The 288,358-nt window shown below is 39.5% G+C and overlaps 1 protein-coding gene across 1 annotated transcript; it reads right to left on the bottom strand.

Moving 5' to 3' along the window:
* Positions 1-91,006: 91,006 nt before the first annotated feature.
* On the bottom strand, positions 91,007-258,452 carry LOC126092437 (gastrula zinc finger protein XlCGF9.1-like). Its single transcript, XM_049908037.1, has 4 exons — positions 258,289-258,452; positions 149,158-149,221; positions 106,811-107,260; positions 91,007-91,741 (listed from the first exon to the last, which is right to left on the bottom strand). The coding sequence occupies exons 1-4, from the start codon at positions 258,293-258,295 to the stop codon at positions 91,630-91,632; spliced, it is 633 nt and encodes a 210-aa protein (XP_049763994.1). The 5' UTR covers positions 258,296-258,452; the 3' UTR covers positions 91,007-91,629.
* Positions 258,453-288,358: the final 29,906 nt, after the last annotated feature.

Raw genomic sequence — 288,358 nt, 5'->3', positions numbered from 1 at the left:
CACCGCATGGATGGCCACAGAGTCATTCTTTGTATGGTTTCGAATATGTGGAATTTTCTAAGGCATCAAAGCACTTCCCAGTTCTCCTTCTATCAGATGGCCACTCAGCACATACCACGAACACTGACGTTATGGACTACGCGAGGGAGAGTGGCGTATCGTTGCTGTCTTTATCACCACATTGCTCTCAAAGACTTCAGCCGCTTGATGTTTGTTTTATAAAGCCTTTAAGTCCTCGTTATAGTGATCAGCTTCGAAAATGGCTACGAAGCCACGCAGGGAAAGTCGTAACTATCTTTCAAATTTCAAAGCTTTTTGTTTTAGCTTTCATCTAAAGTGCAACAATGAAAACCGCTATTAAAGGATTCGAAGCTACTGGAATATAGCCCACGGACCCATCCATATTCACCGATGCAGATTTCCTGCCGGCCAACACAACTGACATCGGACGTCATAGGCCGTCAGATAAAGAGGTTATTATATCTGAACAATTGGAATTGCCTCCATCTAGCCCACCAGCTAAAAAAGACGACGCCAACGGGCTGGATAATCAAGCGGACGAGGTTTCAGCGAATTGTAACAATGAACTGCCGCCCAAGAATGACAAAGTTATTGGGGCTAATTGTTCTAATCTTGGATGCTCTTGGATGACAACTGACAACACGACCTCCTCATTTCATATTTCACTGAAATTATGATGCCCTTGCCAAAAGTTAACGAAAGCAAGAAAAGAGCGAAACTGAAGAGGGCGAAGGCCGTTGTTTTAACTGATTCGCTGTACAAAGAAAAAGAGTTAAAAGCCTTTATTAGGAAAAGTAGGAAAGAACTTTGCCAAAAAAGAAAGAGCAAAGAAAAAACTATTTGCGAAAGAGAATAAAATTAAGAATTCAAAAACGAAAGACAGGGCCTGAAGATAAATGGAAAAAAAAGAGAGAGAATACAATACTAATGAGAGTGATTATGAGGAAAGTTCTGACTGTGAATGTTTATATTGTGGTGGGTTATACTCAAAATCAGTTGAAGGTTGGGTCGCTTGTTCCACGTGCAAAAAATGGACACACGATTCTTGTGCAGGAATAGATAGCGAAGATGATGAGTGTCTCCTCATGTGTGAATTTTGTAAACAGCCTTAAGAAAAGGATACAATACATGAAAACTGTAGTTTGACATTAATATTCACTTTAAATAAATACCGAGCAAGCCAATATTTTTTGCATTTCCGATAATTTTATACGTTTTTGTAATCACTTGTACTTACCACCCCATTCTGCCGCGTGCATGGGGCAGAATGGGGCAATGACATACATTTCTATTTTTGAGTGAAAAAATATTGTTGTTTTATTTTATGGCAATGTTCGTGTGTTTTTGTGATTAATACATCATAATGTGTTCATATAAAAATTGGTAACGCTCTTATTTATCAATTTTGTACATTTAATCAAAGTTTTCAACTTTGTACCCCATTCTACCCTGGGTTCCCCAACGTGTCGGATAAGAAAGATAAAAATACAATCGCTACTCGTTTCTTTAACGACAATTTAAGTTGTACTCTCGGGTTCCTCCCGTCGTTCATCACGATATATTCCGAAAAAATCATAGTTAACGAACATTATAAATTGCTCTAGAAACGAAGGCAATCACAGTTAACATTTAATAAGGCAACTGGTATCCTTCGAAACGCAGACTAATGACCGTCATGCAGAACGTCATGGGTCAATACGGACGGGTGGAATCGATATACGCCCTTTGCCCACAATCGCTTCTTCCTGTCAAGTTGTGCCATTAATTTCTCTGCTCCCTAACCTGATTTCGTATCTCCCCATCAGTGATTCGATCAAAACTTCTTTAGCATTCTTTTACACCACCACATTTCAAAAGTTTCTAGTCGTCTCCTGTTTGGGGAACCAGGCATATTAACTACTGATTCGCAATATATATATTCTGAAGGGCAGAAGGTACCTCGAAAACAATGAAAGTAATTTTTTTTATTGGTGATTGTACCAGTTTCACTTACACTTAGTGCGAATATAAAAGCATTTTAGTCCAAATCCTTATTTGAAGGTCCTAAATGTCGGTTTAAATGGCAGCTTGCTATGTGACACATGCCCACTTGTTTCTCTGTGACAGCTCTTCTTTGAGATGATAAGCCTAGGGACATTTTTTTCCCATTGCTTTGAGCTTTCAACTATTGAATACATTTTTTTCTTGTCTTGTAGTCAGTTGTTTGCTACAGTAATAACGTATCAGGGGTGTTTTTCGTTTCTGAACAAAACAAATGCCAAGATCTACCCACAAAGTTTTCGAGAGAAGTTCTAGAAGACGTGCACGAAATAAAATAGTAAATATCATGAAACAAATGTTATGTTTTTGTACAGCATGCGTACTATTGGAAAGGAACGAAAAGCTTTACGAGCCATCTAAAAAATTACAAAAAAAACTTTACAGTGTGCTGCTTGCAAATAAACGGCAGAGAAATCTATGACACATGCAGTGAAAGAAACTATGAATTTAAATGAGTGCATGTACGTCGTTAAGTGCAATACAACTTTAAATTTTCTGTAACTGTTCTAACTAAATGTACCTTTCCTCTCAAACCATTTATCCCAGAACCATGGAATTCTAACGGTCAGTTGTCTTACTCGAGGGCATGAAGTAATATTTTTTAATGCTTCCTAGCTGTATTATAAAGAACACTGTGGTCTTTTTATTTTTGAAATTTGCCCGCAAAACGTGTCTTTCTAAATTTTTCCAAAATTACACTATTAATATATTATTCATGAAAAATAGTCAGCTTGTTGGAAAATAGTGGAAATGCATGTGAGAAATGTTTTGTGTTTTACCGTTAATATAACACAACTTGAGATAAGGGACATGTAAATAGATCAATTTAACATGGTGGAGATAGAAGATACGTTCCCCCGTGAAATTTGTCTTTAAAAACAAATGAATATTTTCAAACCAACAGCTCATTTTATGAAGTCATTACTAGAAACGTGAATAATCTCCACAAAAATTTGGAAGTTAATTACTTTGGTGCAAGAAAGTATCCATCATTCAGGAAAACGATGTTTTCAATAACTTGCGAGCAGCCATAAAAAGCTTTACTACTGACAAATTTCAGTTTAAGAGGAGCCTAAAGGATTTCTTGCTAACCACCTCCTCTGACACCATTCATGAATTGAATTTTTTAGTAGAACTAGCGCACACGCGATTAAGAGTGAGTGAGTGAGTGAGTATGCGAGTACAATCAGAAGTGTGACTAAATTTTCATTCCTCATTCCACGTCCATGATCAGTCCACTTGCGATCTGTGGAAGGTAAATTAGCATATTAGTTTCCCACTGAGTATCTCCTCATTATGGATCAATTGCAACGGAAAGTACATATAATCTAATCTAACCCTCTTGTCTATCCAATTTCTGTTGAAGGTTACACATAAGACAAATACCTTCATATTATTGTTGTTGTGGTCTTCAGTCCAAAGACTGGTTTGATGCAGCTCTCCATGCTACTGTATCATGTGCAAGCTTCATCTCCCAATACCCACTGCAACCTACATCCTTCTGAATCTGCTTAGTGTATTCATCTCTTGGTCTCCCTCTTCGATTTTTACCCTCCAACACTAAATTGGTGATCCCTTGATGCCTCAGAACGTTTCCTACCAACCGATCCCTTCTTCTAGTCAAGTTGTGCCACAAATTTCTCCCCAATTCTATTCAATACTTCCTCATTAGTTATGTGATCTACCCATCTAATCTTCCGCATTCTTCTGTAGCACCACATTTCTAAAGCTTCTATTCTCTTCTTGTCCAAACTCTTTATTGTCCATGATTCACTTCCATACATGGCTACACTCCATACAAATACTCTGAGAAAGGACTTCCTGATACCTAAAGCTATACTCAATGTTAACAAATTTTTCTTCTTCAGAAACACTTTCCTTACCATTGCCAGTCTACATTTTATATCCTCTCTACTTCAACCATCATCAGTTATTTTGCTCCCCAAATAGCAAAACTCCTTTACTACTTTAAGTGTCTCATCTCCTAATCTAATTCCCTCAGCATCATCCAAATTAATTCGACTACATTCCATTATCCTCGTTTTGCTTTTGTTGATGCTCATCTTATATCATCCTTTCAGGACACTCCATTCCGTTCAGCTGCTCTTCCAGGTTCTTTGCTGTCTCTGACAGAATTACAACGTCATCGGCGAACCTCAAGGTTTTAATTTCTTCTCCATGGATTTTAATTCCTACTCCGAATTTTTCTTTTGTTTCCTTTACTGCTTGCTCAATAAACAGATTGAATAACATTGGGGATAGACTACAAACCTGTCTCATTCTGTTCCCAACCACTGCTTCCCTTTCATGTCCCTCGACTCTTATAACTGCCATCTGCTTTCTGTACAAATTGTAAATTGCCTTTCGCTCCCTGTATTTTACCCCTGCCACCTTCAGAATTTGTAAGAGTATTCCAGTCAATATTGTCAAAAGCGTTCTCTAAGTGTACAAATGCTAGAAACATAGGTTTGCCTTTCCTTAATCTATTCTCTAAGATAAGTCATAGGGTCAGTATTCAGTATTGCCTCACATGTTCCAGTATTTCTACGGAATCCAAACTGGTGTTCCCCGAGGTCGGCTTCTACCAGTATTTCCATTCGTCTGTAAATAATTCGCGTTAGTATTTTACACCTGTGACTTACTAAACAAATAGTTCGGTAATTTTCACATCTGTCAACACCTGTTTTCTTTGAGATTGGAATTATTATATACTTCTTGAAGTCTGACCATATTTCGCCTGTCTCATACATCTTGCTCATCAGATGGTAGAGTTTTGTCAGGACTGGCTCTCCCAAGGCTGTCAGTAGTTCTAATGGAATGTTGTCTACTCCCGGGGCCTTGTTTCGACTTAGGTCTTTCAGTGCTCTGTCAAACTCTTCACGCAGTATATCATCTCCCATTTCATCTTCATCTACATCCTCTTCCATTTCCATTATATTGTCCTCAAGTACATCGCCCTTGTATAGACCCTCTATATACTCCTTCCACCTCTCTGCTTTCCCTTCTTTGCTTACAACAGGGTTTCAATCTGAGCTCTTGATATGCATACAAGTGGTTCTCTTTTCTCCAAGGGTCTCTTTAATTTTCCTGTAGGCAGTATCTATCTTACCCCTAGTGATATGCGCCTCTACATCCTTACATTTGTCCTCTAGCCATCCCTGCTTAGCCATTTTGCACTTCCTTCCGATCTCATTTTTGTGACGTTTGTATTTCTTTTTGCCAGCTTCATTTACTGCATTTTTGTATTTTCTGCTTTTATCGATTAAATTCAATATTTCTTCTGTTACCCAAGGATTTCTACTAGCCCTCGTCTTTTTACCTACTTGATCCTCTGCTGCTTTCACTATTTCATGCCTCAAAGCTCCCCCTTTTTTTTTTTTTTTTTTTTTTTTTCATGTCAAGTTCTGTAGGACCAAATTGAGGAGCAAATCTCCAAGGTCTCATGGAACGTGTCAGTACATGAACTTACAACATAAAACTAATAACAGATAAAAATAAATGTTCATGAACCTGAAAGAAAATCAGTCCATAAGTTTAAGCAAACGCTATCAGCAATACAATGAGAATCAGCTTAATTTTTCAAGGAACTCCTCGACAAAATAGAAGGAGTGACCCATGAGGAAACTCTTCAGTTTCGATTTGAAAGAGCGTGGATTACTGCCAAGATTTTTGAATTCGAGTGGCAGCTTATTGAAAATGGATGCAGCAGTATACTGCACACCTTTTTGCTGAGGAGTTAACGAAGTCCGGTCCAAATGGAGGTTTGATTTCTGCCGAGTATTAACCGAGTGAAAGCTGCTTATTGTTGGAAATAAACTAATATTGCTAACAAGAAACGACAGTAAAGAATATACTATTGAGAGGCCAATGTCAAAATACCCAGACTCGTGAACAGAGGTCGACAAGAGGTTCGTGAACTCACACCACTTATTGCCCAAACCGCCCATTTCTGAGCCAAAAATATCCTTCTAGAATGGGAAGAGTTTCCCCAAAACATAATACCATACGACATAAGTGAATGAAAATAACCAAAGTAGACTAATTTACGTGTCGAAGTATCACAAACTTTCGATACCGTTCGAATAGTGAAAATGGCAGTATTAAGTTTTAACCTCCCCCTCACTTATCGACCTTAAAGACAGCGAAAAATTAAACCGCGTGTACCTAATGGAAACTTGGGAAAAGCAATCGTCACCGAGGTTAATTTGTCGGTAAAGAGGGAGGAAAGGGTTACATCTAAATGAAAGGAAAAATGCTAATGAAACTGGTGGAAATTAATTTTGAAAAAGGGGTAAAGTTAATAAAGAAAGTAAATGCGCGGCTGTTACGTTAACAATCAACTAGCGGTAATTAGATATTTGAGATTTGGGGAAAATTACAGTCGCCAGTCCTAAGGACAACTACTATAGTAAGTGAAAAAGAAAGGTTATTACACATATAATTAGCACTAGAAGCGTGGCAACTGAAGGTTGACACGTGTAGTGTGAAAACTGAAAGTTTGTCAGAAGTAATAAATTTCGCTACACTCTGACTTAATTTAGCAAAAGAATTAATAAAACCGGAAAATCGAAAGTTAATTTAGTGACTGAAGTTAATAGTGAGCTTTCTTTCTGAAGCACATCGAAATTCAGTAAAATACGGTTAGTCTTGGACTACTTCAACAATCATTTCAAAAGCTACTTGAATCTACGCAATTTAGGAATAAGAGATTTAACTTCGAACTTGAATTAAATGATTCAGAACAATTAACAATAGTAAAATTTAGTACGTACCAAGCTGAGCTGCAGTCACAGGTAAGCTAAAATACGGTAACAAAAATCGCACTCTTAATTTGTGCTTGTGTAATCTGAATATTGTAGCTAGCTATGAATACTTTAAGTGAACTTTGAAATTAAAGTAATGAAGTGGAATGATGCTGGCGTTTGAATTTCAACGACACTCGGGTTCATTCCGGAAAAGGAAGGGACCCTGCTTGGTAATGCAATTGGGACAATGAGCAACAAACGTTCATGCTAAGTTGCTGTAATTGTGTAAATTGTGATGCAACAATTTTAAAAGTTTGAAAAGCCGAGGTCTGCCATACAGTTCTAAAACTTTACGTGCTTCCTGTCTTCCTTGTTGGTTGATTGAAGGTTTGAAGCCGTCGATCGATGGTGGCGACAGTCACTCATTGTCGGCCGTCGCTGTTGCAGAAGCTGGATGTTGGCGCGCCTTCTTCTCGACATGGTCACCAGATGAAACGGGCTCTTGATGTGCGCCAGCTAATGCTTCCCGTCCGCGACACCATGTCAGAAACTATCATCGCAAGTCGAGCGCAATTACATGCTGCCAAACCCCGAAAGTGCGGCAACTCGCGGGAGCTTCACACAACACACCTGCTCCACTCGCTACTCCAGCCAGACTCCCTCTCTGCCCGCGCTCCACGCGACAGAGTTAACACTACCAAAGATCCTACACACTTTGATTCTTCACACGACCTATCGATGTACTCGTTCGATAGCAGTTTTCCTAGGCAAGACCCAGCGTAAAAATACAAATAATATTTACGAAACAATCCAATTATACATCGACATAAATGCATAAATATATATATACAAATAGTAAAACAATTACAATATGTAAAGAGACAGAAATGTCATATATTCAGGTAACAAAAATAAGGAAAACAAATTTATAGTACAATAGATGGAAATAGGAGGATATGCATTTCCGGCGTTACAAAGTCTAAACAAGATCCTGAACGTGGGCTTTCCACGACAGCTTACTATCTATCTGAACACCTAGGAATTTGAACTGTTCAGTTTCACTAATCATATGCCCGTTCTGTGAGATTAAAACGTCAGGTTTTGTTGAATTGTGTGTTAGAAACTGTAAAAACTGAGTCTTACTGTGATTTAACGTTAGTTTATTTTCGACAAGCCATGAACTGAGGTCACGTACTGCACTACTTGAAACCAAGTCAATGTTGCACACAACATCCTTTACTACCAAGCTAGTGTCATCAGCAAACAGAAATATTTTAGAGTTACCCATAATACTAGAGGGCATATCATTTATATAAATAAGGAAGAGGAGCGACCCCAACACTGATCCCTGGGGCACCCCCCCACTTGACAGTACCCCACTCAGGTCCCTCATCACACTGTATTACTTTCCCCCATTCGTGTCAATCGTTCCCTAATGCTCTTCCTGAAACACTCTACAACTTCTGATTCTGTCAGTTCATCCAGGTCCCATATCCTTAAATTCCCACCTTTTTCCAGTTTCTTCAGTTTTAATCTACAGTTCCTAAAGAATAGATTGTGGTCAGAGTCCACATCTGCCCCTGGAAATGTCTTACAATTTAAAACCTGGTTCCTAAATCTCTGTCTTACCATTATGTAATCTATCTGAAATATTGCAGTACCTCCAGGTCTCTTCCACGTATACAACCTTCTTTCATGATTCTTGAACCAAGTGTTAGCTATGATTAAGTTATGCTCTGTGCAAAAACCTACCAGGCGGCTTCCTTTTTCATTTCTTACCCCTGTTCCATATTCACCTACTACGTTTCCTTTTCTTCCTTTTTCTACTATCGAATTCCAGTCACCTGTGACTATTAAATCTTCATCTCCCTTCACTATCTGAATAATTTCTTTTATCTCATAACACATTTCATCAATTTCTTCATCATCTGCGGACTACTTTTACTACTGTGGTAGGCTTGGGCTTCGTGTCTATCTTGGCCACAATAATGTGTTCACTCTGCTGTTTGTAGTAGCTTACCTGCATTCCTATTTTTTTATTAATTAACAGACCTACTCATGCATTCGCTTCATATTAGCCTTCCTAACACTTATATCTATATTCGATGTTAACAATGACGTCGGTGGACAGACTATCATGAAATTACTGACCATCGAGAAAGTCACGGATATAACCGACAAGGTAATGAGCCCTTCACAGAAAAAGGTTTTTCGCCAGAAAACGCGGAAAACTGAAACCTAGCAAATGAGTAAAAAATATATATTCACTGACAAAAAAATAGTGTACACACACAACCTACACCACAATAGTCTGGGATTTCTCTATTATGTAACACAGTTTTTGTGATTGTATCTTGCAGCTTTAGTTATTTTTAATTAAAAGAGATTTTAAAAGGACCCAAAGAACGTTTTGGACTACGCTACAGATCGTTCTGTTAGCACAGTCTTTACTTTGTAATCACTTTCGTTGACTTCGGCAACTCTCAACCAAAATCTCCAACCTAACCGAGACAATACGCTACGATACAGCCGAGATCATGACAAGAGAATGGGCTACATCACACTCGAAGTAAATTTATATAGGTAATGATCTCCATGACCTGTGTACCTCTAATATGTAAAATCTCCGAACTACTCTCCTCAAATATATCGCAATCTTCACCTGACCTTTAACTGTTACTATTTCAGAATTAAAAACCGAATTCAAAGAAAATTTGGCTACCAGTCACAAAACTAGAAAAATAATAAAAGTGAGAACGTAAAACAGGTTAGCAATAACCCTAAACAGGAGATTCTAGAAAATAAAATTGAGAAAGGAAATTATTACTATTATCGACCGTTTAGGAACTCTAGGCTACGAGAGGGATGAAACCACATATCGAATAATTGGTGGAAGAGTTAGTGTGTTTTAAGATTAAATCCAAACAAGAATTAGAGAAAAATATATCGAAGCTATATTATGAAAAATTGCTAAATGTGGAGACAAATTGTGTCCTTCAGTATTAAATGAAGAGTTTGTGCTCCTAGTACGGATAAAACAGTATCTGCAGCATCAACAGAAACTTTGGACATGTGTTTCATATTTAATCCAAGCCTGCAGTCTATAAATACTTAAACAAAATACCACTATAGGTAAATTACCTACGCAGAAGTTCTTGGTAAAGAAACACAGGACACAAATCGTATGTAGGCTTAATATGCACAACAACTGTGTTTAAAAATCGCTGTAGTTGCCTTGGACTAACGACGAGCGAATATCAATACAACCTGTACAACCTGTACGTTTTCCAAAGCTGTTATCCATGAAAGAGCTAAACGACATTTCGTGAACAAAATACAATTTAAGACCGAAACAATTAATAAAATTATCTGACAATGGGCACTGATTTAAGTCAATGGGCACTGTTGAAAATTTGTGCCAGACAAGGATTAGCACCCGAGTCTCCTGGTTACTAGGGAGAGGCAATGATCTCTGTGTCCGAATTACGCAGTGGTCAACATAATAGCACGAACTGCCCGAGCATGCCGTTCGTCAGGTCCAAATTCTCAATTTCTCCATAGACTGCTAATGCAGTGCTCCTTGAACATTATCCTCCTCGCCTTAAGTATACAGTATATGGCCAAAAGAACAGACACCGAATATATACAAACTTGGGGTCTAGTGAAGCAGGGGATACAACCCTTTGGCTTTGACCAATGACGTCATTCCTTAGTCATAGATAGTAATGTCTTCACTTCGAGGCATAGATAATAAAGCAGTTCTGTGTTCTAATAAGCGCTATCATTAAAATAATTGAATGTGAATCTAAAAGCGATCGCTTGATATTAGATACAGATGCTTCAGTAGCTGATAAGTGTTTTTTGGCTTTTAAAAAAAAATCTCACGAGATAGAATAAACTGATCCTAAGATACAGATGCTTCAGTAGCTGATAAGTGTTTTTTCGCTTTTTTTAAAAAAAATCTCACGAGATAGAATAAACTGATCCTACTTTATTAAGCAATCAATAAAGAAACTAAACTAAAACATAACAGCAAAAGACAAGTGAAACACAAAGGTTAAATAAACAATCAAAACATATAAAATGAAACAGGTTGCAAATGTAACATACGTGTATTTCCACCTATTCGTAAGTAGGATCAGTTTATTCTATCTCGTGAGATTTTTTTTTAAGCCAAAAAACACTTATCAACTACTGAAGCATCTGTATCTTAGGATCAGTTTATTCTATCTCGTGAGATTTTTTTTTTAAGCCAAAAAACACTTATCAGCTACTGAAGCATCTGTATCTTCTAATGGGTGCGGGAGTTCCGACTCCTGGGGAGGTGGGTGGGTGTGAGTTGATAAGTGTTTTTTGGCTTTTTAAAAAAAACTCACGAGATAGAATAAACTGATCCTAAGATACAGATGCTTCAGTAGCTGATAAGTGTTTTTTCGCTTTAAAAAAAAATCTCACGAGATAAAATAAACTGATCCTACTTTATGTTAGTAATAGCGGAGACGAAATAAACAGCACATCTACAACTTGTATCCTGTGTTCCACTTAGGGTTTACTGGAGCGGAGGATACATCGTTCAGGTGAAGAACAGGACAGTAATGCTAGTGAAAACGAAGAAATCGCCTTACGACAAACTCGTATTCCAGACTGTACTTAAGCAACACACTTCGAATGAGCTTTTAATTTGTATCGGGTTTCATTTGCGGTTTAGTGAAGCAGGGGATACATAGTTCAAGTGGACAACAGGACAGCAATGCTAGTTGAAACTAAGAAATCGATTACGCTGAACTTGTATCCTGTACTGCACTTAAGCAATACAGTTCGAAAGACTTTCGAGATACAACTGACATACATGTAACGTGATGTATTCTTTGCTAGTAATTTCATTCATTTCTTTCCATTGTATTTTGCGGAGAAATACTAAGATACAAACACGCGATATCGTTAACGTGAAAATACTAGTGGCCCTTACATATGTGAAACAAAGTTTGGAAATACGGAAGCGTCCGATCTAACCCGTCGGCTTTGACCCATGACGTCACAAATATAGCGGAAACGACAATTCCAATATGGCGGATATAGAAACGTTGCATACGTATCACAAAGACGAAAACACACAGAAAAAGAACACATACAAAGGTTTCACAAGAACAATCTGCTAACATTGATAGCAAACAAAGATAATAATAAACAAGTGGTACTCAAGGCCAGGCAGGGGGGGCTGCGCCCCCCCCTGACCCCCCCCGCCAAAAAAAAACTCCCAACCTAACCTCGTATTCAGGGCTACGCTACAGATCAATGTGTAGGTCAATCAAAAGATAAAAAAAAGAAACAAATAAAAAAAAAGAAAACAACAATATTGATTCATTAGACATTATGAGTAGCGACAAAACATATAGACCATAAAGATTGAAATGACGTCACACACCACAACACCCTTACGTCACGGGTCAAAGCCGACGCGTGAGATCGGATGTTTCTGTTGACCCCAAAGTTTCTCTCTCTCGCATTCCTTTGTTTCTCAACATTCTCCTCAGCTCTTTCATCTTTGTAATACATGCCCTCTGGCGACTTGTGACGTCATTGTTCAAAGCCGACGGGTTGTATCCCCTGCTACACTAGACCCCGAAAGAGGAGTACCATTATTGTCCCACAAACGGAAATATAGTTAAAATTATGCTTCTATTTCGGCTAGTTTCAGCGGTTACTAAAATTTTTAGTGAAAGTTACATAGTGGACTCTCCCCTCCCCCCACCAAAATCGTAGTTTTCGTGACTGTTGTGCAACTTTTGTACACAGCTAGAGGAAGTGTGTTAAATATGGCGCGGACGGAAACACTAGGCTACGCTACAGGGCAATCTGGGGACTAGTGCAGCAGGGGACACAACCCGTCGGCTTTGAACAATGACGTCACAAGTCGCCAGAGAGCATGTATTACAGAGATGAAAGAGCTGAGGAGAATGTTGAGAAACAAAGGAATGCGAGAGAGATAAACATTGATCTTGTCAAAAGCATAAGTGTTTTTTGACTTAAAAAAAAATCTCACGAGATAGAATAAACTGATCCTACTTTATTAAGCAATATCTTGTCAAAAGCCGAGAAGCGATTCTTCTTAGTGTTCTAGCTCCCTTCAGTACGTAATAAGTGTTTTTTGACTTTAAAAAAAAATCTCACGAGATAGAATAAACTGATCCTACTTTATTAAGCAGCTCCCAACTACAAGATTTACTAATGATAAACACTTTTCAGACGGCTCATAATTTTAGAATAGTCCTCTTCGTCTTACTTGGCATAAATTGTTCGCTGACGTCCCAACAGCTAGCTCCCTCAGTGTCTGCTTCTGCCATAGCACCACGCCAGTCTGTTGTTGTCATAGCAGACTGAACGCACCGCACATCCGACACCTTCGGAACCACTCACTGGCCAGTTAGCAACCGAGCCAAGCACTGTTTACATTGTGAAAGGAAAACTATGCAAAGACGTACACTCAAATGGCACGACTGAGTAGTACACACACACACACACACACACACACACAGTAATATCTGTGGAATGTCCATCAACACGCGCAGAACGAAATTCTTCTCGCGAACGTACATCGTCTTTGAAAAAAAACCTCGTGACTATATTCCGGCGTTACGGCCAGGTTCTCATTCAAATGAGCAAAAAATGGTACATTTGGAAATTTTTTTGAGACAATGAAAGTACATTCGAAGGACTTGTTTGGGAATTACGAGTGATCATACTATGAGATTTATTTTAGATTTTCAGTAAAAAGAACAAAATGGCGCCCGTAATTATGATTTGATCACGCAGACTGCGTGCAGTGTGGCCCCTCAGATGTTACCTGAAATCAAAAATGGATAACATCAGTTGATACTACATTAAATTTATGGGGGCTCATACTTCTCTAAAATTAAAAATGGATAACATCAGTCGATATTACATAAAATTTATGGGAGCTCATACCTAACCGCAATGAAACAACCTTAAATTTAACGATACGGTGTAAATTCGAACATTGAGTGCGATTTTTTGGGGGTGTGTTACACTCCTTATGCCTTCACAAAAATTAGTTTATGTTAATCAATGTCATATATTGTTGGTATAAGCTCCTAAGAAAAGTGTTTACTTTTCTGGGTCAGAGGTAGAAGTTAAGAGATTGAACCATTTTTAGTTAATGCTGCTTGCCGTTCTGAGAAAATCGTTTCTCGAAAAAAAAAATGTTCAAAGTTTAGGGAAAACTTTTAGTTATATTATTACTTCGATTTGCATGAGCTAAGTGTTACACATATATTTTTAATGTCGCTGAACACGAATCTGAAGTTAGATTTTCAATATTCAAAACGGCTAATCCAATACGGAGGGCAAAGGATTATGTTTTGACCATTTTTACCAAAAATGTATTTTCGTTATTTACGTTTAGTCTGCAATTCAAGGAGTACTTATCAACCCTTCCTCTAGCTCGAATTGTTCCTAGATAACAATTCCCTGTTCTTGGCAGGAAAAGCCGATGTGTCTAAGCTGGATATGCAGCACTCGGCAGCCTGCACCCGATATTCGTCTGTATTTTCGGCGAGTATGTTTGCATGCATTCTGCAGTATGAATCATTTTATGCACGTGCGTCACGGGACGAGTTTTCATCTACATCTACATGGATATTCTGCAAACAACATTTAAGTGCCTGGCAGAGGGTTCATCGAATTACCTTCACAATTGATAATTAATTGAAACCCTCAGTTGCCGACAGGTGTTGTTGATATACCTCGATGGGGACAGCTGAAAATGTGTGCCCCGAGGTATATCAACAACAACAGTCGGCAGCTGAGGGTTTCAACTAATTATCATTCATTCTAGAGAAGCTGCACGGCCATAAATGCTATCCATTCTTTCGAGAACAGTTACGATCTTCATATAGCTTCACAATTGTCTATTATTCCAATCTCGTTTAGCGCGCGGAAAGAACGAACACCTATATCTTTCCGTACGAGCTCTGATTTCCCTTATTTTATCCAGGTGATCGTTTCTCCCTATGAAGGTCGGTGTCAACAAAATATTTTCGCATTCGTAGGAGAAAGTTGGTGATTGGAATTTCGTCGCAACGAAAACCGCCTTTGTTTTAATGATGTCCAGCCCAAATTCTGTATCATTTCAGTGACACTCTCTCCCATATTTCGTGATATAACGTGCTGCCCTTCTTTGAACTTTTTCGATGTACTCCGACAACCCTATCTGGTAAGGATCCCACCGCGCAGCAGTATTCTAAAAGCGAACGGACAAGCGTACCTGAGCAGAGCGTTTCCGACTCAAGAGTGTCCCATGGCAACCGTCTGTCTATGGTAAGCTCCTATGGAACCAAACTGCTGAGGTCATCAGTCCCTATGCTTACACACTACTTACAGTAACCTATGCTAAGGACAACACACACACACCCATGCCCGAGGGAGGACTCGAACCTCGTAGCTAATCGTAGCGACGGGGAGAGCCGCGCGAACCGGACAAGGCGTTGAGACAGCGCGGCTACCCCGCGCGGCTCATGGCAACCATGACACTGCTTCAAACAATGGGCTGTAGAAACTTTTGTAAAGCACGGAGTAAAAAAAAACCTTTCCGTTCCAAGAGTCTAGACAAGTACACCTTTAAAAAAATGCAACTCCAAAGAAATTGAATTTTCGAACGTTTTGAATGAGGACCTGTCCTTAAGGAACACCGTTGATCAAATGTCATAGGAATTATGTACTCAGGTTTCAAATGTGGGTTAACAGTTTCTAATCAATATCCGGAATGAGCAGGGCTTTAAACTTTGAAGCGTTAAATTTCAACGGCCGTTCTCTTGTTTGCAAATAGTTTCACAGCGGAAATTTCTCTCGTCTTTTTTTTTTTTTTTTTTTTTTTTGCTATAGGAAAAGGAGGATAGCAATGGGAGGAGGGGGGGGGGGAGGAATCTTGCGTCTCCCACCTTGGAATCTTCAGTACAGAATTTTTATTCATTACGAGATTCTCAGCCACTTGTAGAAGTGATTTCCCGTGATTTTGCAAAACTTTCCCTTTAGCCAATCGTAGCAACTATAGGACCTCGTTCCTGTTGCATGACAGGTTTCGGAACTTAACTTACCAACTCTTTTGCATAAAGAGCTAGCTTATCATCCGCTTCTTTACTGCGTAGACCATATGGTCTGCAAAGAATTTTTTTCTTTAATCGTTTTTTATGTCCTTTATAAACTGCAACACTTTCTAAACTTTTCACGCTAATTAACGCCATTGAAGCATGGTCTTTTACTGAATGACCAAAAAGCAATGCCGATAGCTGGAGTCCAAGGTTTTTGTTAATCAAGCCGTTTGTATTCTTGTGGTGATATCTCCGTAGAATCTTTCATTCCCTAACACATATTTCTTTATATCTAACTGAGAAGTGAAATACCGGTTTTCATAGATGCAGATTTAAAATATTTTAATATAACGCAATAAATATTTCATTAAAATTTTTCATCCTCTTAGGAACGAAGTTCCAAAACCAGTGAAACACGTATTTTTTAAAAATTGTAACAGAGGAGCCAAATACGAATTCTCAGATATATTTAATAATGCTTTCATAATGAAACATTTTCAGAAACATCTCACACCCTTTAGGGATTGAATTTTCAAAAACAATTAAACGCGTATTCTCCTATTTAGAACCGAGGAGCCTAATTCAAATCTTCATCGATTAGGTGCTAAAATTGCTTTCATAGTGAAATATTTCATAAAACTTTTCATCCCCTATTTCACTCTATTAGTGAGTTAAATTTCCAAAAGCTACGAAACACTTTTTTTACATCCAACCGAGAAGTCAAATACCAATTTTCATAGATGCAGCTTTAAAAGTGCTTTAGTAGTTCCTTAATAATTTATTTTCAAAAAACCTTCACTAATTATTTTATCCCCCTAATGGAAGAATTTCGGAAAATGCTGAAAACCTGTTTTTTTTTTTTTTTGTTTCTGACTGAGAAACCAAATGCCAATTTTCGTGGTTTTGTAGTTCTAGCTTCAATAGAGACACAGGGACATATTTTCAAAAACCCTTTCAACCCATATTTCACCCCCTTAGGAGTGGAATTTCGAACAATCTCTTCTTAAATGATGCTTACAGCGTAAGATTTACACCTTCATCAAATTTCAAGTTCGTATACTTTGCAGGTTGGGCTGGAAGGCGATGAGTCAGTGAATATGTGTGCCCCTATTGCACCTCCTTGGAGGTTGTAGTTCCAAAAACAGTGAAACACGTATTTTTCAATAACACAATTTTTATAGATTTAGCTTTAAAAATTCTTTCACACTGAATTACTTTCATAAAACATTTCATCCTATATTCCACCCCCTTACTGGTTGAATGTATCAAAAACAGTGAGACATGTATTTTTTTTTACTTCAACCGAGAAGCCAAATTCAGGTTTTCAAATATTTAGTTTTAAAAATGCTTTCCTAATTAAATATTTCATGAAACATTTCATCCTCTATGAAATGGGTTATGGTAGTGACACACCAAAATCACAATAGTAATCCGTCGTAGTTGCTACATATTTTATTACAATCAAAAGCATTATAAAATCACAATCACAGTAATACAGAAGACTACCTTATAAGACCAGATCAGTTGGACAAATAATAAATAAATTTCTTTAAGCGGAACAAGACCCGTAAAACTTGAAATTTGAAGATGACTAGGTACATACACTTAGGTAAAGCTTTACTTAAATAGTGCAAATGTCCATAGAATTCCCAGCAGAACTCTCATTACTTCCAATCAGCTGAGGAACATATTAAGCGTAAGAACACAGATTTTTTAACGTTTGGCTAGCCAACTTTCCTAAACAAAACTATATACAAATGACTAAGACAATTAAGGAGGTGCTTTAATTTTGACCAAACGGATCTTCAAATTTGCTTACTCAGTTGATTAATCAACAACATTCTTAGAATGATTACAACTAGAACATGACCATATGGCAATACCCCTAAAATGAGATTGCTTCAACATTTCGTGTGAATTAGCGATAGACACGAGCAGACCAAGGATTCAAATAAATATGAGAGATCCACAAGACAGGGAATGACATAGAAATATACTCAACTTTGCAATGCAATTGAACTTCGGATGCTATAGTTCTCCACCGGAATGATGGAATCACGCAAAAGTGACAACATAACCCAAGATGTATAGGAGAGGACATGGCCTTAAATATCTCTCTGCCCTCGTGGTGCTCTGCTCCCAGTATGCTCGCGTCGACCGCTGCCAATTATCTCTAACACAACATACATCAACGGCAGACAATATTCTGAGACATAAACTACACAATCGTATCTGGAGAACAGGTGAGCAATACAACTGAATTGAAACAAATGAGCCTCCGTGAGTTATTTGGCCAGTGCCAGCCCTTAAACTTTGATTAATAAGTTCGCTAAAAATCATGCCGAAGTTAAGATGACAAGATTTATCTCCGGGTTCGGCATATTAGGGGCAGTGACAATGAAGTGGCCGACGCTCTTAGCCGTATGTTCCAGCAATTATATCTTCTGAGTAGGAGGGGTCAGTAAAACGACGCAATTAATAGTTTAGTCTGATTGTCAAGTATAAACTCTACCCATACTATTTCGCAGGAACTATCTACTTAAATTTCACTACAAGGCAAACTACTTCTAACAGCAATAAATACTCCACCACCAATTGTATTTAATCTATCCTTTCCGAACACTGTTAGATCGTTAGAAAAAGTTTCTGTTGAGCTTATTTCCGGCTTTAGCCAGCTTTCTGTACCTATAACTATTTGAGCTTCAGTGCTTTCTGTTAGGGCTTGGAGCTCTGGTTCTTTTCTCACACAGCTACGATAATTTACAACTACAATACCGATCGTCTCTGCAACTAACTTGCTGTGTTTTACCTGCCCCCTTTTAGACAGACGCCCTTTCTGTGGTTTCCTGAGGCCCTCTAACCTAAAAAACTGCCCAGACCCTTCCACACAGCCCCCACTACCCATGTAGCCACTTCCTGTGTGTTGTGGACTCCTGGCCTATTAAGCAGTACCTGGAAACCCACCACCTGATGGCGCAAGTCAAGGAATCTGCAGCCTACACGGTAACAGAACCGCCTGAACCTCTGATTCAGAACCTCCACTCAGCGCTGTACCAAAGGACCACTGTCGGTTCTATTGATGATGCTGCAGATGGTGTGCTCCGCCTTAATCTTACAAGCAAGACTGACAGTCTTTACCTTTTCCGCTGGTAGCCAAAAACCAGAGAGAATTTCCTCTGATCCAAAGCGATATACGTCATTGGTACCGACATGAGCCACCACCTGTAGTTGTCTGCACCCTGTACTCTTCATGGCATCTGGAAGCAGCCTTTTCACATCTGGAATGACTCCCCCCGGTATGCACACAGAGTGCATACTGGCGTCCTTCCCCTCCTTGGCAGCCATGTTCTTAAGGGACCCCATTACGCACCTAATGTTGGAGCTCCTAACTACCAGAAAACTCTCCCTCTGTGAACGCCCAGACCTTGTGGGCCGAGAAGCTTGTTCTGGAACAGGGTGGACGACTGCATCCGGCTCAGAGACATCGTCAGCCACAGATAACGCCCGAAACCTGTTCAACAAACGAACCAAGGAGGCCCTACGATTGACACCTTGGAAAGTTTTTCTCTGCCTGCCAGACTTTGGAATGATCTCCCACTCGACCACGGGTGAGGGCTCAACCTCAGTGCAAGCAGTACCCGGGGCGGCCACAGCAGTGGACTGAACGGGAGACACGTGGGACATGCTCAATGTCTCTCACATCCCCGCGTCCGACCCCCGCACAGTGATGCCACTTGGCAGCAGCCTGAAGCTGTGTGATGGAAGCCGACAGAGCCTGGAGCTGTGAGAGAAGGGTCACCAACTCAGCTCGCATCTGTACACAGCAATCGCAGTTCCTATACATTACTGCAGTTGCTCCCGTTTGAGGTTGTAAAAATATACAACAAGCGAACGGTGTACTCGCCTTCTTAGCAGCAGGAACACGAGGTGCTCTATCACTGACGGTCTATCTGACATTGAGCTATACTAACCAAAACAAACAAAAGCGTGTACAATCCGAGGGTCGATATCAATGACAGTATGGTACACTACACTGTTATTAAAATAAAAGATTGTTAAAATAAAAGATTGTGCCTCTTAAGCACTCGAACACGCAAGAAATTACAAAAATAATCGAATTACTACACAGACATCTGTAAGTAAATAAGTCACTCCTGCTGGAAGCTCATAAAAATATACAATAAAAGGAACGGTGTATTCGCCTTGTTAGCAGCAGGAATACGAGGTGCTCTGTCACTGATGGTCTATCCAACAAGACAGTTGGGTGGACGGATTATTTTTTGATTTCCAAAAAGCATTTGACTCAGATCCCTTCTACACACTTATTATCATAAATACTATCCTATGGGGTATCGAGCAAAATTTGTGACGACATTGAGGAATTTTTGGTAGAGAGGGAGAAGCAAATTATCTTAGATGGCGAATCATCAACAGATGTAACTCTGAGTGTACCCCAGGAAAGTGTGTTGGGACCTTTGCTGTCCATGTTGTACGTTAATGAACTTGTGAACAACGTTAATAGTAACCTCAGACTTTTTGCAGATGAGTTACCCATTTTTCTATGTCTTGTTCCTATATATTGTGCAAGGTGCTTTTATATATGTTCCATGTATTTTTGATAATGATGTATGTAGTAATTACTCTTTGCTCAGTCACTTGTCTGTTTTTTCTGGTTCAAGCAGTTTGTAAATGCATTCCTTTAAACACAATAAAAATAGTTACCTATCTTTAAAATAAGAATTCATTGAGAGGTTGCAGGACCAGACACATGCAAGTAGAAAATTGGATATCAGATATTATAAAGGAGCACACAAACAGATCAGAAATGTAGTACATTTAGAAAAGTCAGTAATGAGCTTTATGGTCAGAGAGAGTATATTTGTCTATTTGTAGTCTATGGAGTCACAATTGGAACTTTTGTCATAGGATCATTACAGAAGTGTTAATTCCATTTCTCAGTGGTTTAAACTAGATTTAATATTAAAGTTGTAAGAGAGAACAAACTGAATAAAATGTAAAGTCTTGGATTGAGAAAGATCACGAGGCACAAATTTTTATAGTTTTCGTTATCATTACCAATATAGCCAAGAAAATAGCAAAATGCAAGTCTGCTAGTCAAATGACTAAAAATTAGAAATGCCATATGGCAATAAATGTTCGTACAGGTGGTTGGCGGAGTTGGTGAAGGCGGAAAGCCTCGCTTGTGGGGTGGAATCTGAGCTAACTATTTGTGGTATCGTTCCCAGAACCGACCGCGGTCCTCTGGTTTTGAGCCAAGTAGAAGGCTTAAACCAGAGGCTCAGACGATTCTGCGGAGATCTGGGGTGCAAATTTCTCGACCTCCGCTATCTGGTGGAGAAATGTAGGGTCCCCCTGAATAGGTCAGGCGTGCACTACACGCAGGAAGCGGCTACAAGGCTAGCGGAGTACGTGTGGAGTGCACATGTGGGTTTTATAGGTTACAGAATTCCCTCCCAAGGCCCGACAAGACGCCTCCTGAGACGTGGCAAGGTAGGAGTAGGCAAAATGCAACAGGGGATAACAATATTAATGTGCTAATATTAAACTGCAGGAGCGTCTGTAGAAAGGTCCCAGAACTGCTCTCATTAACAAATAGTCACAATGCCCACATAGTACTAGGGACAGAAAGTTGGCTGAAACCAGATGTAAACAGTAATGAAATGCTAAACTCAGGTTGGAATGTATACCGCAGAGACAGGCCGGACAGTGAAGGGGGAGGAGTGTTTATAGCGATAAGAAGTGCAATAGTATCGAAGGAAATTGACGGAGATCCGAAATGTGAAATAATTTGGGTGAAGGTTTTGATGAAAACGTCAGAAAAATCATTAGATGAACGTCGGCCGAAGAACCCGACACAGAAGCCAATAGGCAGTTTGTCAACAAGTGGCCACGAAAGCCTTAACAATTTTGATGAAAAAATATATATATTTATTATGTAAAATGAATGGATGAAAATGGGGAAAAATGGCTTTAAATATTTTTGTTATTTACTCTTTCAGTACGAACTTTGTTGTAGAACCCCTTTTTTTACGTGTGGTAATAAAAATTCATTTAGACAGAATTAAGCACATTTAAAATTACGTGAACTTTAGCAACCCTCTCATGCTGATAAATTCAAACTAACTGATTAATAACATTTATGACTTTGAAAATTATTTAAATTAAATTTTTTATGTATTTCGGCCTTGGCACATATTTTCTAGATGCAGTGGGTTTTTAAATATTTACTGAATTCTTTCCCGGCGTTAGCTATGGAACACAAGACTGTCTCTGTTAGCATAAAATGGTTAAATATTGCCAAGCCGACCTGAACGTTTAATTATCATTGACGAAACACACTTCACAATACGTTTAAGTTATTTGCTTTAGAAATTGAAAGAACCAACAGATTAACGACTTCAACGTTAATTATCCGCCTATGAATGCACAAATGTAAAACCAGTAATAATTTCAGTCAGCCTCAGGATCGCTGCAAAAGAAAAATATTTCGTAATTCACTACTAATTTTACCTGCTCCCGATTTACGGGTTTGGTTAATTTTATAGCGGAACAATTTTTTAAATGTGCCGCCGCTGCAAATCGTTCGGTCGCGGCACAGCCAAGCAACACCAACGATAATCGCTAAAAATAATGAAAATTCTTTAAAGAAATATTATAGATTACATGGGCAAGCTAATTTACAGTAGTAATACACAATTTTGATAAATTATAATGTATTTAGACCATAACAATAATTAAAATTACACAACTTTATAATTTCTCCACTAATGGCGGCTAAAGATAGATACAGACAAAAGAAGTCTACTCATTCATATAATGCTACGTCACAGGTTCCTCTCTCTCTCAGCTCTCGAGGAAGACGACAAAGAATGCACATTATGTAGTGCTTTTTATAGTATTGCTGATAATGAATATCTCTTTGTAATCTTACAACATTATTTTCCTCTGTGGCTATATTCTACATTTTTTCATCGCAGATATTAACATATTTCGTAATTACATTATGAGTATAGAAATATTACAATCATAAATACATCGAGAATATTATTACAGAAAATATTACAATAATAACCAACGTCCTTTACACAAAATTAAATAATATTTTTTGTTAAACAATTACAGTACATACGAATTGCTTTTTTGTTGGTATGAACTCTACGTAGTGTTCTCATTACCGCACACGTTCCTAACAGGCGTGCCACAGTTGTTGTTAAGCATTTGCAAATGTGCACGCTCGAGTTCAGCAATTCTGTGTGTCATTTCATTTTATTAATAGTGTGTGTGCTGCCAGGGAACGTTACAAGGTCACGGTTCAAGCAGGCTCAGACATGGTAATTGGATGTCTCTATAGGCCCCCTGGCTCAGCAGCTGTTGTGGCTGAGCACCTGAAGGATAATTTGGAAAATATTTCGAGAAGATTTTCCCACCATGTTATAGTTCTGGGTGGAGATTTTAATTTGCCGGATATAGACTGGGAGACTCAAACGTTCATAACGGGTGGCACGGACAAAGCATCCAGTGAAATTTTTTTAAGTGCTTTATCTGAAAACTACCTTGAGCAGTTAAACAGTGAACCGACTCGTGGCAATAACATATTAGACCTTCTGGTGACAAACAGACCCGAACTATTTGAAACAGTTAACGCAGAACAGGGAATCAGGATCATAAATCGGTTACTGCCTTGATGATTTCAGCAGTAAATAGGAATATTAAAAAAGGTAGGAAGATTTTTCTGTTTAGCAAAAGTGACAAAAAGCAGATTTCAGAGTACCTGACGGCTCAACACAAACCTTTTAAGTACAGATAGTGTTCAGGATCAGTGGACAAAGTTCAAAACGATCGTACAATATGCATTAGATGAGTATATGCCAAGCAAGACCGTAAGAGATGGAAAAGAGCCACCGTGGTACAACAACCGAGTTAGAAAACTGCTGCGGAAGCAAAGGTAACTTCACAGCAAACATAAAGCCAACGCCTTGCAGACAAACAAAAATTACGCGAAGCGAAATGTAATGTGAGGAGGGCCATGCGTGAGGCGTTCAATGAATTCGAAAGTAATGTTCTATGTACTGACTTGGCAGAAAATACTAAGAAATTTTGGTCTTATGTCAAAGCGGTAGGTGGATCAAAACAAAATGTCCAGACACTCTGTGACCAAAATAGTACTGAAACAGAGGATGACAGACTAAAGGCCGAAATACTAAATGTCTTTTTCCAAAGCTGTTTCGCAGAGGTAGACTGCAATGTAGTTCCTTCTCTAGATTGTCGCACAGATGACAAAATGGTAGATATCGAAATAGACGACAGAGGGATAGAGAAACAATTAAAATCGCTCAAAAGAGGAAAGGCCGCTGGACCTGATGGGATACCAGTTCGATTTTACACAGAGTACGCGAAGGAACTTGCCCCCCTTCTTGCAGCGGTGTACCGTATGTCTCTAGAAGAGCGTAGCGTTCCAAAGGATTGGAAAAGGGCACAGGTCATCCCCGTTTTCAAGAAGGGACGTCGAACAGATGTGCAGAACTATATACCTATATCTCTAACGTCGATCAGTTGTAGAATTTTGGAACACGTATTATGTTTGAGTATAATGACTTTTCTGGAAACTAGAAATCTACTCTGTAGGAATCAGCATGGGTTTCGAAAAAGACGGTCGTGTGAAACCCAGATCGTCCACAAGACTCAGAGGGCCATAGACACGAGTTCCCAGGTACATGCCGTGTTTCTTGATTTCCGGAAGGCGTTCGATACAGTTACCCAGTCGTTTAATGAACAAAGTAAGAGCATATGGACTATCAGACCAATTGTGTGATTGGATTGTAGAGTTCCTAGATAACAGAACGCAGCGTGTCATTCTCAGTGGAGAGAAGTCTTCCGAAGTAAGAGTGATTTCAGGTGTGCCACAGGGGAGTTTCGTAGGACCGTTGCTATTCACAATATACATAAATGACCTTGTGGATGACATCGGAAATTCCCTGAGGCTTTTTGCGGATGATGCTGTGGTATATCGAGAGTTTGTAACAATGGAAAATTGTACTGAAATGCAGGAGGATCTGCAATGAATTGACGCATGGTGCAGGGGATGGCAATTGAATCTCAATGTAGACAAGTGTAATGTGCTGCGAATATGTAGAAAGAAAGATCCCATATCATTTAGCTACAATACAGCAGGTCAGCAACTGGAAGCAGTTAATTCCATAAATTATCTGGGAGTACACATTAGGAGTGATTTAAAATAGAATGATCATATAAAGTTCATCACCGGTAAAGCAGATGCCAGACTGAGATTCATTGGAAGAATCCTAAGGAAATGCAATCCGAAAACAAAGGAAGTAGTTTACAGTACGCTTGTTCGCCCACTGCTTGAAGACTCCTCAGCAGTGTGGGATCTGTGCCAGACAGGGTTGATAGAAGAGATAGAGAAGATCCAACAGAGAGCTGCGCGCTTCGTTACAGGATCATTTAGTAATCACGAAAGCGTTACAGAGATGATAGATAAACTTCAGTGGAAGACTCTGCAGGAGAGACGCTCAGTAGCTTGGTACAGGCTTTTGTTGAAGTTTCGAGAAGATACCTTCACTGAGGAGTCAAGCAGTATATTGCTCCCTCCTACGTATATCTCGCAAAGAGACCATGAGGATAAAATGAGAGAGATTAGAGCCCACACAGAGGCATACCAACAGTCCTTCTTTCCACGAACAATACGAGACTGGAACAGAAGGGAGAACCGATAGAGGTACTCAAGGTACCCTCCGCTTGTGGAGTATGGAAGTAGATGTAGATGTAGATGTAGATGTGGAAATCCGATTTAATGATGGAAGGTTTGCAGAGAATTTCCTCAGTTACAAATACAATACTAGTAAGACAGCAATTCAAACTGCTTGCAGATTCAAGAATACACACAACATTCAGAGGCAAAAGTTGAAGCTGTGAAATAGAACTGGGATGTGTAGCAAATTCTTGGGATGTCGTCACCACAATTTCATCTCTTTCATGACACATGGGGCAATGTCGCAGTATCCTACAAAAATCTCGACACGTTATTTGAAAGTTTGTATCTGAAAGAAGGTAGATTAAATGAAACAGAGCACTCAAACATGCCAAAAATGCTTTCATCTTAAAACAAAAGAAGTCTAAGCAAATAGGCAGGAAAAGTCTACAGTTCAATGTTTCAAATGCAGCAAAAATGGGCATGTAAAGAAACATTGCAGAAATAAACTATGTGCCAAATATTCATCATATTGTATAAACACAACAGCAAAGAAAAGGGTCATTTTGCCTAAGTACCTAACTTAACATTAGATAAAAATGACACAAGTAAAAAACTCGACAGCAAAAAATCAAAAGCTCTCAAATGAAAAGCACTTGCTACCAAGACGGTGGCACAAAGCAACACATGATATTTAGGAAGTACTGGTTAATAAATAATGTAAAATTAGATCAATATACGAAAGTGTTGACTGGCAATACTACTGAGTTCAAAGGAAATGGAGTGGGAGACACTGAATTTTAGGCTTTCGATGGAGAACATTGCCATGATGTAGTTCTGGAGAACGTTTTAAATGGACCAAAAATAAAGTTTAATTAATTTTCTGTTACGCAAAACTTAGATGAGGTAAATGTTCAGATTTCAAATGTGGACATCTCAATTTTCAAAACCACTGGCAATTTGGAAACTGTAGATTTAGGATGAAGTGAGCGACAGGTGCACAAAATGTTGTTTTGTATGAACATGTTAAACAAAAGCATGATACCAATCACAATTAAAATGGCATAAACAGTTTGCAATATCAAAACGACACATATGTTAGACAAACGATAAAAAGAATTGGCATTAATTATATTGGTGATTGGAATGAGTATGGATCTGTCGGTTGTATCTACAGCAAACACTACAAATCTCGTCCAACAAATATGAAGATGCTGAAAGTACACTGCATGTAATTCATGTTAACTTGTGTGATACAAATCTTGCATTGTGGGAAGGAGCAAGATATTTTCTGTTGGTTAAAGTTGTTTTTTCCCATTTCTGGATTATTTTCTGAAGACAAACGATGAAGCTGTTGCCAAATTAGAAACTTTCATGAAAATGAAAGAAAATTAGTTTGGGAAGCAAATCTGATGAGACCAAAATCAAGAATGCTCTCACAAAAAAAACTTCTAGATGAACTTGGAATGTTTGACATCAGGACCAACATACACACACCTCAAAAAAACAGAAGAATTGAAAAACAAATGCATAAGGTTGTCAAGTCAGCATGATCAGCAGTACATGCAAGAAAACTGAATGAGAATTTGAGCTGAAACGATAAATTTTGTGGTCTTTACATTAAATAAAACTAGAAGAATTTCAGCAAAAGGAAAAATTCCTGCTAAATTGTGGTTTGGAGGGAAAATGTGAGTTATTAAGTTGAGAAGTTTTGGGTGTGATTGCAATGTTTTGAATGAGAATTGCAAATGAAGAAAGACTGAAAAGAAATCAAAGAAAAGAATATTTGTTAGATATGGTTTGTAATCTACCTACCCAATGATAAGGATGTTATTGCTTCTCATGATGTCATATTTGATTAAAGAATAGAAGGTAAAGAAGAAACTGCCGTAGTAAAGACTTTCACAAGAGAATAGAAGAATGGACTGAGTACTGGCATCCAAAATAAAACCAAATATATCATGATTCACTGGGTGATGTCTCTGAAGAGTGCAGCATGTCATCTGATTATATAACACAAAATAGAGACTCGCCCCAAAAACTACGTGACCAACGATACTTTAGACAGTCTATCGGATCGACAGACTACAAAATGGCTGCGTAATGCAGTAATAACGCAAAATTTGTCATCATACACGAAGTTGAAGACATTTCTATATAAATGACTTGGCGCAAAGTAGTGTCTGATGAATACATATCCCTAATAAAACTGTAAATTTGGAGTCTTGTATAACTTCTAAAGAATGTAAAACACTTAACCTGTAACTGGATACTGCATAAAAAGCAATATGGACATTATAAAGCTAAGCTAGTTGCAAGAGATTTTGAGCAAGAGGAAGGGCTGGACTACAGATATTCATAAACTTTTAGCCCTGTAGCACGTTATGAATCAATTAGACTACTTCCTAGTCTTGCGGCTACAAAAACAGTGAAAATAAGAACTTTTGTTGTAGAGATAGTATTTCTGTATTGCTATCCACAAGAGCCAATCCAAGCGATTCAACGATGGTACAAATGGAGTTTGATGGCTGAAGAATAGTTTATATAGTGCACTAACAAGGTACAAAGAACTGGAATGAGAAATCATACTGACGATACTAGGGTTTACTAACACTGACCATGAGCCTTGTATCTACTGTAGTTAAAACAGAATCACAGTATTAGCATTGCTTGTTGACGACGGGATAGTTACTGGAAGGAGGACAGACAGTGTTTCTGAAGTTCTGAACAAACTGAATCACAAGTCTGAAATAACATATGACTGAATATTTCGAAATCAACTTTCATTTCTTGGAACGGAGATTAAAATAAGTTCACAAGAATTTTTGTAAATCTGTGTATGTATAAGAAGAAAATCTGAAGACAGTTAATTTTTATGGTTTGAATCCAGTAGCTAAACCTATGGAGCATGGAATGGTGATATATGAAGAAAATCTTGTCAATGATGCTCCATTGGAAAGGACTGAAAGCTATAGAGACGCTATTGGGAGTCTACCTTGCAACAGTATCTCGTTTAGATCTCAGTTTTGCTATTAACTGCTTTGGAAGATTTAATAATAAACGAAAGTTAGTCACTGGAAGATGGTGAACGTGTTTTTCAGTAGTTAAAAGGAACCATTAAGTTTGGTATATGTTTTGATGAAGGCTTAACTCAGCTTGCCTTTGTTGATTCATAGTAAATCCCATCTGATAATAAAAAAGGAATATAGTGGTTGCTGGGGATTTTAATGTGGATTTATTGAAAAGCTCTGTCAGTGAACAATTATTGCAGTCAGTAACACTATCATTCAGTTTAGTTCCTACTGTGAACTTTGCTACTAGGACATGTAAATGCTCTGAGACTGCTATTGATAATCTCTTTGTAGACAAACCAGGGGAAAAAAGGCATATCACAAAACCAATAGTAAATGGGCTATCTGATCATGACGTGCAGCAGCTTTTGTTAAATGTTGAAACTTGTCAGGATTAAAAAATCTATTAAGTCTATGTACAGGAGGATAATGAATAAGTAAAAATTGAGAAATCCAGGAAATTGTTCAACGACATGAACTGGATAGATGTTTACAATACGTCAGACTCAAATGGAAAATACAAAACATTCGTTAATAAAGTTGCCTCCACTTTTGAAAACTGTTTTCCCCTAAAGGTAACTCAAATCACACAGAAGTAAAAAAATAAACTGTGGATTACACAAAAAATATAGAAATGTATGACAAAGAGGAGACTGTATGTACTATCTAGGAACAGCTCTGATGTTAGAATTGTTATGTATTACAAAGAACACTGCAAAATATTGAAGCAAGTAACCCAGAAATCGAAGCAGAAAAGATAATTGCATCAGATAACAAAGGCAGAGACAGGTGGAGGAACAGATAGCTCTAAAAAGAAATGAGACTTTCGTAACTAGTACATGTAGTGTTGCAAACCTCTTAAACAAGTACATCATTTCTGTTACTGACAGCTTCGGATTACCAGTTTCGGTGAACAGTTCAATGGAGTATCTGAGACCAGCCTTTAAACATAACTTCAGTAAAATGGAAATGACACTCACGTATCCCAAAGAAGTAGCATCCATCATAAAGTCCTTAAAATCTAAGTATTCCAGTGGGTATGCTAACATATCAACAAAGTTAATCAAAGAGTGCTCATGAAAGTTGTGTTCTATCTAAAACGTTATTTGTGTAATCAATCTCTTATCAGTGGAACATTTCCAAACTGCCTAAAATATACTGAAGTTAAGCCTCTTTACGAGAAGGGGGACAAAGAGATACCATCAAACTATTGACCAATTTCATTTCTGCCGTCTTTCTCAAAATATTTGAAAAGGTTGTGTTCAAGCATCTCCTTAAGCATCTGACTGCAAATAATATGTTGTCCAAGTCACAGTTTGGATTTCTTCAGGATTCTGATATAGAGAAAGCTATTTACACTTACAGTGAGAAAGTACTTAATTCATTAGATAATAAATTAGAGGTTACTGGCATTTTCTGTGACCTGTTAAAAGCCTTTGACTGTGTGAACCACAGCATTCTCTTCAGTAAATTAGAATATTATGGTGTCACTGGCATTGCTGTGAAATGGTTTGAGTCTTATCTATCTAACAGGAAACAAAGGATGCCGTTGCAAAATACCTATGCAGTAAGCAGTCAGTCTTCATCTGACTAGGAATTAATTACATGTGGTGTTCCTCAAGGTTCCACCTTGGGTCCATTGCTTTTTCTTGTGTACATTAATGACCTCTCATCTGTTACATTGCCAGATGCTAAGTTTGTTTTGTTTGCAAGTGATACAAACATTGCAATAAGTAGCAAGTCAAGTACAGATTTAGAAATAGCTGCTAATCAAATTTTCACTGACATTAATAAGTGGTTTAAAGCTAATTTACTGTCATTAAAATTTGATAAGACCCACTATATTTTTAGAACATGTAAGATATTTCCTTCCAGCATGAGTAAAACATATGAAGACATGCCGATCGAAGAGTTTCACAGTGTTAAATTTATGGGATTACAATTCAGTAATAAAATCAGTTGGGAAGGGCATACCACAGAATTGCTTAAGGGCCTAAACAAGTCTGTATTTGCAGTGAGAATGATGCCAGATGTAGGAGACATAAATATAAAAAGTTGCAAACTTTGCTTACCTTCATTGTATTATGTCATATGAGATAATGTTTTGAGGCAACTCATCAAACCGAGCAAAAGTTTTTAGGGTGCAAAAGCGTGTGATAAGAATCATACACTCCTGGAAATGGAAAAAAGAACACATTGACACCGGTGTGTCAGACCCACCATACTTGCTCCGGACACTGCGAGAGGGCTGTACAAGCAATGATCACACGCACGGCACAGCGGACACACCAGGAACCGCGGTGTTGGCCGTCGAATGGCGCTAGCTGCGCAGCATTTGTGCACCGCCGCCGTCAGTGTCAGCCAGTTTGCCGTGGCATACGGAGCTCCATCGCAGTCTTTAACACTGGTAGCATGCCGTGACAGCGTGGACGTGAACTGTATGTGCAGTTGACGGACTTTGAGCGAGGGCGTATAGTGGGCATGCGGGAGGCCGGGTGGACGTACCGCCGAATTGCTCAACACGTGGGGCGTGAGGTCTCCACAGTACATCGATGTTGTCGCCAGTGGTCGGCGGAAGGTGCACGTGCCCGTTGACCTGGGACCGGACCGCAGCGACGCACGGATGCACGCCAAGACCGTAGGATCCTACGCAGTGCCGTAGGGGACCGCACCGCCACTTCCCAGCAAATTAGGGACACTGTTGCTCCTGGGGAATCGGCGAGGACCATTCGCAACCGTCTCCATGAAGCTGGGCTACAGTCCCGCACACCGTTAGGCCGTCTTCCGCTCACGCCCCAACAACGTGCAGCCCGCCTCCAGTGGTGTCGCGACAAGCGTGAATGGAGGGACGAATGGAGACGTGTCGTCTTCAGCAATGAGAGTCGCTTCTGCCTTAGTGCCAATGATGGTCGTATGCGTGTTTGGCGCCGTGCAGGTGAGCGCCACAATCAGGACTGCATACGACCGAGGCACACAGGGCCAACACCCGGCATCATGGTGTGGGGAGCGATCTCCTACACTGGCCGTACACCACTGGTGATCGTCGAGGGGACACTGAATAGTGCACGGTACATCCAAACCGTCATCGAACCCATCGTTCTACCATTCCTAGACCGGCAAGGGAACTTGCTGTTCCAACAGGACAATGCACGTCCGCATGTATCCCGTGCCACCCAACGTGCTCTAGAAGGTGTAAGTCAACTACCCTGGCCAGCAAGATCTCCGGATCTGTCCCCCATTGAGCATGTTTGGGACTGGATGAAGCGTCGTCTCACGAAGTCTGCACGTCCAGCACGAACGCTGGTCCAACTGAGGCGCCAGGTGGAAATGGCATGGCAAGCCGTTCCACAGGACTACATCCAGCATCTCTACGATCGTCTCCATGGGAGAATAGCAGCCTGCATTGCTGCGAAAGGTGGATATACACTGTACTAGTGCCGACATTGTGCATGCTCTGTTGCCTGTGCCTATGTGCCTGTGGTTCTGTCAGTGTGATCATGTGATGTATCTGACCCCAGGAATGTGTCAATAAAGTTTCCCCTTCCTGGGACAATGAATTCACGGTGTTCTTATTTCAATTTCCAGGAGTGTATATGGTGTAAATTCAAGAACATCTTGTAGAAACCTGTTCAAGGAACTTTGTATTCTAACCACTGCTTCTCAGTATATTTGTTCCTTAATGAAATTTGTTGCAAGTAATACATCTCTGTTTCCAACCAATAGCTCAATACATAATACCAATACTAGGAATAAGAACAATCTACACAAAGAGCTAAAATCACTTCCCTTGGTCCAAAAAGGGGTCCAATATTCTGGAACACACTTGGTTTCAGATAAGGCACAATTTAAACAGAGTTTGAAAGACTTTTTGATAGGCAAGTCCTTCTACCCCATAGATGAATATCTTAACAGAGACTGTTAAGACAGCTAACATCTGTTAGATTTCAGTTTTGACAACACTTGGTCACAATAGTCAAGATAGGTACTTTGTGTATGATAAATTTACTAATAGTGCATAACAGTGTTTCATTCTGACAGTGTGTTAATTCTGTAAATACTAGCTGTTCCAGTTTACTGCACTGTATTAACCTATTTCGACTATCGTCTGACAAATGATCAGAGTAGTAAGTATTATATTCAAATGTTTTATGTTTTTATGTTATGCTTTCTGACATGTTCCATACCACGAGAATCATCTCATTTTTTGGGTCTATGGAACGACAACTTAATCTAATCTACTCTAATCTAATCTAATCTAATCTCATCTCATCTCATAGTGGAGGTGATGTCTTGACTAGATACACTACCAGCGGTGTTTTTATCATGCAAGGAGGTCCCAGACTCTAACATGCTTGAAAGTAATATCTTGTGGCAACTTCGATGGCCAAAGCACAATATGGAACCACCATCTCTTCGATCAATGAGGTATGTTGGATGTGATACATTGAACAATAACTTGGAATTTAAGGTTTGAATGAATTACAGAGGTATGTACTGATGATCAAGCTGCCATACAAATGTTGAAGAATACCTATGAAGTACAAATAACAAGAGACAAGTGACATATTGACATTCCACGAAAATTCTTGAACAACATACTGAAACAACCATAAAATTGAAGCAAGTTGAAATTTCAAGCCAGCTCACTGATGTACTGACAAAACCACCGATTTGTTAAGTTTTTTATGAATTAAGAAGAAAAATAATCAAGAAGGAGTGTTGAGAGTTAACTATTTTTCCATGTCTTGTTGTTATATGTTGTGCAAGGCGCTTTTATATATGTTCCATGTATTTTTCATCATAATGATATACATAGTAATTACTCTTGTTCAGTCACTTGTCTGTTGTTTCTTCTTCAGGCACACTGTAAGTGAATAAGCTACATTAAAGTGTACTGCTTTAAATGTAATGTAATGGTTACTTATCTTTAAAACAATAATTTACCAAGATGCAGTAATTTATAATGAAGTATTGTCTGAAAGAAGCTGCACAATTATTGAGTCAGATCTTGATTAGATTTTAAAGTGGGGTAAATACTGACAAATTACTTTAAATGTTCAGAATACAAAACTGTCTACTAAAAATACGATATTAGTACTGATCACTGTATTTATTGATTTTATACTGCCTTATGTGTTTTGGCTTTATACCATTCTCCAACGTTGTAGAAGAGAAATGTATGAAAGGATATAGAGGAAAAGCATTGGTGCAGTTACATATTAGTAAAATGTAATTCATAAAAATGGAAAAAACAAGACTGAGTAAAAAAAACTAATAATACATATAAAATGCAAATCATCAGAAACAAAGAGAGGTAGAATCACCAAAATGCCAGCACCACATTCTTAGCAAAACGAAATTAAATTTGTCAAACATGGATACAAAGTATCTGGACTACATTCGTTGATGACATCTGAGTGCAAACTGACTCATTGTACACATCGAAGTTACTGTACACATCGAAGTATTAGGTGAAGAGGAGCATCAGATTGTAGCATTATATGGCGTTTACAAAAGTTATATGTTTTGAAATACAGAAGTTCTGATACAATTGTCTGATACAATGTACAGTCTACGACAAAAAAGGAATGCACCACGAAAGAAGTATCGAAATGGAATGGAAATCAGTAGGTGTGATGGACATGAACAGAAAATGTAAATGACTTATTCAAGAGAAAGAGCTTCACGAGTTGAGCGCATCAGCGCTTTGATCCACCTCTGCGCCTTATTTTTTTCGCATTATTCAAGTAGTTATTTAGCTTGGCGTTGACTGATAGAGTCGATGGATGTCCTCATGAAGGATATTATGCCAAATTCTGTCCAGTCAGCTTGTTGGATCATCAAAATCCCAAGCTTGTTGCAAGGCCCTGCCCAAAATGCTCCAAATGTTCTCAATTGGGGATAGATCTGGCAACCTTGCTGGCCTAGGTGGGGTCTGAAAAATAAAAGGACAAGCAGCAAAAACTCTCACTGTGTGTGAGTGGGCATTATCTTGCTGAAATGTATGCCCAGGATGGTTTGCCATGAATGGTAACAAAATGGTCTGTAGAACAGCTTCGACGTACCACTGTGTTATAATGCTGCCACAGATCACAACCAAAGGAAAACTGCTATGAAATGAAATGGCAACAATACTCCTGGATGTCAGGCCATATGGTGGACAACTGTCAGGTTGGTATCCCACCACTGTCTGGGACATTTCTAGACATGTCTTCGTTGCTCATCGGGGCTGAGTTCGAAGTGGGACTTACCACTCAAGACGATTCTAATACAGTCAATCAGATTCCAGGCCAAAAATGTGTCTGGAGATGCCCCAGACAGTAGTGGATACCAACCCAGGTCTTGCTCATCATTTGACACGACAAGCAGGAGTGATGGTCAGGGTTCCATTTCATTGATAGCTGGATGCCTTTGGTTGTCATCCATGTCACCCTCACAGCACAGTGGTACGTCGACGATATTCTACGTCCCTTTTGTTGCCCTTCATACCAAGCCATCCTGGGCTTACATTCTGGCAATATAACACCTGCCTGCACATGGCAGGAATTTCTACTGCTAGACTTTGTGCTTGCCAAACCCTACCTCTGCGAGCAAGGTCGTCGAATCTCTCCCCAACTGAGAATGTTTGAAGTATTATGGCTAAGGTTTTCCAACCAAATCGGTATTTTAACGATCTAATAGCTAACTGTCAAAAATTAAGGGACGTCAATGGTAGCATAGACTATAAAGCTCACATCCTGACGGACGTGCTTCAAAAAGCACAACAATTAGCTAACCCAAAGACCGACTCTGCACCGAAACAGAATGTCCCTGGTCCAGTGAGTTAACAAAACTGAGGAAAGACGCTAGAGACAAAGGAAACATTACCAAAAACCAAAAACAGCACTAGAGAGGGCGGTTAGATTGGAACTATACCGTGATGCAAAGTAAAGTTATTAAAACAAACACCAGACATGGTCCTGGAACAGTTTTGTCAAAATTCAGCTACAAAACAATATGTAGGGCAAACCATTTAAATTTCTAACAGGAAGGTAAAGATGCTGACAGTACTGTCAACTCTTGGATGCACAGATGGCTCTTCTACAAGGAGCTGGAGATGTTCAGCAGAATACCAGCTGAACAAGCTTCTCCCTGATGACAAAAAGGCTACAACATATTATAGCTTACTCGGCTACTGCAAAGACAGGGTTGTGCAACGGCAACCAGGAACACAAATGTTATCAAGAAAATAAGAAAAGGATGCCCACAAGGCTCAATCTGTAGGCCAATTTTCTGGGATATTGCCATAGAACTGCTCCTAAACAACCTACATGGAGATGATAGGATAAAGGGTATAGTAGTCTATACTGACTACTTGCTTGTAGTAACCATTGCAAACTCGAGAATGCAACTCGAAAGTAAGGCTGCACAGGTCCTTATAAAAATAAGTGACTAGTACAACCATAACAAGCTCACAACTGCTGCAAACAAGACAGTATATTTAGTGATCAAAGGGGCCTTACAAAAAAAAAACCACCATTAGGCTGAACAACATTAGCATAGAGAGGAAAATAACAACAAGATACCTAGGGATTCACCTCAATGAATGAGTAACATTCAACAAGCACATAATACTTACAACTGAAAAAGCGACAAGACTAATGTACAAACTTGCCACACTAAACTCAACTAACAACAGACTGCCGTTGCCGACACTGCAAATGTATCATACAGCCCTCTTTGAATCTATAATGTGTTTCGCAGCAAGTGCCTGGACACATCGACTGTCACTCACGACCCAAAAAACCACGTGAGGTGTGGACATAGAGGTGTACTGCTCAGAATGTTTGGGGCATTCGGCACCATATTTGTGGAAGGCCTATGCATTGTACTTGCAACATACCATGTTGATATAACCATTAGACACGGAGCAGCCAGCATACTGGCTCAAAGGAGGAAGACTGGGTAAGGCATATGAGATAACAGGGGAGCGTATTACAGAGAAAACGCCAATTAAATCTTTGGCAGGTTGAGACATGCCTAAAAGAATGGGAAACATATGACAAAGATTGTTGGGTTTTCTCCTTCATTTTGAACAACCGGAAACGGTTGAGGCTCAGACATGTTGACTCAAGCCATGTTATGGTTCACTTCCTGATGGGCCATGGCCTGTACCCTATACACCTGCACTGCCTTAGCCAAAGTGATATGTGTGAATGTGGATGGATCCCCCAAACACATTCACACTAAAATGTGACATACTCACACATGTAAGGCCGACATTAGAAATTGAAGCCATAGGGGAAGCTTTAAGTGACCAAGATAACTGGTGCATGCTTAATAGCACCACTGATGAAATGTTAAGATATAAGATCATGACCAAAAACACATCTTACATCACAACATGATGTGTGATACAACAGACATTCAAACATTGATATGGAAACAGATAAACATAAAAACATAGATGATGACATGAACACTCAAGTATCATCAGATATATATATATGGCATAGTAGCAGATCACATGACTGCAACAATACTGCAAGTGCCACAATCATGGAATTTAGAAATAAGTTAGTAATAGAAGTAAAACAACGCATTTTCTTGTTTGTACAAGCAAATCAAGTAATTTTGTGTTTCTGGATCATTATTTTCAAACATATAAATGTCTAATTTGTGAAACATATACGATAAGGACTGTAAAACACGTGGACTTATTAAAATCGTGCATAAAAGTACATTTGTAGTATAATAACATGTAAACACACTAACACAAGCGCACAATATAGATAAGAAACTCCCTTCAGGCAGATGTGGCTCAAGGTCACCTTCTGAGGCTCTTCTCCCGCTTACAGCGTGGTTAAGTGGAAAAAGCAACTGTAGTAACAAATAATATTGTCATATCTTACACATAAATCGCTTAGAGTTAATATCACAACATACATATATATATGTGCACTACGTGATCAAAAGTATCTGGACACCTGGCTGAAAATGACTTACAAGTTCCTGGCGCCCTGCATCGGTAATGCTGAAATTCAGCATGGTGTTGGCCCACCATTAGCCTTGATGACAACTTCCACTCTCGCAGACATACGTTTAAATCTGGGGCTGGAAGGTTTCTTGGGGAATAGCAACACATTCTTCACAGAATGCTGCACTGAAGAGAAGTATCGATGTCGGTTGGTGAGGCCTGGCACGAAGTGGGCGTTCCAAAACATCCCAGAGGTGTCCTATAGGATTCAGGTAAGGACTCCGCGCAGGCCAGTGCATTACAGGGATGTTATTGTCGTGTAACAACTCCGCCACAGGCCGTGCATTATGAACAGGTACTCGATCACGCTGAAAGATGCAATCAATCGCCATCCCACAATTGCTCTTCAACAGTGGGAAGCAAGAATATGCTTAAAACATCAATGTAGGCCTGTGCTGTGATATTGCCACGCAAAACAACAAGGGATGCTCCCCTCCATGAAAAACACGACCACACCATAACATGACCAGCTCTAAATTTTACTGTTGGCATTACACACGCTGGCAGATGACATTCACTGGGCATTCGCCATACCCACACCCTGCCATCGAATAGCCACATTGTGTACCGTGATTCGTCATTCCACACGTTTTTCCACTGTTCAGTCGCCCAATGTTTACGCAACTTACACCAAGCGAGGCGTCGTTTGGCATTTACTAGAGTGATGTGTGGCTTATGAGCAGCCACTCGACCATGAAATCCAAGTTTTCTCTTCTCCCGCCTAACTGTCATAGTACTTGCAATGGATATGTGTGATGGTCTGGATAGATATCTGCCTATTACACATTACGACCGTCTTCAACTGTCGGCGGTCTCTGTCAGTCAACAAACAATGTCGGACTGTATGCTCTTGTGCTGTATGTGTCCCTTCACGTTTCCACTTCACTATCACATCGGAAACAGAGGACCTAGGGATGTTTAGGAGTGTGGAAATCTCGCGTACAGACGTATGACACAAGTGACACCTAATCTTCTGACCACATTCAAAGTCCATAAGTTACGAGTTCCGTAGAGTGCCCGTTTCTGCTCTCTCACAATGTATTATGACTACTGAGGTCACTGATATGGAGTACCTGGCAGTAGGTGGCAGCACAATGCTCCTAATATGAAAAACGTATGTTTTTGGGGGTGTGTAGATACTTTTGATCACATAGTGTAGTATGAGCTATAGTAAAACAGAATATGCAAATTCAAGTGAGACAGGCTCAGAGTGTTTACCGAAGCCCTCCTGCTTGAAATAGCTAGGTAAAGGGATCTCTTTTGCTATCTAAATTTTTCCTTTCATGTGTTATTTTCTTCATAAGGATACAGTAACTTTTTCCAGTTGTACTATATGTATCTTTTGTTTTTATTTTTAATTAACTATTTAATTACTTAAAAACAAGAAAAGTAGTAAAATTATGAAAATTTTCCATAGTTAGTAAGGTAGTGGGTCACTCTGTAATGTTGATAGTTAAATAAATAACAAAAGTCTAAATGTCTAATGTGCCAGTTGGATAGAATTTGGCATGATATCCCTCAGGAGGACATTCAGCAACTGTAACAATCAATACCAAGCCGAATAACTGCTTATGTAAGGGCAAGAGGTGGACCAATGTGTTATCGACTTGGTCCATTTGTGAAGCTCTTTTACTTGAATAAATCACCTAGTTTTTCTGAGATTGTAATCTTTTCTTTGTCTGTTCATGTATATTACATCTACCTATTTTCTTCCCATTCAGATAATTTCTTCTTGTCTTAGATTACAGTTTTAAATGACAAATAGTATTATTTAAGAAACCACATATGTATTAATAATATTATATTATATCTGTTACATTGTCCAGTTCATTATCTAACAAAGATCCATCAGGTGTAAGGAGACTAATGACAGTAATCATCACAAAGTGGGGTCAATGTAATTGAAATAAGTGAGCATTTAGCTTTTCAATATCATAACAGATGTGTAATTTTGTACCCAGAAATGTATTTATATACAGCCCTTAAAATAGATATAACAGTGTTCCCTCCGTAGAATAAAACAAATTTACAAAGCAGCATGCGAAATGTAATATATCTAAAGATAGGAAAACACCAGATTAGTGTGTACTTCATATACAGCTCAAGGTGAACAGTAAAAAAAATTAGCATCTGCTATAGCTTGTGATCATGCACAATGTGGAGCCAGCTATACAAAGGTTGTGAGCTACAATAAATCGTTAGTATACCATCAAACATGTAGTAGTCTTGTGTAACAATATTCCACTTGTGATAGAACCAGTAGTACATAAACATTAAGGTAACAGTTGCAAACATAGGATGCAAAGGATTAATCATAGTGACAATATGCTCTGACACCTAAGTCTGGATGGTTGAACAAAGGAAGATGTTTAATCTCTAATTGTCGTCGATATCACCTAATACTTTGATGTGTACAGCCCATCAGTTTAAATCAATGTCAACAAGCAATGTAGACCAAATAGTTTGTCTTGCCTATGGATAAATTCAGTTTCATTTTAGGTAAGAATGTGCTACAGATATTTTCGTATGTTCTATCTCCCTTCGTTTTTACAATGTGCATTTCATGTATTTTATCAATGTTTTTCTCATGGAGTTCTTGCTTCTTTCATTTTTACGAACTGTGTTTTACGTAATTGTACCCTTTCATGTGTTTCCTTCATAGAGCATTTGAGAATGATGTAAGGCCGAAATGTGTAAGGCAGTACAAAATCAATAAATAAATTGGTCAAGGCTTATATCAGTTTCTGAGTGCGTTAGATATGGTATCAACATCTCATAAAACATTTACTCATTTTCCTGCTAAATCTGTGCAAATCAGAAAACGAAAAAACATAGTATCCCATCAGTAAACACAGTTGGAATCGCTCAGCACAAACAAATACCTGGGTGCAACACTTCGTAGGTATATAAATTGGAGTGACCACATACATTCAGTTGTGAGTAAAGCACGTGGTAGGTCCCGATTTATTGGTATAATACTGCAGAAGTACAAGCAGTTTACAAAGGTGACTGGTTAAAAATCACTTATGTGACACACTCTAGACTGTTGCTTGAGTATGTGGGACCTGTACCAAATAGGACTAGCAGGGGATGGTGAATATATACAGGGAAGGGCAGTACAAATGGTCACAGATTTGTCTGATCATTGGCAGAGTCTCACAGAGAAGCTGAAGAAACTAAACTGGTAGAATCTTGAAGAAGTATCCCAAGGAAACCTACTTGCAAAGTTTCAAGAACTGGCTATAAATGACGATTCTAAGAATGTACTAAAAACTCATATGTGTCGCTCACATAGGGACCCTAAAGGACAAGATTAGATCAATTAGAACATGCACTGAGGCATTTAAATAATCATTCGTTCCTCTCTCCACTTGTGATTGGAATGGGGATAAAAACAACAATTACTGGAACCGTGAGATGTACCCTATGCCATCACTTCACAGCAGTTTGTGGAGTATCGATGTAGATACGTACTTATACTTATTTCTGAAACTTGCTCTTATTTATCCATGGAATTGCCAAACAAGCCCGTATGTGATATAACAAGTTTGTCAGTTTAACGTTACTTGTGAAACAGATGCTGTTCGTGTGTGCCACATTTTGACAGAAATGGAAATCGCTGCAACTGCAGATAAAGCATTTCTAACATTGACTCTGGTACTGTGTTTAAAGGAGATGAAAAGGAAGATGATGAAGAAGAAGAAAACAAAAAGCTGGCCCAGGGAATGGTTTAAAATGAGAGGGAAATATACACATTAAAAACCTGTTAAAGGAAATTTTACACTCAGACTATGATGGTTACATCAACTTGCTGCACATGGACAGTGAAACTTTCAAAACCTGTTAACAGTCATTTTACCCAGACATTGAAAAAGAAGACACAAGTATATGAAAATTTATTCTCTCCTAATTGGTACTACGACGACAATCCTTGATTTAGTGTGGAAACACACAACAGAATGAGATAAATTGTAAAAGAACTCTCTTTTTCAGTAGGGATTGGACTCCATTAGGAAATTTGTGCATCACGACGACACAGAATGTTTGCAAACAAGAGAAACTTCAACATGGGTCATATTACATTACATTAGTACTTGTCCCATAGATCATGAATACAACATTTCGTAATGATGTGGAACGTGTCACTCAAACATAAGTTTTCTTTACACAATATAATTTTTTTACAATTACTACTTCATATCTAAAAATTCATCTACAGAGTGGAACGAGTTGTCATTCAGAAATCCTTTTAATTTGTTTTTAAATGTTGGTTGACTATATGTCAGTCTTTTAATTATATTTGGCAAATGACCAAAGATTTTTGCAGCATTTGAAACTTTTTTATTTTTGCCTATCGATTTCAGTCACAGAGTGAACATCTTCAGTGCTAAAATAAAATACAAACACACAAAGTCAAACCTAAACGATCAGTGCCACGTGTCAATTTTTAGCAGAGAACGTTGAGGTTTACAAGATAAAATACATAACAAGACTAAATCCAGTGGACTCATGTAATCATGCAAAAATATAACTTCAGGCAAAGGTGTTCATAGAGAAGAACATCCCACCTACCAGGTAAGATTCAAACTGAGCCAGCTGCTTACAAAAACTTACACAGTTAAGCTGCATGTTTGTGGTGGACGCCATCAGCCCTCTTTATTGAATACATTTACGATAAAGAGTATTTGACTGCACAGTAAAAGACAGTAGGTTCTCCAGAGATTAATATTAAATAAAAACAGAATTATAGACTTAAAAATATATAGCTATAAAAATATTGTGTAAGAAAATATGACGCTTTTAGCGCTAACTAGGTCGTTCAATAGAATTACAGGCAATTTAGAATTGTTTATGTACCAACAGAATTGTCTTTTATAGAAATATTTGTTAATTAAATCATGATATCATCAGTAAAACTGTAGTTCCAGGTGGCCAAGACATTTTAATAAGAAATATGTATGTCTTAAATGTCTGCTAAGGTTTTACTGATGATATCATGACTTCATTAACATAAATTTCTAGAAAAGACAATTTTATTGGTAAATAAACAACTCGAAATTGGTTTTAATTTCGTTCAACAACCTAGTGTTCATATTTTCTTACACCATGTTTTTCTGACAACATGTTTTAACTCTACAATTTTTCTTTTTATTCAATATAAATTTCCGTACAACTTATTGTCTACCACTGTACAAAAAAAACTCTGTATCATAAATGTATTCAGTTAGGAGGGCACCAATGATGTTCTCCACAAGCATGGAGCTTAACTGCATACGTTTTTATAAGCAGCTGGCGCAGTTTGAATCTTACCTGCTAGTTGGCATGTTTTTCACAATGAACACCTATGTTTGAAGTTGTATTTTGTGCATGATTGTATGAGACCAGTGGATTTAGTCTTGGTATGTATTTTATCTTCTAAAAGTCAATGTTCTCTGTTGCGAGTTGACACATATGTTTGTGCATTGATCATTTAGATTTGACTTTGTGTGTTTATATTTTATATTAGCACTGAAGATGTTCACTCTGTGACTGAAATCGATATGCAATAATAAAGAAAAACTGTTTCAGATTTATACAACCAATGCTGTATTTTCCCTTGTTTGCAATTTCTCACCAACCATATACAGTGATACATCAATACAAACAACGATCGAAATCTTGTCATATTTTCCATAAAACAAAATGTCTCTAAAACGTGTCAAATATGCTCTATGTTACACAAACACACCAAACAGCACTGCACTCAGTCAGTTATTTGGCATACATAGTAAAGTCTGAGAAATTGCTTGGTCATGTGGAGGAGCCTTAGAATCAAAGTTCGGAATCTTACCTCTAGAGAGGCAACTTCCTCAGAGCCTTAATACAGAGAAAATAGACTCTCTAACTAATATATAACTGTGTTTCCACATGCATGAATTTGTTACAAGTGCCTGCCACCACCAATAACTTTATATCCAATTTAGCATTTCCACAGGCTGAAGTTGGAAGCAGTACTTTCAAGATGTCGGCAAGTATATTTATTCATACAAGAGGTAATGGTTGTGCAGTATCTAGCTAAGGAGCTTATAGTGACATAAATGAAGAAAAAACAGACCCACAAATGATGGGTATGGAAATGGGTATCTCATAGGAAGCATTTGAGGACATCTGATATGCCAGTGATAGAGCTAATTGTAAAGGACGAATCAGAAATGATTTTAGAATGAGTAAAATCAATTTTAACTCCTTCTGAGCCTCTACACAATACATGTACATGAGATGTCATGCCGGCTCACGTTATATCACATGAAATATTGTGTTATCTGGCAATTGGTGAGACTTCAACATCACTACAATACCCATATAACAGTGATAATATATACAACACAGTACATAGGAAATTAATGTTTTTATCTCAGCAGTTCTCCTTTGTTTCATTTTTAGAGCTAGTCAAGACTCTGATGGATCACAGGTGCTATCAATATAACATTTCGTTTAGATACTCAGTTTTTTACCCAAACTTTGTACTACTCTGTACAACAGGGTTTAGTCAATGGTTACACCAATATAAACACTGTTGTATTTACATGGGATTTTGATTATGGTCCAAAGTAATTTTAAATCTCTAAAGCCACAAATAAATTTTGACATTTCCACTTCATCATAAAATTTACATTCAATGATTAAAGCAAGAAATTATTGTCATTATACTGAAATAAAAAATATCTTTATGCTATTGATTATTCTACACTAATATGAACTTCAGCAACTCCACAGTTTCGATTACAGTACTTTTCAACTCTGTTCACTTCAACTGATGTTCTGTTACTTCAGTATACATAAGTAATCATGAGAAATTGTTGCATCGCTGTAATAAGATTCCTATTGCATTGTTTAAGAATTTTTCCCACTTAACAAAGTATTTATTTATTTAGTTGCAGACCAAGAGCATAATTAACTGTGATGCCAACTATTTAGGTACATAAACAAAAAATTCAAGAACTGTGCTAGTGAATGAATGAGAACAGAATGAGAGCAGATCCATGTACTGACAGTAGCTGAAACTCATAGGTGTTGGTGGGGCAAGCGACTTCATACAAGAAAGTTAAATGACTTTAACTTTCGTAAATTGTATGAAAGCTGGCATGGCAGTGTGTGAGTAAGGTTTTTCCACATGAAAAATGACATACTCAAGTGGTGGTGGAGATATGCACTTACAAGTAATTCATGTATGAGGAAACCTAGCTACAATATCTATTCCAAATGGCTTTGGCCCAAAAGTTAATTTCAACATGCAACAACAGTTGTACCACAGAAAGTGGCATGACAGTTCAAACTGCAGTTGTGCCCTGAGATTCTGTTTCCAAATACTGCTGTCAATATTCTAGTGGCACTATTTTGTTATGTGATATTACAATGGCTCACTAAAAAGAGTATGGTCATGGACAGTTACAGATATTTTTCCAATGAGGACATCGCTCTATAATTTTCATCTTTTATAGAATTGAGTTGGTCAGTTACGAGACATGTCATGCTATAAGAATTACATTTTAGGTGAAACAAAAAAACTTATTATAACCCAGAAAATTGATGGTTATTCACTCAATATCTGAATAAAAATTCTGTATTTCAGTTCAGGGAGGGGGTGGGCTCTCTTGCTCCTTCCCACACCTTGTATACTGCTATTAGTATAGTATAAATGATGTTCGCCTGAAATCGGTCTATTTGGCTGTAGAGACAGATGTAGGGGCAGGCAACATGGCTGTTTGCCTGAGACATCAAAATTTAGGGGCGCCATTTTGGCCGTTAGGTGTGAGAAAAATATTGATGTGTTAAGTACTGCAGGGAAACATAAAATTTAAGCTCTAGTCAGGTGAATGGTGTCTGTCATGAAGGTTATCTACTCTATCATAATTATGATGATGTATCTTGCTTTGTGACCTGTTGCTGCATGATTGGGAATGTCAATTTGATCATCACTGCTCTATGTGGTGGTGAAGGTTCTCCACTCACTCTGAGACACCACTATCATGATTGTGTGGTCTACTGTTATGTGACTCACAGTAAAGTGAGCAGAAACTGTGTGCCCTTTGTGGTATGGAACTCTCAGAGCGCCACCACTACTCGCAATTGCCCATTTTTTTGGAAGTAATCTCTAATAAAGTATTCTTTAATTTGGTAGATGCTAATTTATCGTAAGCGATTATCAAATTGAAGCAATGAAAGCGTTTTTAAATAAAATAAAAAATTGATTTATTCATAATGGATGTTTATTGAATCAATAAAATACTGTACCAGATTTGAATGTATACTATAAGTATAATTATTTGCATTTTAGTTTTATGAAAATATTTATTAATTAATGGTAGAAGACATTTATTAAGTTCTTTGCATCGACAAAACACATTTTATTATAATATCTTAGAATAAGTGAAATGACTGAAATCTCAAAAATCAAGAATTACAAATAAATTTTATGACCATCCTTATTTTACTGAAATATTTTTATTATAAAATACATGCATAATATCGTCAGGCTTTTTTACATTCATAGGACACAAAAGATATTCTATGTAGGCCATAAAATATTTTGTGTCGATTGATGGAATATAATTTTGAAGTAACGTCAATTACGATTATAGTTTTTTAAGACAAAGATAAATCTTTATTTTGTATAGTTTGCATTGTTTAATTTGGGTTACATACATGCCTTTTTTCCAGAATGTCTAGCGGTTTCAACTTCTCTCCCTGTTAAACTGAAATTAAATTATTATGACTGAATAATATCTGGTTACTTGAATGGGAACGTTTGGGCAAGGCAAGTCGCTTCCTCAATATTTTAACACAAAAATCTCCCATTCTCTCAGGTATAAATTTAATTCCTGTTTGATTTCTCAAGTGTATAATGCAACATGATGAATAATATAAAAAGTTTGTAGTCATACTTTGTCTGTCTTCCAATTTCAAAGTCAGCACCTGCAATAAAATTTCTGTGGCTCTGTAGAATTCCTGCAATCATCGAGTCTGAAAATTCTTAAAATAGTCAGAGGCACAATTGAACGCCATGGGGAAGCCATCTTGGGTGCTATCATGTACTCACTCTACAGCATGGGAATCAGTGTCCAAGACGTGTATTAATTTCGATAAAAATCCATAAATTACTCTCTCAAACTAAGCATGGTTCAGGCTTTACTGACTTACCAGGAAACAAAGTTCCCTACATTATTAGATGTGTCCACTAAATAATGTGTGAAGCCACAGAGAAGGGAGAAGTCAAAATAACCAAAGAATTAAATGTACCTCTCCCATTCATGAAATTACATTTTTCCATAAATGATGTTTATAACCACATTTCAGAATACATTATCCTCTAGTATAAGATGAAATGTTTTTATAATTAAACAAATTACATACCATATTCAAAATGTGAGCTGCCAACAATGTCGCCAATTACTGTTCCACTGTGATCATATTCTCCACAATTGCTAAATTAAGTAAGTAAGTTTATTGTACATATAATGGCCCACATTACATCCACAAAACTTTTGTATCATGAGTTAGAGATGATCTCTTGCTCTCTCACATTCATAAAGAGTCTTTGATCCACATAGACCACTCGCACAGCTATGCATAAACATTTGCGCTAAAAGAAAAAAGTGACAGATAAAGAGTGATATTACAGGGTCTAAAAAAACGTTACCAATACAAAGAAATAGGTCTTTAAAAGGAGACCAAAAGGCGAAAACGATCTGGCACATCCACAGTTGCACCAAAACAAATAATGACACTGAGAATGGAACATCAACTAAAATATAAAAGAAAGTACAGATGATGATGTCAAACATATATACACAGTTTCGATATCAACTAGAACTGACAACACTCTGATTATCATTATCAGATGAAAGGTTTCAAAAAATTGACACCAATGTGACACACACAGAAGGCGTTATACAACATTATGGTCAAGAATTTTAGGAGCCACTGAAATAAGTTTTTTAGTAAGACAAAGTCCACATAAACTACTGCATAATTACAATTTTCCTTCCAATGACACTGGCTGACATTTTAGCACAAAATATTATACAGAAACTTTAAGCAATGGAGAGAAAGTTTTATGAGATGGCTAATATAGCCACTTTCACAAAACTGCATTTACTGTTTCAAGTTGTTTTACTGCTGTATAGTTATTTCTCTTTCAAACAAGGATTTTGAAAGTTAGAAGCTCCTCAGTGGAACTTTTAAAGAGCATGAAATTTTCAAAAACGATATTCAGGCAAAAGTCATGGCTAGAAAGAATCATAGGTTAAAAGTTATAAAACCATAGGTTCAAGTGATAAGTCTGCTAATGGAAATTCCTTAAAAACAGTTAAGTTGCTTTGTGAATTTGATTCTATTATGGAAGAGACCATCTGTAGAGTGTTCAAGAAAGAAGAGACAGAAGCCTCACTATCTTGTGAAAAATGTACAAAATGAGAAAATACATCTGCTTCACCAAAGCGTAAATTCTCATATTATTGATGAATTTTTAAAAAATACAAAGATTGTTCCATAATTGTACACTGTATTCCAGACATTAGCAAATGTGGTGGATGACTCTTGCAATTAGACATGTTTAACCCATTAATGGGCGCATTTTTTGTGGCGACTCAGCAAAGCTAATTTTTTTTGCATCGAATTAGAATTGTGATCAATTTGTTATATTTTATTTTTTGATAATTTTGTATTTGTGATTTAGGTCTAAAAATTATGGTGGTAAATATATCACCACAGCACTTTTTTAAACCTTAAATTTTTGGTGGTAAACCGATTTCCCACTTGTGAGCTTTACACTTTTGTGGGAAGAAGATATCCTATTTCCATTTTATAAGCTGTAACATGTTGTCATTACATGTAAAAAAATTTAAGACGATGGTAATTTTTTATTTCACTTTATTTCAAAAACATTTACATTTCAAATTGACAAGTAATAATTCTTTTTCAACACAATGTTCAAATGATTGATTTACAAGTAATAATTCTTTTTCAACAAAATGTTCAAATGATTGTTATATTTTCTTTTTATTTTCCATGAAACTGATGGAAGCATGGTTCGATACACAGGGGTACGTTGCAGGAGCAGCATACGTATTTTGTTCGCTTGTCACGAGCTTTTGTTGAACACTTTTGGCACCGTCTGTAGGTTGTTTCTGAAACAGGCATATGATCACCTACTTTTGCCAGTCAAACATGATCTGGTATGGTGTTCTTCTTGGTTACAATGGTTACTGGATGTCCTTTTTTTTGCGGGATGTAAAGCCATCTATCAATTGTTTTGCGAGTCGTAATCGAAAGTTCAATTGATCATCATATCCCTCCTGTCCTTTATTAGTTTTGTACAATATTAAGGCATTTACAACTGCCATGTCTAATAGGAAATAGAGAATCCGATGCCACCACTTATGAAAACGTCCACCTATTGCATAACGTTCTCTAAGTCGATCAAAGTGATCTACACGTTCCATTATGGTATTGTATTTTGCCACAGCTGTGGCACACGTAACCATGCTGGTTGTGCCATCCTTATTCTTTCTTGACACAAGTGTGGTATCTCTAGGATTGTCTGAAGTTGTCAAAATAGTGACAGGTTTGTTGCCCATCCATTTTATAGCTGCAATGCCACGTTTGCATTGAAACCGATATTCTCCTCTTTTCAAGGTATATTTATCTTTCATCATTGAAGGAAGCCCTTACCGGTTTGCTCTGATCGTCCCTATAGAGTAGATTCCATTGTTCAAAAGCATTTGCATTAGATTCACTGTGGTGAAGAAATTGTCAAACCCTACTAAACTGTTAGCGTATTTCAGGTCTTGGGGGAGGCTAATGACTACACGCTCTCCGAGAGAATTTTCTGTCCATCAGACATTTGATTTTCCTGTTGTAACAGTTCTGTCACTAAATGTAAATAAGTTTTCTCTTTTGATGCTTGTCAATTTCTCAGGATGAGCATTACTGCAAAGGGCATTTGACTCGACAGCATTAACACAGGGTGAAAAACACTAAATAAAATTAATTTTTCTCTCTTAACAACATGTGGGCAGGGTGGGTTCTTCCTTGGTTCGGGTATGATGTAGAATGAAACAGAATTTTTACATAAGATAACTTTTATTGCAAGTTTCGTACAACTGTTTCCTTACTCGATGTTCTGGCTCGGAGAGCGGCAACTGTGTCGTTTGCAAAGTCTTCTGCTGCGGCAGCGGCGACGTCTGATTACGCCTGGCGGTGTGCATCTCATGTCGCCGTCTCGCCCAGTTGACTGGGGACGCGCATCGTGCTGTGGCCCGTTTAATTATTGAGACTGAAGTCGTGCATCGGACGGTGATACCTTGGATGTGGCATCCCGGTGTTTCTCTCTCTAGACGGCCGCATGTGTTGTGCATCGGCCAGCGGAGCGGCGCGGCGTGGGAAGGCCAGTGTCCAGGACTCGAACAATGGACTCCCGCTTGCCAGTCTTCGGCTGTCAGATCTTCATCCCAGCTCACAGGTGACTGCTGATGTGAGGCCGTCTCCTTCCCGTCCTCACGAGTCACCCAGGTACGTAAAAATCAGACTTCAAATACCTTGTAACTTCTGTCTTCTGGCGCCGAGGCTGCTGCTTGCTATTCCATTACAACGGCGGACTTGATGCGTCTGTGTATGATGTAGTCTCTTCTTGCATGACGGTCTTCAGCACCGAAACTGACTGGCAACTACTGCTCTTCTTCCTTCTCCTTCTTTCGTCTGTCGGGCCCACTGCGTCTCGCGTATTTATTCACTTCAGTTTACCAGAGGTGAACGACTTCACGGTCATTGCCTCTTCTGTCACGTTGAACAGCTTCTCGAAGAATCCTCTTAACGTCGGTCATTGGCTCTTGGAATGTATGCGAGGGCCTTTGATCACATCTTTCAACTGAGAAACATGTGATCCGGTCATTGCCTCTTCTGTCACGTTGAAAAGCTTCTCGAAGAATCTTCTTAACGACGGTCATTGGCTCTTGGAATGTAGGCGAGCGCCTTTGCTCACATGTGACAACTGAGAAACACGTGAGCCGGTCGGGCGATGCCCTGACGGCTGAATCAACAGCGTCCACTTATGTGGAACTTGCTGACTTCACGGTCATTGTCTCTTGCGCTCTGCCCGCTGTTTGCCAGTATGTAACTCTCTAAACTAAATCAAGTTATTAATTTATTTTCTAATTTCTACTTCACTTTGATTTCATTAATTTATTTACTTATCTTAAGTACCACTCAACACTTTGTAAATATCAAATTTTATGACATAGCCAGTCTTTGAATCTGCTAAACACCATACCTTGTATCCTCGTTTTCCTGGCTTGAGAGGCATATACTGCTTGAGCGAAGATCGTCCCTTGAAAGATATCATGCTTTCATCCACAGCCAATACCTTACTAGGAGTGTATGGCTTACGAATTGTGTTGTTCAGAAAGGTTATGAGGTCTGACCTTGTGAAGTTTATTGTGGCTTGGATGCCCTCTTGGAGGATTAGGCCTGTTGTCATTTATGTGAATACTTTCACATGTCTTTTTGAAACGTTTGCATGTCATAGGTTTCGATATGTACGGCTGACCTAAGGCAGGTTCTGAACTCCAGTAGTGCATTACACAACCACACCCATCAAGATATTCATTCCAATCCAGGCCTGTAACTCCTCTACAGATAAATTTGTCCAGTTATTTGTTGACTCACTTACAGTCTGACCAGATTGCCATTTTTGTTTCTGTTGCTCTGCACACAGATTTGTCTGCTGAACCACATACTCCAGCATCTCATTGGTAAATAAAGAAAGGAAGTAGTCTCTCTCTGTGCTGTGTTTTGTCAATGGGTGGTTGACAACTGGTTCTCCTTTTGTATCAATGCGAAGAAAGTCGAAAACAGCAGTGTCATAGGACCATTCCTCTTCTGCCAATGGCTCTTCTGCACTTACGGTACTGTCACTAGAAATATCGACGTCCATGGAGCAAGAATAGTTTGCACTGTTATTGATATTAGGTTATGGAACCAAACACAGATCAACGTCTGAAACAAATTCATCTTCTGATGCTTCATCACTTTCTATTTCAGAATCCTCAGGATCGCTAGGTAGTGAAAATGGCAACTTCAACGGTTCTTCTGGTGTGTTTTTCTTAGTATAGGCGTGCTTCTTTGACATTTTTGCCACGAAAAGCAAGGAAAGATCGTGAGGCGAACAATAAGTGATAATATGATATTTCAATTATATTTGCCACCAATATTAAATTTTACTTACCACAATGTGAAAACAGTAAAGCTATGAGCTGATAATAGTGACACAGACATATATTTCAGAAGCAATGCAAACTCTTCTGACAACAGTAGTGATCCCGTGATACACATAAACTAATTGTTGTAGCAGTTTTCGTACACCTGGTACAGTTTACTACCAGAAGATGTCAGGCAAATGCAGCGGTGGTAAGATGTATTCCCAAAAGCATTGTGGTACCTCGACGTTTGTGGTAAGTATGCTTCCCAAGGACCACAAAAGACATTGTGGTATATATATTTCACGAGCCCCTTTCAGAAACGACTTTTGGTGGTAAGTATACTTCCCAAGAACCCTGGGAACACCATTATTTGGTGGGGTATATACTTCCCACAGCCCTAAAAGCTATGTTTAGCAACAAACAGAAACCAGAGCTAGTGCAGCGGACTACCACTAGGGGCCAGGAGCGTACGGAAGTGGGAACACGTATTTCCATGAATGTAGTAAAGGAATACCATTAGTGGGAAGTATATCTCCCACAGCATGCGAAAGGGTTAACCTTCAAGTAAAAAAAACACATGCTCAGTGACTGGTCAGTAACCCTATCACACAGCCAACGAGTGTTGTTACGCCAATGGAAATAGATCCAACTTCCAGGTGGGAAGAGGCAACACATTAGAATTCCCATCGTTTATGTAAATGGATTGTTTAGTTTCGGATCATACCATGACATATGAACAATACTGGATAGGTGACACAAAAATGTGTGGGGCAAATAAAAGTGTCCTGGAGAACAGAATTCCAGGGTTCAAAGAAACACATCGGAGGAAATTAAATACAGCACTAACCTGACTATATCAGTTTTATTGCAAGTGACCACCATTCATCTCTTGGCACTTCTGGGCCCTGCTGGATTTGCTGTGATCTCATCCGAAATGTTCTGCTGCAGGGTTGTTGTTCGCCACACAAAGTAATCACACACTGGTAGATCAGATGACCTGGGTGGCCACCTAGGGCCGCAACCAGACCGACCTCTGCTAGCAGCTCCATCATGTGTGAAGATTGTGTAAATGTGCTCCAAGGTTCAACTGGCCTTATGGGTAGTTGCTCCATCCCATTGGCAAGTAACTGTAAGTCTTTTCCTCCTTCATTAAAGCTGCCACAAATGGTTTCAAAATGTCTGGGTCACTTTTATTTGCCCAACCCTGTATCAATAAAAAAAGGGTGGCAGGTGGGGTGGCTGGAGAGTTGACAAGTGCACCCTGTTGCCTCCCCTTGTGGACACACATGAGTGCGCTCTTGTTAGATACTACTACTTAGACTTTGAGACTCTAATGTCTAACACATAAAGAAGTGTTCAGATTTTTTTGGAATCATGATGTTGTTTAAGCCCTGTTTATCTCAAGCTTTAAGCCAGGTTCACAGATGCGTCTAATGTGGCGCCACGCCTTGTGGCTTTCTGTAGTGGCATTGTCAGCTACTGTTCACACAGAATGCCACAAATTCTAATAGAGAGATAAATCGGGGGAAACAAACACATTTCTAAAAGAAAGAATACTCAGAGACGAAAATGCTGTCTGCGATGACAAACTAACCAACAGCTGCCGTAGACATGTCACTTTCGTATTACATTCGTTGATATGGCACTTCGAATAACTAATTTTTAGTTTAACAGCTGCCACATCACACTCTGGGACTATTTCCTGCGTATAATCCACAGTTTATACAATGCTTGGTGTCACAAATTATGAAGTTTATACAACTCGCTTTTATGGTTACATATATTAAGTTTCTTTATTCATTCAAAAATCTTTTAATACTGTGGGATACATCATTGGTTTGAGCGCGCGCGCATGCACAAACTGCTGCAGAAACTCAAACTTTGGTTACTGTTCTTGTAGTTCTAGAAGCTGCTGAAGTGTACCTGCTGACTACTGTTTTCACTTTTTTCAGAAAGAAAATAAAAAAAAACCACTGACATCGAATGGTGTGCAGCAGCAATTACACCGCAGTAATTGTGACAGAATAATCATGTTTCGAAATACTGCCAGCAGGGAGCAGTGGTGGTGGGAAAGTGGTCAACAAAGTACAACTAAGCTGAACTTTTTATGGCGTGAGAAAAATTACGTACCTTATGTTGCGCCACTAAAAACTGGTAGTTCACACTTGCAACTGCAGTATGCCACTAGCTGTGGCGACACTTTTGTTGCATGAGTGAATCCGGCTTTAATGATGCACCCTAACTGATTCTTTTCAAAAGACAGTCCACACGAATGTAATCTTGTGCACAACTCCATATAGATACAACATGCAAAAACTGAACAGCAGAATCTATGCTGCAAACAAATTCTCAATGAGCACTGCAAAATATTATAAGCATGTATTTGTTATGGACGTCAATACATTTCTCAGCAGAAGTTGAATATACAAAGCATAGACTTCACTTACGACTTGAAGGCAAGGAGAAATCATTTAGACATTTACACCTAGCCATAGAGACCAATCTGCAAATACCAGCTCTAACAAACATACAATATGAAGACCTTTCAGCAAATATGGAAGTGGAAATACAAGAAAAATCCAACTCGACAGTGATGAAAGGAACACAAGGAGCCACAAGAAATCCATTCAACACCTTCATCGTACAAAGAAGTTGCAACAAAACAAAACTATCAAAGAGTAAATCCAGACATGACAACAGCAACACCATCTAACCCAAAAATAGCAACTCAACTAAGTTCAACATCCGAAAATGTTCAACATACAACAAGAAATGTTCAACTAAATTCTGTATCAGCATCACTGAAAGTTGTAACAAGATCTTCCACATGACAATGCAAACCTCCAGCCTACAACCAGGATTTTCTGTGGGCAAGAACAACAACAGCTTCCTGCTAACATAAGTGCAGAAAGTAAACTACATAAACTGACCTACAGGAGAACTTGGTGAGTGGTGCCCCAAAACTTTATCCACAGTCTAAAGTACATAAAAAAGCCAACATAAACAGAAACCAGTAAACCTTAAAATATTACTCCATAACATGGGGACAATTGTTAGAAATAGATATATTCCTGAAAACTAATTTACGATTAGGTGTTCTCTGTATCGCTGAACATTGGCTAACAAAAGATAGAATTGAAAAACTACCAGTTGGAGAATATAATCTAGCTAGTTACTCTTGTCAAAACGAAAGTAAGGGAGTTGGTACAGCTATCTATGTTAAAAGGAATGTGAACAACAAATGCCTGACAAAGCACAGCAACACACTAATAGAAAATGATTTTGAATTTTCTTCAATTGTCTTGACAGACTCTGACATACTGGTACTGAACTTGCATAGATCTCCCACAGGAAATATCCAGGCTTTCCATCACTCTCTTGGAGTGCTACTAAATAAACTTTATGAATGAATAAAAAATTTTCTAATATGTGGAGATTGTAATGTCGAATTCCTTAAACCTGGAAAAGGTGAAGATGAATTGCTAAATATTACTGATTCATTCCACTTATCCCCAACTGTTACAACCCCAAAACTCAAAACCAGCTCTTGACCAGATCTTTATAAATGTAGATACACAATAATAATCAACTGAAACCATTAACACAGGCTACATTGACCACAAAGCCTAGATGCTGACAGTAAATTTAAATTGTGAGAAGCAATGGCCTATAAGAACTACAGTGCAAACGCAGTTTAATGAAGAAAACACCGGGATTTTTAACTATCTTATAAAGACTGAGAACAGGTCACAGGTATTTGAAAAAATTATGTAAACAACATGTTATATTACTTTAATAAACAGTTCTTCATTATTCCCATTAATGTCAAAGAGAATTGGAAACAAATGCACAAATTCATGGGTAACAAAATAGATAAAAATCTCTGGCCAAAAAAAGTGCTACCTGAAACATGAAACACCATGAGATAGATGATAAGTTCAGAATATACTGTAAGTCTTATTGTATTATATACAAACACGTAATTCAGCAAGCACAAAAATTATATACAGATAAATTAATAACAGAATCTCAAAATAAAATGAAAGGCATTTAGAAAGTTGTGAAAGATGAAACTAGTGACAAGCACCATGCTACAAAACAAAACTTTGAAACTAAATCTAAATGTTGAGTCGACATCACAATCACAAAAAATCGTAAATGCTTTTAATGACTATTTCAGTACAATAGCTGAAAAGATGATGAAGAAGAACTTCCATAGAGCCAGTAATCAGCACCCAACACATGTGGAAACCGTAAGAGCAACAAGGTTTCTCCACAAAGCCTCAAACACTGAAGTACTCACAGTTGTAAAAAGACTAAAAAATAAATACTCCAATGGCAGCGACAACATACCAGATTTTATTGTAAAGAAGTGTGGGGAAGCATTGTAGAACCACTAACTGTTATAATTAATGCATTCTTCAGTAATGGTCTTTTCTCTGACCTCTTAAACGTTGTTACAGTTACTACACTCCACAAAAAGGGATCAGAAAATGATGTAGCTAAGTACAGCCCAGTAGCACAGCTCAGCACATTTCAAAAATATTAGTGAAATTGTTTTACACCAGATTAGAAATTTCCTTTGACAGACCACTATGGATTTAGAAAAGCTAAAACAACCACCACAACAGTCTATGAATATTTCAACACAACCTTAAAATCATTAAATAAATTACTACTAGCAGTTTTGAGATTTGTCTAAAGCTTTTGACATTATTGACCACACCATACTCAGAAAGTTAGCTAATAAAGATGTGAGGGGAACTGCAAACCAATGGTTAGAATCATATTTATCGAACAGAGCGCAAAAAAGGTGAAATGCGATGTGAAAAAAGAATACCAATGTTCATCAGTGTAGTGTGCACTCCTCTGAGAAAATGCCTGCTACATATGGTGTACCACAAGGATCAACCCTGGGACCCATACTGTTTCCATTAATACTGATGGCATAAATACGAAACTAACTTCAGGGCATACTACACTATTTTCAGATGACAAACGTATTCTGGGAACAGGCATGGACAAAGCTGAACGTGATCACAAGATTAAACCACTTACGTCATCACTGAGTGAATGGTTCAGTGAGAACAATCTCATCATAAATGTGCAAAAAGCAACCTACATAAGTTTCAGCCTCTCATCTCAAAAACGATAAATATCTGACATGCTCCTATACAATCAAGAGCTCTTCAGTGTGAGTTCCATTAAGTTCCTTGGTATACGGCTTGAAGAAAATCTTAAATGGAACACACATTTCAGTCATATCTCAAAACATAAAGAGATAAGATTCACGTTGCTCTCTTTTTCCTACTCTAAAGATACTGAACCTTCCATGCCTATATGTATTTGAAACAGTAGCCTTTGTAAGAGAATATTTAAGAACCTCCAATGCCTATCAGCTGAACAGCTCTGTGCACAATTACAGAACAAGAAATGGCAATAACATTCATGTCTCATATGCCAGAACATCAGCCTACCAGAAGAGTAGCCTTCATAGAGGCACGCCCACAGTTTCTACCCTGTAAATGAATACCTCTCAGAATGAAACAGAATTTTATAATGTTAAATTAATAAACAATTTATGGCAATTATTTGTTTATTAAAGTGTACTAGTTGTACATGTAACGTTGTATTAATGTAGATATGTGTAGTCCACAGCATTGTATTGATCTTATTACATATATACACTACTGGCCATTAAAACTGCTACACCAAGAAGAAATGCATATGATAAACGGGTATTCATTGGACAAATATATTATACTAGAACTGACATGTGATTACATTTTCACCCAATTTCGGTGCATAGATCCTGAGAAATCAGTACCCAGAACAACCACCTCTGGCGGTAATAACGGCCTTGATACGCCTGAGAATTGTGTCAAACAGAGCTTGGATGGCGTGTACAGGTACAGCTGCCCACGCAGCTTCAACACGATACCACAGTTCATCAAGAGTAGTGACTGGCGTATTGTGACGAGCCAGTTTCTCGGCCACCATTGACCAGACGTTTTCAGTTGGTGAGAGATCTGGAGAATGTGCTGGCCAGGGCAGCAGTCGAACATTTTCTGTATTCAGAAAGGTCCGTACAGGACCTGCAACATGCGGTCGTGCACTATCCAGCTGAAATGTAGGCTTTCACAGGGATTGAATGAAGGGTAGAGCCATGGGTTATAACACATCTGAAATGTAACGTCCACTGTTCAAAGTGCCATCAATGCGAACAAGAGATGACGAAGACGTGTAACCAATGGCACCCCATACCATCACGCCAGGTGATATGCCAGTATGGCGATGACGAATACACACTTTCAATGTGTGTTCACCGCGCTGTCACCAAACACGGATGCGACCATCATGATGCTGTAAACAGAACCTAGATTCGTCCGAAAAAATGATGTTTTGCCGTTTGTGCACCCAAGTTCGTCGTTGAGCACACCATCGCAGGCGCTCCTGTCTGTGATGCAGCGTCAAGGGTAACCGCAGTCATGGTCTCCGAGCTGATAGTCCATGCTGCTGCAAACGTCGTCGAACTGTTCGTGCAGATGATTGTTGTCTTGCAAACGTCCCCATCTGTTGACTCAGGGATCGAGATGTGGCTGCACGATCCATTACAGCCATGCAGATAAGATGCCTGTCATCTCGACTGCTAGTGATACGAGGCCATTGGGATCCAGTTCGGCGTTCTGTATTACCCTCCTGAACCCACCGATTCCATATTCTGCTAACAGTCATTGGCTCTCGACCAACGCGAGCAGCAATGTCAGGATACGATAAACCGCAATCGCGATAGGCTACAATCCGACCCTTATCAAAGTCGGAAACATGATGGTATGCATTTCTCCTCCTTACACGAGGAAACTTGCCATTATGACACTGACATCTGTTTACATTTATAGTATTATAATATTTCTTAAAACCTATCTATTAAGCAAAGACCGCCCATTAATATTAAATGAACACATTCATAAGTACAAAACAAAACATCAGTCTGACCTACATATCTTTCAGTCCAAAACAACTTGTTACCAAAAAAGTGTCCTACATGTTGGAATATGGGAGTAAAATAACCTACCAGCTGAAATTAAAATAAAACAGATATACCAAAAGTTTTCACATATATTTTAAAGACATTTCTTTTAGTGCAAAAGTTTTACAGTGTAAATGGTTTTTTTGAAAGGTAATAAATGTTAACAAATTTCTTAATAACTGATCACTAAAGCCTGATTATAATGCATGTTTCCTTTAAGTATAAAAAAGTGAAAGTGCAATGTAATGTCTATTACCTTCTTGTAATATTGAACAAACTTTCATCAAACAACATAATTGTAGCAATATAATTAAAAAATTACTTGTAAAAATGTATGCTGACTTGTCCAATATTACTTGTGCGAATTGTACAATTTTATGATTACTTGGAATAAAATACAACACAATACAGTACAATTCAATCCAATCCAATCTCAGTCATCATAGTTCCACTCTGCAGATATTGATAGAAGTCGATATAAGTTGCCATTGCTAAGCTAAGCTTCGACATTGCACTACTATAGTGCTACAGCTATTAGATCACTAGAGTTGGCAGTTGTCTTATACATAAGACAGTCAATACAAAATATACCGACGTGTACCTAGAACAAGTAGGGAGCTGAAGCTCAGCTTTGCATTGCAACATATAGATTCGTGCCAATTTTCACTGCAACCTAACAATCACTGCAACTGTTCAACAAACAGAATTTAACATCAAATTGATTACAACTAAAAACTACCACATTTTTAAGTGAGAGACTTAAAAAAAAGCTCTGGGAGGGAGGGGGTTCGACCCCTGTATCTATGCCCCTGCACACTCAACAGGCTTCGTAGAACAATTTAGAAGTGGAAATATTTAATTTGATTGTATATTGTGACTTACAGCAAGAGTAGGTATTAATAATGGAATTGCATTCTTCCAATAGCTTACAGTTATTCAGACTGCCTGGTCAGGTTAGTTTCATGACACTGACCTTTTAGACCTATGTTGTAAAGTCAACTTTTAGTTTAGCATGTTATTTGTAATTATTTAGGCATGGGAATAGGACTGGGGTACTTACATTAGTGTTCACAAGAATGCTTTAGGCACCAATTTGACAGACGTGTGTATGTGGAAAATAACATTGTGATACTTGACACAAAAATTGCACTGTTTACGTATTTTGCAGCTATTTTAGTCTGGAAAAGAACATTATGACACTTGACAAGCGTTGTAGATGTGGAAAATAACTAATTCAAGGCAAGAATGGTACACGAAGTGTGAACGCCACCACCTGTTGGTGGTGACAAATAACAAAAGCTTAAAGCAACCATTGATTTTATTTTGCGTTTTTTATGTTCCATGGGATAATATTTAAAGTAAAACTCTTCTTCAACTACTACATTTTACTATTTCATTTACTACACTGCAAATGCAACCATTGGTTTTTCAGTATTTACGAAGAATATGTTTTATACTGATTCTCATATTGCATAACACGTTTACCTACCTGTTTACGCATAAAACAGCACTGGAGTACTTTAGAGTTCGCAGTCATGTTCTAGACTTCAGTCTGATGCAAATACTGCACTTTTTTGCGTTGCTGACGTATTTTTCAGATATTTTAGACGTGAAGAGAACATTGTGGTACTTGGCAAGTACCACAGAAGTGGAAAATAATTAATTTGTGGTGCCACTATCATGTTTGACTGACTTTGGTAGCAGACGAATTTTCGACGTTGTTTAACATTGTTTACTCTCATCAACAAGTGCGCTTTGAGCTGCAGTGCCTATGTGTGTCTTGCCATGTGGCACGCATGTCATGTTACGCTAATCGGATGTCACATCAAGACAAGACTTGTCAAATGCTCAGTGAGCGAGTTCAGTCTTGCCTATGCCTTGTGACACTTCACAATAATTCAGATGTGGGAAATAATTCATTTCAGGCTTCGTTCGATATTTGCAAGTGCTGTTTTACGTAATTTTTTAGACAAATACATTTGAACATAGCGCAAAAGATACTTTCCACCATGTTGTCAAGTACTATGAAATACTGGCAGTTTCACCCTTCACGTAATTTTTTGAGAAATATGTGTGTGTATTATTTTGTAAGAGAGATATCATGTGCAAGGGAACTTTTTTTATTTTATTTCTTTATTAAAACTTCATTCTTGCCATGCCACTGCACGTACGCAAGCAGTCTCTGCATGTAGGCAACCTGATGAGATGCGTTCAAAGTGGTCCAGAATCCTCATAGCTAGTCGTACTGGTGCTAATCGGTAACAGGGAAAGACCAGTGACGGCACAAACTTAAAATGAGTTTAACTTATAATTGTGGGGTGTTTCAGCATGCATCACTATAGCTGCCTTTAGAAATTCAGCATTATAAACGAACTTGTTTAGTTAGTTATCAATATATAGTAAGTTAATTTAGTTAACAATAAAACGCTTTCTTCATATTGATCAAAATAATGAAGTTATTGACAACTGGGCATGGGAGGGGACTATGTTGACAGTACATCCTAACCATAGCGCACAATATGCTTGGGACCGTAACAGCTGTCCACTTCAGTTCTGGACACATTCGCATGCTCCCCCCTGAGCTATATTACGTTTGCTTACCGATAGGAGGATGCTAAGTTCATCCAACCTGGATATGACGTGACGTCATTATGACGTATATACGCTTTAGTCGATTAACACACCTATCGACTTTTACGAACGTTCGAGATTCTAAACTGTCGTCAGCTAGTGGTTTGTTTTGACACGTGCGATTCTGGTAACAGCTGTGTGGCAGCGTATATGTATTTCGCCAAAATAAAAGAGCTGGATATTAATAGAAATATTCCTGACCGTGGCCTTGAATACACCACGGACAACACGTTTCGTAAAAAAGTGAAGTCTTCTTATGTCCCGACCGTTTAGATTGTGTGGTTGTTGTATTGAACGCTTACGCCGAAAATAATATTTATTTATTATCAATATTTTAGTATGGTTTCATACAATTGGTCTTGTCGGTACATATTAGATTGTAGCAGCATACTCTTGCTGACTTTTTTTTCTTAATTTATACAGCTGAAAGAGAACGCGTGCAAGTTTGTTAGCTAAGTAATTTATATGTCCATCCCAAGATAGTCTTTTATCAACCATAATTCCAAGTAATTTTACAGTCGGATCGCAGAGACAGGTACCTTAGTGTCCAGTAATGACTGGTGTGTAGAATGATTGAATTTCGAACTTAAAAAGAAAAATCGTCGACCGGAGATGAAATACGAGGGGAAGTGGATTTCTCAATGTAATCATAACCAAAGGTTAGTGTCTTGACGCATCTAAAGATTTTGGCTGCTGAGTGCTTCTTCTCACCGAGTACGAATAACCGACGCACTTCAGCTGGGTCAGAAGTACATCAATTTCTGCCTGAGATTCACAATAACCACGCAATTACCCGTCGTCATCGATGCTGAACTCTTTCAGCTTTTCTCTCATTAGTCTCTCGAATGCTGAACACATAATTAGAGACGAGCAAACGAAAAACAACGCACAGGACACAAACACAGTACAATACACGATTTAAACGCAAGGAACGCAAAACACATTTAAACGAATGGCGCAGAGCACAGCGCTACCCTGTCACAACCTCTCGAAAGTTCATAAAGTCAAATAGTCGATATACGGTTTCTATAGTTTTCGATGTAGCGTGTATACGACAAGCGTCTAAAGCTAGCGAAATGAGGGATGCTCAACTACCGGACCTACCGATAGATGGCTCTACCAGCAGAATACAGTCGTCTGTATTGTCTGCCAACCGCCATGTTCGAATTTGGCAAGAACTTCTTGCCAATAAGTTTCTCTCGGTCTGCACGGTGTATAAGGAATTAAGGATTATCGAAATGGTGATTTCTTGTTCCGCTTTCAATTGTACGAAGCGATGGAGTAAGGAAAGTGACTTACCATTTCACAGGTAATAGGACTACCGATACAATACGATAAAAATACAGACTTTGTGCGTTTGCTAATTCGATGTTTTTGAACAGGTTTCCTCTAAAACACCCAGAGCTGCTAAAGAAGTGGATTACTTCCATGAAGCGGAAAGGTTTTAATCCTACGTCTTGCAGTCTTCTTTGCGGAAACCATTTCCGACAAGATGATTACGTACTGAGTCCTGGAACGTGGAAGAAACGTCTCAAACCCGAAGCAGTGCCATCAGTTATTGACTTTCCGACACATTTCATGCCACCAAATAAACAGCCACGACGACATGTTGTTAGGATTTTGAGTGACAACTATCCTTCTCCATTTGAGGTAGCTAATTAATTTCGTTGCTATGTGTGTGCTTTTTAGTTTTGTGAATTTATTTCGTACGGACACAAATGGGCTACATAGGTCTAAGCAATGTTGTAATCCAGGTCCATATTTTTGTTTTTAGCGTTCTGTCATGGAATCCGTGCTCGATTTGTCCCCTGCAGAAGCTACTGATAGCTTGGAGAATGTTGTCAATGAGAATTCTTCCGTGGAAAGCATGTCCCATTTATCCAATGCAGAAGCTGCGAATTGTGTCGAAAACGTTAGTATAATGTTGTTTTCACAACCCCAAAGTTTTCTTATAATATTTTTTCATCAAGCCTTGAGTTATTTCATTCGTATATAACGAAATTATTTCTTTATTTCAGAGTGCAGTTGGTTCTTCAGTAATTGATTGTGGTATACAGTCGAAAGTAGAAATGGAAGACAAGGCGACCGAAACTTGCAATTTTTTCTCAGACATTGTGCACGAATTAAAACGTAAACCGAAGTGCGTCTGTGAAAAACTTCGAAGAAGAGAAAAGAAAGAGTTTTCCATGGATGACATCATAAGTTCATTGAAGGAGAAGGGGCATCTTCCTGAGAAGTTACATAACTTCCTCAATCATCGGAAAGCAACACAAGTGGAATTAGTGTGCAATTTAGTGAACAATTCTCTCTCGTCAAAGGGTAATAGATACACAACAAATGTGAAAAATGCTTGTGATGACTGTGTACTTTTATTCACCAGCAGCATATGAATACCTGCAAAAGTTAATGCCTCTGCCCCATAAATCATTCATTTCCAAATGGGTGGCAAGTGTTTTTAAGTACATTGATTTAAACCCAATTGTAAGGGACCAGTTCAGCGATTCATGTCTAATTGTAGACAGTATGGCAATTAGGAAGCAAGTAGTTTGGGACCAAGGAACTAAGCAATACACAGGTTTTTTAGACTTTGGTGGGGAAGTGCCTCAGTCAAAAGAAGTAATAGAGGCATCTGAGGCTCTGGTTTTCATGCTTGTCTCTATTAAAGGCAAATTTAAATGCCCGATTGCATATTTCTTTATAAACGGTGTACATGCAATTAATCAGGCCACACTGATAAAATCTGCTTTAGTGAGGCTGCTTAGTTCTGGCATTAGGGTTTGGTGTGTTACATGTGATGTCTGCAAGGTAAATATAAGCACTTTACATTCATTTGGCTTTACTTTAAATTTTTACAAGGGTGATTTTAAAAGCCACATTCCTCATCCTGTGGAAAAATACAGTGTTTATTGTATCTTGGACATGTGTCATATGATTAAGTTAGCCAGACATGCCCTAGCAGAAGTATCTGCTATTAAGTCTCCAACTGGCATTATTAAATGGCATTTCATTGAGCAGTTGAACAAGGTACAACAAGAAGAAGGTATGACATTTGCCAACAAACTATCAGGACAACATATAAGTTATGTATATAGAAAAATTAATGTTTTATTAGCTGCACAGACTTTGAGTTCTAGCGTGGCAGATACTATACAGTTTTTGAGGAGGGTTGGCAATCCAAATTTTAAAGGAAGTGAAACAACAGTAGAATTTTTGTATTATATTGATAGGATTTTTGATATTCTGAACTCCAGAAATCCATTAGGTAAAGAGTATAAGAGTCCCCTGAGACTTGACAACAGATCTTATTGGCTTTATATGTTCAGAGACACTGAAAATTATATCAAAAGCTTAAAAATCATTGGTGTTCCATTGCTGCTCCACGCAAGAAATACTTTTGCTTTTTGGATAATTTTCAATATGCAATCAGTCAGGCACATAGCTCTGGCAAGTATGCTTCGTGTTGAATCTCCTCTGAAGTATTTGCAAACAACTAAACTGTCACGAGACCAAGGAACAAAAATCCAAATGCATACTAGTTTAAATGTGCCATGAGAAAGTTGCTCTTGGGTAACAGTGTCACTACAATGAATGGGAATGGGAATTGCTCAAATTTTAATGTGTGTTGTTTGCCACCTGTTTATGATTTTCATGCAAGAAAGCATGTAGTAGAAAGTGATGAAAGTGCTGCAGAAAACGAAGTAGAGAAGTGGTGTGCTCTTCTTGATGATAAGATTAAGTTCTCATTTTACAAGCAAAACATAATCTATTATATTGCAGGGTATGTGTCATTGCACGTGTCACGGCAGATCACATGTAAAGACTGTCTTCACATTCTGAAGCCACCAGTAGTTAAATCTGCATTAGTATGTGATGCTCTCTATGCTTTTCCCAATATGCCCAATAAAAATGCATTTGTAAATTTTGTTAACTGGGGAAAACTGGTTAAAACAAGTGACTGTGTGTACTCTGTTGTAGAATACTCAGAGAAACTGTTTCAGATGTTTGTGACTGCTGGGGATATGCGACAGAAATATATTTAGGCCAAGATTTTGCATTGTGTTAAAAATAAAATTGTAGATTACCCATTTCCTGCTCCTGGTCATGATTACCATTGGGATTGAGGACTTACATAAGACTAAACTTGTTTGTAAGATTGCATCCCTGTACTCCTGCATACGCTTAAAGACATGGAAAAAAATGTCTGCTGATAAAATTTTAAACAACAAATCAAGTGTAAGGCAGAAGTTAAATAAACTCATATTGTTTAATCATGTATAGTGCCCAAATTGGAATAGATTATGTAATGGGACATTCCATGCAGATGGGTGTGAAATTTTGACAGATTTCTTAAAACTATTTTGTACATAGATTTGTGGTTGTGTAATGATGAACTTGAAAGGATGAATCACATTGAAGTAAAATTAACTCTTTACATCTTGTGTAGATATTGTACCAAAATTATAATTGTTTATTATATAAACTTATTTTAAGATGTTTGCTGTTACAAAATATGCACTTGCATTAAAAACAGGTGATTTTGTGAAATTAATGAAAAAATTATGTTCTGCGACTTATTTGACAGATGGCTTTCAGTATGAGAAAATATTTCCCTCAATAACATTGTTAACTTGAATTTTTCACTTTAAGAAAACAGTTTAATCATAGGATGGATGTGATCTAATGGAGTATGCAGTGGCCCTATGTTTCAAACAATGTTTGTGGATACTCTGCAACATAAGAGCAATAAAATTGTTACTCTGTTAATTCTTGTTTTAATACTTCCTAGAATAAACACAATGTTCCAATTGATCGTACGCATTCTTATTACTTTAGAACCATTCTAGAATAAGGGGGCTGAGTCAGGCAAAACCTAATATTCTGAATTTTGTCTGTATTTTGCTAGAAGGTCTTTCTATTATATTATCCTGGGTTGAGGGGGAGGGGGAGAATGCAAATAATCATATGTAATTATCTTTCAATACTACAAAGTACAGAATACAGTGATTACAGTTACACTTGGAAATTTCAGTATTCATATTACATGCCTAATTTTCATCAACATTTACCTTAATTACACAGTTACACTTTTTGCTGACTTGAACTGTGAACTACATGTTTAAAAGATTTTGTTGGGTCATAGTAATAAAAGCATTTTATTTTGTTAGTTCATATGTCCCATACGGAACTGAAATTATCAAGTTATGATGCCAAAGGAAGGAATTAACATTAAGGAATCTTACTTCACAGAAATTATGTAACAATGGTTACACTTTTTCCTAGTTAACTTGAACATAAACCATTTAGTTTTCCATTAAAAGTGAAAGCAGTTGAACGAGTCATGTAAGGAACAAAGTTTCCCATAGGGAACTAAAGTATTTTACGTTTGAGTTATTGTAGACCCAAAGTATTGTGCTCTTCATATTTCTGTTTTAAAAAGTTTGTAACTCAAATTCACAGACAATTTGGAATCTGTACATACCTGGGTGTAGCAAGTTACATGTGCCACATGGAACCTTTAATTTTCTGGTTTAAATATAATTTATTTCATGAATTATCTTTAATACCAACAATGTCTGAATGCATTATTTAACATTTAGAAGAAGAAATATTAGTGTACAGAATAACAAACCTCATGAAAAATGCGGAATATTGTTCTGTACAGAACTTGGAATGGCTCTTAATCAATAGCAGGTAAAAAGAAGGTGTCTATTAAATGTTCAAAGAAACCAGTCAGTACCTCTTAATTGACCATAGAGGTGATACAGTAATAAAACAATTTACTTTTTTCAGAATTTCTGCTAAGTATTAAAAGTGTGAAGACCTATTCAATTAGTATTTGCTTTACCAATAACCTGTAGTACAAGCACACATATAAACAGGTAATTATGGGAGTCAAGAACTATGTTAAAATTAAAGATACTGACTGGTATTACTTGCTCACCAAACATTGTAGTTGCTGTACAGTTTATGCTGTATGCGGTGTACCCAATGTGATTCCTGGAGGACATAATATTCTGTTATCCTATGGGAGTGCACTGGTACCACACCTTTTGAAAGTAAGTTTTGCTGTGGAATAGTATCAGACATCTGTACCAGAAAATAAATCTCCACTGTGACATCCTCAAGTTCTTGGTACGCTATTAGCTATTATTACAGGAATACTCTTCACAAGGAGGAGGAGGGGGGGGGGGGGGGGGGGAGAGAGAGAGAGAGAGAGACGGGAGAAAATCATGTTCTTAGGAACTGAAAACTCCACTTAAGTCATTTGTTGTTTTCAAAATGGTACTCTCTTTCCAAATACTGTTCTATTTCTTAAAACCAATTCTGAATTTCTCAGGTTATTACATATTATTTACTGTACATTGTCCGGCAATACTTCTGTTGTTACGAGATAGTTTGTAATTTGGCACTACCTTTGTGCCACTGGTATTGGCTAGTGTACTTTTGCAGATAAGAAAATCGACTGGACTAGAAAGTCCTGTCAGTATAGGACAAATTCAGACAATATGGAACTTTTTACACTAAATTTGCAATATAATGTCACCCTTGTCTCACACAGATTGTAGCAGCCATTGGGGTGTCTGGCCAGCTTCTGCAGCTTTCGCTTTCAGGTCTGTTTTTTGCTTGGGCCCTATACTAACAACCAGTCATTCCAGTGATTGACACCATGTCAAAACTGGAACCAAGATTCACAGAAATAAAATTCCATGGTTGTAATTCACAATGTAATTAATTTTGATCACTGACATGTTCTGAATTCAATTTTAAAATAAAACCATGGTACCAGTCATCGTTTGGGTGTCAGACTGGAAAATTACAGTTTTAAGACACCCCAACCTTAAAATTAACAGCTGTGATCGATGTTATTTTCAACAAGTTCCTTCACATCCCATCCTACATCATCATGGATCAGTCCAATATAATGTTATTACCAGACTTAAATGCATGACTTGTGTCGTTTGGAAGTTAAGAGCCTTAACGTTTGTCTCATTTATATGTATTTCTTGTCTCGTATCAAAAGCTGAAGCACTGTCAAAAACTGGTGCTTCTACCTTATCACTCAGTTAAAATACACCATGCCACGTACAGGCATTAATAAAATCATGGCACTTAAATTTCTGATCAAAGAGAGAGCCAAATTCGTAAGTGCATGTTGCAATTACAGTGTCAGCATATATGCAGATCGGTAATGCATCACTTCAGATAAAAAAAATAATAATTTTTCTGTTTATACGTAAATAATACTTCAATAGTTCAGTTTTAATTTCTGTTGTCAGTAAAGATACCCATAAGCAAATGACGTCAACTTTTTTTCAAGAGACGTCTTCACTGTTTTCCACACTTGATTTTCCGAATTATACCTGTGGTTAAAAGCTTTGGCAAGTAAGCTAATTTGTTGACCTCCATTGAATCTTAAATAGGGGTTTAAAACGGGTAAATAAGTAAAGCACTCATAAAATTAATAGTAAACGATTTATAGGTCAGCTTGTCAAACTTCCAAAAGACACTCGAATTAAGGAATTTCATAGCAGAACTGTCACTGTTTTTTCTCGCTAGATTAGAAACACTTCATTATGTTGATGTGTAGATATCTAGAACATCCAATATAAAAGACTTATGAGGGCACAGAATGAAAAACATTATCATCCGTGTTTTGACACTTCGTTTTTTGCCAAATTCAGATATGGCGGACACCAGTGATGTCTGGCGGACACTCAATGATATGATCTTTGGCCGGCACGTGCTAGAGCCATCTATCGGTAGGTCCGGTAGTTGAGCATCCCTCATTTCGCTAGCTTTAGACGCCTGTGTGTATACGTCATAATGACGTCACATCGTATCCAAGTCTGGTGAACTTAGCATCCTCCTTGCCGATATGGCATTCGCTGTGTAAATCTTCTTGATAAAAGTGGGAGGGAACACACACAAATGCTTAGCACACTGCAAATGAAATAACACATTTATTTTAAAATAAATGAAGATCGGCTTTTACACTACATCGTAACAAAAAAGACAAATAGGTACTTCGAAGACAGTCCGCATCACTCAGATTCTCCCCAGTCCTTGACATCCATTACCTTCCGATGAGTTTTAAAACCTCAGTTTCTCGGTTACCTTTTCAGACAGTCAGCGAAATTCTTCTTACTTACAATATACTCCAAACTTATGTTACTAGCTTGCACGAAGAAAATCTTTAAATCCATCTGCTTGGTTCTTTCCAAAGTTTGACGACTTTTAGCAAGTTCCTTGATATCGATAAAAATCTTCATCGGATGAGGCAGAAAACAACTTTAACCAATAACACTCAATATATTTACAAGGGCGCTCCCAAAACAAGTTTTCGCAAACCTTTCTCACAATACCGTTTCTGGTTGGTCATGTAAACACTCCAAAATCAATTCTGGGAATCCGTTTCTAGCTGCCCGTTTTCCACTTTCGCAATCGATTTTCGCTCCCATATAAACGAAAACCGTTTACGAAATGTCCTTGGATTGCCAGGTTATGTCAAATGTCTGACTAATATGGATGGGGTGACTTATTGTGCAATGAAGGAGAATCAGAAATATCAGCCTGAACCAAAACTGTCTACCTCTAATATTTACGTGAAGAGAAATAGCGACTATACTAGGCATGGCCTTCACCTCAACACGAATGGGGAGGGTAAACTGGCTGGGAAGATAGCAGCAAAGTGAAGGTGTGTGTGTGTGTGTGTGTGTGTGTGTGTGTGTGTGTGTGTGTGTGTGTGTGTGTATGGGGGGGGGGGGTGGAGGCACTGTCATGAGTGATAAAATACCAGTGATTATAGGGTTCAGAAAAGATCCTTTTTTATGTTAGGGAGGACAGAAATAAACCAAGTTTTAAGAGAGGTTAGGATTGAGACAAAACTTCAGTTTGAGAAAGAAACCAAAAAACATAATTCTAGCTTATTACATCAGCATAAACAGCTGTTGGTAAAAAATTTTCAACAATCGGCAGAAATTCCAACTCTACCCAATTTTAACTCAGTCAGTGAGAAATGTCAGCTATCTTTATTGCATCAAAGTATTCGAGGACTGAGAAATAAAATTAATTATCTGCAAAGATGATTTAGAGTCCTCAAACCCAGCTGACATAATCTGCCTCTCTGAACATCATGTGACCACTGGCATAGAACTTTTGTTACAGGATTTAGGTTAGCATCTCACTTTTATAGAGCAGAAATTGAGAAAGGAGGAATTTCCACATTCATCAGGAACAGTCATAAATTTAGGAACATAGACATTCATAAATTTCGCTAGAATAGCATAAGAAAGCATGTGCAACAGAAGTAGAATTTCATTTAAAAAAAATCCTTCTTAATATTAAGTGTATATCAAGCACCTGCAGTTAACTTTAATCTATTCATAAACCACCTTCAAGCTGTACTGGCCCATTTAACAGCTAAAAACAAAGAAATAGTGGTTGCTGGTGACTTCAGTGAAGATTTCCTTAAAGACTCTCCCAATAAGAACTTACACTCCTGGAAATTGAAATAAGAACACCGTGAATTCATTGTCCCAGGAAGGGGAAACTTTATTGACACATTCCTGGGGTCAGATACATCACATGATCACACTGACAGAACCACAGGCACATAGACACAGGCAACAGAGCATGCACAATGTCGGCACTAGTACAGTGTATATCCACCTTTCGCAGCAATGCAGGCTGCTATTCTCCCATGGAGACGATCGTAGAGATGCTGGATGTAGTCCTGTGGAACGGCTTGCCATGCCATTTCCTCCTGGCGCCTCAGTTGGACCAGCGTTCGTGCTGGACGTGCAGACCGCGTGAGACGACGCTTCATCCAGTCCCAAACATGCTCAATGGGGGACAGATCCGGAGATCTTGCTGGCCAGGGTAGTTGACTTACACCTTCTAGAGCACATTGGGTGGCACGGGATACATGCGGACGTGCATTGTCCTGTTGGAACAGCAAGTTCCCTTGCCGGTCTAGGAATGGTAGAACGATGGGTTCGATGACGGTTTGGATGTACCGTGCACTATTCAGTGTCCCCTCGACGATCACCAGTGGTGTACGGCCAGTGTAGGAGATCGCTCCCCACACCATGATGCCGGGTGTTGGCCCTGTGTGCCTCGGACGTATGCAGTCCTGATTGTGGCGCTCACCTGCACGGCGCCAAACACGCATACGACCATCATTGGCACCAAGGCAGAAGCGACTCTCATCGCTGAAGACGACACGTCTCCATTCGTCCCTCCTTTCACGCCTGTCGCGACACCACTGGAGGCGGGCTGCACGATGTTGGGGCGTGAGCGGAAGACGGCCTAACGGTGTGCGGGACCATAGCCCAGCTTCATGGAGACGGTTGCGAATGGTCCTCGCCGATACCCCAGGAGCAACAGTGTCCCTAATTTGCTGGGAAGTGGCGGTGCGGTCCCCTACGGCACTGCGTAGGATCCTACGGTCTTGGCGTGCATCCGTGCGTCGCTGCGGTCCGGTCCCAGGTCGACGGGCACGTGCACCTTCCGCCGACCACTGGCGACAACATCGATGTACTGTGGAGACCTCACGCCCCACGTGTTGAGCAATTCGGCGGTATGTCCACCCGGCCTCCCGCATGCCCACTATACGCCCTCGCTCAAAGTCCGTCAACTGCACATACAGTTCATGTCCACGCTGTCGCGGCATGCTACCAGTGTTAAAGACTGCGATGGAGCTCCGTATGCCACGGCAAACTGGCTGACACTGACGGTGGCGGTGCACAAATGCTGCGCAGCTAGCGCCATTCGACGGCCAACACCGCGGTTCCTGGTGTGTCCGCTGTGCCGTGCGTGTGATCATTGCTTGTACAGCCCTCTCGCAGTGTCCGGAGCAAGTATGGTGGGTCTGACACACCGGTGTCAATGTGTTCTTTTTTCCATTTCCAGGAGTGTATTTGAGTTAGTAACACTACCATTCAACTAAATTCCCACTGTAAAGTTCCCAACTAGGGTAGCCAATTGCTCACAAACAGCCATTGATAATATCTTTATAGACAAGCCCAATGAATATAATTATATTACAAAACCAATAGTCAATGGCCTCTTAGGCCATGACATGCAGTTCCTTCTGTTAAATGTTAATACTGATCAGAATTTAAAATTTGTTAAATCTGAACTCAAGAGGGTAACCAATAAGCCAAAAATTGATTATTTTAGGGCACTCCTCAGAGACATTCACTGGAGTGATGTTTACAGTGCTCATGGCACAAATCAAAAATGTAACACTTTTGCTAATAAAGTGCTTACCTCATTTTAACACTGTTTTCCCCCAAAACTAACTAACGTTAGAGCAAAGTCTACAAAGAATAGAGGTATCTTGTAAAACTATACCTGTCAAACCAAAACAGTTCTGAGGTTGACACTATAGCACATTACAAGAAATACTGCAAAATATTAAAGACTGTAATACGGACATCAAAGCAAATATATTACAATGAAAAGCTAGTTATATCAGACAGCAAAACAAAGACAATATGGGATATAGTGAAGGAAGAGACTGGTAAAACCAGATGTGAAGAGGGGAAAATAGCATTAAGAGAAAAATGATACAATGGTGACAAATGTGTATAGTGAAGCAGAACTTTTTACCAAACATTTTATAACTGTTACTGAAAAGATGGGGTTGTCAGGTTCTGTACAGGCTGCCATGGGATACTTCAGACAAGACTTTTCAAGTAACTTCCCTAATATGAATTTGACCCTCACTACCCCAGCAGAAGTAATGTCCATCATAAAATCTTTAAAATCAAAAACATCTAGTGGGTATGATGAAATATCAACAAAGTTAATTAAAGAATGTGATTCTCAGTTAAGTAACATGTTATGCTATCTGTGTAACCAGTTGTTTATCAACGGAATATTTTCTGAATTGTTGAAATATGCTGAAGTTAAGCCACTGTTTAAGAAGGGGGATAAAGAAATAGCATCAAATTTCCATCCATTTTCACTTTTGCCAGCATTCTCAAAAATTTCAGAAAAGGTAATGTACAATTGGCTTTATAACTGTCTTATCACAAATAACATACTATCAAAGTCACAGTTTGGATTTCTAAAGCGTTCTAATATTGAGAAGACTATCTACACTTATAGTGAAAATGTACTTAATTGATTAGACAAAATTTTGCAGGCAAGTGGTATATTCAGTGATCTGTCAAATGCATTTGACTATGTAAATCACAATATCCTTTTAAGTAAATTAAAAGATTAAGGTTTAACAGGAAATGCTGCAAAATTGTTCAAATCTTATATCTCTGGCAGGAAACAAAGGGTGTTATTAGGAAAAAGACATGTATCGAGCTATCAGGCATCATTCAACTGGGAACTAATAACATGTGGGGTCCCACAAGGTTTCTTGTGTATCTCAATGACCTTTCATCAGTAACATTACCAGATGCCAAGTTTGTTTTGTTTGCCGATGGTACAAACATCGTAATAAAAAGCAAATCAAGTGTAGTCTTAGAAAGATCGGCTAATATAATATTCGTGGACTTTAATCACTGGTTCCTAGCCAATTCTTTGTCGCTAAACTTTGAAAAAATACACTACATACAGTTCAGAACTTGTTAGGGGTGTCCCACGAGTATATTCCTAAGATACGAAGACAAGCGGATAGAAGAAATGGACAGTGTTAAATTCTTGGGATTACAGCTTGATAGTGAATTCAACTGAGAGGAGCACACCACAGAAATGCTGAAGCATCTAAACAAATCTCTATTTGCAAATGCAAATTCTGTCAGATAGGGGATATAAAAAAGAAAAAGCTGGCATACTACGCTTACTTTCTCTCCATAATGTCATATGGGATTATTTTTTGGATAACTCATCAAGCCAAGCTAAAGTTTTCTGGGCACAAAAACAAGCAATAGGAGTTATATGTGGTGCGAACTCAAGAACATCCTGCAAAGGCCTGTTTAGGGAACTAGGGATACTAACTACTGCTTCCCAATACATTTATTCCTTAATGAAATTTATCATTAAAAATATATCACTGTTTCAAACCAACAGCTCTGTTCATGGAATCAATACTAGAAATAAGAATAATCTTCACACGGATTTAAAGTCACTTACTCTTGTACAAAAAGGTGTGCATTATTCAGGAACACACATTTTCAATAACTTGCCAGCAGCCATAAAAAGCTTAACAACCAATGAGATTCAGTTTAAGAGAAGCCTAAAGAATTTATTGGTGGCCAACTCCTTCTACTCCAGTGATGAACCAACTGATTCAAACGAGAAAGTGCTGGTATGTTGATAGACACAATAAAACAAAAAATACACAAACACACACAAGTATTCAAGCTTTCGCAACCCATGGTTGCTTCATCAGGAAAGAGGGAAGGAGAGGGAAAGACGAAAGGATGTGGGTTTTAAGGGAGAGGGTAAGGAGTCATTCGAATCCCGGGAGTGGAAAGACTTACCTAAGGGGGAAAAAAGGACAGGTATACACTCGCGCGCACACACACACATCCATCCGCACATGTATACAGACACAGGCAGACATATATATTTTCCCACATGGAATGTTTCCCTCTGCATATATAAATATATGTTTGAAATTTGTGTTTGTGTGTTTTTTATTGTGTCTATCTACCAGTGCTTTCTCATTTGGTAAGCCATAGAACTTTATATACACTCTAACTTCTGCACCATTTCAGTGCAGTAAAGTGTTCATAGCAAATAACTATTGTAGTAGTTCTATTATATGTTTATTAGCTTATAAGTAAAAAACATTTTTTAAAATTTTAAATCCAATGCATTAAGGCGATCTTAGTAAATGAGTGTTGTAAAATGATCCTTTCATATAATGCTCATTAAAAAAATGACAATCGTTCCACTTGGGACCTGTGGAAGGTAAATTAGCTTATTTGTTTTAGTTGTAAATATTTGTCATGTATTATTCTTTTTCTGACATGTTCTACATCCTGGAGGACCTTCTCACTATGGATCAATTGGAATGAACTATCACCACGGCACCATTGTGAGGTATTAAAACTATGTAGGTGAATGGATTTCCCTTCTGTGGGCTGTTACGTGGTGCCATTGCACATAAAAAAGTAATGAACAGTGTTTTCTGTTTTTATTTTATGTTTTCTTTTACTTTATTTAAAAGATATTTGTTACCAGTATTAAAGTTTACTTACCACAACATGAAAACAACCCTAGAAACTTTATCACATAATAAAGGTATGATCTGTTACATGTCACAATAATGTATATTGCAGAAGCTGATCCCACGACACCTAGTTCAGTGTACTACCACAAGATATAAGGCATAGATATAGTTGGTACGATGTATTCCCAAAAACTTTGGGATACCCCTAAATTGGAGCTAAGTGTGCTTCCCAAGGACAACAAGTAACAGATTAATTTTGTGAAGTATTCTTTCCAAGCCTCATCCAGAAACTATTTCGGTGGTAACTGTACTTACCAAGAGTTATTAAAACACAGTTGTTTGGTGGGATGTATACTTCCCACAGCCCTGAAGGCTATACTTCACAACAAACAGAAACTACAGCTGGTGCAGCGGACGGCCATTAGATGCCAGGAGTGTATGGAAGTGGTAACACATATTCCCTTAAATGCTGTAAAGAAATACATTTAGCGGGAAGTATATCCTCCATGGCCCGCGATAGGGTTAATATGTAAATATGACAGCAAAAAACAGTTTCCGAGATTCTATTTTCATCTTTCGGAAGATGTGTCACTTGTAAACGTAGTGACTGAAAAAACTGCTCATTCACCTCTCTTACCGATTCTCTCAGTGCAGCAAACTCTGATTCAACGATACTTACAGTACACCAGTTCGCTGCATTATGCTGCTCCAGATTATAGCTGCACTCACAAAATCCATCAAATATTCAATAAAGAACTTATGGTGATTTGGATGAACTCCCTAGTCTACTTTGGTACACATTTCAATTTTCTTACCACCCTTGCGGTAAGCCTGTGCATATGGCTCGCCACTGCTCCTTACTTGGAATGTTGCTGAACTGGCTTAATTATGACGTTGGATGTGCAGTTTTGTATTTTGATGCATCCTGTTAGCTGAGATTGCCTTCATCTGTCACTTTTTGGGGCTTTACGTTTATGACGCGACGTGTTTTAATAGGTCTGCAATTTTCCATTTTGAATTCCTTACCTCATAATTAGAACTGATGGTCTATGTCATGTTACTCTAAGTCCTTACTTCAGATTCAGCACTTTATTTTGCTTTTCTCACCATACAACATTAGATCATCCATATATGCAATTACTATGAGTTCACATTGAAGATCACAGTACACACACGGTTCAATTACCAATCGCAACGTCCCTTGTTTGCGCAGAAACTCACTGATTGTTTCATTCCATCTTCTGCTGGACTGATGCTACCCCTTTTCAAGTCTTCATATCCACTCGCCATTGTTCAGTTCCTCTTGATCCGGTATGCCACTGAATTATCTTCATAGTTTGTCAGTGGCATCTGTGACACCAATGGGTAATAACACACAGACTTCATCTTTCATGTCAGCCATCAAATATTCTTCAGGACATCTAAATGATGAATTTCCTAATCTCGTTCAACTGCTATTCCCACAATTAGTCGCATAGTTTTGAATTTTGCAACTGGGCTGTATCATTTGCAAAATCAATTCCTGGTCTTTGCTTACTACCTCAAGTTACCACTTGGGGTCAATATCTGGCAATTCTGCTATTTTCATCACTTTTTCGCTTCAAAACCCATATTGTTCCAGTTGTTTTGATATTGCTTCTTGCAATTTGTTTTATTGTCAGTTGACATGGCTTCCTATACACTTGATGGATTTTTCTCCTCTTATTCCACTTTTCTTTTCAACTGTGCACACCTTCTTCTTTTCAGTTGTTTTTTAGTCAGTCAGTCATTTCGGTGGTTTGACTTGTCGCTCAGAATGTGTTCCGTAGTTTTCGTTTGTGGTGTTTTCTTCTAGTTCGCAGTTATTATCTTCTGTTGTGGAGTAATCATTCTCAGCACTCTCATTCTCCCCTTCAGTCTCCTTTACTATGTTGAAGTGTTTGGAAGCTACACACTTCCAAATTTTCACTTTGTTCGACATCTGGTACTCCTCCTGCTCGATTTGGAAGCACAAAGAATTTCGTATGACAAACTAATTTTTTTTTTTCAGTGCTTATGCTGCTAGGTGACACTGCTGAATAGTTTGCAGCTCTAGACACCCTGTATAGGCACGAAGTGGCAATTATACAAGAACACCTGGTCATAAAGTTTTACTGATGAAAAAAATGGCGACTAAAAATATAGTCTGGTGATCTCAGAACACTTGCGATGACCCCAGAGTCCTTGCCGTTTGTTCACTGTGCTCCTTAGAGCTACATTTACACCTCAGACCGGATATTACATGCATAATTACAGTAACTTTGAACCTATGGATCTCTTGAATGGATAATGATATCGAAATAGTTTCAGGGTTCCTTGAAGACATCACCTTACAAATGCGTGGTAAACATTTCAACGACTTGCTGTAGACAAAAATTATAGAAGTGGTGATTCCCACTCTTGGTACTTTTGGTACCCAAAAATCTGAATTTTTCATGGTTTTCTCAGGAACCGCTCATGAATAAATGGTGCTTTTAAAAGCCTCCTAAGGCCTATCTTAGACCACACCAATGCAAAAGCTCCAGGCGATTCGCACAATTTGCCTGGGTTGGAGGAAGATTTTTAGACACTGTTTCTCATAAGCAGCTCCTAATCAGACTACATGACTAAAGAATTGCCTCAGTTGAGCAAGTGAATTTGTGACTCCCTGTCAGAAAGGTCACAGTTCATCACAAAAGTGATATCTGACAATCCCCAAGGAAACATTACAGGCCCTCTGCTGTTCTTAATCCATGCAAACGGCATAGGAGACAATCTGAGCCATCTAGTAAACTCATTAGAAGATCAAAACCAACTGCCAAATGATTTTGACAATACATATGCATGGGGCAAAAATGGCAATAAACCTTAAATAATGAATAGTGGAGGTCGACCACATGAATACTATGAGGAATCTCTTAAATTTTGGTTATACAATAAATCACACAAATCTAAAGGGTGTCAATTCAACCAAATATCTTGAGATTGCAGTTATGAACAACTTAAATTGGAACGATTATGTAGAAAATGTTGTGTGGAAGCCACACCCAAAGACTGGGTTTTATTGGCAGAATACATCGAAAATGCAACAGTCTACTAAAGAGACTACCTATACTACTCTTGAGCATCATTTTCTAGAGTAATATTGCATGGTACGGAATCTGTATATGATAGGATTGATGGAGGACACTGAAAAAGTTCAAAGATGGGCAGCTAGTCTCACATTACTGCGAAATAGGGGAGAAAGTGTCAAGGTTGCAATACACAAGCTGGGGTAGCAATCATTAAAACAAAGGCGTTTTTCATTGCAGTGAAACCTTTTCATGAATTTTCAGTCAACTTTTCTCTCTGAATGTAAAAATATTTTGCTGGGGTCTCCCTACATAGGGAGAAATGATCATCATGATAAAATAACAGAAATCAGTGCTCACACAGAAATATTTAACCATTTGTTTCCCCATGCACTGTTCAGGAGTGGAATGGTAGGGGAATAGTCTGATCATCTGATAAGCCCTCTGCCAGGCACTTAAATGTGAAATGCAGGGAAGTTATGTAGATGCAGATAAGTGAATAGTTTGTGTGCTATTGTTGAAACATTCAACATATTTTTTAATTATCAGCCCTCAGAAATTTATGTAAAACAGTGAGAATTTTTTTTAATCCAACGTTTTTTTTTTCCCTGACAGATGTACTGAGCTGTTGGTTGTTGGAGCTGTCATGGCCAGTCAGGATATGTTCTGTAGAAATGAAATTCATACAGTTTTATTTAAAAATAGGCTGCAGCTCAGATACAAACTGAGTTTAAGATCTTGCACAGTCATTAATGGTTAATAATTTCCAAGCCATGACTAGTAAAGTTAAAGCATTATCCAAAAAACTTCTGATGTCTTTCTGTGACTAGCTGAAATGTGGATGCTACATTTCGCAATGGAGATTAAATTGCTGTATAGACAGTGGATTGGAAAAGAGGACACAGCACAGAATCAGATGAAAACTGTCTGCTATTGAGACCCACATGGTATCAACATGACTGACTATTTATATGTCACTCCCACTTATCACATGTTACTGGATGGTTTGGATAATGAGTTGATGCATTAGTGACTTAGATTACTATGCGAAATGTACTGTTGCACTTATGTTATACACTCCTGGAAATGGAAAAAAGAACACATTGACACCGGTGTGTCAGACCCACCATACTTGCTCCGGACACTGCGAGAGGGCTGTACAAGCAATGATCACACGCACGGCACAGCGGACACACCAGGAACCGCGGAGTTGGCCGTCGAATGACGCTAGCTGCGCAGCATTTGTGCACCGCCGCCATCAGTGTCAGCCACTTTGCCGTGGCATACGGAGCTCCATCGCAGTCTTTAACACTGGTAGCATGCCGCGACAGCGTGGACGTGAACCGTATGTGCAGTTGACGGACATTGAGCGAGGGCGTATAGTGGGCATGCGGGAGGCCGGGTGGACGTACCGCCGAATTGCTCAACACGTGGGGCGTGAGGTCTCCACAGTACATCGATGTTGTCGCCAGTGGTCGGCGGAAGGTGCACGTGCCCGTCGACCTGGGACCGGACCGCAGCGACGCACGGATGCACGCCAAGACCGTAGGATCCTACGCAGTGCCGTAGGGAACCGCACCGCCACTTCCCAGCAAATTAGGGACACTGTTGCTCCTGGGGTATTGGCGAGGACCATTCGCAACCGTCTCCATGAAGCTGGACTACGGTCCCGCACACCGTTAGGCCGTCTTCCGCTCACGCCCCAACATCGTGCAGCCCGCCTCGAGTGGTGTCGCGACAGGCGTGAATGAAGGGACGAATGGAGACGTGTCGTCTTCAGCGATGAGAGTCGCTTCTGCCTTGGTGCCAATGATGGTCGTATGCGTGTTTGGAGCCGTGCAGGTGAGCGCCACAATAAGGACTGCATACGACCGAGGCACACAGGGCCAACACCCGGCATCATGGTGTGGGGAGCGATCTCCTACACAGGCCGTACACCACTGGTGATCGTCGAGGGGACACTGAATAGTGCACGGTACATCCAAACCGTCATCGAACCCATCGTTCTACCATTCCTAGACCGGCAAGGGAACTTGCTGTTCCAACAGGACAATGCACGTCCGCATGTATCCCGTGCCACCCAACGTGCTCTAGAAGGTGTAAGTCAACTACCCTGGCCAGCAAGATCTCCGGATCTGTCCCCATTGAGCATGTTTGGGACTGGATGAAGCGTCGTCTCACGCGGTCTGCACGTCCAGCACGAACGCTGGTCCAACTGAGGCGCCAGGTGGAAATGGCATGGCAAGCCGTTCCACAGGACTACATCCAGCATCTCTACGATCGTCTCCATGGGAGAATAGCAGCCTGCATTGCTGCGAAAGGTGGATATACACTGTACTAGTGCCGATATTGTGCATGCTCTGTTGCCTGTGTCTATGTGCCTGTGGTTCTGTCAGTGTGATCATGTGATGTATCTAACCCCAGGAATGTGTCAATAAAGTTTCCCCTTCCTGGGACAATGAATTCACGGTGTTCTTATTTCAATTTCCAGGAGTGTATGTCTATTGTTGCAAGGTATTGTTCCTATGCTCCATGCCTCATTCATTTATCACACAATAAAAACTATAGCATACACAAGTGCACTTCATATTAAAACGCAAAATACCTTGCAGCACATTTCTGCAGAATGGTTGAACTATCAAATTTAAATATCCATGTACTCGGAATACTTCTCACTGTATAGTTTAATATTTGTGAAAACGTGATTTATTAATGAAAACTTAACAGCACTGTAAACAAAAAATTTTAAAATGAAGGAAAATCCTGTTTATTTTTACATCTTTTACCAGTTTCTTCAATATAAAGAAAGGTACAAGAGTTTACCTATCCATAAACTTCAGTTCCACCAAAAACAATTTAGTGCAGCAAATTAAAAATGTTTAAGTCATGCACGTTAGAGCGGGCGGAGCCAGCTTTGGCAGTGTAGCCACACTATGCATTACCGCTCCATTCGACTGTTGGCTACTGACCGCCACGCACTGCAGTACGTGCGCATGCAGGAAAGGTGACGAGCGCAATACTACCTATACGTCTTTGTGAGAAAGGCGTTGTCATCGAATCGTCTGCCTTTAAAATAGGGAGTTGTATAAAATGTGTAAAAATAAAAAAAAGCTATGAACATTGGTAACAATAATAGACAGACTTGCATGGTTTATTGTGTCTGTCGATCAACACAAGAATATCGTGTTGAGTAACTCGGAAAACTGAGGGGCATTTATTTATCTTTCCTATTCTAACTCAGAAAATACAATCTTCTTGTGCTGCCTTGAAAAATAAAATTTGGAAAGTAGAAGAAGCCTTGCAAAAAATGTATGCCCACTGATACTCAAACGATTTTTATAACACACATAAAATGTTTTGCAATATGTGTGAGAACTGGGAAAAATCGCGGCACATACAGGAGTATTTCTGTCTCCCTTTCGAACCCAGAGAATACGTTCACCCAGTGATGGCTTGCCATCTGTAGTTAAAATTATTTATTCGAATTGCAGAGGAAATATTCGCACGTGAAATTTTTACATGCCTGTTTTTTAAGTGACCTAAGCAAATGTCTGAGCAGTCTGCATGTAGAGCATCTTTTTGACACATAGCTGAAAGAATCATATTTCAAAAAATATAAAAAGAGCCTGTCATACATTAAAAATCATTATTAAAAGAACCAACGGCACTTTCTGTTTCTAGACACCTCACTTACAACAAATAATTTATAGTTGTTGATATTATGTCTATTGTACGTAGTTATTGTCATACATAATATAAAACAAGTTTCCATTTGCTGTTTGTTGGGACTAATTTTCGGGAAAGCAAGAACAATTACCTTTTCAAAAATGAAGACAGCAGTCCGACTAGCATAAATACAAATGAAATTTTACATATTTTGATGGATAGTACAATAAGAAAATCGACAAGTGTAATCACTGAAGACAAGCTTTAAACAAAGTCCACAACGAAATTGCGTAAGAAACTAAACATTTTTTAATAATTTCTTTACCAGCTGGGCAAACCTATACTCGAGTTAATTAAGATAGGCTTATGATTTACGATATACGTTTAAATGCTTACCGCAGCATTGCAGTACTGTCACAGGTATCCCAAAACATCATCTTCATCCTCGCTGTTTGATAAAGATGAATCCGAATGGTGAAGATTACTTATGAAAGGCTCCATCACCAAGTCTCTGTCGATTTCCTTTTTAAAATCTTCTTCCTGGAGTGTTTCCAAATGTCTTACGCAGTTTGCCCATGCAGATATGCTTACGTTGTCCACTGCTTCATGTGCGAGTCTTTCCATGTCAGCAATTTGGAAGGTGCTGTTTCCTTCTGAGATATGGGCTTTAACTTGTGCCCATACCAGCCCAATGGGATTGTAATGGCAGTGATATGGTGGTAAACTGATTACCCAGTGACCATGCTGTCTTGCCAGTTCATCTATCTCATAAGTGCGGTATTTAGGCTTGTATGCATTTACGAGCATGAGTAACTCTGCCCTGGTCTGTGACGCTGTGTGAGGAATTCCATTAGATGACAACCATGAAATAATTTCATCCTTCCTGGTATTTGAAGTAGGAGCCTTATTCACTTGTACAGAGTGCATTGTAGCAGCAAGAACTGTGTTCTTGAGAGAAATGCACGAGATAAAACAAGCCAGAAAATCACGTATTTATTATCTCGATGAAACATACGTTCACCAGAACCATTCAAGACCAATGTGCTGGAAGACAAGTGATGATGTTGGTGGCCTGAAGGTTCCTTTGGAAAAAGAGAGACACCTTATTGTGCTTCACACTGGTTCTGCAGAGACAGGCTTCATACCAGAGAGTAAATTAATATTTAAAGCATTGAAGACAAAGGAATCAGATGACTGTCACTCTGAAATGACCTATGCTGTCTTTAAGCATTGGTTTGTGCAACAGCTACTTCCGTACATGGCAGAGAATTCTGTTATTGTCATGGACAACTCAAGCTATCTTGAGGTGTCAGGTATTCTGCAAGATATCAGTCACGTTCTTGTATGATACAGGATGTCCCACTCAAACCTCCCTGATTTCAAAGACCCAGGGGGCGGGGGCGGGGGGGGGGGGGGGGGGGGGGGGGAGGGGGGGGGGGGACCAGTATGTACGATAATGAAAAATGCACCACATTGTAGAGCATCTCGAAGAATTTATTTACTTATCATCAATACACCAATACATGTGAACCATTTGTTGCACAAAGAATATCAAGTCTATATACAATTTCTTGCCATGTTCTTTGTAACATTTCCTCTGTTATTGTTGCAATCGCATTAGTGATGCAATGTCACAACGTAGGAATATCGTCCAGCTTGGTTGCATACACTCGGTCCTTCACGAATCCCCACACAAAGAAATCAAGTGGCGTAATGATGGGTGAACGTGGTGACGAGGCAGTGGGTCCTCCACATCCGATCCAACGATTGGGAAATTTTCTATCCACAAACTTGCAAACAGCTGTTGGCCAATGCAGCAGAGCTCCATCTTGTTGAAAAATGATGTTGGGTTGCAAGTCTTGTATCTGAGGGTACGCAAACTGCTCCAACATGTCCAGATACACTGACCTGTTCACTGTTTGTTCCACAAAGAAGAACAGTCCAACAATCATGTCATGCATTATCCCACACCAGACATTTAGTTTAGGGCTATCACGAACATGTTCAATGACAACATTCGGATTGTGCAAATCCCAAATCCACCTATTAATCCTTCCTGATAGATGAAACGTTGCCTCATCTGAGAGTAAACATCTTTACAGGAAGCTGGCATCCATATCAATATGCTGCAGCATATCTGTAGCAAATTGTTGTTGGCGTGGTTTGTCATTCAGCATCAGATTTGCAGAATTTGCACTTTGTAAGCACACATACAAATATAGTGGTGGACGACATGATGCAATGTTGATCGAGGTACATCATGCCTAGATGCTTGATGAATTGACTTAAGTGGGCTTCTGAGAAACATATGTCTGATGTCCTCCACTGTCTCTTCTGAAACTCCGAAACATGCACCATCAAAATGTTTCAGAACACTTCCTGTTGCCAGAAACTTCCTATACCATTCCTTAATTGTTTCACATCACGTGGGTCACATTCAGACACACAATGATAATTTCTTTGCACAGTAATTGATGATTTTGTTTCTGCAAACTACACTACTGCTTGTGTGCACTGCTGTGGAGTCGCCATTTTCACTTCATGCAACCATTCTGCACTCTGGCGATGATACTTGGCACTTCTGATGTGGGAATATAAATTCTTTGAGATTCTCTAAATGTGGTGCATTTTTCACTGTTGTATCTACTGTGGTTCTTCTCTCCTGGGTCCTAGAAATCAGCGAGTTTTGAGTGGGACACCCTGTATTTCAACATCATGACACATTATCTTCATCAGCCACTATCTGAGACTGCTCATCAACTGGAATGGGGCCAGTACTTATATCTACACTCTTCCCTTTCCATCTTTGGTTTCAGGTGTTCCATCTGCAGCCTCCATACACGCTAGCAGCATTCCTTCGACGTTCCCTCTTTGGTCTGGAGCCTCTGTCTGTGGGCCGGTGTTCTGTTTTTGGTCTGGTTCCAGGCAGTTCCACTTGTTCCCTCTGCAGTTCTCGGTCTGGTGTGGTTCCAGGTATTCCCTTTGCTGTCTGCTCCTGCTAGAAGCATCCTGCAATATTCCACCTTCCGTCCAGTGCAACTGTTGCTCCATCTGGTTCATTTCTCACATTCACACCCCCTGTTCTTCTTTTTGTGGGGTACTAAAGCTGCTCCCATTATGGTTTTTCAACTCCAGTGCAGGATCTTGGGCACAAGTGAGTTGGTACCCAGTGTCACAGTTCATCAATGTATTCATCACCTCTATCTCTATAGACTCTCTCATAAAAGTGTCCCATTATCTGGAGGTCTGTGCCAGAACCCTAGTTTCATCATAGTTCATGGAATGATTGATTTCCAGACAGCAGTCAGCAATGGCTTTTTTATTTGCCTGTCTGAGTCGGGCATGGCTCTGATGTTTTTTGCATCAGATGCCCACTGTCCTAGTTATCTGGTCAATGTAAGACATGCCACATTGGAAATGTATGTTATAAATTTCTGGTTTTCGTAGTCCCATGTCATCTTTCATATTTACCAGTAGCTCTCTTGTTTTGATAGGTGGGCAGAACACACACTTGATGTTGTTTTTCACAAGAATCCTGCTGATTTTGGCAGAAACAGAACCCGCATAGGGTAGATATCCACCGTCTTTTCCTCAACTTGCTTGTCTTCTAGATCATGGGGTGGTTGGCTGGTTGAAGGCCTTTCTGCATCTCTTCAGCCATGTATCCACTCTTGCAGAGCACTGATTGTGGATGCTCTATTTCTATGGCTTGACTATCTGTGGACCAGTGTCTATGGAAATTTATTCTTCTGCAGTGTGTGGTGATAGCTCTGGCATTCAGGTATAAATCAGTGTGTGTAGGTTTGTGGTACACACTGTGGCCAAATGAGCCATCTGCTCTTCTTCTGACAAGTACATCCAGAAATGACAGTTGGCCACCCTTATACAGTTCCATGGTGAATTTAACATTTGGGCGGCATGAGTTCAGATGTACCAGAAGCTCACTGAGCCAATCCCTACCATAGAGTCAGAACGCAAAAATATCATCTGTATATCTGAGAAAGCATGTGAATTTGTATCTAGCTGTCTTTAATGCCTCCTCTTCCAGTCTCTCCATAAATATATCGGCAGCCACTGGAGACAGAGAGTTGCCCATAACTACACCTTCTGTCTTCATCTAATATTGGCCCCCATACAGAAAATAAGTTGAGGTCAGTATATTCTAGCAGAGCGTAATCAAATTTCTCTGCAATCAATTCCAACGAGTCTTTCAGTGGCACTCCAATGAACTGGGAACCACATCAAAACTGTCAATTATATCAGATTCTGTGTAGTTGCTCAAGATGTGCCAAAAAGTTTCCTGAGTCGCGAATCTGGTGAATACACTTCCCCATATGTAGGAACAGCAGTTTCTTCAAGTACTTGGCTGTTGGGTATGTTGATATGCCAATGTTGCTGACAACTGGGAGCAGTGGTACACACTTTGTGTACTTTTGACAGCCCACAGTCGAGGTTGAACTGGCACTCTTGTTTGTAGTTGTTTAATGACCTTGTCAGGCATACCGGTTCCCTTCAAGAGAGCCTTGGTCTTCCTGTCCACTTTGTTTGTAGGGTCAAAGCCCTTGCTAAAACACTTCCACCAAATGTGGCAGAAGAAATTCACTGGGAGACCTGCAGGGTGCTAACCAGGAACATGCCTTGAAAACTGAACATCTCAAGTGATGAAAATGTTTGCAAGGATGAGGTCCTGGGAAGACAACAGCATCGTGGTGTTACCAGCAGACAAAGGGAACTCTCTAGTCATTTTTCAGCAGGCTGATTATGATGAGAAAGTGTTTGGAGGGCCTGCATGCAGACTTTTGGAATGTCACTCTATGGACAAAGTGGACAAGAAAGACAGGGCACTGTTGAAGGGAACCAGTATGCCTGACATGGTCATTATCCAACTACAAATGAGAGCATCAAGTTCCACCTAGACTACAAGGTGATTATAATTAAAGTTAAACTTTCAAAACACTGTAGAAATAATACCACTGGTCAGAATGACATCAAATTGCAATGGAATATTACCGGAGAAGGGGGAATACGTATGGCAGAAGAAAAAAAAATAGTGTGAAAGTTGATCAATAGATGGCGCTGTATGTGTTAGAATATGTAAATAAAAACACCTGTCATGCGCGTGACCCACTGAAGTTTGTATAAACACGATGGGTACACGGCTTTTCCTCCTTTCATGTCTGCGACGTTTGCCATGACTGTCTCAATGCAGGATCGCACCCTCCTTGCAAAGCTGTATTAATAGAATGATGACTGTGCACACGTCACTCTGTGAAGTTCTGGACACTGAAGGGTTTGAAAAAAGGCATTGATCCGATGGCTGCTGTGTGTCTGGAGAAAATGATTTGGAAATTCGAAAAAAAAAAAAAAAAAAAAAAAAACGGATTCTTTTGGTGTGTAACCTGGTAGAGGGAGGAAATGAATTGATTCAACGTCAGTGGAAGCAGTGGCCACAGCAATGTAGGAGGAGACAAGTTGAGGTTTGCAAATGTGTAGTGCACAGACAATTGCCCGAACATCTGACGGATGGAAGTGGGCTTCGTCTGTCCACAAAATCTACCATGGCCAGTCCTTGTCCACTTCCATGTGAGCAAGAAATTCTAAAGCAAAGGTCTCTCTTGCTGGCAGGTCAACAGGTAGCAACTCGTGCACATGGGTAATTTTGAACGGATAGCAAAGAAGGATGTTTTCTAGGATTTTACACACTGTGCTCACAGGTATGTCCAATGTTCGGGCAATTCTCTGTGCCATGATGGATGGGCTTAAGTAACTAACAGTATCACACCTCTAAACCCATGCACACTGGGTAGTACAGTTTGTGTAATGTCAAATGTATGCCTTAGGCATTGTTGTATGATTCATTTGTAGTTGACCACTATTATATTACGATGCTTACAGTGCCTTCTATTGCTACATTTTGTAACTATTTATTTTTCTTCTGCCATACTTTCCCCCTTCTCTGATAATATTCTGTTGCAATTTGACATCGTCGTGACCAGTGGTGTTATTTCTACAGCAGTCTGAAAGTTTAACTTTTATTATAATCACCCTGTATATCGAGTGCCAAAAGTACACAAATACGGCATACCACTGTGCCCAATCGTCAGCGATATTGGCACATCAATATACTCAATGGCCAAATACTTGAAGAAACTGCTGTTCCTATATATGGGGAAGCGTATTCACCACATCTGCAACTTGGGGCACTTCTTGCAATGTCTCAAGCAACTACATATCACAGAATCTGATATAAAGTTTAGTTGCAGAGAGGCACGAGGAGAAGACAGCGGCACACGTGAGCTTTATTTCTGCTGCTCCTGTTGGAGATTCAACATCTCCTCTGTACGGTCGGTGAGTAGCAATCTATCATTATAAAATATTTTCATTATTCCATCCTAGATTTTCCATTGTTTAATCTGATATAATGGTCAGTTTTGATGTGGTATCCTTGTTTGGAACTGATTACAGAGAAATTTGACAATGCTCTGCTGGGACTGTTCAGGCATATACTAACTTCAACTTATTTTCTGCACGGGGGCCAATATTAAGAGCAGACAGAAGGGGTAGGTACGAGCAGCTCTTTGTCTCCATAATGGGTTCATGGGGAGATTTGAAAATGAGGCATTAGGGATGACTAGATACAAACCCTCATGCTTCTTTAGGTATATGGGTGGTATTTTTGTGATCTGGCCTCATGGTAGGGCTAGGATCAATGAGTTTCTGAAACATCTGAACTCACACCACCCAAATATTAAGTTCACCATGCAACCGGAAAATAATGGCCAATTTCTGTTTCTGGATGTACTTTTCAAATGGAGTGCAGATGGATTCTTTGGTCTACACACACTGATTTATCCCTGCAAGCCAGCAGCTGTCACCACTCAGTGCAGAAGAACAGAGTTCTGTAGCTGTTGGTTCACAGAGCATATACTTTGTCAGACACAGATAGTCTGGCTGTGGAAATATAGCATCTAAGACCAGTGTTCTGCAAGAATTGTTACACGGCCAAACAGATTCAGAAGGTCGTCAACCCGCCACATTATCTAGAAGAGCAAGATGAAGCAAAGAATGTGGCTTATCTGCCCTATGAAGGATCTATTTCTGCCAAAATCAGCAGGATTCTCAGGAAGCACAACATCAAGTACGTGTTCTGTCCACCTAACAAAATAAGAGGTCTACTGGAAACTGTAAAATACGACCAGGGATTATGAAATGTAATATAACATGCCAATGTGGCATATGGTACATTGGCCAGACAACTAGGACAGTGGACATCAGATGGAAAGGACATGAGAGGCACACCCAACTAAGACAGGCAACTCAGTCAGCCATTGCTGAGCACTGTCCAGAACTCAATCACTCCATGAACTATGATGAAACAAGGGTTCTGGCACAGACCCCCAGATACTGGGATAGTGTTATAAGAGAGTCTATATCGATATATGTGATGAACAACCTGATGAATCGAGACACTGTGTACCAACTCAATACAGCCTGGGAGCTTGCACTGGAGTTGCTGGAAACACAATAAGGGCAGTTTTAGAAACCCACAAAAAGAAGAATGGAGGGTGTGGACATGGGAAACAAACCCTAAATAGAGCACCAGGTGAAGGTGACACATCACAGAGCCCTTCCAGTGGGAGAAAATTACAAAGAGAATACCTGGAACCACAAAGGACTGAAAATGGAATGCCAGCATGCAGACATGTGCATAGAACTGCAGATGCCACACCAGCATTTGGCCTGATGCACCAGGCCGAAGAGGGAACGCCTGAGAATGATTTTAGTGGGAGCAGACTGCACAGAGAACACCTGGTACCACAACAGACCAAGAATGAAATGTCTAAGGACGCTGCCAGTGGGAGTGGACCACAGATGGAACACTTGGAATCGACGATGGGGGGAGGAAGAGAGTAGCTATAAATACTAGACCCATTCCACTTGATGAGCAGTCTCAGGTAGCACCTGATGAAGATAATGAGTCATGCTGTTGAAATACCATGCAAGAATGATGCTGGTAACTGGCGGAGTACTCAACACCTCAAGATGGCAATACTCTCGCTTCTTTACAAGGCTTTTTTTTCTTTTTTACTGACTGTATGAGAGACTGATAAGAGAGATGAATCTACTGCAGTATGTAGCACATAGCTCCACTCTTTGCTTTAATTACTCTGAAATATAGTATGAGACAGAACAAAACAAAGTGTGAGGCACCTTGTGTGTTTTACAACTGATATTTTCTTTTTATCTGCTATTTGATTAACCACTGTAAAAGTTGCAGGTCTTTACTTTGTTTTTGGTGTATAGTTGTGATAACTGTGAACTACTTCTACTGGTACCTTGAACTTTTTTTTTTTACTTACACTTTCAGAGTTGCACCATATTACCTGTTTTCTCTTGCCTGCTCCACTGCTAATAACCTTGGCTGTAGTTTCTGAAAAAACTCACTTGGATATGCTTTGTCTCACTTTGTTTCTCCCACTTTCAAAGAAAAACAAAATCAATGGCCATAAATAATTATTTATTGTATTGTTGCCATTAGTTTGCAGAACTAGTAGAACTACAGTTACTGTTGCACCTTTTTCCTCAGCAAAACTTTATATGTCCAGATAATTTCCAGCAACTTTTAAGTCATTACAGACCAGGTTATCTGTATGGTCCCCTGTGGCTACGTAAATTTTAGTATTTTGCATGCTGTTTGCATGCTATACATGCACACAGACTTGTATGTTACTGCAATCGAATGCCTGGAATATAAGCAAAAGAGGAGACATTCATCTGTCATTTATGATTTTGTGATTTGCAAAGAAATGTGGGGAAAGCTTTGCAAATCACAATGATTGCTAGGGAAGAGAGGATATGTACCAAACTGTCTGATAATATATTATCACAGTGTGCCTAAATTACCTTGAAAATCTAGTAACACACAAGTGAATGGCTAATCAGTTGGTTTTTCTCTCTGTATCTCCAGCCTATTTAAGGGATATGTACCCTTAACTTACAGTGATCAGTGCCTGTGTCATTACATGGACATCATTAAACACATCAGTAAATATGATGTAGTGTCCATGGTTACTGTTGAATTTTTCCACATTTTGTGTTGTGCTCTCACAACGACATGTGATCATCATTGTTAAGTAGAATGTTTTTCATGAAGATGTGTCAGGAGGGTGTACAGCTGTGTGAAATGTGTGTTACACACAGGACAGGAGAAAGATCGCTCACTGCTGTGGGACTGCATGTGCCTGCAACAGAGTTAATACAACCTTTGTAAACATCATAGTGGAACACATAACAAAGAGATGTTGTTAAGTTGATAAATTAACATATGATACTGAAATATTATTCTAGGGCAGTAACTGTAAGGAGTTGTCATCTATCATTATTAGAAGTAACAATATATGTCAGTAACCCATAATATTAACATCAGTAAATTTCAATTACTGACATTTAATACTGACAACACCACATCTATGCAAATAATGTATGCAGTACCTTCGTGACGAAGTGAAACCTACAGATTCTTAGAATGTACATGGTGTAAGGGTACAGATATCGATCCTACACTTGAAGGATCTAATCTACCCTTACACGTCTTTGCTACAACACTGTGGCATTGCTGACACAGATGCTCCATACCTCTAGAAGGGAGAGACTGGTGCCTGTAGATTGTTTGGCATGAAGGAGTGAGTCGGTTGAGCCAGAGCATGCTTGCAGGGCAGATCTCAAGTGCCCGTGTTTCCCGTGATCACACATAACAGTGAAGTATTTTGTGAAAAGATTATACAGAGTCTTGCCCAAGCCATCACAAGAGTAGGATGTGTATGTGTGTGAGCAGAGTGAGAATTTTGAAGCACAGCATTAATTCCATATCAGGGTAGTTGTTGTATAATGAAAAGGTGATCAAACACAAGGAACAGGCAATAGTAAACTCATATAAGTTAGTGAAAGATGAGTGACTGTAACTATAGTATGAATGTAATCTAAACAAGTGGGGACAAGTTGCCTGAATTTAAAGTAGAATAAAATAGCTGTGTTTTACAAAAATGTTCACATATTATAACCTCCTTCTTTATTATTAGAACATTTTGATAGGGAATGAAGTATAGAACGGTGTACAAGAACAGGCAGGACATTTGCTGTATACTCACAGTCAGAATTTTAATTAACGATGCATGTACCTTGGGGTAAGTTGTTCTCTGAACCCTGGCTACTTGTGACAGTCCACAATATTTTCCAAAGAGCCAGGTTATAGCAATTAATAATCAACTAAAAATCAACAAATAGTAGGGGGCCGCTTAAAACTGACAAGAATATCACATTGGTAAACAACATTAGTACTATCCTGGATGTACAGTCGAAAGATGATGGAATACAGAACACTGATTTTATATGTGTGAAAAGTAGAAATGGTTTCTAACTTCTACATATACATCTACACCCACATTATACTAACCACAGTACATACGTCTTGAGTGTGAGTTTTGCTTTAATCGCTGCAGCATTTCACTTCACAGATCACTCCTCTGGACACAGCATGAACTGCGATGGTGCTGAGGTGTGACGGCATATCGGAACCTTATGGGGTTGTTTCTTACAGGGATCAGTGGAAGTCTGCTTATTCAATGCACTTCTGAATCAAGATGGCCATTGTCAACTCAGTAAGGCTTGGAACCCAGCTTTTAGTTTGCTCAAAGAACATAATTAATAAAACCCTGTACCACTACTAGCCATTTCTTTCCAGTTCCACCTGCAAATGTAGTGAGGTAAAAATGACTGCCTATACAGCTCCATACAAGCCCCAACTTCTCTTCTCTTCTCTTCACAGTCCTTATGCGAGATGTATGTTAGTGGCACAAGAATTAGTCAGCATTGAGCTGCAATTGCTGCATCTCTAAACACTTTCAAAAGTTTTTTGCAAAAAGAACATTGTCCTTCCTCCAGGAATTCCCATTTGAGTTTACAGAGCATCCACAATACTCACGTATTGACCAAAACCACTGACAACAAAACTAGCAGCAAGCCTCTGAACTGCTCTGATGTCTTCCTTTAATCAGACCTAGTGGGGATCCAAAACACGTGAACAATAGGGCCTACTCAAGAATTGATCACTCTATTGTTCTATGTGTGATCTACTTTATAGATGAGCTGCACTTTCCTAGAATTTTCTCAATAAACTGAAGTAGACCATTCACATTCCCTACTGCCAACTTTATGTGCGTGTTCCATTTCATATCGCTTTGCGATCTTATGCCTAGGTATTTAACCAATGCGACTGTGTATAACAGCACACCACACACTCTATTCAAACATGACAGGATTGTCTTCCTAATCATCTGCATTACCTTCAATTTTTCCATATTTAGAGCAAGATGCCATTAATCTCATCATGCAGAAATTCTGTCTAAATCATCCAGTATCCTCCAGACATTCATTGATGACACTTTCCCATAAACCACAGTATTATCAGCAAATAGTCACAGATTGCTCCTCATCCTGTCTGTCAGATTGTTTATGTATACAGAGAACAAGAGTGGTCCTAGGCACTCCTGACAATACCATTGTCTCTGACATACACTTGTCATCCTGGAAAATGTACCGGGTTCTATTATTTAAGTCTTTGAGCCACCCAAATATCTGAGAACATATTCCGTACACTCGGATTTTTGTTAAGAGTATGCAAAGGGGCACAGTTGTCAGTAACTAATGTATATGGAAGACGTTACATGCAAAAGTTTTTGACAAAGAGGAAATTGTTGCTGCCACAGAAGCAGACAGACAATGCACCATATATGGAAACTTAAGATAAACATAAATTACAACAAGCCAGTAGAAATGCAAAAAAGGTCCCACAAAGTCAACATGAATTCATTCCCAAGGCTACTGTGAATCTGGCCACAGTGACAAATAAGCATGGGGAGCCACCTGATGGGTGGCACACTGTGGTCAGGTTGCAACAACTCGCACTATTTCCTCTACAGTTCCTGGCCGAAAGACATGGCTATGTGCTAATGTTTTTGTACACGACACACACCAGTGTATCCATATGTAATAAAAGCACAACCTCATGCTGAAGGGAGGACGGGACTACAACCCAAAGAGCAGGGTCCTCTGTAGGTAACAGCAGCACTCCATCCAAAATATAAACACAATTCCATAATGCAAAATAATTTCTCAAAGGATCAGAAGCATGGCTCTGAGGTTTGTCCAGCCAGCTGTGTTGCACAAACAAAACAACTAAATTAAAACAGCATCAGTTGTTACTGAAGCTGCAATTTTAGTGCTAGTAATAGGAAAACCATCAACAATAATTTGGAGTATTGCCGAACTCAATGTGAGAGATACAATGAACATACCCATTACAGCAGTGCAGTGAAATTTAGCATTAATGGGTTATGGCAGCAGATGAATGACGCACATGCCTCGGCTAACAGCATGACATCATCTGCAATGCCTCTCCTGGGCTCGTGACCATAACGGTTGGACCCCAGGTGACTGGAAAACCATGGCCTGGTCAGATGAGTCTCGATTTCAGTTGGTAAGAGCTGGTGATAGGGTTGGAGTGTGGCATAGACCCCATGAAGCCAAGGACTCAAGTTGTCAACAAAGCACTGTGCAAGCTGGTGGTGGCTCCATAATGGTGTGGGCTGTATTTACATGGAATGGACTGGGCCTTTCGGTCAAACTGAATTGACCACTGGCTGGAAATAGTTATATTTGGCTATTTGGAGACCATTTGCAGGCAGTCATGGGCTTCATGATCACAAACAACAATAAATTTTTAATGGATGACAGTGCAGCTTGTCACATGGCCACAACTGTTCGTAAGTGGTTTGGAGAACATGCTGGACGGTTTGGAGAACATGCTGGACAATTCGAGTGAATGATTTGTCCACCAAGATCATCTGACATGAATCCCAGTGAACATCACTGGGACATAATCAAGAGGTCAATCTGTGCACAAAATCCTCCAATGGCAACACTTTTGCATGTATGGATAGTTATAGATGCTGCCTGGCTCAGTCTTTCTGCAAGGGACTTCTGACACTTGCTGGGTCCATGTCACATCGAGTTGCTGCACTACGCCGCAACAGGAGGTTTTACACAATGTCGGGAAGTATCCATGACTTTTATCACATCAATGTAGATTTAAAAATGTAGACTATGTCAGTAAAAATTTGAGGTAAATTGGTAAAAAACTTTTCAAGAGTTTTGCTAAAAATGTTTCCCCTTCATACAGCATATACAGTATATACTTATATATGATGTATATTTAAAAATAAGTAGCCTAAGTTCCTCCAAATGTTCATAAGAGTTACATGAAAAAATGTGAACTAATTCAGTTAAGAACTTTATAAAATTTTGGTAACAACATTAAAGCAATTACTTGTCTTTACAAAGTAGTATAGATTTTATTTATATATTTTTATAGCATAAGTATCTTAATAATATATAGCCTATAACTGTCTGAAAAGTTATTAGAGTATTGAGTGAAAATTTGAAGTAAATTGGTCTTGAACTTATCAAGATTTTTGCTAAAAACATTTCCCATTTATATACATGTGTATATTGGATGTCACAGCCTAGATAAATGTCTGAGATCAGTTTCAAAATTACAGCCACCAGGAAGGTCTGGTGTCTCACACAAGGAGTGACGTATAGCCTCAGTTGTACAATTTCTAATAATTACAAAAAACACTGGAGACAGCTTTTGGTTAAAAAGAGTTTAATTGGGGCTGTAGTTTACCTCCACTGATGTATAATATTTAGAGTTCAACAGAGGGGATGGATATCAATGACAAGATTCACAGTTGACTTTGCTCTCCCAGTTGAAACTGCAGAAGGTTTTGAAAACTTATTGTTGAGTGGACATAGTGATTTATGTGGAGCACAAACAAAGATGACCATAAAATAATCAGCAGTATCAGAAATGAAAACAGCTTGGTAAACTATACAGCTTGAGGAGATGAAGTGAAACACTTTAAATAATGCTGTTATCCACACAAAAGCTGGTAAAACTAGTAGTGAGAAAAATTAAGAGAATGATCAGAAACTGGAAAAGCATTTGAAATGTTTGTGGTGAAGGACATCAAAAATTGAATGGCAAAATAAAGCATAAATGAAAAAGTATTGATCAGAATACATAACAAAACAAGTTAATGGGGAACCCAGACTAAAAGCAACAAAACATTGGTGGGATGTATAGCGCAGTACTCTGTTACAGTGAGACAGTAAGGACAAGAAACAATTTCAGTGTATTATATAAATGTTCCGTTCAACAGACATAATAGGTGTTCTGATACGAAAGGATTAATACACAATAGAAAAAAGTAACACAACGGATGTAAGAACAAAGTTCCTAATTAATTCTCTCTCTCTGTCTTGTGAAAGAAAGTTTATAGACCTGCTGGTGAATAATTATGCTGAGGAAGTTTTTAGTATTGCCAATAGGCACATACAATGGGATGTGTACTTCACAGTGGTTTGCAGAGTACAGATGTAGATGTAGATACAAAAGTACACAAAACTATCCTGGTTTTTGGTATATTACCTCCTTACTTGGAAAGGAGAGAGGGATAGATTGGGGACAGTTGGAAATGAAGGGTACTTCACTCAAACCACAGCATGAGATTTTCCTGAAGTCAGAGTTCTTTTTCATACAAGTAAATTTATAATTTGTCATTATGACTAACCTCATAACTCACTGTTACAGAATAATTACTTATTGTAAAGTACGCAAAGTACTGATTAAGAATCACAAATTATTTAGGAATAAAGGAGGCAACTCACCTAAAGACAGAAGGGCTGTGTTGTTGAGAGATTCACACACATAAGGTACAGAGCTTTACTTTGTTAGCTTTCAGAAAGTAATTCCCTTCTCAAGCTGCAGGGAGACAGGCGCGCATGCGCGCACGTACGTGTGTGTGTGTGTGTGTGTGTGTGTGTGTGTGTGTGTGTGTGTATTCCTCCTACAGCTTTAGAAGGGAATTCCATTCCTTAATTACTTATTGTAATGGAGATAGTTAAATATTTATCAGTTATCATGAATAATAATCAAGTATCACTCAAAATTCATCACCAGTTGGTACAGTTGTATGATATGTAGATTAAATATTTCGAACAATATCACTATTAGAAAAACATTTGAAACATAATCACCTGGACTCTGGAAACTTAACAAGACACTGTACAAGGATATTGGCACATACTGTGCATCATCTGCCTCAGTGTAATATTGATAGTCATTGGTAAATGACCTGCAGGTCATCAATTTGACTCTCACCATTCACAATTATTTATCATCTGGCAGTTATGATTTCCAGAATACTTTGGGACTTACCTGTTTATGAAACACTGTAAATTACTAGAACATTCTTTTATACATATAATGAGGAGAAATCTCTGCAGAGGCAGGCAGTTCAGCTCTGTGTGTTGTTTCATGTGATCAAGTAAAGCTCTGTACCTTATGTGTGTGTATCTCTCAACAATGCAGCCCTTCTGCCTTTAGGTGTGCTTTCAGTGTGAAGTGACAGTTCTTGTTGATGACTTGCTGTCATAACTGGTAATTCATTTAAGATTCTAAAAGACACAGTTTGGAAGAGTCATAGGGTGTCTTGGACACTGACACTGCCATAGCTTCATTAAGGCTACATGGAGCCTTCACCTGAATGAGAAGGAATCCAAATACAAACAGCACATAAAGTAATTTTATCCATAATGGATGCAGTTGAGCTCCATGACAGTTTCTTTATAGGATGTAGAATAATAACCACTACCAGAAACAATAGAAGGTAATTTTATTTTACACATGACTGGTTTTGGGTTTGCTCTCATTTTCAGGTGGTTTACATCCATTTACATGTTTCTGTTTCAGTTGTGTCTATTAGGTCATCATCACATTATTTGCTTTTCACTTAAACGGTGAACTACAGCTTTGAAAATGGGAACATGTAAATGAATGTAAACCACCTGAAGATGGGTGCAAGATCCCAACAAAATGGTTAATGAGATCTGACCTTGTCATAATAATTACAGCAGCTGGGATGACATGATGTGTCTTGTCAGCACCTACTTTTACTTCTACGATACAGTCCCGAAGAGGTTTGATAACCACAATGAAAAGCTCAAGAGGTGGGGCAAACTTCCAGTGGAAATAAAGCAAACATTTGGTGACAACCAACGGCAGGTCTTCATAAGTGAAGAACAATTGAGAGACAGAGCCCAGCAGCAGGGGAAGGTAACACATTCGTTTACACAAAGTGACACTGTGACACACAGTGAACTTGTCTATGAAGGAGGCTGAATAAGTTTCACACAAATGAAGGATGTGACTAGGGATGTGTATCACAGAATACTGTCGATATATGTCAACACAACAGAGAACTTCATTAAGTGACATCAATTACAAAGTCAAGATTTTCATTTATCATTGACACCAATCTCAATAAGGCAGACTGACACAGGAAAGGTATCAAAAACCCTGGGCTTAAGCTGCAACCAACAGACAAGTTCTTGATACTTGATAGCATATATGCAAGTGGCTCCAATACCAACTCAAAAGCTGTGCAGAAAAAGGACACTTGGAGAATGAAAGAAATATACCAGTATGTTTCTGTTGTGGATGACTTAAACACATTATATGTTATTGTAAAGAAAGAAGATTATTTGATGACCATTATGCTGCAAGACAATAAACACCAGGCCAACTCTGTCCACACATTTGGGCATGCTGGTCTAGTGAAAAAGAGTGTACCTGGAAACTGAAAGATTGCACGATCAAATCCTGGCCAGACCACAGACTTTTCAATCTGTCTTTAACCTAGCCTTCACCTCCCAATGATGTCAAAATTTACCAGGAATGACACATGGCTCAGGTTCTATATGAAAATGTAGTCTCCTTTTCTGTGGTAGGCTTACTGTGCCAGTTTGTGGACACAGAGGTTGCTGCAATGACATACATCTGAAAGACTTGCACAAGACCGGTAAGCAACAATGAATATTTCACTTGACACTTGGTAATTGCAGATGACTACAGCCGACTTGTGTGGCAAAAGCCTATCTCCTTACCCTGGTTGAGGCTGCTCTCCAATTTGCTGCAGTAATTTACATAATCGTGGATTGGTTTCAGCTGCTTTTCCAGTCACCAAAACAATGAGAACTAAACAAGACGATGTGCTATGTAGGTGATGCCATCACATTTTGCTGAAGATTGCACATGGAAAATACACCAACAAGAACATGCCTTGAAGGACCACTGTCAAAGGGCAGAATACAACTCTTTTTTAATTTCCAGTTTTAGTGGAATCCAGCCATAATGTTGTCCTTGAATGAGAATTACTGTAGGCACCACAAGCAATAATAAAATGTCAAAACTGTAAATTCTCGATTGATGAAGACACTCCAACAAGTTCAAATAATAACGGTTGCTCTGGGCAACTGTTTACCACAGAAAACACATTCTTATGCCACCACCATCAATGAGATGAGTTGTGGTTAACAAGACGCTCAGTTAAAATGCGAAACTCTAGTTAACTGTAAAATGTTACCCACTTTCAAAAAAGAAAATATATATGAAAATGGGAATCATAACCCTCAAAAGTCAGCAGGGAGAGTGAGCTGTGGGTAACTGACTGCCATGAACAGCTGCAACTCACCCGTCGAACCTATCCAGCAGGGTCAGCTCAGTACCATCAAAGAAGACTCTACCATTACCAATCACCCACTGAAGGAAACCACTATCCAGCCACCAACAGATTCTGGCTTGATTAAGGAACAATGTTGGTGTCTGTAGGGTATTCTCTGTCAATTTTGGGTGCAGACAAGGCAGATCAGACAAACTAACGTGAAACACCAAATAAACACTGGGGATCAACCCCCCCCCCCCCCAAAAAAAAGGAAAAAAAAATCAGTCTCCACTCATACTGGCTGTCTCCAGCTGAATAAGTGACATCATTCCACCATCACATTGTCCTTTGTCCTCCTCTGTGGTCCTAGTGAAGAAGGAAGATACCACATAGCTTATCTGTGTTGATTAAGGAACAATGTTGGTGTCTGTAGGGTATTCTCTGTCAATTTTGTTGATTATGAGCAGCTGAACAACCACATCAGAAAGGATGTATACACACTGCTTCAAACTGATCGCATTTTGGGTCACCTGAAGAGAGGGAAGTATATCTCCACTACAGATACCCAAACTGACCACTGGCAGATTGAGGTTGACACAGCTGACTGGAAAAAGGAGTCTCTCATAACACCTTACAAGTTCAAAGATATTCCATTTGGTCCATGCGGCAATTCAGCCACCTTTGAACACAGTTGGACAATATGCTTCGACATCTTAAATGGATGATGTGTCTTGGCAACCTAGGTGACATTGCTGTTTTCTCAAAGTCATATGGAGGGCATCTAACCTGTTTGACAACAGTGATGAATTGTGTCCTTGATGCACGTTACTGCCTAAATCTGAAAAATGACTCTTCATTGCCTGAGGAAAAAAAATCTTGGGGTGACAAATTAACTATTTATTTATTTTCAAGTTCCATGGATACTCTATGTTAGTGTATCACTAGGGTGTAGAATACGTGAGATTATTACAATAATAACTCTATGCAAATGGTCATGAGGCTTACAAGCTAAATCATATGTAAAGAGATATATGAGGTTCAAGTGTCCAAATGACAACACAGATTATAGTAGTAATGATGGTTACACAAAGAAATTATAAGGCTACATTCGAATTCCTACAAAAAGCATTCTGTCAACAACTGATATACCAGTGCAATATAGCCATTTCTTATAGGAATGCTTACAATTAAACACATTTCACTAATTATTACACATTGTCAGAAAATTCTTGTAACAGAAAGAACTATTCAAAAGATAAAGCTGTTTTTTGAATTCAGTCTTATCCTCAATAACTGATATAACATGGCCTGGAAGTTTATCATATAATTTTATGCTCGAATAATGTACTCTTTTCTGACGCTTGCCGAGATTTTTTGTATCTTTGTAAGATCATGTTTATTTCTTGTATTATGATCATGATATTCACTGCTTGTTCTGTAAATTGTATTATTATTGTTAACAAAGTACATTAGTGAAAAAATGCATTGAATTGGCACTATGAGAATCCCCAGTTGTTTGAATAAATTTCTGTAAGAGCATCCATGGTGCACTCTACCCATAATAACTAAAAAGTGTCTTTCCTGATCCATAAAACGTGAGACCCATAACAGATTTTCCAAGTCCTTGACAGATTCTTGATGTGACAGGCTTCTGCGGAATGTGCTTTAACTACAGCTGCTTTGTAAAGTATTTCATTTGCAAGGTACAACCACTACAAGAAATAATTTAAGGAGACATCTAATTTTTATGGAGGCAGGAGAAAGAAAGATCTTTCAGTATCCTTAAAGAGGTACTGAAATGTGTGTATGTGATGTGTGTTTAAACAGGTACTGAAATCTTCGTCAGCCATGACACTTTTCAATGAGATGTCACAGCTGTATACAAAAATGGATGCAAACAAAGGCTATCAATTTCATTTCATTAAGCCCAAGAAAGAAACCTTACAGTGGTGGTGATTTCGCACTCATTGTTACACTAACAAACATTGAAGCAGAGTAAAGTGAAAATTCGAAGACCACAGAGGCCTTGGAGAAGAAAGACTTTGTCAAAGGAGAAGTCAGATTAATACATAGAACATTTTATAAAAGGAATTACAAGCCAGTGGAACACAAATGGTTGCTAATCATCCAATCGCTTTTAAGCCTACGTTACTGGCACATTTTCATAATATTCCAACATCAGGTCATTTGAGTTTTGCGTAGACCATGACAGAACTGGAACTGTTTATCACTGGGCATGTCTCTACTGATATGTCAAAAATGATCTAAGTTACTGTAGGGAACACTAGTGATGGAATTATATTCCTCAGTTACCCCCAGGAGATCTGTTACTAGTTCTTCTTGCAGTTGCTACATTTCCCTGGATTGAAATTGACCTCTTGGTGAGATTTCGTAAGTCAACAATTGGGGATAAATGGACAGTGGTGTGCACTGCATGTCTCACCAGCTGTGCTGTCCCCAAGCCTGTACTGACTGCAGAAGCTCCAGAAATTGCAATACTTCTTGTCAAAGGAATAAGTCTGACAAAATGGAACACCACAACTAATAATATCTGATCGTGGAAGAATACATCAGTCAACGCTAGCATCAGAAGCAATTTAACAAAGCAACATTGTTCATAGCAGAATGATTACCTACCACCTACAGATGAACTGCCACAAGGAATTTTCTAATAAGATTCTGGCAGATATGCTATTGATGTACATTAACTTCAGACATAGAGGCAGGGCTACAATATTGCTTGTCGTAACATTCACATACAACATAACAAAGTAACACACTACAGGTACTGTGCCTTTTCCCTGAATCACAGTAAAGAGGCCGACACAACAATGGATACTTGGATTCCATTTCAATTTGGCTATTCTCATGATGATTTTATCAAGAGCTAATCACCAAAACTGAAGAAGTAAGACAGCTGGCATGTGTAACAATCTTGTACAGAATAAGGATCTTGGATGCTGTAAAGACAAACACTGAGGTATAAGCTATGTTCTAAGGGACCTAGTATGGATTTTTACACCTGTGGGAAAGGTCGCACTTTCAGAAACAGTATTAAAGTGCTACTTTGGCCTGTACTGAATCACACATTGTTTGTCAGAAATCTTCTGTGAAGTTCAGTTTGATATCCATCAGCACTACAGGAAGTGCACAGGACATTTTTCTGTGAGAAAAGGGAGCAATGTCATGCTCTCTATGGTATCTGCATTGATAAAGCCGTTAAAGTTACTTGCTGGTGAATGCATGTCACCTGTTGAATTCCCACCATTTCCGATAACACTGTTTGACATGGGTTCTATTTCTGATATTAAAGTATGTGCTTCTAGACCATTTTACCCTGGGAAATTCAAATATGTAAACAAAATATCGTTGTCAGGGATACTTTTTATGTAATATGTATATTCACAATTCATGGCAAACACAGAGACGTTATAGAGAAATACCGGTATGTTGCCGCTTCCAGTAGTGATAGAACGTGATAATTTCTTGTGCAACAGCAGGTGGGAAGAATCAGACATCATTAGGTTATCCCCGCCACACCTATGTCATTATGACCACCTGAAACATGTCATTAAATCGAATGGTGACAGCCGATCCCTGGCTTGGCAGTAACGCTTTACGCCTTCTAGAGGCAGGTGCATCGAGTTTACAACAGTGGCGTTAGCCGCAATTTGTGTCAGTCTTAACGAGTGGGTGTTTGGGCTGAAAAGTAACTGTCTGTTATATTTCCGAGCACGGTTGAATTTTTTAGTTCCTGTGTGTAAACTGATTGAGCCTGGTGCTGGAGGTAAAACGACTGCTTGTTTTTACACATCAGCGTTCCTCTAGTTCCCTACTATTAATTTAATACAGGTGTATTACACAAAGTGGTATTTTTAAATTTGCAGAAATGCCACGTCATCGTGGATGTCAATATAAGCCGGACAACTTCTGCTACATATGTAGGAAGTTCACTTTTGCCAGAAATAGGAAGAAAATTTCTTCAGTCATAAAGAAAGCATACAAACATTACTTTGGAGTAGAGGTAGGAGACCAAGATAAAGAATGGGCACCACATTTCTGTTGTGCTACTTGTTACTGCAAACTAATTCAGTGGTGGAAAGGTAAAGAGAATGTGGCGTTGTTTTCTGTTCCCATGGTGTGGAGGGAGCCTAAGGACCATGTTACTGATTGTTATTTCTGTCTAACAAAAATTCAGGGTTTTACGAACAAAAAGTCGAAGAGGCACATTGTTTACCCAGATCTGCCTTCAGCGAGAATGCCAGTGCAGCATTCCGACAACCTTCCAGTACCTTCAAGAGCTCGAGGTCAAATTCCGAGTGACAGTGAAACAAATAGTACTGAAGAAATCACAGATGATGATTCTCTATATCACTGCACAAGTGAGTCATCGCCACATTCATTTGTTAACACAAGCAGATTTAAATGATTTAGTACGTGATCTAGGACTAAGTAAACAAAAGGCGCAGCTGCTTGGTTCAAGATTACAAGAGTATAATCTACTGCACCAAAGTACTAAAATCAGTGTGTTCAGGCACAGAGAACATGCCTTTATTTCTTATTTTTCAACTGACGAACCACTGACATTTTGCAATGACATTGCTGGTCTGATGAAAGTGCTGAACTTCACTTATATTTCACAGGAGTGGAGACTTTTCATAGATGCATCGAAAACAAGTCTGAGGGGTATTTTGCTCCATAACAGAAATAAAATACCCTCTGTTCCAGTAGCTTACGCTAGATTGACAAAAGAGAATTACGAATTCGTACAAAGGATTCATTAAAATACAATGAACACAAATGGAAAATATGTGTAGATTTCAAGGTAATTGCTATGGTACTGGGAATGCAACAAGGCTACACAAAGTATGCCTGTTTTCTTTGCGAGTGGGATAGTTGAGACCAAAATTCTCACTACGTGAAAAAGAAATGGCCTAGGCGAAGATGGAAAGTTGGCGAAAAGAATGTACAACGTGAAAGTCTGGTAGCTCCTGAATATATACTACTTCCACCGCTTCACATCAAACTTGGCCTGATGAAACAATTCGTGAAGGCCATGGATCCAACAGGCTGTGGGTTTGCATATCTAGCTACCAAATTTCCCCGTCTTTCAGCTGCAAAAATAAAGAAAGGTGTATTTGTGGGCCCACAAATCAGGGAGCTGCAGAATGATGCAAATTTTGAAGCATGTTTAACTGATAAAGAAAAAACCGCATGGGACTGTTTCAAGATGGTGTCGGAAAACTTCCTCGGAAGAAGAAGAGCTACTAACTACAAAGCAATGGTGAAGGATATGATCAAAGCATATCAGGATTTGGGATGCAATATGTCTTTGAAGGTACATATGATGGACTCTTATCTGGACTACTTCACAGAGAGTTGTAGTGACGTATCGGAGGAACATGGGGAAAGATTCCATAAAGACATTTCTACGATAGAAAGGCACTATGAAGGGAAGTGGGTACCTTTTCTGTTAGCAGATTATTGCTGGAATATCATTCGAGAGAAGAAAGAGTCACAATACAAGAGAAAAAAGTGATGTGCATTACAAGGCATTGGCTCATTGTTCGTCAATTTTCTGTAATTTCTCATGTCAAATAAATGCTTCAAAGAGTATACACAAAGGTTACTGTGTTATATGTTAGATCCCACCCTCCATTAATGTGATGAACTTATGACATCATAAAGATGTGCATTTGTTTGTCGAATTTCACCTCACGTTTGCCGCACTATATCAGAAACTGAAAAGAGAAATAAAATTGCGATTACTCATAAACTATCCCTGACAGAAAAAAAACAAAAACAGTTTTCAATTCAGCATTCAAAATACAACTAGGATCACAATAATTTTTTTCAGAAATAGAAAAAAAGTTTTTTTTTGTAGAACAGTGTAATGTATCATTTGATACTGCATTTGTGATTTCAATGTGGTATTGAGAATTTTATACATATGGAATATTTTAATTTATGAAAACATTCTATGTATGAGCAAATAGGAACGCACACTCTCGTTAGGCATGCAGTTACGCTTGAGGAGTACTTTTGTGTGAGATCAATAAACATTTCACATGTGAAGTGTTAATTCTATAATCGACAATACTGCTCTTGTAATTAGTAATTGATTTCAGATAGAGATTTTAAAAATAACCACATAGTACAATGATGTATCACGCAAGTAGTGGCTAAAATAATTTATCATAAACAGATTAATTTCTCACACAACTTAAACCATTACTGGCATTCAGTATCACTTGTTGTGTCTAGGCTAGTGGTCTAGTGGCACAGTGTGTGCCTGGAAACCGTGATGTCATGGGATCAAATCCCAGACAACTATGAAACTTTTCAATCTGCCTTTAATCAAGCAATCACCTTTCAATGATGTGAGGAGTCATCAGGAATGACACATGGTTCAGATTCCACATTAACCTGTAGGTCCCCTTTTCCTAGTTGGATGCTAAAGTGGCATCCAATTGAAAGACTTGCACCTGGTCACTGAGACAATGAAATTAAATAATATCGCTCCTCGCAAAGAGTATCTGAAGAACAAGATTCGAGAAAAATGAGACTGCAACATGATAAGTGATGGTGCAAGAAAATGTGAAAGGTAACTTCTTATCTTTTATGTGTGTCTGTTCTACCATGAACATAACAGCAACTTGTACATTAGATATAAAAGTCAGATGAAGTTACCTTTGGAGATGTGTATTCTGGCCAAATGCCTTCCCACACTGGGCCAGTGGACAAAGATACGGGCGGTCACCAGTGTGTATTCTCTCATGTTTACGCAAGTGATCAATACGGGAGAATCTTCGTCCACAACCTGCTTGAGAACACACATGGGGACGTTCACCAGTATGTGTGAGGAAGTGCTGGTCAAGATGCTGTGCACGAACAAATCGTTTCCCACATCTAGGGCATGTGTAAGGTCGAGTGTTGTAGCCTTCATGAGATCGGCGGTGCCTGGCTAAGTTATCAGAGCGTGAGAAAGTCTTGCCACAATCAGGACAAGTGTGGTTTGATTGATTTTGTTCCAATTCCTCATCTGTGCTCTCATTCTCCAGCTTCACCTCCACAAGAAAGGGTGGCAGAGCTTCATGAGTCTCTTCTTCATCTAGGTCATTACTATCCTCCCACAGGAACCTGGAAATAAATATCAACAGACAAAACTACATAAAATGTACTGCAGACTACAGAGCAAGACAAGTTTTATATGGCATTTAGCTAGAAGAATAACAGGTTTTCAGGATAATCTGTCAGCAGGATTATATGATACTTTCCAATAAGCACACCAATTTTTTTCTGCTGTAGAAATGGAATTACTCTGGATACGTAGTTTGAATATCAACTTATGTATATTATAACAATAAAAACAATCAATTATTGATAAAATTATTTAATTTAATGGATAAAAAAAAACCTACTCATCAAGCGGTGGCAGAACACACACATAAAAGACTGTTGTGATTGGCAAACTTTCGGAGCCAGGGGCTCCTTCTTCAGGCAGAACGGTTGAAGGGGAAGGAAGAAGGGCGAAGGAAAAGTGCTGGAGAGATGTATGAAAAGAGGAAAATTACCCAAAACTGCAGGCCGGGGAAGACTTACCATATGGGATGAGAAGGTAATACTCTAGACTTTCCTTCTCATCCGTAAGTCTCCCCTACCCTCAGTTTGGGTGACTTTCCCCTTTTCTTCTGCCTGAAGGAGCCTCTGGCTCCGAAAGCTTGCCGACAGTGGTCTATCTTTCCACAGGCTTTTGTGCCTTGTAACATGCTACCATTGAAAAATCTTACTGAAGGAGCTACCCAGTCAGAACTTGCATTTCCTTCTCAATAAAGTAGAAGAAATTAAGGAGTGAAGGGGACTAAATGATGAACTATACAAAACAGCAGGTATTAGGTGGTAAAGGTTGTTGATTTGAAGCAAAATAAATTATATTTGTGGTGAATTTTAGTTTTTATTCAAAACAGTTTTCTTGTCACATTACACAACCACTTGATTTAACAGTGTCTCGAAATCTGTTTGTTGTGCAGCCCTTAATGTGATGATCAAAATAAAGTTATTGCAGTTCATATATCTTGAACATCAATGTTATTGCTTCCATTAACCCAATTCTTCTACCTCAATATTACTCTCTTTTCAAGTTTTCAGCTGTAATTAATTCTGTAAATGTTAGCAGTTCCAGTTTACTGTAATATATTCACATATCTTGATGATCTTCTGACTAACGATCACAGAAGTGGCACTACATTCAAATTTTCTATGTTTTTATGTTACCTTTCTGCCATGTTTCACACCCACAAGAATCATCTCATTTTTGGGTCTATGGAATGAAAACTGAATCTAACCTAATCTAATCTTGGTTTCAAAACTGCGACAATATTCAGTATACTGTATTTACTTTCAAACTTAAGGTTGCAAAGGTAATTCATTACTTACAAAATAATCACATATGTGCATTATTCATAAGATTTAATATTTCAAAAGAAGACTTATTTTCCTTTTGTTCTTTTACTGTTCATAACTGCAAACATTAAATTTTAAAGTCTCAATCCAACTTGATGAAAGTTAAGATTCTTCCTCTAAAATTGTGATCTAACACTTTTTGACATTTGGAAAAGCTGTAACACATTTTTCACTTACAATTTCAATTTTTAAAATATTCTGAGGACACATAACACCTATCCAAGAAAACAGCCTACTAAATACGTTGTCTGAACAGCATGATATAGGAACAAGAGAAGACTTCTCACCAAATACAAAACAAACTTATTTACCAACTTATTGTCCTTTTAGCTCAATGTATTTTATTCAGTGGTCTTCCAATGAGCAGATGGTCTATATTCAGGAAATATGAAAAAATATCCTTTTCATTGGCTTAAAAAATTCCAATCACAAATATCTTTAGATTTGGGAATAAGTGAAGTCAGAATTGTCAAATCTGGTTTTCAGGTCAGCTGTTCCTATAATCTGAACTTCACTTCCCTCAGGTTTCCTTACCTTAAGCACCTTCACAATTAATTCCACTCACCTGATGAAGATTATTTTCTTTCTTTCAGTGACAGTTCTGGTCTTTCCTCGCACATTTTGTTCCACTTGGTTTAAAAGATGTAGTACTATTACTCAAGTTACTGTTATACCTTTGGCAAGGTAGTCAATAAAAATAATTCCCTATATTTCCCAGAAAACACAGCCCATAACCTCTCCACACATGAAATCAACACTGGCTTTTTGCAGCCCACCAGCTTCCACCTACTGCTTTAAATGGTATATCATGTCTAGTTGGAAGTTGTGGACCAACACCTTGGCACAAAGACTCTTTTTAAAAGGACCAAGCACTACTGAAAACTTCATTTCCATGCCCACTACACAAAACTTTTGCATAGTTAGCTGTGCCAAGTCACAAGGCAACAACCTCGCAGCAGAATTCAGGGCTGCTGCAGAGTATCACAGCCTCGGCTTGTTGAGCAAGCATTCCCATGTACTTACTGATAACAACCCTGGGCTACGTGGTTTCTCCTGGTCTGTGATTTAGACTTTATTGTTACCTGCTATTAACATTGGTTTGCTAGACTTGCCTGTCTGCCTAATGTAGTTACTGTCTTTGCTCACCATTAGCCAACACTCATGTTTTCAGTGAATGAATCAACAGCGTATTGGTGCACTGAGAACACGGCTCGTATTCAAATGCTTCCCAAATGGTACTACAATGTTCTCCTCCACTAATGTGTGAGTTATTTAACAAAATTCCAAAGTATTGTGGTGGCCAAGAGGCATCCACCTGCAGCAGTTTTTCATTTTGTGTATTCCCAGAAGAGTCAGAAACTATTACTTACTGTGATTTATTTATTAATAATTTGTGCTTAATAAAATCTGTGTTGTTGGAGAAGCAGACTTATAATAGTTACAGTTTTGGAATGTTCTTTTATATACACCGTCTTGAAGAAAAGTGTGGCCATATCAGAGTCCAGTCACCAATTACTCAACTGCTGAAAATGGAGGAGCAGGTTTGTTACACACCCTGCTCAAATGCACTTCTGTTCACAATAAAAGTAAAATAAGTAAATAAAAATAAAACAAGTACACATGGCAGCATGTTATTACACATTAGTTACTTGAACAAAACACATGCAACGTGACTACTTAGCAAGGTTGTCAAAAAACTTTTCAGAAGAACAAGTTGACACTTGACTTACACTACTGCACAGGCACCCACATAAAAGAAAGTAAAATTTCATTGTTTTCAATGTCATCTCTGTGTCTAACTGAAGGCTTTCATCTTGCCTTCATGCTTATTTTCTGTAAAGAAATTGTATACAACCCTACATCTGGATGATGCTACTCTAACATGGCACTAGGAACGCTGACTCTGTCGGTCCTCCAGTGCTCGTGCACCGTCTCCAAACTGTTTTTGGGGTGTTCAGCAACCACAATAAGTCAGGAATGAAAATAAAACAGAAGAAATGGAAAAAATTGGAAAATGGGGAACAATTCAAAACTGTCAACTATGCCAGTTTTGACACTGTGGCCTCACGTTGGCCCACGCAAGCATGGCCTAAAACTTCTCACTCCTCCAGAAACAACTCACAAGTGTTCAGCACTAGCCTCTCACAAAAACATCATGAAAGCTTTCGAACGTTTCGTCCAATGGGCAACAGGTGGCAGAGATTTAAACCGCTGGTTTTGTGTCGATCGATATTCACTCACTCAGTACTGTTCTTTGTGAAGGAGTAAATTTGTACTGTGTAGCATGGTATGATTTAGATGAAACCAATGACATCTGACAACAAGAGCAAGTTTCGATTTGCTTTATTTTTTGGTTTCTATAATACTGAATCTACTGTAGCTGAAGTAGTGTTGATAATGTTAATGTATGTTCTCACTTGTTTTTCTCTAGATGTGATGTCATGCAGAGGTATTGCTACTGACTGAGCTGCAAATATGACCGATGCTTTCTCTGGGTTGCAAGCAGAAACCAGAGGAACTGAGCAGCAACTTCTTCATGTTAACTGTCTGGCTCTTTCTTTGAACTTTGTGACTCAAGAGACAATGCAAAATGTGACCATGGTGAGAGATACCTTTCAAATGTGACAGAAATGTTCAATTTTGCACACGGGCCCCTCAAGTGACTAGCAAAAGCGTCTCTGCAAGCTGCCCAACATGTTAGCTTTATTTGTCCTGTAGCTCTCTGGCCTTTTTGCACTGTTAGGTGGTGCTGTAGAATAAGTTTGCTGAAAACTGTTTTCCAGAATACGAACACATAATTTCGTTCTTCGAGGAACTCAAGTTCAAAAAAATTGGATGCCGGTACTAAAGCTAAAGATTTCTTAGATTTTGTGTTCTTTTGTATTTGTCTTTGTTACAACACTTCTTAAAGCCAGTTAAAACTGTGAACGCTTTTCTAAAAAATTCTCTCTACAGCTCCAAAAGGCCATGGACAATAATAATAATGTCAAAGATGTTGTGAAGTTATCTCAAATTGATGACAGTTTTAATGAAGTATGGAACTCTTGTTTGAAACTGTCCAAAAAATTCGACATCAGAGACCCAAAACTTCCAAAAATTTGAAAGATTTCGCAAACCTTGATGATGGCGGTCTACCCTGTGCTTTTGACAGCACCCATGATCATTGCCAGATAATTTATTTTCAGGTTTTAGATATTGTGATTTACTGTTTCAAGTATCAATTTTCTAAAGTTCCTCTGACTCTCAACAAACAAATAGAAACATTTCTTCTTTCCAAAACTAAAGATTGTATTTATCTAGTAGAATTTTATTAGGATGACTTTGACACAGAGAGATTAACTTTGCACAGAAATATGATGTTAGATGAGTGTGAATTTAAAAATTATTTTGTTGGAAGTACAGATGACTTAGTGATCTTCTGTTCCTCAAACATGCATGTCGGTGAATTGATTCCAGAGAGGTGATGAATTTGATAAAGATCACTTTAGCTATATGAGCCTCTAAATTTACAGGAGAATGCTCTTTCTATGCCTCTACACAATTAAAAAACTTAAGAGAAATTGAACAATAACACTGTCATGCATGTCCATGAACAAGAAGCAAAAAAACTGAAACGTGACACTGCAGCGAACATTTTCATCAAACAATCCACTGTTGGTAGGAACACATTCTTTGTGTGTATGAAATAGAAATTACAAAGGTTTGAAAAAATAAAACAATTCTCTGTGGACTATATTTCATATTAATTAACTAGTGTGGCAAAATAAATAATAGTTTGTTTACCTTCATCAAGCCCTGCTCACTCAAAAATTCCTGAAACTGGATTTTAAGGAAAGTTAGTTTTTAACATTTGTGAACTTTGATTCAAAGCACCCGCATTGATTTTCAAAAGCTGGCACTCCTGCATGGCACACTGACCACTTCCCTTCTTCTTCTTCTGATTGATTTCACCATTCTTTTAACCGATGGATCTTTATACACAGCATAAAGCTCTTGACTGTACCCACTCCACCATCTTCCTCTTTCACAGTTTAGGCCAATGATTCTTCAAAGTCTCTCTCTCTAACAGTCATCAAGAATGCCAATATCTTTTGATATTAATAGCCAAGTTTCTGAGGCATATGTAAGCACTGGTCTTAAAAATGTTTTATAACTCATTAATCTGGTGATGTGAGTTAAGAGAATTGAGGAAAATAGATTTTTTAAAAAATAATGCAAAACAGATGCTGTTGGCATTCAGTCAATATTTGTGCTGGTCTGCTCAAGTACAATGACATCTCCTCACTGACTTCCAAGTTTTTGAAACAATACCTATGCTTTTGACATAGATAGGTATTTGCACCGATTTATAAAAGATAGTTACCCTGTCAGCAGGTGTACATACTCCACAACCTTCTCCAAGGTGACATTAAAAAGGAGACATCTCAGTGCATCTCCTTGTCTTAAACAATCTCATATATCTACTGGATCAGTCCCATTCTCATCCATCTGTTGACCTCTTTCATTATCGTTCTCACAAAACTTGACAATTTTGCAGGAGCTCCTAGTTCAATCGAAACAAGGTACAGTTGATCTCCATCTTTGTTAGCATATGCTGACTTTTAGTCTCTGAAGAAGTGATGCTTGTCAATCACAAAATCAACAGTCTTTTCTAAAATTTGCTTTGAGGTGAAGATCTGATCTATTGCTGATTTCCTTGCAAGAAATCCACACTGGTATGAGACAATCTCTCTCTGAACAACTGAGAAGAGACCATCAAACAAGATGTTGGAGAACACTTTGCATTCAAATTTAGCACCTTCATTCCTCAACAGCTCTACGTTATCATGATGCACTGTCCACTTCCATTGCTTTTAGTGTTTTTTCCCTATTTTTTGCTCAGAGACCAGACTTCAGAATGGCTTGATGCAACTTGCTACAACTTCTTCTCCTGTGCCACTCTTTACATCTACGAGTAGCACTTACATCCAATTTTCCTGATTAGTTGTTAGATACCGTATATTTCAATCAAAGAATTTGACGAGCACTGGAAGACCTATGAGAAACAAATCCTCTGCAGTAGATGCCTTTTCCTCAGAATTACTGAGATCCTTGGGAAAGCCAGCCACTACAAAACTGTTCCACCTGATATGCAATGTGTCTGACACAGGCAAATCACCCTCATGCTGCAAGAAGAATGTATGGTAATAATTCAAAATCCAAAGAATGGAGATGCTGAGAGATGTGATTACTACTGTACCATCAGTTTAGTAAATAGTGGTTCCAAAATGCTGACACAAATTATTTTTAGTAGAATGTAAAAACTAGTTGAGGCCAACCAGATGCAAGATCAGTTTACATTCTGTAGAAATTTAGGAACACATGAAGCAATACTGACTATGACTTATCTTACACTGAAGACCAGTAAACATACATTCATAGCATTTTTAGAATTAGAAAAAGATTTGGACAATGTTGGGTGGAAGAGCCTACACTCTTTGAATTTGTGAAGGTAGCAGGGGTAAAAATATAGGAAGCAAAAGATTACCTACAACTTGTAGAGTACCCAGACTGTAGGTATAAGTAGTTGAAAAGAGAGTGAGACAGGGATGTATCCCTGATGATGTTCAATCTGTACAGTGATCAAGCAGTGAAAACCAAGGAGGAACTTGGAAAGGAAATTAATGTTTAGGGAAAAGAAATAAAAACTTTGAGGTTTGCAGAGAACATTGTAATTCTATCAGAGATGGCATTGGACTTGTAAGATCAGTTGTACAGAATGGATGGTGTCTTGAAATGAGGTTATGAGATGATTATCAACAAAAATAAAACAAATTAATGTGATAAAGTCACATTAAATCAGGTGATACTTACACAATTAGATGGGGAAATAATATGCTAAAAGTAATAGACCAGTTTTGCTATTTGGCCATCAAATATAAGTGACAATAGCTGAAGTAGGAAAGATATAAAACACAGACTGGCAACAGCAAGGTAAGTGTTTCTGCAACATAGATGTTTTTTAACATCAAATATAGATTTATGTGCTGGCAGTCCTGTCTGATGGTGCTTATCTGGAATGTAGCTTTGCATGGAAGTGAAACATGAATGATAAACAGTCCAGACAAGAGAATAGAAGTTTTGTATGATGCTACAGGAGAATCCTTAAGATTGGATGGGGGGATTGTATTACAAAGGAGGTAGTTAGTGTTCCATGGATCACTTGCATGATAAATTGTAATGATGTAGAATGTATTACTTTATAATTTTTGTACATATGCCTATATTTACATTTACATGCTTTTTTCAAGCACTGTGACACCTTTTTATACTACAGACAACCTTAGAATGTCGTAATGAATGTCATTTTTTTTCTTCTGGTATTGTAATCATGTACATCATTATTACTTTTGGACTGCAATAGAATGTTTACAACAAACTTCATAAGAAATTAAATATACTGTGAAGCGGTAGTCAGAATGCCCGACTCCTCAAACAGACGTCTACAAGATGATTATGGATGTGCACCACGTTAATCTTACAGTATGTTTTTGAGCAAAGAAGACTTTCTTTCTTAAAGGATAGTTACAGCTGAATACTATTCCACATGACATCACTGAATGAAAACGTGAAAACTGTGTCAATTTCCTGATTTGCCTCTCCCCAGTTTTCACAATGATTCTAAGTGCAAATGTGGCCCTGAAGTAAGTTGTTTCAGGAGTTACAAAATGTGCTTTTTCCAGATTAAATTCTCATCAATATGGCCACCTAAGAATTTTGAAGTTTATACTCTATTTATTGTTTACTCACCAAGTGTCACACTTATCATTGGTGTAGTATCTCTAGATGTACAGAACTGAACATATTGTCTTTTTAATAATGAGAGTGAGACTTTTGCAGAAAACCAATCAATGATGCTTTTAAGAACAGTGTTTGCCATTTCTTCTGTTACTGTATGTATGCTTGGACTGATTACACTACTAGCGTCATCTGTAAAAATAACTAATTCTGCTTGTAGTATATTAAACAGAAGATTCTTTACATATATGAGGAACAATAGTGGACCTAACAGTGAGCAAGAAATGCAGAAAGCATAGATAATAATACTTCAGGATATTTAAAATCATTCAACGAACTGGTGAAAACTATTGAAGCTAGTGTTTAGAACCTATGAGTCTCGAGAGATACCAACAGACTTTTCAGAAGAATGTCTTCCACACAATGTCAAAGACATTCAAGGTAGATAAATGTGAGAACTTTTGTACTGTCAGGTTGGCAGTTCATGAGTCCAAAGTTGCAGACAACTATAATATACAGAATAACAGGAATGCCAAGTAAAGATTTGTTAGATGGCAATCAGTTTGGCTTCATGAAAGAAAAAGGCGGCTGAGAGGCAGTTTTGGTGGTGTGGTTTATAATTGAGGCAAGACTTTAGAACAATGTAAATGAAAGATCAAGAGAAAATATTGCAGATTAAAAAATCCATAAGGCAAGGATGGAGTGTTTCTCCACTGCTGTTGCACCGGTTCACGGAAGAAGCAATTACAGTTATAAAAGAAACGTTATTTTCTTTGGTATTCTATTGGTTGATATTCTGTGCTCATTAGACAGTTCACCCACTCAGCTAGTCATGTTATTCTTTCATACATTCACTGAGCATAACAATGTCATCAGCACTGATATCCTTTCGCCATGAATTTTAATCTCGGTGCTGAACGTTTGTAATGTTAAATTTAATTCCGTAAAACAGGAAATGGATACAGAGTGAGTGAAAATCTCATTCTGGAAACATCCCCCAGGCTGTGGCTAAGCCATGTCTCCGCAATATCCTTTCTTTCAGGAGTGCTAGTTCTGCAAGGTTCGCAGGAGAGCTTCTGTAAAGTTTGGAAGGTAGGAGACGAGATACTGGCAGAAGTAAAGCTGTGAGACCGGGCGTGAGTCGTGCTTCGGTAGCTCAGTTGGTAGAGCACTTGCCCGCGAAAGGCAAAGGTCCCGAGTTCGAGTCTTGGTCGGGCACACAGTTTTAATCTGCCAGGAAGTTTCAGGAAATGGATATCTTGAAAGACAGCACAGATCGACCTAAGGAAGTAATATTGATTATTCAATTGAAAATTCCAGTGTTAGTATACGAGCTGTTACTACACGAGCTGTCAGTTCACAAGTAAATAATGCAGAACAAAATTTCAAAGAAAAAATAGTCAACTTTGACATTATAAATGTAAGTAGTCTGGCGGAAATTTTTGAGTTAATTATAGACCGAGAAATTACCGAGAACATAATCTCCAGAAATGTTTTTCCAAACCTAATGATAATAACAAGGTTAGAGACAACTTGTGTGAAGAATTCAAATTTGTCCAAGACAGTGTAGAAAATAGAATAACTTTACTTAATGTTGTGTTTCCTAGTAAAGTGGTGATTATTTTGTTGTGGGGAGACTTTCACACAATATTTAATGAGAAGTATTGGTCCATGAGTATTCAAGTGAGGTTAATATCAGATCCATGGGATCCAGGCAGAGTCACATCTGTTTCTCACAGGGATGTTAATATTCTGTGTTAATGGGTGGAGTGATGACCGTCGGATCCCTAGTGGTTTTCGGTGTTTCCTCAAACTTAGTTTTCTTGCACAGAATTCCCTTCAATTCTTCAACTATTCTGTAATCTATTCTTGAATTCTTAAACTATCCTATAATTTTAGTACATAGGAAACCGGGTATGTCTACAAGATTAGGACCAATTTAAGAGAATCGCAGATGAACAGTGATCTCTAGACATGAAATGACATGAATAAAATGTTATATTAGTGAAAAGTATAATATCATGGTGCTATTCAAACAAAGTAATATCTAGACGTCATAAACTGAACGGAGTACTTTATGTGTGTATAAAATATAGTGTAAAGTGATTAGCTAAACAACTGTTTGATTGCAGTGTGTAATTTTCTATATTTATAGAATATTTCATACCTTTTGTGAGACATTATGTCAATGGGAGGGTTTGTATCACTTTTGGAAGGGGTGGGTAGTGTAAGTACAAGCATGACAAACACTAATCACACACCCCACCTTTCAGACAACCCTCACAGACAAGTGTAATTGATTCTTCACCATTTGCTGTTCCATAGGTGTTACTAAGATTTTTCTTCGGGGGCTTCAAAGGTGAAGGTGAGAATGTCCATTCTGTAGGAGACGTTTAACATCGTACCTCCTCTGGTCTCTCACTCAAGTACCGGAGAAGCAGGAATCCTGGGAAAGGGGGGAGGGAAGGGTTTTCCTGTCTTTGGGGCTATCTTCTTTCTCTTCTTCAATCTTAGCAACCATTTCTACTTTTTCCTTTCTTACTTCTCATTTGAGTACTGGTCGATCTTTTCCTCTTTCCATATGCATATACTTCTATTGCAGAAGTCCTTCTTATTTTCCGTGGTTTCCAATAACCTTAAACTTATTTCATATAAGTAGGCCGAAGAATCAGGATACACAAACACACATCTACATACACACAAAGATACACTTAAACACAAACAGGGGGTCCCTTCCCAGGGAAACGGTGAAGACCTCAACGGCAGTGAAGGCGGCGATGAAGATCATCAGAACAGCGGAACTGGCAGAAGAGGCAGGCTTTTGTATAAAAGCACCAGACTGTAGCGTCTGTTTCCACAGTGGGCGTCTACAAAGGTGTCCGTCCCACATGTTAGTGGCGGCCTCACTTACAATTCTAAGCTAAATGCTTGAATTTTTAACATCGAAAGGTTCAACTACCTTTCTGCAAACCAAACTTTAACCTAAGACAAGATGGTAAATTTCAAAAGGAAAACTACTCCAGGAAGTAACCAATCTTCCATCGCTATTCATGGTAGTGCCACTAGGCCTATGGATTCTGGAGAGCCTAGAACATCATATAAGGAAGAGTCGGAGCTTCCTAGTACTAATTCAAAGATACGACCCAAGAAAAAACACCTACTGGGGACTCTGTGAACATCAACACACTTATGAAAGTTGGAATACTAAAACACCTAACAGACACTCTCACTCAACACAACATACTTACATTAGCACTTCAAGAAACAAGGTATCTGGATAAAAATGCATTTGAGTCAGGTGGATACAGGATCTACAAAGGAAAACCATTACAAATTCCAATAACATGACTATATTAGCGACCGCATTTATGGTCAAACAGCAACTTACAGAATCAACAACTAATTTTAGCTCCCCATCAGAATGAATTTCTTTTCTGACGTTCAAGTCAGACAATAAACATTACACTATTATAAATGCACATGCACCTATCAACCAACATAACAGAACAAATGTTGACAAAGTGGAAGATCTTTGGGAAATGTTAGAACACGAAACATCCATATTACCAAAAGAACATACAAAAATTTTAGTGGGTGACTTTAATGCACAAGTTGGCAAAGAAATAAAATTTAAATCAGTAGTTGGAGATTATCCAGCACGTGCAAGAACCAACAGAAATGGGGATTTTTGTAAACAATTTGATCTAAAACTAATGTCGAGATGTTTCAGGAAACTTGCAAAAAAAAAAAAAAAAAAAAAAAAAAAAAAAAAAAAAAAAAAAAAAAAAAAAAAAAACACAGAAACAACCCATGGGTATCACCTAATCCAAATCAAGGTGAATATCAGGTGGACCATGTGGCAATAACGACTCACAACTACAAGGAAATCTTGGATGTCAGAGTGAGGACGGGCCTAAACATAGACTCAGACCATTATCTGACTGAAATAAAGACCATGTTCCAACCGAACAAACCTAAGCAAAAACTAAGAAGATTTCCAAGAATAAACACTAAATTTCTCATGCAAAATCAGGACAAATTCTGTGACATACTAAACACAAGAAAAATGGATGATTGGGAAGAAATTAAAGAAACAATGCTACAGTCAGTTAAAGAAATGGGACAACCATGAAGAATACCAAGACACAGATGGTGGAACAAGCTGTGTGATGAAGCAATTGACAATCGACTAAAGGCATGGAAAAAATCGAACAGCAATAAGAAACATGAATACTGGGAAGAGTTTAAAGAAGAAAGGAAAAAGACAGCAAAAATCATCATCAGTGAAAAGAAAATATGACAAAAACAGACTAGAAGAAATGGGTTCAGACTTTAAAAGGGGTTCAGACTTCAAAAGGAACAACACTAGAGACTTCTATAAGACTTTCAGAGAAGTTTACACTTTAAAGATAAAAATGGAAAAATGGTTTTAAGCAATAAAGGGAACTGCCAAATTTTAGCTGAAATACTTTGAAAATCTATTAAATTGTGAAGAGCCTAGTGACAGATTACAATTTCAAAAACCACAACATGAAAACCCACCATCGGAACCACCTACAGTAGAAGAAATAGAAAAGATTATCAAAGCATTGAAGAATAACAAAGCACCAGGAGAGGATGGGATAGTAGCAGAAATGTGGAAACTAGGGGTTTTATCCCCATGGCAGAAAATTCACAAAGTAATTAAAGACATTTGGACAAAAGGAATCATACCCAGTGACTGGAAACAAGCATTGATCTATATTCTCCATAAAAAAGGAGATTAAACAGACACCAACAACTACAGGGGCATATCCTTGTTACCAGTGACATACAAAATACTTTCTAAAGCACTTTTCAATAGAACAGAGGAATGATTAGGACCTAATATAGGAGATTAAGGTAGATCATGTGCAGAACAGATTCTTAATTTAAAAACAATTCTGAGAGTGAGAGCTATACAAAATAAAAATACAGTAGTTACTTCCATAGACTTCAAGAAGGCCTACGACTCAGCTGGCAGACAAACACTATTCCAGATACTTTATGAATCAAGGATAGATGAAAACACAAGAAGACTTGATGAACAAACACTCACAGATACAACACCAAGAATTAAGTTTCAAGGTGAGATTTCTGAACCATTCAAAATCAAAACAGGAGTTTGACAAGGAGATGGACTGTCCCCAATTCTCTTTAACTTGGTTTTAGATAAAATAGTAAAAACATGAGAAAGCACATTAAAAAACAGAGGCACAAAGGGTATAAGCATGGGTCAAGGAAAGAACAAATTTGAAGTGAAATGTTTAGCCTTTGCGGATGATATGGCGTTGATAACTGAGAACCGAACAGATGCAACAGTTATGCTTGATCTGTTACACGAGATTGCTGAAAAGAGTGGGCTAAAAATATCTTATGAAAAAACTGAGTATATAGAACACCAACATAATACAGAAAAGTTTATGAAAACAAAGTATGAAAAAATTAAAAGAGTTGATAGATTCAAATACCTGGGGGAATGGATCCAAGCCAATGGACTTGATAACACAAGAAATAAAGAAAGGAAAAAAAAGTTAGAATTTGCATATAAATTAACACAAAACTACTACAATAAGAAATCAATATCAATACAAGCGAAGATTAGACATTATAATTCAGTTATTAGGACACAAGCAACGTATGGATTAGAACGCTTAACATTGAATAAGAAAGGCGAATTAAGAAAACTAGAAAAAAAGAGAGAGAAAAATACTCAGAAAAATTCTAGGTCCTGAGAAAAACAAGGAAAATAGATGGATTAAAAGGAGAAATGAAGACTTATACAAAAATACAGAAAAGATCACAGATACAATGAGGAAGAGATGGCTACAATTTTATGGACATTTAAAAAGAATGGAAGAAACACAGACTACAAAGAAAATTTTTAATTACGTTAGAAAGCTGAAAAAAATTGTAGGATAGATAGAAGCAGTAAAGAAAGACGCCAACAAAATAGGTGTTACAGAAGAAATGATACGCAACAGGAATCACTTCAGGCTACTGAAAGAAAACGCAAACTATGAAGAAGATGAGCCAAAACCTCGACCCAAGAGAGTGCGGACAGATGAGCAGAGATGAGCAGTTGACGAGAAAATGAAGAAGTATTGGGAAGAACGGAAGAAAAAGACACACCATAAGTCTTAATTTGTATGCGGTCCATAGCTGGAAAGAAAGAAGGGTAACAATCAACTCATGCACCTAAAACGACAGGAGCACGAGAACAGGTGTAATAATTATAAAACAGTGATAAGCTAAATTGGTGTTAATTGTGATAGTCATTTGTGAAAATTCAGCGTTGCAAGTACTCTGATGAGTTATAGAGCAGTGAGACTCAATCAATATGTGTAGGCATAGTATCTACTGAGAGTCGGTAAATACAGGTAGACATAGCATCTACTATGTGTGGGCATGATATATAGTAGGAGTGAGGAGTGAAAGAGGACTCTAGGGTATTAGAGGGAGTATTGGAAAGTGGAGTTAAGATGTAAAGTAGAGTTGTAATTTTACCAGAGAATATTTAAGAATAGTATTCATAAAGATGTATGCTAGGGCAATGAACCTGGAGGTCGACTCAAGAAGGACACGGAGGGCGCACTCGATATTTGTTGGATGAGAAAAAGGGCGGATAGGCAGACCTATGAAAGGCTGACCTATACTGCGTGGACAGGGGCACCAAGAAGGGGATTGACCTGTACCATAGGAGGATAGGAATAAGAAAGGGGCATACCTACCAAAACAGAAGGAGAAAGGGTACTCCCAGGATCAACCCATGTAACATATAGGCACTGTTCCTAAAGGGAAAAAGGGAAATGTTGTGACAGAAGACACATGTTTTAAGGGATGAGTCTGGTAGGTTTGAAATCTGTGCATCAATAGCTGTATTACATTTTAGATTTACAAATGCACAAGAAGATAACACTTTTATTCTACCCAGACTTCCTCCAGATTACAATAAGAAATGAATAAGTGCATATTTAGGAAAAGTAATACAGGAAGTAAGAACGAAGCAGTAGAGTATTCATGAGTTATGTACACCTGGAATTTACAATTGCAAAAGGAACAGAAAACAAAAATTTGGCACTCACGAATTTTTGGAGAGTGAAAAGAGCTAACTCCAACACGGACTGAAAGGTTCAAGTTTTATAATTATGGTAAAATATGCACGGTTATTAGTAGAAAGAGATGTACTGTTAAAAGATAATTCTTTATCTTGTGAGATATTATTGTACTTAATGAATATGTATAAAATATTGCGTGTTCGAGCTAAGCGGAGGGATATGTAGGGCCTCAGGAGTTTCTACATCTACATTTATACTCTGCAAGCCACCCAACGGTGTGTGGCGGAGGGCACTTTACGTGCTGCTGTCATTACCTCCCTTTTCTGTTCCAGTCACGTATGGTTCACGGGAAGAACGACTGTCTGAAAGCCTCAGTGCGTGCTCGAATCTCTCTAATTTTACATTCGTGATCTCCTCGGGAGGTATAAGTAGGGGGAAGCAATATATTTGATACCTCATCCAGAAACGCACCCTCTCGAAACCTGGCGAGCAAGCTACACCGTGATGCAGAGCGCCTCTCTTGCAGAGTCTGCCACTTGAGTTTGCTAAACATCTCCATAACGCTATCACGGTTACCAAATAACCCTGTGACGAAACGCGCTGCTCTTCTTTGGATCTTCTCTATCTCCTCCGTCAACCCGATCTGGTACGGATCCCACACTGATGAGCAATACTCAAGTATAGGTTGAACGAGCCACCTCCTTTGTTGACGGACTACATTTTCTAAGGACTCTCCCAATGAATCTCAACCTGGTACCCGCCTTACCAACACTTAATTTTATATGATCATTCCACTTCAAATCGTTCCGCACGCATACTCCCAGATATTTTACAGAAGTAACTGCTACCAGTGTTTGTTCCGCTATCATATAATCATACAATAAAGGATCCTTCTTTCCATGTATTCGCAATACATTAAATTTGTCTATGTTAAGGGTCAGTTGCCACTCCCTGCACCAAGTGCCTATCCGCTGCAGATCTTCCTGCATTTCGCTACAATTTTCTACTGCTGCAACTTCTCTGTATACTACAGCATCACCGCGAAAAGCCGCATGGAACTTCCGACACTATCTACTAGGTCATTTATATATATTGTGAAAAGCAATGGTCCCATAACACTCCCCTGTGGCACGCCAGAGGTTACCTTAACATCTGTAGATGTCTCTCCATTGAGAACAACATGCTGTGATCTGTTTGCTAAAAACTCTTCAATCCAGCCACACAGCTGGTCTGATATAACGTAGGCTCTTACTTTGTTTATCAGGCGGCAGTGCGGAACTGTATCGAATGCCTTCCGGAAGTCAAGGAAAATAGCATCAACCTGGGAGCCTGTATCTAATATTTTCTGGGTCTCATGAACAAATAAAGCGAGTTTGGTCTCACACGATCGCTGTTTCCGGAATCCATGTTGATTCCTACAGAGTAGATTCTGAGTTTCCAAAAACGACATGATACTCAAGCAAAACACATGTTCTAAAATTCTACAACAGATTGACGTCAGAGATATAGGTCTATAGTTTTGCGCATCTGCTCGACAACCCTTCTTGAAGACTGGGACTACCTGTGCTCTTTTCCAATCATTTGGAACCTTCCGTTCCTCTAGAGACTTGCAGTACACGGCTGTTAGAAGGGGGGCAAGTTCTACATCTACATTTATACTCTGCAAGCCACCCAACGGTGTGTGGCGGAGGGCACTTTACGTGCCACTGTCATTACCTCCCTTCTCTGTTCCAGTCATGTATGGTTCGCGGGAAGAACGACTGTCTGAAAGCCTCCGTGGGTGCTCGAATCTCTCTAATTTTACATTCGTGATCTCCTCGGGAGGTATAAGTAGGGGGAAGCAATATATTCGATACCTCATCCAGAAACGCACGCTCTCGAAACCTGGCGAGCAAGCTACACCGCGATGCAGAGCGCCTCTCTTGCAGAGTCTGCCACTTGAGTTTGCTAAACATCTCCATAACGCTATCACGGTTACCAAATAACCCTGTGACGAAACGCGCTGCTCTTCTTTGGATCTTCTCTATCTCCTCCGTCAACCCGATCTGGTACGGATCCCACACTGATGAGCAATACTCAAGTATAGGTCGAACGAGTGTTTTGTAGGCCACCTCCTTTGTTGATGGACTACATTTTCTAAGGACTCTCCCAATGAATCTCAACCTGGTACCCGCCTTACCAACAATTAATTTTATGTGATCATTCCACTTCAAATCGTTCCGCACGCATACTCCCAGATATTTTACAGAAGTAACTGCTACCAGTGTTTGTTCCGCTATCATATAATCATACAATAAAGGATCCTTCTTTCTATGTATTCGCAATACATTACATTTATCTATGTTAAGGGTCAGTTGCCACTCCCTGCACCAAGTGCCTATCCGCTGCAGATCTTCCTGCATTTCGCTACAATTTTCTACTGCTGCAACTTCTCTGTATACTACAGCATCATCCGCAAAAAGCCGCATGGAACTTCCGACACTATCTACTAGGTCATTTATATACAGGGCGTTTCAAAAAGAAAGAGCAGATTTCAAACATTTATTTCTCAAAAACTACAAATGATAGAAACACAATTCCAACGGTCCTTCACTCAATATGAGTACCAAATGTTACACAACAAATATCAAAACTGTACCTCAATATGAGCACCATTTGTTACACGACAAATATCAAACCGGTATCTCATTTCTTGCCACACACGACGCAACTGGTCTTTAGTTACCGAATTCACGGCCGCAACAATTCGATGTCGTACCTCTTGAAGAGTAGCGGGCATAGGTGGGACATAAACACAGTCCTTTATGTACCCCCACAAATAAAAATCGCAGGGAGTAAGGTCTGGTGACCTGGGAGGCCACAGACGATGACATTGATCTTGTGCTCCTGCTCTTCCAATCCACCGTCCTGGAATGGTGTTATTTAGGTACCGTCGTACAGGTTCAGAGAAGTGTGGTGGGGCGCCATCTTGCATGAAGATGAAGTGATTTGAATCTTCCTGAAGTTGAGGAAATAGCCAGTTTTCTAACATGTCCAGGTAAATGGTTCCTGTGATAGTTTTCTCCATGAAAAAGAAAGGTCCATAAACTTTGTTTACCGAAATTGCACAAAAGACGTTAACCTTTGGTGAGTCTCTTTCATGTTGAATAACGTCCCTCGGAGTTTCACTCGCCCAAATTCGTACGTTATGCCGATTAACTTTACCAGAAATGTGAAACGTTGATTCATCTGAAAAAATTAATCGTTCGGCAAAATTGTCCTCTTCCATGTCCTGTAGAATTGCAGTTGAAAATTCGAACCTTTTGTTGTGGTCGTCAGGACGCAATGCTTGCAATAACTGCAGTTTGTACGGCTTCATGTGCAGACGGTTACTCAGAACGCGCCATACCGTTGTTTTAGACATGTTTAGTTCGTGACTTGCCCGTGTCGTGGATTTTCTAGGGCTCCTTTCGTAAGCTGCACGGACACGCTCGACATTTTCATCCGATGTGCGTGGACGACCCGTGCTTTTTCGCTTGCAGATGCAACCATCTTCTACGAATCTGTGATGCCACTCATAAATTTGCTTATGACGAGGCGGCTGTTTGTTGAATTGACGGCGGAATGCACGTTGCACACCAACAATGGACTCTAACTTTGCAAATTGCAGCACACAAAATGATCGTTCCTGTGGTGTCGTCGCCATTTTCCTACAAACAAACGCCAGCGCCACTGCGGATTTGCATGGAACTTCTGCGCGGACCATTGAAAAACTTTGAACCTTTCTCTGACAAGAAACGTTTGAATTGTGTTTCTATCATTTGTAGTTTTTGAGAAATAAATGTTTGAAATCTGCTCTTTCTTTTTGAAACGCCCTGTATATTGTGAAAAGCAATGGTCCCATAACACTCCCCTGTGGCACGCCAGAGGTTACCTTAATGTCTGTAGATGTCTCTCCATTGATAACAACATGCTGTGTTCTGTTTGCTAAAAACTCTTCAATCCAGCCACACAGCTGGTCTGATATTCCGTAGGCTCTTACTTTGTTTATCAGGCGACAGTGCGGAACTGTATCGAATGCCTTCCGGAAGTCAAGGAAAATAGCATCTACCTGGGAGCCTGTATCTAATATTTTCTGGGTCTCATGAACAAATAAAGCGAGTTGGGTCTCACACGATCGCTGTTTCCGGAATCCATGTTGATTCCTACAGAGTAGATTCTGAGTTTCCAAAAACGACATGATACGCGAGCAAAAAACGTTCTAAAATTCTACAACAGATCGACGTCAGAGATATAGGTATATAGTTTTGCGCATCTGCTCGAAGACCCTTCTTGAAGACTGGGACTACCTGTGCTCTTTTCCAATCATTTGGAACCTTCCGTTCCTCTAGAGACTTGCGGTACACGGCTGTTAGAAGGGGGGCAAGTTCTTTGGTGTACTCTGTGTAGAATCGAATTGGTATCCCGTCAGGTCCAGTGGACTTTTCTCTGTTCTGTGATTCCAGTTGCTTTTCTATTCCTTGGACACTTATTTCAATGTCAGCCATTTTCCGTTTGTGCAAGGATTTAGAGAAGGAACTGCAGTGCGGTCTTTCTTTGTGAAACAGCTTTGGAAAAAGGTGTTTAGTATTTCAGCTTTACGCGTGTCATCCTCTGTTTCAATGCCATCATCATCCCAGAGTGTCTGGATATGCTGTTTCGAGCCACTTACTGATTTAACGTAAGACCAGAACTTCCTAGGACTTTCTGTCAAGTCGGTACATAAAATTTTACTTTCGAATTCACTGAACGCTTCACGCATAGCCCTCCTTATGCTAACTTTGACATCGTTTAGCTTCTGTTTGTCTGAGAGGTTTTGGCTGCATTTACTTTTGGAGTGAAGCTCTCTTTGCTTTCGCAGTAGTTTCCTAACTTTGTTGTTGAACCATGGTGGGTTTTTCCCGTCCCTCACAGTTTTACTCGGCACATACCTGTCTAAAACGCATTTTACGAATGCCTTGAACTTTTTCCATAAACACTCAACATTGTCAGTGTCGGAACAGAAATTTTCGTTTTGATCTGTTAGGTAGTCTGAAATCTGCCTTCTATTACTCTTGCTAAACAGATAAACCTTCCTCCCTTTTTTTATATTCCAATTAACTTCCATATTCAGGGATGCTGCAACGGCCTTATGATCACTGATTCCCTGTTCTGCACTTACAGAGTCGAAAAGTTCGGGTCTGTTTGTTATCAGTGGGTCCAAGATGTTATCTCCACGAGTCGGTTCTCTGTTTAATTGCTCGAGGTAATTTTCGGATAGTGCACTCAGTATAATGTCACTCGATGCTCTGTCCCTACTACCCGTCCTAAACATCTGAGTGTCCCAGTCTATATCTGGTAAATTGAAATCTCCACGTAAGACTACAACATGCTGAGAAAATTTATGTGAAATGTATTCCAAATTTTCTCTCAGTTGTTCTGCCACTAATGCTGCTGAGTTGGGAGGTCGGTAAAAGGAGCCAACTATTAACCTAGCTCGGTTGTTGAGTGTAACCTCCACCCATAATAATTCACAGCAACTATCCACTTCTACTTCATTAACAGCAACAAACACGCCACCACCGGTTGAATGCAATCTATGCTTTCGAAACACCGTCTGTGCCTTTGTAAAAATTTCGGCAGAATTTATCTCTGGCTTCAGCCATCTTTCTGTACCTATAACGATTTCAGCTTCGGTGCTTTCTATCAGCGCTTGAAGTTCCAGTACTTTACCAATGCAGCTTCGACAGTTTACATTTTACAATACCGATTGCTGCTTGGCCCCCACATGTCCTGACTTTGCCCTGCACCCTTTGAGGCTGCTGCCCTTTCTGTACTTGCCCGAGCCCATCTAACCTAAAAAACCACCCAGTCCATGCCACACAACCCCTGCTACCCGTGTAGCCGCTTGCTGCGTGTAGTGGACTCCTGACCTATCCACTGGAACACGAAACCTCACCACCCTATGGCGCAAGTCGAGGAATCTGCAGCCCACACGGTCGCAGAACCGTCTCAGCCTCTGATTCAGACCCTCCACTCGGCTCTGTACCAAAGGTCCACAGTCAGTCCTGTCGACGATGCTGCAGATGGTGAGCTCTGCTTTCATCCTGCTAGCGAAACTGGCAGTCTTCACCAAATCAGATAGCCACCGGAAGCCAGAGAGAATTTCCTCCGATCCATAGCGACACACATCATTGGTGCCGACATGAGCGACCACCTGCAGATGGGTGCACCCTGTACCCTTCATGGCATCTGGAAGGACCCTTTCCACATCTGGAATGACTCCCTCTGGTATGCACACGGAGTGCACATTGGTTTTCTTCCCTCTCTTGCTGCCATATCCCTAAGGGGCCCCATTACACGCCTGACGTTGGAGCTCCCAACTACCAGTAAGCCCACCCTCTGCGACCGCCCGGGTCTTGCAGACTGAGGGGCAACCTCTGGAACAGGACAAGCAGCCATGTCCAGCCGAAGATCAGTATCAGCCTGAGACAGACCCTGAAACCGGTTCGTCAGACAAACCGGAGAGGCCTTCCGTTCAGTCCTCCGGAATGTCTTTCGCCCCCTGCCACACCTTGAGACGACCTCCCACTCTACCACAGGTGAGCGATCAGCCTCAATGTGGGCAGTATCTCGGGCAGCCACAGTCGTAGTCCAATCGGGGGATGCGTGGGACGAGCTGGCCGTCCCCGACGAACCCCCATCCGGACCCCCACAGTGATGCCCATTGGCAACAGCCTCAAGCTGTGTGACCGAAGCCAACACTGCCTGAAGCTGGGAGCGAAGGGATGCCAACTCAGCCTGCATCGGAACACAGTAGTTGCAGTCCCTATCCATGCTAAAAACTGTTGTGCAAAGAACGTCTGAACTAATCTACAGAGAGCACAAACAATTCGACACAAAATTTAAACGGTTATTAAAATACAAGATTGCAGTAATGCTGCTACTTGCGCACTGCTGACACACTGCTCGGCGGTGGAAGGAGACTACACGATTTTACACTATTCAGGTACTAAAACGCGATGCTACAACTCTCAAATACTATAATAAGCCCGAAATTTATGAATTAAACAATGCAAATACCAAAAACACGCAAAGAAATTAAGAATTAAACTACGTAACAAATAAGTGAGCTAAGAGTATATGAGTTGCTGCTGCAGCTGCTTATCCAATGGCGGCAGGGAGCACACTGGCTGTGACCAACTGACACTGGCCATTCAAAACAAAAACATAAGATGGTGTAAATTCTAGAAACACTCGGCCTTCCATCATCTCGAACAACCGATATTTTAGGTACGAGTGTGGGAGAGTGAGAACGTTTCTACTGATCCACCTGTTTCTACGTGCAGATCGGAAGTTTGTTATTAGAAGACTGTAAGAGGGGCGAGTCACTGACGATGACAAGTGTTTGCTGCCAGCGTGCAGAAGATGTGATGAAACCTCAAGGAATAATTATGTAGTATTCTTTGATGTGTTAGTGTCTGTGTTTATTGTGAGAAAGACTAATGAACAACTGAATATAGATTTCTATGCACATTCCGGTATTGGACTCGCTTGAGGCAAGCAACTTTTTTTTTTTTTCCACGTCTTAGTTCTGCATGAGGCAGGATGCATGTGATGCCTCTAAATTATTGTATTGTTACTATGATATTGAACTTGTGTTTTATTGAGTCTGAAGTTTAAAGACGCCAGTTGGCTTGTCAGAGTTTACTTACTTATGTGAAACAGAGTAAATGTTGCTTTGTGTTGAGAGATGAAAATATACAAAGAATGAACTAAAAGTGTTCCATGAGTACAAAAATTATTTAAAGAATAGAGAAGTAGCTTAATAAATTCCTGTAATCCGCTATAGTCTTAGGAGAAGAAGCTTTTGGGAGATCGAAGTAGCTGATTACCCAGAGAAGAGAATCGGCTGCACACAACACAAAGCCCTTGTCTTTTTACCTACTTGATCCTCTGCTGCCTTCACAACTTCATCCCTCAGAGCTACCCATTCCTCTTCCACTGTATTTCTTTCCCCCAATCCTGTCAATTGTTGCCTTATGCTCTCCTTGAAACTCTGTACTACCTCTGGTTTAGTCAGTTTATCCAGGTCCCATCTCCTTAAATTACCACCTTTTTGCAGTTTCTTCAGTTTTAATCTACAGTTCGTAACCAATAGATTGTGGTCAGAGTCCACATCTGCCTCTGTCTTTCCATTATATAATCTATATAATACCTTTCAGTCTCTCCAGGGTTCTTCCATGTATACAACTTTCTTTCATGATTCTTGAACCAAGTGTTAGCTATGATTAAGTTATGTTCTGTGCAAAATTCTACCAGACGGCTTCCTCTTTCATTTCTCTCCCCCAATCCATATTCACCCAGTATGTTTCCTTCTCTCCCTTTTCCTACTCTCGAATTCCAGTCACCCATGACTATTAAATTTTCGTCTCCCTTCACTACCTGAATAATTTCTTTTATCTCATCATACATTTCGTCAATTTCTTCATCATCTGCAGAGCTAGTTGGCATATAAACTTGTACTACTGTAGTAGGCATGGGCTTCAGTCTATCTTGACCACAATAATGCGTTCACTATGCTGTTGGTAGTAGCTTACCCGCACTCCTATTTTTTAAATTCATTATTAAACCTACTCCTGCATTACCCCTATTTGATTTTGTATTTATAACCCTGTATTCACCTGACCAAAAGTCTTGTTCTTCCTGCCACTGAACTTCACTAAATCCCACTATATCTAGTTTCAACATATCCATTTCCCTTTTTAAATTTTCTAATCTACCTGCCTGATTAAGGGATATGACATTCCACGCTCCGATCCGTAGAACGCCAGTTTTCTTTCTTCTGATAACGACGTCCTCTTGAGTAGTCCCCGCCCGGAGATCCGAATGGGGGACTATTTTACCTCCGGAATATTTTACCCAAGAGGACGCCATCATCATTTAACCATACAGTACAGCTGCATGCCCTCGGGAAAAATTACGGCTGTAGTTTCCCCTTGCTTTCAGCCGTTCGCAGTACCAGCACAGCAAGGCTGTTTTGGTTAGTGTTGCAAGGCCAGATCAGTCAATCATTCAGACTGTTGCCCCTGCAACTACTGAAAAGGCTGCTGCCCCTCTTCAGGAACCACACATTTGTCTGGCCTCTCAACAGATACCCCTCCGTTGTGGTTGCACCTACGGTATGGCCATCTGTATCGCTGAGGCACGCAAGCCTCCCCACCAACGGCAAGGTCCATGGTTCATGGGGTGAAACCTCAAGGAATAATTATATAGTATTCTCTGATGTGTTAGTGTCTGTGTTTATTGTAAAAAAGACTAATGAACAACTGAATATAGATTTCTATGCACATTCTGGTATTGGACTCGCTTGAGGCAAGCAACTTTTTTTTTTTTTCCACGTCTTAGTTCTGCATGAGGCAGGATGCATGTGATGCCTCTAAATTATTGTATTGTTACTATGATATTGAACTTGTGTTTTATCGAGTCTGAAGTTTAAAGACGCCAGTTGGCTTGTCAGAGTTTACTTACTTATGTGAAAAAGAGTAAATGTTCCTTTGTGTTGAGAGATAAAAATATACAAAGAATGAACTAAAAGTGTTCCATAAGTACAAAAATCATTTAAAGAAAAGAGAAGTAGCTTAATAAATTCCTGTAATCCACTATAGTCTTAGGAGAAGCAGCTTTTGGGAGATCGACGTAGCTGATTACCCAGAGAAGAGATTCGGCTGCACACAACACGTAAGTCAACTGCGAGAGACGATTGAGTCTTGCCCCTCAGTACCACACAATCTCGTGTCGTCCGAAAAATGTTAGAACATATGAAATGTAATACAGCGCTGTAAACAGCTCCAATACTTTTCTGAAGCTATTAATAATAATAATAATAATACTATTACTAATAAAAATAAATCAATAAATATTGATATAAAACATAATTATCATGGGAGAGAGAGAGAACAGAAATGTGCCCTGATGCTATTCCAGAGCATACAGATATTTATATATACATGCACTAATATTTTTTGTAAGAAGATAGTATTCATTCCACCTGTTTCTCTCAGCCCATAGCCCTCTTCTTTAGAGTCTAGTCTGAAGTGTCACTTATTTAATATCATTTGTCCACTATTCATTCTTCATCTCCATTTTCAAACCACAGACTACACAGAATGGATATTAGAGAACTCTCTAATGTTCATCCTAAGTGTTCTATTTACTATATTGGAACAAATAAGCCCTCGGTCACAAATATTAAGTCAAAATTGACCTGGTTTCGTCGCTACTATGAGCGTCGTCTTCAGAATTAGACTAACTGTTCTAAAACATATTAGGTATATAGTACATTAATAAAATTAAAGTTTGTACTGACTGGAAAAGATGCAGTACTTACAAGTCACATATTAAAAAAGATCTAAGCCGGAAAGGCAACGTCATAAACAGTTGTGAGATGGCCAGCCGCTAAGGCCCTTAGAGGCTCGCCATCTCACAACTGTTTATGACGTCGCCTATCCGGCTTAGATCTTTTTTAATATGTGACTTGTAAGTACTGCATCTTTTCCAGTCAGTACAAACTTTAATTTTATTGATGTACTATACACCTAATATGTTTTAGAACAGTTAGTCTAATTCTGAAACCAGGTCAATTTTAACTTAATATTTGTAACTGAGGACTTATTTGTTTCAATATAATTCCGACACGGTCACTGAACCTTAGCAGCTATGTTCGAAGTTTTACGTTCTACTTACTGTTGTTGAGTCAGCCATAATGCCACTCTGATCATCACTGGAGGGGCAGCTTTTGTACACAGGTTATTGCCTGTATTTTTCATACTTACGATACAGATGGTTTGAAAATGGACACAGGTATCCAAAACCAGTCACTCTCAAGAAATAAAAAAGATACTTCTCAGAAGGTTGTATACGTGGAAGAACCCTGGAGATACTAAAAGGTATCGGATAGATTATATAATGGTAAGACAGAGATTTAGGAACCAGGTTTTAAATCGTGAGACATTTCCAGGGACAGATGTGGACTCTGACCACAATCTATTGGTTATGAACTGTAGATTAAAACTGAAGAAACTGCAAAAAGGTGGGAATATAAGGAGATGGGACCTTGACAAACTGAAAGAACCAGAGGTTTTACAGAGTTTCAGGGAGAGCATAAGGGAACAATTGACAGGAATGAGGGAAAGGAATACAGTAGAAGAAGAATGGGTAACTTTGAGGGATAAAATAGTGAAGGCAGCAGAGGATCAAATAGGTAAAAAAACAAGGGCTAATAGAAACCCTTGGGTAACAGAAGAGATATTGAATTTCATTGATGAAAGGAGGAAATATAAAAATGCAGTAAATGAAGCAGCAAAAAGGAATACAAGCATCTCAAAAATGAGATCAACAGATGGCTAAGCAGGGATGGCTAGAGGATAAATGTAAAGGTGTAGAAGCATATATCACTAGGGGTAAGATGGACACTGCCTACGGGGAAATTAAAGAGACCTTTGGAGGAAAGAGAACTACTTGCATGAATATTAAAGGCTCAGATGGAAAACCAGTTCAAAGCAAAGAAGGAAAAGTAGAACAGTGGAAGGAGTATATAGAGGGTCTATACAAGGGCGATGTACTTGAGGACAATATTATGGAAATGGAAGAGGATGTAGATGAAGATGAAATGGGAGATATGATAGTGCGTGAAGAGTCTGACAGAGCACTGAAAGACCTGAGTCAAAACAAGGCCCCGGGAGTAGACAACATTCCATTGGAAATACTGACGGCCTTGGAAGAGCCAGTCTTGACAAAACTCTACCATCTGGTGAGCAAGATGTATGAGACAGGCAAAATACCCTCAGACTTCAAGAAGAATATAATAATTCCAATCCCAAAGAAAGCAGGTGTTGACAGATGTGAAAATTACCGAACTATCAGTTTAATAAGTCACAGCTGCAAAATACTAACGCGAATTCTTTACAGACGAATGGAAAACTGATAGAAGTCGACCTCAGGGAAGATCAGTTTGGATTCCGTAGAAATGTTGGAACACATGAGGCAATTCTGACCCTACAACTTATCTTAGAAGAAAGATTAAGGAAAGGCAAACCTACGGTTCTAGCATTTGTAGACTTAGAGAATGCTTTTGACAATGTTGATTGGAATACTCTCTATCAAATTCTGAAGGTGGCAGGGGTAAAATACAGGGAGCGAAAGGCTATTTACAATTTGTATAGAAAGCAGATGGCAGTTATAAGAGTCAAGGGGTATGAAAGGGAAGCAGTGGTTGGGAAGGGAGTGAGACAGGGTTGTAGCCTATCCCCGATGTTACTCAATCTGTATATTGAGCAAGCAATAAAGGAAACAAAAGTAAAGTTCAGAGTAGGAATTAAAATGCATGGAGAAGAAATAAAAACTTTGAGGTTCGCCGATGACATTGTAATTCTGTCAGAGACAGCAAAGGACTTGGAAGAGCAGCTGAACGGAATGGACAGTGTCTTGAAAGGAGGGTATAAGATGAACATCAACAAAAGCAAAACTAGGATAATGGAATGTAGTCGAATTAAGTCGGGTGACGCCCAGAAAATTAGATTAGGAAATGAGACACTTAAAGTAGTAAAGGAGTTTTGCTATTTGGGGAGCAAAATAACTGACGATGGTCGAAGTAAAGAGGATATAAAATGTAGACTGGCAATGGCAAAGAATACGTTTCATGAAGAAGAGAAATGTTTTAAGATCGAGTATAGATTTAAGTGTCAGGAAGTCGTTTCTGGAAGTATTTGTATGGAGTGTAGCCATGTATGGAAGTGAAACATGGACGATAAATAGTTAAGACAAGAAGAGAATAGAAGCTTTTGAAATGTGGTACTACAGAAGGATGCTGAAGACTAGATGGGTAGATCACATAACTAATGAGGAGGTATTGAATAGAATTGGGGAGAAGAGGAGCTTGTGACACAACTTGACTAGAAGAAGGGATTGGTTGGTAGGACATGTTCTGAGACATTGAGGGATCACCAATTTAATATTGGAGGGCAGCGTGGAGGGTAAAAATCGTAGAGGCAGACCAAGAGATGAATACACTAAGCAGATTCAGAAGGATGTCGGCTGCAGTAGGTACTGGGAGATGAAGAAGCTTGCACAGGATAGAGTAGCATGGAGAGCTGCATCAAACCCGTCTCAGGACTGAAGACCACAACAACAACAACAACTTCTCAGTGCAACTTATGACAGAGTTTCAACCATTTATTTCAAACTCTCATTTCTCTAGTTTTAGCCCATGCAAATACAAATAGTCCATAATATTGGAACTGATACATATACTGAAGAGCCACAGAAACTAGTACACCTGCCTAATATCGTGTACGGCCACCGCGAATGCCGCAACACAACATGACTTGGATTCGACTAATGTCTGAAGTAGTGCTGGAGGGAATTAACACCAAGAATCCTGCAGGGCTGTCCATAAATCCATGAAAGTACGAGGGGGTGGAGATCTCTTCTGAGCAGTACATTGCAAGGTATCCCAGATATGCTCAATAATGTTCATGTCTGGGGAGTTTGGTGGCCAGCGGAGGTCTTTAAACCCAATAGTGTGTTCCTGGAACCACTCTGTAGCAATTCTGGACATGTGGGGTGTCGCATTGTCCTGCTGGAATTGCCCAACTCCACTGGAATGCACAATGGACGTGAATGGATGTAGTGATCAGACAGGATGCTTACCATATTTACTCGAATCTAAGCCGCACTTGAATCTAAGCCGCACCTGAAAAATGAGATTCGAAATAAAGAAAAAAAAATTTCCCGACTGTAAGCCGCAACTGAAATTTGAGACTCGAAATTCAAGGGGAGAGAAAAGTTTTAGGCCGCACCTCCAAATCAAAACAAATTTGGTCCATTGTAATATGAGACACAATTTAGGTCGAATGACGATACAGCTACAGTAGTTTGGTTCAAGTCGTAAGCTTAGCAGGTAAGCTTTACCAGGTAGCCATTGCTATGCGTCAGGCGCTCCGTCCGTATTTATACAGGTACCCTTCCTTTTTCACGTGCTTCGTTTGGTTTGAATCGATTGCTTATTTTGCTTTGATCTGATAAGTGCCGTTTTCTTTGTTATAGATGTTTACGTCACTCTAAGCTGAAAATGCATTACTGTACTGTGTCATGCATTGTTTGTCGCATTGTGATAGTGCGTGTTTACGGCCTGTCGCCGCTCGAGGCATGGCTTGCTTTTGTGCGCGCTACCGCCGCTTACAATTAAAAAAAAAAAAAAAAAAAAAGAGAGGAATCGTCTCATTAGCGAAACAATGGCAAGCGACTGCTATTTGTTGTTACTTACACTGCTGCTTTCTTGGATAATGATCAACAAGAACCAAATAATAGACTACGTATGATAGAACATGTTCTGAACAAGAGTTAGGCGAAAATTTTTCTCCGTTTGAAAATCTTTGTGGCCGCTTATTTAGTACATCAAATTCTGCACAGAAATTAGTCATCTTAGATTTAAAAATCTAGTCAGTTGCCGTGCTTCATTTCTGACTGTATCACTATTAGGCATAAGAATAATACGAATATAAACATGACACAATACGTATATTCTTCCGCGTTTGCTGTTGTCACTCTAGTTTCGTAGTTTATTAGGCAGACAGGATTTAAATGAGATAGCAGCAAACACGAAAGAATACATGGCAAAATGTTTATATTCGTATTATTCTTATGGTGAAGAGAATACTGCATGTGATTCACATTTCATCAGGTTCCTATTAGCAACAACCTCTTCTCACAGGCAGGAAAAAATTCAGAACGTAGAGTTGGCCATACTGACAAACATCCCAAACATTCTTGCCAGTCGGATTTTCGTAGTATATTGAAATTCTGCTACATTCGAAGATGAACAATACGGAATTTGTATTTACTTCGTTGGGTAATGTATGAAAATGCAGTGGTCGAAACTCGGGGCGGAGAAAAAAAGCTCGTCTTCCACCTTTTTTTTTAAATTTATTTAGTGACGCAGAGGTTTTGACGCCAGTATTTATCTTTGTGCCTACAAAGCATGTCTGTGTAGCGCTACATATATTCGACAGCAGAATTTAGCTGTGGCGGCACCTACCAACATTTTTCAGAACTTCCTCTTGCTTTGCACTCGATTCTAAGCCGCAGGCGGTTTTTTGGATTACAAAAACCGGAAAAAAAGTGCGGCTTAGATTCGAGTAAATACGGTACGTACATGTCACCTGTCAGAGTCGTATCCACAAATATCAGGGGACCCATATCACTCCAACTGCACATGCCCCACACTGTTACAGAGCCTCCACCAGCTTAAACAGTCCTTTGCTGACATGTAGGGTCTGTGGATTCATGGGATTGTCTCCATACCCGTACACAGCCATCCGCTTGATACAATTTGAAATGAGACTTGTATGACCAGGCAACGTGTTTCCAGTCATCAACAGTCCAATGTCAGGCATAATGCTTTGTGTTGTGCAGTCATCAAGGGTATACAAGTGGGCCTTTGGCTCTGAAAGCCTATATTGATGATGTTTCATTGAATGGTTCGGACGCTGACACTTACTGATGGCCCAGAATCGAGATCTGCAGCAATTTGTGGAAGGGCTGCACTTCTCTCACGTTGAACGATTCTCTTCAGTCATTCGTCCCGTACTTGTAGGGTCTTTTTCTGGTCAAAGTGATGTCAGAGATTTGATGTTTTACCGGATTCCTGATATTCATGGTACACTCGAGGAATGGTCATACGGGAAAATCCCCACTTCATTGTTATCTTGGAAATACTGTGTCCCATTGCTCATGGATGACTATAAAACCACATTCAAACTCATTTAAATCTTGATAACCTGGCATTGTAGCAGCAGTAACCGGTCTAACAACTGCACTGGACACTTGTTGTCTTATATAAGTGTTGCTGACTACAGCGCCGTATTCTGCCTGTTTATATATCTCTGTATTGGAATACGCATGCCTATATCAGTTTCTTTGGCGCTCCTATGTAATACGTTCACAACTCTATACATATTATAAAAATGAAGGTATTTATGTGCCACATCTCCTCTTAAGCCACTGGATTGCTTTGAACCAAACTTTCAAACTTCGTACAATATGACTTACTGTCAGGAAAGAAGCATTGTGGGGGCAAAAACCACTACCTATCGAAGGAGTAGAGGTGAAGCCAGAGTGTAGCCCATGATGCACAAATCGATCACTTTATTCATCCAGTATTTGATAAAGAGAGCACTTAGTCACTTGCAACAAACTTTACACACCATTTAAAACCTTACAAAACTTTTTCTCACTGATAACCCCCACAAAAAGATGAAAGGAAAAGATTTTATCATTTACAACATTTTCGCTGGTCATACAATAAAACTATTGCACCAAACATGATGTTTAATTTATTATTTCTTTACTACTAACTCTATTTGTGACACATTTTGCAGACAGTATTCACATACATTGTGTCACAGGAGGAATGGTCAATATTCGAGGACACAACATGAACGGTCATTCAGAGAAAAATAGTCTAGTAAACAGGGGCTCCAAAATGTATACCTTAAGAACTATGAGCACTTCTTCACCTTTTATAATGTGAAACAAATCTCTTCTACTCCAAGCTCTTTGCTTTCCACATTTTGTGAGGTGGTTGTATGGACCAGAATGAGAAACAAATGTCCAGTCAAGATGGACTTTTTTCTTGCTTTGATCCATAAATATCCAGTAAACATGGGCTCCAAAATGCATACCTTTAAGTACTATGTGCATTGTTCAGTAGAAGAGATGTGTTTCAAGTATGGAAGGTTAACAAGTGCTCATAGTTTTTAGGGTATGAAATTTAGAGCCCATGTTTCCTGGACTTTTTTTCTTGTTTGTTTCATACTACCACCTCTCAAAATACGAAAACCAAAGAGTTTGCAGTAGACGAGATTTTTTCACACTATCAAAGATGAAGAAGTGCTCATAGCTCTCAAAGTATGCATCTTAAAGGCCATGTTTACTAAGATTGATTTTATTCGAATGATCATTCCTAACATATCCCTGAATATTCACCATTCCTTTTGAGGCAGCTTGTATGCCACTGAATGAACCTGCGAAATTATATCATTGTATGACACATAATTCAGGAGATGCGACATCATAAACACTGAGATGTATGAAAAATACCACAACATGCATGATGTTTTAATGTATTAGTCCTTCACTACTAACTCTATTCCCAACACATTTCACAGACAATTTTCACATATGCTGCTGAATGTACCTGCAAAATTATATAATTGTATGACAAACAGTTCTGTAGATAAGAAGTCATAAACATTGAGCTGCATCACAACGAAACTGCAGGATGAAATTCACTATAGATAATAGGTGAAATATGTGTACAAATATGTGAGAAATGTGTTAAATATACAAGAAATATATGTGATATGTGCTTATACAAGCAAATCCACAGATAGAAATTTGCTCCTAAACTCCTTGATTGATTTAAACCACAACTGGTACACATGTTACTTACTATACTGTAATATAACAATGAAAACAATCAATTTTTGACAAAATAATTTGATTGTATAGACAAAAAATCTAATCAGCAAGCGGCGGCAGAGCACACACATAAAAGACGGTTGTAATTAGTCAAGCTTTTGAAGGCAGTGGCTTCCTTCTACAGGCAGAGGGGTTGAAGGGGAAGGAAGAGGGTTGAAGGAAAAGGACAGGGGAGATCTAGGAAAAGGGGTACATTTCAGATGCATTCTCCAACAATCAGTCTTTCCTTCGTGTCCCGTGCAGTAAGTCTCCCCTAACCCGCGGTTATCAGTGACTTTTCTGAAATCTACCCCTTCTCCTAGACCTCTCCAGTCCTTTTCCTTCACCCCGCTCCCTTCCCCTTCAACCACTCTGCCTGAAGAAGGGAGCCACTGACTCCGAAAGCTTGCCTAATTACAACTGTTTTTTATGTGTGTGCTCTGCTGCTGTTGCTTGCTGAGTAGATATTTTATCTATAAAATTAAATTATTTTGCCATCTGGTAAGAAACACTGTGAGTGAAAAAACCACTGAACTCCTATTGGGGCGAGGGTGATAGAGAAGAGTGGGGGAGGAGGAGATGCAGTGACAGAGAGGGAGGCCAAGGAGATGGAGACAGACGGAGGGTGTAGGAGATGGACAGAAAGGCTGGGAGGAGTAGATGGAGGGAGGGGGGGGGAGAGGGAGAGAGAGAGAGAGAGAGAGAGAGAGAGAGAGAGAGAAGGGGGGAGGGGGGAGAAGAGGGGATGGACAGAAAAAGTGAAAGGGAGGAGATGGACTCAAGAAGGGTAGAAGAGAAGATGGGTAGGGAAGGGGTGGAGACAGTCAGAGAGAGGGGATGGATGAGAAGGACAGACAGTGAGGTGGGGGCTGGAGGAGGTGGGACAATGAGAGTGGGGAGGAAGAGATGGACAGTGAGAGGGAGGAGAATGAAATGTATAGAGATACATATATATATATATGGGAAGGAGGGGATGGACTGATTTTAGAAGATTGAAATAAATACATACCCAAGAAACAACAGATGTTCAGACTGTGTGTGTGTGTGTGTGTGTGTGCGTGCGTGTGCATGTGTGTGTGTTCTACGAGTTGTCAAGTGCATTTTCTCTGGGGTTTGGGCACATATTTACAATTTAGCCTTTGCAGTGTGTAGCTAGAATAAACCCATACAAATACTGCTCATCATGCCTTTCACATGAGATCCAGAGTCAACAAAAGGGTTGGTTTGTTTCCTGTTACAAACAAAATGATTTTTAAAGCAGAATTTTATGTCCCCTCTCTTTAAAGCGATCAAAAATGGTTCAAATGGCTCTGAGCACTATGGGACTCAACATCTTAGGTCATAAGTCCCCTAGAACTTAGAACTACTTAAACCTAACTAACCTAAGGACACCACACACACCCATGCCCGAGGCAGGATTCGAACCTGCGACCGCAGCAGTCCCGTTAAAGCGATCCCACATTAGTCTAGCATGATATTTGTTTTATCAATATATATTAACCTGAAGAGTAAAAATAGCCATGGGTACCAGGATGGCCCCCTCGTACGCCAACCTATTCATGGGTCGCTTAGAGGAAGCCTTCTTGGTTACCCAGGCCTGCCAACCCAAAGTTTGGTACAGATTTATTGATGACATTTTCATGATCTGGACTCACAGTGAAGAAGAACTCCAGAATTTCCTCTCCAACCTCAACTTCAACTCCTTTGGTTCCATCAGATTCACCTGGTCCTACTCTAAATCCCATGCCACTTTCTTGATGTTGACCTCCACCTGTCCAATGGCCAGCTTCACACGTCCGTCCACATCAAACCCACCAACAAGCAACAGTACCTCCATTATGACAGCTGCCACCCATTCCACATCAAACGGTCCCTTCCCTACAGCCTAGGTCTTCGTGGCAAACGAATCTGCTCCAGTCCGGAATCCTTGAACAATTACACCAACAACCTGAAAACAGCTTTTGCATCCCGTAACTACCCTCCCGACCTGATACAAAAGCAAATAACCAGAGCCACTTCCTCATCTCCTCAAACCCGGAACCTTCCACAGAAGAACCCCAAAAGTGCCCCACTTGTGACAGGATACTTTCCGGGACTGGATCAGATTCTGAATGTGGCTCTCCAGCAGGGATACGACTTCCTCAAATCCTGCTCTGAAATGAGATCCATCCTAAATGAAATCCTCCCCACTGCACCTAGAGTGTCTTTCCGCCGTCCACCTAACCTTCGTAACCTCTTAGTCCATCCCTATGAAATCCCCAAACCACCTTCCCTACCCTCTGGCTCCTATCCTTGTAACCACCCCCGGTGTAAAACCTGTCCCATGCACCCTCCCACCACCACCTATTCCAGTCCTGTAACCCGGAAGGTGTACACGATCAAAGGCACAGCCACGTGTGAAAGCAACCACGTGATTTACCAACTGTCCTGCCTACACTGTGAAGCATTCTATGTGGGAATGACCAGCAACAAACTGTCCATTCGCATGAATGGACACAGGCAGACAGTGTTTGTTGGTAATGAGGATCACCCTGTGGCTAAACATGCCTTGGTGCACGGCCAGCACATCTTGGCACAGTGTTACACCGTCCGGGTTATCTGGATACTTCCCACTAACACCAACCTGTCAGAACTCCGGAGATGGGAACATGCCCTTCAGCATATCCTCTCTTCTCGCTATCCGCCAGGCCTCAATCTCCGCTAATTTCTAATTTCAATTTGCCGCCGCTCATACCTCACCTGTCTTTCAACAACATCTTTGCCTCTGTACTTCCGCCTCGACTGACATCTCTGCCCAAACTCTTTGCCTTTACAAATGTCTGCTTGTGTCTGTGTATATGCGGATGGATATGTGTGTGGGTGTGAGTGTATACCTGTCCTTTTTTCCCCCTAAGGTAAGTCTTTCTGCTCCCGGGATTGGAATGACTCCTTACCCTCTCCCTTAAAACCCAAATCCTTTCGTCTTTCCCTCTCCTTCCCTCTTTCCTGATGAAGCAACCATTTGTTGCGAAAGCTAGAATTTTGTGTGTATGTTTGTGTTTGTTTGTGTGTCTATCAACCTGCCAGCGCTTTTGTTTGGTAAGTCTCATCATCTTTCTTTTTATATATATATATATATATATATATGGTTATAATAGAAGGAAACATTCCACGAAGGAAAAATATATCTAAAAACAAAGATGATGTGACTTACCAAATGAAAGTGCTGGCAGGTCGACAGACACACAAATGAACACAAACATACACACAAAATTCAAGCTTTCGCAACAAACTGTTGCCTCATCAGGAAAGAGGGAAGGAGAGGGAAAGACGAAAGGATGTGGGTTTTAAGGGAGAGGGTAAGGAGTCATTCCAGTCCCGGGAGCGGAAAGACTTACCTTAGGGGGAAAAAAGGACGGGTACACACTCGCACACACACACATATCCATCCACACATATACAGACACAAGCAGACATATGTCTGCTTGTGTCTGTATATGTGTGGATGGAGTGTGTACCCGTCCTTTTTTCCCCCTAAGGTAAGTCTTTCCGCTCCCGGGACTGGAATGACTCCTTACCCTCTCCCTTAAAACCCACATCCTTTCGTCTTTCCCTCTCCTTCCCTCTTTCCTGATGAGGCAACAGTTTGTTGCGAAAGCTTGAATTTTGTGTGTATGTTTGTGTTCATTTGTGTGTCTGTCGACCTGCCAGCACTTTCATTTGGTAAGTCACATCATCTTTGTTTTTAGATATATATATATATATATATATATATACAGGGCTATTACAAATGATTGAAGTGATTTCATAAATTCACTGTAGCTCCATTCATTGACATATGGTCACGACACACTACAGATACGTAGAAAAACTCATAAAGTTTTGTTCGGCTGAAGCCGCACTTCAGGTTTCTGCCGCCAGAGCACTCAAGAGCGCAGTGAGACAAAATGGCGACAGGAGCCGAGAAACCGTATGTCGTGCTTGAAATGCACTCACATCAGTCAGTCATAACAGTGCAACGACACTTCAGGACGAAGTTCAACAAAGATCCACCAACTGCTAACTCCATTCGGCGATGGTATGCGCAGTTTAAAGCTTCTGGATGCCTCTGTAAGGGGAAATCAACGGGTCGACCTGCAGGGAACGAAGAAACGGTTGAACGCGTGCGGGCAAGTTTCACGCGTAGCCCACGGAAGTCGACGAATAAAGCAACGTACCACAGCTGACGGTTTGGAAAATCTTACGGAAAAGGCTAAAGCAGAAGCCTTACCGTTTACAATTGCTAGAAGCCCTGACACCCGATGACAAACTCAAGCGCTTTGAATTTTCGGTTGCAACAGCTCGTGGAAGAGGATGCGTTCAGTGCGAAACTTGTTTTCAGTGATGAAGCAACATTTTTTCTTAATGGTGAAGTTAACAGACACAATGTGCGAGTGCAGCAAATTCGCAATTCACCAAAAGTTAACGTGTTTTGTGCAATCTCACGGTTTAAAGTTTACGGCCCCTTTTTCTTCTGCGAAAAAAACGTTAGAGCTGTGAAATCGCTTCAGTCATTTGTAATAACCCTGTGTATATATATATATATATATATATATATATATATATATATATATATATATATATATATACCTAAAAACAAAGATGATGTGACTTACCAAATGAAAGTGCTGGCAGGTCGACAGACACATAAACGAACACAAACATACACACAAAATTCAAGCTTTCGCAACAAACTGTTGCCTCATCAGGAAAGAGGGAAGGAGAGGGAAAGACGAAAGGATGTGGGTTCTAGCTTTCGCAACCAACGGTTGCCTCGTCAGGAAAGAGGGAAGGAGAAGGAAAGACAAAAGGATATGGGTTTTAAGGAAGAGGGTAAGGAGTCATTCCAATCCCGGGAGCGGAAAGACTTACCTTAGGGGGAAAAAAGGACAGGTATACACTCGCACACACACACATATCCATCCGCATATACACAGACACAAGCAGACATTTGTAAAGGCCTTTACAAATGTCTGCTTGTGTCTGTGTATATGCGGATGGATATGTGTGTGTGTGCGAGTGTATACCTGTCCTTTTTTCCCCCTAAGGTGTATATATATATATATATATATATATATATATATATATATATATATATATATATATATATATATATATATATAAAAACCACTATACTGAGACATAACTTTGTAATCAAACAAACATGTAACAACTTCAAAAAATGTTACAAACAAGACATATTATTTAAATAAAAATAAAACATCTAAAAGAAGCAAAGAAATAAATAATTAAAAATAGTTCTCTACTCTGCAATCTATTAGACCATTGGCTTATTTATTTACTTCAATTTTCTGTAAAAATTGAGAAGACAAAAGACAGAGTTGTACCAACGTTTGAATCTGAAAGAAGCACAAGAATAACAGCACAGAATTTTGACAATTTTCTGATGTGGTTTTAAAACGATCATGGGTATACAGCAGAATGATGCCAATAACTTTACAATATTACAACAGGCTGTTCTGATGATGGTACATACCCCTGGTGCAGTATTGTAAAAGTCCTTTTATCTTAATCTCATTTCTGTGTCAATAAAATCATCCTCAGTCAGTACGGTGGAATGAGTAGAACAAATATACACTCCTGGAAATGGAAAAAAGAACACATTGACACCGGTGTGTCAGACCCACCATACTTGCTCCGGACACTGCGAGAGGGCTGTACAAGCAATGATCACACGCACGGCACAGCGGACACACCAGGAACCGCGGTGTTGGCCGTCGAATGGCGCTAGCTGCGCAGCATTTGTGCACCGCCGCCGTCAGTGTCAGCCAGTTTGCCGTGGCATACGGAGCTCCATCGCAGTCTTTAACACTGGTAGCATGCCGTGACAGCGTGGACGTGAACTGTATGTGCAGTTGACGGACTTTGAGCGAGGGCGTATAGTGGGCATGCGGGAGGCCGGGTGGACGTACCGCCGAATTGCTCAACACGTGGGGCGTGAGGTCTCCACAGTACATCGATGTTGTCGCCAGTGGTCGGCGGAAGGTGCACGTGCCCGTTGACCTGGGACCGGACCGCAGCGACGCACGGATGCACGCCAAGACCGTAGGATCCTACGCAGTGCCGTAGGGGACCGCACCGCCACTTCCCAGCAAATTAGGGACACTGTTGCTCCTGGGGAATCGGCGAGGACCATTCGCAACCGTCTCCATGAAGCTGGGCTACAGTCCCGCACACCGTTAGGCCGTCTTCCGCTCACGCCCCAACAACGTGCAGCCCGCCTCCAGTGGTGTCGCGACAAGCGTGAATGGAGGGACGAATGGAGACGTGTCGTCTTCAGCAATGAGAGTCGCTTCTGCCTTAGTGCCAATGATGGTCGTATGCGTGTTTGGCGCCGTGCAGGTGAGCGCCACAATCAGGACTGCATACGACCGAGGCACACAGGGCCAACACCCGGCATCATGGTGTGGGGAGCGATCTCCTACACTGGCCGTACACCACTGGTGATCGTCGAGGGGACACTGAATAGTGCACGGTACATCCAAACCGTCATCGAACCCATCGTTCTACCATTCCTAGACCGGCAAGGGAACTTGCTGTTCCAACAGGACAATGCACGTCCGCATGTATCCCGTGCCACCCAACGTGCTCTAGAAGGTGTAAGTCAACTACCCTGGCCAGCAAGATCTCCGGATCTGTCCCCCATTGAGCATGTTTGGGACTGGATGAAGCGTCGTCTCACGAAGTCTGCACGTCCAGCACGAACGCTGGTCCAACTGAGGCGCCAGGTGGAAATGGCATGGCAAGCCGTTCCACAGGACTACATCCAGCATCTCTACGATCGTCTCCATGGGAGAATAGCAGCCTGCATTGCTGCGAAAGGTGGATATACACTGTACTAGTGCCGACATTGTGCATGCTCTGTTGCCTGTGCCTATGTGCCTGTGGTTCTGTCAGTGTGATCATGTGATGTATCTGACCCCAGGAATGTGTCAATAAAGTTTCCCCTTCCTGGGACAATGAATTCACGGTGTTCTTATTTCAATTTCCAGGAGTGTATATTGTGAATGTGAGACCCTCTCCTCAATCAACAAGTAATTTCCTGTACCCTTGGAATTCTGGTGGTGTAGGAAAATGAACAATTGAGATGCAAGATTATACTACAGCAAAAATTGGAATAATCATCTGTTATGGTTTGAATAAACCACTGTCAAGCAACCACTGGTATCAATAACAGTATTGACATACATAAGAGCATGCAGCTGGAGTTTAAAAATGTGAAAAGACAATGTAAATCTTAGTTTCATTGGAATAGTCCTAATCAAGTGTAAGTCATCTAAGAAGTAGGTCACTTATATAAACTCTTGTATGGCAAATTCTTGAATACTCTTCATCAATGTGGAACAATTACTAAGTTGGATTAACGCATGAAAGAGAGAAAATTCAAAGAGGAACAACACAATTTGTCAGAGATTTATTTAATAAATGTTACATTGTTACACAAATGCTCAGAATCTGCAATGAGGAAATGTGCTGAGTGCTACATAAAATGTTATTCATATGCCTCCCTCCAACATAACTCTTGTCTAAGTGCAAAGACAGCAGATTACAGAAATGTGGACAGGGAGACACACTGACAGTCATTCTTCCTGTGTGCCACATCAGAACGAAATAGCAAGGGGTTATAGTAATACTAGCAACTATGTACCCTCTGCTACACACTATACAGGAGCTTCTGGGGTAATGATGTGGATGAGGAGCCAATGTGCAGTCATTTGCATAAAATTTCCTTTTAATGGATGCAGTGGGAACAGAGCTTTTATTAACTGGAAGAATAATTTTATTCAAAAGTTTAGAACATAGTTGGGTTTCCACTGATGCCTATAAGAGATAATTTCAAAACATGGCAGCCTATTCCACAACGCAATAATTCATTTGCCAGGAGAGCAACATTCATCTGTGACATCAAACAAATTTCTTACTCCCCACTTATGTGGTTTTTACAGAAGACACACAACACTAGTTTCAGGTTCAAAGAGATAAATTTCCAGTCTTTTAACTGCTGTCACTGAGCAGTTCTATGAAATTACACCATTAATTTATGAAACTGTGAAAAAATATAAATGTTGAATTTTTTTTTATTTTTTGTAATGCTAGTCACCTCAAATCTTTGTAACTATCTTAAAAGCAATCAGTTGTCTGTCTTATTATTTTATTAACAATATTATGAAAAGAATAGATTGCTATCCACTGTACAGATCACATGTTACATGGTAGACAGGCACAATGAAAAGCCTGTTACATACAAGCTTTCGGCCAAAGCCTTTTTCAGAAAAGAGAAACACACGTACCTTCACACAAGCAAGCACCTCGCACACATGACCTCTGATGATGATGTTTGGTTTGTGGGGTACTCAACTGCACAATCATCAGCGCCCATACAAAGTCCCAATTTTTACAGAGTCCATTTTTTTTTCATAATCCAATCTAGCCACAGTCACAAATGGTGGTGATGTGATGAATTTATGAGAACAACACAAACACCCAGTCCCCGGGCAGAAAAAATCCCGAACCCGGGACCCCATGATCCAGGGGCAGCAACGGTAGCCACTAGATCACAAGCTGCGAACACACATGACTTCTGGTTGGAATGTCTGGAGATAGTGCTCATGTATGTGTGAGGTATGCTTGCTTGTGTGAATGTGTGTGCCTTTCTCTTTTATGAAGAAGGCTTTGGTCAAAAGCTTATAGTAACAGTCTTTCTATCACGCTGTCTGCAACTCAATGTGTCATCTTTATGGTGAGTAAAATCCATCGTTTTCATAACATTGTTGATATTACATTCTGGACTTATTCTGTTGACTAGACATACACTTCCTGAAAGAACCACACAGTCTGCTGTTATGAAACTTCCTGGTACATTCAAACTGTGTGTCAGAATGGAATCTGAACAAGGAACAGGGTCCTTTGCTGGTAATGCTCTAACTGAGTGAATCACTCAAGTGTGCCTCATGACCAGACTTGAAGCTTCAATCTGCCATTCTCTCGCACCCACTTTCAAACTGCACTGAAGCAAAAGATAAGGGTCCAACATTATGCCCCAGGCTGGCAAACAGTAGTAATGGGAGTAAGAAAGATTGATGGATCAATTTTAGTTCACCTTGTGCAACCTAATATAGTGTATTAACAGCTATTTCACATTCTAAATATTCATACGCAATATACCTTGTTTTATCAAACTCTATTTCTTCACACTGCACAGCAACATCAACCAACTGTGGCCTCTTTCCTGAAACAGAGGGAAAAAACATACTTTACAACACAGAACCAGGAGTTTTACAGCTATCTTTACACTTCACAATAAAACAGTAATCAAAAGGCTAACACAGTTTATAATAAATAATTTAAGCAGTATAGGCAACAACTCACTGAATAGTAAAGGCATTGAGTCATCAAAAGGCACATAGAAAGTGGTGAGAACTTTGCTAGCTTCCTAATAAATCCTTTTTTACACACACACACAAACACACACACACACACACACACGAGCATGGACTACATGTAGCATAGATTGGGTTGGAGACAGAATATCTGTTTGGGATTAATGGGAAGAATTTTGGTTGGTGAAGGATATTGTTCAGTTCTTCCAGTCTGGGACGATATTGGATAATAAGTCAGTTCCTGTGGGAGGTACAAGGATTAGAGGTGTGTGTCAATATGGGCCCCACAGTCCCCCTTTAATCTATTCTAACAATCCTTCCCAATCTAGTCCACCATGTAATTGTGAGCTGCAACCAGAACAGGCTCACAGTTTGCCATGCTGCACTTCTATCCTATGCAGTTGCTGCCCCTTCCTCCCAGTCACCACCCACATTTCCAAACAATGCTTCCTGCTTCTCTCCTCATTACTCCCCTCAGCTGCTACACTCGACATAATGCCATGGCTCCAGTCCAGCTGCAGTGCCGGTACAATGTAGTCAGCCAGGATATAGCCATACAGGTGACAGGCATGTGTGTGTGTGTGTGTGTGTGTGTGTGTGTGTGTAAACAAAATTATGAACACCACAGTTGTTACAACAGTTGTTAATGATAAGAGGAAAGCAAAGGCCGAATGATAAAATAAATGTCTCTTTACTGTGAATGACATCATCTGAGTACATTACCCTTAAATGGGATTCGGTGCTATACTTTCCTGAGTATATTTTAAAGTAACGATGTGGGGAGCAGCAACCGAATCACCTTGTGCCATGTCACTCATTACTACTTTTAAGGTGAGAAGCGAAAAGCCTTTTATTTCACTGGAACATTTATTTCTGATGAAAAATCATTAATAAACACATTTGCTTTTCTCCCTCTCGTTTACTTAAACCTTTGGTTACTTTTCACGCTTCCAGCAATCACACATTACTTCACTTACCATACTAGTTCCAACACCACTAAATATAATCAATAGAGATTCAAAGATACAGTATTCTTACTATTGTAACTTTACATTACCCTGATAAATCTTTTTCCAAATTTATCTAAAATTTTGGAAAACAAAAAGAAAAATCCTCCATGCCAGAAAATTTAAATCCCACTAGATAATATGGAACACAATGTTGATGATTTACCCAGAATTTTGCACCATTATTACAATATTATTTTGAGATTCGTGCATCATTCACATAGTTCCATTTATGTGGTAAACACGTAGTATCATTTATATACATACATGCATCAAACAGATCAACATAATACCTACAAGTCAGTGTCCTTTCATCACGAAACAGTAGCAGCTAATAAAAACAGGGTTAACTGAAGAGGTTGTCAAAAGAAATTGCTAACCCATAAGAGTGTATTTTGAGTTGCTATTTGTTATATGATTTCATTCAAAGACAAGAACATAAATACAATAAGATAATGTATTTTGAGTTACTATTTGTTATATGATTTCATTCAAAGACAAGAACATAAATACAATAAGATAAAACAAATTATATAGTAAATTGTTGTTTATAATTGTGCATTTGAAAAAAAATATGTCATCAGCATGTGATGCACTCAAAAACACAACAGATTTTGTGAGCAGACTAATTCTTACTAAACTGAGGGTTAGCACTATCTTCCACTGACCTCTTCAATTAATAAGTATAAAAGACATGTTATGCATATTACTTTGATAATAAGCCCATTATATGTACACATTTCTCATAGAAGTAGGCTAATATATATTTACAAGTGGATAATATTGAATCTAAGTAATCACTAAAATTCCCTCCCAATGCCCCTTTCCTTATATTTCAATACATTTATCATTTGTTTATATTCTCGTTTTTACAAAATCTGCATTAACACTGTTATTTTAATAGTTTCTGAAAAATAAAAAATCACATGTAATCTCTTTCCTTGTTTGTCTAATGGTGGTACATTTTGTTGTCCATTTGGGCAGGGCCAGTGCACAGAGTCACATATACTAATGGAGCATGGAAAATGTTGATCAATATTGCCAGCTGATTTATTGTGGGCAGAAAGAGGTCAATGCCTCAGCACAGGTGAGCCACTTTAGCCTGCGTGTGGGCCGAGTTGCTAAGCATTGGTGGTATGTTGCACTCCACTTTTGTGTTTTCTTTCTTACACAAATCAACCCCCACTTCGATTTCTTTCTTCTTAACTGCAACTGTTTTCAGCTTGGAAATTCGTTCCTGTTTTTTCTTAAACTCTCACATCTGGTTACACATTTCTTTGGTTTCCCAAATACTGTACCATAACATATCAGTCCACGTGATCTTTTTCAATGCTTCCCCAACTGTCCAACAGCTATGTTTGCATTTCCATGCAAACCTCGTGGCCTGAGAGATGTGGTGAGCAGACGTATACATATATGGTGCTGAGATTTCTCTCCACAGTGGAGTTTGCACTGATATGAAACTTAATGCCAGATCAAACTGTGTGCTGGACCAGGACTCAAACCTGGGTCCTTTGCCTTTCACGGGCTGGTGCTCTACAACTGAAATACCCAAGCACGACTGATGACTGATACTCACAGATTTACTTCTTCCAGTAACTCATCTCGAGGCAAAAGTCCTATATTCGACTCTCGAACCAGCACACAGTTTTAATATGCCAGGAAGTTTCATGTACGAGGTGCTTGTTTCTCTAACCCATAATGAGATGGTGGTCCAGATAGTATGGCTGTTCATGGTTGCTGCTGTCCTGCATTGCACAATGACATGTGGTATGATGCACTGTGGCCTTTCTACCCTGCTCCCCTCCACATCATCATCAGTCTTCTGACTGGTTTGATGTGACCCACCAGGAATTCCTCTCTTTGCCAACCTCTTCAACTCATAGTAGATCTTGCACCCTATATCCTCAATTAATTGCTGGATGCCTACCAATCTCTGTCTTCATCTTCAGTTTTTACAGTTTACAGTTCCTACAGGTACTATGGAAGTTATTCTCTGGAGTTCTATCGTTCTGTCCCTTCTGCTTCTGACTATTTTCCACATACTTCCTTCTTCACCAATTCTGCAGAGGACCTCTGCATTTTTTACCTTATCAGCCCCACCTAATTTTCAACATCCTTCTATAGCACCACATCCCAAATTCTATGATTCTTTACTTTTCCAGTTTCCCCTCACTCATGATCCACTACCACACAATTGCTATACTCCAAATGTTCATTCTCAGAAATTTCTTCCTCAAAATCTGTGTGAAATCTTATGGGACCTAACGGCTATTTCTTCCTCAAATTAAGGCCTATGTTTGATACTAGCATATTTTTTGGCCACAAGTGCCCTCTTTGCCTGTGCTATTCAGCTCTTTGTGTCCTCCTCACTTCGTCTGTCGTGTGTTATTTTGCTTCCTAGGAAGCAGAATTCCTTCGCTTCCTTTATTTCATGGTCCATGGTCTTGATGTTAAGTTTATCATTTTTCTCAGTTCAGCAACTCTTCATTACTTTTGTTTATCTTGAGTATATTCTCAATCCATAGCGTGCATTCATTAGACTCTTCTTTCCATTCGACAGGTTCTGTAATTCTTGTTCAGTTGCACCAAGGGTAGCGATGCCATCAATGAATCTCATAATTGATATTCAATCACCCTGAATTTTAATCCCACCATTGTTGTTGTTGTTGCAATTGTTGTTGTTGTTGTGGTCTTCACTCCAGAGACTGGTTTGATGCAGCTCTCCATGCTACTCTTCTTCACCTTCAAGTAACTACTGCACCCTACATTCTTCTGAATCTGCTTAGTGTATACATTTCTTCGTCTCCCTCTATGATTTTTACTCTCCATGCTGGCCTCCAATACTAACTTTGTGATCCCTTGATGCCTCAGAACATGTCCTACCCACCAATCTATTCTTCTAGTCAAGTTGTGCCACAAATTCCACTTGTCCCCAATTCTATTCAGTACCTTCCCATTAGTAACGTGATCTTCCCCATCTAATCTTCAGCATTCTTCTGTAGCACCACATTTCAAAAGCTTCTGTTCTCTGTTTGTCTAAACTATTTACCATCCATGTTTCACATCAATACATGGTTACACTCCATACAAATACTTTTAGAAAAGACTTCCTGACACTTAAATCTATACTCAATGTTAATAAATTTCTCTTCTTCAGAAACACTTTTCTTGCCATTGCCAATCTACATTTTATATCCTCTCTACTTTGACCATCATCAGTTATTTTGCTCCCTAAATAGCAAAACTCATCTACTACTTTAAGTGCCTCATTACCTAACCCAATTCCCTCAGCATCATCTGATTTAATTAGACTACATTCCATTATCCTCATTTTGCTTTTGTTGATTTTCATCTTATATCCTCCTTAGAAGGCACTGTCCATTCCGTTCAACTGCTCTTCCACGTCCTTTGCTGTCTCTGACAAAATTACAATGTCAGTGGCACACCTCAAAGTTTTTATTTCTTCTCCATGGATTTTAATTCCTACTCCTAATTTTTTTTTTCCATTACTGCTTGCTCAATATAAAGATTGAATAACATTGGGGATAGGCTACAACCCCGTCTCACTCCCTTCCCAATCCCTGCTTCCCTTTCGTGCTCCTAAACTCTTATAACTGCCAACTGGTTTATGTACAAATTGTAAATAGCCTTTCTCTCCCTGTATTTTTCCCTGCCACCTTCAGAATTAGACACTATCAAACGCTTTCTCAAAGTATACAAATGCTAGAAATGTAGGTTGGCCTTTCCTTAATCTATCTCCTAAGATAAGTCATAGGGTCAGTATTGCCTCATGTGTTCCAACATTTTTATGGAATCCAAACTGATCTTCCCCAAGGTCGGCTTCTACTAGTTTTTCCATTCGTCTGTAAAGAATTCATGTCAGTATTTTGCAGCCGAGACTTATTAAACTGATAGTTCGGTCAACACCTGATTTCTTTGGGACTGGAATCATTATATACTTCTTGAAGTCTGATGGTATTTTGCCTGTTTCATACATCTTGCTCACCAGATCGTAGAGTTTTGTCAGGGCTGGCTCTCCCGAGGCTATCAGTAGTTCTAATGGAATGTTGTCTATTCCTGGGGCCTTGTTTCGACTTAGGTCTTTCAGTGCTCTATCAAATTCTTCGCGCAATATAACATCTCCCATTTCATCTTCACCTACGTCCTCTTCCATTTCCATAATATTGTCCTCAAGTACATAGCCTTGTATGACCCTCTGTATACTCCTTCCACCTTTCTGCTTTCCCTTCTTTGCTTAGAACTGGTTTTCCATCTGACCTCTTAATATTCATGCAAGTAGTTTTCTTTCCTCCAAAGGTCTCTCTAATTTTCCTGTAGGCAGTGTCTATCTTACCCCTAGAGATATATGCCACTATACCTTTACATTTGTCACCTAGCCATCCCTGCTTAGCCATTCTGCACTTCCCGTGAATCTCATTTTTGAGACGTTTGTATTCCATTTTTGCCTGCTTCATTTACTGCATTTTTATATTTTCTCCTTCCATCAATGAAATTCTGTTACCCAAGGATTTCTACTAGCTCTCATCTTTTTACCTACTTCATCCTCTGCTGCCTTTACTATTTCATCTCTCAAAGCTACCCGTTCTTCTTCTACTGCATTTCTTTCCCCTGTTCTTGTCCATCGTTCCCTGATGCTCTCTCTGAAACTCTCTACAACCTCTTGTTCTTTCAGTTCATCCAGATCCCATATTCTTAAATTCCCACCTTTTTGCAGTTTCTTCAGTATTAATCTACAGTTCATAACCAATAGGTCATGGTCAGAGTCCACATCTGCCCCTGGAAATGACTTACAATTTAAAACCTGGTTCCTAAATCTCTGTCTTACCATTATATAATCTATCTGAAACCTTTCAGTGTCTCCAGGCCTCTTCCCGCCATTGAAAATTTATTTCACTTCTGGCGTTGCTTCTTTTATGTACAGACTGAACAGCAGGACTTTTCAACTGCAACCCTGTCTTACACACACTTCAATCTGAGTACTTTGTCCTTTGTCTTACAGTCTTTTTGTTCCTTTATCGTTCTTGCTCATGTTGTATATTTAACACCATTCCATACAGATTATTCCCATTTTTCTCAGAATTTAAAATATCTTATACCATTTGCTTTTGCCAAACACTTTTATAGGTTCATACATCCTATGAAGGTGGCTTGATTTTTCTTAATTCTGGCATTTTTCTCTTTCCAAAAGCTGAACTAATCATTATCTAACAAATACTCAATTTTCTCTTCCATTCTTCTGTGTATTATTCTTCTCAGCAACTTGGATACACGTGTTTCAACACTGATTGTCCAATAGTTCTTGAGTTATCTACCCTTGCTATCTTCGGGACTGTGTATATGATATTTTTTCAAAAATCTGATAGTATGCCTCCAGCCTCCCAGATTCTAACACCAACTCTTGGAAGTGGTTTGGTTGCCACTTCCCCTAATACTTTTAGAAATGATGAAGGAATGTTATCAATGGCTTCTACCTTATTTGATCACAAGTCTTCCAAAGCTCTGCTAAACTCTGACTCTTAATACTGGATCCCATATGTGTACTATATCGACTCCCATTTCTTCTTCAAACATGTCATTGCACAGGCCTCCCTCATTGAGGCCTGCAAAACATTTTTTTCAACTTATTTTGTCTCTCCAACTCTGTGCTTAACAGTGGAATTCCTCCTGTCCTCCTAATTTTGATGTCCTTGCTTTTAATTTTACTGAAAACTGTTTTGAATTTTCTATATGCTGAATCAGTCCTTCTGAACCCATGTCTCTTTTGATTTCTTCACATTTCCTGCTGCCATTTCGTCTTAGTTTCCCTGAAATTTCTATTTAAACTGCTGTGTTCCTGTCTTTCCCTGAATATATTTGCAGTACTTTCTTGTCAATCAATTGAAGTATTTCTTCGGTTATCCTAGGTTTCTTCAGAGAGAGCTTCTTTGTACCTATGTTTGTCTGACTATATTTTGTGACAGTCCATTTTTAGAGATGTCCATTTCTCTTCAACTGAACTGTCTATTGTGGTATTCATTATTGCAGTACCTACAGCCTGGAGAACTTGAAATGCATGTCACTCCTCGGTATGAGAGTAATCAACGTCTGTCTCCACTCATTCTTCCAGACAATGCTCTCAAAATTCTATCTATTCTTCATCAATACTACATTTTGGCCCAAGTCCGTATCTGGTCCTGGGTATGCCTTATTATCCAAAAACTGATTTTGAAATCTTTGTCTGACCATGACATAATCAAACTAAAATCCTCCTGCATCTTCAAGATTTTTCAAAGACTGTGATTTTTGGATATTGTATTTGCTGTTACTAGCTCAAATTTATTTCAGAACTCAAGGAGTATTTCTCCTCTCTCGTTCCCACTAGCAATTACATAATTTACCTTAACCTTATCTTCTATTCCTTCCTCCCCTACCATGTTCCAGTTACTCATGATTATTAGACCACCACCACCATTTACATACTGAACTAATTGTTCAGTATCCTAACAGACTTTCTCTAACTCTTCATCTTTACCTAGTAACATCAGAATGTGTACCGGAACTTTTATTGTGGGTTTCTGATCAGAACTACCCTACCACTGAACTGTTCACAGTAACTCAGTCTCTGCTCTACCTTCCAGTTCACAACAAAACCACTGTTGATATTACCCTATGACCAGGACTCTTTATTTCATTTCAGATCACTAAATTGACCCTATTATATCTAGCATTTGCATTTCCTTTTTCAGATATTCTGCTTTTCCTACCACATTCAAATTTCTTGCATTCCACACTATGACTTATTGGTTATTCTATCATTTTCTCATGGTCACCATTCCCTTAACAATCCCCTCCCAGAAATCTGCATGGGGGCTAATCCAGAATGTTTTGTCAATGAAGAGATTAACATGCATTTTTTCCAATTACAGGCCACATGCATTATGGATACACTTTATGGTCTTTAATATAGTGGTTTCGATTGCCTTCTGCATCCTCAGGTCGTTGATCATTAACAATTCTTCTGCCATATACGAGCAGTTTTGCAGCCCAAAGGGTAGAGGTTGTCCTGAAACAATGTCTGCTTCTCCAACCTCTTTGACACACAGCCAATTAATTTTGTTCAGAATTTAAGCAGTGGTTGGGATCAAACCAGAGAACCAGAATGTTTTAATTACTAGTCAAAAACTGCACAGTACAGATATGGGTTATTTGTTTTTACAATCTGCAACAGTCAACATTGAGCTCTGTCACTTATATGTGGCAGATGGCTGGGCACACAATTTCACAGACTGTGCCCAGCCATCTGCCACCTGTCCCCTCTACCTGCACCCCTAGCTAGCCCACGGACAGCTCCGCACTCTCCCATGAGCCACTTCCCCCCAACCCCCTCCCTGCCTTATGCTTCTCTCCCTCCCTCACCCCCACCTCATCCCAGTACACTCACTGTGGGCCAGGAAGGAGCTGGCAGTCAATTGAGCACAAAGTAGGGAGACAGGTGTGTGTGTGTGTGTGTGTGTGTGTGTGTGTGTGTGTGTGTGTGTGTGCATATTTCTCCTACAGCTTGAGAAAATTATTTCATTCCGAAAGCTGGGAAAGTAAAGCTCTGTACCTCTTGTTTGTGTATCTGTCAACAACGCAGCACTTCTGCCATTCAGTGAGTTGTCTCCTTTGTTCCTAAATAATTAACAAATCTTTATCAGATGCTTCTCTATGAGCATGAACAATTGTCATCTGTAATGTCTATAAAATTGCTTCCTGCTGACATTCAACAACCATTTAAGTTCATTTAGATAGTTTGAACCTAACATACAGAATACCAGGCCTGTCACATTATCACTTATGCCTTGATTAACCTTGTTTCATGACAATTTCATTATGGTAGACAACAAAATGGGTAATTTTCATTACACAAGACAAAGCATTCTAGTTTTATCCTCTCGTTGTTTTTATGGCAATGACTGTTAACAGCACTATCTTGTTTGGGTGGATTTCAAATTTAGCTCGCAAGTAATTTTCATTACTTCTCAAGCTTGTAAAATTTTGTAGCTTCAACTTTATGTATGTGTAAGCCATTAATAACTTGATGCAGGAAAGTATTTGTTAGATCAACTTTTGCTTCTTACTATATAAATTACTAAACTAATTAACATTCATATACATTTTTACTGAACTCCTATACTAGCAGCTTATTGTACACTGCAAACATGTAGATAACATTTTAGCTGCCAAAAAGTTACACATCTTTTTCTGTTTCACTGATGTTTTCAGAAACTGACTGCACAACATAGGTATTTTGTGGTTAACAGTTACTTAAAAATAATGAAATGACACACTTTAGGATTTAAATAATTAGTTAATAAATTTTAGTTTATAGTTTGCAAAGAGTAATATGTGGTATGGAAGTTGTATTTAAGAAGAAATATTTATTCTTTGTTATCTTGCTTTTGTTTTTTGCTTGTCAATACATATATTGAATACATTTATTTTTTATTTATTATACTGAGACTTCATTTTCATCCTACAAGATATTTTGTCACCTATAATCACGTTAATAATATCCCAAAAAGTCAGTAAGTGTTAAACAAAAAAGTACCATATTTGCCATTTGTAAACATACCTCAAAACATAATGCATCCATCAACACATCTAGACTCATCCCCTTTCATTCAGACAGACATAAATAATGAATACATGAAATACAAAGATTCAGGCATATGTTGCCATGTCTAAAAAAAAAAAAAACTGCCATGTCAACACTTACACTTTGCTTTGTTCGCAGCTACTTGTAACTAAAGGTGACATTAAACTGGAAACATGGCAGGCAGCAGTTTAAGGAAGTATGGCATTACTGATGATCGCTGGAGCATCACGGACAAAATCACCATGTTCCGTGGGCTTACTGCATTATATGGTACGTACTAATTTACTGAAATGCATTTTTTCCAAGTATCACTTACATACTGAAGCTACTGTTCCATTTTATTTGTCAATTAATTGACAATATAGCTACTGAGTGAGTGTGTTACTAGAACAAAGGCATTTTTGGAATTCATTGAGTTTAGGGCTTGGCTGAGGTTGCTTCAAGATGACAATCAAAAGTCTTCTTTTTCTTTTTCTCCTGAAAAATCAGCAGTACAAAGATTGGCTGGTTTGAGAAGTATCTGAAATCTACTTCTCAAGCCCATGTCATTACACAAACTTCTGCTAAGAAACCTTATACTTCAAGGGGGGTATCTAAAAGGAATATATCTTCAGATTAATATTCAAGAACCCAAGGATACTACAATCTTAAGACAATATAAACTGTCCACAGACTCACATACACTGCTTTGCTATTATTTTGATGTTCCTGTAAACTTAGTGTCCCTTGAACTATGAGTTTCAGCATACATATGCAAGAATTCTCAACGACAACAGATTTGCTGCGCCACTGCAAGTTTCAAAATCAGTGAAGGCATTAAATTTCACAAGGTTCTGCCTATATCTAAAGAGGTGCAACAAATGCTGCTACTATTGTGTCTTCCATCCAAAGCCTGGTTTAATACAGCACTCCACATCAGTCAATCCTGTGCAAGCCTGTTCATCTCTATGTTACTACTGCAATCCTTATCCATTTGAACCTGTTTACTATAGTCAAGATATGGTCTCTCCTCCATGATTAAATGGATGATCCCCCCCCCCCCCCCCCCAAGCAAGCATCGTATCAATAGCTCTGTTATTTTAGTCAAGATTTGCCATCAATTTCTTTTCTCCCCAATTTGATTCAGTATCCTCTTACTAGTTGTATGATCTATCCATTTAATATTCAGCATTCTTCAGTAGCACTGACTTTCAAAAGCTAATATTCTCTTCTCGTCAGTACTATTTTATCACACACATTTCATTTCCATACATCGGTACATTCCACACAAGTATGATAAAAAAAAGACATCCAAACAGTTAAATTTATATTCAATGTTAACAAATTTCTCTTTTTCAGAAACACTTATATTACTATTGTGTCTGCATTTTATGTCCACTCTATCTTGGTCATTGTCATTTATTTTGCAATACAAATAGCAAAATGCATCTACTGCTTTTTGTGTCTTATTTCCCAACATAGTTCCATGTCTGCCCCTGGTAGCTGAGTGGTCAGTGCGACAGAATGTCAACCCTGAGGGCCCGGGTTCAATTCCCGGTTGGGTTGGAGATTTTCTCTGCTCAGGGACTGGGTGTTGTGTTGTCCTAATCATCATAATTTCATCCCCATCAACGCGCAAGTCGCTGAAGTGGCGTCAAATCAAAAGATTTGCACCCGGCGAACGGTCTACCCGACGGGAGGCCCTAGTCACACGACATTTACATTTACCTAGTTCCATCAGCATGGCTGATTTAATTTAATGACAGTATATTATTCTTGTACTACTTTTGTTGCTGCTCATTTTATAACTTCTTTTTACATACATTCTGCTGACTTCCAAGTCCTTTACGGTCTCTGAAAAAATTATAACACTATCAGAAAATCTCAAAGTTTTTATTTATTCTTCCTGAACATTAATTCCCTTTCCAGATATCTCCTTAGTTTCTTTTAATGCTTGCTCAGTGTATGAACTGAATAACATTGGGGATATGCTTCAATTCTTGTCTCACTCTTTTATCAAATACTGTTTCCTTCCATGTCTTTTTGACTCTTATAACTGCAGGCTAGTTTTTGTACAAGTTGTAGATAATCTTCAGAATTTCCAAAAGTGTATACCAGTGAACTTTCTCAAAATCCTTCTCTAAATCAACAAATGCTATAAATGGTGGGTTCCTTTTGCTACTATACTGTGTAAGATTAAGTGGACATTTGGGATGCCAAGTTGAGAGGGGTGCCATATGCATTCAAGTGTACAATTTGTGTACGGGGTGTAACATACTTAGTAGTAAAAACTAACACAGGTGGAAATATATGACAATGAAAACAAAAACATTCCAGTAAACATGGACCTACAAGTGAGCTGTTTGCAAGATAACTGAAATGTGCAATTACGAGCTGCCACTGCTTCAGTATCAAATATTGTCCCAGTTCATACAAATGTATTTGAAATGTAAGCTTCCTGATTAAGTCACATGTAATCAGCCTCACAATACTACTCTAGCACATGAGATGCAACAATTTACTGGCCAGTTTTCTTGACATGTGACATACAATTTATGTAATTAAACAATATTTCTACATTCGTCTGTAAATAATTCCTGTCAGTATTTTGCAACAATGATTTACCTAAACTGATATTTGGTACTATTCACATGTATCAGCACCTACTTTCTTTCAAACTGGAATTGTCACAATTACACTGGAGTTTGATCTGCTAGTTTACCTTATAACCACTAACTACTAATGGGCAGGTAAATGGTTGCCAGTCCTATTTTCCTTAGAGATTTTTTTCAAATTTATATGGCTTCAGTACAATAGTCAAGCTATAGTCACAGTAAATAACAGGAAGTTTAGATGACTAGTTTCGGTGAAGCTCATTCACCATTATCAAATGTAACAAGTATGAAATAAGTTGGCTATTAATTATGACAACCTAAAATGTACGTTACATCTAATCACAACACCTTTGTCATAGGAAACAATATTGTAAATTTATCATGTTAAATTAAACCTCAGTATGTAGTAATGGTAAAGGAGCAACATCACTGTCATTGATTGCTGTGAAGCTTTTATCGACACAGAACATTAAAATCTTAACGTTGTATATGTTGGATTACGATCGATGTTGTCGAACTACTTGTGTAACTAACCTGACAAAAAAATCATATCTTATTAAGCTTAGCAATTCTGCTGTTATTCTGAAACACATATCGCTCAAGTATGAGATCGAACCGTTAACTGTATATGCACTTTGTATCAGTATGCACTTTGATAAAGTTAATGAAATAACAACATCAAAGCATGAATAGTGCATATTATTATCTGTATATATTGTCTCCAAATAATTGGTCACCTCTGAGACAAAAATCTGCAGGTGTTGACCAATTGGTTTGGAGATGCTATATGTATGGATAATAATATGCAATATTCATGCATGGATGTTGTTATTTCATTAACTTCATCAAGGTGCATTTTGATACTTCACTTAACAGTTCAACCTCATTTTGAGCAATGTATAATTCAGAATAACAGCAGAATTGCTAAGATTAATAAGACAAGGTCTGTTACGCAAGTAGTTGGACAATGTTGATCCTAATCCAACATATACGATGTTTTAGATTTTAATGTTCTGTATAGATGAGCACGTCACAGCAATCTATGGCAATGATGCTGCTTCTTTACCATTACTGCATAATGAGGTTTAATTTAACATGGTAGATTTACAGTATTGTTTCCTATGACAAAGGTGGTGTAGTTAGATGTTACATATATTTCAGGTTCTCATAATTAATAGCCATCTTTTTCATACTTGTTACATTTGATAATGGTGACTGAGCTTCACCAAAACTAGTCATGTAAACTTTCTGTAATTTACTGTGACTATGGCTTGACTACTGTACTGAAGTCAAATAAATTTGAAAAAAACTTATGTTTTGTTGAGCTCCTTAAGACAGTCATGTCTACTTACAAAATTGTCTTAGATTGTTCCATCCAAGAATCTCCATTACCATAATAAACTTTTTATCCTCTATACACTGTGTATGTAGCATTTCAAAATACACATTGATCAGCCCGATAATTATGACCACAGACCCACTATCAATATAAACCCATCCAGGCGATTGCAGCATCACCTGATGAGGAATGACTGCAAGACAGACACACACGGTTCATGTAGTATCAGTGAGTAGTAACAGTGAGTGTGCTGTCCATGTGTAGAATGGGGAAGGCACGCAACCTATCTGAGTTTGACTGAGGGCAGATTGTGATGGCCTGGAGGCTTGGCACAAGGTTTTGGAAGCTGTTGGACTTGTTGGGTGTTCAGGAAGTTATAAGTTGAGTGTCCTCAAGACATGACGAAACCAAAGTGAAACCATGTCCAGACATCATGGGGTTGGGCGGACACGCCTCATTACAGATGTCAGGCATTTTAGACTTGGCAGACTCGTAAAACAGCACAGATGGTGAATGGTGGCAGAACTAAGATAAGACTTTAATGATGGGCAGAGTACAAGTGTGTCTGAACACACAGTGCACTGAACACTCTTAATGATGGGCTTCTGCATCCAACAACCCATGCATGTGTCAATGTCAACAACCACGACACTGTCAGCTACAACTGAAATGGGCACATGACCATCGGCACCGGATGCTGGCACAGAGGCAAAGTGTTGCATGGTCTGATGAATCCCATGCGTTCTTCATCATGCTGATGGGAGGGCACGAATCCGTCGTCTTTCATGGAACAGCTCCTTGGCATCTGAACTGCAGGATGGAGAAAATCTGTTGGCGGGTCCATTATGCTCTGGGGAACATTTACATGGGCATCCATGGGTCCAGTGGAGCTCGTGCAAGACACCATGATGGCCAAGGAGTATCGTACATTGGCTGCATACCATGTACATCCCTTCATGACGATCATGTTTTCTGATAGCAGTGGAATTTTTCAACAAGATAATGCACCATGTCACAAGGCCAGGAGTGTAATGGAGTGGTTTGAGGAATACAGTGGCGAGTTCTTATTGATGTACTGGCCCCCCAACTCACCAGATCTAAACCCGATCGAACACAGGTGCAATGCGATTGAATGTGGTGTCAGAGGTCATCGGCCTCCTCCCCAGAATTTATGGAAATTAGGTAACGTGTGTGTGTGTGTGTGTGTGTGTGTGTGTGTGTGTGTGTGTGTGTGTGTGTGTGTGTGTGCAAATGTGGTGCCAATTCCTTACAGTGACCAACCAAGGCCTAACTGCTTCCATGCCATGACGCATCGCTGCTTATATCTGTGCCAAAGGTGGACACACCGGCTATTTGGTGGGTGGTCATAATGTTCTGACTGATCAGTGTATGATTACAATAATGAGTTTCTGGGAAAAGAAATATTTTGGATGAAAAATGTGTTCCCCAAATTATGACAGAAAGTAGCAGATGTCAACAATTTTTGTCTTATTTATAAAGGACGTGATCAAAAGCTCCAGCTTGACTGTGCTCGTGAGATGCGTGAGAAGGAGTACAATTCAATTCGTAAACTTGCCCGAGAAGTGCAAAACTGGCGCGAGACATTGGATAACATCATGGCCGGTGACCGGATAATGCTACAAACCACTTTGCAACGGCAGAAAGATATATTGCTAGCATACCAAAAACACATGCCACAAGTGAGTAATTGTAATTACTTTCTTTAGATAACATGCACATTTCATTTAAAGCACAATACCATAAATTGATTTAAAGTTTCACTATGAATTATGTTACACTATTGGCCATTAAAATTGCTACACCACAAAGATGATGTGCCACAGGCGTGAAATTTAACCAACAGGAAGAAGATGCTGTGATATGCAAACAATTAGCTTTTCAGAGCATTCACACAAGGTTGGCGTTGGTGGCGACACCTGCAACGTGCTAACATGAGGAAAGTTTCCAACTGATTTCTCATACACAAACAGCAGTTGACCGGCGTTGCCTGGTGAAGCGTTGTTGTGATGCCTCGTGTAAGGAGGAGAAATGCGTACCATCACGTTTCCGACTTCAATAAAGGTCGGATTGTAGCCTATCGCGATTATGGTTTATCGTATTGTGACATTGCTGCTCGCGTTGATTGAGATCCAATGATTGTAAGCACAATATGGAATCGGTGGGTTCAGGAGGACGGAACACCGTGCAGGATTCCAACAGCCTCGTATCACTAGCAGTTGAGATGACAGGCATCTTAACCACATGGCTGTAACAGATCATGCAGCCATGTCTCGATCCCTGAGTCAACAGATGGGGACGTTTGCAAGACAACAACCATCTGCACGAACAGTTCGACGACGCTTGTAGCAGTATGGACCATCAGCTTGGAGACCATGGCAGCAGTTACCCTTGACACTACATCACAGACAGGAGCGCCTGTGATGGTTTACTCAATGACGAACCTGGGTGCACGAATGGCAAAACGTCACTTTTTCGGATGAATCCAGGTTCTGTTTACAGCATCATGATGGTTGCATCCGTGTTTGGCAACATTGTGGTGAACGCACATTGGAAGCATGTATTCGTCATCGCCATACTGGCATATCACCCGGCGTGATGGTATGGAGTGCCATTGGTTACACGTCTCGGTCACCTCTTGTTCGCATTGACGGCACTTTGAACAGTGGACGTTACATTTCAGATGTGTTATGACCCATGGCTCTACCCTTCATTTGATCCCTGCGAAACCCTACATTTCAGCAGGATAATGCATGATTGCATGTTGCAGGTCCTGTGCGGGCCTTTCTGGATACAGAAAATGTTCGAATGCTGCCCTGGCCAGCACATTCTCCAGATCTCTCACCAATTGAAAGCGTCTGGTCAATTGTGGCTGAACAACTGGCTCGTCACAATACGCCAGTCACTACTCTTGATGAACTGTGGTATCATGTTGAAGGTGCATGGGCAGCTGTACCTGTACATGCCATCCAAGCTCTGTTTGACTCAATGCCCAGGTGTATCAAGGCCTTTATTACAGCCAGAGGTGGTTGTTCTGGGTACTGATTTCTCAGGATCTATGCACCCAAATTGGGTGAAAATGTAATCACATGTCAGTTCTAGTATAATATATTTGTCCAATGAATACCCATTTATCATCTGCGTTTCTTCTTGGTGTAGCAATTTTAATGGCCAGTAGTGTATAACCCAATCTCTGTAACGAAAGTTTGATTCATTTCACACCAGTATTAAAAATCCCTGCAAAGATTTACTTCAATGGAGTAAAATCAGATTGTAACAGGAAGTTATGCAATTCATTCTTAAACTTAAGCATATTCAATATTCTCTGGAAATTGTTTAAAATAATGATAACATGTATAAACTGTGAGTTAGTTTCTGTACAAAGCCACCAGCAGAACAAATCTATTTACATCAAGCTGTCAAAAGGAAGGAATATTAGGGGGATTAGGGTTTAAGTTCTATCACAATGGGGTCATTACAGATGCAATGCACACTTGGATACAACAAGGACAGCAAAGGAAATCAACCGTGTCCTTCTTTTACAGGAACCATTTGGACATTTGTTGCAGAAAACCTAACTATACAGGGGTAAATGAGGATAAAGCAATTAGAAAGAGTAGTATTATAAAGCCATGGAGGCTTCAGCAGAGACTCAAGTCTTTGTGGTGACTTTAAAAGTTCATCTTATGACAGTTAGCAAAAGATTGAAGACACACAAAATTGTTGATGTTCAGCTTTCGATTATTACCTACAGTGATGATGTTGCTCAGCATACTTGTTTTTGAACTTGTTTTCAGAGTTAAAAGTGGTAGTAAATGACTTATCTAAACATTGTGGCCAGACATGCGCATACATAGGGGCAGAAATCCATTCCAGTACGATTATGCCATAGGTGGTAAATCATTGGAAGCGGTAACGACCGTAAAATACTTAGGAGTTACTATCCGGAGCGATCTGAAGTGGAATGATCACATAAAACAAATAGTGGGAAAAGCAGGCGCCAGGTTGAGATTCATAGGAAGAATTCTAAGAAAATGTGACTCATCGACGAAAGAAGTAGCTTACAAAACGCTTGTTCGTCCGATTCTTGAGTATTGCTCATCAGTATGGGACCCTTACCAGGTTGGATTAATAGAAGAGATAGACATGATCCAGCGAAAAGCAGCGCGATTCGTCATGGGGACATTTAGTCAGCGCGAGAGCGTTACGGAGATGCTGAACAAGCTCCAGTGGCGGACACTTCAAGAAAGGCGTTACGCAATACGGAGAGGTTTATTATCGAAATTACGAGAGAGCACATTCCGGGAAGAGATGGGCAACATATTACTACCGCCCACATATATCTCGCGTAATGATCACAACGAAAAGATCCGAGAAATTAGAGCAAATACGGAGACTTACAAGCAGTCGTTCTTCCCACGCACAATTCGTGAATGGAACAGGGAAGGGGGGATCAGATAGTGGTACAATAAGTACCCTCCGCCACACACCGTAAGGTGGCTCGCGGAGTATAGATGTAGATGTAGATGTAGATGTTAGTGACAAAAGAGGCCAAACAACAAGATAAATCAGAAACAGAATCATATAATGGCACACTCACAATATTTACAGGGAATGTATGCAATATGCACTAAGAAGCGACTCAAGTGGACAGCATAGACAAAAAATGGAATTCTTTCTTGGTCTTTCCTAAAACAAGATTAGGATAAAATGAAACAAGGGCATGGTAAAAACAAAGCACAACACTTGAGTTTGAATTATCCTACACCAGGGAGAGAGTTCCATCTAATTCAGAGGACAGTCTATACTGAAGACTAGCAACAAATGCCGGCCGGAGTTGCCGAGTGGTTAAAGGCGCTACAGTCTGGAACTGCACGGCCGCTACGGTCGCAGGTTCGAATCCTGCCTCGGGCATGGATGTGTGTGATGTCCTTAGGTTAGTTAGGTTTGAGTGGTTCTAAGTTCTAGGGGATTTATGACCACAGCAGTTGAGTCCCATAGTGCTCAGAGCCATTTGAACCATTTGAACTAGCAACTAATAACGCCAAAAGATAAACACTTAAGCACAAAGAAACAAATAAAAGGAGTGAAACAAATGAAACTGAGTTCTCAGGCTGTAACTGTTAGAAATGATGACATGAAGAAATAGTTATTGTCAACCAGATTCAATGAGCACTTACTAAGATCAATCAACTGTTGAAACTCTATTTAATAATTCCTTTAAGACATGTACTGACTTATGGTACTCTTGCTCACCAATGAAAAGAAGCAGTACTAAACCAAATAGAAAAGGTAAAAAGCTTAAATGAGAACAAAATAATACTTATTATAAACACTACCTGAAATGTAAAAAACACTACAAGCCAACCTTAAACTTGCCAAACAACCTGCCTATGAAAATTACATAGTGGGAGCCCCATAAAAATGCAAGGCCACTTGGGATATTATACTTCTACCCAAACACAAGATGTTCCACTTGAGCCAGAAGAGCTCCACAAATATTTTATAACTACAGTAAATGAATTAAAATTAAAAATTAAACAGTCAGACATACCAGCAACTGATATATTTGTTGATCAGCTACCAAAAGGGCATGCATTTCACTGTGACCCTGTCACACCAACAGATATACTAAATATTGTTAGAAAATTTTCAAACTCAAAAAGCATGGACTACTACTGGCTATCTAGCTACACAATAAAAAGGACAATACATCTCATTTGCAATACACTTGCTTTAATTATGAATAAATGCCTAGAAGTTGGAGTTTTCCCTGATCAGCTAAAAATATCCAATGTTATACCTATATACAAAAAAGGGAAAAACACCTCCCTGAAAACTATAGACCAGTGTCTATTGTACCGATCTTTCCCAAAATATTTGAAGCAGTTTTCCACAAATAGCTAAGCATCTATTTTGAAAAGTATGACCTTCTCTGTAATAGACAGCACGGTTTTCGACAAGGGAAAAATATCACCTCTGCAGTCCTTGAAGTAGTTAATCAGACATTAACTGCATCTGAAAATAAACAAACAGTCTCACTTGAACTTTGTGGTCTGAGTAAGGCACTTGATTGTATCCCCTTTGACATTCTGCTACCCAACTAAAGTATTATGCTATAAATAATCAAGGGTTCGAAATAATCAACTCTTATCTAAATAACACGAGACAAGTTGTGTCAGTCCAAAACAGACACTCTTCTATGAATAGTGTCACATTTAGTGTATCTCAGGGCTCTTTCCTTGGTGCTTTCTTCTTCATTGTTGCAATTAATGATTCGCCATCCTATGCTGGGCCTGAGTCAGTTATCTGCTATGCGGGTGATACAACTTTAATCAGCACAGATCAAGATTTATCAAAGCTACTTCAGAAATCACGGGACACTCTCACCTTAACACTAAACTGGTTCTCGGGTAACAAACTTCTATGTGACCCAGAGAAAACTCAGCATCTGCCGTTGGAACCGGCTAAAGAGGAAGAACCAAAATCCTTAAAACTGCTTGGAATACACATTGATTCCAAACTTAACTGGCAACCCCATATCAACCACATCTGCAAAAAGTTATCAAGGGTGTCCTATCTCATTTGGAAAGTGTCTGATCTAGTGAGTAACAAATATCTCAGAACAGCTGACTTTGGACTTTTTCAGTCTCATATACAGGGTGTCCCAGCTATCTTGTCCACCCAAAATATCTCTGGAACAATAACAGCTATTGGAAAACGACTTTCACCGGCATCAATGTAGGGCTGGGGGCCATGAATGTACATATTTGGAAACATTCTAAAACGAAAGCATGTGTGGTTTTTAACACAAACTTATGTTTTTTTAAATGGACCTCCAATATTTTTTCTTCAGCAACCCGTAGCATGACAAAGCACATACACAATGGCGTTGATTGCATCGCAATATTCCCATTACATCCAGAGATATTGAGACACGAAGTTGACGTTTGAAATACCCGACATGCGCTGCTAGCGCACGTCCTGAGGCTCAGGCATGAACCCCACGCTGCCCGTAATCACGATGTGATTGACATGTGTAATCACACCTCCATACTTATCAAGAGGGACACTTACTTGTCAATCACATCGCGATTACGGGCAGCATGGGGTTCACGCCTGAGCCTCAGGACGTGCGCTAGCAGCGCATGTCGGATGTTTCAAGCGTCAACTTCGCGTCTCAATATCTTGGGATGTAATGGGAATATTGCAATGCAATCAATGCCATTGTGTATGTGCTTTGTCATGCTATGGATTGCTGAAGAAGAAATATAGGAGGTCCATTTAAAAAAACATAAGTTTGTGTTAAAAAACACATATACTTTCGTTTTAGAATGTTTCCAAATATGTACATTCATGGACCCCAGCCCTACATTGATAGCGGTGAAAGTCGTTTCCCAATAGCTGTTATTGTTCCAGAGATATTTTGGGTGGACAAGATAGCTGGGACACCCTGTATATTGTGGGCTGTTACAATGGGGCCACTCATGTCATGTCAGTGATGTACTACTGATGCAGAAAAAAGATGCTACGAATAATGTGCAAGGTTGGTCCAAAGGAACACTGTCATCCTTATACATCGAAATGAAAATAATGACAGTGATAAACCTTTGTATTTATGCATCACTGATATATGCTAAAAATAACACAACAAAATTAAACACCAGAGAGAACACACACTTTTACGACAACAGAAACTGAGTATTGACATTCATACACATAGGCTGACAAAAACAGGCAACTCTCATAAAGTGAACTGTTTGAAATTATTTAACAAATTACCTCATACTGAGAACACACACTTTCACGACAACAGAAACTAAGTATTGACATTCGTACACATAGGCTGACGAAAACAGGCAACTCTCATAAAGTGAACTGTTTGAAATTATTTAACAAATTACCTCATACACACCTTTCAATAATTTTAAAAGTAAACTGCACAAATGGTTAATAGACAATCTATACTACAGTCTTACAGAATTCTTGGATACTTGTAACATAGAAATTGAGTTTTAAGTCTATGATTGCAATACTGTACAACTGATAAATGTAGCATAAATAATTTGTACTTGTAATGTAAACACTAACTAATACAGTAACTTCTTATGTATCTTGATATCATTATAAGGCCTATTTCACTACATGTGGTCAACAGTAAATAAAAGTTAAAAACAAAAAACTACAATGGCAGCAAAGATGAGACCTAATGATACACAATCAAGTGAAGATGTAGCAGATTTAGTGTGTCAAGAACTGTACATATCACTGATGGGCATAAATTTCAAAAATACAAATCACTAAGGTGGTTATAAAACCACACATGGTCACTAGAAAGGTAATTCTTACTGCTACATGATGTTCTTAGTAGGATACTAAAATTGTGTGATAGCCTGATAAACCTTGAACTATTTTCTTAGCATGTCAGTAAGTCAGAGAATATTTTCGAACAGACATACAGTAGTAGCAGTCACCTCTACAAAATAACAATAAGCACTATCCACCTCTATGTATTGACCCATTCTCTCGTTCCAGTTTTTTCACTGAAGAAAACAAATAAATAGGTAGCCCACAATATACAGCAACTGGGAGGAAGAAAGTGGGGAACTAATCAGTTCTTAAATAACTGAAAGTATAGACTCAAAGGAGTATAACAAAATATCAAACAGGCTTACGCAGATCAGGTCATTGCTTATCAGAATGTTCTAGGTCACCTGTGCAGCGTGTCTCTCAAGTGCTGTTTCCAATTTTTCAAACTAATTAAAATGCTCCCTGCTAAAAAAGTGATAAAGTGAGAATTAGACAGTTAAAGAACAGTTTCTGTACTATTAGTGTTTTTGAAAGTTTCTCAGAAGGTATATACAGGATATTCTTGGAGAAATGGTCAGCATTCAAAGATACAACATAAATGCTCATCCAAAGCATAAAAGTCTAGTAAACATGGGCTGTAAAATACATATCTTAAGAATTATGAGAACTTATTCCATAGAAGAGATGTGTTTCACACTAGTGAAGATGAAGTCCACTTAGCTCTTAAGGTATGCCTTTTAGATCCCAAGTTTCTAGTTTTTTTTCTTTGAATAACTGTTCGTGCCATATTCCTGAACATTAACCATTCCTCCTGGGACACCCTACAAGAGAAGTAACAAATCACAGTCCACATAATTTGCTATCAGACCAATGGTTTGGCTCCAGGAAAACATCAATAATGGCTCACAGTACCGTACAGTACAGTAAATTGAACCTTAAATTTAGTAAAATTTTATTACCACAGGATGTGAGCCAAGTGCCTTTGGCTTGCATAGTTTAATGGAACGTGAGAAAACATAAAAATAAAATAATACATACTAGCAACTGACTTTTATGATGAACTTTTAACTGTCCTCCAGTACAGCCTGCACGAAAGGTTCTCTATGGGGGGGGGGAGGGGGGGGGGGGGGGAACCATATATGACCTGACAAGTGAGATTTTGGCTGGCTGATCTAAACATTATCTTATTGTTCTTTCCTGTTACTGCACAAAGACATAAGGTTGTGGACCACAAAATTCCATGTGATAAAAAATGTTATGTCATATATTGCATACCTGTTGCCTGGACAAAGACTTACCTTCCACACAAAAATCAGTGTCACACTAATGAAATGCCCTACAGGATTAAAATAAAGTCAGAAAGGAGAAATAAAAAATATGGAAAAGCTTGGTGTTGGGTCAACTCCTGATCTTAATCTACATAAATGACCTATCCGTTCAACTTATGTGAAATGTAGTGTAGCAAAATGTATAAAGACACATATCATGTCGCATTTTACATTTTGTTGGTCTTTTTGATAAAGTGACTAGGGTGACCTCTGACAACTTTCACACAACATATTGCAAGTTATGTCCATTGCAATTACTATTGCCTTCACAATTCTATGACATCTTTCATTTTACTGGAAGAAATTAATAACAAAAAACTATCACAGCATCCTGTACTCTACAAAAGGAAGGGCTGTGACTTTCTCTTTACTAATAAAAAAGTTGTTCACTAGTAGTTTCTCGTGAGCAGATTAGCACTAGTTGTAACTGGTAGATAGTTTAGTTAACTTACTCTGTGGTGACTACTTCTGCCTATTAACATACAAAGTGACTTGTTCTATATCTTTGAATGATCCCCTTTCGTGATGGAATTTGAGGAATATAATGTGAGAAGGAATGAATAATTGAATGGCAAAATGAATATCTCCCAATGCCGCAGGATTTACACTACCAGTCTTTACACAGTGCAGGCTGGCATTAAGAGTTGCCATTCATAACTGCTTTGGTTACTGTAATTAAGAACCTTCTTTTCATTAACAAACTGTTTTATTTTAAATTATAATCTGGCAAATAATTTATGGACACATTGCATGGCCTGACAATGATATTCTGTGCAGCCTGTAAGTTAATTTTTATCTTGGCACAATCCAATATCATATCAGCAAGTTCTCAAGCATTATTTAAATATATATTTTATGTTAATATTATAATTAATATCATAACTCTGTTGTCTCAATTGTTAAAACCAATGAAATATATTACACTTTTCAAGTCAGTATTAGTAACAGACATTATGAATCAGATATTATATAGTATTAACATACATTTGTTACTTCACAGGCCTCATATGACTACTTGGATTACCTGACAAATACACAACGCAAGCAACTGGACCTCCTTCAATATGAAAAGAAAAAGCGGACTGCACATTTTCATAAGTTAATGGTCAGTATAGGAAATATTTGAATAAAATTACTGTGATAGGTGTTAATTATATGATTATCACTAACTTTTTTTAAACACAGTCTGAAAAAATGACTATCGAAGCCAATCTGGAGGCTCTGAGAAAGGACTACACGCAAAGACTGAAGGAGCTGACAATTCAGAACAAGATTCAAGATATTTATGAAAAGCAGAAAAGAGCAATAGCTTTTGTCAGAATATATGAAAGCATTCTGGCAATACAGAGAAAGGTAACAATACTTCCATTGAAATATACTTTTATTTTAGACTTGTTTCAGGGATGGGAGGGAGTAAGAGGGCCAAGGGAGAGAATGGCAACATTTAACGCCACAAAAAATACAATAATGGTAACTATAATAATTGTGGAAATGGCCAACAACACAAATTAATCTATATCTAAATTACAAAGGTAAAGACAGAGGCTGATATGAGAGGAAACATAAGATGGTTCCTACCTGCCTATTGCAAAAATTTCAGCTGAAGCAGGACAAACACATAATGTTAAAACTATGCAGCAACAAATTTAAAATAGTCTTCACCAACAGTTTCTTAACAGAGATGAAAAAGAAACCGAAAATGATAGAAGGATAAAATAATTATGTATTTTTTCACAGGCTATTTTTGAGTAGCTTCTGCTCTACCTCTACAATGTTCCTAATTGAACCTTTTCTTTCTCCTGTGTCTGATGATGATGGTGAAGAAACTGTGTAGGCAGTTTCATTAATATATTAGACTACAGAAGTGAGGTTCACATTTGAGTGTATCTCATCTGATAATACTGGCTGCATAATAATTAGTTCTATCGTTGTAGAAGCAGAAATGCAGTAATAAGTATCTGCCTTAGAAACAGTCTCCCCCCCCCCCCTCATCCCATCCAGTAAGTCTCCCCTTACCCACAGTCCGGGGAACTTTTCCATACCATTACTAAACCTCACAATTCTTTCCTTTCAAGTCTTCTGCCAGAAGAAGGAGCCTCTGGCTACGAAAGCTTGCATGTTTCCACGTATTTTTTTACATGTTCTTTCCTGGAACCACTTGGTGAGTAGATTGTTTATCTACCATGTTATATTTTCAAACACTGATTATTTTGGAGCATACCTACACTGCTCTCTTTATAACTGCAAAACTCTTATGTAGGAAGGCTATTCTCTTCAGTCTCTTTGTAGAATATCAAGATAAAAAGCTCCAATAGCTGACAAATGAAAATTACAGGAGAGCATGATTAAGGTTTAATGGTCTGTATATGAAAACATCAATATAAACAGAACATAAGCTTTGAATGCACAAGCATGCCAAATGAAATGGGCTGTATTCGAAGAATAGTTCTGGCATTTATCTTCATGGATTCAGGGAAACTATAGAAAACTTAAATCTGGATTGCCAGACAGGGATCTGAGCAAATTAGTCTGGAAATATGACTCTCTCATCAGTCAGACGTACACTTGAATCAACAAGTGCTTAGAAAAAAAGAGATACTTGAAGGAGACTAATAGCCTCCTTACGGAAAAATTCTCCAATCAGGTACACAACCTACTAATAATTTATTTGTGAGCCTTCAACCACAAACTGAATATCAATGCTCCCATTTTCACTGAGAAGAAGTTGTGCACGCCCTACTGACAAAGCAATGTTTTATCCTTATAAGCACAATATGGTGTAATGTGGGGGAAATGGTAGGTTAGGAGATGATATGAAAATGAGAAAACAATCCACTTTATTTGATACCTAACATTACAAAAATCTAATTTCTAAAATCTTACTGAAATCTGTACACTTGGGGAAACACTCCCTCTGTTTGAATTATTTGCAGTATATTTATTTACAAATAGTGATTTAATGACTATTAGAGTGTAACTTTTTATAGTGGCAGTTTTATAATGAAATAACATAAAATATTACTCAAAAATGAATTCTAATAAATTTGACTATTTTCAGGATGTGCTGGTATATAACAGTGTCTTAAAAGCTTTACAAACAGATTCATACATTCAGAGTCAATGTGTCATACAAACTGTTGAAATGTACCAAATGGCACTAGAAGATGTAGCAACACTGGAAGCTGACAGCAAGACTCTTGAAAAATCAATAATATCTAACATGAAAGCCAAAGAAGCTACCCTTAAAGCTCTAAGGGATGAACTATATGACCTGACAGATGAATGCAAAGCCCTTACATGCAGAGAGGTAACAAGAAAAATTTATTACATGTATGTTTCATTATACATGTCATCTTTTTGCTAACTTAGGACAAAAACTGTTTTAAATGAGTAACTGTATGCATGATCTCAACAGTAACCCCCTACTTAACATAAATTTTCACTTTTGTTTTATATAATTTGCACTCCTTGTCATTATTCACCGTATGAAAAGACCTCTTTTACATCACACAATACAAATGTTGTTGTTGTTTTGGCCTTCAGTCCAGAGACTGGTTTGATGCAGGTCTCCATGCTACTCTATCCTGTGCAACCTTCTTCATCTCTGAGTAACTACTGCAACCTACATCCTTCTGAATCTGCTTAGTATATTTATCTCTTAGTCTCCCTCTACAATTTTTATCCTCCACGCTTCCCTCCAATACTAAAATGGTAATCCTTTGATGCCTCAGAACGTGTCCTACCAACTGGTCCCTTCTTCTAGTCCAGTTGTGCAGCAAATTCCTCTTCTCCCCAATTCTATTCAGTACCTCCTCATTATTTACGTGATCTACCCATCTAATCTTCAGCATTCTTCTGCATCACCACATTTTGAAACCTATTCTCTGTTTGTCTAGACTATTTATCGTCCATGTTTCACTTCCATACATGGCTACACTCCATACAAATACATTCAGAAAAGACTTCCTGACACTTAAATCTTTACTCGATGTTAACAAATTTCTCTTCTTCTTCTTCTTCAGAAACGCTTTCCTTGCCATTGCCAGTCTACATTTTATATCTTCTGTACTTCTACAATCATTATTATTTTGCTCCCCAAATAGCAAAACTCATCTACTACTTTAAGTGTCTCATTTTCTAATCTTGTTCCCTCAGCATCATCTGATTTAATTCGACTACATTTCATTATCCTCATTTTGCTTTTGTTGATTTTCATCTTATATCCTCCTTTCAAACACTGTCCATTCTGTTCAACTGCTTCTCCAGGTTCTCTGTTGTCTCTGACAGAATTACAATGTCTTCTGCAAACCTCAAGGTTTTAATTTCTTCTCCCTGGATTTTAATTACTACTCCAAATTTTTCTTTTGTTTCCTTTACTGCTTGTTCAATGTACAGATTGAATAACATCGGGGATAGGCTACAACCCTGTCTCACTCCCTTCTCAACCACTGCTTCCCTTTCGTGCCACTCCACTCTTGTGACCGACATCTGATTTCTGTACAAATTGTAAATAGTCTTTCACTCCCTGTATTTGATCCCTGCCACCATCGGAATTTGAAAGAGAGTACTGCAGTCAACATTATCAAAAACCTTCTCTAAGTCTACAAATGCTAGAAACGTAGGTTTATCTTTCCTTAATCTATTTTCTAAGATAAATCGCAGGGTCAGTATTGCCTCACATGGTCCTACATTTCTATGGAATCCGAACTGATCTACCCTGAGGTTGGCTTCTACCAGTTTTTCTATTTGTCTGTAAAGAATTGGTGTTAGTATTTTGCAGCCGTGACTTATTAAACTGATAGTTCAGTAATTTTCATACCTGTCAACACCTCCTTTCTTTGGAATTGGAATTATTATATTCTTCTTGAAGTCTGAGGGTATTTCGCCTGTCTCATATATCTTGCTCACCAGACGGTAGAGTTTTGTCAGGACTGGCTCTTCCAAGGCTATCAGTAGTTCTAATGGCATGTTGTCTACTCACGAGGCCTTGTTTCGACTTAGGTCTTTCAGTGCCCTGTCAAATTCTGCATGCAGTATCATATCTCTCATTTCGTCTTCATCTACGTTCTCTCCATTTCCATAATATTGCCCTCAAGTACATCGCCCTTTCATAGACCCTCTATATACTCCTTCCACTGTTCTACTTTTCCTTCTTTGCTTAGAACTGGTTTTCCATCTGAGCCTTTAATATTCATGCAAGTAGTTCTCTTTCCTCCAAAGGTCTCTTTAATTTCCCCGTAGGCAGTGTCCATCTTACCCCTAGTGATATATGCTTCTACACCTTTACATTTATCCTCTAGCCATCCCTGCTTAGCCATTTTGCACTTCCTGTTGATCTCATTTTTGAGACGCTTGTATTCCTTTTTGCTGCTTCATTTACTGCATTTTTATATTTCCTCCTTTCATCAATGAAATTCAATATCTCTTCTGTTACCCAAGGGTTTCTACTACCCCTTGTCCTTTTACCTACTTGATCCTCTGCTGCCTTAACTATTTCATCTCTCAAAGCTACCTATTCTTCTTCTACCGTATTTCTTTCTCCTGTTCTTGTCAATCTTTCCCTAATGCTCTCTGTGAAACCCTATACAACCTCTGGTTCTTTACAACTCAATACAAATATAGTAAAGCATATGCTGGTATTAGAATAATGAAGATTTTTAATGCAAATGAGGAAACTGTTCATGTTAGTCCATTACGGACTATATGCTACAGTAAAGGTACATTATATGTTTTATTTTTATTTGTCCTATAAATCCTGATTTTGTACATAGTTTGCACATTTGATATAGGACAAGTCTGATAAATATCTAACAATGAAGAAATGAGCATTTGAAAGAAACTTTTGAATAAGAAGAACAACTTTTTCCACATCTAAAATATATTTCAACATCTGTGTTCCAGTCGTTACATGACATCTGATTCAACCTTCCCTCAGTCAAAGAATTATTTACTGCAACACATTTGTGGAAATGGAATTGTGCTCTGTTTTTACATGAATCATTTGATTTTTGTTTAGTATGTTTGCATATTATGTCAAACTTGAAGAATGTAAGGTTGTGGGATCTATTTTATTTATTTTCATCTTATTTTGGCCATTCATGTTGTTGTAAGCATTTTTTTTAAAGGACAGCCAAAACGAAACTAACTGAAAACTGTTTTCCCCATTTCCAGTGAGGAGGTAATTGCAAATTGGGACAAGCACATCAATGTTCACATTTTTTAACATAAAAAGCAAAGAGCAGTTCTCTTTCCATCATTCCACACTAAACCATTAGAATACATACAGTTCATATATAAGGCTGCTACAGTTGAAAGAAAGCATTTTCTCCAGATTTGAGGACATGCACAGATGAGGCTTGAAGCCCGACCAGGAGCACATCTAGATGTTGAGGATATGACCTGGCAGCAGCCATGAGGGCATCAGAGTTCAATGAAAAACACACGAAACAGTTGATATTGGATAAATACAACAAAAGACAGACTATAAGAAATGAAAACCGAGACAAGAGAAAAAGTTAAGAGGTTTTACAGAAATAAATTCAGCAAGAAGTTGATTCCATGGGCAATAAAAAATGGGACTTGTCTTGGGTAGTCCATGGAATGATTTGATTAAAACAAGACACAGCAGATAATTTGAACCAAGAGGCAGTTGTTACCTTGTCGCATTTATTATAGCTTCTGAAGATTCGCTACCAAATCCTTGGATGGAGCACAGAAGCATACAGTCATGTCAAGCAACTTGGATACTGAACCAGAAGCTGGGGCAAGCAGATACATCACAAACTGAATAGTTACTAGCAGTTCAGACATGTACTCCTGGAGTATTACTAGCCACAGCAAAAAGAAATTGAAAGATAAGCATTATTATTAATTTGACTTCTATCTACAACCTGAATGACACAATGTTAAATAAATCCATAGAAATTCCTAGAATTGATAGCTAGATCAGCCCCTGAGAGAGGAGGATTTGTTAGCATTATTTGTACTGTAAATGTCACAAGGTGTACAAGACAGGTTTGTAGACTGTGTAAAAGACAAATTGGAAATATTTTTAAAGGGTCTGGATCAGAGAGGCTGAATGGATGGCAAAGAAATGAGATGGTATTTTAGGGTATAATTATAGGCAAAAATGTTGAGGGTATCACACAGCTCTACCAGACTGAAACTAATGATGGGACAGAATAAAGAAGCAAATAAATTTGGGTCTCCGCAAGCATGGGAAAAAAATGTCAACAGAAGCACCCAACAACTGCAATGTACAAATAAAGAAAACTGAGAAGGGCAAGAGTAGCTACAGCAAGTGGATCAAGTTGACTTTGGAATTAGTGAACTATCCAATGAGAACAATAAAAACAGCAGAAGTTATGAAAAAAATAGCGACTTTTGGAAGAGGGTATATATGCTAATGAAGACGAAAAAGAGGAATTAAATGCACAGGCAGAAAGAGAGGTGGAGAGAAATGGATATCCAGAGAAAAAAATTACATAAGAAGATGGATAGAAGTGTATACAACAGTAATAACTATACCAAATCAGTGTAGTGAGTGAACCTTTGCTACTCAATCCACTACATACTTTATTATGAATAAGGCTGCTAGATTATTGTAAAGATGTAACTGAGATAAACTTGCGTTAGATTACACAAAATGCAGGCCAGATACATGACAACATAGATAGTTATGTGATCTCTCAGGTTTTCTCCGAATTATTGATTAATAATGTGGTTCTAGGTGTTCTGCAGAGTTGTTGTTTCCATGTTATGCATAATATTTCAATGACTGACCCAATTGTCTTCTTCAGTGTCTGTCTGGACTCAAACCAGACTGTGAACTACTGTTGATCACACACCACTGTTTATAGCCAAGTTCAATTCCCAGCACCTGCTAGTTTTGATGCTCTTTTGTTTTTCAGAACCTGCACTGATGTTCCACAAACCACAAACTCTAGAGGAATTTTCCAACTCTGGTGGATGTAATGCCCAGTATATCTAAATAAACTGAGCACTGGACCCCACCCACTGCATAAATGAAATCTCTGTCCCTGTTTACTAGATTTTCTGACATCTTCATTTAGATGGACTCCTCAATTATGCTCTCCCAGAAATTTGGCTTTTGTATTGCAATACTGGACTCATCATATTTCATTTCATGATTATATTTGAGGCAGTGTTCAGTGACAGCTGATTTGTCTGGTTGTCTTAGTCGAGTGTGTCGTTGTTCCTTGCATTTCTCTTTGAATGTTTCCAGTAAGACATGCCACATTTACTTGGAATGTCATACACACCCAGCTTTTGGAGACCAAGATCATCTTCAAATTACAAAGAAGAATTTTCAACACTGCAGTAGTCGTGCCACGTTTTGTACCATCAGTGGCCGTTGTGGACTGTCATTGCACATGGATATAAAAATAGATTTACAAGTAAAAAAAAAAGTAACTGGGAATATATAATTTACTATGTTTAAATTTTAATGGCAGCTCAGATACGCATGTGCTCTGAAGCAAGCAGATAAGGCAACAGGTGCAGAAAATCTCTCAATCTGCCACTGCCTGGGTTGTTAGCAGCATGAATTACTGAAGAATTGATATGTCCAACATTAATGTGACCATAAGCTATCAGTAAGTGGGTGTTGCACAGTTGTAGACAGCACACTACTTATCACGTATGTCTTCATCTCCTTTCGTCATATTGCACAAAACTATCTTTCCTGCTTTGCTCGTCTCTTTATCAAGATTGCCATTATGTTGGAGACTGGATACAGGTACAGCATTTTTGCCTTTCTTAGAAAAACAGTACGTGATACCAGTATAATATATATTTTTTTTAAACAAACATATCTGAATCCTCTGGATGCTTACCAGGCTTTGTGAATTCAAGTAGCAATGTGATTCTACAAAAATATATAAAAAGAACAATTAACTAATTTGTACCTAACAAAACAATGTAACTAATAAAAGGCAACAATGCAATAATAATGAACCCCCTGAGAGTAAACTATAATACGGCTATAACGACCTTCCTTTTACGATATCTTCTAAAGGCAATAATGCAGATTATATAGAATGCTCTTGCTTGTGCAGGACTGGCAGTCCTTAACTGTTGACTGTTCTACCACCGCAGCTCTTGTCCAAATGAAATGTAGAGTAATGTAGTACTGCTGGTGCAAGAAGGTACTTGGGTCATGTGATTCCTAGGTCAAAAGACATTAGGAGCAATGGAGTAATACGTTTGTGTGGACTGTCAGTCTGCATGCGACTACTGCAGGGTTAACTTTGTTGAAAGGAGTGAAACATACTGGATGTACTGTTTCTGTAGGTGTCTACCAATCTTTCCACACATTAGGCCAGCATAAGGTGGATGAGCAATTTTTGGCTTTTCTTCCTCAGTTTCAGTCTCAACCTTTTTATCCGGCATTTTTGTTTTTGAACTCTTTAGCACTGAATTCCTTTGTGACGGATGGTGATGACGCAAGTTGTGGAGATAAAGGTCAGAGAGTGTAAGTTTTCTATATCCACTATGATTCAGGAAATTCGGTGCTAAAGACTCCCATTCATGGAGCTCAAACATACTCAGACAAGGAGAGCCTTGTCAAAGAATTGACAACACCTACATATAGTGTTCCAAAGGAATGGATACTCAGATCACCAAACTGAACAATCAGTCAAAAACAGGAATGCCTGAGAAAGAGGTTGAGACTGACTGAGAAAGATAAGCCAAAAACTACGTATGTTGGTCAACTATGAAGAAAGATTGCTAGACTCCTACACAAACATGGTATTAGTGAACTCACCTCCCCCCCCCCCCCCCCCCCACACACACACACAAATACAATAAAAATTCTTTTTCACAATATTAATGTGTGGTGTAACATGTTGATTCTACTGAGTAACATGTTTCACTTCTAATCACTTATTTGTCAATGTCAATGAAATTCACCAACAGCCATGTAACTTAAGATGTTATTTAATTTTATTTTAAAAGCTACCAGTTTCAGCATTTCACTATGCATCTTTAGGCCCCACATGCATCTTCTCCCCACATAAATAAAATGCGGAAAGTGGTAGCCTTCAAAATGAAATAAAATAACACCTTAACTTACATGGCTACTGGTGAATTTCATTCACACTGATAAGTACTTAACCAACTGATGTCCTCAATCCATGATGGACCAACAGAGGTCTAACCACTTATGTCGACAAAAGATGTTCATGAAAGCCAGAAACATTTTTCACGAAGTTGTTAAGTGTGGAACACCCTCATGTGCATGCCCTGGTTTGCCATATGTGCTGATATGGTGTAAAAGATGTCAGTTTAACACTTTATATATACTAAGATGGTGTCTGTTCTTTCGGACATGTTCAAAAGAACAGATACCGGTAACCATGCAGCTCGTTAGAATGAAATTACAATGAAATGAGCACCCTTAGCTGCTTACAGGCATTGACATACGTCAACGGGGACAGATGAAAATGTGTGCCCCGACCGGGACTCGAACCCGCGATCTCCTGCTTACATTGCAGACGCTCTATCCATCTATACACAGAGGATAGCGCGACTGCAGGGATTTATTTCTGGCATGCCTCCCGCAAAACCCACATTCTCAACGTATTCTCCCGCACTAGATTCGTAGTGCCTCCACCCATTATACTCATTACTAGTGGCGCGTTGCCGATTCCCGTAAGAGTTCGGGCACTGTTTGTGAATTCGCACAGAAGAAGAAGATGGTCCAGTGGCCAGTAAGCCTTAACTATATATATACACTAAGATGTTATCTGTTCTTTAGGACATGTCCGATTTTCATCTGTCCCCATTGATGTATGTCAACGCCTGTAAGCAGCTAAGGGTGTTCATTTCATTGTAATTTCATTCTAACGAGCTGCATGGTTACTGATGGTATCTGTTCTTTCGGACATGTCCCTCGTGGTATATATATATAGTTAAGGCTCACCGGCCACTTGACGTCTTCTTCTTCTGTGTGAATGCACAAACAGTGCCCGAACTCTTACAGGAATCGGCAACACGCTGCGAATAATGAGTATAATGGGCAGGGGCACTACGAATGTAGTGCGGGACAATACGTTGAGAAAGTGGGTTTCGCGGGAGGCGTGCCAGAGATAAATCCCTGAAGTCGCGCTATCCTCTGTGTCCTCGGTGGCCCAGATGGATAGAGCGTCTGCCATGTAAGCAGGAGATCCTGGGTTCGAGTCCCGGTCAGGATACACATTTTCATCTGTCCTCGTTGACGTATGTCAATGCCTGTAAGCAGCTAAAGGTGTTCATTTCATTGTAATTTCAGCTTAACACTTTGACAAGGCACAACAACAAGTGTGCGTCTCCACCTGCTGTGGAGGTGCATTTATATTTTGGTGTTGTAGCTTGATGCTGCCTTGAAAGTCACTGACCAAAGGGTCTGGGCGATAATGTCAACATGTGAACATAAGAACAATCATTCTGAGATGTCATATCAATACAGCAGTACATATTGTGAGCTATGAGTTATGATAGATCCGTATTATCTGCAGTTGTAAATGAAATTGTACAGAGGAAACATTGCGAGTAGGATACAGAAGGGTTATCACAAAAATGATTACATTATTTTAATAACTTAAATAGATCAGAACTCTCTTTCAGCACCCACCCACTGCAAAAGGCAAAGAAGTCACACACCATGGTCTAGCGGCATTGTATCGCTGGTCCACTACAGCAAGTAATCTCAAGAAAGGCAACCACAAAGATATTTGTACGGTAACATTAGCACACGTACTAACTGGGTGACGGATGGTGTAGGAAGTGGAACACATCATAACCAGAAACCCCAAACATTACACTCCAAAATACAATCTAGGTCTCCAAAAGACGGTTGCGTGTGTATTGCATTCAGTGCAAATGTGGTTTGCCTTAAGTGGAGCAGACTATCAGAACAGTTGAGGATACATGTGAGGAACATCAACGACATGTCTTGCTAAAAGAACCAAACAAATCAGCTGTCGTTGGGCACTGCCTCCAGCAGAATCATGACATGAAATATGCTAAGGCCAGTACTGTGGTGCAAACACCAAGTTTCTGGAACAGAACAACTAAGAATCTATCAAATTAAATATGCCAGATCTAATAAACAGGGGCAGGGGCTCGATTTATACATGGCTTGGGGTCCAGCACTAAATTTATTTACTTTGTGCTGGCCATTACATGAACCAGAGTTGGAAAATGCTGGGAAAATTTATGTTTTATGGAATATCCCTGCAGGCTCTGAAAAACAAAAAACCATCAAAACTTTACTGGGCATCAGGAATTGAATTTAACTATAAATAACAGCACACGGCCAACAATAGTTCACACTCTGATTTGAGTCCAGGGAGTGAGCACACACAACAGCAAAACTTGTAGCATCTGAAGATGATGTCTGTGCCAGCTGTTGAAACATTGTGCATAAAATGGAAACAACAATTCATCAGAACACTCAGAAGCACACCATTAAATAGTTATGAACAGCACGAGCAAGTATTTAAGGAACAAGAAACAACATGAAATACATATGTTATTGTTGAATGAATGTAGCAAATAGGAGTGAGAGAAGGAGGGAGAGAAAGAGAGAGAGAGAGAGAGAGAGAGAGAGAGAGAGAGAGAGAGAGAGAGAGGGAATGCTGGATCGGGTTACCACCCCACTGGTTTGATGTGGATTGCCACAACTTCCCCTCCTGTGCTAACCTCTTCGTCTCACAAGGCACCCCTTGAATGTGAGGTTGCAAGTTCAATTTTTAGTAAGGCTAATTTGAGAGCGCTGGGTTAACAGTTGTGACAGGAAAAATATTAGCTGCTAATGACTCAGTATGTGCATCAGGAAGGTGACAGAAAATGAGTGCCTGGAAGTTGAAGAGATCAACCTTCTACAGGATGTATGTATTACACTTTTCAAAACAGACATCTCTGACATTCAAGAAATGTTCAAAACAAACTATCAACTTGCAACATGAACACCAAATGAAAAATGGTGCACAAAAGTGATCACAAAGGTTCGTACCATCAAGATCAAGGTTGAAGGTGAATGTATAGGATGTTCATCTAGGAATCCACTCGTATAGAATGCATGTAGAATCTATTGGCATAACAGCATGATGAGAACTGATGGAATGTGATGGCATGCAACTGAATGTGAAACAGTCTGTTGTAGAGCTTATCAAGAAACTGACTATCCTTTAAGGCATAGCTGCAGATAGTGCAATAATATGTTTCATAGGCAGGGAAAAAACAAACGTTCAGAGGCTGAATTTGTCCAGTGGATCCAGGTGGTATGAATTACAATGTCACACACTTTTCATGAGACATAGTTTGCTTTAAAGGACTATATGCAAACCAGGAAGCAAGCAAAAGCAAGTTATTTTGACCAGCTATTGGCCAAAAGCAGTGCTCACACCATAGTTGCAGTTCTCTTACATCCATTTTGCCACTTTTGCTTTCATTGACATAAATATTCCATATTGCCCTTGCAAGATCATGCACATGAGGAAGAGCTGTAGGGAACAATTCACCTCCAACTTCTTGCAGCACAATAAATAACTTTCTAGCCAATATACCATCTGATTAACAGTTGGCATAGTAGTATACGAATGCGTTAAGGCACTGACGTTAGTTGATCTTGATATGGCTCTCTCAGTATCTCTAATTTCCACAGTTCCTTTCATATGCATTTCCTCTTCTTCAAATCCCATCTGATTAAGGTTGAACACAAATTCCTTACTGAACAATGGGATAAGTTTATTAATCCCATCTACAAAATTTCAGGCCAATTCCACAATTTGCTGTGCACTGTCTAGTTGATACTTTTTTTTTGAAATTTCATTATTTTATGTCTTACAATTCCATACCACTGTTTTATGTTATGCAACCACCCACTGCTTCCCTTGAAATCACTGTAACCTATGTTGCACGTAATTTCATGTGCATAACATAGTATATCAGTATCATGCACATCCTGTAAATTATATCGAGCATTCTTTAAGTGTGCAAACACCAATTTTTGTAACAAGTGTGCCTTGTCCTCTCGAATAACCTTAGTTTTTCTTATGCACCACATGGTCATATTGTTTCAGACTTATTCGAAATCTGTTTTTTCTACATGACTTGACACCTACTTCAGTATCACTTTCACTTTTTAAGCATGTATTGTCGTCACTGTACTCCTCATGCACATTGTCTGCACAGTTGAGAGTATGTGATACCACACATTGCACTGACTCATCTTGTAGAGATGCTAATATTTTATCTGCCATCTCTTTCTAACTCTGCAAAATTCCTTGGGTTCCTTTCTGATGAACTGTCAACTTTGGCAACTGTTGTAGATATAGGCAATGTTTGTTTTGTTTCTTGTTGCCACTGCTCTGCTTTGTATCAACACCACTAACAGTGTGGCAATGTTGTGAGTTACATGTTGACGAAGCAGTTCAACTACGCTCTGTAGCCACATACTGTGCTCACCATCGGATATCTCCAGTCCTGCCCCTGTTGCCATTAGCAGCCAATATCATGATCGCTTGGTAGACAATATGTAGGGTGTTGAATACCAAAAACATAATTGGCCTTTGGCGACCTTGCACTTAAGGAGTTCCTTGTCAGAGCAGCACTTACACCCAAAGTCCTCAAATGTTTGTTTGATGTATCCCAGTCTTTGTCTTCCACTATAGCTTTGCTCTGTGCAGAATCATTTAGTACTAAGAAAGTTACTCACTGATGTCTTAACAAATGTCCTATCCCTCCCTGTAATCAATGTTTTACATAAAATTCTTTCCTAGCTGATTCTGTGCATAATTTATGGAATCTGAACATGCAAAAAGTAAATACTTAAACCAGCTGCTAACGGGATACCGTCTGTTGTCTGCTCTTATATGAGAGCCACATAAATCAGAAAAGTAAAGTACTGTTGAATGTGCTATAGACAAAACAGATGTAGCAGGTATAACATAGGATGAAATGGATCAAAGAAATGAAGAATGAATGGAGTGCTTTTATGGAGACATAAAGAATGAGGTTTGAACAGATAATAAAAAACAGTGGGGCTCTCAAGACAAAACTTTACAATAAAAAAGCCCATAAGATGACAAGATCAAAAACATGCGTATGCACCTGTGTTTATCGCTATGTCTGTGGGCGGTAATGTACTGAATGGCAATAAAGTGAACAGCAGTCAACAGCGATGCATTGAAGTTGAAATGGAATTAAAACAAAGAGTTTGATGTGTAAGTTATTTAGATCGGGTAATTGAAGAGCGCAAGTCAGAAGTATTTATAAGACGCAGTCATATGAAAATGAGACAGATGTAAAAAAGTAAGTAAACGGTTTATTATTTCAAAAGTAATAACCATAACTATTAGTGCATTTATCCTAACGTGAAACAAGATGGTCAATGCATTCATGGAAATTTTTTTGCAGTTACCTATGGAATCATGATTGTACCTGGGTATGCACCTCTTTATTCAAAGCATATTGATAGCCAAAAATACCACAAGCAGCAAAAATACAGCAGTCGCATGGGGAGAGATTGGGACCATATGGAGGATGTGTAAGGACCTCCCAGAACAACTTCTGCAGCATAGTCGAAACAATCTTGGCAACACGGGGTCGTGAGTTATTCAATTAGAATCAACCAAAGTACAAGTTGAAAACAAAAAGTGTAGCCCCCAAAAAATGTAAAAAAGCTTTTGTATTTCCTACGAAAGTAAATTATTTTGAAGAGTTTACACCTGATGTCAACCAAATACACCATCTCTCAAACAAACTGCAAAAGACAGGTGCAAAATTTATTTGGACCACAGCATGCAAAGAGGCTTTACTATCACTAAAGTCATGCTTAAAATTGCTCCGCTTCCCCTCCATGCCTGGCTACATTTACATCAGACATACATTTAGTATCAGCCACTTATATTTCACAGTGTGACAAAGGTGTGAAAATCAAAATAGATTGCAACAGTCCATAGCTCATATTTCCAAAATACTGCCAGTGGTAAAACTAAATTACTCACACACAGGTTAGGAGACCAAACTATCAAAATTCCATGCATCAGTATTACTCTTGAAACAGTCCAACACCTACAAAGGCTCCTCAGTAACTACAGTTATTCAATTTATTATAGACACACCACATGTACCCCCCCCCCCCCCCCCCCCCCCTGATGAAGCCTCATCCCAAATATAGGTGTTCAAACTATGAGTTTTACATGGACAAGGTGCTCCTCAAACATGGATTGTAGCTTTCAGTACATGCTATACTATTTTGCTACTACAGCACATGAAGCAGTAAAAATTACATGATAAGAGCTGTTGGGGCTGTAACTGTGGTTAAACATTTTCAGTTTGGGTGACCACAGAGCCTACCATCACGCACAATGCCAGTGATAATTCTCACTCTGGCAACACCTAAATATCAGCTACAGTGTCACCCTGCTGTCAACAGAAGATTCAGAAGACAGGGTGGTTTGTTTTGAACACATGCTAGCTGCAGGTACTATAGAGTTTCTCAATTATCGCCACAGTGAATTTTACAGGTGAAGGCTCTTGCAATGCAGTATATCCATTGGCTGGATATGGACAATGACACAGAGTGGGCAGTCCAGGATTGCAACACTCACACCACCTAACAAGCAGAGTCTTCACAGTAGTGCTCTTGATGGCCCATACCCAATCATCAGTGGGAGTGGGTGCACATAGGGTTTGTGGGTCCATTACGAACGCAGCATGGTTGACGGGTATGGGAGCTCTATCCTGTTTACTGTTACTTTACCTGGAAGTGAGCCACCACACTGCAGGTTATGATTAAGGCCCTAGCAAGAACTTTGCCAATGAGGGGGTTCTATGTATAACAGTCACACAAAAAGCCCAGAATTCATATTCACAGTTATCCACAACTTCTCCCATATGGATGGATCTGCACTTGAGCATCTCTAGTGGTTGGATAGATCACAGCACACCCAAATGTGGACGGTGATGAAAACAGCATCTTCAGAGAAAAATCTCATCAGTTTACTCTCAACATACAACTAAATTTCTGTCCGCAACTGCGGCCTCCACCTGAACACACTTCATGGATGCAGGTATAGAGTACTCCTGTAACTGTTTACCCACTACAATGTGCCTAAGAAACACAACAATGTCTTTATTTATGCATAATACACTCCTGGAAATGGAAAAAAGAACACATTGACACCGGTGTGTCAGACCCACCATACTTGCTCCGGACACTGCGAGAGGGCTGTACAAGCAATGATCACATGCACGGCACAGCGGACACACCAGGAACCGCGGTGTTGGCCGTCGAATGGCGCTAGCTGCGCAGCATTTGTGCACCGCCGCCGTCAGTGTCAGCCAGTTTGCCGTGGCATACGGAGCTCCATAGCAGTCTTTAACACTGGTATCATGCCGCAACAGCGTGGACGTGAACCGTATTTGCAGTTGACGGACTTTGAGAGAGGGCGTATAGTGGGCATGCGGGAGGCCGGGTGGACGTACCGCTGAATTGCTCAACACGTGGGGCGTGAGGTCTCCACAGTACATCGATGTTGTCGCCAGTGGTCGGCGGAAGGTGCACGTGCCCGTCGACCTGGGACCGGACCGCAGCGACGCACGGATGCACGCCAAGACCGTAGGATCCTACGCAGTGCCGTAGGGGACCGCACCGTCACTTCCCAGCAAATTAGGGACACTGTTACTCCTGGGGTATCGGCGAGGACCATTCGCAACCGTCTCCATGAAGCTGGGCTACGGTCCCGCACACCGTTAGGCCGTCTTCCGCTCACGCCCCAACATCGTGCAGCTCGTCTCCAGTGGTGTCGTGACAGGCGTGAATGGAGGGACGAATGGAGACGTGTCGTCTTCAGCGATGAGAGTCGCTTCTGCCTTGGTGCCAATGATGGTCGTATGCGTGTTTGGCGCCGTGCAGGTGAGCGCCACAATCAGGACTGCATACGACCGAGGCACACAGGGCCAACACCCGGCATCATGGTGTGGGGAGCGGTCTCCTACACTGGCTGTACACCACTGGTGATCGTCGAGGGGACACTGAATAGTGCACGGTACATCCAAACCGTCATCGAACCCATCGTTCTACCATTCCTAGACCGGCAAGGGAACTTGCTGTTCCAACAGGACAATGCACGTCCGCATGTATCCCGTGCCACCCAACGTGCTCTAGAAGGTGTAAGTCAACTACCCTGGCCAGCAAGATCTCCGGATCTGTCCCCCATTGAGCATGTTTGGGAGTGGATGAAGCGTCGTCTCACGCGGTCTGCACGTCCAGCACGAACGCTGGTCCAACTGAGGCGCCAGGTGGAAATGGCATGGCAAGCCGTTCCACAGGACTTCATCCAGCATCTCTACGATCGTCTCCATGGGAGAATAGCAGCCTGCATTGCTGCGAAAGGTGGATATACACTGTACTAGTGCCGACATTGTGCATGCTCTGTTGCCTGTGTCTATGTGCCTGTGGTTCTGTCAGTGTGATCATGTGATGTATCTGACCCCAGGAATGTGTCAATAAAGTTTCCCCTTCCTGGGACAATGAATTCACGGTGTTCTTATTTCAATTTCCAGGAGTGTATATAAAGAGAAATTCTGAGATCATCCACAATTGGGCATTGAAAGAAATCCAATGGCGACAAGTGAAAATTTGTGCCAGACTAGGACTCTAACCTAAATTTCCTGCTTGTCGTGAGTGGTCACCTTAACTACTTCAGCTACCCAAGCATGCTTCCCGTCCAACCCAAATTACCACATGTTGCACACAACAGATGTAATGCCACCTGTCCATTATCATCATTGCTCTCAGCCTCACCTGATTCCTGCAAAATGTCAAATGAAGAGTGCATTCACAATAAAGGAACCATTGCTTCCCTTCAAGGCACATATATTTATATGTGTGATGTCAGTTCTTGCAGACATGATACCTTCAGTGCAGATGCACTTTTCATTTGACCTCTTGAGAGGATCAGGTGGGGCCATGAGGAATGAGGATAATGAACATGGGATACTAAGTCTGTAGTGTGCAACATTTGGAAATTTGGGATGGATGTGATGCATGCTTAGATAGCTGAAATGATTCAGGTGACTGCTCGCAAAAAGTGGGAAATCCAGGTTTGAGTCCTGGTGCGGCACAAATTTTCACTTGTTGCCACTGCATTTATTTCAATTTTATTTTATTTTATTCTTTTTTATTTTTTTATTTTACACGTCTAGTTCCGTCGGACCAGATTGAGGAGCAAATCTCTAAGGTAATGGAGCTCGTCAGTACATGAAATTACAACATAAAAGTAATAACTGATAAACTAAAATGTTTATGAAGCCAAAGAAACACACACCATAAGTTTATGTAAACGCAATCAACGATATAACACAGGAATCAGATTAATTTTTCAAGGAACTCCTCGACAGAATAGAAGGAGTGACACATGAGGAAACTCTTCAGCTTTGATTTGAAAGCACATGATTTGCTGCTAAGATTTTTGAATTCTTGTGGTAGCTGACTGAAAATGGATGCCGCAGTATACTGCACACCTTTCTGCACAAGAGTCAAGGAAGTGGGATCCAAATGCAGATTCAATTTCCATCTAGTATTAACTGAGTGAAACCTGCTAATTCTTGGGAATAAGCTGATACTGTTAACAAGAAATGACAATAAAGAAGATATATATTGAGAGGCCAGTGCCTGATAGCAGCTTTTGTCATGAAAACCTATAATGTTGCTTCATTCTGTGACCGTGCTGGAGCCTTTGATTTGTGGACTACAAAATTCTACATGAAAAACCAAAATGATATAGCATTAAGGACTACTTTCCAGCATGAATGGTGTCTTACCTTCATGACAGGAAATAATAAAACATACTATCTAAAACATAGTAATTAAATGAAACTCAGAATAGGGAACACAAAATGTGGTACATTTGCTTCATAGTGGGTACCACAGCAATGCATTTATTAAAAGACAGTGATATTTTCTGCTTTTACTATAGTAACTTCATCTGTTTATAACTAGTTTCAGTCTTCTACACCATTCTCAAGTGATTTTGTAGTTGTGCAACAGAAAACTATGCATTATATATTGAAATGTCAGTGTTCTTAAATTCATTTTGGTTCACAAATGCTGTCTTGTTGATTTGACGGCATTTGTGAACTAAAAGCAATAAAAAACACTAGTTTAAAGACACTGACATTTCAATATGAAAGGCATAGTTTTCTATTATATAACCACAAAATCACTTGAGAATGGTCTACAAGACAAACTAGTCATGAACAAATAAAATTAATACAATATAAGGTGAAAGTGACACTTCATTTTAATAAAATGTGGTGTCATACAAATCTCATTATGATGTCCCCTTCTGTTTCTACTAACCTAAATCACTTTTTAGTGACTTTTAAAGGTTTGTCCTTAATTGATGACAGAAGAATACTAATTGAGAATCTAAACTTAACCATACCGGGCACAATCCAAGTGATGGCTCAGCTGGCCTACGCCTGGCTCACAGAAAACAATTAAATGTCTTAATCTCACAACAGTGTATAATGCACAATTTGAAAATAAGAGTGTCCATGGGAAAACTAATCAAGCTTGATTTGGTGTTTTGTACTCAGAAGTATACTTCTCCGAGTTGACTTGAAGATAAGTATGATGAATTATTTTGCTTGGTTTCAGTCCATGTTCTCTTACAGAATTATCTTCTGGAGAAAAGCAACTAAAGTATTTACTCAGCATAAGGGATCAATAAGAATACTTTGTAAAGTTGATAAGAGAGATATTGCAAATGCTTTTGGGACTCCTACACACATTTTTTAACTTATTTATCCCTTAATAGTATTTGTTGACTGAATTCTGATTTACATAAGACAAAAAAATTCCATATAGAGTTTGCCCCCTTGCCTAGGATTAACAGTATAGGTCTGTATTTTGGTCTAAATGTCAACAAGTTGCTGTCTTGGGCGCAACAATAAACTGAGAATTCCTATAAAACCAAGAGAAAATTAAAAACTTACCTCATTAAACATGGATACCAATTACGTGATGATCTAGATGGAAGATCTAAATACTGCTATTATCTGCATGTCAAGTAGCAACACTCAGTGTAAACAGACTTCTATTTCTACAGCAAACAAATAAATATTGTTCTGTGGTATATATCAGTTAAGTAGATATCGGCAGGATAAAATTGTATAGTAGATTACGGTAAAAAGGAGAAGGTGAATACAAAGTGAAACTACTGGCAAAAACAGAAGGAGAAAATAAGACGACAGAAAAGATTTCGAAATGCAACAGTGACAATAACAAACGTAATTGTTGGGTTCAAATTAATGATATGAATATAATAGAGGGAAACATACCATGTGGGAAAAATATATCTAAAAACAAAGATGATGAGACTTACCAAACAAAAGTGCTGGCAGGTCGATAGACAGACAAACAAACACAAACATACACACAAAATTCAAGCTTTTGCAACAAATGGTTGCTTCATCAGGAAAGAGGGAAGGAGAGGGAAAGACTAAAGGATGTGGGTTAAGGGAGAGGGTAAGAAGTCATTCCAATCCTGGGAGCGGAAAGACTTACCTTAGGGGGAAAAAAGGACAGGTATACACTCGCACAAACACACACACATATCCATCTGCACATACACAGACACAAACAGACATTTGTAAAGGCAAAGAGTTTGGGCAGAGATATTCTCAGTTAAGTAGGTTAGATATTAAGTTGTCAACAAACAGTAACTAATTAATAAAACTGAAGAAACAAGAGTTATTTTTTCCATGTAGAAGCCTTCCCGTTAATTTAACAATGTACCAGTTTCACAGCATTTAATTAGTAATGTATTTTCTAACAGCCCTTCTCTGTTTAAGGGCAATATTTCTGGAACACAGTGACTGAACTGACAGACAGAGACGGCAGGGGAAGTGGGGTAGAGGTGCGAGGTGGGGGGAAGGTGAGAGAAGTGAAAGGCGGCTGCTATTCCTCTCTAACTTAGATCTTTCACAAAATGATTATTCAGCTTTGCTCAATTAAGTCACAGTTTCTGCTAGTTACAACCAAGTAATAACTATATCTTGTAATACATTTGAACTGCAACTGTCTAGTACACTGTTCCACATATTTGTACAAAATTACTGACTCAGCCTCACACAATATTTATAGAATTTAAGATAATATTTCTATGTAGGGTGATGAAGACCTCAAAGATCAAGTGGAAAGAACACCAAGTGAAATGGAACTAGCTGAGGAGTTGACCCACCTTGAAATGACAATGAGGAAAATCCAGAACTTCACATCTGTCTCTATCTGCGATGAAATTTTTCCTAGGTAAAACTCATGAATGTCGCAAACATGAAACTATTCTTTGACACAACCCAAAAATTGCAAATTATTACAAAAATGATGGCTTTGATTTGTTTCTAAAAGCTAAAAATTAACAACCAGTATAAGGACAGAAACATCAATCTTATCATGACATTCCTTCCTACCAGGATAAAAAATCAGCTTCAGGAAAAGCAATGGATTGTCGAGCGACTGCAGCGAGCTTCTCAGCTCTATTACATGACATCAGAGAAGAAAAGCACAGCAGAGATGGCAGCTGTTTCCTTGAGGAATGCAATATCTGAAATTGCTTGCAAGTAAGTTACAAATAAAGTAAAATAAAATGCTTGGACATAATGAGCAATGTGGTACTGAAACAAAAATATTTGCTAATTCTCTGAATCATAATATTGTAATATACTGTCTTTCACTGGACAAACTAAGACTTCAGTTTTTCAAATTACTTTAGTTTCAGCTGTGAAACCATTTTCAATTGAAAGTACATTGAGATGTGTTGGACCAATTGCACCAGATAAGGAAGTATGTACAGCCTTACAGAAATTGCAGGATCTTTCCTTGTAAGAAATGCTACTACTGCACATGCTTTTCAAGTAGCACAAACCATTGGATACCACTTACAGGGTGAAGCAGAGGTTTCAGGACAGCAATCTGACAGGGAATTAACATCATGATACCTTGGAAAGTCAACTGAGATTATTCTGAATGGCTGTTGAGATAGAACACATTTAATGTACATTGCTATTTATTTTCAGTATTATTCATTACCTGTACATGTACAACATGTTGTCAACATTAAAACATGCATTTTACAGAGTATCATATGAAAAATATGTATTTTTAACCACCACATGTACAAACACAGTTAACCAATGCCTCTCACTAATACACCTTCAGTCCCCCACACTACCTCACTTACAACACACCAAGGGCAACTGCACTTTCAATGGGACAGTTTAATGGTGGAAAGACATGCTGAGCAAATGGGCTGAAAGCAACAACGTAGGTTGGGCTAGGATAAAATGTCAATGAGGTTCGGTGGGTGGACACACACGTGAGTGGCTCTAGCCCACAAAAAAATGCACATTAAATAAGTTCTATCATGGAAACCATATGGAATGCACATACTGCCATAAACCAAGAAATTTCCAAGTGTATGTCGTAGCTGCACAAGACAATGTAAAACTGGCTGCCCCAGCACTGTTCCATCAATAAATATATTTACTATCGCCTTTAAACCTGAAACATGTTAACATACAATTTTATTGTTTTTTGGTCAACTGCAGTATTTATTTCAAGTGGGTATGGTAGTATCAATGTTGTTGGTTAAACTGCAATCCCCCGCATTCCTACCTTTTACCTACTCTTAAAACTCCAGGAACCTAGCCCCACAGGTCTCCCTACTGGTCATCGCATTGTGGCTGGGCACAAGGCTCCCACAGAATGAACCTCTGCCTTTGCTGAAGAACACCTCCAAACTATTGTCTGCAAATGCTCATCCTCCAATGAAGGCACTGATCATTTCTTTCATCACCTCTCTACAGTTCCTGTCCCATTATCACCAGATTCTTTGCTGATCAGGGTGGATGTGACATGCTTTTACAACATCCACCATGCAATCTTTCCCAACATGGCCCTGATACCAAATCCGCAATTGGTTTCTTAATGCTCTAGCCAACCATATCCTGACCCACAATTATCTCACTTTCAAATGCCAGATCTACATAAATAAATCTGTGGTACTGCCATGGATACTCACATGGCACCATTCTATGCCAACTTATTTGTCGGCCATCTGGAGGAATCCTTCCTATCCAGTCAACACCCCACTTATGACATTTTCATGACCTGGACTTAAGGCAAGGAAAACTTATGTTCTTTCCTCCATAACCTCAACACTTATTCTCAATTCTGCTTCACCTGGTTCTTCTCAGCTCACACAGGCACCTTCTTAGATGTTGATCTCCATCCCTCAAATGGCTCAATAAATACATCTGTCCACATCAAGCACATCAAACTACCCAGAGTACCTCCACTTTGACAGCTGTCAACTGTTCTTTCTTACAACCTCCCCATCTGAGGATGATGCAACTGTATCAGAATGCAGGAGTTCTCAAAATATATTGACGACTTTACCAGGACCTCTGCTGATGACAATATCCTATCCAGCTCATTCATAAACAAATTTCTTATGCCACCTGGTCCTCTGACATTACAAAACCTGTTAACGAACCACTCCTCTGATCACGCAGTATCTCTCTGGCCTTCAAAAGCTAAACCACATCCTCCAATAGTTTCGGTTACCTCTTGTCATGCCCTGAGATGAGGAACATCCTACACACAATGCTGACCACATCTCTCACAGCAGTGTTCTGCCACAACCCAATCTACATAATATCGTTGTACATCCCTATTCTAATCCTACTTCCCATGGGTGATTCCTTTGTGGCCAGGCTAGGTGCAAGACCTATTGCATACACCCACCCACAACGTCCTACCACAGTCCAGTCACAGACATTTCCTACCAAATAAAAGGCAGGGCCATGTGTGGAAGAAAGTGTAACAGGGATGTTATACCTGGACATGCTGCAAAATTGGTGGTTTCCTCAACTTCAAGAAGATTCCAGTGATTTCATTTTTATGCTTGACGGCAGTCCTCCTCACTTTCACCTTGAGGTGTAGTGTTACCTTAACAACACAATCCCACGATGTTGGATGGGAAGAGGTGGCTAACAAGATCGTGTTCATCGCTTTTGGCCTCCCAGGTCGCCAAACATCTCACACTTTACGATTTATTTTTTTTCTGTGGGGATACATGAAAGCCAAAGTCTTTGTCCCACTTATGGCAGCTACTCTTCAAGAGCTGAGAAAGCAAGTTTTTGAAGCTATTGGTTAAACAGGAATGGCCTACCATTTTGATGTTTTACGAGCAGTGCATGGTGCTCACGTTAGGTGTATGGCATAGTGTTTGTGTGAACATAAGACTGCAGGACCTTCCTCTATCAAGTGATATGCACAATTTGTTTCAGAGTTTGTAATAAACAATCAAAATCTGTTCTTTACTTCTGAATCACCCCATATTTCTTGAGCCTAAGTGTGCTACAATAAGGAAAGGTAGTTTGCAAAAAATTCATTTATTGGACACTTCTGATGTTAATGAAATTTAATTAGGTGTTTGCTGCTCACTATATGTTATGTTAGCAAATGTTGTTGCACCACCTGTAAGTTTGGGGAGTCAGGTTACATATATGTAAAATAAGGGAAAGGTAACCAGTCCCTTCAGTGGATCAATGCACAGAGCACAGAAATACATAACAGAAAACAGCATTCGCATTGGCTTTCGAACAGTAATTCAAGTATACATAACCATACAGACACCCGAAGTTGAGGAAACCACCAATTTTGCAGCATGTCCAGGTATAACATCCCTGTTACACTTTCTTCCACAAAAAAGGGAGGATCATAAACTTCGTGAACAGAAACGGCGCAAAACACATTCAGCAATTATCTATCATTTTTCATGACAATGCCAGGATTTTGTGACCCCCAAATTCTTACATTATGGCAGTTTACTTCACTCGATAGATGAAACACTGATTCGGCTGAAAAGAGGAGTTGTACAGAAAAAGTGTTCACTGCCATGTTCTTGTTGTTGTTGTGGTTTTCAGTCCTGAGACTGGTTTGATGCAGCTCTCCACGCTATTCTATCCTGTGCAAGCTTCTTCATCTCCCAGTACCTACTGCAACCTACATCCTTCTGAATCTGCTTGGTGTATTCATCTCTTGGTCTCCCTCTACGATTTTTACCCTCCACGCTGCCCTCCAGTACTAAATTGGTGATCCCTTGATGCCTCAGAACATGTCCAACCAACCGATCCCGTCTTCCAGTCAAGTTGTGCCACAAACTTCTCTTCTCCCCAATCTAATTCAATACCTCATCATTAGTTATGTGATCTTCCTATCTAATCTTCAGCATTCTTCTGTAGCACCACATTTCGAAAGCTTCTATTCTCTTCTTGTTCAAACTATTTATCGTCCATGTTTCACTTCCATACACGGCTACACTCCATACAAATACTTCCAGAAACGACTTCCTGACACTTAAATCTATACTAAATGTTAACAAATTTCTCTTCTTCAGAAACGCTTTCCTTGCCATTGCCAGTCTACATTTTATATCCTCTCTACTTCGACCGTCATCAGTTATTTTGCTCCCCAAATAGCAAAACTCCTTTACTACTTTAAGTGTCTCATTTCCTAAACTAATTTTCTGGGCATCACCCGACTTAATTCGACTACATTCCATTATCCTCATTTTGCTTTTGTTGGTGTTCATCTTATATCCTCCTTTCAAGACACTGTCCATTCCGTTCAACTGCTCTTCCAAGTCCTTTGCTGTTTCTGACAGGATTACAATGTCATTGGCGAACCTCAACGTTTTTATTTCTTCTCCATGGATTTTAATACCTACTCCAAATTTTTCTTTTGTTTCCTTCACTGCTTGCTCAATATACAGATTGAATAACATCGGGGATAGGCTACAACCCTGTCTCACTGCCTTCCCAACCACTGCTTCCCTTTCATGTCCCTCGACTCGTATAACTGCCATCTGGTTTCTGTACAAATTGTAAATAGCCTTTCGCTCCCTGTATTTTACCCCTGCTACCTTCAGAATTTGACAGAGAGTATGCCAGTCAACATTGTCAAAAGCTTTCTCTAAGTCTACAAATGCTAGAAACGTAGGTTTGCCTTTCCTTAATCTAGCTTCTAAGATAAGTCGTAGGGTCAGTATTGCCTCATGTGTTCCATTATTTCTACGGAATCCAAACTGATCTTCCCTGAGGTTGGCATCTACTAGTTTTTCCATTCGTCTGTAAAGAATTCGCATTAGTATTTTGCAGCCGTGACTTATTAAACCGATAGTTCGGTAATTTTCACATCTGTCAACACCTGCTTTCTTTGTGATTGGAATTATTATATTCTTCGTGAAGTCTGAGGGTATTTCGCCTGTCTCATATCTTGCTTACCAGATGGTAGAGTTTTGTCAGGACTGGCTCTCTCAAGGCTGTCAGTAGTTTTAATGGAATGTTGTCTACTCCTGGGGCCTTGTTTCGACTCGGGTCTTTCAGTGCTCAAGTGGTTCTCTTTTCTCCAAAGGTCTCCTCAATTTTCCTGTAGGTAGTATCTATCTTACCACTAGTGCGATAAGCCTTTGCATCCTTACATTGTCCTCTAGCCATCCCTGCTTAGCCATGTTGCGCTTCCTGTCGATCTCATTTTTGAGACGTTTGTATTCCTTTTTGCCTACATTTACTGCATTTTTATATTTTCTCCTTTCATCAATTAAATTCAATATATCTTCTGTTACACAAGGATTTCTACTAGCCCTCGTCTTTTTACCTACTTTATCCTCTGCTGCCTTCATTATTTCATCCCTCAAAGCTACCCATTTTTCGTCTACTGTATTTCTTTCCCCCATTCCTGTCAATTGTTCCCTTATGATCTCCCTGAAACTCTGCACAACCTCTGGTTCTTTCAGTTTATCGAGGTCCCATATCCTTAAATTCCCACCTTTTTGCAGGTTCTTCAGTTTTAATCTACAGTTCATAATCAATAGATTGTGGTCAGAGTCCACATCTGCCCCTGGTAATGTCTTACAATTTAAAACCTGGTTCCTAAATCTCTGTCTTACTATTATATAATCTATCTGAAACCTGTCAGTATCTCCAGGCTTCTTCCATGGTCTCTGTCATATCCTCTGCAAAATTTCCTTTTGTTATGGTTACAGGGACACAATTGCTGCAGTAGCTTCAACTTGTATGGTTACACATGCAGGCTTCTTTTCAGAAAATGCCACCCTGTTATTTGAGGAAGTTGAAGTTGCTGGCCTGCCTGTCTTGTGGATTTTCGAGGGCTCCTTGTGAACACAAGCTAGGATACACTTGACATTTTCATGTGATCTGCAAGGCTGACCAGTGCTCTTCCCTACGCATATGCAATCAACTTCCATGAATTTTGTATGCCAGTCATAAATCTGCTTGCACAGAGGTGGCTTCTTGCTAAATCAAGGGTGGAATGCATGCTGCACTGGAAAAATCGATTGAATTCACACAAATGGCAACAAAGTGATTTCTTTTGTGGTGTAGTTACCATGTTGCTACAAACAAACAACAGCACAGCAGTGCCGAAACTTTGAACCTTCCTCTATTTAGGGACAGGCGCAATGTGTTTCTGTCTTTTATAGCTAGTCTATAATAGACAACCAAAATCTGTTCTTTCTTCTCTTGTTTGACACATTTAAAGGTTTTACATGTTCATTTCATGAGATTAGTATCATCAGTAAAGAAAGGATTTTAAGGTGCAAACCTTTCCAAAAAAAGCCTATCCTAAAGAAAAGAAATTTGTTAACATTGAATAAAATTTTAAGTGTTAGGAAGACTTTTCTGAAAGTATCTGTACGGAGTGTAGCCATGTAGGAAGTGAAACATGAACGATTAACAGTTTGGGTAAGAAGAGAATAGAAACTTTTGAAATGCGGTGCTACAGAAGAACACAGAAGATTAGAGAGGTAGATCATGTATCTAATGTTGAGGTACTGAGTAGGACTGAAAAGAAAAGAAATTTGTTGTGCAAACTGGCTAGAAGAAGAGATCGATTAGTAAGACACATTCTGAGACATTAAGGGATCACCAATTTAGTACTGGAGGGAAGAGTGGGGTGATAAATCATAGAGGGAGACCAAGATATGAATACAGTAAGCAGGTTCAGAAGGATGTAAATTGCAGCAGTTATTTGGAGATGAAGAGGCTTGCACAGGATAGAATAACATGGACGGACGCATCAACCAATCTTTGGACTGAAGATCACAACACAGTTATTTTCACACAGACAGGTCAACACATGCTTTGGGGAGCATGAAATGAAGCAAAATATGCACAGTTCGTTGCACCTTTTGGGAGGTTACTATATTTTACACTTTTTCCCTTCTACTCCATGATTAAGCACCTTTCCTCCAATATTCATTTGTGATTTTAATAGATTAGACAATTTTTTTCTGTTCTTGAACAGGATTTTAAGATTTTGTTTAGTCAGAATTCGACATTGGTCAATAAATATTAAAATATAATTTATGTAAAGTACCAGTAATTATTCATACCCCCAGCAACAAAAGCCAACTCTGTTAACAATGGTCAGCTTTCAGCTATGAAATCTGTTGTGACAGTGCCACGACATTTAACAGTGCCGCCACGACAGTACACGCAAATGGCGATAGAGGTGCTCTGCAACTCGGCTGAGCGTGGGAGCGCCACCTAGCTACGAATGGCGCCGGCCGCATGTCACAGCACAGCAGTCGAATGAGAGATACTGAGTTGTTATCATGTAACCAGCTATTGTTCTAAGTGAGTGTGTTTGAATATCCACGCAATTATTGGTGATTAAAGGTTATAACACTTTTTGGTGACGAGGTCAGATATTTTCACTGCGTTGTGGATTTGTGTGTTCGTGACAGGGCAGACATGGAACAGCTTATGCACACGCTCATTGCACAACAAACACAGCTGACGGCTGCTATTCAGGTGTTGTCGACGTCGCTTACTCATCGTCTGTCTTCCTCTTCTCCGCCTCCATTCCCTCCTTACGACGAGGCCGCTGAAGACTGGGAGGATTATGAGGAGCGTTTGCGGCAACACTTCTTGGCTTTCGGCGTTGTCGACGCTCCTATGTGTAAGTCGTTATTTCTATCTTGGATTTCCCCACGGATCTATCAGCTGCTATCTCAGTTAGCCCCTCTGCGGGAGTCTGCCTCCCTGTCCTTCCAAGAAATGTGTGACTTATTGTCTAACTATTACCGCAAAAACACCCACGTCGTTGCCGCCTGCGTGGCGTTCTACCGATGTCATAAACAGCCCCATCAATCTTACCGGGCTTGGGCGGCGGAACTACATGGTCTGAGTAGGAAATGTCAGTTTGTCACGGACACTCATCATGAGTCTTATGCTGATTCAATGGTTAGGGATGCTATTCTACGGCTTGCTCCTGATAAAGAAGTTCGGCAACGTGCCCTACAACTGCCAAACCCGTCGTTGTCGGAAGTTCTAAGCATCGCTCAATCCTTTGAAGTGTCTCACGCTGCTGGCACGCAAATAGACGCGTGGTGTGATGTATGCGCTGTACAGTCAACTTTCGACACGGACAATTTGCCTGTTTCACAGGAGAACGAAGATGTGGCGGCGGTTCACTCACGTAAACAATGTCGCATTGGGCTGCAACGCTCGCAGCAAAAACAGCAACCACAGAAGCATGTTTGTTCCGCACTTCCTTCTTGTCCACATTGTTTCGTACAGCATGACAGGGCCCCGTATCCAAAATGTTGGTCCATGTGTAATTCATGTAGGAAAAAAGGCCACATTGCTTCTGTGTGTCAGTCCCCTAAAGTTCCTGTCGACGAGGACGAGGCATCGGACATGGATGTTAACTGTGTGCTTTCTCAAACAAATAAGTTGTTTGTTACTGTTCTTGTTCTGGATAAAGACATTCGCATGCAAGTGGACACTGGCTCTGCAGTAACTCTCATTAATTCTCGCACGTATTTGGAGTTGGGCTCCCCTCCCTTGTCTCCAGTTACGTGAAATCTGAGAACTTATAATAAACAGAAAATTCCTATCATTGGCCAGTTTGATGCTTCCACTGCCTACAAGTCTGTTGTTAGGCCCCTCACGTTTTATGTGGTGGATCATGCGGGCACTGAAAACCTGTTTGGTTAGGTTGCTTTCCAGTTGTTCGGGTTCTCCATTGATGATGATATGCACTTCATATCTGAGGATATTCTGTATCAACAGCTGGATGGATTGTGTTCTGAATTTTCGTCCGTGTTCTCTGCTGATCTGGGTCATGCCAAGGATTTTGAAGCCCACATTACTCTTAAACCTACAGCTCACCCTAAGTTTTTCCGGGCACGCCCTATTCCGGTGGCGTTGCGTGCACCTGTCGAGGCTGAGATAGAGAGGTTAACAGCTTCAGGGATTCTCCTTCCTGTTACCTCCAGCGAATGGGCATCGCCAATCGTGGTGGTTTCTAACCCCACGGGAGTCTGCGATTGTGTGGTGATTTTAAAGCCACCGTCAACGCTCAGAGCCTCATTGACACTTATCCTCTCCCCCGTCCTGAGGAGTTATTTACCAAGCTCGCTGGGGGCCAGTTCTTTTCCAAACTTGACTTATTGGAGGCGTACCATCAGTTGCCGTTGGATGCTTCTTCCAAGGAATTTCTCGTCATCAACACTCCTTGTGGGTTGTATCAGTACCAGTGGTTACCATTTGGCGTCGCTAGCACGCCGGCCATTTTTCAGCGGTTTTTGGAACAGTTCACGGCTTCTGTTCCCGGCTGCATAAACTATCTGGATGACATTGTTGTCACAGGGGCCTCCACTGAGGAGCACCTTTGCAATTTGCGTTCACTGTTTCGGGTTTTGTATTCGGCCGGGGATGAAGTGCAATCTGGACAAGTCACAGTTCTTCCAACCCTCCATTGTGTATCTTGGTTTCCACTTGTCCCGTGAGGGTATACGTCCTCTACGTCAGCACGTTGCGGCCATTAACGCTCTACCCCGGCCGTCTACGGTCAAAGAACTTCAGGCGTTTCTAGGCAAGATTGCTTATTATCACAAATTCATTCCATCCGCAGCAGCGGTAGCTCATCCTCTGCATCAGCTGTTACGCAAAAATGTCCCTTTCTGTTGGTCTGACGAGTGTGAGCAGACTTTTGTCCACCCGAAGGCTCATTTGCAGTTGGCGCCTTGTCTTGCCACATTCCGTCTGGGTCAGCACTTGGTTCTGGCGACTGATGCGTCACAGTATGGCCTAGGGGCTGTTCTCACCCATCGGTATGAGGATGGGTCGGAACGACCCATCGCCTATGCTTCCAAGACCCTCAACGATGCGCAACGGTGATACTCTCAAATCGAAAAGGAGGCGCTTGCTATCATTTATGCTCTAAAAAAGTTCAGCGTTTTTTTGTATGGTTCTAAGTTTCACCTCATCACCGACCACAAGCCACTGGTCTCTCTGTTCAGCCCAACGGCATCGCTTCCAGATAAGGCAGCTCACCGCCTGCAACGTTGGGCCTTATACTTGTCTCATTTTCACTATGAGATTCACTATTGCCCCACGGCCCAGCACGCCAACGCTGACGCATTGTCGCGATTGCCAATGGGCGCCGACCCGGTTTTCGATCGTGATGAACTACTGTTTCCACATTGATGAGGAAGAAGGTCGTGTGGTTGAGGGTTTTCCACTTACAGGTTCGCAGGTCGCATCGGCTACTGTGCGGGACCCGGTCCTGCGCCAGGTGATCGGTTTTGTTCAACAGGGTTGGCCGGACAGGGCCAAGGGCCAGGCATCGGATCCCCTTCGCAACTACCATGCCTTGCGCCTTCGTCTGTCTGTTCGTGATGGTGTTGTTCTTCTGGCCACAGATGGCACCTTTCCACAGGTCGTGGCGCCAGCCTCTCTTCGCAAAGATGTTCTCAAACTGTTGCATGAAGGCCATTGGGGGATTTCTTGGACTAAGTCCCTGGCCTGCAGGCACGTTTATTGGCCCAGTATTGATTCGGACATCGCCCACATGGTTGCTGCGTGTGGTCAGTGTGCTCAACAACTGGCTGCACCTCGTACGATGCCCTCTACGTGGCCTGATCCGGCGCAGCCATGGGAACGGGTGCACGCTGACTTTGCCGGTTCCTTCCTTGGCACTTATTGGCTACTGTTGATTGACGCCTTCTCGAAGTTTCCGTTTGTTGTTCGATGTCCATCGCCCACTACTGCGGCGACGACGCTGGCTTTGTCCAAAATATTTGCGCTAGAAGGTCTTCCATCCACGATCATTACAGACAATGGCCCGCAGTTCTCTTCGCAGGCTTCCGTGATTTTTGTACTGGACAAGGGATTCATCATGTTACAGCACCGCCCTTCCATCCGCAGTCGAATGGGGAGGTCGAGCGCCTTGTCCACACTTTCAAAAGCCAGATGAAAAAATTCCTTAGTGACTTTTCCACAGATGACGCCCTGCTGCAATTTCTGAGTTCTTATCGCTTCACGCCTCTGGGTGATCGCAGACCTGCTGAACTCTTGCACGGCCGCCAACCACGCACTCTACTGCACATGCTTCACCCTGTCAGGCCTTGTGCTGTGTCCCCTAGTGCGGGAAAATACTCGGTGGGCGCCGACGTGTGGGCACGAGGGTATGGATCTCACCCTAAATGGATTCCAGGTGTGGTCAAGGCTCTTCGCGGCCGCCGGCTTTGTGAAATACGTACGGACGACGGCATGGTTGTTCGCCATTACGACCAGATACGCCCACGAGTGGTGGCCACTATTTTTATGTGTTACGATTACAATTTAACATGTTTCACATTTTTTACTTTACTTGCGCTGTGAACCCTTGCTTCTTGGTGAATTGCATAGTTCTAGGTCAATGAGAACTACCCTATAGGTTTTGATTAGTGAGTTTGCAGGTGTCAAAATATGTGACATAAATGAGTGAATCTTTGATTGCATTGACTTTAGTGCTTAATTTTTTACACTGTCAAGGGGCCATAGACTTCAGTATATGACATGAATTTGAACTGATGTGCCAAACTACTCCACATGAAAAGGGTCTTAAGAGATGGACAGACACACAGACAGACAGATAAAAAATGGCAAATTTTTTTGTGTTATATAGAGTTACAAATTAACATTTTTCAATTTTTTTTTCCTTTTCTTGTACTGTGAAATCTTGCCTCTTGCCAAATTTCATGACTCTAGGTCAACAGGAAGCATCCTACGGGTTTTGACTGGTGAGTTTTTGAGTATTAAAATATATGACACAACTGGCCGTGTCTTTTGAATAACATGACTTACAAGTTTAAAATTTTTACATCTCCAAGGAACCATAGACCTTAATATGCGATGTAATAAATTTGAACTTGATACGTATACCTGTTCTTGAGAGAAAAAGGTTTCTAAAAGACAGACAGAAAGACAGACAGATGGACAACAAAGTGGTCCTATAAGGATTCCATTTCTACAGATTGATGCATGGAACCCTAAAAACACTGCATTTGATCCCTGTAGGTATCAGCCCATACCACTTGTCGTGGCTGGCATGTGTGTAAGGTTTTGTCAGTTCCTTGAACAACTGATGTATACAACTGAAGATTGTGCAAATTATTTAGACATCAGTGAAGGGGAGAAAAAAAGAAAAAAAACCCACATGGGATTATCACGTACAGGATCTAAATATGTGACTTCTGATGATGGCCGGACGTCTCTGGGCCGAAATATCGTGGCAGAATGTCGACGGGATCCGGCTGCATACCCGGAAATTATTAGAAGAGGATCTAAATACCCTTTTATTGGAATAAAAAACACCCACTCACAATTAAAATTTGTGAAATCATCAAAATCACATACCTTAATACAACAGAAAAAAGATGAAGAGAAATATTCAAATGATTAAATAATATACTTATCAAATCTTGTTACATACCTATCCGGTGAAATACTAGTTTTGGCTACTGACAGATGCAACACAGCAAAGGATTTTACAGTGGGAATGATAGAACGTGCATCAAGGCTTTCACATTATTAAATTTTACATCTGCAGATGTGGCAGACAATTTTATTTAGTGACATATTACAAAGCCTTATTAGCATTTTTAGCGCAGCAGCTCAACTACCATAAAAGACAGCAATTGTGGGCATGTTTTCCTAGAAATTATAATTGTGTAATACCTCTGAATTTTTATGCACAAACTGTTATTCTTTATGTTTCCATATTTGCAGCCTTCTGCCACTAGAGGGCTCCGAACTGTAGCATGTAACAAGGTGGTGTGTAATGTGACTGTGTCAGTGCACGAGAAAAGGCATGCTGTAAGCAAGTTTCAAATTCAAAGAGATTGTCCACACATGAAGCACCCTGTCCTTCAGCATGATGATGTCACACCTCATATGAGTTCTGCAACATCTGTGACAATCTGACATCTTCGGTTCACTGTAATCTGTCATCCTCCACACAGTCTCAACTTGGGCATATCTGATTTTCATCTGTTTCCAAAGCTTAAACGCCTTCGAGACTTCATTTTGATAGTGATGAAGTGGTGCAAGCAAAGACGAGGTTGTGGCTCCATCAACAAGTCAATCGTTCTACAGTGATGGTATCAAGAAACTGGGTTCTCATCAGGAGAATTGTGGTTGTTGCCAGGGTGACTATGTTGAGAAATAATTATGTAGACATGAAGAATAGAGTTGTAGAAAGTTAACAACATTTGTTTTATTAAAAAAAAAAAACCCTAAGATTTCTCTCATAAAAAATTTGGAGGCATTACTTTTCAGCATGTTCGGGTACAATTAGAAAATTAATAAAAATCAGCATCCAGTGCACTAACGCACTAACATTAATGTGCTATTATGTCTCCCAAAAGGCCAAGACCCAGAACTTGAAGCACACGAACTCAGATGCTTCCAATCAGACATGGAAGCCCAAAAACCCTATTTGAAACTTCACGACAATATTCCTACTATATATGCGGTACCTGTTGTTACAGATGTGTCAGAAAAAAAGACACCACACATTCATGATTCCATGGTCATATACATACACGATGAAAGAGAAATACCATACCAATAGCAGCTGCACCAGGACACTGAAATAATTCAGTGGCAACAACGAAAAATTTGTGTGGACCAGGACTAGAACCCAGATTTGCCACTTAACGCATGTGGTCATCTTAATCCCTTCGGCTATCTGAGCACACTTTCTGTCTAACCCAATTTCCCACCTTGTCACACACTACTTCTGTAGCACCCCTGTCCTCACCATCCTCACTGCTGACAGCATTTAGTGTGATTCCTGTAAGATGTCGTATCTGGAGTGAAAGGGGTTCGAACTCTTGCATGTATCACGCAAAATGCTGGGAAATGAGGATGGTGGACAGAGGTGGAAGTAGTGTGCGACAAGTTGGGAATTTGGGTTGGACGGAAACACTGCTAGGATAGCCGAAGGGGTTAAAGTGACCACTCGTATAAAGGTGGAAATCTGTTTTCTGGTCCTGGTCCTGCACAAATTTTCATTTGTTGCCACTAAATTATTTCAATGTCCTCAAGAGCGTACTGAAAATACCAACTTTCAGCCATTACCTCTCACCACAGACAACACAGTGGTCTTCACTTAACGACCGAGAGCGGAGGCTTCTGCATAGAGTTGTTAGTGCTAACAGACAAGCAACAATGCATGATATAACAGAAATCAAGAAGGGACATATGAAGAACATATCCATTAGGGCAGTACAATGAAATTTGGTGAAAATGGGCTATCATCTGCAGCGCCACTCCTGGGCTCGTGACCGATCAGTTGGACCACAGACGACTGGAAAACCACGGCTTGGTCAGATGAGTCCCAATTTCAGTTGTTAAGAGCTGATGGTAGGGTTCAAGTGTGGCATAAACCCCACAAAGCCACGGACCAACATTGTCAACAAGGCACTGCGCAATCTGGTGGTGGCTCCCTTATGGTGTGGACTATGCTGATCAGCATATCATTTTCAGTGCAATAAAATTGTTAGTGACTTAGGTGAATTATTCGTACATCAGTTAGCTATTGCATGTGCCTCACATTTTTCAATTGAAATTTTTCAAGTATTGACATTGCTGCTAAAAATTGACAAGCTCAAATTTTAAGCACTATCTGTATGGGGTTAGGGGTCTTAAGGGGATAGGAGAAATTATGCTATACCTTTTATTCCATTTTAAAAAGGTGGTGTATTAAAAGTTTTTTATTTAAATAATCATTTAACTGTCAGTCTGAAAATTATAACACTGCAAAATTTGAATTTTGGCTTTAAGTTATTTGTATAAATATAAAGGAGTGAGAACTACTTGTCAAATTTTGTTTGGTTTATACATATAAAACATATATACAAAGTATGAAAATATGATATGTTTATACTCTGGTAAAAATTAGGCCTAGAATACTAGTTTGGAGAAGAAATACTTACATTGCTTTACATATACCTTTCATGACGCTAACTAGCTGTTTTATACTGGTAGCTTTACAACCTACCACACTTTTTTTTTATTTTTTTAATACAGGCTGTCATTTCCAAACTAAAACAAACAAATACTTTCTTGCTTAAGATGGAATATCTCTCTCTCCAGTTTCTCTCACCAAGTGCGAAAAAAACACGAGCATAACCACCCAAAAATCGAATCTAGAAGCAATGACCATAATTATTAGCTTGAATAGACTAATGCAAGTCACAAATTATTACCAGTACACTTTACAGAAGAAACCAGCAATGTCTTACTGTTGAGGTAGGGCTTGACTCATTCTATTTCCCTGAAGAGTTTCCTTCGTGATGGACTGACAGAACATGGTGTGTGAATGAATGACTGTACAGGTCTCATAGCTAGCTACTGTTCCATGCTGCCTGATCAAGATATTTAAATTTTTAACTCTTTTAATTTTTGTCCCTTTTTTTCTTCTTCTGAAATTGTTTTCAAAATGTTGATTTTTCTTGTTGTTACCGATTTGTGTCTGTTAGTAATGCACGATCATTGACAAAAGCTAACCACTGAATCCTGAAATTCATATATTTAAAGTATAAATGCTTCTACTTAAATGTGTGTTTTTGGTGGACAGGGGTCATGACTCACCCCCAACACGACCCCTTGTATCTGCATCTGATACATTAAACAAGTTTGCATTTATTTAGAAATATATGGAATATACTGATTCAGATTTGTGCCTATTTCCTTCTACGTTGCAACTTTTACCCATATTTTTGTACTTGGTATGGCATTTTTAGCATAGAAAAATATGTGTGCACACACCAAGTCAATGCATTTTTCGGTTGTTTCCAACATTTCCCGCACTTGTGCAGTGGACAGTATTACAATATCATTGGCAAAAGCTAAGACTGAACTCTGAAATTCTGTGCAGGATCCCCAGTATTTATGCCGACTGCACAACGCTGCCAGTGTGCCACTCCAAAGTCGGGAAAGTATGATAACTCCAGGTCGTTCACTAGCAGGCACTACGCTCACTCTGGATTTTCCGTCACGTGCTGCAAGACCAATAGGTGGCACTAAATGTGAAGACAGATGTCACTGCTAACAGCCACATACACAGTGGGGCCAACTGTATCTTAGCACTTCTTTGAAGTCAACATACGCAGAGATCCAAAGAATTCCGAGTTAGTAGGCCATTGCAAGAGGAGGCTGTTGCAAGTTCTGTGGAAGGAGTTTGGCTGCACGTGCACAGGCAATGGTAAGTTGGTAGTCACAGCTGATCGCCCTGTTATGACAGGCACAGGGAACAATAAGAACAATGCTATGGATTGCAGCAAGGATCCTGAGTAAGTTCTTTTGTCAGAACCGGGACGAAACACCTGCAGATACCCAGGAAGCTTCCTCTATGTCATTACAGGAATGTCCAAAGGACGACAACTACTGCTCTTGCTGCTCTTGCAAATGGGTTGTCCCTGCTTAAGGGAAAAACATGAAAAAGACGATGGTAATAGATGCTGACAGCTTCAGATTTGTCAAGAGCCCTGCTTGCTGAGCACAAATTTCATCGGCATCACTGGTGCTGATGGGGAGCACCTCTGAAGAGCATGAGGAGGAGGATGAACAGACGACAAGAAACAAAACAAAACTGCTACCAACCATCAAGAAAGTCAAAGATTACAACAAACTCTATAAGGTGCTGAACAAGCTACTTGGCCAGGAAAATTACATCATCAAAGCAGCTGGAACTGAACAGTATAAGGTGAAATTTAAGAAGGCGGACAACCACAGAACTGTTACAGCCATGTTTGCTGAGCAGCAGATGCCTTTCTACATGTTTCCATCATCAGCTGAAAAAGTTGAAAACCGTTTTTCCGTGACTGCCAAGAAAGTACAGCATGGAACAGATTTGACAGCAAGTAGTGGACTTGGGTTACAGATATAATCTTTGTTCTGTGACATGCCTACCATCTCCAAAAACACAAGAATGGTGCACCACTTACGCTTGCTCAGTGCAAAGCCCTTGGCAATTCAAAAAAAGTGTAGGTGACTCCCGTATATAAGAGGGTAAAAGAATGGGAAACCCGCAAATTACAGACTAATATCTTTGCGAACTACAGTTGAAGGGTCAAGCATATGGCATATGTGCCCAAACACGTGAGTGACTTGAAGACTTCTTAAGTAACAGAATCCAGTATGTTATCTTTGACGGCAAGAGACAAGGGTATATTCAGGAGTGCCCCAGGGGAGTGTGATAGGATGTATATAGTTTTCTATATACATAAATGATCTGGGGGCAGGATGGGCAGCAATCTTTGGTTACCTGCTGATGATGCAGTGGAGTACCGTAAGGTGCTGAAGTTGAGTAACTGTAGAAGGATACAAGATGACTTAGACAAAAAGGTGCGATGAATGGCAGCAAGCTGTAAATCTAGAAAAATGTAAGCTAATATATCTTAAAAACAAAGATGATGTGACTTACCAAACGAAAGTGCTGGCATGTTGATAGACACACAAACAAACACAAACATACACACAAAATTCAAGCTTTCACAACCAACGGTTGCTTCATCAGGAAAGAGGGAAGGATAGGGAAATACGAAAGGATGTGGGTTTTAAGGGAGAGGGTAAGGAGTCATTCCAATCCCGGGAGCGGAAAGACTTACCTTAGGGGGAAAAAAGGACAGGTATACACTCGCGCATACACACACATATCCATCCGCACATACACAGACACAAACAGACATTTGTAAAGGCAAAGAGTTTGGGCAGAGATGTCAGTCGAGACGGAAGTACAGAGGCAAAGATGTTGTTGAATGACAGGTGAGGTATGAGCGGCGGCAACTTGAAATTAGCGGAGGTTGAGGCCTGGTGGGTATACTGAAGGGCAAGTTCCCATCTTCGGAGTTCTGACAGGTTAGTGGGAAGTACCCAGATAACCCGGACGGTGTAACACTGTGCCAAGATGTGCTGGCCGTGCACCAAGGCATGTTTAGCCACAGGGTGATCCTCATTACCAACAAACACTGTCTGCCTGTGTCCATTTGTCCATTAATGCAAATGGACAGTTTGTTGCTGGTCATTCCCACATAGAAAGCTTCAGTGTAGGCAGGTCAGTTGGTAAATCACATGGGTGCTTTCACACGTGGCTCTGCCTTTGATCGTGTACACCTTCCGGGTTACAGGACAAGTAGGTGGTGGTGGGACGTTGCATGGGACAGGTTTTACACCGGGGGGGGGGGGGGGGGGGGGAGTTACAAGGGTAGGAGCCAGAGGGTAGGGAAGGTGGTTTGGGGATTTCATAGGGATGAACCTAGAGGTTACGAAGATTAGGTGGACGGCGGAAAGACACTCTTGGTGGAGTGGGGAGGATTTCATGAAGGACGGATCTCATTTCAGAGCAGGATTTGAGGAAGTCGTATCCCTGCTGGAGAGCCACATTCAGAGTCTGATCCAGTCCCGGTAAGTATCCTGTCACAACTGGGGCACTTGTGGGGTTCTTCTGTGGGAGGTTCTGGGTTTGAGGGGATGAGGAAGTGGCTCTGGTAATTTGCTTCTGTACCAGGTCGGGAGGGTAGTTGCGAGATGTGAAAGCTGTTTTCAGGTTGTTGGTGTAATGGTTCAGGGATTCCGGACTGGAGCAGATTCGTTTGCCACGAAGACCTAGGCTGTAGGGAAGGGACCATTTGATGTGGAATGGATGGCAGCTGTCATAATGGAGGTACTGTTGCTTGTTGGTGGGTTTGATGTGGACGGACGTGTGAAGCTGGCCATTGGACAGATCGAGGTCAACATCAAGGAAAGTGGCATGGGATTTGGAGTAGGACCAGGTGAATTTGATGGAACCAAAGGAGTTGAGGTTGGAGAGGAAATTCTGGAGTTCTTCTTCACTGTGAGTCCAGATCATGAAGATGTCATCAATAAATCTGTACCAAAATTTGGGTTGGCAGGCCTGGGTAACCAAGAAGGCTTCCTCTAAGCGACCCATGAATAGGTTGGCATACAAGGGGGCCATCCTGGTACCCATGGCTGTTACCTTTAATTGTTGGTATGTCTGGCCTTCGAAAGTGAAGAAGTTGTGAGTCAGGATGAAGCTGGCTAAGGTAATGAGGAAAGAGGTTTTAGGTAGGGTGGCAGGTGATCGGCGTGAAAGGAAGTGCTCCATCGCAGCGAGGCCCTGGACGTGTGGAATATTTGTGTATAACGAAGTGGCATCAATGGTTACAAGGATGGTTTCCGGGGGTAACAGATTGAGTAAGGATTCCAGGTGTTCGAGAAAGTGGTTGGTGTCTTTGATGAAGGATGGGAGACTGCATGTAATGGGTTGAAGGTGTTGATCTACGTAGGCAGAGATACGTTCTGTGGGGGCTTGGTAACCAGCTACAATGGGGCGGCTGGGATGATTGGGTTTGTGAATTTTAGGAACAAGGTAGAAGGTAGAGATGCGGGGTGTCGGTGGGGTCAGGAGGTTGATGGAGTCAGGTGAAAGATTTTGTAGGGGGCCTAAGGTTCTGAGGATTCCTTGAAGCTCCGTCTGGACATCAGGAATGGGATTACCTTGGCAAACTTTGTATGTAGTGTTGTCTGAAAGCTAACACAGTCCCTCAGCTACATACTTTTGCCACGTGGAATGGTTCCCTCTATTATATTCAAAATGTAAGCTAATGCATATGAGTAGGGAGAAATCCCCATTATGTTCATAAACATAGTCACATCACTTAACTATCTTGGCATAATGTTGCAAAGTGATAACAAATGGCAAGAGCATGTGACAACTGTGATAGGAAAAGTGAATAATCGACTATGGTTTATTGGGAGAGTTCTGGGAAAGTGTGGTTAATCTGTAAAGGAGACCACAAACAGGAAACTAGTGCTACCTATTTCTTGAGTACTACTCGAGTGTTTGGGATCCGTACCAGGTCGCATTAAAGGAAGACCCTGAAGCAACTAAAAGGTGGGCTGGTAGATTTGTTATCAGTAGGTTCAAGAGCATGCAAGTGTTATTTGCAAGTGGAACAGGAAAGGAAATAACTAGTAGTGGTACAATCAAACAGCATACGGTGTCTTGCGGAGTGTGTATGTAGCCATACATGTAGACATCACAAGCGACACTCCACACAATTGTCACCTCTGACCAGTCACTACAATTGCTGCAACTCCATTAATTGTGGAGAGGGTTAGGGTTAATGGTAGGGAACCACACCATTACAATTGCCACCAGATTGGACACATTGTGTGGTTTTAAACAGTGCTGTCATGATGTCTCAAATGTGTGGGAGAGCAAGCCAGCTGTGAATGTACAAGAAAAAATGGTGATAGGCTGCCATTATGTGGTGGTTGTGAAAAGCAGTATGTTGCCTGCTGCCGAGGCTGTGAATGCTTCGAGAGAGATGTAGCAAGAAGTCAAGGACAAGGACCAGATGCAGCCATCACAAATCCTGCACTGGTCCATCCTGTGATGAGCCATGTGAATGTTAGTAAGCCCACAACAAACAGCAGAAATACGGCAAACTCTAGCAAACAGCCAGCAGTCACTAAATCGACCACAGAGACAGAAAAAGGCCAATCAGCGAAGGACAACACTGTCAGAGCAGACAGTGCATGTACCAGCCAAAATAGATGAAAGGAAAGACAACACGAACACATCATATGTGGTTGCAAGGAACACACTGTGGAAGTCCAGTCCCAGAGTCTGAGAGTTATTGCAGACTCACTGTAGGGGACATCACTAGCACAGCTCAAATGAGGGAACTGCTCCACATGACACATCTCATCAAGATCATTCCATGGCAAACTGCTGCTGCAGTTGTTCAGGTCATCTTCAATGGGCCAAGCACAGAATGAATTTTCACTCTATAGTGGAGCGTGTGCTGATTTGAAATTTCCTGGCAGATAAAAACAATGTGCTGGACTGGGACTTGAACCTGGGATCTTTGCCTTTTGTGGACAAGTGCTCTACCAACTTAGTTATCCAAACAACACTCAATCCACCTCACACCTTCACTCTAGTACCCAAGTTTGGGTCCTGGTCTGACAGACAGTTTTAATCTGCCAGGAAGTTTCAGATCAGCTACAACTTGGTCATGGCCCATTTGAATGAGGCATCTCAGTATCTATGTGGAATGACAATGGCATCCTCATGCTAGATGTCTAATTCTGGCAAACCCTCACAGTGGAGGCTGTCAACATCTGTTTAAAAATGCAGAAGCTTCTGAAATGCAAAAACTGTCAGAAATGCACTGCACAAACTGTAAACCAAGGATGTTGTTGAACACTCAGGCCCACAGACAGAAGGGGCATCACAATCTACATGTACATGTCACTGGCACACCATCCAGCCCAGCTACCACTGCTGCTAGGAATGGAGGTCACAGCAATCACTGCTGAGGTTATTCATGGACTACCACACTGTGACAGGCTACCCTCTGCTGAAAGGAGTCCTTGAACTAGTTATGTCACAGCACTATTATGCCCCCTGGCAATGTCTTTGTCAGGGATGACTTGACTTTTAATGTCAAGCTTGCAACTTAGTGTTCTCATTAGACAAACAACAATGGACAGAGGCTTCTTCAAATAATGGCATAGGAAGATGCAGTTGTTATTGGCTCCCATGAGCCAATGATGTACCCGACCAATGAGAGACAATCGGATGCACTCAATGTCACTTTGGTTAAAGAAGTGCCGCATATCACGCTGGCAAATATGCACAGTGCATTTTCATCTGGCCTCTACCAGTCATATATGAAATAGGACACCCGTTAAGTGATAGGACTGAATACCCGCAACATCAGCTGGCTGTGTTACAGGACTCATCTGGTGGAAGCATTTCAACTTGCACCTCCAGCTGACAGCATCAGTTGCGACGAGAGTATGTACTACAATACTGAAAGTGCGCTAACACTGGCACTAACTGCCACACTGCTAACTAGGAACAGTCTGCCTGACTGGTCCAGACAGATGATTTTTTTAAGGCAATTTCCCTCCAGTTGATAATCCAATGAACCCAAAACATGTTCATCTCACTGAATGACACCCACCAGCATTACTGGATGCTTACAAGGAAGACAACCACCCTGAAGAAGAAAATGCTGAAGAGGTGGCTAGGCAACTTCAATGCCTCAAAATCAGAGGCGAGTGCCCCAACTTGCCCACAAATGAACAGCTACATCAGATGACACCAGCTGCAACAGAATATCTAGCAAGTATCTCCAACAAAATCCTTTGCTCAGAGAAGAATCCAATACACAAACTGGGAAGAACTCACGTCCATCGATGAGTTTTCATTCGAAAAATTTGCTTCAAGTATTGAGCAAGATATCTGAGTGCATCCATCCATTCCATCTTCGGCAAAACATACAGCCTAAGACCTGCTCCTGGAAGAGCAATCCTCCATCTTACAAAGAAGCACTCGATGCCCTCGAACATCAGGAATACTTTGGGGTGGTATTCTTAGGTGTTTCTACAGCTTTTGACTCTTTGTGGCACGTGGAACTACTGTATAAACCCCTGGATATGGGGATGCCTCTGACACATGTATACCTACTGAAATCATGCCTTGAAGGAAGAAGCTCCCTTGTCAAGGCAGAAGGACTATCTACAAATCTTTGCATCCATGCAGAAGTGCCTGAAGCTTCTGTGCTCAGCCCATAGTTGTAAACTCTTTGCACAGCAGACATTCAAAGAATTGAGTACAAGTATCTCACAATGCATACAAGACTGTGCTCTTTTCCAATGGCATCAACTCTGAGCATCTTCAACGTCGACTCCAAGAAGCGTGTGACGCTGTCTGCAGCACCTCCAAAACAGGGCTTTTTGTTTCATAATTTACCTTCTGTAAGACATTCCTTCAGCCGACCTCTCCAAGGTCACAGTGGTGTCTCCAGTCCGAAAGAACTTTTGCCAGGCTGAGCAGCAATTGTACGCACAGAAGAAGCAGTCAATAATAGACATATTTGCACTCTGGGATGAAGAGCACAATGGTCAAATACCAGTAGACAGCCATACCTGTTACATTATGAGTGAGTTGTCAGCAAGAAAGGGGAAAAAATAAAAGGTAGAAGAGAAACAACAACTAAATATGCAAGGAAAACAAGAACACCCAAAAATTAAATTGCAGGCACAATTAAAAACTCTTAACTCTAGAAATGGGATGTCCCATGTGTCTAGCCCCAGCTACCATTCCATGTTCTAAGGATGTTAATCCCTGTCGTGTGGACATAATCACGTCGCAAACCTTTTCATACGAATCATCTGAGTAAAAATGACAACACCTATTCATTTGCTTTCTATACCTTGCGTACGCGATATACTGGACGCCGAATACCGTGGCCGGCAGACGCCAAGGCACACGTGAGGAGAGCATTGAGTAGTGGTGGGGGCTGCTGGCAGGTGCTGTAGGGGAAATGCCGAGCACTGGAGGGGTAATTCAGTTCTAAACTAAAGACTACATTCAAATTTTTTGTAAATATTAATCCGAGCCCCTTCACGCCCACATTAGCGTGGTGGCCATTCATAAAGTTCTGTCACAACCTCTTTGGTTAGTATCTAGAAAGAATCCTGCCAAAAATGCACCGATTTATTTTCGCCTGTTTTGTTGGCCATCTGTAACTTACCGAGAAGTATCACGAGTTGAGAATTTTGAGTAAAACTTACACATTTCTCTTGTTGCCATATTAAAATTTGCTTCTTTTGACAAAACTCAGCGGAGTTTACACAGTCTCACTTCAATTCAGTAACGTGTTGTGCCAGTGCAATTGCGAGAGAATTATGAAACAGAAGTTTATTAAGTGAGGAACTGAGGAAACTAAGGTCAGCATCTCATGAAAAAGCACATTGTCAGTACAACATAAATGTGTAATTACTTCACTTATGTTGTCCCAAAAGCCATAGCATTTCCCCTTTCACCAGCTACCGTTGGCCCTTAAAAATTACATTCTTTCATCGGAAAATCTGTAGTTAGTGGAATAACACGTTAGATAATGAAGTTTTGGATAATAACCATATGGCAAAATACTCTCCTCCATGTATGCTATCATTTGACAAAATCTCATTTCGAAATCTCAAACCGTTTATGAAATATGAGGAATGCTGCGGATATTTCACTCTGGCTTTATTGCTGGCACAGTGCTATCGCAAACGAGTGTGCTACATCAAATCAGTTTTCTCTTGACTGGTGACAGATAGAGACCTTCACCCTAGTCTAAAGAAAAATTCAGTATGTTAGCTAAATTTCGTACGCAGCAGCATCTTATGTAATATGCATCAAACGCAAAATCATAGCGAGCCCTGTTCTTCATTGCAAACTTTTTCTAATTTCGTGCAGTGTCTGACTTTCACGTAAATATTACAAGAACTATGACCATTAACGAAATGATGAGCGCATCATAAAGAACCTGGTATAAAAAGCTACAAGTAAAGTAAAAATCATTTTTTTAGCAAATAGTTTCTGTAAAATCGTTTGAGAAAGACTGCAGAGAGTGCGCGTCGATTCTGTCATCGCTGGCCGGCCGAAAGCTGGCAAACGAGTGAGTGACCGGCCACCGTATCCTACCGCCATCTGCATGTGTGCATATGCTATCACCTCAGTGTATTATGAGTCATTACCGTTTTCTTATTCATACTTTAGCTATGTAATTTTCATTTAAAAAATCGTGTACAGTCGCAATCTTTGGAAACGCTAGTTATGCTATGACTGTCGTGCCGTTATTTAACACACGCTGTGAAAATGGCTGACGCTGCTTCTTGCTCCGTTGTGAAACACGCGCGTGGAGCACCGTTAAAAATGGCAAGAAAAAAGTTGTTCCTAATCGCTACCGTTAGAGGATGGTAACACGGTAATAGAGTCGTTGATTCGCTCGTCACATTGTTCTTTTTTCGTTCAGTTCGAATACCTACGTCTTTTAAATACAAAATTCATCAAATACACGCTAATTAATCATAATTTTATGAAGAATGGACGTCCTCTTGTTTCTAATTACATACTACAAGCAAATTTCCAGTTTTCATTCCGAATATAAATTCTTAAGCAACTATATTATACAAAACATTGTTAATGTGAACTGTTTCAATTTAAAAGCACTACAAATTAAATTTTTGTGGCAAAATACTCTTTATTTGGACTACGTCCATTGTTTTATACCACAGATGTGTGCAAGGTGGTATGGTCGTTGGATGTGTGTCACACGAGCTAGAATAATACGCGTCGTAGAAACACGGGAAACAGTAATTTTCACTGCATCGAGCTTACCGGACAGATGGTGGATTTTTACAGTTGCTACCGAACCACTGCAATCTGTTAAAGGACTTGCACGAGAAGTAAAAAGGCATTTAAGTTGCCAGATGTACTGGAACTTCGTGACAGGTCACTGATGAATTCTGGCTCGGTACAGAATAGCATGCCATAAAATAAGACGAGAAAATGTGACGCTTCGTAGATTCTGTTGCTGATCGCCTCGATATTAACATGGCAAATAACAGTTCCAATTGTGAAACGCATTCTTCGGAATCGGTTATGAAAGGAGTTCCGAGATTATCGGACGCCTGAATGAATTCCTTCAGTGGCTTCAGTATTTAACTATACGGTGAAATTCCTGCAATATGCTTTTACCTCACATGTGGCTCATTAGAAAACTTACCCTGTATTTAGGTTAGGAATTTTCGTAACTCGTTTTTATGTACTATAGTATGTTAGCTAAGAACGAGAACATGTTTTTCGTTTGGTTCCCGAAGAATGTTATTAAAGGAGTTTCGTTATATATTATTCCAATTGTAAATTAACTGACATTCAAGGCAATATTATTTCTCTGCTTGTCACTTTTTCACGTCTAAACTGTTCACATCACTGCAGGTTAGTTCGAGCAGCTAGCTGGCCACTGCTGCACGAGTTAAATGCTGTGCTAAAGCTGTCGTCCCATTTTATCGCTGAGAGGATGTGCGCGTAACGCACAACATAAAACGTATACTTATTATCGCACCTGACTGTACTCCGGAAAGATTGTCCTCGCTTCCACATGAAACAAAATCCAATGAGATTTCAAAAAACGCGATTGTCCTCGCCTCCACGTGAAACTAAATCCAATGAGATTCCAAAAAACGCGGAAGAATACATGGTGTAATGTTTACATCAGTTTATTCTTACGATGAATGCAGTATATTTCACTCTACAGTAATAATTTCATACTCCTGTGTGTAAAATTAATAGCATTTCCTTACTGATCTGATCGTCCGCAGTACATACGAAGTTGGCAGCGTTGCGCTGTTACTGGGTTATATGCTTTAAAACGTATAAAGCTGCAAAAGTGCTTGCTAGGCTAAGAGATACAACTTTTCTCGTTCCATTTTTCGCTGTTATCGCATATGGTAAGTGGGCTACCTACTTTATCAGGGCTATTTTGACCTAGTGTGTGTTGTAAATATGTAATAATATCATATTTCACAGACCCATGGACTGCCCTTTCATATTTCCGTGTGCGTTATACGCTACAGCCATCTGTATATGTACATATCACTATCCCATGGCTTTTGTCTCCTCGGTGTATTAACTGTCATCAAAGTTTTTCTTATTCATGCTTTAGCTATGTAATTTTAATCCCATGGGAACTTTTTTAATATACCTCTTGTTCTCTCAGATTTAGCTATCGATGTATTAACTCGCCTGTACCCTCTTTCTTTAATTGGGCGATAACAGTGACAAATACTGGATGTTGTTTTGTAAATAAAGCTTTCACACTGCAGACACCATGGAATACCTGTATAGCATACATTTGCCACCGGATATGAAATAATTTGTCTGCTGTGTACCTCTGCTATTTCAAATCTATTAGGTACCAGCGGCTCACAGGGTGTTTGTTTTAACATGAGCCAACATAATATCTCGAAAACAGCACATCGCACGAAAATAAAGTTCTATGTGAGAAGTTAATGTTAGTAAACTGGACATCTGTCTTTGCTACAACTGGTCACCATCCCTCTCGAATTGGCGTTGTCAACTCTGTATTCTCAAATGAGAATTCCACATCTTTATTGCTTATTCAAACTCTATGCCAAAAAATTGGTGCGGTTTACTCAAACCACTGTTTTCCGTTCGTGGTAGATGGAGCTGTAATCCACAAACGTCAAGTGTGCCTGTTTTTGCAATTAAGAAGCGACGCATTTGATTCTACTTTTCATTTACGACATAAATGTAAATCATTGTGTTCAAGCGGTTGTATGATTTACAAGCGTTACCTGAGTGTTGCAAATTCGATTTTATACATGGCTAAACACTAACATTTATGTAGCAAATAGATCACTTGTATGGTAATGTAGTTTTCTGTTTCCTGCGGAGTTGATTGTGGTGAGCCCCAAACCGTCGGAATTCTTGATTTGGGAGCCGCCCTCGAACCTCGTCGTCAGGGTGACTGACTTCGGTGTGTGTTTCCATGCAACTCTCGCGCTGGCTGCTACACCGCTACCGGCGGAGTACAAACCACAACCATGTCCATGAAGTGACAGGTGCACCTGCCATGGATACACGCATATCGTGTAAAGACTCACACGTTCACCGAAGTCAGGCACTCCAATGGTTCAGAGGCAGGACGACTCACCGAAATCAAGCACCTCAATGGTGGTAGGCAAGAGGATTCACCGACATCAAGCATCCAGGTGGGATGTGTTGTTGTTGTTGTTGTTGTCTTCAGTCCTGAGACTGGTATGATGCAGCCCTCCAATCTAATCTGTCCTGTGCAAGCTTCTTCATCTCCCAGTACTTACTGCAACCTACATCCTTCTGAATCTGCTTAGAGTATTCATCTCTTGGTCTCCCTCTACGACTTTTACCCTCCACGCTGCCCTCCAATGCTAAATTTGTGATCCCTTTATGCCTCAGAACATGTCCTACCAACCGGTCCCTTCTTCTTGTCAAGTTGTGCCACAAACTCCTCCCCAATTCTATTCAGTACCTCCTCATTAGTTATGTGATCTACCCATCTAATCTTCAGCATTCTTCTGTAGCACCACATTTCGAAAGCCTCTATTCTTTTCTTGTCCAAACTATTTATCGTCCATGATTCACTTCCATACATGGCTACACTCCATACAAATACTTTCAGAAACGACTTCCTGACACTTAAATCTATACTCGATGTTAACAAATTTCTCTTCTTCAGAAACGCTTTCCTTGCCATTGCCAGTCTACATTTTATATCCTCTCTACTTCGACTATCATCAGTTATTTTGCTCCCCAAATAGCAAAACTCCTTTACTACTTTAAGTGTCTCATTTCCTAACCTAATTCCCTCAGAATCGTATGATGTAATTCGATTACATTCCATTATCCTCGCTTTGCTTTTGATGATGTTCATCTTATATCCTCCTTTCAAGACACTGTCCATTCCGTTCAACTGCTCTTCCAAGTCCTTTGCTGTCTCTGACAGAATTACAATGTCATCGGCGAACCTCAACGTTTTTATTTCTTCTCCATGGACTTTAATACCTACTCCGAATTTTTCTTTTGTTTCCTTTACTGCTTGCTCAATATACAGATTGAATAACATCGGGGACAGGCTACAACCCTAATACCTACTCCGATTTTTTCTTTTGTTTCCTTTGCCGCTTGCTCAATATACAGTAACATCGGGGGAGATGCTACAACCCTGTCTCACTCCCTTCCCAACCGCTGCTTCCCTTTCATGCCCCTCGACTCTTATAACTGCCATCTGGTTTCTGTACAAATTGTAAATGGCATTTCGCGCACTGTATTTTACCCCTGCCACTTTTAGAATTTGAAAGAGAGTATTCCAGTCAACATGTCAAAAGCTTTCTCTAAGTCTACAAACGCTAGAAATGTAGGTTTGCCTTTCCTTAATCTAGCTTCTAAGATAAGTCGTAGGGTCAGTATTGCCTCACGTGTTCCAATATTTCTATGGAATCCAACAAACTGATCTTCCCCGAGGTCGGCTTCTACTAGTTTTTCCATTCGTCTGTAAAGAATTCGCGTTAGTATTTTGCAGTCGTGAATTATTAAACTGGTAGTTTGATAATTTTCTCATCTGTCAACACCTGCTTTCTTTGGGATTGGAATTATTATATTCTTCTTGAAGTCGGAGTGTATTTCGCCTGTCTCGTATATCTTGCTCACCAGGTGGTAGAGTTTTGCCAGGACTGGCTCTTCCAAGGCTGTCAGTAGTTCTAATGGAATGTTATCTATTCCCGGCGCCTTGTTTCGACTCAGGTCTTTCAGTGCTCTGTCAGACTCTTCACGCAGTATCATATCTCCCATTTCATCTTCATCTAAATCCTCTTCCATTTCCATAATATTGTCCTCAAGTACATCGCACTTGTATAGACCGTCTATATACTCCTTCCACCTTCCTGCTTTCCCTTCTTTGCTTAGAACTGGGTTTCCATCTGAGCTCTTGATATTCATACAAGTGGTTCTCTTTTCTCCATGGGTCTCCTTAATTTTCCTGTAGGCAGTATTTATCTTACCCCTAGTGAGATAAGTCTCCGCATCCTTACATTTGTCCTCTAGCCATCCCTGCTTAGCCATTTTGCACTTCCTGTCGATCTCATTATTGAGACGTTTGTATTCCTTTTTGCCTACTTCATTTACTGCATTTTTATATTTTTTCATCCCTCAGAGCTGCCAATTCTTCTTCTACTGTATTTATTTCCCCCATTCCTGTCAATTGTTCCCTTATGTTCTCCCTGAAACTCTGTACAACCTCTTGTTTAGTCAGTTTATCCAGGTCCCATCTCCTTAAATTCCCACCTTTTTGCAGTTTCTTCAGTTTTTATCTACAGTTCATAACAAATAGATTGTGGTCAGAGTCCACATCTGCCCCTGGAAATGTCTTACAATTTAAAACCTGGTTCCTAAATCTCTGTCTTACCATTATATAATCTATCTGATACCTTCTAGTATCTCCAGGATTCTTCCATGTATACAACCTTCTTTTATGATTCTTGACCCAAGTGTTAGCTATGATTAAGTTATGCTCTGTGCAAAATTTTACCAGACGGCTTCCTCTTTCATTTCTCTCCCCCAATTCATATTCTACCACTATGTTTCCTTCTCTCCCTTTTCCTACTCTCGAATTCCAGTCACCCATGACTATTAAATTTTCGTCTCCCTTCACTACCTGAATAATTTCTTTTATCTCATCATACATTTCGTCAATTTCTTCATCATCTGCAGAGCTAGTTGGCATATAAACTTGCACTACTGCAGTAGGCATGGGCTTCGTGTCTATCTTGGCCACAATAATGCGTTCACTATGCTGTTGGTAGTAGCTTACCCGCACTCCTATTTTTTTTATTCATTATTAAACCTACTCCTGCATTACCCCTATTTGATTTTGTATTTATAACCCTGCATTCACCTGATCAAAAGTCTTGTTCCTCCTGCCACCGAACTTCACTAATTCCCACTATATCTAACTGCAACCTATCGATTTCCCTTTTAAATTTTCTAACTTACCTGCCCGATTAAGGGATCTGACATTCCACGCTCCGATTCGTAGAACGCCAGTTTTCTTTCTCCTGTTAACGACGTCCTCTTGAGTAGTCCCCGCCCGGAGATCCGAATGGGGGACTATTTTACCTCCGGAATATTTTACCCAAGAGGACGCCATCATCATTTAACCATACAGTAAAGCTGCATGCCCTCGGGAGAAATTACGGCTGTAGTTTCCCCTTGCTTTCAGCAGTTCGCAGTACCAGCACAGCAAGGCTGTTTTGGTTAGTGTTGCAAGGCCAGATCAGTCAATCATCCAGACTGTTGCCCCTGCAACTACTGAAAAGGCTGCTGCTGCCCCTCTTCAGGAACCACACGTTTGTCTGGCCTCTCAACAGATACCCCTCCGTTGTGGTTGCACCTACGGTATGGCCATCTGTATCGCTGAGGCACGCAAGCCTCCCCACCAACGGCAAGGTCCATGGTTCATGGGGGTAGGCCAGTTGGGAACAGAACACTATTACATCCGCGTCGTTCCTGAATCACGCTGAACGTAGTTTCTAACCAGATACTGACGTGACTAACAATACTGCATTTTAAATCAAATTTGCACGACTAAAGTAAATTTCGAACATAAATATAAACATTGAACAGAAAGGTTCATATTGTAAAGGAAAGGTAGAATCAAATGCGTCGGTTCGTAATTGCAAAAACAGGAACACTCAGTATTTGTCGACTTCAATGCCACCTGCTGCGAATGGAAAACAATGGCTTGAGTAACCCGTACGTTTATTTATTTTTTTCCCGTGGATCCGCCGAATATGCAATAAAAATGCGGGGTTTCCATTTGAAAATACAAAGTTGACAACTCAGACGCAGGAGGGGTGGTGGCCAGTTGTAGCACAGTCCACTTTACTAATAGTGACTTTTCGCCTGGAAATTTTTTTTCGTGCGGTGCGTCGCTTCCGAGATACTAAGTTACTTCAAGTTGAAACAAACATCCTATATATTGCAAATAGACAAGATTCTGCTTTCACATTTAAAGGTAACTTCGATATGTTAATGATGTTTCTTCCGCATAATTTGTGTGAACACAATCTAACAGACGGAAAGACACTAAAATTTTCAATGAAAACTCTACGGATTACACCCGCTTCATCAAGAACACGCAGCAAGTGACAGCGCGTTGGAAAACGCCGACTCCAACGAAAAGGCGGTAGGATGCACTGCTTAGCAAACACCCACATCATTGTTGCTGTCCCAATAAGCGGGGATGTTGGGTGTTTCTTGGGACTTGTTTAGTTTCGTTGAGGACTGAGGAGACTGGCTGATTTCCCAGAAATAGGTGTGATTTTGCTGTGGCAGTGTAGCTCCGGAGCCTGCTGAACCTTCTTCATTTGAATAATTCAATGAAAACAGAAAACTTTGGGACAAATGATTATTTTCATTTCCTGTCCTCGGTTCTTCAACATTTCAATTTCTTTTGCGTTAAGAATGCGGAATATCTCTTTTTTTTATTTCCGCAGTGTCGAGTCAGAAAACAACATCATTGTATCTGCTATATCTCCGAAAAATATCATTAATATTCCTTTCTTCTCTGGCACTTGGGTAAGTTTGCTGGAGCCCGCTCATGGCTCTTACAAAATCAGTCCATGCGGTTTCCAGGTTGTTATCAGCGCTTCCATGCGAGATCGAAGACCTTTGGCTTCTGTTTATTTGGCCAGCACGTTTTAACCTTAGCTTCCCAGTTTTTTCCCCCACACTGTCCCTTGTACGCCTGAGTACTCGCTACGTTTAAATAGTCATAGATATTTCATTCAGCAATTTCAGTGGAACAATTCAGATTTTATGTAAAAGGTTGCATTAATACCACACAAAAAATACTCAATCGGATTCTAAAGTTAATTTTTACGAAAAAATGCATGTAAACAGAAAACTGTACAAAATGAACACAATATTACATGATAACGTTAATGCCATGAAAACTCGAATACCGTACATTGCATTCCGGATGTTACTTTTTGCTATGTTTTTATTGTTTATTATTCTTGTAACATAAAAAAATTCCCACAAAACATAAAAAATAAAAATTACACCAGTACTTTTTAATTGTTTAACTTCCTTCTCACAGCTTTTCTTTGCACTAGCTGGAAATTCTTCCACAGATTTCAGATCAGATTGGCTTCGTGCAATAATGGCAGATGTGCCTTTCTTTTCTTCTTTGGGTCACAGGTGGAACATATTTTGCGTCTTTCCAGTCGTTCTACAACAACTTGTATTCTTGGCTCTGCTACACCCAAAACACGGTGAAGGATGCACTAAGTTAACGGGATTGTGATACCAGTTATCTCGATTTTTATCTTGGTGTCACCAACGAGTTTACAAGCTTCTTCAACAATTAAGGCGGTTCACCTGAGTATTGTCTTTGTAGGAATTGTGAACGGCAAACGCGTTTACCCCATTTATGTCCAACATGCGGAAAAATAATGCCATTAGCCATCGTTTTGAAGAGTCTTGGGCGACTAGCGATATTTGTTTTGACCTAACGCATTTCCAGCTGAGCCTTCAGCTAAAGATTCAGTCTCCACACTTCTGTTTTCATGTCTTTAATCACTTGTTTCATTCAAGGAATTCACAGATAGAAAAACAAATTCTGTCATGCTATTACAATGCTGTATTATGTTCAGTTTCAATTTCGTTGTCTCTATCTGATCCAATGTCATTTCCTAAACCGTCCTCAAACCATTTTCAAGCTGTATCCTCAAAGCCAGTGTCTGTAACACGAACAGTAGACCTGGCTACTGAATCTGAACGCTAAGTCTCAGGTACGGTCACAGTGACCGCTAGCACGGAAGAAGCAGTAATAGTTCAGATTAGATCTGGCCACTGTTTCTATGTTTCGATACAGTGTATCGATACGTGGAACTGTTTCAGTGTTTCGGAACGGCTACGGTTCATTGTTTCGAAACAGGGGGGGGGGGGGGGCTCATTGTTTCGAAACAGGGGGGGGGGGCTTATTGTTTCGAAACAGTGGTGTTTCATTCCGTCCCTGTCTCGGATAACTGGACCAGATTCGATCTCGAGCCAGACACAGAAACTGTATCGTTGTTTCAAAATAAGGCTGTTTCAGTCCACCTGTGCTTGGAACGGACTAATTGTATCGAAACAGTGATGTTTCATTCTCCTCTGTGTCGGACGAGATTCGGGCTCAGCACAGGTACTGAAACACATTTAACATACCACTTCATGAAACACTTTCAAGAGTGTCGAAATCTTTTTGACAAGCAATAGTATCAAGCTTAAGATATCCGAAAATAAAGCTTCGTTTCTAGCTGACTGTCATATTCCAAATGGCGTTAACATCTGCTTTATAAACACTAACCAAACAATAAAACAACGCATACTATTCACATTCAAAATAATAAATATGTGAAATCATTCAGTTAAATTACACTTTTTGATAACATACGCTTCTCTGTTCATGTACAGTAATCATATTAAGAAACGTAAGTAAGTCTACAACATTCTGAATTAAAAAAAAAGGCGTAGAGTGACAGTTATTAGACATATACATAAATTTGATGTAGGTATAATTGCAAGCAATCTGTTTGACATATCACTGATAGTCTAATAGTGAACGAGAAGGACTAAAAAGCATGGTGAATGTATAGTAACGGTTCGAAACACCTTGAAAGACAAAATTTTTTTCTGTTATATTTTGTTATATATTCGAATTATTTGGCGTTATTTGTGAGTCTATAGTCACTGTGCCTATTATCCTCAACACTGTGCCTATTATCCTCAATGATTCCCTTTGTGTGCACGGAAATTACCAGGATGGGTACATTACCCATATTAACGGAATGTGGGAATCCCAGTAGCATATCCGTTGTTTCAGCAGTTTGCTCCCACCTCCCGTTCGTGGTGGCTCTTCTGTCTTCAGCTATGGCTGTCCTCAGCCAATTGAAAAGTATGAAAGTCACACGACACGAAAGCAGCGCATTTGCTGCAGGAAATACGAAACTGCCAAGACGCCCAAGTGATAATTTCATACTTTCTGCGATATGATTAGCGCTTTCGCACCTCATTTGTGTTTATGTGGACATACTTATACAGTATGTAATGTCCCCACAGAAAATACCCTCTACCAAGCACCAATTAATCATTGTCAATCAAACCATCCACATTCATTCACTTTGGAAAAGTATCTGATCTGATTTTCTCGTAACATATGCGGCGACAGCTCGACGACGCCAAAGTATTTTCTAGTGCGTTTATTCTTTGAAATAACAGAGATGCATATATGCATTCTCCATGGTTGTTAGAGTGGTAACTAGAACAGCTTCTGGAGTATCTGTTGAGGGATTGACGTGTTTCTGAGAGATACATATTCTGCTTTTCTTCTCGCCAAAGCGAGCCAATTAACATTTGTGCCGCTAGCGGTTTGTTTGAAGAGAAAGAGACTGTAAACGGAAAATAATTAAGACGTGGAATCACCGGAGATCTGGAGATGTAATGGAGATGGATTTAATACACAATTTCCTTCATAAATAAGGTTTGTGACTTTTTTGTTCGGGAGTGAATGAACGAATGAGTTTTTTTCTGAATCATTTGATGATCACGTTGGCCCTGTAATTAGTGGGGAAGTTTCAGCTGTGTCGAAGAGAGCCTGCAATCACTGAGTCTGTGTTAAATCGTCCAAAAAGGCTTCGTACACATCTGGAATTCGCAATCTTTCGTAAAAGGAACAAATTGTCCACACGATTGATTCTCCCGACTGAATGCAGTGTTTAACAGTAATAATAAATGTAAAGATCTCTTACAGAAAGCCAGCCGCTGATTACCAAGACGAAGGACTCCACCAAAGATCCTATTTGGCTGATTTCACGTAAAAATATTATATTAAAAACTGTACATAGATAAAGGAGAGAGAGAGCGAATGGAAATAGAGATAATACTAATAATCCTCCATTAGTCTAACTTTTCGCCTGTCTTATCACGGATCAGCCAAGAAATGGGAGGCCCTTACTTTACTGTATAGATTTGTGTGAAGGTGAAGGGATCTTAAAGGCAACAGATACACGCCTATACAGACAAGACATTACACAAAGTTAGCGGCTAGCTGCATTCATCTATTCTTAGATGAAGGGACGGCAACTTATTATCCTTAACATTTAAAAATGTTAAAAGTAGACAGTCAAGATGATAAAATGTGTAGGTTTATTAGATTACAAAACACATACTGCTTCACGGTTTCGAAACAGCGTATCGAAACATTACATTGTACTGTTTCATTTGTTTCGAAACAGTTACGTGTTTCAGTTTGCCCATCTCTGGTTCAGATCCACATCACATTCCAGTAGCTACTGGCAAACGTAACCACGGCAGCTTCGGGAAAGAACTAGACAGCGCTGTAATCTCCCACCCCACCAATAGCGACAGAGTAACAATAAATGCTAGCGGCCTGTGAAACAGCACCTAGGACGTTACGTGTTAATGTTGTAGAACTTGCAGAGAGGAAGTACGGCGGCCCAGAGGATGGACCGTTTTCTTCTCCGTTAACATCATCTAGGGAAAGTTGAACGTTGGTAAAAGTCTGGCGGTTACGGAGAAACGTAATTAACAACTTCATTTCATCCTCCAGTCTCCATTTCTTTATCCTCTTTGCAGCCTGGCCAGATGTGGTTTTGCGTCTAGCACGAGCGCGAATAAAATACGTCAGTGGCGCCCATTTGCTTCTGCATTCATCAGCTACAAGGACGCAAAATTATAGCTGAATGTGAAGAGTATTTATCACTGTTACCTTCAGCAAGTACCACAAAAGGTAACACGAACAGGAAAACAAAACTTATACTTAGCCGGCCGCTGTGGCCGAGCGGTTATAGGCGCTTCAGTCCGGAACCGCGCTGCTGCTATGGTCGCAGGTTTGAATCCTGCCTTGGGCATGGATGTGTGTGATGTCCTTAGGTTAGTTAGGTTTAAGTAGTTCTAAGTCTAGGAGACTGATGACCTCAGATGTTAAGTCCCATAGTGCTTAGGGCCATTTCAACTTATACTGACTGGATTTGTTAAACTCCTCGGTGGTGTCCTTCCATATATTGTCTTAGAAAGGATACTGTCGTAATGTCTATCAACAAATAGTAGAGTTCTGGATGCTGTTGAACACGTATTACCAACTCCTCGTCCACGCTTACGAAAAGCAAACAGTTCGGGCAAAGACGATCACAAGCGACTGCCAACAGGGGACGTACCGGTGCACTGATGGTGTTCGTGCAGTTTCCAAATGACGTACTGTGTTCCCCCTGCGCATCTTTCATTTTTCGTGGAATCGATCTCCCGACGGATGGCCTACAGCAGCGACACAACAGGCTATGTGGAAACGAAGTACTTGACGCCTGTGTAAAGTGAACAGGACGGGTTCAGCCACGATCCCATGCTTCATGACACAGTCGGAGCTCATTCTCAACATGGTACCCTACGTGGAAACTGTCCCTTAATTCGCCGCGATTTTACCCACGGACCTGATTTGACCAGCTCAACTTTATTACATTACGTTTTTGTTGACTTCAGTCCGAAGACTGGTTTGACGCAACTCGCCACCACCGAATAGACAGCATACAGAAAGGAAAGTATACGATGGATTTGTATGTAGTCAAGCGTTGCGCTCGACGCCATATTGAAAGCAAGCAAATACGAAACGACACCTGGTTACTAATAAGGCTCGAAATAGGCATTCTTATGAGACGGAAGTGATCTAAGCGGCTGAATGAAAACTTTTACATAGGAAACGCTAATGAAACAAGTTGTGATGACTCTGTAGTTAAAAATTAATCACACAAACTTTTAACTTCATTGCTGTTGACATGTGGACATATAGATGTTTCCCTTAAAGCAGTTTTATTTTGCTTCTTAAATTTTCTTTTCTGGGACTTTGAGTTGATAAATCAACTTTACTTTCAATGAAACAGCTGCCACGGTAAACTGCAGGAGTTTCTGTGTGTGTATCAGAGTTGGAATTATCATTTGTGTTTCCAGCCTGAAAGTAGCACACACGTGTTATTTATTTGCATTTCTGATTGCCAGTCATTAATGACGACTGACAGCCGTCCGAAATTACTTTGTTGTTGGCGTGCACGAGCACCCTCAGTGGTTACGGCGATCGTTCGCAGCGGGTAATCCGGGTTCGAATCCCTATCTGGCATAAATTTCCACATGTCGCTAGTAGGTAGCATATCTACAATGCTATCTAACACAGCTGATGCCACGACATTCACAGTCAGCGACTTAATTTCGAATTAACATGGGTATTGCTTTAAGAGAAGACATTGGACTGCATTAAAATTTAATTTATACAAATTAGGCCCACGTCTATAAGTTCACTCTAACACGTTACGTAATATGAATCATATTCGTTTAATAAATGACGATTCATACGTGTTGCGAAGATACTTTTGTCAACCTCTGTCCTAAATATGAGATGTGTTTCAGCTTTTCCTTTATGTACGGCTAACTGCTAGTTCTTCCTCAATTTCTTCCAGCAGTAAGTACAACAATGTCGCTAATGTGAGAAAGTGCTTCTACCTGCTCGAAGTGATCATGACTGAGCTGCAGATTACCTTTACGTTGCGCTGTCACGCAGCGCGCTCAAATAAAATTAACTTCTATTCCCTCTATACTGTACTCACACGTGGAGTAAGCAGCGATGTATCACCGAAAAAGAACCAAGCGTAAAGTAGTCTTTAACCACATTTTTCACTGCAAACTCTTCAAATTTTATGCTGTAGAGTACTAGGGGGCTTGTGGCAGGGTAGAACAACCAGCAACTGACACTGGTTGAGAATGAGATAGAAAATACAGTCAAGAAGACGTGCACGGAACGTCAAGGGTGCACTTAAATGAAATAGTCAAACAAATTGGTGGATGCTGAATCAATCTGGTGCTATAAGCATCTTAAAATTCCTTCATGATATAATCAAAAAATATTCAACTTGTGCGGCTGGAAATCGTGAGATACTTTCAAGAAATTCTGTAAGCCTGATGGTACATGGTGGCTCCTTATTTTCTTTTTGTTGCTTACCAACAATTAGCTAAGTGAAAGAGAGGAAAGCACAGTGGTGGTTCAATTCTAGATGGGGAGACAGTGGATTTGTCATCAATTGATCCTGGCATTTATGTGGAATGATTGGAAAACAACAGAAAACATGCAACAGGGCTGTCTGTTGAAGAAGCACGCTAGTGTAAACCAACTATCAACATGATTATATATTAAAAACGAATTCCTGGGCTTAAAATTGACAACTGGCAATGCATTGCAGATAATGCTAGTTATGCTGTGGTTCAAATGACAGACTGAAGTAAATTTCTTTCTAAAGGGCTCAATAAATGAAGACTCAATTTTAAAGAACATGAGAGCATACTAATTTCAAGACTTGTGTGCCACTTATGTCGTTAGTGAGAGGTGCTTTTAAAAGTGATTTTCGCTTCTTTAAGTTTTTCAACAGGAGCTTAAGAAGAAAAATGAAAGAAAAATATTATTTACATCAATACGGAGATGGAATTGTGTGTGATGCCTATATATCACAAGCCATTTAATAAAAGTCTGCAGCTTACATAACTTGCAATAAAATAATATATATGTGGTAGATGACAGCTCTTCCCTACCTTACCCAAACCCTCCCCCTCATCCCTTCCCCAAAAAAGACCCTGCATGAAGGAGTTCAATGATGCAGTTTTCATATACACTGTCATTTCATGTCAAGTCTTCAGGTATACTAAGAGTGTTTCTTATTCTCCTACGTGGCTTACATACAATTTTTGACATTTATAATGCTACTGAGTATTTTTCTTCACCCTTGACTATAATGAGGACTTTAAAGGATATATTCTTCTTTTACAAATGTATTTTTCTGGAGTTCTCTAATAACAATTATAATCAAGCTCAGATTTGTATTTACAGATATGAGGCTGAGAAGTCTGGTGTATTGGATGAAACACAAACACAACAACAGCTAGTCGATCAATGCAATGAAGACATAAAGGAGAAAGGAAAAATGTTCATTACAATCAGAATGTCACTACAAATGTTGTACAGTAAGTTAGATTGTATTCGTCGGCCAACAGACAAAGTTGAACACATGGACTCACTGGTGGCCATTGAGTCTAGTGAGCTTGGTCGAGAAAAGAGTGAAGAGAGCATCGAGCCACTTCCTTCAGAAGACCGTAAGTAAAAATCAGTTGGACAGTGAAATAGTTCAATATGAGAGACAGAATGGGTAGTACAGAAGAATGTTTAAGATAAAACCATTAATCATGAGAAAGTTTTTAAAAAGTTATATATTTTATCTTAAAAATTCTTCTAAATGTACTGCCGTGTTATCTTATAAAATACTTAAAATGTTTAAATATCCAAGTTTTTGTCCGTATCACAGTGACCTTTCTCTGGGAAAAATAGTCTATGTGTTGAGGAAAGCTGTTGCAACATGGTCAAAATGTTGATGCATTCATAATTATTACAAATAAATTAAACTCAGAGGTACTGTCATATTATAGTACATTCAGTTTTATTCCAAAGTTATGCATGTTAGTGTCCACACCACTGGAGTGCCAAACTGTCATGTTTCTCTCTTAATTCATTCATATATGAATACCATCCAAATGTACGCTCCGACTAAACAAGATTTACTTGGTGTGAGTGTTTTCTGTGTGTAAATGATCACCTCCAATGAGTAGGACAATACATTTCAAAGTAAAGTGCAAAAGATTATGGTTCAGCTTAATAGAAAAACTGAACACAAAATAGATCAGTTACTGATAGAAGGTACATCCAGCTTTGAGAAAATAACAGCATCTCCAACAGGTAACATATTCTGGACTTCAAATTTACAATAAGTAGCAGATATATCTGTCCCATTATAAATGGAAGAAGGGAAGTTTGCCGGCAGTATGAAAAAGCAGGAGGTTTTTAAGCTTTCTAATTAATGGTCGGGCACAGCACAAGTTATCACTAATTGTTTGCCTTCTTGTGTTACTTCTGCACCTCTGCACCATGTTCTCCATACTTCTGTTACTTTGCCATAAAAAATTGCTATTTGAGAGTTTTATTTTGATATTTTCTACACTGTTGAAGATCTCTTCAATATGGCTCTACAGACTGAAAGTTCAATTGCACTGAAGTTCACATCTTTATAACACCTATAGCTATAAAACTAGACCTCTGAGTATTCTTTGTGAATGTTTCAAGAAGCCATCAAACACTCGTTTGTTCCATTGTGCGTTTATATCTGTATGCTCTTCAAGCCACTAGCTTAGTTTCAAATTACTATTCATTTGATGAGTAATAAGCCAAGACACCGTTGAGACTGAAAACTATTCTATTAATGGGAGTGAAAAGCTTAAAAAATTGTGCCACACTGACGCTGGAGCTCAGGGTTTTGACTTCCTGTGATAAGTGCAACTACCAACCCAAGCAATCCTCACTGTTAAACACAAGATTTCAGTTTGTTATGAACTTCTCTCATTTGTCCTTTTATAGTAGTATTTCCCTTCCCCAGATCACCCAGACTCGTAGCTGGCTTGTAGTTCTCTATGTGAAGTGTCGTTTGACTAATTTTATCTGGTTGATCACTGCGTAGAGGACTGAAGAATATTAGTAGTTTCTGTCCTGAGGCCTGGTTCATAGAGTTTTCTAAGCAGGTTCTCAATACATAACTGAAAAGTCTAAAATTGCAACTAATACCATCTGCAGTGAGCAGCATTAGTCATATTACATTTCCATAGGGGAAAACCTGTAGAATTTTTGAAAAACTTATACAAAACTACTTCACACTGCCCACGGAACCTATCCTCACACCACAGCAGGCTGGATTCTGTCCTGAATAAAGATTTACCATACACAGGTGCTCAATCAAACTCGGCACATTGAGGACGGTTTCCGAGAGGGCTAAGTAATGGCTGCCATTTTCATTGACCTTATGGCTGCATATGACACCATTGTAGTAACACTGTTCACGTTACGTCGCACTTCACTTAGCGTAGACCGGGACTGTGTCCTAGGCATGCCCGATGTTGACTGACTGCGCACGGCCTGTCCTGCCGGAGTTGTTGTTGTTGTTCTTGTTGTTACGCCGGCAGAGGTCGCGTCCGAATTCTCGCGTGCCCTCTGGTGGACGGGACTCTACTGGCGGCAACTACCGTCCGTGACGTGACGTGCCGTGCCAATGTGCGCCTCCCGCGATCTTTCTGGTGGCTACTACAACCATCAATCTCTGACTCCTCATGCAGGGTGTATGTGCTGCAACTAAAGACATTAATCTTAAAAACATCACCAGAAACCTGCTCCACAATCTGAGGTTCTTAGTGGAGTTTTAGGGAAAATAAAGCAGAGGGAGAAACCAGAGGAAAGGCCTGCCACAGGAAAGTGTGTTGGCACCACTACTCTTCAACCTACACCAATGATCAACCCCTCCCTGCAGGTACAAGTAGCTTTATATACATAGATGACAGGTCAATTACAGGACAAGGGAAAACGTTTGAAGAGGTAGAACAATGCCTGTATTATCAAAATAACCAGTTGAAACCAAATCCAACAAAAACACAAGTGTGTGCCTTTCACCACCTTCAGAACAGGCAAGCTGACAGAAAACTACAGACCAAAAGGAAGGGACTGCTATTAGAACATTGTTCCAACCCCAAATACCTGGGTGTAACATACAAACAGCACTGCCTTAACATCAAACTAAAATTTAGCAGAAGAAATAATATCATTCACAGCTGATAACTCTAAATGGGGAGCCAAACCCAGGATTCTCAAAACCTCAGCATTTGCCCATGGTCACTCTATTGGGAAGTACGTATTCCCAGTTTAGTATAGATCAGCACACACAAAGCAAGTTGCCCTCAATGAGACAAGCAGAATCACTAACGTACATGTGAAGCCCACACCTTTGGACAATATCCATCACCTGGTATTGCCCCTTCAGCTACTGAAGAGAGGCAACAGCATTTAAATGATGATTTAAATCAGCAGAATCAGAACGCAACCTCCTCTTCAGTCTTCAACCGGCTTACCAGTGATTAAAATTAAGATGAAGCTTCCTGAGATTGATGGAAGATTATGAAGAGCCTAAAATCAGAATAGACCTTTGGAGGAAGACCTCAAATCAACACTGTATGGAGCAGAAAGAGGAACTAGCAACAGTATGTGATGAAAATGGGGGGCCCTCGAAGGCATGAAACAGACTACATACGGGCACCACAAGGTGGAGAGAGAGTCTCAATAAATGGAGCTACTCGACTGACTCTAACCTCTGCAAATTTGAAGTACTACAAACCACGTTTCATATGTACACCTGTCTAATGTGCCCAACCAAATGCGCTATAGAGGATCTCATGGCAGCAAAGCTGCAGTTGATGCCACCCGTTTCTGGGCAAGAAGAGTTTAGCTTTAGCTTAAAATCATGATAGGTATTTCCTATTTTCATATTTGATGTACTGTAATCTTTACATAGTTTTATATCTACAATTATACATTATGTTTCTTTGTATATATATTTTATATGTGAATGTTCCACAGATTATAATATGCAACTTTGTGATGTTTCTGACATGAGTAAATAAATAAATAAATGAGGGGAATACCAGGAATCACTTCAATGCCTGTAGGTGATTCTCCATCCAGGAAATGTGCAATGTCTCAGTTGTCACAAGATTTTTGATCCAATACCTACCTTGTAGCAGGTCACTAATAAATGCTTGTGCAATGGTGCTTGGCTCAGAGTCAAGGTGGTTCGAATTTTAATGGTGGATGAAATTTGATTTTCACCGCCAATAGTTGGCTGGCAAGGGGCGGAGGGGTGGTACAGTTCATGATCACCAGTTTTTGCACTAATGACCTGGATGAAATTTTAAACACCCCCCCCCCCCCCCCCCCCCCCCCCCCCATGAACCATGGACCTTGCCGTTGGTGGGGAGGCTTGCGTGCCTCAGCGATACAGATAGCCGTACTGTAGGTACAACCACAACGGAGGGGTATCTGTTGAGAGGCCAGACAAACGTGTGGTTCCTGAAGAGGGGCAGCAGCCTTTTCAGTAGTTGCAAGGGCAACAGTCTGGATGATTGACTGACCTGGCCTTGTAACAATAACCAAAACGGCCTTGCTGTGCTGGTACTGCGAACGGCTGAAAGCAAGGGGAAACTACGGCCATAATTTTTCCCGAGGGCATGCAGCTTTACTGTATGATTAAATGATGATGGCGCCCTCTTGGGTAAAATATTCTGGAGGTAAAATAGTCCCCCATTTGGATCTCCGGGCGGGGACTACTCAAGAGGATGTCGTTATCAGGAGAAAGAAAACTGGCTTTCTACGGATCGGAGCGTGGAATGTCAGAACCCTTAATCGGGTAGGTAGGTTAGAAAATTTAAAAAGGGAAATGGATAGGTTAAAGTTAGATATAGTGGGAATTAGTGAAGTTCGGTGGCAGGAGGAACAAGACTTTTGGTCAGGCGAATACAGGGTTATAAATACAAAGTCAAATAGGGGTAATGCAGGAGTAGGTTTAATAATGAATAGGAAAATACGAATGCGGGTAAGCTACTACAAACAGCATAGTGAACGCATTATTGTGGCCAAGGTAGATACGAAGCCCACACCTACTACAGTAGTACAAGTTTATATGCCAACTAGCTCTGCAGATGACAAAGAAATTGAAGAAATGTATGATGAAATAAAAGAAATTATTCAGATAGTGAAGGGAGATGAAAATTTAATAGTCATGGGTGACTGGAATTCGAGTGTAGGAAAAGGGAGAGAAGGAAACGTAGTAGGTGAATATGGATTGGGGCTAAGAAATGAAAGAGGAAGCCGCCTGGTAGAATTTTGCACAGAGCACAACTTAATCATAGCTAACACTTGGTTTAAGAATCACGATAGAAGGTTGTATACATGGAAGAACCCTGGAGATACTAAAAGGTATCAGATAGATTATATAATGGTAAGACAGAGATTTAGGAACCAGGTTTTAAATTGTAAGACATTTCCAGGGGCAGATGTGGACTCTGACCACAATCTATTGGTTATGACCTGTATATTGAGCAAGCAGTGAAGGAAACAAAAGAAAAATTTGGAGTAGGAATTAAAATCCATGGAGAAGAAATAAAAACTTTGAGGTTCGCCGATGACATTGTAATTCTGTCAGAGACAGCAAAGGACTTGGAAGAGCAGTTGAACGGAATGGATGGTGTCTTGAAGGGAGGATATAAGATGAACATCAACAGAAGCAAAACGAGGATAATGGAATGTAGTCGAATTAAGTCGGGTGATGTTGAGGGTATTAGATTAGGAAATGAGACACTTAAAGTAGTAAAGGAGTTTTGCTATTTGGGGAGCAAAATAACTGATGATGGTCGAAGTAGAGAGGATATAAAATGTAGACTGGCAATGGGAAGGAAAGCGTTTCTGAGGAAGAGAAATTTGTTAACATCGAGTATAGATTTAAGTGTCAGGAAGTCATTTCTGAAAGTATTTGTATGGAGTGTAGCCATGTATGGAAGTGAAACATGGACGGTAAATAGTTTGGACAAGAAGAGAATAGAAGCTTTTGAAATGTGGTGCTACAGAAGAATGCTGAAGATTAGATGGGTAGATCACGTAACTAATGAGGAGGTATTGAATAGGATTGGGGAGAAGAGAAGTTTGTGGCACAACTTGACCAGAAGAAGGGATCGGTTGGTAGGACATGTTCTGAGGCATCAAGGGATCACCAATTTAGTATTGGAGGGCAGCGTGGAAGGTAAAAATCGTAGGGGGAGACCAAGAGATGAATACACTAAGCAGATTCAGAAGGATGTAGGTTGCAGTAGGTACTGGGAGATGAAGAAGCTTGCACAGGATAGAGTAGCATGGAGAGCTGCATCAAACCAGTCTCTGGACTGAAGACCACAACAACAACAACATAGTATGTCATGAAGTGTAGGCATGTGACATGGTTGATGGTGATCCATCCATTGGATTGGGATTTTAGACTCGGCAAACCCCATGGTGCTGTTTGAGAAGAATGGGCTATTTGCCAGCACCAGGATTCACCCTTTTCCGTCTATCATCATAATCATCATCATCACCACCATACAACACAAAAATACCAATACACTATACGTGCATCCATTACACTCACCTACACTCTACAAAATACACATCTGACACAATTCTCATAATCAATGGGGAAAGGGGCCAACGTGGATGGAGGAAGAACACCCCTTCCCACAACAGGCAGGTGACTCCACCCAATGAAATAACCCTCAATAAGCCCATACAACATCTACATTTTTTTGATCCAGTTATGAAACTGGTTAGATATACACTGCTAGCCATTGCAGTTACAGTGCCAGGAAGGTTACTAATTAATGATATTTTAATTGTTGTGCATGTGCAGTATAGTAGGAAGAATACATGGTTAAATTGGTAGGTAATCTGGAAATATTCAGGATGTGAAATTTAGTACACAGAGTTGCCACCTCTGGCAGCAATGTTGGCTTTAATTTGGCTGGTCATCAAACTGAACTGAGGTCAGATGACAGATGTGGGTACATCATTCCACGCTGCTTCAAGTCTATGGCAAAGTTATCAGTCATAGTGGTTCCTGAGTGGTGAAGTATATTGTATTTCCATCAAGCAGTGACGATATTCCACCAGTGGCCAGTGATATGGAGGTGGACTAGATTAGTCCCCTCGACTGGGGGCAGAGAGTAGTCACTGAGCTGCACAGTGGTAGAGGCCATCAGAAGGAGCAGCTTAGATGGACAATCCGTTCAATTCTTCTACATATACATACTCCACAAACCACCACACAGCACATGGTGGAGGGTACCCCGAGCCACTGCTAGCCATTTCCTTTCCTGTTCCACTCGCAAATAGAGCGAGGGAAAAATGTCTTGATTTTAATTTTAATAATCAACAGGCCAAGGCAGATTCAGATAAATTTTACAGTCTGGCGATAATTTAAGGATTTGTAGTTTTAGCTTGACGATGTCCACTATGAACAAACGGTAGTTACTGTTATTCTGAAGAAGGTTGGGTTATCCCAACTGAAACCTAGGTAAATTCTAGGTAAACGGTGCAACTGATGCTGTCAATTATTAAAATTAATATTTATACAGTTGCTGACAGGGCCGCGAAATGTTGAAGATATTTAAGGAAAAATGTCTGTCTAAAAGCTTCCATATGAGTCCTAATATCTTATACCTTATCTCTGTGATCCTTACACGTGATATATGTTGGGAGGCAGTAGAATTGTTCTGTAGTCGGCATCATACACCATTTCTTTAAATTTTCTCAACAGTGTTCCTCAAATATAATGTCACCTTTCCTCCAGGGATCCCCATTTCAGTTGCTGAAGCATGTCCATAAAAACTGTGTGTTGTTCGAACCTACCAGTAACTAATCTACCAGCACACCTCTGAATTGCTTCAATGTCTTCCTTTAATCTGACATGGTACAGATTCCAAACATTCAAGTAGCACTCAAGAATAGTTTCCTTCAATTCTCCCAATGTATCAGTGTTGACCACTTGCCTTCCCTACCACAATCCTCACATGCTCATATGTTTTCATACTGCTTTGCAATGTTGTGACCAGATATTTAAATGATGTTTCTGTATGAAGCAGGACACTACTAATGCTTCGTACATCCATAGTTGAAATGGAGGACAGTGGGATGTCAGCTGGTATAAATTTATATTAAAAATGAAGAAATTCCTCCAGCTGTATTTAAGGTGTCGATTTTATTTTGGAAACTAGTTTCAACGTTGTAACAATGTCATCTTCAGGCCCAACACTTGTTGGCGTCAACTGTGTGTGGCTGATACTAGAAGTCAGTGGTGAGATATGGACGTGCTCCATGTGGAAGGTGGGTTGTAACTCACTTCCCACCTTCCACATTGAGCACATCCATATCTCACCATTGACTTCTAGTATCAGGCGCACACAGTTGACTTCAACAAGTGTTGGGCCTGAAGATGGCATTGTTACAACATTGAAACTAGTTGCCAAAATAAAATAGACACCTTAAATACAGCTGGAGGAATTTCTTTTTCATTTTTAATATAAAACTACTAATGCTGTATCCAGATGTTATGGGTTTTGTTTTTCCTACTCATCCACATTAACTTACATTTTTCTACATTAAGAGCTAAATGCCATTCACCACACAGAGTAGAAATCTGGTCTAAGTCATCTTGTATCCTCCTACAGTCACTCAATTTCAACACCTTACCATGCACCACAGCATCATCAGTAAACAACTGCAGACTGCCTGTCAACTCATTATGTGTATAGAAAATCACCATCACACTTGCCTGGGGCACTCCTGACAGATACCTGTCTCTGATGAACACCTGCATCGAGGTCAATGTAGTGGGTCCTGTCTTCGAGCTACACACATATCTGTGAACCTATTCCATATACTTGTACCTTGTTTAACAGCCTGCAAAGGGGCACTGTATCAAACACTTTCCAAATATCTACAAATATGGAGTCTGCCTATTGCCCTTCATTCATAGTTTGCAGTATATCTTGGCTGCTTTAAAGAAGTTCACACCCCACCATAATAAAGCACTCCTTTAAGCATCATTAAAGTAATATTTTGAATATTTTACTTTCGACTTTGATTCTGATTTGTCTGTAACTGCGACAGTTTGTTTATTGTTTACAATGGCCTTGGTATCCATTCTGGAATTTAACAGCTTGCAACTTCGTGGGTGAAGTTGTGCATTGTCAGTTCCCAGCTTGTACGGTTTGTGAATGTGATCTGCAAGAGTTTGAATTTTACTCCAAACACTGATTGAGGGACTCAACTATTGTGCATGTAAATAACAATTTGTGTTGGTCCATGATACAAAAGTGGTGACAAGGGAGTTCAAATGTGCATCCTTCCGTTGGAAGCGTTTATGGAATTACTGAAGTAGTAGTAGTAATTATCCTTCCGATGGAAGAGTTTATGGAATTAATGAAGTAGTAGTTGCAATTACATCAACTGCACTTGAAGCAGCAAGAGCAGCAGCAGCAGCTTGCCAGCCAACAAGCTCCATCACTCCCAGCTTTCGCTAGTTTTGACAGGACACAATGGCACTGGGAAACGTATTTGCACCATTTTTGCTGTACCACCCAATCTTGCTGAATAGGAAAAACACCCTGCGTATTTCCCTTGTGACATCACAGTCCGCGACTGCAAAGTCAGCAGAGGTATGCCTTAAGTTTTCATTAACGATAAAGCAATGATAACCACAAACATTACTTGACCTATTGCACCCAGTGTCTGGGAGCCCAGCGTCACCAAATGCACCCTTATTCCCACTCAGTCACCGTCATCTAGGTTCACACATTTTATGACAAGCTGGACAGGATGCCGGGCATTTTTGGCTATATTGATCATCAAATGTTTGATGTCATGGCAGGACAAAACCAGCTGAAGCATCATACAAATTAGTTTGGCCTGGAACATCAGCAGATTGTCATGTTTCCAGCTATGCAGAATGTGCAGGACCAAGCATTACTGGTTTTGTGCCCATACCAACCAGTACACTGCAGCATCAACAGAGTGTTCCTTCCCTGTGATCGCTATTGATCAGCCACCTCTGCCCTGTTAAAAGTTCCACCCACGCCAAGTGTTTCAGTGGCAACAACAAAGTCCTGACAGAAACAGAGAGCAGCACATAGAGACAGAGCCAGTTTCAGAGCTTTTAGCTCCTATAGTCCCAACAACTGGCACCAGCACAGCACACTTTTCAGTAAGCCACTCCACTGACACCCCCTCCCTCTGTAGCCAATGGTGAATGAAACAGATGTCATGATCTCATTGTCACCTAGTATGCTGGCCAATCCCTTAGTCGGGATATCTGCACCTCCTGCTCCCCTCCATTGTCAATCCCATTATTTTTTGGACCATTTCTGAATCAATGCGTCAATTAAAAGGGAGATTTTGGCCACCATACCTAGAAAGCTTTTCATCGTCCTCCCAATCTCCGCAGTATCATTGTCAGACCCTATGCTCCTTGTGCACCCATCTCCCTACCTTGTTAACTCCAACCCCTGTGACCATTTTTGCTGCAAGACTTGCCCTATGCACCCTCCTACCATCACCTATTCCAGTTCTGTAATTGGCAAAACATATACTATCCCAGGGAGAGCCACCTGTGGACAATGTGACAATAGTGATCTCAGTGCCTGTTTCGCCAAATGCGCTATCTGAATTCTTCCCCCAGACAACCATTTTTCAGAACTCCACATTGGAACTAGCACTACAACACACGTCCTTGGTTCTCGCGAACCACCTGGCCTTAATTCACATTAATTTCCTCTATCTCAGCATTTCTTCACAGTAACTACTCTTTTCTTCCATCCATTTGAGTTTTGTACACCTTTTGTTGTCTTACCTGTCTATTTTTCACTGCACCCCTCCTTCCCTCTGTTAGGTAGAATGCACTTAGCTTTTCACTCTTATTACTTCATGTAAGGTGTTTAATCAGTAATCTCTGTCTTGCATATTACCCTGTCTTCTACCTTTAAGCTCTCACGTTTTCAAATTTTGTCCACTGCAGCCCCCAACAATCACTCTTTCCTTCTCATCCTGTCCAGTAAGTCTCCCCTGACTGGGCTTCTGGGTGACTTTTCTGAACTGTATCCCTTTTCCCTAAACCTCTCCAGTCCTTTTCCTTCACTCCTCTTCCTTCCCCTTCAACTCTTTCGACAGAAGAAGGAGCCACTGGCTCAGATAACTTGTAAAAGTTATCCCTTTCATGAGTGTGTTCCCCTGCCACTGCTTCGTGAGTAGGTTTTTTTATCTATCCATCTACATTATATTATCAATAATTGATTATTTTCATTGTTAAATTAAGAGGGAAAGGAGTATTGCACCTTCATCAAGTAGTGACAGAAATATTTCAATTCTATTGAGCTTTGGACTTGGATTTCCATTTGGATACAACTGTGATTTTTTGTTTATTGAATACATTCTTGAATTTATCAGCTTGCAACTTCCTAGATGAAGTCACACATCAGCATCACACAGCATGTACCATTTTGGACATGTTCTGCAACAGTCTGAACTTTACCCTGAGCACCACACAGCAGGACTTGGACTACTGTGTGTGTAAAGGACAATCAGAGTTTGTATCCAGAACGGTACAAAATCATGCAAGTCTCTTGGCAACCCATTTTCAATGGACAACAGATCTGCAGAATGTGCTGGCCAGTGCAACTATCAAAACAACTTAGTTCAGAACAGCAGCTGGGCAATATGTGATCCAGCATTATTTGGTTGAAAAATAACATCATGAAGACCTCGAAGATAGGTGACAGCAACAAGTTTTAACATGGCAGAAACGTAATGCCTGCTGTCCAAATTACTGATTATGTGAACCAGATGTGATACCAGTGTGTATCCAGTGCCATGTCAGAACATCACACCACATGGTGGACCCATATGCTGATGACTAATATAATATGGCAACATTCATTCCCTTCGCGGCCTCCACACATGGATACACCCATTGTGAAGCTGTACACAGGATTGGAAATCTTCCAAAACGGTGACTTGGTGCCACTCCTGTGTCCAAAATTGTCACTGGGCACGCCAGTCTCACCACACCTCTCTCGGCTGCTGTATCAAGGGATGCTCCAACAATCATTGTCATGCTGACAATCAGTGGTGCTCCACATGATGTTGCACTGTGTGTGTGGATACTTGTCTTTCTGAGAAGTCAATTTCCTGACACAAGCTCTGTGTCATGGCTGTAGGAAGCTGTACAAAAAAGTAAACAATATGCATGCCCTCTTGGGCACTAAATGTGTGTGGCCATTGAGCTATTGAAAACTACTGTGTATGGCCTTCCTGAAATCCATCAATTCCATATTTGTTTAACAGTCATAGAATATTAATCATTGTGAGCAATAATATTAAGGAATCATTGAAACGTCATTTGATATGCTATGATCTTGTTTCTGTCAGATTTCTACATGTGCTGCTTCTGCTTGTTATATGAGGCATAACAGGATCTTCTCATAAACAACCAACATTCAAATGGGAAGTCTGCTGCAGAATTGTTCCTATGATACAGAATGCAGATGGCATTACTCCCTACCTGATTTGTGTGGGTGCACTGCAATGCTAATCAAGTGCACAGCCAAACATGGTACACTTCATGTCAATTTGACATTGGCTTCATAACCATCTTCTTAGTGTAGCATTTTTAATGGCCAGCAGTATAGTGCTGAAACATACTTTCTTTAGGTGCCAATATGACAGTGAATAAAAAGCTTTTTGGAAGCTTGGAAACAGTGAGGCAAACTTGTTTTCTCTATCCATCACATTGAGGAGCATTAGTGAGGAATGTGAGTTGGTTTCACACAATTAATGTGTACAGGACTTGTGCAATTATCACGAAGAAGATTATTTTGTATCAGGTATGTGAAATGAAATGATCATATGGCATTACTTACCAGGAACCTCGTCTGAGGTTGTTTGTATCAGATAGATCATAATGCATGAATGGAGAATATGTTCTGCTAGAATATGTGAAAGATAGAGGATGGCAGCTCTGTGGTCCAGTTCTACTGAATTTTTTGTAAGTTAGGTATGGCCAGTGTTCTTTTCTAATTCTGTTTTTACAGGTGGCTGTTTCGTTATAAGAGTTCCACTTTAAACTACCCTTGTTGCAAAGTACAATAGATTTTAGAAAAGAGTGGTACAAGCTGACCAGACTTATTGTTTACTACTGTAATATAGATTACCCACTGGGCAACAGTTTTTCTTCATAAAATTGTTGAATTCCAATTCATTATATGCTGCAAAAATTCAGTCTCCCAGTGTGACCCCAACTTCCTACTAATTTGAAACTGATTATGCACAAACATGACTGGGTATCAGTGATACTATTTAGCCGGTAACTTCCTCATGTATTTAAACGGTGTGCCAGAACAAGACTCAAACCTGGAATGTTGCCCTTCACTCTTACCAACAGTAGTACATAAACATGACCCCCCCCCCCCCTTACAGTTTCAATTGTGGCAGTACCTTTCTCATACTTCCCAGACTTCACATAAAATAAATCTTACTGGACTATTCTCCTGAAAGAAAGAATGCTGTGGAGCCATAACCTAAAGGTCATTTCCAGAATAAATCTGGAGAAGCAACTTATGTCAGTTTCGTGTTGAATGGTGACATAGTTTTGGTATTCTATGACAAATAGGTCTAGGTAGAGATCTCCAGTAGTCAAATCCATTAAATATGTTCTGACTTTCTTCATACTGATACTGAATTGATACATCTGACTGAGTTGCAGTTAGGATGTAAGTTTGGTTTGCAAAGATTTTTGTAAGGGGGTAGGGGTTGGGGCAGTTGAATGCTTCTACAGCTGGACACTAACATTTTGATATTCTCATCTATATGGAAGATTTCTTGTGGTCTAATGTGAGTACCTGAGAGTCCTCTGGAGGAACATTCATCCTGAACCGACTTCTTGTATGAAAACTTCTTGTATGAATTCCATGCAATTGACTACACTGGCTGCTGCCTCTGATAAGTAATGCACCTTGATCCATTTATGGGGAAACTGCAGTCATCAAAGCTGATAGCACAAGCTTAGGAATTTACAACCTAGATATCCATACAGTTACTGAAGTCTCTGCGTCACATCTTCCCAAATAATGGAAATGACGCAGTGTTACAAACTGTGAGCCTTATCACACACCAAGAGCAAATCTGGTTGTTTTCACCTTCTCTCAGCTTAACCCACATATCTAGACAGCAGATGCAATGTCAAAGCCTAACATCCAGCATTGGTCAGTGCTCACAATTGTAAATGAAACCTTGCATGATCTGTTGGTTGTTAAATGAAGTAAGGAAGATTAGGATTTAATGCCACACTGATGATGTCATTAAAGCTCAGGTTGGACAAGGAAGGACTAGGATATTGGCCAAGTCCTTTACAAAGGAAGCATCTTTCTGTAATCGGTCCATAAAACTATGGGAAACCTAAATCTGAATGTCTGGATGGGTATTTGAACCCCTCTCCTCCTAAATGCAAGTCCAGAGGCTTAACACACTGAGGATGGACCCCAAGTTTACTTGTGTTTCGTATGCCATCCATTATTGATGGATCTCAAGGTAAAGCCTGTTTTCTACACACTTTCCATAGATGCCACTTGCTGGGATATATTTTACCTGCCTCTGATTATTTAGATGTTTACACCAGTAGTCAATGACTTGAACCTGATTGTCTTTATGTGCTTTTTGCTTATTTAGGATTTTGATTGTATATTAATAATTCAAATAGTTATTATTTTCATTTTGAAGTTCCTCCTGCTTTTAGAAATGGCCTTATTCAGAAAAAAAGAATGAAATGAATGAATCTGAAATATTTTCAAAGGTTTTTGATCATGATTATTCAGATGTTCCTTGTGAGATTCAGAGGAAAGTATGAATGAATGTTTTTATGGTTCTCAGGATGATTACAGTGACAGTGACATCATTAGAACTGTAAAGAAGCATATGGTGGCAGTGTTTTTAAGGAATCCTGAAGGTAATGATGAAGTTGATTCTGTTCTCTTGAATGATTCGTTTTGTCATAATGTTAACATCACACTACCTCACTTGCTCTATAGATTGTCAGTTTCCACACACACACACACACACACACACACACACACACACACACACACAAAAGACTTTTTACAATACGAAAATCCTGTATGTCTTGCTTGTTTTTTGATGTCTCCTTATTTTCTCTTAGATCATTTTCAATGTTGTATCTTACCATAAGGAATCAATAATTTCCTTTCTTTCATCAGTTCACCTTCAATTTTACAACAGCTACTGTGAAACTTTCACCCTTTCTCTCTCTCTTATTTATTTGTCTTCCTATCTGTTCTTATTATTCCCAATATGCTTGTTTCCCCTCCCCCTCTCCTTGCACAACTGTAAATTTATGGATGATTAGTGAATTTAATTAAATGTCACTCTGATAAAGTCTTACATTTATTTGTGTAATTCCTAAACTATAGGATAATACAATTCAATAATACAAATACGGCACTGATGATTTTGTCAAAAAGAAGGCTTAAAACTTTTTTATTCTTACAGCTCTAGAAATACTCCGCCAAGTTATGATACGATCAAGAAAGCTTATAAGCCATGCTACACTGGCTTTGAATGAAGAAGAATTGGAAGATGCAAGAGCATTATTCCAAACAACTGTTACTGAAAAAATTAGCAGAGCTGAATATGGTGAAGCTGATAAGGAAGAACAAGGTGAGTAAAGCAAATAATATATTTATGGTACCCCCAGTTTAAGAATAAAAAACTACACCATCAATGAACCCGTAGTAAAATTAGTTTAGTTTTTTTGCGTGTAATAAGACTTCTGTGATTAAAGAGTAAATATGTGGTAGGTTTCGATATGCACAACTTATAAATGTGGCTTATAATTATATAGACATCTTAATATTCCAGACTAGTTTCATTTTATCTACAGTTGTGCATACTCCTGTAAATGGATACGATTAAAATATCCAAACACATTAAAATGAGTTTAGCAATGGAATGGTTGAACTTTTTTTTAAGTAGTCTGTCTTCTGATTGACTTGATGCAGCCTGCCAGCCTCTACATGTCAGAGTAGCACTTGTCTACTAGGATATATGGTTACATCCTCAATTATCTGTTGGATGTATTCCACTCCCTGTCTTCACCTGCAGTTTTTACCTTCTACAGCTCCCTCCTCTGGCTAGGAGATTATTCACTGACATCTTAAAACAAGTGCTATCAACCTGCCCCTTCTTCTTGTAAGAGTTTTCCATATACTTCCTTCTTTGATGATTCTGTGGAGAATCTCCTCATCCCCTATCTTATCAGTCCACCCAATTTTCAACGTCCTTCTGTAACATGACATCTCAAAAGCTTTGGTTATTTCCTTTTCTAGATTTCCCACAGTGCATAAGTTACTACCATAAATTGCTATGTTCCAAACGTGCATTCTCAGAAAGGCCTATTTTTGATACAAGTATACTTTTTTTCACCAGGAATACTATCTTTGCCTCTGCTAGTCTGATTTATATGTCATTTGTTTTATCTGTCATGCATTATTTTGCTTTCACAAGGTAGTAGAAATCTTGAACTATATCAACTTTATAGTCACCAATTTTTATGTTGGTTTTAATGGGAAGGTCACTTCTGCTACTTCTCATTGCTTCTGTCATTCTTCAGTTTACTTGCAATCCATATTCTGTGCTCACAGATTGTTCATTCTATTCAACAGGTTGGGTATTCCTTCTTCACTTTTCCTGAGAATAACAATATCATTAGCAAATCTTATCACTGATATCCTTTCCCCTTGAATTTTAATTTCTATTTGAACCTTTCTTTTACTTTCGTTATTGCTTCATCGATGTACAGACTGGACAGTAGGGGCAAAAGACTGCATTCCTGTCTTACACCCTTTTTAATCGGAGTACTTTGTCCTTGGCATTTCATTCTTGTTGTTTCCTCTTGATTCTGGTATATTACGAATCTCTCCCTGTAGCTCACTCACGTTTTTCTCAGAATTTCAAACATTTGGCACCATGTTACATTGTCAAATGCTTTTTATACGTCAACAAATCCTATGAACATATCTTGATTTTTCTTATGTCTTGCCTCATTATCAAGCAGTTCAGTACAGCCTGTCTGGTGCCTTTACGTTTCCTAAAGCCAAACTGATTGACCTCTAACAGAATCTAATTTTCTGCCTCACTTTTGTCAACAGCTGGCTGACCTGTTAAACTGATTGTGCAATAGTTCTCACACTTATCAAATTTCTGCTATTTCTGAATGTGTGTAGATAATTTTCTTCCATAAGTCCAATGTCTCCAACCTCATATATTCTCTGTACCAGCTTGAATAGTCACCTGCCTGTTACTTCCTTCAATGATTAAAAAAAAATTCTGGACACATGCTGTCTGTCCATTCTTCCTTACGAGATCTCAAGCCCTCCAAATCTCTGTTAAATTCTGATACTAATACTGGATCCCCCAAGTTTCCATATCAACTCTCCTTTATTCTTGTGTCTCATCATCAGACAAGACCTCCCCTTATAACTAGCAATAACTCTTTCCAACTAGCCACTCTCCTGGAATTCTCAGCGGAATTCCCATTGCACTGTAGATGTTGATGTTCTTGCTTTTAATTCCATCAAAGGTTGTTTTGATTTTTCTATATGCTGTATCAGTTTTTCGGATGACCATTTCTTTTTCAATTTCTTCACATTTTTCATGCTGCCGTTTGGTCTTAGATTCCCTCAACTTCCTACTTATTTCATTCTGGACTTGTATTGCTGTTCTCTGAACACTTTTCTACTTGCTTCTTTCTTCCATCAATTGAAGTATTCTTCCATTACCCAAGGTTTCTTCGCAGTTCACTTCCTTGTACTTATGTCTGTCTGGCCATCTTCTGTGACACTGTTCTTCTTAGAGATATACATTCCTCTTCAACTAAACTGACTACTGTAGTATTCATTATTGAAGTGTCTATAGTTTTAGAGAACTTAAAACACATCTTATTATCAGTGTCCCACTTCTTTCCACCTTGATTCTTCCAGACAATTTTCGCAATCTTTTGTTTAGTCTTCATCATTACTAAACTGTGATCTGACTTCATATCTGCTTACGGGTAAGCCTTACAACCCAGTATCTAATTTTGGAATCTCTGTCTGACTATGATGAAATCCAGCTGGGGTCTTCCCATGTTTTTGGGCCTTTTCCAAATAGACCTTCTCTTCCTGTGACCCTCGAACAGTATAATATTCATTATTACAAGAGCTGAAACTTACTGCAGAACTCCACTAGCCTTTCTCCTCTCTCATTCCTACTACCAAGTCCATACAGTTTCCTACTACCAAGTCCATAGTGTCCCGTAAATCTTTCTTCTGTTCCTTCCCCTACTACTGTGTTCCAGTCTCCCAAGATTTTTAGATTTTCATCTCCCTTTACATACTGAATTACTCATTCAATATCCTCAAATCATCACTCTCTCTCTCTTTACTGTTTCACCTTCTGCTTGCGACATTGTCATATGTACTAGAACTATTGTGGCTGATGTAGGTTTGCTATCTATTATGATGAGAACTGTTCACAGTAACTCACTTCTGCCCTATCTTTCTATCAATAAGGTATGCTATTCCTATTATAAAATTTTTTGTTGCTGTTGATATTGCCCTTTATTCAACTGATTAGATATCCTTATCTTCTTTCCACTTCAATTTGCTGCCTACACAATGTGGGGAATTCATCCTCAATCTTTAGTCAATGGAGGGATTATCATGACAAATTCAAGCCCCATGTCCTGCAGATACAAATTACACGTCTTTAATGCAGTGGTTTCCATTGCATTCTGCATCCCCATAGCATTGATCATTCCTGATTAATTTGTCTTTCAGGGGTAGTTTCCCATCCAAGGAGCAAGAGGGTGCTCCAAACCTCTGTCAACTCCTCTCCACTTTTTGACACGGCCATTGCCAGAATGAGGGTGATTTCTTACACCATTGCTGAAGAATTTTATTTAGATGGTTGGGTTCGAACCCAGGAACCATGACTTTTGATTACTGGTTGAAGACACTAGTCAAAGTCCACAGTGAACAAGTTAACTAGTATTGGAAAATAAAAGATGAATATACGGAATGAGCAGGGCAATATATGAATAAAAATAATACTAGCACATTAGAAATATGGTACCTCAGCTATGAGACATTTACATTATTCTATCATTCTGTTTCAGAAATTATGGTTGACTATGATGTCGATGATCCATCTGTGCTAACAAGAGCAGAGATTAAGACAACAAGTAAGAAGATTGTTGCACAATTTGAGAAATCACTATATGATTTCTAAGACTGAAGGTACACATGTGCAATACATCAGCAGAACATTAAAGCATGTAACGAAAAAAAAAAAAGAAAAAAAAAATTGTGAAGCTCATACAATTTTACATAGGCCTACAAGAATACTATGAACATTGTGGAGTTTTCTGCCTGAAATAAAATTCTCAACATGGCTCACTGCATTTTCCACTTGCATCACTGCCAACAATATGATACTGTGCACACCAGGATTCAGAAACGCAAAACTTTTCAGCCTAGCTTATCCGTGAATTCTATACACATGTAGCAGCACAGGTTGAACTTTTAGAGTTAACACTGATACTTCAGGATTATTCAGGTATTATTCTGCAATGTTCTTCATGTTTCCTGTGTTGGTTAGTTTCTGTATCTTTGCTGTCATTAACTTTTAATATACAAATTACTCAACTGTCCCTCCATTTTTTGTGGAGATACATGCAGCCAATTACTGCAGAATCAGCAAGTTAACTGTCAACAACATCTGACCACTACTGCAATGCAAAAGCCAATGCTGTTCTGCAATGAAAGTTGTTCAGGGTTTGTTGTTTGCTTTCTACAGTTAATACAAACCTGTGTCTTGTTTATGGGCTTTGATTACAGACTAAACTTTGTTTCTACTCACTGTTGTATGCACTTTCAGCTTTCGTTTTCTTGAGGCAGGACAGTGTTTTCAATTGTCTCCTTGTATTGTCTTCACACCCAGTCAATTTTAATTGCATCTAGCCTCTGAATTTGCACAGTTTTTGTGAATATGTTGTTAACATTGTCATTTTATATTTGGGGAGTAAGTGGATGTTGTACAATGTGAATATCTGGCATTCTGGTATGAGCTGCCGGAGTTGGCAGTCGTGTGTGTGAGGTGTGCCTGCTTGTGAATGAAGGCTGTGGCTGAAAGCTCTGTGCGAGTGTGTTTTAATATTGCCTGTCTGAAACTTTTCTTCTTTACAGTAAGTAGCAATCTATCATTTTCCTACATTGTGAAAACCCGATAAAAAGAATTTCAAAGTGTTGGGTTATCCTGTGAATTGCATAATATGAAATGCTGCTTCTTATTCAGTGCTGTACTTTTCATTTCAACAGAGAAAGAAGGCTTATAAATTATAGAGTGCAGCAATCAGTCATCCTTTTTTAGATTTTATTACGCAAATCCAGATTTCAGCTAGTGGCTAGCCATTCTCAATGCATGTAAGTTCCTGTTGTTCGGGTGTCAGTCACACTTCTGTTAATTCTACTGAGTGACAGGGACTTACATGCATTCGAGAATAGAAAATAGTGCACTGAGAATGGCTAGCCACTAGCCGAAATCTGGATCTGCATGATAAAATCTAAAAAAGGACAACTGATTGCTGCACTCTATAATTTATAAGCCACATAACAGTCACTGAGTGCAACCAATTTCCGAATGGAAGGTACCCTGATGGAGAGAAATAAGAATTTGGCAGAAGAAGCTCCTCTCAGTCTGCCAATTTCTTAACAACTGGGGAATCCAGAATGTGCATTCTCCTCAACGTACATTTAAACACCAGGTACTAGCACTGAATACAGAGAACCATTTCTCTTGCCTCCAAGAGAAGAGTATTATTCAACACTGACATTCCAGTATGTAATAATGCAGCATACTGCATTTTTCTCTTTTTTTGTGAATGATGCCGTGTGAAAATAGTGGTCAGATGTGTGTATGAGGCAGAGTGCAAAGAATATTTCTCTCTTGTTAAAGTCTTAGAAGAATATGTCTGATATGGGTATGTCATGTCAGTCATGGTTTGTACATTAATCCCAGGAATCATGCAGTTGAGGTTACTGATATCGAATGACAGCACATAGTGAATGTTGAAATGTACATGGGGTAATGGTTTTTTTCTCGCCAATTAAGAATTACAGATCAAAACTGTATTCCAGTTGTACTACAGAAGGCTTCTGCAGGATGAAAGAAAATACATTCGCATACAGTACTGTTCCTCAGAAGTAGACATCACTACTATCTGGTTGCAAATTGTGTGAACCCTTTTGTTTCTTTTCACCAACCAACGCAAAGAATAAAAAGAGGAAATGGATCATATTGCAATTGTGTCAAAAGGGAAAAGGATACTTACAAGCCCAGAGGCACTTAACTTAAATTCTACACTAAGTAGACCAAGGTTTATTGTCCAAAAGACCATACATACTTTACAGAGAAAGCATTGTTCTCAATTGCCCTTGTCATCAAGGCAAATGAAAAAGATGCATGTGTGGGTGCTTGTATCTGTATGTGTGCATGAAATCAGATGGACACACTGGGTATCTAAATTGAATAACTGTTTTGAGAACATTTTCAAGAAAGGCTACCACCAGCAGCGATGGCAATTGTTTGCGGCTTTCTGAAGCCTTATTGGAATCATGCATTGTGAAGGAAAAACACCAGCAGGCAAACGAGAGAGATCAGCTGCAGTTTAACACATTGGGCAGGCACCAGAATGTGGAAACACAAAACGGATGGAAGGGGAGGGGTGAAAAATCACCATAAATTGATTTCGGAAAGGTGGTATAATGAAAAGGTGCACTGCCGCCTATGTTCTGATCTTTTGATTTCAAGGTAGCTCTAAGTGTTCAGATGGCCTGTACAATATAGCTGACAAGGTAACTTGTGCACCATAATAGTATTTTTGGTATTCCCATTGCAAGCGATTCATCCATTTTTATTCACTTAGGGCCTATTTTTCGAGGTAGTGAATGGACAGTGCCAGTTAGTATATGAGATAAGTCATGTGTCATGCGTGTTGTATTTCAGGTTTTGGCATTGGTGAATCTGAAGTAAGTCACTGCAAGGGACAGGTGTTGCAGTAACATGCAGTGTTTCATACTTAGAGGCATAGATGGGTGGTTTGTGAATACCATGGGTTTGACTATAATTTTATGCAGATTTTGTGGGCAATGGAGAAACTCTGTATAATAGCGTGAATATATCATGCAGACTGATCTTATTTATGAGTAGGTCCTATAACTTAATTCTGCTGTAGCAGTGCATTATGAGTTTGAGTTATGGGATGGTACTAGGTTAGGAGCTGGGTTCTTGGGAATAATTTAGGGAGTGGTGGTAGTGTTGGTGGAGAGGAGGGATTCACTGGGAGAATAGTTTCCAAACGAGAGAGAGGAAAGTATGGTTCGGATTATTAATATAGATTCTGAAGGATTTATTGCTGAAACATATATATTTAGCAAGTATGTTACAGATGCAAAGAAGGGAAAATCAGAGAAGTGCTTACATGTCCTACTGAATCGGAAAACTGCATGCTTGAATACAACCTGTGGTATGAAGAAGGATGTGATGCATGTCAAATGGGATAAGAAGTTGAAATTACGGTAGTGGGTTTCTATAGCAGAGACACAGACTGCTAAAATATCTTCAATAACCATGTACCAAAACATAGTGAAGGGACAGCTTCTGCAAATGATAGAAACTGCATATATCCATGAAAAAGTTCTTAAACAGCTATCGAGTTGCTCCAACACATTGTTCTATGATCTTGGATAGGGAATATTGTCCTGAAAGTGTCAAGAACATTTTTATCTCCCTTCAGGCAAATTGAAGTAACAATTCTGGTTATAAAGGTCTTCACGAAAGCTTCAACACTAAGCATCAATGTAAATATGGGTTTTTAAAAATCTATTATATATTTCAGAATGAACTCTGGGAAGCCATTGAAATTTCTTCTATATGGATGACCCATTTCAGATACAATTTTAAGCCCTAAGCATTTGGTAATGTATGTCCACTTGAATGCAAAATTCTCAGGTCAACTCTTTTACCCACAGTACTCAAACAGATATCTTTTTCTGCATCAGTTCAAAATCCTATACCCAGTTTTAGGTTTCCACGGCTTCCCCAAATAACTAAAGGAAAATTCTGGGATGGTTCCGTCAGAAAAATTAAATAGCCAATTCCTTACAAATGTAAGTCTAGAGCCTGGCTGAACTTCACCACTGTGCCAGTTTTCTTCAGAAAATACTTATATACAGTACGGAATAACAGGAATGTGCCAGTAAACTTTTTCAAATGCACAAAAGACAGTTTCATATTTCCGCTTATAGTTACATGTTTCTACTTTCTTTCCTTAATGAAACTGTTATGTCTTTCTGTAGCGAAACTGTTGCGAAAAAAGGGGTAATATTCCATATTAAAAAGAGCACATACTCCTCTCAGAACTTGCTTCATGGCATTGCCCTAGAAGTTTATTTCTTTACCGCCTCAGCACAGAGTTCTTTCTTATGAAAAACCCTATACAAATGAAACTAGAAGAAAAGGAAGACGAAGCAATAAAATGGATTAAATATTTCAAGTAAGTTCAGACAGAGTGGGATTCGGCTTCGCCCAAGTGCGTGTAAAACAACTAATGCACTAACGTCTCAGAGAAGTGGAAAAGGGATGAGAGAAGGATGGAGAAGGGGTAGAGACAGAAACGGAGGTTTGACGTGGAGAAAGAAAATGCCTCCGAGAAGCTTGTCACACGAACGCTGAGGGGTGATCTATAACTTTTAACGGAAACATCACCATTCCAACGTAACCAATATAATAACAATTTTACTTGTAATGAGGGAATTACAGCGAGGCTGAGGAAAGGAGCTGGTACATATACGCCTCAACTGGTTCTCTCTGTATGATTTGTTACTACAAACTGCTGGGGCATACCACATCTCCCAGCAGACCTGTTAATCTCCCTTCACTTACTGTCAGTCCCTTCTAAATACAAGCTATCGCCCGGTAAACACCAACGAAGAAAATGTCTGTGTTAAGCAGGGCTAGGATAAACAATCTTATGCACGAAAAAAGTAAACTAAGGTCTCTAACAGTTCACGCGTGACAGAAGCTGCTGCCTAGGATACATCTGTATACGACAGCTTGTGTTTATTTGTTTACATAGTACATTATCGGTACTTAATCACGAAGAAAATAAATTTTGAGTATAATATTCACCTTCCATTTCTCACAGCACTCTACAATGTTGCATCTTCTGAATTCCGGTGCGTTATAAATAAATAGCTTTCCCACTGTCCTTTTCAGCGTAGACATAAACAACAATCATGTTTACACTGCGTCAATTCAACATAAACAAGGCTGCAAGCAAAGATGCTAACGAAAGTACGTGACTTGCTGAAGTAACTCGATTATGAAGTATCGATGTTCAATCAAATAACTCTGCAGTTCATTCGTGATTTGGCAGCGACAGTAATATTAGAATGCATCAATATAAAATTGAAAATACTCCTTACATGCATAAGCCTTACATCAATCCTTCAATGTGTACTCTTTGTTCAGAATTTTTAAAATTGAATTGAGTTGGTTTATTTGTCTATAAACAACTGTTGCGTTGTATAAGCCATCGTAAGTACGTACATGATTATACAAATGTTTATAAAGATGGGTAACATATATAAAAATTATTAAATAGAGATTGCTTATCTTTGTGTTATGTGACATAATGTTGAAAAATGTTTTACCAGCATGTAAAAATTATTTTGGGCTTTACTTGAACAAGTCCAAGGAATGCCCAGCAAATTCCTGTTTTTGGTTTTATTTGAGTGTGTATATAACTTTCTTTCATACATGTGGATATTATGTTTCGCATGCATAAGTACTTTGAGTATGTACAGGCTGGGGACTGTAAGTATTTTGTGCTCAATAAAGTACAGTCTACTAGAAGTCAAATTTCTCAAAACAAAAATTTATAATGGCTTTCTTCGGCCGGAGGAAAACCTTTCCCCAAAGAAATATTCCATAATCCAAGTGTGTATGAAAAAGAGCATACTATGTCATACAAATGAGCTCTTTACTCTCACAATCCTTCAGTTTCCTAAGTAGAAATTAAACGCTGGCCAGCTTACTCCAGATCTTTTCTGTGCGGGATTTCCAAAGTAATATACTATCGAGGTATATGGTTAACAATTTTGCAGAATACTAGAGTTCGTTTTGACCTTTAATAATACCTCCAAGTGAAAAGAGTCTGTGCTTCATTTTATTTTTATATAGTGTCAACTTGTTTTCATGTGGCCACTCATTGCCATTTTCCACCATGATATTGTTCATGTGTTCAATAACATTCACATCATTATGTGATGTGATAAAAGTTGTGTCATAGGTGTACATAACGGATTAATGTGCTAATAAGTTGTGCAGATCATTCACATATACGTTAAACACGAAAGGTCCCAGCACAAATCTTTGTGGGACTCAATATTTTATCTTTAGAAGACCAGTGATTTATTTGAATGTACAACAAGCATTTGATTTCTGTTTGTGAAATAGGATTTCAGAAATGCTACTTCTAGGCTAGTTATTCCATATTTTTGAAGTTTCTTAATTAAAATGCTATGTGAGACAGTGTCAGATGCTTTAGTTAGATCTACTAGAAATGTATGGGTGTGCTCCCTGTTTTCAAAACCATGTGGTATTGTTAACACAACTTCTTGAAATGCAGTAATTGTTGATAGCTCGCTTCGGTACACATATTGGGTCTTGTTAAGTAGATTATAACACTCAAGAAATTATTTAATTGTTCTTTCATTAAAGTCGCAATGATTTTAGATTTTGTTGGCACTGTTTCTATAGGTCTGTAATTTTGGAGGTGAATTTCCATTTCTTTTTTCATGTGTGGACAAGATAATTTTCAGTTTTAGGCAGTCTGGAAAGAACAAATATATTATTTATTGTTTTCCTTAGGATAAAATTGGAGAAACCATGTATGTCTTCAGTCGTGGAGTTTCTCACTGATCTGTCTGCATCCAGTATATTTTTAGGATAGTTTCTTCTCATCCCAAATTTTTGCAAGTCTGCTGTCATCTCTGTTTTCTGCAATTTGGGAAATCTGTCCTCACTGACATCTAAATTATTTTCCTCTACCATAAATTTTCAGAATTTATGAGACTATTATGTAGCTCATCTACACTTAGTGTACAGGTAAATTTTCTGCAGTTATCTCTGTTTCTGCTTCAACTATTTTTCAAGTTGCCTTACATTTGTTACTAGACTGAGAAATATAATTGTCATTGGCTTTTTTCAGTGCAGAAATGATAACTTTTCTGTAAAACTTTTAATTTGGCATATGAATGTCTATACCTATTATTAATGCACAATATGTCACAGAAAAATTTTAACAGAGTTCTTCAATTATTGAAGTAAGGTGAATATCAGTCAGTTGCACCTCCATTCTCTTTGATCTATTGCATTCAGTAATGAGGGGACAATATTCATTATAGATAGTAGTTACTGTATACAAATAATCAAAAGCATCACTTAATGATCCTCCCCATGACAGTGGTACACCAATCAACACACACAAGTCTTTTGCATAGCCTCATAAAATTTCTTCTTTGAGCTGCTGCAATCGTAACATGACTTAAAAATGTTTCTGGAAAACATTATACCAGAACTTTGTGAAAATTCCTTGTTGATCTCTTTACTTTGTTTAACGAGTGTTGCAATTTAATAGCAACTGATGAGCCAGTTTTTTCAAGTGTATGAGTATTAACAAAAAATTATATTAAATAGATGAAGCTTGTTTCGTCTTCTTCTGGTAACTTACTATTTACAGGAAAACTCGATTTTTTCAAAAAATATAACAGAAGACTTTTTAAGATATACTGCTGTTTGTATTGCAGTTGTACAATGAATTAAACGTATTACCAATTGTCTTGATGCTAATGTTAGTTGACTTCAGAAAGAGTGACTAAGAGCAAAGCTAGTACTGACTCTTATGGTGTCTCACATGGTCTGTTCCTCCACTTTAAGATTCATTTCATTTTTGAGACACAGTCTGTCAGTATGGCTACACATTAAGAATCTTTGCAAGAGTGTTGCCACTAATGGCATATCAGTTTAACCTTTCAGGTGGAACTCTATGATCTAGAAATTCAGATGTTTTCGTAAGGTCATAGAATATACCAGAATTGTTACTCTTCTTGATTAGCTCTACCACAACTTAGTATGTGTCGTTTTGTATGGCTTTCTCCAAGAAGAATCTTTTACAAAAGTGAACTGTGAAGTTATTGACAAAAATTGTTTAGAAAAATGACTTAGTAGTATATCATATATCAGAATTTTCAGAAACCTTTGACTCTCGAAGGAATGAAATGTATTTGTAATTAGAAGCAACTTTGTTTGCCCAGTTTCATAAGTGATTGTTAGTACAGGCTGGTTGTAATTAAACTTTCGCTACTTGAGTCAATGATAATAGAAAATTATTTACTGTATGTGTACTCAACTGTGTTCTATGTGCTGCAGCATTAGAATTGTTGTTTATGTTGGCATTATGACTCGCCATTAGGTGCTGGTACTGGTGTGGCAACATAGGGCTGAAACAAAAGCTGCAGTGTGCACTACACTTGCAGACAGTTAACATGGGTTTGGACCAGGTGAGTGGGGCTTTTCTCATAAAGCTGATTTATCAAAACAATAGCAAAAGTGCTGCTGCTCTTTGCAACTATCGACACATTGAATTAATCTGGGGAAGTCCTCCTTCTGCATTGGGGTTGAAGAAGTTCAGAACTTTGAATTAACTGGTGATTTGGGAATTGTTCCTGGGAGAAGCTGATGATGAGTTGCACCAAAAATTGTTGTAGAAGTAACTGTTACCATGGCTGAGAATGTTGGATGCCATGTGCAACATTTGTGCAGTGCATGAGCTGTGTCACAACAGCTCAGCATTCTATGGCCCACCATTCTCAAAGTGCTGGAAACAATTCCAGGCTGGCGTGGATACAGGTGGTCATCACATTGAGCAACATTTGTAACCTGGAATGTAAACATGGTGTGCAAATAACAAATGTTATCATCTTAAGCAGAAATTGAAATGTGTTCCTTTCATTCGTTAATTTGTTATTTCTTTCCTGCATGTCCTTACAAATGTTTCCACAATGTTTCATTGTCCTATGATGACTCGTTTGTCATAGAGTTCCTCTCAAGTAGCGAATGTTTAATTATAACCACAGTGAACATAATTTTTATATTAGTTTGGAAATATACCTGACTTATTGTAGAGGTGACTTAAGAGTAATCCTCTCAATTGATATTTATACTCTAATCAGATATAAAGGTCATCAGTCTCCTCTGCAGGTCTAAAGGGCTTTACGTATGAATTTGTGTTTATTCCCTGTTTGCGTAATCTCCCTTAGCAGTGGGCAGCTGCCATGCTATTAGTACGGTAATGCATGGGGCTACTGGAGCCTCACTACACATTGACGCCTTCACATCTTTCAGACATGGCGCAGCAAAGTATTCTTTGAGGCATCAACAGCACATATGTCGGTTAATTCATTCTACTGTTACTTGTCTTCTGTTTGTTTTCATAACTTCTTCTCATCAGCCTACACATAGCTTGGGAAACAGACACTGGGTTATTAATTAGTTTATTGAAAGAGCAGTCAGTTTTGTGGGAAAAAACTACAAAAAGGATTTACACAAAAATGAGTGGATTGATGTATTCAAGGAATTCAGTGGAACATTTCAGAACATGAATAATAACTAAAAAATGAATTTGGTAAATAAGTTGTTCAACCACTTAAATATGTTTTATTGTATAGTTTACAAACATATGTTTACAATGAGTGGAGTAAATAACAGTTTTCAAAAAAATTATTCTAGAGAATGGCTACTTTACAAACCCTGCTGAAGTCAAATCTTAACCCACCATTATGTCCCACATATTGTTTGCTGAAATTGATGATATACTCATTCGAGTTTAGTGGAACGTTTCAGGATTGCTAAGGGGCTATCGAAATTGCATGTGAAATGTCCCACATTAATTCCTATTTAAGTTGTTTGCATGAATCAACTGCATGCTGTCTCTATTTCTTCTATTTAAATGATGGTAAACTAAAACCCATGTTAGCATCTGTCCACATTCCATTTAAATACTGAGAGACAGGGAAGGAATAAAATGCATCCACTGTGTCATGAACAACAGCAACTGAATAAATGTGAAATCACAACAGCAGCGGCCATGTATGCAGTGCTGAAAAGACAGCTGCTAGACAAGTGTGAAATGGTCCATATTGTGATATGTTGGAAAGGTCACAGGAGGCGATTCAGAAAATACGACTAGGATTATTTTAACAAGGTATTGTGTCATTGTATGACAACATTCGACAGCATATGGTCTCAGTCATGTGCAATTCAGTTTAGTGTTTCAGATGAACACTTTCCATACAGCCCAGATCCCACATCAAGTGATTTTCATCTCTTCAGCCTGTTCAAGAAACTCCAGGCTGGTCGCCACTTCAGAATTAATGCCAGTGATATTAATGGCATCTTTGTCGACCACCCCTGGTCTGCTGCTTGCTGCTCGCAGCTACATGGGAAAGGGTACTTTTAAATTTCCGCCCAGCACACCAATGGGCGAGCTTGCTCTACCATCGTTCATTGTCTCCAATGGTGCATCCCATGAACTCCACTAGTGGACGCTAAGTTGACATGATCTCACTGTGTGTGGCTGATTAGCAGTCACATCTTTTTAGGCAGCCACAGTCAGAGCTTCACTCTCACATTCAGTGCATGTATAGATTTATCAATATTAGTACAGAAGACTGAAGTGAAGACTGCACGTTGACATAGCATGATGATACTATGCATTACTAATATTAGGAGACTTGTTGGAGTGTATCAGTATTCAAGACATTTGTTGCTATCAAGAACATTACTCTCACTGTAAATGACTCAGTATTGTTGAAGAACCTACAGCTATACAAAATTATGTGCATCTCAATTATTAAGTGTTCATATTGCAAATGAACTTATTAATGTGTTATCTGTTTGTAGATGTCTGATTATGTTTACTGGTCACCTCCATTCCCAACAAATCAATGCTGACGTTCACAAGGTTGTTAAGTGTTTCGAAGACCTGCACCTTGATTTATTTGATCAGTATCAACAGACTGGTAAACTGATGGAACAAATGTTTGGACAACCATGATAACTATGTGCAAAAGTAAAAAGTACCAGTCCTTAGTGACTTTGGGTATCTGATTCACCTTACTTTTTGAACCAGCTCGTAATTTGCTGATAGGGTACGTTAAATACTGCAAAAGAGAGACAGATGTTGAATCACACTTGTAATTTACTGATGGGGCACTTTAAATTATGCAAATGAAAGACAGATGTCTCACAAGGAACCCTTGAGATACTGTACACAAAAGATACTCCTGTTGTACATGGATGTACATAATAAAAACAATTTCAAGCTTTTGGGAGGACATGAACGTTTTTCTTCCCAGAAAAAGCCGCTTTTATTGGCTCTTTTTGGAGGACACAAACGTTTTTCTTCATAGAAAAACTCGTTTTTATTGACTCAGCCAGGACCATACATTGCCTAGGTTGCTCAAAAACAACATAAATAAATAATGTTAGTATGAGTTAAAGCACTCCAGAGAGTTTGGTTCTGGCAGTGATGGTGTAATCCAGTCAGCTATCTTACTCTCCTTCACATTACTCGTATTATCCCAATTCACCAATCACTCTGCCCATGACATGAAACTGAATAAACAAACATTAGCTTAAATTTCAGTACTTTAGCCAGTTATTTTACAAATGAAAATTTACACTATAATTAATAATAATCAGAACAACCTAGTTACAAACCTTACGCAACAGACCCTCCCACTATAACTCCATCTACTGTTAGAAAAAAACCCTGTCAACAGCGCAAAAGGCACCTTCAAAACTTATCATTCCAAAGTTACTACAAACACGCACATCTTGCAACAACACTGCAGGCAAAGAGGCACACTAGGGAGAGCCCCTTGCAATATTTCAAGTAACTCCAAATCAATGGTTCATAATGTGGAAGGTCCTACCTTGCAGATGGCTTATAAAAAATCTAAGGAAACAAATTTAGGAGCATCAAGAATCAACCATTGGTCTTTTGGCAGTAATGGATGAAAAGTTTCATTGATAGTAAAAATCACTGAATGCAATTTTTGGAACATCAATCTACATGTCTGTTCAGCAACATAAAAATTTCAGTACCTTAAACCAGCTACTAATTGTATAGCTGAAAAAGTGAAAGTGTAGCAACAGCCTGGTCAGCAAGTGAAAGAGCTAAATAGATTACATTGATCATCTTGCAAAATGAAAAGAAATTTGGTGTTACCCATCGATTTTACCCATTCGATTTTGACAGACCTCATACACCTTGGGTACCAAGTTTCTATATCTCAGGTGAGCGTTTAATACAGTAAACATTAGATGCTATGGGACAAGGAATCATGGCTAAGCCTCATTTTATATGAGTACATTCACATTAATATTTTCTTTATCTCTTTTTACTCCAGTTATGACATCCGTAAAGGCTGAGCATTATAAATGAAATATTTTCTACATCTATACTCATAATAGTAGCCAATTATTACGAAAATGCTATGCATAAAGTGTGACCCTTGTTGAAGCATACAACTCATAATAGACATTAACGAAAGTTCCAGTAGGGGAGAGGTCGTGAGTAGTAGATGCTTTTCGTAAATTGACTTAAATTATATTTTATTCTATTAGTGTATGTTAACAAACCCAATACATACTAGAAACAACATAAAAGAGCAATACACGAAAACTTTGTTAATCTGAAATATTTCCTTTTAAAAATGTTGGATGCTATAAGAAGTGTGTATATATCTGATTTTTTCAATGATACCTAACATGAGGTGGTGACGATCATTAGTTTAAAAATAAGTATTTTTCAGAACAACACACTTTATAACTAGTATATGTTTCCAAACTGCGCTTTCGTTGTTTTTTCACTAAATGGAATAATCAGGCGAAATTACAAAATACTCCAACTACAAAATGTAAGTTGCTGATTGATGTCACAAACAAAAGATTTCAATTCCCTCTCTTCGATGCTATAGGGACAGCACTTGTAACAATTTTGGATGATGGTTCTAACGACAGGCCTAGGGTTGCCAGTGCTCTAGTTGATTTACTACACCTTCTTTATTCACCATTTCTTTACAATTGTTTTCTTTAAGGACCATTTTGATTGGGGAAGTTGTTACTGTAACTACTGTTCTTGAAGGTCGTCATACTGTGTTAGGATTGTTAGACTGACCAAATGTTGATGGTGTGCGAATCTGGAATGGTGAGACTGTCTTGTTAGCACTGTTTTGTTCTGGTGCACCCACCTCTTCAGCAAGCCATTTTCGTTTTCTAACGGAAGGAATTCATGATTAGCAAAGATATGCTTGTTGAAGGGAATTATGCTACATGATGACTGAAACCCTTGCATAGCAATTTTGGGGAATGCACATTTAGAACAAGCATTTCTCATCAGTTCACCTCTCTAGTAGGAAGATAAGACTCTGAATAGATGTTCAGGCATCCAAGACTCCACAGTTTGGCTGTAATAAGTCTTAAACAGATCTATGAAGGATGCATTTGAAGGCTACAACTTGTGTGTCATATCCAGAAGCAGACACACAATAATGACTCGATGTTGCCATGCCAGGTGGATGATATCTATGTTACTTGTGTGGGAGAAATGCTCAGCCAAGATGAGGACAATTAGGTTTTCTGGAGTCAACTTCGTATACTCCAAGAAGAGATGAAACCACTCTGTGAAGATATGGAGCTGAATCGATCCAGAAGAGTGACAGCTAGCTGTAGTTCCTGGAGGACAACCATCCAACTAGTCAGCTTACATATTTTTTCGATGGAGGACTATCAAAGATGGAATGAACATACAGGCCACATTTATACAGGAAACCACTCTCATTAGAGACACTCTTTCTTGGCAAGACAAACTTCCAACATGTATCTTCCATTTAACACTAACTATTTTCGAACGTCGACTCTGAACAACAGTTATTCCAGTTTTTTTTTACATTAAACGCTTTCGCTGGATTGCCATTTACTTTCTCCTTTTCTGGCTTTAGTACATCGAAATAGAAATTCACTCTTTCCTTGGAAAATCCTTTCACTCTAGCTAGCAACAATGAGTTTGGTGTACTCAGGCTGAGAGACGGATGCCGCTTTAAAAATATCTTTAACCATTTTTTCCCTGCCGCTCATTTTAAGAGTGGAAATGGATGATCATTATTGTTTCTTACAGCGATTTCTAAAGCTACTTGCATGGTATCGGAAGATCTTAATCCATAATACCTGTTCTCCATGACCTCAGTATCTAACTAACTCTATCTCCAGCCCACACTTCATATTCATTAAATCATTTACGCCATTTACTTTATATTATATATAGTCTTCAAGAGTTGAGCACATTATACACTTTCTAAACATTTAAATATCCTATCTTTGTTCCCCACCTAAGAGGCTCCGTTCTTGGGAGGGGCTACCACATGGTCCCTTAAGTAAATCTGACATTACTTCCACTTTCTTCTGTCAGACTTTTTTCTGTTTTTTTTCTATCTGCCTGTCTTGACCAATTCTTGTTTTTTTCGACCCTGATGTTATTAGGTTACGAGATCCAAGGGTGTCTTCCATTTTCATTCTCCAATCTTATAATCCATGGGGAAGGAAGGCCTCTGCAGGCATTATGAAGCCAGCCTTCCTAGGGTAGCAAATTCTTAAGTCAACGTTTGGTCCTCCAAGTTGAGTGTCATGTGGTGAGACTAGTAACCTATCCATGTAAACATTTTTATCCTCGCAAACCCTCCAAATAAGTTTCAGATAAAATCCGAAAATCATGGATGACGAGCAGTCAAGGAAAAGTCTAAGGACTACAGAATAAAAGTAACACTCAGTATTGCCAAATGGAACATACAGGGTCTGGGTACACATGAGACCGAGCTTAACAAACGCTCAAAGGTTATAATATCAATACAGCAGTCATTACAGAAACCAAAAAGAATCTGAAAGGTACCAAGTATCTTCCACATTATCTTGGGTTATACAGTGAAATAGCATCTGAATAAAGAGAATGTATTGGAGTGTCAGTACTTCCATACAGAGAATAGGAATATAACATACAGGAGTATGCACTAGTAAACGAAAGGATGATCACAGTGATAATGAAATTTGATGCAGGACTCTGAAAGGTACATGAACCTATGTACCAGAGGGAGGAAAGGAGGACAAAGATCTGTACTACAAAGACTTACAGAAACATCTGAATAAAAAGAAACAAGGCTGACCACGTAATCTTGCAAAGAATAGGTAAAGAACAAATCAGCCAGTTGATCGACAACATTGAAGAAGATAAATTAAAAACAATGGCATAAAACTGAGAGAGTTTGTCACCTTTGATGAACTAAAAGTAAGCAATACATTTCTTAAGAAGAAAGGTATATCTAAATACACATAATCAGAACGAGGTTACAGATCCGTTCTTGATTACGTAATAGTAAATAAATATCTAGGTTCAAGGGTGATAGACACACAGGTATATAAATACTATTAAAAACAGTCTTGATCACGATTTATTTAACAAGGTGACCGGTTTCGACCACTACTGTGGTCATCTTCAGACCTACAAGTTGTATACAAAGCTCTAATTAGAGGGCTACATACATTAAAGAAAATACATAAACTTATAAAGCTATAAAGCTATAAAACGTTGAATTACCATTGAGTAGGAACCTCTTTCTGTTGGAGAATCACTACTGCAGAAACCAGTGCATGTCTTACTATATATAATGGAGGCTCAACCCACTTCTGACTGCATGATGTCATTATTAACCAATGAGTTATAAGTCGAATTACAATTTAAAATTTCTTAGTTAAAAGAACATTGTCAAGAATTAGAAATAAATACACACTAAACTTAGCTTATTAAACAGCTATTGTCAATTAAGAAGCATTAAAAATATTTAAATATGTAGGAAAATGAACTTCGGTTTGGCAGTACATGGGTTGCCTTCTCAAGGCCTGTCAGTGAACCATTTGGAACTACTGGTTGCTATGGTGAAGTTGGACGCTGTTGCAAAGATGAAGCAGCAGGCTTTTTTCACTGAAGTTGTTGTAAAGTCGATAGTCGAACTAGTGGTTGCCATGGTGAGGACAAACGCCAGTGCAAAGATGTGGCAGCAGGCTTCTTTCCAACGAAGTTGTTGTGAAGTGGAATGGCAAAGACTGTGGCGCCTGACGATGTATTATTGAGCAGCAACCTGTCTTTATTGAAACGATTTTTAAAGAGTAAGCTACAATAATCTGTAGCTGACATGTATACTACACGCTGCACAAATACGATACGAAGTAGTTGCCCATATATATGAAATATTATCTATGAAGTTGTGCCAATTTTTTTTATTTAAAGGCATTGTTATTCCTCAAGTTATATGCCAGTCATATAAGCAAATAAAAATGAAAGAATTTAAAATTATAAAATTATGAGCCAGTGTCAAAAATAAAACGATGTGAATTAGCAATATGCAATATAAAAGCATAAAAGCAAAAATTCTAAAACAGATAGTCAATCATAAAATAACGTTTGGTAAAATACAATTACAATGTAAAGATAAAATATTTGTTAAAAGTCTTAATAATTAATTTAAAAAAAAAAAAACTTTTAAAACGAAGGACTGAAGAGTAAACATTCTAAAGCAGATCATCGAAAAGCTCAAAGAAATGTTTGTCTTTGAACTGAAGTTGTTCATTTAAAACAGATAATGGATTACTTTTATGAAGTGAAAAAAATTCAATTTCTTCTAAGGTATTTAGCAGTCGTCCTTTTGGCACAGTATGTAATATTTTCAAATTGCTTGAAATGCAACCCTCAGAATGATTGTATCCATCAAGATGTTGGCCAAATATTGATTTGATACGTGCAGTATCAGTAGTATGTTCTTTGAAATGTGTTAAAAAGTTACGGCCAGTTTGGCCAATATACTGTTTCTCACCGTCATTACATATTATTTTATAAACACCTGACTTTTGGTATCTATTTGAGTCTCCAATCGTGTGTTTCAGTTTCATCTGTAGGGGGTTATTAGTTTTAAATGCTATTGTCACGCTTGTGTTCTTAAATAATTTATTTATTTTATCTGAGATAGGTCCCATCTATGTCATTTGTGTAAATCTCTTCTTGGAATTTATAACGGCATCAGTTTTGTTGTTGTAATTTTTGATATAACAGATCAACTGGATGGGAATTATAATTGTTAGGAACTGCTAACTGTTTTAATGTATCAATTTCCTTTTGGGTTGCATCATGTTGGAGAGGTAATTTCAGTATCCTATGTATCATAGTTTTAAAAAATGCCATTTTGTATCTTGATGGATGGCATGATGTAGCATTTATTATTACATTGGTTGATGTGGGTTTTCTATAAATAGAAATATTATGTTTTCCATTCTGATTTGTAATTGTGAGGTCCAGGAAATTAATACTATTGTTACTTTCGTGTTCTACTGTAAATACAAGTTTTGGATGTAAATTATTTAAGTTGTTAGTGAAAGCATCAATTTCTTCCTTAGAGCCATTATATAATAGCAGTGTGTCATCAACATATCTTTTGTAGTATATAATTTTATTTGTTATTTCTGGATTATTTTCGAAAAATTGGACTTCAACGTAGTTGACGAAGATATCTGGTATAGTGCTAGCCAGGGAATTCCCCATTGCAAGTCCATCTTCCTGTATGTATATTTTATTATTAAATGAAAAATAATTAAAATCTAGAGTAATTCTTAACAGTTCGATGAATTCTACTATTTCTTTGGGGCTCATGATTTTGTGATGCATTAAGTTATCATTAATAATAGAGATAGTCTCTTGAATAGGTATATTCATGTAAAGATTTGTGATGTCCAACGATGCGAACCTTGCGTTCTTTGGAATATCCACATCATAAATTAACTTAGTTAATTCGAAACTGTTTTTAATACTACAATTTTCTTCATAAACGTAGAAGGATTTTAAGATTTGATTGAGCTTTTTGTTCAGGTTATAAGAGGGACTGTTGGTATTGACAATGTTCTTTTAACTAAGAAATTTTAAATTGTAATTCGACTTATAACTCATTGGTTAATAATGACATCATGCAGTCAGAAGTGGGTGGAGCCTCCATTATATATAGTAAGACATGCACTGGTTTCTCCAGTAGTGATTCTCCAACAGAAAGAGGTTCCTACTCAATGGTAATTCAACGTTTTATAGCTTTATAAGTTTATGTATTTTCTTTAATGTATGTAGCCCTCTAATTAGAGCTTTGTATACAACTTGTAGGTCTGAAGATGACCACAGTAGTGGTCGAAACCGGTCACCTTGTTAAATAAATCGTGATCAAGACTGTTTTTAATAGTAATTATTTATAAGACATTGATTACTGCTGTTCCCGTAATGCATTCAAAACACAAGTATATAACTGATCAGCTAGTAACATTGTGACCACCCACCTAATAGCTGGTAAGTCCACCTTTGGCATGGATAACAGCAATGATGCATCATGGCATGGAAGCAACAAGGGCTTAGTAAGTCGCTGGAGGGAGTTGGCACCATATCTGCACACAAAAGTCATCTAATTCCTGTAAATTCCGGAGAGGGGGGTGATTAGCACTGATACCACATTCAGTCAGATCCCAGACATGTTCGATCGGGTTCAGATCTGGCTAGTTGGGGGGCTACCATATCAGTTGGGAACTCTCAACAGTGTTCCCCAAACCACTCGATCACACTCCTTGTCTCGTGACATGGAAAATTATCTTGTTGAAAAATGCCACTGTCATTGGGAAACATGATTTTCATGAAGGGGTGTAGGTGATCTGCAACCAGTGTCCAGTACTCCTTGGAAGTTATGGTGCCTTGCACGAGCTCCACTGGACCCATGGATGCCCATGTGAATGTTACCCAGAGAGTAATGGAGCTGCTGCCAGCTGGTCTCTGTCCCGCCACACAGGTGTCAAGGAGCTGCTCCCCTGGCAGACGACGGATTGGCGCCCTACTATCGGCATGATGATGAAGGTATCGGGGGTCATCAGACCTCATAACGCTCTGCCACTGCGCCAACGTCGAGTGCCGATGATCATGTGCCCATTTCAGTCATAGTTGTCAATGTCGTGATGTTAACATAGGCACTTCCATGGGTCGTCGGCTGTGGAGGCCCATCGTTAGAAGTGTTATGTGCACTGTGTGTTCAGACACACTTGTCTTCTGCCCAGGGCTAAAATCTGATATTTTCGCCACAGTTCACTGCCTATCCTGTTTTCCCAGCCTACGATGTCCCCATCGGTAATGAGGGGTGGCCACCCAATCTCACTACATCTGGATGTGGTTTCACATTGGTTTCGCCACATGTTGAAGATATTCACCACAGCACTCCTTGAACACCCGAAAAGTCGTGCAGTCTCCGAAATGCTCCGGGCCATCACAAATTGCCCTCAGTCAAACTTAAATCGCTTCCCCATTCTGCATACGGACAGAACTCTCACTGATACTACATGCACCATGCGTGTGTATGATTAGCAAGTCATTCCTCACCACATGACACTGCTATCGCCTGGACAGCTTTATATCGATAGTAGGTCTGTGGTCATAATGTTCTGGCTGATCGCCCGCATCTCGTGGTCGTGCGGTAGCGTTCTCGCTTCCCATGCCCGGGTTCCCGGGTTCGATTCCCGGCGGGGTCAGGGATTTTCTCTGCCTCGTGATGGCTGGGTGTTGTGTGCTGTCCTTAGGTTAGTTAGGTTTAAGTAGTTCTAAGTTCTAGGGGACTGATGACCATAGATGTTAAGTCCCATAGTGCTCAGAGCCATTTTTTTCTGGCTGATCAGTGTAGGAGATAAATGTATGTACGGACAACTGTCTTGTTAAATCAAATATCCAGTTGTGGGAAAGACACAGAACAAGAGGCAAATTAAAGCAAATCCGAACAATACTTTTAAGGTACATCTGTTACAAGAAGAGAGTTTAAGGAATCTATATCAGTGCAGGTTAACTAAGCTAATCCAAAAAATACCTTTAAGCGATGGTCTGACTGAAGAATGGACAACCATTAAAACATCTATAATACAGGTAGCTAAAGAAGCACTAGGTGAAAAACCAAAATGAATCGATAATGGGGACTTAAGATTTGGAATAAAGAGACAGAAGAACCTCAAAAAAGAAAAATTAAGCATATGGGGAATTCTTACAGAAACAGACTGAGGAACTTAAAGAAAAAAAAATTAAATCATAAATGAAACAAAAAAATAATAAGAGGCAAATAGATCATTATGGGATACATTTATAAACAGAATTAAACATGACATTCACAGTAGAAGGGAAATAGCATATAAAATGATCAGACAGCTAAAAAGAACAGACAAAGATACTGCAAATATAAATATCAGTTCTTCAGAAAACAGGATAAATTAGTGCATGAAGTTACGGTACAATCCAGATGCAGAAGAGCCTACGGAAGAGAGAGCTGGGAAGGGACAGACCTAATAGATTTGACAGAATCAAAACAGGCATTCAGGGAAACAAAATAAAATTAAAAAAAAAACAGAAAATCCCTGGATTAGATGGAATTAACTCAGAACTGATAATTTACGGTGGAACACATCTAGAACTCAAAATGTTCCATTTATATAATACGTGTTGACACGAAGGTGAAATACAAGAAGAATAGAGGTGCGCTGAAGTTATTTACAGTTTTAAAAAAGGAAACAGGAGTAGCACAACTAATTACAGGGGAATCAGTGTTCTGAATGGTACTCATAAAATCTGCAGCAAAATAATTAGTGAAAGGCTTCGAAACATCTGACACAATTTTATTAGAACAGCAAGCAGCCTTTTTTAAAAGAAGACCTTGCACCGACGATGTTTTCATTGTGAAACAAATTACGGCAGAGTCCCGCTATTTCGAAGTAATTGGGACCGAACACTGTTCAGTTTAGAGGGAATTCGGAATAGGTGGATTTAATGAATAATATCTACGTGTTGACTTTTTAAGCCGTAAATTAAGTGCGAGGACATGTGCTAGTGACCTCTGACGACTCATACCGCAGACGCCCTACCTATCCCTCTCCCTCCCGCGTTCCAAACACATTCTTGCAAATTTATTGTTAAGTTCTGTTCATGAGTGTTGAGTTACTTCACTGAGTCACTGTGCCTTTTTTCTTTATGTTCGTAGTCCAACTGTTAAGCAATAAACACTGCAAGTAAACGAAGTTGTTATTTGTCTTCTTTAAAACAAAAACTTGGTGCAATAAAGACTGGACAAGGGAGAAAGTGCTACTAAATCATCAATCGAATTCGGTGTCTTAAAAGCAACGATTGGTAACTGGAAAACAAAACAAAAATTGATCAGTTTTGTTCTGGTTCAAGTGAAATAACTTTCGAAAAGCGGCAGAAAACCACTGTGTTCACACGAAAAACTTCACGAGCCGATCTTGTGGTTCACTCAGGAAAGACAGAAAGCAACCCACATTTCTGGTCCTTTGGTAAAAGAAAGAGCGCTTCAACTGAACAAGCTTATTGATGGTCACTCACCATTTTCATCTATCCGTGATTGCTTGGATCGTTGGAAGGAAAGACACTGAATTAGCCAGCTCACGATTGCTGGAGAGAAGCTATCAGCTGAGAGTGAAGGAGATACCAGTTACCTAAAAGAATTTACAGACCTTGTTTCTTTTCAAAACTGCTCACCGCAACCAGTCTACAAAGCGGATGAAACTGGACTGCATTTTAATGTTTTCCCTACTAAAAGTGTTGCTTCGCAAGACAAGAAATCTGCCTCAGGGTTTACAATTGACAAACAACGTCTAACTGTCGTAGCTTGCAGCAACGCCTCAGCAACAAATCTCCGCTGATTGCGACAGGCAATACGGCGAAACCACGAGCTTTCGAAAAGATCAACATCAGCTCACTTCCTGCGTATTAAAAGAATAAAAAATAGCTTGGATGGAGCGCGAGTTCGTCAAGGAATGATTCGAGCACCAGTTTGCCACAAAAGTTCAGTAGAGAAAACGGATCGCCTAATCCTACTCTGCTGCTAGTAGACAATGCTCCGTCCCATCCAGAAGAAACGAAACTTGTTTGTGGAGACGTCAAAGCATTTTTTTACCACTTTATGTAACTTCTTCAGCCTATGGACCATGGTGTGTTCAGACGATTAAACAAAAATACAGAAACATATTGCTTCACACCGTAGTTGAAGAAGATGAAAATGAAGTCATAATTCTGCAAAAACTTAAGAAAATCACAATGAAAGAAATGATTTACAGGTTGGCTGAAGCATGGGATAACGCTATTAAAGGCGAATTACAAAAATCATGGGAAAACCTCTGGCCTACATTGGAATTTGTTGAAACAGGTTTTACACCAATGAAAGACTGTGACCTACTTCCACTAGTCAAGTAAATCCCTGGTTGCGAAGACATAGAAGAAAGCTGTGTTGAGGAGTGGACTGCTGTTGACGACAACGGCCACCAAGAGTACGGAGAAGAAGACATTTAACACTCAGACTGAACTCATATCACACACAGACGTGGCAAATGCCCTTGACCTCGCCTTAAGCTATGTCGAACAGCGCGCTTCATCAATACCAAATGCTGTTATGTTCATGCGTTGAGGGCGGAACATTGCATCCTCAAGTCAATTGAATGCTCTTCGTCAGAAAAAAGCAACTACTTCTTAACTGTGTGTAAATTGGTTATTTGCTGTGTTAAGCAGTGATTAGAAATGATTCTACAGAACTGTATAAGGGGAGCCGACATGTACTGTATATATTGTACTTTAAGTAACCAGTTTTCATTGTAATATGGTTTCGTCCGTTTTCATCAAGCTTAGGCTCTATGTATGTCTCTGAGAATTCAATTTGTAGATGCACCTAGCATTTATAGATTTTGGAAAATCCACATAAAAAATCTCTGGCGAATAACGGAGAAAAGACGTTTCCTCAGACACCTGATAAAAGTGTCGCAGGGTTCATAGAAAAACACCAAAATAAGATTAGACAGTGGCAAAGAGCTGACACTAGAAATGATCAACCAGGGAGTAAGGAAGGCTACGTCGATGACCTGGTCAGGAAGTGGATGATGGACAGGGTATCTCAAGGTATAAGAAATGGGTCAGGCATATTTCTAAATGCATTACTTTTTGCTGACGACTAGGTATTCATACGGGACAGTGAAGACAAGTTACAGATAGTGGTACATAGATTAAACAATATAAACCTAAATTTGTAATCTAGAGATCTCAACAACAAAAACAGAAACACTGACATTTCAGGAAGATACCTCTCATAAGGTACCTACTAAGATAATCATGAACAACATAGTAATAGAACAGGCGTCTCATTTCCAGCATTTGCAGTATCTACGCTCTGACAGAAGTTTTCAAGAAGTGAAAGACACAAATAAGAAAAATCAACACTTGTCAACACATATGTGGAACTGTAAGAAGAACACTGAATGGTAAAATCTAGAAGGGAAACCCAAATGAAATTTTATAAAGTCATGACATTAGTCACAGTACTATGTGGAGCAGAAAGTTGGACATTAAGATCAAAAGACCAAAGACAACTTGGGTCATCTGAAATGAAGTTCCTTAGGTCAGTGATAGCCTCCACAAGACAAGACAGAACAAGAATGCTGGTGCAGCCATTAACTGAAAAAGAAATCCAACGAAAGCAGGATTGGAAATAGAACGTATTGCGTATGTCAACTGAGAAAATCAATCGAGAAGCAATGGAATACAATCCTTCTTTAAGAAGGAATGTGAAAAAGTCGAGGAAGAGGAGGTGTGGCCCGAACAGGCCCCTAAGTCCTAATCCCGGATTCACAAAAATGGCTCTGAGCACTATGGGACTTAACATCTGTGGTCATCAGTCCCCTAGAACTTAGAACTACTTATACCTAACTAACCTAAGGACATCACACACATCCATGCCCGAGGCAGGATTCGAACCCGGATTGACAGAAGAAGATCTTTTTTTCCTCAATTGCATAACGGGTTCGATCATGAACTGCTGATTCCATTGTTTCCGTTTTTTTGCATTTTTTAAAGCTGACATCGGCAAAACAAAACTGTCAACATGAGGTAAATGACCGAAGCCTACTATAGGACATCCGATACTGCTGACCTACTAACTGTCCAATAACGAGAACCCTTCACATCACAAAAACAGATACTCATAGAATGGAAATTATGTTACGTATTAATTGAATTAGAACTCAAATATTTATTTCGAAACAAAAGATTACATACAAGCAATACTTGATAAATGTTTATGTTTAAATGATATCTTCAGATACAGTAACCGCTGCAAAACATTTCTCAGCTGCTGTCTCGCAACGCTTCCCTCTAAACTAGTATGTGCTATTCTTCCTAATAAATTGAAAATGACCGAATAAGAGGAGAAGGCAAATCACTTCATTGTAGAGAGCAGCATTCATACTGTCTGATGTTGGGGAACCACCAGGTAACTGGGCACCTGTTCTTTATGGATGTAGCTCTGAGTTTATTATTCAGGAAACAAATAACTAGACGAATTTCGACTGTGGCATCGACAGTTTACACAGGTCACCAAGAAATATGGGAAAAAAGGAAAAATAAAGTCATAATGTCCACTGGAGATTTAAATTCCCAACCTTTGTCAATAGGCATTTGATTTTTCGACTCATGAGAACAGTTGCAACAATCCTGTGGGGAAGCAAGTAGAACTTAACGCTGTGGCTTCCTATGCTATACGAAAGTGGAGTTAAGTTTTGAACGCATAGTGCACGGAACTTCCCTGGAGTGCATGCAGTAGCATGCTCGAGATGTGGTACGTTGCTCAGTGAGTGAGATTGTGCAATAACGCATAATCATAATGTATGATATTTGACGTTTGTAAATTTTTATGCCACTCAGTCTAGATCTGCCTGAAAGTAAATATGGCCAAGCCTGACTTAATTTTAAACAGTATTTTTCTAAATATGTCACTTCCTTGTAAATGTTAAGGCAACTGAAACAATAAATATATACCCTAAATTTGCTGGACATGCTTTTTTTAGTTTTAAAATATCGGTCTAAAGTCATTTATGAATATTTTCATTATTGTTCAAATTATAGAGAAAAAGTAATTTTCTGGTGTTAAACATAAAAAACACGGTAGATGAACTGCTTTTTAAAATTTAAGCAAGAGCCCCTTTAAAAAGAAACGGAACATGCGTAATTTCGCGCCAATGGCGGGTTGGAACGAAATGCGGTTGGCTTTCCTGCACACGCCTGTACTGTATCATCCTCCGTTCTCTCCAGATGTGGCCTCTGCAGACTTTTTTTTGTTTCCAGAGTTCGAAGACCCTTGAAAGAACGAAGATTTGCAGCGATAGACGAGATAAAAGAAAAATTTCAGACGGCGCTTCGCTTGATCCAGCAAGAGGCGGAGCAAGACTGCTTCCGGAGGTGAAAATGGCGTTGGGAGCGGGGTATCAATTGTGGAGGAGAGTTATTTCGAAGCATACACAATAAGTGAAGGATAAGCGTAGAAAAAATTTGTGGACAAATTTCCGGAATTTTTAGAACATACCTCGTACAGCTTAGATATTTCGACGTCAGTTTCAACTGAGTAAGTTAGAAAGCTGCAGGAATTTACCCAATTGTAATTTTTTAAAGTACAGTGAATATTAATCGTGCTGTGTTGGAAGTGAAGGACTATGACTTAGTTTCAACTTCACTTCAAACTGATGGTGATGATAAGGTCCCACAGTCCTTGACAGAGCGTAGGGGACGGTGAGGGAGACCCGCACCGCCGTACGAGGCAAGGTCCTAGTGGAGGTGGTTTTCCATTGCCTTCCTCCGACCGTAATGGGGATGAATGATGATGATGACACAACAACACCCAGTCATCTCGAGGCAGGTGACCCCGCCGGGAATCGAACCCGGGACCCCGTGCTCGGTAAGCTAGAACGCTACCGCTAGACCACGAGCAAAGGGATGGTATTTCTTCAGAAATAAAGTACACTGGTGGCCACTAAAACTTCAACAACGCGCTAGCTAGATTAATGAGGCGAAGGGATGGTATGTCTCCAGAAATAAAGTACATTGGTGGCCATTAAAACTACAAAACCAGGAGTGATAGCGAATAACGAAACTTAACTTATTGTGCATATACGTTATAGTAGGAAAAATAGTGGTACGGGAAAGGGTGCTCAGTTAGTTCTTTTAGTAGCTCATAGGTTCAGCAGCAGCCTGGAATTCAGAGGAGAATTTTCCAAAGGGGAATGCCAATCTTGTGGCACCAGTTTTAAGCCGTCCTACTAAGGAGGTAAAAACGGAGGCGGACAAGAAGCTGGTGACCTCACAGTGTGGAGTCCACGTTTCACTACACGGCAAAGTGTAAAATGAAGAATCTGACATGTCAATCTTTGTCTCGTGGAGAGGAACGCGGCCAATGAGACGCGACGTCGTCTTTACGTCAGAAGCAGATCTTTGGATCCGCCATATTGTATGAGGCTGAACTTCGTATTCGGTGTTTTTTTTTCATTATAGACACTTGGTATTAAAATAAGCTGTTTCAAAGCATCAATAAATTGAGGGTCTCTCGAAAACCAGTCGTTTTAGATACTATTTGTTATGATAAAAGACAGGAAACTACATATTGAAAGATAAAGGCCTCCCATGTTTGATGTTTTTAGTGATATAATGTGTGTTCCATTGAAGAATACCGGTACAATGCTCCGGCACAACGACGATCTATCAATAGCGCCTCGTTTTAGTACAATTTATATAGTTAAATATCAAGTAATGACATTTGTAGATATAGACTGTAAAAAGCGTATACCATATACGGAGACCTGTTTTCCCTGTTGAAACCGTAGGGTAATTAATAGCATCATGAGTTGTGAAGAGAAAGGTAACAGTTTCGTATTCACTTCCTTCCAAATGATTTTTTTCTCCTTTTGGTTTCTAAAATATTCTGGGCTTCCTGATTAATTTAATAGAAGTGTCGTCTGCAGCAGTCGGTGCTATTTATAATAGATAACGTAGACCGATGTGACAAAAATCATGGGTTGTGTGACGTCCCCTGGCAAGAGATTCACAAAATCGTTGTAATATATGTGAAAAAAAGAAACATTTATCTGTATTATTATTATTATTATTTCATTTCTGTATGAACGGTTGACGATTATTTAGACCCTGCAAAAAAAAAAAAAAGAAATAATATTTTTTCATTTTTACGTTTATGCAATAATTTTGTATCTTTATTTTTCAAATAACGTCTGTGGTCGGCGAAGTGCATCCAACAGCAGAACCGTGAGAGGGTGGGGGCGCAGCTAAGATCTGCCACTGGTCATGTGAGTGAATAGATCGCCCATGCCAACGACGGTGGGAACAGACAGCTCTTTGTTCTAGTCCAGCAGCCATGCTTTATCACATCATTCTGTACATATTATATTATCACGATTAAACGAGTAATTAAGCCCTCATGATAGTGCACAAAAATTTATCTTTTCTCAACGTGCCTAATTCGCACCATGTAGTAAACAAATAGATATTGCAGAGCACCTACCACACGCAATTTTGAGTTGCAGAGCAATTATCCCGCTTTATCTCAGTGGAGATAGCAATTGGTGAAATGCATATGTGCACACACCATTCATTCCATCATCGTAATATGTGACCTACATACTTCATAGTTTCTCAGCGGTATATGGCATCATGAGTTTACGAAATCATATCCAATTGCACTTTGGCACTTGTGGTATTTTTCCCTTTTTCTGACAATGATCGTCGGTGAATGATTCAGGCCGGCAGGATTGGCCGAGCGGTTCTAGGTGCTACAGTCTGGAACTGCTCTACCGCTACGGTCGCAGGTTCGAAGCCTGCGTCGGGCATGGATGTGTGTAATGTCCTTGGGTTATTTAGGTTTAAACAGTTCTAAGTTCTAGGGGACTGATGACCTCAGAAGTTAAGTCCCATAGTGCTCAGAGCCATTTGAACCATTTGGATGTTTCAGGACAGGATATTTTAAACTGTCGCTTACCAAATTTTTTCAGTTTTATTAATGTTTATCAGTTTTTCCATTCGTCTGTAAAGAATTCGCGGTAGTATTTTGCTTGGGAAGGGAGTGAGACAGGGTTGTAGCCTATCCCCGATGTTATTCAATCTGTATATTGAGCAAGCAATAAAGGAAACAAAGGAAAAGTTCGGAGTAGGTATTAAAATCCATGGAGAAGGAATAAAAACTTCGAGGTTCGCCGATGGCATTGTAATTCTGTCAGAGACAGCAAAGGACTTGGAAGAGCAGTTGAACGGAGTGGACAGTGTCTTGAAAGGAGGGTATAAGATGAACATCAACAAAAGCAAAACGAGGATAATGGCATGTAGTAGAATTAAGTCGGGTGATGCTGAGGGAATTAGATTAGGAAATGAGGCACTTAAAGTAGTAAAGGAGTTTTGCTATTTGGGGAGCAAAATAACTGATGATGTTCGAAGTAGAGAGGATATAAAATATAGACTGGCAATGGCAAGGAAAGCGTTCTGAAGAAGAAAAAGTTGTTAACATCGAGTATAGATTTAAATGTCAGGAAGTCGTTTCTGAAAGTATTTGTATGGTGTGTAGCCATGTACGGAAGTGAAACGTGGACGATAAATAGTTTAGACAAGAAGAGAATAGAAGCTTTCGAAATGTGGTGCTACAGAAGAATGCTGAAGACTAGATGGGTAGATCACATAACTAATGAGGAGGTACTGAATAGAATTGGGGAGAAGAGGAGCTTGTGGCACAACTTGACTAGATGAAGGGATCGGTTGGTAGGACATGTTCTGAGACATCGAGGGATCACCAATTTAGTATTGGAGGGCAGCGTGGAGGGTAAAAATCGTAGAGGGATACCAAGAGATGAATAAACCAAGCAGATTCAGAAGGTTGTAGGTTGCAGTAGGTACTGGGAGATGAAGAAGCTTGCACAGGATAGAGTAGCATGAAGAGCTGCATCAAACCTGTCTCAGGACTGAAGACCACAACAACAACAACATGTGTAGAGTCAAACACTGTAATAACAAATTGTAGCTTTATTCCTCTTCTGCTTTATAAATTTGGTAAAGTGATTAGCAAATCGTAAATACTGTTACCGATTCCATGTCGTCTACAAGTAAGTTGACCACCCTAGCAAACGAATTGTTTTTAAATATGTTTGTATGCTGTTTCAATCTTCTCAGAAACACTGACCTGTATGGTCACAACTCAGGCAGCAGCATATTTTAACCAGATTGTGTAATTACTTAGTGATTAGTTAATAATGTAACAGCTAAAAAGATGTAGGACCATTATGCTTCTCGGAGGTAGACCATTTTGCCGTCGTAACCAGACGATTCTATTGTCTATAGCAAAAATAAGACGTGTAGCATCTGCGTACCTCTTTATGATGTGTGGGGCAATTTATCGTTATAGTCATTTCACTAGATGTATACGGTAGGAAGTAATATATTGCCCAGAATGCCCTTCGTCAGATTTTTTCAACGGTAAACTTCTCCATGAGTGTTGTTTACCATCTCCATAACGATGCACCCGTGGTCTAAGGGTAGTGTCGTTGATTAGTAATCAAAACGTCATCGGTCCTCGGTTCGAAACCCGCCACCTCTTGAAATTTGATTAATGAACTACATTGGCGGCCGAAGACTTGCGGCACTAGAAGTCACCCTCATTCAGCCAACGTCCTTGTCAAAGAGGGCGGAGGAGCGGACAGAGGTTCAGGGCACTCTCTGTTCTTGGGGTGGGAAACTGCCCTAAAGGTGGAAGAATCAGCAATGATCAACAGCATGAGGGTGCGGAAGGCAATGGAAACCACTGTATTAAAGACATAACCTGCATCCACTGCACACATGGTCTGTAACAGAAAAAGAAGTATCATGATGACCTCTCCATTCGCAAAAGACTCGTGAATAGTCCCACATTCGGATTTCCAGGAGGGGACTGCTAAGGGGGAGGTGACTATGAGAAAAAGACTGAATAACCAATGAAAGGATAACCATCTACGAGTCAGGGCATGGAATGTCAGAAGCTTGAACGTGCTAGGGAAGCTAGAGAATCTGAAAAAGGAATTTAGATATAGCAGAGGTCAGAGAAGTGAAATGGAAAGAAGACAAAGATTTTTGGTCAGATGACTGCAGGGTAATATCAACAGCAACAGAAAATGGTATTACGGAGGTAGAATTCGCTATGAATAGGAAGATAGGGCAGAGAGTGTGCTACTGTGAACAGTTTAGTGATAGGGTTGTTCCTATCAGAATCGACAGCAAACCAACACCGACAACGATAAAAAAATGGCTCCAAGTACTATCAGTCCCTTAGACTTAGAACTAATTAAACCTAACTAACCTAAGGACATCGCACACATCCATGCCCGAGGCAGGATTCGAAACTGCGACCGTAGCAGCAGCGCGGTTCCGGATTGAAGCACCTGGAACAGCTCGACCACAACAACCGGCTCCGACAACGATAGTTTATGGTTACATGCCCACGTGGCAAGCTGAGCACCAAGAGATAGTGAAAGCATATGACGATATTGAAAGGATAATACAGTACGTACATGGACACGAAAATCTAATAGTCATGAGGGACTGGAATGTAGTTGAAGGGTAAGGAGTAGAAGAAAAGGTTACAGGAGAGTATGAGCTTGGTACAAGGAATGAGAGATGGGAAAGACTAATTGAGTTCTGTAATAAATTTGAGCTAGTAATGCCGAATACACTGTTCAAAAGGCACAAGAGGAAGAGGTATACTTGGAAAAGGCCGAGTGATACGGGAAGATTAAGTTAGATTACATCATCGCAAACAGAGATTCCGAAATCAGATACTGGATTGTAATGAGTATCCAAGACTAGATATAGGCTCAGATCACAATGTAGCAGTGATGAAGATTAGACAATTAAAGAGGAATGGACATCTTTAAAAAGGGCAATGAAGGAAGTTGGAAAGAAAAGCTTAGGCACAAAGAAGATAATTACGAAGAAACCATGAGTAACCGAAGATATACTTCAGTTGATAGATGAAAGAAGGACGTACAAAAATATTCAGGGACATTCAGCAGTACAAAAATACAAGCCGCTGATGATTGGAATAAATAAGAAGTGTAGGGAAGCTAAGACCAAATGACTGGATGAAAAATGTGAAGAAATCGACAAAGAAATGATGGTCGAAAGGACTGACTCAGCATACAGGGCAGTCAAAATAGCTTTCGATGAAATAAAGTACACTGGCGGTAAGATTAAGAGTGCAGTGGGAATACCACTGTTAAGTGCAGAGGAGAGAGTGGATAGGTGGAAAGAGTAAACTGAAGGCCTCTGTGAGGGGGAGACTTGTCTGATGTAACAAGAGCAAGAAACAGGAGTTGATATAGAAGAGACGGGATCAGTGCTAGAACCAGACTTTAAAAGAGCTTTGGAAGACGTAAGGCCGAATAAGGCAGAAGGGATAGACAGCATTCCAAAAAAAGTTTCTAAAAGCATTGGTTGAATATTCACGTTGGTATGTACAATATATGAGTCTGGCGATATACCATTCGACTCTCGAAAAAAAAACACCATCCTCACAATTCCGAAGATTGCAAGAGCTTACAAGTGAGAGAATTATTGCACAATCAGCTTAACAGCTCATGCAGTCAAGTAGCTGACAAGAATAACATACAGAAGAATGGAAAAGAAAATTGAGGATATGCTAGATGACTATCAATTTGGCTTTAGGAAAGGTAAAGGCGCCAGAGAGGCAAATTTGGAAATTTGTGGTAAGTACTATGGGACCAAACTGCTGAGGTAATCGGTCCCTAGGCTTACGCTCTCCTTAATCTAACTTAAACTAACTTACACTAAGGACAACAAACACGCCGATGCCCAAGGGAGGACTCGAACCTCTGACGGGGGCAGCCGCGCGAACCGTGGCAAGGCGCCTGAGACCGCACGGCCACCCCGCGCGGCGCCAGAGAGGCAATTCTGACGTTGTGGTTGATAATGGAAGCAAGACTAAAGGAAAATGAAGACACGTTCATAGAATTTGTCGATCTGGAAAAAGCTTTCGACAATGTAAAATGGTGCAAGTAATTCGAAACTCAGAAAAATGTGGGTACACTATAGGGAGAGAGGGGTAATGGGCAACATGTACAAGAGCCAGGAGGAAATAATAAGAGTGGACGACCAAGAACGAAGGGCTCGGATTAAAAAGGGTGTAGACAGGGATGTAGTCTTACGCCCCTACCGTTCTTCCTATCGAAGATGCAATGATAGATATAAAAGAAAGGTTCAGGAGTGGAATTAACATTCAAGATGAAACGTTATCAATGACACGATTAGGTGATGACAATGCTATCCTAAATGAAACTGAAGAAGAATTACATGATCTTTTGAATGGAGTGAACAGTATAATGAGTACGGAATATGGATTGAGAGTAAATCGAAGGAAGCCGAAAGTAATGAAAAGTGGCAGAAATGAGAACAGCGAGAAACTTAACATCGGGACTGACAGTCACGAACTAGATGAGGTTAAGGAATTCTGATACGTAGGCACCAAAATAACCAGTGACGGGTGGAACAAGGAGGACATAAAAGGCACTGGCGAAAAGTGTATTCCTGAACAAGTCTACTAGTATAACACATAGGCCTTAATTTGAGGAAGAAATTTCTGAGAATGTACGTTTGGAGCACAGAATTGTATAGTAATGAAACATGGACTGTGGGAAAATAGGAACAGAAGAGAATCGAAGCATTTGTAATATACTGCTATAGACAACGTTGAAAATTAGGTGGACTGTGGAGGTAAGGAATGAGGAAGTTTTGCCCAGAATCGGAGAGGAAAGGAATATGTGGAAGACACTGACAAGGAGAAGGGACAGGATGAAAGGACATTTGTGAATACATGAGAGAATGACTTCCAAGGTACTAGAAGGAGCTGTAGAGGGCAAAAACTGTAGAGGAAGACAGAGATTGGAATACATCCAATAAATAATTGAGGGTGTATGTTGCTGAGATGAAGAGGTTGGCATAGGAAAGGAATTCGTGGGCAGCCGCATCAAACCAGAAGACTGATAACTCAAAAAAAATAAATCATAACGAAATGTGCAACTCTTCGTTGGATCTAGCCTGTCTTGTTCATCAATCCAACCTGATGAAGGTCTGACGTTGATAAGTAATATTCAAAAGCAATTGTTTGACGAAGTGTTTTGCAACCCACTTCTTTCGTGGATAAAATTTCTCTCAGCCATGCATCTGCTTTTCCTACTGTTTGTCTTTTCGATGGAGAGCTATGAAAACCTCATAACTCCGTCTGTCTGTCAAAACTCTATAATCAACGAGAGATTTGAAAGTGCATGGATTTCTATAATCTGTCAATAACTAGGCTTCTGTTATACAGTTGCACATGTAGCAACTTAAGGCTGGTCTGTATGGTTACCTCTAGGTATTTTATAGTTGTTGTTGCTGCCAGTGATTAATCACGAATAGTGTAATAGAACAGTAGTGGGTCTGTTTGCCTATTTATATGACATACATTACATTTACTTACGTCCACATCCCTGTACTAATAATTAATTCGCTACAGCGTTCCGTCATTGCTGTCTTCTTCTAATAGACAACTACAATAGCTACGATGAAGCTTATGGACCTCCCAACATTTAGGTACATAACCTACAGCCCACCAACTATACAAACAACGTAACCATCATTTTAATCGAATCCAAATCTGAATCAGTGTTTGTTATAACTTTTTTTCGTGTTTCCTGTAACATCAAACATCCACAGATCCACTGATTTCTGCGAGTAATCCAACGTATGACCGCTTTCCACTGATATTTACAGTAAATGTTGCTATTCTGCATTCCGTAGTCATAGCCAGAATTTTCCGTTGACCGTAATATGTACGCCTTGCTTGCACTTCTGTAATGGGCTGCTCTTCTTCTAGCAGCTTATGTTCTTCCATTATGGCATCTGTTTTCGTCATATACTGAGTTTTAGTTCTGCTTGTATTTCCAATGTCCTTTCGCGCACGCACCAAATGTTAACTGCACTTAAAGGAGTAATTTTTCTAATAGGGAACTGTTTAAATCCAGTTGACACATTGGTTCTTTTTCCTGAAACCTGTGCAATGACGTTGTTTGCGGGAACCAATTCTAACTCGTTAATATCTATTTTTGCCGTTATTGTGGAGGCTAATGTCCTAAAGTGATACATACTGCAAACCCCCAATCGTTCTGTGACGGTTTCGTTTCCTTTGATCCGTGATGAGAGACCTTAAATCAGACATATGTACTGTGATAATCAACCTGCGTCTGTTTTGTATACACACTGCTACTCTACATCGCGAAAACATCTTAGGGAGGAAATTTAGAAGCGTATACAAAATGTCCATAATTAAAGTTCCAGGTTCAAGAGGCTGTAGAACCACTGCTCAGAATGAGGTCAAATTTAAACAGCGTATTCTTGACGCAGGGAGAGACGTCATGAGAAAAAAATTAACGAAAATTTGACCGATAGATAGTGCTGTGAGTGTCAGAGTATAAATACGAACAGACAGACCGCACACAGCTGTTCCACGGTTTGCGCCCAAGATGCCCTACGTGACCGTCGCCAGGAAGGCTCAGGCACTGTTGATTAAGCTCTTCTTCTAGATTGGTGATGTGTGCCAACAGTTCTGCAGAAGTTCCAGACAATCAAGGACACTCGTGCTATGTCTGCTAAGGGTCTGGAGAAAAGATTACAAAATTTGAAAAGAGAGGTTCTCTTGAAGTGCAGTGTGGCACAGTGAGGAAAGCAGTTGATCCGACATATGCCAAAGATTAGGCTACAGCATTGCACGAGGGCTCGTATGGTCATGAGCGAACATACAGTGCACAGCGCAGCGAACTGCCAGAACGTTGGACATACGTGCGAGCACAGTGCATAAGATCTTACAAAACATTCTGCATTGCTATCCATACAAACTCACCCATGTTCAGAAGTTGCTTCCTGCTGACCTGCCAGCAAGACAAACGTTCTCTCTGGAATTGCTTGCTTTCGTGGAAGTGGACAATGAAAGGCCATGGAACATTCTGTGGATAGACGAAGCCCATTTCCATCTCAAAAGACATGTCAATATACAGAATTGCAGAACAACTGCAATGGGAAATCTGCTTACACATCAACGGGTAGTGCTTCATTCTGCAAAAATCACTGTGT

The sequence above is a fragment of the Schistocerca cancellata genome, chromosome 7 (assembly GCF_023864275.1).
Source record: "Schistocerca cancellata isolate TAMUIC-IGC-003103 chromosome 7, iqSchCanc2.1, whole genome shotgun sequence".
Lineage (NCBI taxonomy): Eukaryota > Metazoa > Arthropoda > Insecta > Orthoptera > Acrididae > Schistocerca > Schistocerca cancellata.
The sequence above is the reverse complement of the archived record's forward strand: the minus strand, read 5'-3'. Positions and strand labels throughout refer to the sequence as shown.

What these genes read in the sequence shown, in the direction of transcription:
- LOC126092437 (XM_049908037.1), bottom strand. An exon ending in ATAGAGTTTGATAAAACAAG is followed by an intron (nt 107,261 to 149,157) that starts GTATATTGCGTA and finishes ATTTATTTCCAG; the next exon opens with GTTCCTGTGGGAGGATAGTA. An exon ending in CAGAATACACATCTCCAAAG is followed by an intron (nt 91,742 to 106,810) that starts GTAACTTCATCT and finishes ACTCTGTTGCAG; the next exon opens with GCACATGCAGTCCCACAGCA.